Raw genomic sequence first — 288,358 nt, forward strand, 5'->3', positions numbered from 1 at the left:
CCTCTTGCTAGGAAATGGTAGAAATGAGAGAGAGTTAGGAGATTTATGGTAGAATTTTTATGATAATAAGAGAATTAGAAGAAGGTAGAGGGGTATAATGGAGAGAGAAAGAAAGAGTGAGATGGCTAGGCATGGGTTGCATGGGCTTGTTTGACTAATTGAGAGGGAGAGACATGATGATGGATGACTTGATTGATGGATTGATCGATTGATAAATGGATTGTTTAAATTACTTTGGGATTTGTGCAAATGGGGCTCACACCACACGTGCGTTGCGCAGTCTATTTTAGATTATACCAAAAACTACAACTTCTAATTTGGGTGTCGCAATAAGACGTGCCACATGGCATTAGAATCGCAACGCCTGTGCGGTCGCCAATGTACAAGTCTCGGGTCATTGCAGTACTGAAATAAGTTTATGACCAAAGCTTACCGATCTGGTATATCAGGAACGTGCTAGCACTGAAAACGAAGCGTATAGTTGATCTTATAGGGTGACGGGTCTTACACACACAGCTTTCCTTCTGCTTTGGATCTGCCGTCATCTACTCTGTGTGAGTGCCCTATAAGTCACAAATGAATACATTCATCAAGCTGAGGCCCTTGTTCAAGGTTGAAAACTTGCCTTGGCACATTTTGTACTCAGCCACTTGTACAAGGGTATTTATAAACTCACCACCAAAGGTCTATTCCTTGGAGGAGGACCGTTGTGGCTTCTCCAAGTGTGAATATATGAATATTTGTCCTTTCATCGTACGCGATCCCATCCACTCTGAAGTCGTTTATTCTTCCTACGGCAAATGCATCATCAACTCCCCCTCAATCAATCTAATCATTTTCTACAAATATGAGCAATTTATTATTTTCTTTAAATGAGAGGAAGTGAAATCGGTTGTTTACTCAATTTCATGATAGAGAATACGATCCTGGCTAGTTCACTGGCCGATTTGAATAGGAGAACAACCACGAGGCATCCCAGACACATCTGGCTTAAGAAAGTTACCTCATCAGTCGGGACCTTCCTTACGGTGGTACGATCGATTCCGGTAAAAATGTCAAAGCCAAAATTCAACAGTATTGCCCGAGCTTGCTTACTCGACAGCTTGGTTTGGTCCAATGCATCCCCATATCCATTCACCCAGAAAAAACTATAACCAACCCCCTTTCAATTGGCCGATCACTGAAAGCACCGAACTTTATCAATCTCTCCATTCTTCTTTTCAAGAAGCAAGCCTGGCTCTTAATCTTCCTTGCTATCCAAACCAACCACATTCAATGGATACTTTTGGCGTTTGGTAGGAGAGTCGTTATAAAAAAAATTTAATGAATAGGTCTTAGGAAGAGATTATAGCTCAACTTTCTTCCAAGATTGAGCTTAAAGGAAAGAAAAGAGCAGCACCTTCATCGGATAGTACAACGAGCCGAAGGACGAATAAGTCGAAGACCAAATCGACCACGACATCTTCCCCTCTTACTCAACCAATTGAGGCAGTGGCTACTCCACTAAAGAGCTAGACAATCGTGGCGAAAATTATTGTTGCCCCTACACCTCCACCAATTCTTCAACTTCCATCAGCTCCGAGGAGAATCCTCGACATGGGAGCACCACCTGGTCCACCTCCTTAACCTCCTATCCTAATTCTGAAACGTGTCGACCCATCTCCCCAATCAACAATTACGAATCAACCGTTGCCGACTTCATCAAGGCCACGACGGGCATCAAGTACGTCCTCGGTTGAAGCCGTATCTTCTTTTAAAAAATACTTCAAAACCGATGAAGGCTTGAAACGTCACCAGGAAGCTCATTGTAATAAATGTTGAAACAAATAGCGACAGGATAGGGAAAGATCAAATAACTTCGATCTCCCCTTAGACAAAAAATATCTTACTCCCTATCATCCCAATCCACCACTATTCCCCACTTCGACGCAAGCGATGACGATGATTATAACAAATCCTCCAAATGTGGATAGACGAACCATCACCTACGCCGTTCGTTCTAATTTAGGTGGAAATTACTTACCTATATAATTATTCCGAATCTTTACTGACTATACTTTTCTCTTATAGTTACCCGAGAGTTATCAACCTCTGAAAAAGAAGTCATTGTGGCACAATTATTGCAACAACGCCAGCCAACAATCGATGTTCATGTAATCACTAATGTTTAGACCATCAATTCTAAGAATACGATCAGTGCTGAGACCCTTCCTTCCCATAATTCTCCTGACATTACGACTCTCTCTTCGGAGTCTGAATACATGACCGATTTGCCCCCGACACCTCCTGTTGCAGTCGACCAAGAAGAATAAGAAGAATCGCTCATCTCTCACCACTCTGGCAAAAGATCATCTTCCCAACTAATTTTTCCATCCAATGAATAGCTTCCTCTTACGGTCGAATAATCTTCAGCTTGTAAGGCAATTGTTCCTGTTGTTCGTCGTTATTTTGGCGATCCCTTTCTCTAACACAGGTGATGAGTGTGCTGGCTTTCCAGAATTGGGATTGCAGTCCTAATTCAATTTGAACAACAATCACCTCGAGCCCCAAAGTAGCCAGACACTAAGTATGACCGAGATATGAGGAGATCGGTCCCCTCTTCGGCCACTCGCTCAAAGTGTAAATGGATCAGGCGATAGTCTAAGGGTGGGGTTCATCACCTGTTTATGGGTTTTTCCTCGCCCTTCGTACGAAAGGACTTCATTAATGCATGAAGAGTGGTGTGTAAATCTAAAAATCGAAATCGACCGCTAGTGAGTACTTGGATTACAACTACGACTATTGACTACTGTGTTTACGCTATGAATTATGCTAAAGAAAAGCAAGTGTGATAAGTAAATGATTACTTTACAGGAAAGAAATTACTTGATAAAAGCTACGAGTACACTATGGAATGTAGATTCGACATGATAATTGAAAGATAATTAAAGATAATTGATTTGTGAAATTGTTTGGGTTGGTGTGAGATGATTTTTTCTGTTAAAGTCCTCTTCTATTTATATCTTTGATCCAGCCATTCTAGATCCTTCCCACAATCTGATGGTTACTATAACTACCTCTACCATTACTTTACTTCTAGATCCTTCTCACGATCTTGCATCCTGAACCCTTGACATTTATTCAGAATCCACATGGATTAAACCACTGATTGACCAATTAGCTTAACCACCTGAGTTCGATCACGCCACAATTACTGTCTATAGCGTGCATAGCACGTGATAACATTCTTATGAGATACGGTCGCACATTCTTTAAATAATTCTTCGACCGTTAAATTCGTGCACGTGTGATCCACACGAGTCTTAACCGAAACAGGATCCGGCCGAAATAGGGTATAGACATTGCCCCTCTCATCGCTATCCTTTTTTATAAAAGGGTTGCGACGTTTTAGTAGATATTAAATGCTCACACATGTTTCTTATCACCAACATCAATATTGCTGATATAAAATGGCAAATTTGTCTCAAACAGAAAAGTGTCTTTAAAAAAGAGTCGTTCTACTATGAAGAGGCGTGCCACTTGATTAATGTTGCCTCTAACCCCTCATACATACATACATACATGCATGCATACATACATACACGTACACACACACACACATATATTCGAGCTTCATACAATCCCTTATCTTTTCTTCCTTTACTCTATTTCCTTTTTGTGATTATGACTTTTTCTTCATCTGAATTCGCTTTTGACCAGAAAGACATCATGTCTGTGATGGATCTCTTTGTAGACCATTACTCGAAAGACATAATTTTCAAGTCTCCGATTCATGAGGACGCTTATGGCTTAGGTCCCTCATTTTCTCCAAATATTTCGGCTAAATCGCTACAACTTCTATATCCATTCTTCCCAATATGCCCGAGAAGTAATATCTTGATCCAATTTGGAAATATACCCGATATGGCGAATGCGTTCAAAGTTCCAAGATTATGGCCAAAACCTCTTCCTGGATGAGAAGATTGGTTCAACAAAGTATCGGCCCGATTCAGGGATTTATGGAAAGAACTAGGTATCTTCGAATGTATTAAAATTTTTCTTTCCAAATATTTCCCCAATATCCCTCTTCTTCTATCCTTAACATCAATTTATAGCATATTCACCAATACATATGCCATCTTACTGAACTCCCCCCTTTCGGTATACCCTACCACGCGAAAGCCAAAGCTGGACAACGCAAGAGTTTTTTTTCCAACAGGAGTGCTAAAGGGTACACCAACTTCATGAACTCTTACTGCAAACTTGTGGGACCGGTCAAAGAAGTCAAATATCTTACCTTCCTTCTATTTTGGATTTGGCGACAACTCCTATGTGTTAATGCTCAACAAGTCACGACTGAGTATGTAGCTTTAGCCGAATGCCTTGTCTAGGGTCAGCGAATAGCATTAGCGCCGTTCGTTCTCAGCCATTTATACATGTCTCTATGAAGTTAATTTGAGAGGATTATACTCGGCTGAGGGTCCTATATGGCTTGCACAAATGTGGTCCATTGCGTATTTTCGGCCACAATTCTTCAGTCGGGAATATATTGGTCAGTCGTTTTCTTCCTATGGCATCTGAATTATGCATATCCTGGCGGAAATTGCTACTATCACTGAATATATGCAAGAATTTTTTTCTCTTGATCTTTCTCACAACAGTCCATCCTTCGTGTTCTTCGATAAAAAAATGCTTACGGCTCGGAATGGCTTACCCGATAGTTTGACCTTACTGATGAACATGCGGTCGGTCAGCTTCATCATGCTTGGAATTGCTTTGTTATCGGCTGAGATATGGCTTTCGGAGGCGCTATTGAGGAAGGAAAAAATGTGAAAGCTGGAATTGAACAGTATCATCCTTCTTTGTTCGCCTGGCAGTTGGGCTTCGTACAACACATCCCATGTTCTCTCATTCATGTGACTAATAACTAACCTCCACTCGGCCTTAGATAATTACCGACAAAGAATTCTACACATCCCTTAACTTGTCTTACCTCAAAGATACAGTTAGATGCCAATGTATCCTAAACATCCGACAATGCTATATAACTTTATATCCTGGTGGAAGTGTCACTATACCGAGCTTTTAGGCGGTCGAAGCATCGAAGAACTCTCCCATCAGTTACACTCTCATTTAGGCTTAACGGTGAATAAGAAGAAAACTCCTCACGTCGTCCCTACTACCACTGCTACAAGGACGACAAGAGTGAAGATAAAACAGACTAGTGCAACTTTAACATCGATCGCCGAACCCTCATATCCAGATGTTCCACAAATCACTCAAGAACATCTCGACATTCTGGCAACTGCTCGGCCACAATGGATGGCTCTAAGGAAGGTTTCCGACTTATGAGGTATTAGTCCTCCTCCAAAATTTCTCATCCTTTCTTTACAAGAAACAACCCCTTCTAGACCTTCTCCAGCTATAAAACATTGATCACTGTCAAGGTCCAAAAAATCATTGGACACTTCTTCGCCCAAAGATAATTTAGCGACCCTTGAAAAATATTTTAATGTAGAGTACCAGCCTGGCTTTAGCATGACTGAATACTCCTGTGAAATGGCCGAGGGTATAAAACGACATGAGGAGGCTCATTTTAATAAATGTTGGAACAACTGGACCAGAGATAAAGATAGATTGAATGATCATAACCTTCCGTTTGAAAGATATCTCAAGCATTTTCGTCCTCAACCTCCACCATTCCCTACTATTATTCTGCCGTTAGAGACTAATAAGAAATCTTAAGGCTGTCAGAAGTCTACCAGTTAGATTGGCGATTCGGTATGACTTAGGTGGAAACCCTTTACTCATGTCTTTCCTTAGACTAATACTTTCACTCACTCACTCACCTCCTTCATTTGATTCTTTTCAATGACTCAAGGAATACCTAAGGAGATGGTGATAACGGTCTAAGAACAGAGTATGCAGCCAATACTGGCAATCCCATTGACCGCAATTATACCGCCGATCCCAGAAGCAATGATTTCAAAAGCTATAGCCGTGATTACTCACGTGGTTCTCAATGAACTTACTCTAACATCTGCAACGACAATACCTTTGGATTCATAGACGTCAACTGACATGGAAGATGCTTCACCTCCAGTTGACGCTACTCTTAATGATTTGCAGTAGGTCCCTTCTCCGTCAGCATCAATCGTGCAACAGAGAGTTTCAATCTCTCCGACTTGACCTTTCAAATTAGTTGCGGTTCCATCACCTACAATGATAGGAGAGATCCCGGCTTTGACCAAGCCTATTGCGACCAAGATGACAAAAGTTTCTAATCGATCGAATGAAACTGAAAGGGTTATAACCGAAGAAGAAGCGACAACCGATTCTCCTGTAGAGGTGGTTGACCAAGTTTGCACTGAAGTTTCAAAACGACCGTTAGTTGACGTGGATCAACAACGTGAAGTTGTTTCGGCCGATACACTTAATGAACCAGATGGGGTGGACATGACTGATATAATTCCTCCCTCACCTTCTTCATTGGCTGTTCATGAGGTCAATACTTCAGCTCCTATCATTCCTTCTGTTGATGATGTGATTTTCCTTCTTAAGAAAGCTATTGCCAGAGAAACACCCATAGCGGCATCTACTCTCCAACATGACAATCTCCAAAGTTTACATATTGAGTTACATGACCTCCTTCGGAAAGGATTGGGTGATGCCTTTGACGCTGAACCGATAGCCAAGATCGGCCAATTGGTTGATTTGGCACGCGTGATGTCCCACTCAAATCCATCTCTAATGGCCAGACTACCACCTCTCCTGGAACTTTAGGGAATGCTCGACATATATTGTCAAGCCAAGGCAAGTGTCGGTAATCTTGAAGTGAAGAAGCGAGCGGCCGATCTTCAAAAAGCTAGCACATAGGAATTTGCTTAAGAGCTCGCAAGCAAGAATGTTGTTGTAAAAGCTGCTGATGCGAAAATTGAGAACTTAGAGGCCAAAATTATGACTTTAGAGGCCGAACTGATTATGTTACGAAAACATGTGGGCAGAACGTGATAAGACACTTAAAGAAATCTCCAAATTAGTCCCTAGATCACGCCTTAGAGCAGAAGACATCGGTCGATTATCTCTATCATCGACGAAAGAGGAGGCATCGCAACGGGATGCCAGGAGACGACTAAAAATGGTTGAAATGTTCCTGCAAAATCTTTTATCCTCTAACTTGTAATTTCCTTTTGTAAATAAATGACCATTGAGCTTTTATGACTTAACTTCTTTGATTAACCGTCTTGGACACATTCTCCCATAGTTTTCTCACAACTCATCCCACTTTTGAAATTCTCGGTTTAACCGCCCACGTCCAGCATGACTTGCAACGTACAAATTATTATATTGTGCCATTTACAAATAACGGTCTTACATGACTTGGTATTTAAATGATATGGGATTCGTAACTTAGCCATCATCCTTTCTATTATAACTTTTAGTAATGGCTGTCGAGATGCTTCCCTTATTGCTGGTGCTGATTCTTTTCTTTAGGAGATCTTGGAGGAAGAGTTGAAAGATCTCTCTTTCTCTTTCCTACCATCTGACGTGAAAAGGTTTGTCGTTGATGCCTCTTGCTCACTCGGTCGTAATCTTTCGACTGAACTAAACAATCGGTTGGGAGAATTGTCACGCCCCGAACTCGGAAACCGGGCTCAGATGAGAGCTGTAAGACCCGTGTCCTAATCCGTACTGTTCTGTTGGCTTCCGCGGTCCTTCCGATCAAATTCCTGCAACCTTCGCACCGTATCCGGCATTTGCGCATGATCCTAAGCCAGGTCCCGCGCACCGACGTCGGCTTGATCCGAAAGTTGTATCATAGCGACCGCGTCGTCGCCGCGGTTCCAACGCCGTGACTTGCGCACCGAACTGATACCCAGGCAAGAAGATGCCAATCAGCGTTTATTCCGAAGAAACACCGCGGTTGCGGATTTCGAGGGAATCTCTACACAATTAGTCTCATCAATCAACCATAAACGCAACCATACCTCAAGTACAACAACCCATCCCTCTTTCTCCACAAAGTCAACTCTCTCTCTTCACCCATCCCTCTTTTACTCACTTTTCAAACAAACCCATGCTTCATTAATTACACCCATCACTCCATCACCTCATATCACTCCCATCCTCTTATTTTCTCAAATCTCTCCAAGCAACCCAACCCCCACACGTCCAACCCTTCTCTCCCTCTCAAGTGTGGTCCACCTTCTTATCTTCCATCTCAACCATCTAAACCCTATCAACCTCTATCAAAGTTGAAGCTAAGGAGCATTTGAAGCCAAGGGATCAAGGAGGAGGCCAACGAGGTGGGTGATTTGTCATTATTTTAAATTTTAGGGCCCACTTGTTGGTGGGACCCATTTGGATGTATGTGATTTAATCAAGAGGGCCCATAGTGGCGGGGTTCCTCTATCTCACCGTATATCTCTCTCTCTATCTCTCTCTCTTTTGTTGCGATGGTGTGGATCCCACCAATATATATGTGTTATATCTACCCGTCCATCTACATCAGACGGTGTGGCCCACTCTATTACAGGTGATGATCCACACCATCCACTGTTTGGATGGGCCTGGATGGGCCCAATGCATTTCTTTTTCTCTATATGTTATATTTTATATAATATGTATAATATTATATGTATTATATATATAATATAAAATATATTTATTATTGTATATATGTTGGTGGGCCACATTCATGTGGGACCCACCACATTAATGAATTTATGCATGCCGTCCAGCGTCCCTAGACGCTGGACGTTGGCGAGCAGTTAAGTGTAAACTTACATGGGCTGTACTAACGAGCTAGCCAAGAGGAGGGAGTGGTGGGCCACTCATGCAGGCCCCACCTTGATGTATATATAAAATCCAAGCTGTCCATTTTGTTCCCCATCTCATTTTAGGCGTTGAGCCGAAAAATGAAGTTGATCCCCTTCCTTGGCGAGCCATACCATAGGAAATAAGTTTCCTACCTTTGATTTACTCCCTGACGCTCCTGTATATTTGAAACAGCCCAATATTGGACTCTATGGGTTTGTATTGAGCCACAGGGACTCATGGCTGGTGTGGATCTTACTGAAGCGGGCCCCACCTGGGAAAAACCGCAGAAAAACAATTTTCAAAAAAAAAAAAAAAAAACAAAGCCAGCAGCAGCAACCGCTGCCACTGACAACGGACGCAGGCAGCGCCTGCGCTGGACGTCCTGACAGGGGCCCCACCTTGATGCGTTTCTCCCATTAGGACCGTGCATTTGATGGGACCCCAAGGACCATCCGTCCATCCCAAAAATCAGCCATATACGGAACTCAGGTGGGCCATACCATCTAAAATCATGTGAAGACATACCTAAAACATATAAAATCGCTTGGTGGGGCCTACCTGAGTTTTGGATGTTTCTGAAATTCGGTCTGGACCGTTCGTCCAGTGGGACCCACATAATGGGTGGGCTGGATTTGTAAACCACATTTCGGTGGGCCCCACATCTGCCCCAAGGTCCAATGACCTTATCAACAGGTTGGACGTCACATAAACGTCACTGTGGGCTCCCTGCCCACATGACCTGATCAACAAGTTGTATGGAAAATAAACATTACGGTGGGCCCCTCCACCACGTGGCCCTGTGAACAGGTTGTATCAAAAATAAACATTTTCAATGGGCCCTTGGTCCACACCACCCTATCAACGGGTTGTATGGAAAATAAACATTACAGTGGGCCCATTTTGGACAGAAAATAAATATTGCAGTGGGCCCTATCCAGGCCCACGTGACCTTATGAATACATGGAATGATAAATGAATATTACAGTGGGCCCTACCCTGGTCCACATGACCTTATGAACAGTTAGTTGGAAAATAAACATTAGGTTGGGCCTTAAGTTGGGTGGAAAATAAACATTATATTGGGCCTTAGGCTGGGTGGAAAATAAGCATTATGGTGGGCCCCACTTATGTAAGTATTGTAAACCACACCCTCCATTAGTGTGGGCTCCATCATGATGCATATGTTTCATCCAACTGTCCAACTATTTTAGAGATGATTTACGGCCCATTTCTGAGGCCCACCTTGATTTGTATAGGGCCCATATTATGAGGCCCATTGTGAAGCATATAAGAATCATGTGTTTAGGCCCAGCTTAATGTATTTGTGGCCTGCCCACTAAGGCCCACTTGAGATATATGAGCCCATGGTTTGAGGCCCATTTGGTGTATTTGGGCCCTTAGGTCGAGGCTCCACAAGATTTATATAAAGTCCATTACAATGTGATTCTATCATGGTTCGTGCCTTGGGAACAATGTTGGTTTGACGTCCACATTGTAAGTACAATGTTGGTTAAATGTCCGCATTGTCGCTCTCCCTAAGGCCCATTAATAGGTCCATACCTGTAGTATATAAGCCGTCTAGGCCCATCTTTATTTTGATCAGAGCCCATCACCACATAATATGCAGATCCATGATTCATGATCATACGCATCATATGTATGCCTGATGTGAGGAGTGACCGATCATAGCATATGCCTTCGGGCGGACTGTTTATGGGCTCCCTGATAGGCGAAGTTGCCCCATATAAGTGCATGGTACACGCAGGACTGTTACATGACTGATAGTGTGATTCATGCACTTGCATTTGTGTGATTGTAGTTACTGTATGCCCTAGCGACATCAGGGCCATAGCCTCCACAGACACATCGTGGATGGCAGGATTGGATACCGGAAATATTTGGTTCTAGCATACGGGCACCATAGATGTCCCTGGGTGAAAATCCCTAAACCCGATGGTACCAGAGGATGACTCCAATGTCTAGACCGAGTGGATATATGAGCACACGAGAGCCGAATACCAGGAGACCGCGTCTCCCACTGTGTCGTGGTCGGTTGGAAAGGAGTGTGGCCTTCCTCGCCCGAGGGTAGGGGGCAATACTAGGCTGAGTTTAACCAGCTCGCGAATGGGTCCGCTATTGATGTGCCGGATAGGTATTGGCAGACTATTGGCCAGGCGGATAGTGAGGTTTCTTACGCTCACTTGGACTGTGTGGCTAGGAGAGCGACAGTGCCATTTGGAGTGTATTGAACCCCGGTGATTATCCAGAATGAGAACTGTATTGATACATAATGAGGATTGGCATGCCTGACTTGCATCTCGCATCGCATGGCCGTGTTATGGCCGATGACATTCATATATTGCACCGCATAGGCTTGTTACGGCTGATTGCATTCATGTACTCATCACCATGATTCCGCATTACTCTGACCTTGCATTTTGAGCACGCTTATATTGCGCACATACTTACACCACCCTCTAAGCTTTCTATAAGCTTATGCACGATTGATGCGTGCAGGTGACGCCAGGATGCAGTCGCAGCCATAGTCTCGCTGTAGTTGGAGCGTGCAGCCGAGCTTCTAGAGTTTTGTTTCTTTTGTTACATTGTATTTTTCCCTTTCAGTCGCATTGTACTCAAAAGTTTTTTATCATAGTGAATTTTTGTGGTGGTGTTCTTGTGGTTATTGTTTGTGGGTTATGCTTTTTGTTATGCTCATTATGATTCAGACTGATGATTATAAATCCTCCTTATAGTATCCCTGGATCGAAATCTGGTGAATGGGTGCCGGGATCCGAGAATGGGGTTCTACGGAGGCTGTCGGCGCCGGATTAGGCGATCGGGAATTCTGTGAGCCCGGTTTCCGAGTTCGGGGCGTGACAAGAATTACTCTAGAAACTGAAACGGCTCACCACCATGGCAGATTACTACAAAAAAGCCTCCTTTCGACGTAGTGTGAACAAATGCCATCTTGAGCAACAAGAATTGGCCGTAAAGGATTCAGCTGACATGAGTGCCAAACATGAAAGGGCTTGGTACCACAAGCTACGATGCATTCAGGTTCATCAATTCAATCGGTCGATGCTCCGAAAACTACAGTTGTATAGCTCTGGCATGTCGCACGAAATATGAGAATAGGGCAACGCCTTTTATGCCAAAGATATGATCGATTCAATGAATTTATAATTTATAGACCAACAAATTTGTATGTATTAGGATCGAGCGACGATGAATTATATTGCAAAAAGGGTGGCCGAGACCGAAATTTGTACAATCGCTGCCTGCGTTGATCGGCTGCTTCACTTCCTGTCGATACTCATCGACGAGGGAGACAGCTGGAAGCCTGCCAAAGAAAATTATGAAGCAAAAATGTAGGCCCTCTTAGAAGAATTTAAGAGTCTGAAGGCATAGTTTAATTTGGCCTTTATTGTCTTCGAGTTTCCATCTTTCTTATGTAATAAGGTGGTCGACAACTACCAATGTAATGAAATAAATCTTTTGAAACCTTCGGATCATTCGTAGCCTCTTTGCATTTCACATTCTGAACATGCGCATATATGCATGGGATGGAAAACTTACTTGTACATTCCCTCCGGCTCCTGTGTAGCAGTTTGACTATCAATACTTTAGCCATTCTCTCACATATTCACCATATATTCTCTTGTAGTGATCCATCATGTCAAGTAAAATCAATTCTTGTCGTTTTTCAATGCATCTATAATAACTACATTTGTCTTTAAATACTCAATCGACGCTTCTTCTTTACACGCATTAACCCTCATCTACCTCATCCCGTTTATAAATTAAGGACTCTATGCTTCAAATGCTTATAACCCAACAATTTTCTTTGCCCATGATCGAGATGAATCTCCCATTTCCAACTCCATAATCAGAAAACCTTCTTTTATACCAAGTCTTACCCCATGCCTATATCCTTTTCACTCTCCCTCTCCTAAATACTACCGACCAAATAACAAGAGATCTATTAGCACAAACGATTATGAATATTTTCCAGTTAGCCAAAAGACCAGGAGACAATATTGTGGCAATCGAGCGTCGACTGCTTTATCATCTCGTTATTTTTTCTGGATCAAGGGATTCTATCAGATCATCAAGGAATGGCTTGACAGTATGTAACGGAGAGATCTCATGAACGTGATTCTTTTAATGAGGGCCCATGGTTATGTGAGGATTTTTGTAGACAATAAAAATTAATGGCTAGGTTCAGGTCTACAGGTGCACCCAGACCGAGCTTATATGATCCTTAAAAGGGATGGCTTCATGGGCGGTGATCTCGATTATCGCCACGGTTATGATTTCTGGGATGGTCTTTAGAATGCCAAGGGATCTCTCGGGCACAACGATCGTCTAAATAGTGGCTTTTATAATTGTATGTATCTCGATATTGAGGTGCCCACTGCAGTTTTGGGACGTATCGGCCGTTCGTTCTACACAGACTTCTTGAACTGAGTTTTATTTTCGGTTGAGGTCGATCCCTGGAGTCGGTTGTGATCGTATTTATCTTCGTGCTAGCTAGAAATGGATTAGTATAAATCAGCATGACTTCTTTTTCTTTTTCTGGGAATTTCAACAATTCGCGGTCCATATATTCCTAAAAATGACATATTTCTTAGTGAAATGGGAACGACATCCATGCCATTTACAATAGTCAACCATCTTGAGTTCCTTGGTCGAAGGTATCTTGTGATTAAAATGAACTTTGATAAACTTGGTTTCTAAAATGAAGTCAAAAATTTCTTCAGCTTGAGTAATATCAAAGGTGTATACTTTCTGAGTTTTTTGAGTCATAAGGGCGGCGGACTTTGCCTTAACTAACACCATGCAAACTAGTGGTTTCTTAGCCACTACTTCGGCAATTGGAATTTCGTAATTAGGATCTCTATAATACGTTCCAATTGACGAATTCGCTTGTATAGCTCTTTCTTGAAGCAATTCTTCATATCGAGAGGCCTTTTTAGTGAGGTCTTATAAATCAGCAAACTTCGTACTTACAAACTTTGTATTCTAAACTATCCTGTGGAAGTTGTACAAACTCAGCTTTGGTCATGACCACCTTATAATGGCTCTTTCCCCGCTTGAATCGCATGATATAGCTTTCGAAAAACTCGCCAGGCAACTACCAGAATCGCGCGAGATCAGCCATGGTGATGTCTCTATTCTTGGAAAAGAATTGATCATGAAACTTTTCTTCTAATTCTTGCCAACTGTGTATTGAATCTGACAATAAATTGGAATACCATGTGAAAGTTGTGCCACTTAGCTAATGACCGAATAACTACAACTTATAATAATCATTATTGTTAGTTCATTACATTGCATGGTGAATCGTCCGACGTGTTCGATAGTTGATTGACCGTGTTCTCCCGATAATAGGGCGAATTTCGGTCCATAATTTCTTGATAATGGGTGCTGCCGATCTACCCATTCTGGGTACAATTTATGATAAGTAGGAATAACATTGCGTCCCAACACCTGGCTTGCAATTTCTTGTACGAATTATAGTACTTGGTCGCGATCTATCCATGTAGATTCCATAGTTGGCGGATGATCTTAACCAAACCTAGTAAAATTATCCTAAAACCTACAACCTTATGGAGGGTAGAATCCGATTGACAGCCCTTGATTTCTATTATCATAATTCCTAGCTTCCTACTGTGGTCGTCTAACTTCTGCAGGAGGCAGAATATTTCTGACCTCTTGAGGAGTATGAGGTGTATTAAACTATAATGGTTGTGTCGGTGGGAAATGGATAGCATTACCAACCGAACTACAGTTATTTTGTTGCGTAGGCTACGTCTGCTTGTCACGATGGCTAACAATCGTTGCATGACCTCAGTTTGGTTGGCCATATAACGGTTAGTATTTTCTACCTGTTGGCATAACTGTTCTGATTAAATTCTCATATTTTCTTACACCAATTAGATGCTTGTATGTACATTCCTTGAAACCATTGATACCTCATCCAAAAGAATAGGGCGAGCCGTTGATGGCCCTGCTTAGTTTCCAGTTGGGTTGACATTCAAATTAATTTTACTTAGAGGTGCCTGAACCTGCGCGTCATCCCCTAAGGCGGTGCAGTTGGTGTTGCGGGTTCATTCTCGGCAATTATGCCACTCCTCCTTTACATTCTGGCAATAACTAAGTTGGTGACTCACAATGGTGTCCTACCGGGCGTGTTGAGAAATTGTTTGCCATTGTTTTGACGATCCGTTTTTCTAGCATGGGTGACAAGTGCGTGGGCGTGCTAGAATTGAGATTGCTGTTCCAATTCAAACCGAACATCAATGACGCCGAGTGTCAAAGTAGGCAGACACTAAGTATGACCGATATCTGAAGAGATCGGTCGCTTATTCGGCCAGTTGCTCAAAGTATAAAGGGATCATGCGATAGTCAGAGGGTGGGGTTCATCCTCTGATGATGGGTTTCTCATTGCCTTCCGTACGAGAAGAATTCCTTAATGCATGAAGAGTAGTATGTAAAGTTAGAAATCGAAATCAACCACTAGTGAGTACTTGGATTACAGCTACGACTATCGACTACTGTGTTTATGCTACGAATTATGCTAAAGAAAAGCAAGTAAGTGCGATAAGTAAATGATTGCTCTAAAGGAAATGAATTACTTGATAAAAGCCGCGAGTACACTATGGAATGCAAATTCGACAAGATAATTGAAAAATAATTGAATTGTTGATTTGTTCGGGTTGGTGTGAGATGATTTGTTCTGTTGAAGTCTTCTTCTAGTTATAGCCTTGATCCAGCCATTCTGGATCTTTCCCACGACCTAATTGTTACTATAACTACCTTTGCCATTACTCTGCTTCCATATCCTTCCCATGATCTTACATTCCTGAACCCTTGACATTCATTGATAACCCACATGGATTTAATTACTGGTTGACCAATTAGTTTAATTGCTTGAGTTCGGTCACACCACAATTACTTCTTATAACGTGCATAACACATGATAGTATTCTTTTGAGATTCGATCGCACATTCTTAGAATAATTCTTCGACCGTTAAATTCGCGCACGTGTGATCCATATGAGTCTTGACTGAAGCAGGATCCGGTCGAAATAGGGTATAAAAACCCGTGACAGAGGAGATTACAGTAATCGATGCCACTTAGCCAGATTTACATCCATTACCCACTCATGTACCAGCACAGGTGGGCGATGCTCTTACTCTCGCTACTTTTGATGAATATGTGCTTCGAATTGATGACAACCTCTCTTCTCTCGAACAAGCTCTAGCCAAGAATCTTGCTGTGGCCGAGTCACCATCTCTTTCGACCAGTTTACAAAGCCTCAAGGAAGAACTCCATATCCTCCTGGAAACAGTGTTATTTGTAACCTTGACGGTTGAGATGATTGACAAACTCGACCAATTGGTTTAGTCATATAATATTTTCTCTTGCTTAAATCTTAGCTTTATGGACAAATCACCGACCCCCGCAAGTTATTGGGATTTGTTAAAGAAAATTTATCACGCTCCAAACTCAGGAATCGGGCTCAGAACATTTTCCGCCACCGAATCCAATGCTAACAACTTCCGTAGTACCCAATTCTCGGCTCCCAGCTCCCATACACCAAGATTCAATCTTAAGATCCTACAAGGGGGATTTTCATGGTGTTTTTTTTCTTTTATAAAGGAGCATAAGTGTACCCAAGTCACAAAACATCATCACCACATATCCACTAATGAAATCTTTAAGTACAGTATTGGAAAGAAAATATAAGATATAACCAAAACTCAAAAGATTAGGCTCATGCCCCTAGCTCAATGTTGTTAATACGCCCTAACAGATATTAGAGAATGTGAGAGATGATGGAGTGCTAAGTTATCAGAGAATGTAAAAGACGATGGAGTGCTAAGCTGTCAAGTCCATGAATGATGTTAGCCACACCAAGGCTATGCAATGCATGACCTATGTGGTCGAATGTTATATGCTAAAGATGCAACATAAACATGTTGATTCCCAACTAGTCCATATATTGTAACAGTTCGTCACTGAAAATATTACTGGGGTCTAGTACACTCCAACACTAGCTTCCGCCCCATCGCACGCATGACCAAGTGAGTGGAAAAGACCTCACTATCCACCTTGCCAGTGGTATGCCAATGCCACCTGACTCGTCAATAGGTGACCCATTTCATGAGCTTGTCAAACTCAATCTAGCTTACAGCCACCTACCCTTTGACGGTAAGGTCATACTCTTTTTTAATTGACCACGACATAGTGAGAGATGCGACCTACTGTTATTTGGGACTCGATGATCATGTTATCTAATCGGTCTTGACATTGAAGCATCCTACTAGTACCACAAAGGTTTAAGACTTTCACTCAAGGATATTAGTAGTGCCTTAATGCTAGAACATATATTTTCAATATCTAATCGGCCATCCACGATATGCCTTTGGAGGTCACAACACTAATGTCGCTAGGGTGTAAAAGTGATCGTGACACATAGAATGCATGAGTCATTCTATACAATTCATACACCAAACCTGCGCATACTGCTCGATCATGTGGGGCAACCCTATCTCATATGGGGTCCCCTAAATATCTCAAGCCGAAAGGCATATGCTATGATCAATCGTTATTCACAACATGCATACAAATGATGCGTATGGGCATATAAATGGGCATGATATCCATTACACTAAGCATGTTATCAGTGTGTCCTATCAAGCTAAGCATACTAGCATGTTATCAGACATATCATATGATAATCGGCCTTAATTGGCACAACATATACAGAGAGTGAGACCCAAATGGCACACCACCACTATAAATATAGAGGTATATGTGGTGTGGCGCACGTTGGACTAACATCGGCTCCTCATGTATAGAGGTGTACACGAGTCGAATTGAGTTGAGCTGTGCCAAGCTCGACTCGGCTTGGCCACTAGCTGACCTTAGCTTGAACTCGGCTTGGCTCGGTTCGGTCAGCAGCTCAGCCTAGTTCAAGCCGAGTTTGAGCCAAGATCGAGCCTCTACGACATTTTCTCAATCACACGGAGTGCACCTTCAGTTTTTCACGAAATATAAAGCAGCAGCATCGATTTTCAAGTATTTCATCAAACACTCAATAGGCAATATAAAAATCAAGATACAAGGGTATTTGTTTCATATCCATACCTTCTTCACCACCAGCCGACACTTTGTTGAGTCATTTCATCAAACAATGCTGAGTAACATCAATATTAAAACAACCGAGTCACCGAATTGGTTGGATCCGAGTTCGATTCGAATTGGGGTTCAATCTGAGTTCGATTCAAGTTGGGGTTTGATCCGAGTCGAGTTGATCTCGAGCAAGCTTGAACTTGGCTCGAAATTTTTTCGGGCTAAAAAAATCAGCTCGACTCGAACTCAATTTTGAATCGAGCTTTTTCGAGTCGAGTCGAGCAAGCTAACTCGTTCGTGTACATCTCTACCCGTGTAGCCTACACATACAAATTTAGTAATTGGATGTAAGGCATGGATAAGATACATCTGCTATGGCAGGATCCACTGGAAATGACCTGGATGGAAACCCACATGTGTAACATGTGTCCCACTCGGCTATCAATCTATTGGGCACGCGACCCATTGATGATATCCCAAAATAATCAAATTATCATTGGCATCAATAGGATGATCTGCACCGTTTAATCATTGCCGATGTAATCGACGATTATAAATTATTGATTAGTCATTAGGATGTGATCTTGGGTTTGTGGCGCATCTGAGTCCTGGGATTTCATCATTTTAGGCAAAGTATATGCCTCAATGGATTTAATACAACCATGGTGTCAACATTACATGTACACACTAATTAGAAATATAAAAAATTAATTTAATAATTAAATTCAAACCCTTACAAACATATTATGCATGTTAACTTAGGATTATAGGGATTTTGAATACATGGTGCTAAACATATCCATCCGATTCTAGAAATTCAGGAATTCCAAGTCCAAAAGTGCCCTAAATCCAAGGGATCCCATGTTCAGGGATTCCCAAGCCTATGGGATCACAAATCCAAGGAAATCCCAAGTCTAAGGGATTCGATATCCAGGGGATTCTAAGTACAAGGGGTTTCCACCCCATAGTTCCTTGTGGTGCGGCCCGCCTAAGATAGGGATCGTCTTCAACTATGGGCCCCTAGCCTAACATGATATGAATAAAAACGGCTTAGATGGCACATAAACATCACGGCTCCCACGAGTAGGACCCAGTCCTTGAAAAAAAGGAAATGTAATGATGGTGATGTCACGGATTGTCTTGAGATACCGGATTGGCATCAAATCACCGACTGCTTGCACGCCTGTGCCAATCCCAGGATTTGACTTCCAATCCCTTCCAATACCATCCAATCCCTTCCAATCCGACCGGCCAAACAAGTCTCAGGGATTCGATATCCAGGGGATTCTAAGTACAAGGGGTTTCCACCCCATAGTTCCTTGTGGTGCGGCCCGCTTAAGATAGGGATCGTCTTCAACTATGGGCCCCTAGCCTAACATGATATGAATAAAAACGGCTTAGATGGCACATAAACATCACGGCTCCCACGAGTAGGACCCAGTCCTTGAAAAAAAGGAACAGCCACCACGTGCCCATGTTTCCCTCAGTGTGGTCTGCCTGATATTCGAACTGGCCTGATCTTTGGCCCCATGGCTTGACATGATGCGGTAAAACTGACTAATGGAGTGGATAAGTCACCTACATAATTACATAACGGGGGATCCAACGAGTGGGCCCACCCGACGCCCCTGGCTGGGGACGCGGATTTCCTGCAAAAGCCTTTCGCAGGAAGTTCCTGCGCTGGAAAACTGGGTGGGGCCCGACTTGATGTTTTTAAGAAATCCACCCATAAATCCGTTTTCTGAGCTCATTTTAGAACTTACGGCCAAAACTGAGAAGGATCCAAGACTCAAGTGGGCCGCCCTAGAGTAAAAGGTGGGTAGGAAAATTCCTGCCATTGAAACTTTTTGGAGTAGAAAGTGATGTTTACATGACATCCATACCGTTAACAACGTCATTCCTACTTGGATGAACTGAAAACACAAATATTAGCCTGATTCAAAACTTTTGTGGCCCACGAATATTTCAACTGTATACGTTCAATACTCACATTTGAGGTCCACTTGAGTATTGGTTATGGTTCACTTTTGATATGTTATCCTAAAAATATCTTGAAAAACAGATGGCCGGGGTGGATTTCTCAAAAACATCACGCTGGGCCCCACCCAGTTTTCCAGCGCAGGAACTTCCTGCGAAAGCCTTTCGCAGGAAATCCGCCTCCCTTGGCTGGGCGTTCGCCTGCCAGGGCGCTGGCAACAACCCCTATCGTTGGTGGCTTCTCAAATTTTTTTTTTAATTATATATGTATTTTTGAGTTGGGATACACTATAAAGCTGGGCCCCGTGTGAATGATCTACTCCTTTCACCTCATTTTTCAGCTCGAGCGGAGTCCAATAAGATCTGACTGGGACTGGTTTGGACAAACAGGGATCCCACGGTAAGCCTTTGAAGTTTTCAACAGCAGGGATTTATTTTCTTCAGTGTAGCCCACTCAAAGTCAGATCTGCCTCATTTTTTGGCCCATGGCTTAAAATGATATGGAGAAACAGGTGGATGGCGTGGATTTAGTATATACACCATGGTGGGGTCCACTAGTGTGGTCTTACTCTGCACGCCTGCAAGTGCAGACGCTGACGTGGGGTGGCTCCCAGCCCCACTGTTTCGTATAATGTGGTCGAATTGATGGTTAGATCATCCTGATTTTTGGCCATAACACATTAAATGAGCTTGGAAAACAAATGGATGGTGTGAGTGGTCTAAAAAAAAACGTTACCTACTTTATTAAACTAGACATTAAGTTTAGTTTGATAATAAACCCTTGTTTAAGATGGCCCTAATTTGGCATACGGAAAAAAAAAAAAAACAAAAGAGAGCCGAGACTGCTCGTGGTCGGGTCGGGAGGATCACCTGTGGTCATTGTATTTAAGGACGACGCGAGAGAAGGCCGCGGCGACGACTCACCAGCGCGTACCCGTTTCTTTCATACGAGCTCCACCGATCTCTCGCCCCCGTTTCTTTCGTACGAGCTCCGCCGCTCTCTCTCTCTCTCTCGGCCCTAGTGGCAGAACCTTAGTAGATTTGATCTTGTAGGAGGAATGGGGAGACAGAAAGGAGAGGGAGGGAGGAGCAAGAGTCGCCCTTCCAGCAGCAGGTCTTCTTTCTTCAAACACACTCCCTCTCTCTCTCTCTCTCTCTCTCTCTCTCTCTCTCTCTATTATTTTAAAAAATAACTCTGGAATCATGATTCTGTATTGTCACAGCCACGCTGCGTCCCTCTTACCCTCTGGAACGGCACCTGTTGGATTCGGAGGCTATATTGGAAGCTCTCGCCTCGATCCGTCCATCTCAAACGATGAATCTGTCCCGTTCCTGGTGCGATTTCTTTAAATACTCCCAAATCTAGTTGGCGAATTATTCATCTTCACTATTTTCGGATTATGAATAAAAACTTGTCTTTTTAGAAAGCAAAGACACCGAAAAGACAGGCGAAATCAATGCATGAGCAGTATATCCATTCATCTCAGACTCATAAAAATTACACCCACTTTTCTTTTCTTTTACTATACAGAGAGAGAGAGAGAGAGAGAGAGAGAGAGAGAGAGAGAGAGAGAGAGAGAGAGAGAGAGAGAGAGAGAGAGAGAGAGAGAGGTCCACGTGATGTGGCACCCGATGAAACCTCTAGGGTCCAACTTTCACCCTGATCCAAAACTCTGGTGGGCCATGGCAAAAGGAAATAGTTTCCTCCCTTGATTTCTCCTCTTTCTTTGCTATGGCCCACCGGAGTTTTGGATCAGGGTGAAAGTTGGGTTGTGGGGGTGTCATGGGGAGCCACATCACATGGACTGTTCGGATTTTGTGCCCAATACAAGTGTGCAAAGGTACGCATGTAAAAAGGTGCGCAGGTGAGCGTGACTCTCTCTCTATATATACACTATACTATACTATAGTATATACAGGTAGGCTAGGCTAACTCAGCCGCTTGGTGTGCCGTAAAGGCCGTTACGTAAATGTAACGGTTGCAACTGTTACACGTTATGGGGTCGTAATGGCCGTAACAGTCGTTATGGAAAAAAATGACTCGTAATTGTCATTAACAACACGTTACATCCCCTGTAAAGGCCATAATAGCCTCGTAATGGTCTATTACGGGACATATATAGGTTTTTCATAGTTTTTAATCAACATTATGGGGCAGATACAGGTTTTTTGGGGTTTTTTTTAATAAATAAAAAAAATAAAAAAGAGAGACCGTAACGGCCGTTACGGGGCCGTAACAGCCGTTATAGCTTGTATCATAAAGGTAACAGTGGTGGCCGTTACGGCCATCGTTACCGTTACAAAACATCTTTACTTCTACTAATCTAATGTAGAGGGCTTTCATCACCTTTTCCTTTTTGAATAACCCATTCTCATTATCTTTCATAAGTAGGCAAACCGGCAAGCAGCTTCTTTAGAAGGCACGGGAGCCTCAAGGGGAATGGCGGGAGCCATCACGTGATAGGGTGCTTGCGCTTACGTTTTTCAACTAGTCCATTAGTAGCGTTGACAAAGAAGAACAATTGGTTAAAAGACAACTATATATCTATATAGGCCTGCTTCCAACAACCGAAGCTACCGGTTGCCCTGGGGGACGTCATCCTTCTATAATAGTTAGCAGTACTGAACAACCGAGTCATCGGTCCGGGGAAAGAAAAGGACCGCCTTTGACCATAAAAAAAGGAACTTGCTTAACTTGCTAGGCCTTCGGAACAGGTTCTTCTGTTCATGCTTCAGATGATCTGGCTAATTCTATATATTTCTATCTAACTATAGACTATGAATCTATCAGAAAGGTGAACCAACTTCAAAGCCGTTGCGGGCCGTCAGCCCGTCACTGTACTTTAGGGCCGTCATACTAGATGACAGGGGCGCATCACGTTTTTTAGTTGCCTAGAAACCCTCTCTTTACAGTGCCAATGCTGACTATTTCTCAATGCAACTTTTGATTGCCCTTCATTTAAATAAGTGGTACTTCCTTAGTTGGCGGGAATTTTGCCTGCATCTGATCCCCAATTGTTCACCTCGGATGATTGTGTTGGGTGAATTGTGACCTCGTACGATTGTGTCGGGTGAGCAACAACTGCTTCGTTACAATACTGACATATGGGCTAACGGGTCACACTTTGGCCAAGTATCCTACAAAGAGACTCCCGAGCACTAGAAGTATTAAAGGAATGGCCATAGGAATGGGCGCATCATGACATCGTAAGATGTCTTGCCTGAATGAATTTGTTGGTACTTGAAATGTTAGAAAAAGTGAACGAAAAGAGTAATAAGAAGTGAAAATGATAGAGACACTTCCCAACCAGAAAGCAAAGTTCCCATTGATGGTATACTTTATGTAATATTTTAAATTTGACATATCGTGCTACTGGTTGTGAGCGCAACTGGAGCACTTTTGAGCAGATGAGACATTATTGAATTCATTAATCAACTTATGAATTCACTAGTGAGTAGTGACTAATAGCCTTATATTATTACGTTCCCGGGCTTACAAATACATTCAAAGAAGAGGAATAGACTTGAGCAACAGGGATTGAATGCGCTTATCTTTGTAAAATATAATCTCCAGCTCAAAGTCCGTCATGTAAAGAGAGAAGGACTAAGGGCTTGATCCTATATGTTTATCAGATATGGAATCTGATGATGAATGGATCACAGAGAAAGAGGATCCCACACTTCCTACAGATAACACCCGGATGGACATAGGTGAATGTTTTGCTGAAGGATTGGATGATGTGCAAGGTGTAGGCAGATCCACATCAAAACCGGATGGGCGACGTGGTATGCCTCGTGTTCTTATTGTTTAATCCTGTAATGTAGTCTTATAATTATTAATTAATAATTTAATAGCTTATATTATAATGAATTTTGCAATAACTATTTGGAAGTCCTCGAAAACTTGCTATTTGAAGCAAGGCAAAGGGAAAAGTGAAAGTGGTAGAAGTAGACGAGGAATATGAGTTTATTTCGACATCAAATTCTGAAGATGAAAATGATGTTGATAATGTTGACTTCATTGGTGATGAGGAGGATAATGAGGGCGCAGCCGAGGAAGAATAGATTTTGTTTGGATTTTCTATTTACGTTTTGAATTATAGAAACACGTGAATAAAGCATTATACATGTAAATGGGGATGGGAAAAATGTTATTTTTTGAATTATATAGAAAACTTACATGTACATGAGATAGGAAAAGGGATTATTGTTTGAACTTTATTATGACATGCTGATATATACATGATACATCTTTTTGTTTTTTTCATTTTCATGACAAAATGAATGATTGATGTGTTTTTTTTTTTTTTTCTTTAAATTATTTTATTTATATACAATTTTTATATTTTTTATGACATGTTTTATGAAAATATGAAAAAATCTTACAATTTACGATACGATACGATTCAAACCCCTGTATGATTTACAATACGATATGATTCAAACCCTTGTAGGATTTACGATACGATACGATTCAAACCCCTATACGATTTACGATATGATAACGATTATGACAACATTGCTCACATGGCGTTTGTTATCATGGGATTTTGGGAAATGGTATGTTCACAACATCCACTACCTAATGAATGGCTGACATGTGTGCCGTTCACTCGAATATCTTCCATGTGGTCCCCTATACCCCACATGAAGGCTTCACATTCAATCATCACCCAATTATGCCTACACTATTGTACATTTTCCTCTAAGAGAAAAAAAATTGATAGTTTGTAGAGTGTGATAGATGATTCTTGTGCATGAAATACAAATAATTCAAATTAAAGTGTCCAAATTGTAGGTCCTAGTTTATATTTATCATAAACCAAAGATTATAGTTATTTGATTCTCTATCTGATTGGTGGACATTTATTAGACGGGTAGAAATGAAAAGACATGCCTACTGGTCCTATTTTAACAAACAAGTGTCAATGAATTGGTGAATACATTTGTTTTATCGACCTAATTTAGGCTTTGACTTGGTAATGGTAAGTCCCACAATGTAGTCCATTTAATTGTGATAACGTATGCCTCATATGTAATTTTTGAATGCGTGCTTATCAATCTTCATGCAAAGCTATCGTATCAAATAATTCCCCTATTACAAAAATGAATTTGCGCATACGTTTTTCAACTGGGTGCTAGTCTTTATCTATAGTAGTTATGGCTAGTGTTCGAAATATCAGTATCGCGTCCTTGGGATATAGATACGTACCAGTTATCGCACGGGATATATCATTTATATCAAGTAATTTATCGCACTTTTTGGTTAACGTGGGGAAACATTGAAAAAATGGTTGAAATTTTCAATGAAACTTTAGGGATGTTAAAAAAGACCTTAATACACAATCTTAAAAAAGAAGTGCACATAATAGGTTTCCTTTGTATAGGGTTCTAAGCTATGCGCTGTCTGACTGAACTAATGCAACTATATTCAAATTGAATGCATAATGTTTAGAGTGTATGTGATGATCATTTCATCAAACACTCCTTAATACTTCGGAATTAGTTTTAATTGACACCTGGTTAAAGTGAAATTTAGAAAAAAAATAAATTAATATATTTTAATTATTTTTAATTAAAAAATGATATTTATTTTTGAATAATAGACTATTTTTAATTAAAAAATGAATTTTATTTTCTAAAAATTGACAAGGACTTAACAAATCATTAGATTAGCTCTCGTACATGCTTGATTTCATGTTTGGAGTGCAACATTGCAAGCAATTTGGGTGAAAGTGGGGAAATTTTTGAAAATTTCCCAAATCGGACTACCTACACTCAAAATTTGAAATTAGAGTGTACGTGATGATTATTTCATCAAATACTCATAGATACTTCGAAATTAGTCTCAATTGGAAAATTTCGAAAAAAAAGCATGGAGACCATGAAGAACCAATGGATATCAAAATCAAAGCTCCAACTTCATGATTTTTCGTGCAAAACATGGAGAACCAATGGATTTGTAATCATTTGACACTGATTTAACATAATTTCAACAAGAAAAAAGGATCGGAAATTGAAAATGCTTACCAAATCAAACATGTGGGATACATTGGCACTGCCTATGCATTTCATATCGCATAAGTGGGATACAAGATATATCGTGGGATGTATCGGCCAATATCGTCAATATTTAAAACATTGGTTATGGCCAATGTTTTTTGTATCGTTATCCCGTAATGTATTGTACCCTTGGGATACAAATATATATCGATTATCACATGGGACACCTTGGTTATATCACGTAATGTTTCGCTGTGGTGGGGAAACATTGAGAAATTAGTCGAATTTTTCAATGAAACTTCAGGGATTGTAAAAATAAAGACATCAATTTACATTTAGAAATCAAAACATCACAAAAAACAAGTGTGCATAATAGGTTTCCTTTGTATGGGGTCCTAATCTATCCTGTCTAACTAAACCGATCATGCAAGTATATTCAAAGTTTCTTTATATAATTTATTGATATAAGAAGATGCATGGAAACACAAGGAATACGTTCAAAAGCAAAAGAAGTAGAAAACTAGAAATATACCTGTGCATAATGTGTGTGGCTGTGGTTCAGACCCACAAAGCTGTACGGTGGTGCAAAATCGTCTCCATCTTGTTGGGGCTGGGCATAGTATTGCTACTCCACAAACTGATAATACCATGCTCAGGTCATAGTAGAATGATACTAGTGAAGATACTTTCTAACATAACGTTGGTACTCATCCTCTCTGATTTTAAAAAAATTGGGGAAAATTTGAAATTTCTCCCATTTTCTGGAAATTGTCCCATCTTCCCTCAAATCCCAAAATTAGGGTGTATTTAATAATGATTTCATCAAATACTCCTGAATACTTTGAAATGGGGGCCAATTGATCGCTGATCAAAATGGAATTTTGATAAAAATATTTTTTAAACATTTTTATTTAATTTTTAATAAAAAATATATTTTATTTCCTAAACATCCCCAAATTACCAAGAATCACTGGATTAGGTTACGTGCATGTTTGATTTTGTGTTTGGACAGAGATTGTAACTGAGTTGCAAAAAATTGGAAAGTTCCAATTTTTCGCAAATCGGCCCCATCTCCCCCAAATCTCGAAATCGAAGATCCAAATACATTATTTTTCATGTAAAACATGAATAATCATGAATTTTTAATCATTTGACACGGACTTAACATGTTATAAATAAAAGGATCGAAAATCGAGAATGCTCATCCAATTGAATAGGTGGGATATATCGGCACTACTTGTGCGTTTTGTATTGCACAGGTGGGATACATGATATATCGTCGAATATATCGGCCAATGTCGTCAATGCTGAAAACATTGGTTACAATGCTGTTACATGATCCCTTTTAAGAAGCCCTCAGTATGGGGGGATATAAAAAAAGGGCATGTTAGTCAAATAGAGGGGTCTCACACGGGTGTAGTGTCTTTAGCCCGTGGTATTCCGTAACAGTATTGGTGGTACCGGCTGCCACTATCACTGTTATGATATGGGCCATAGTGGTTGTTACGTTCTTTCTTTCTTTCCTTCGTCTTCGTCTTCTTCTTCTTCTTCTTCTTCTTCTTTTTTTTTTTTTTTTTTTTTTTTTTTTTTGAGAAAAAGCCGAAATAACTTGTATTATAACGGTTGCGGGGCTGTTACAGGTCCTTTTTTTTTTGTTTCTGTAATGCCGTTACAACACCAAAATGTTTGACAGTTGCCACTGTTACCGTTACATAATCGCCGCTATGGTCCTGTAATGGCCGTTACGGTACACCTTGCTTTAGCCTTAAGCATCTAAGGGGAATTGGCCAATGCAAGCGGCACTCTAATGCTCCCACTAGCTGCCACTAGGGGTGTACATGAATCGAGCTTGCTCGGTTAGCTCGACTCGACTCGACTTGAAAAAGCTCGATTCGACTCGGTTCGAAGCTGAGTTCGAGCCGAGTCGAGCTGATTTTTTGAGCTCGAAAATGAGTTCGAGCCGAGTTCTAGCAGGCCCCAGCTCCACTCGGATCGAATCTAGCTCGAATCGGATCGAACCAGTTTGGTGACTCGGTTACTTTGCCATTGATGTTGCTCACCAACTGTGTTTCGAACAAGAAACAAATGCGTTCGATTTGGGGGATTTATTCAATGATAATAAAGAAAGAATGAGAGAACAATGATCACAAGATATCTTATTCTGAGTTCATTTACATCCTCGGATTCCCTTGGTTTTGAAAACAGAGTACAATTAATGCAATGCAATGAATGAAATTGAAGACAGTCCGATGGCAATTTCGGCAACATTTCGACGCTTTTGATGTTCATCGCCAAGGCGGAAAGGTTATGCAGGCTTCAAACCCTTGATTTGGTTGTATGACAGGCCTTGATCGTTTTTCCATTCATCCTTCCATTTGCATGGACAGATTCTTCTTTCTTTTGCAATTCTCTTTCTATACTTCTCATTTCCTTCATTTTCCTTGAAATGTGAAGCGCACGACCCTTGAATTGTGGAGCGAACATCCCTTAAATGTGGAGCGCACATCCCTTGAATTGTGGAGCGCACTTCCTTGAAATGTGGAGCGCACTTCCTTAAATTGTGGAGCGCACTTCCCTTGAATTGTGGAGCGCACTTCCCTTGAAAAGTGATGCACATGAGTCCCTTGAGAAGTGATGCAGGGAGCGTTCCTCAGGTGCACAACATTCTTCTTGAGAAGTGGTGCAGGAAGCCTGGCATTAGGACAGGATTTCACATGAAATGGCGCATAGACCTTGCTTCAGGACGGTGTTGCACAAGAAGTGGCGCACAGGCCTTGCTTCAGGACATGATTCCCATAGAAGTGGCGCTGGAAGGCTTTCTCCAGGACAAGCTTCCTTATGAAATGGCGTTGGAAGTCTTGTGTCAGGACAAAGAAGAGAAAGAAGTGGCTTTGGAGCCTTCCCTCTGGACAAACATCCACATGAAATGGCGCATGAAGCAGGGTATTACGACATGGGAGAAAGGGAGGTGTTGTGCGCTAATCCCACGAAAGGAGGTTGTGCGCTGGATTAAGACAATATCCCCTTTAAAATGGCGCACAAAGCCCTTCTTTAGAACAAACATCCAATCAAAGTGGCGCACAAAAGCTGGTTGTGCGGACAAAACTCCTTTGAAAGTGGCGCACAAGGGAGATATTTGGACAACGCTCCATTGGAAGTGGCACACAAGGGAGGTATTTGGACAATGCTCCTTTGGAAGTGGCGCACAAGGGAGGTTTTTGGACAATGCTCCTTTGAAAGTGGCGCACAACACATGGAGTTAGGACATGAGGGAGAAAGAGGTGGCGCACAATAAATGGAGTTAGGACATGAGGGAGACAGAGGTGGCGCACAAGGGAGGTTGGCGCACAAGGAGTGGCGCACAAGGGATTTCTCTTCACGCCCTTTTGCCTACTTTTTCCCTTCTTGTCTCCCTCTTGTCTCCTTCTTGTCTCTTGTCCAAATGAGGAATGGGAGGGGGTATTTATAGGCCTCCCAGGCTCCTCCCCTCCTTAAATAGTGGCGATCATCACCACTTCTTCTTAAGGCAATAACCAACTTCCTTTCTTAAAGAATGGTGTCCACCAAGCTCTCCCTTAAATAGTGGTGTACAACCACTTCTTTCTCCATACAAGGCAATACCCATCCACTCCTTTTTACCAAAATACCCCAACTTACTCATTTTTACCAAAAATAAGGAGTGAGTGACCCTGGGAAAGATCTGCACCATGGAATTCTCTGACCAATGCAATGGAATATTTTTTGTGCCTCAACAAACTGTTTGATAAAATGACTCAACGAAATGTGGCTGTTGGCAAGGAAGGTTTGGTTGGTGGCAAGGAAGGTTTGGCCGGTGGCAAGCAAGGTATGTACATTAAACAAATACCTTTTTTTTTTTTGTGGTTTCTATGTTTCTTAGAAGGTGTTTGATAAAATACCTATAAAACCATTGCCTCTGTTTGTAAAACAATGGGTTTTTGAAGTTGCAGTTTAGGTGTTTATGGAAATGCCTCAATGGCGAACTCGGCTCGATCTTGGCTCGAACTCGGCCCGAGCTGCTGACCGAACCGAGCTGAGTTGCCCAGTCAGGCTCGAGGACCGAGCCGAGCGGAGATCGAGCTGAGGTCAGCCAGTGTTCGACTGGTTGTACACCCCTAGCTGCCACCTGTGATGAAAAGAACAATACATATATAGAATACAAAAGGGTTGCAGGGCCGGGCTATTCATCATTGGCCTGTGCTAGGTGCAGCCTAGACACTGGGCCTATATTTCAAGCCCGGGCCCAGCCCTCTACCCAAGTTTAGTGGCCCAGGCCCTTTGCCTAAATGGGCCAGGCTTTCCGTCCCATTGCCACTCGTAACCATGTTGTATAGTACCTCGAAAGAGAGCATGAACACCAGCTCAGCCACCATGATCTCTAGCCAAATCATCACATTGTCCAGTAACACAGCCATCACTACGGCCAACTGAGCATTGAGATTTGGGCCACTATAACCATCTAAGTGATCGCCGCCATTGCAACCTCCACCACAACCATGTTGAGGAATAAGACCTGAAGCCTGACTAGGCTGTAAGGCAGTGCTGTTGAGCATAAGCTTCCTGCTAAATAAGAACGACAGGTAAACTCAATAGAGGTAGGCATCGATAGACACGAGAGCAATGCCATTCCCAATTTAATTTGTCTGCATGAAAGAAATCACAATCTGTATGATTGAGCACAATCGGTTGCAGGGCTGGGCTATTCATCATTGGCCTGTGCTAGCTGAAGCCCGGACATGGGCCTATATTTCCGGCCCGGGCCCAGCCCTCGGGCCAAGTTTAGGGGCCCAGGTCCTTTGCCTGATAGGGCCAGGCTTCCTGGTCCATTGCCACCCCTTACCATGCTGTATATTACCTCGAAAGAGAGCATGAACACCAGTTCAGCCACCACGACCTTTAGCCAAATCATCACATTGTCTAATACCACAGCCACCACTATGGCCGTCCTACTGAGCATTGAGATTCGGGCCACTATAACCATCTAAGCGACCATCACCATCGCAACCTGCACCACAACCATGCTGAGCAATAAGATCTGAAGCTTGACTAGGCTATATGGTAGAGTGCTGTTGTGCTCAAGCTTCTTGCTAAATAAGAATGGCAGGTAACCTCAATAGGGGAAGGCATCAATAGACCCGAGAGCTATGCCGTACCCAATTTAATTTGTCTACATGAAAGAAAGCACAATTGGTATGATTGAGCTGTCACAAATGCTCTTGAGGCTGCGGAAGTAGTTAGAGATGGAGGAAGAGCCACACTGAAGAGGCTTAAGCTTGAGACTGGTGATTAAAGGTGGTCAAGATGAAGCTAGACAGCATATGATGTGGTCAGACCAACAACCTGTATGAGTACTTACTGAGTAAGAGTGGCATTGACATGCGGTAATACAAATTTCCACACAATCTGACTATTGAAGATTTGAAGAAGAGTCAGGAGATGAGGAGGTAAAAGTGAGCCTTCAATACAGACCAACAACCTGTATGAGTACGCATGATCAGACTATCGAAGATTTGAAGAAGATGCCTTTTTTTTTTTCTCCTTCTTTCTTTTTTGTTTGGGCTTGTTCCTAGGCATAGGTTTTGTGCTTGGATAAAGAGAGAAGGGACAGTAACATATTCAGAAAATCGGCTGATACGGATTGATTTGGCCTTTTGGTCCATATCAGCAATGGATGATGCATGCTTTTAAGAAGTGAAGTGGGGACTGAAAAATCTCTTACGGCACTGTACCCTTGTTGGCTGATATGGTCATGAAGTCTGCTTTTTTTTTTTTACTCAAGTTTTTCTCATTTCCCCCTTTTCTTCCTTCTAACCCTAGAGGAAGCTTTGAATCTCATGTTAGACTACGTAAAGGCATATGTGGGGATCAAAATCCATGATTCAAGTGGGATTCGATGAACTGAAGGGGAATGGATCATTTTGGAGAAAATCTGAAAAGGGTGAAATCATCTTCGCTTTGTTTTTAATTTCTTCTTCTTCTTCTTTAATTTTATTTTTTCAATGTAGTGGGTGATAATCCACCAAATCATGCTTGATTGTGTTCAATTATGGTGCCAATTCCAAAAATTTGTTGGCATGCCTTTCTTGGTTCTCACTGGTACTCTGTCACAGTTATTTAGATTTAGGTAGTTTTTTTTTTTTTTTTTTGATTACTTTCTAAATGTGTTGGGGAAGAGTAGTTAGCTGGACAGAAGGCTTAATATCTTTGTGGGTCTATCTTGGGAGCAAATTTAGAACAGTTGGGGGGAGGCCTAGGCGGCTAGGCCTTGTTTCCTTGGGGACTTCTCACTGTCTTTGCTTGTAGTTTTGTTCCGTTTGGCCTTTTCTTCTTTTTAATTTTAATAAAACAACCATTATCATTCAAAAAAATGTCAATTTTCTTTCTAATGTAACTCCATAGTCCATTCTTTTAAGCAGTTACCATCATATGTTTGTAGAGCTCATGTTATGCTTCTAACGCTCTTAAGCATGATTTTCAGTTGTTTATTTGGAGATGGTGGACTGTTTGGACAGTCCCATCTAATTTTATAACCAATGTAATGAAGACCACCTCTGATTTATAAGTTGCATGCTGTACACACTTGTCAGACATGAGTCAGCTGTTTGGACAAAACCTAATATTTCTTTATCGTTTCTTGTTTCCAAAAGACTGTTTAAATGATCTTTCTATGTTTTTCATATTTTACCATTTCAATGGATCCAGTTTTTTAGTATTTTGTACAATGTAGGCATATCATGTTGCTGGGGTTTCCACGTCAGCATCTCATGTCTTGTTGTTGACACCAACACATGTCCATGCATAACTTGCATATTGGATAAAATAGCTGTGTAAAAGGGCATTTTTGTTTTACCAAGAACATATATATTCTTAGTCGTATTTCGCTTTTGTCGTCTTTACGATCGAGTGTAAAAGGTGCAAAAGTCTCTTGGGACCTGTTGGGATTGCAAATTAACATTGGTAATGTATTGTAAAAGTGGAATGATTACAAAGTACAATACCCATCCGCTGAAACAAGTAATTTGACCAACAATTCTTGTGTTTGAATAGGCATGGTAAAATCTTCTACATTACTTCAATATCAAATCATAATGAAAAATACACTGATGTGCATGTTTGGATAGGAGATTTCCACTGCAATACAATGTAAAGTTGTAATGATAACAAATTCTTTTACCTATCTCCTATCATGTCTGCATTTGGCTGCTGAATTATGCATTTAAACAAACGTTGTAAAATCATAATGATGGCACTTTTACAATACATTATTGATGTAATTCGCAATCCAAAAAGGCCTTAGTATTACCTGAAGTCTCCGGTTGTACATTTTTCTCTCATTTGTCCTTCAACATTTTGATTGTTCTACTATAAGCACAATCTCTTATGTTTACCCCTCAACCAATTCTGCGATGCAGGATGTGGATGGTGAAGTGGCACAACACTTGAAGAGGCTTGGTAGGAAGGATCCTACAACAAAGGTAATATTGTGCCTTACTGCTACATAGTTCAAATAGTGCAAGTTGCTTTTGGCGAACAATCAATTCCAACCCATAATGCATCTTTTTGTTCACTATTCCTCAAACCAAGTATTCACCCACAACACACCCGCAAACACACATATTTTTTTTAAAAAAGTTCCAATCATGGAAAACCATTTCTTTCTAGCACTTGTGCTCATGATTTGCTTTCGAACGCTTAGATTTGCTCGAAGTAATTCCTTATAAGTAGCATTCATCGCTAGTACTTCTAATTGTAGTTGTGTAGTGTTCAACATACTTGTCACATAATTATAGGATGCACATATCATCACCATCGTCATCGTCATCACACATGATGTAATTGTAACTTTTGAAATAAAAGCTCAAAAAATGGACTTTCTTGCGAACTTTTGGGAAAGGAGTTGCCTTTCTTATGAGTTAGGAGATTCTTTTATTGCTCTCATCCCCAAAGTGGAAGGGGCGGATAAATTAAAGGGCTTCAGACCAATCTATTTAAATGGGGTCCCTTCCAAGATCCTGGCTAAGATTCTCGCGTCCAAGATTAGGGTGGCTTTGTCTAGTGTTATTTCTGAGACTCAAGGGGCTTTTGTTGCAGGCTGGAAAATCCTGGATAGTGCCTTAGTGGCTCATGAATGTATCAACTCTAGATATAGGGACAGGAAAACAAGGTTCGTTTGTAATTTGGATACAAAAAAGGTGTATGATCATGTGAATTGGGAATTTTTAGATTACACACTTGATCGGTTGTGTTTTGGTAAGAAATGGAGGGGGTGAATTAGAGCATGTGTCGAATCCGCGTCTTCTCTATATTGGTCAATGGGTCATTGAGAGGCTTCTTCAAAGCTTCTAGAGGGCTGAGGCAGGGAGATCTGCTTTCAGCATACTTGTGGGGGAGGCCCTTAGTGGTATGCTCTCCAAAGGTGTTGCGAATGCGTTGTTTATTGGATTGATATCCCGGGGGTCGGTAGATAGTTCTCTCATCTTCAGTATGTGGATGAAACGCGTATGTTTTGTGAAGCCAAGGAGGACTTGGTGGATAATCTTTGGAAAATCCTGGTTTGTTTTGAAGCTATCTCGGGTTTGAAGATTAACGTGGCCAAATCTGAATTGCTTGGAGTGCATGTAGATGGGGTTGAACTACATCGCTTCGCTAATATCTTCGACTGTAAAATTGGTACCTTCCCTTCCTAGTATTTGGGGTTGCCGTTACGCATTAGGAAACCAGCCAAGCATCTTTGCGACAGGGTGATTGAAAGAATTGAAAGGAAGTTGGCGGTGTGGAAGTGTCATTATTTATCCATGGGTGGCCGGCTAACCCTCTTAAAGACGGCATTCTCTAATATGCCCATTTATTTCCTATACCTGTTTAAGTGTCCCAAGTCAGTGTTGGAGAAGCTGGACAAGATGAGAAGGAATTTCCTATGGGAAGGTGTCAATGATAAAAGGAAGTTTCATCTTCTAAGGTGGGAGGAGGTTTACAAACCAATTAATGTAGGTGGGGCTCGCATAAAGCCTTTAGGGGATATGAATTTAACCCTCGTCGGGAAATGGATATGGTGTTTTGGGGTGGAGGAAGGCAAGCTTTGCAGACAGGTGATAGCGGGCAAATATGGTACGCAAGAGGGTGGATGGTTCGTGAGGCATCACTCACTTTATAGAGCATTGGAAGTTTGGAAAGCGGTAGTGAGTATTGAACATCTAGTTAGGTGAGGGATTTCCTTCAGGCTTGCTAGGGGGAATCAGATTCGTTTTTGGATTAACCCTTGGCGTAGCAGCCATGCTCTTCAACATCTCTTTTCAAGGATTGCTCGCCTCGCACCTGGCAGATTTGTTACAGTGGCGGTCTGCTTCTCCATCATTGTGGGATTGGTTGTTTGGTCTCCACCTTGCCCAAGGAAGTTGATGGTTGGTGAGAATGATGAGTTTGTTGATTTTATGAACCTCAATAATGCTAGGCTGGTGACTCTTGAAGAAGACTCGATGTTTTGGGCACAACATCGTTTGGGGAAGTTCTCAGTGAAGACTCTTTCAATTGATTTCGGAGGCTCCTCCCTAGCTCAACCCACCTCACCCTTTCCATTTTTGGTTCTATGGAGTTCCCCCTAGGGTGGCAGTTTTTGTTTGGCTTCTCGAAAGGGGGAGAATTCTCACGGTGGATGATCTGTTGAGCAGGTCTTTTATCCTCCCGAATGTAATGTGTATGACAGATGGGGAGTTGATCGATCATCTTTTCATCCATTATTGCTCCTTTGCTCGTAGTATTTCAAACGACTTCTTCAACGTCATGTAAATTGCTTGGGTTATGCCTAAGTCTGTAAGCGAGCTAATTTGGGCGTGGCATGGTGGAGGAGTTGGCAAATCCGGGAAGGCTATTTGGTGTTTGCTTTTAATGGCTGTTTTTTGGGCTTTACGGGGCGCTCATAATGGGCGATGCTTTAGGAATGAGAATGTGGGTACAATGGATGTCGTTTGTAAAGTGAAGAGTTTTGTGTCTTGCTGGGCAGCTCGTGTTAAGTCCGCGGTGGGCGGTTCTCGTTATTGATTTTTGCTGGTTGGGGGTTGTGTTCTTTGCCCGCTTTTGCGGCTTTTCAATAAAATCATTGTTGCCTCTCAAAAAAAGAAAAAAAGAAAAAAAAAGAAAAAGAAGAAGAAAAAAGGTATGCTTTCTCCTTGTTTTCGCGAGTTTCTAATAAATTGTTGTATCTTAAAAAAAAAACTTTAGTATTGAGGAAAGGACAATAGTAGAGATGGGGTAGGGATGGTGGTAGATAAAGTTTTAAAGGGTATAGTTGTAGATGTCAACAGAGTAAATGATAAGATTTAATTAACAAAACCTGTGTTGAGATAGGAGTTATTAATGCTATTACCACATATGTGCTGCAAGCATTGTTTAGAGTATCCCTGATATTATCGATATCTCCAGCTCGGGAATACCAATAAGACTGATGGTATCGGAAATTCTATGTATCTGCAATATATCGCTAAGTATTGCCAATTTATCGCCAATATTTTCGACCATGTAAATTCCACGTGTCGCTTGCATCGCCAATGTAGCAGTGATATTTCAATAATATCACCAATGTATCGAAATTGCCAAAAATCTGTTTATTAAAAAAAATTCCATTTCAATTTTTTTATGTGTACATGGTTGTATGGTGAAATGCATTTTTGTATGTGTATATGCATGCATGCATGGATGGATGGATCATGGATGTATGCATGGATGGATGGGTGTGTGGGTGTGGTTGTGGTTGTTTGGGTGGGTGTTCATGCATGTATGGATATATGGATGGATCATGCTTGTGTGTTTGTTTGTATGTATGTGCATGGATGGATCCACCATTTCCCCTATGTTTCATCGAGTTAATGATGCATGCTTTTAGGCCCCTTTAAAAGGAAACTTATTATTTGATTCCTAAATATGCAAATATGCATCTTATTTGCCATTATTTGATTCTTAAATATGCAAATATATGTATTTTAGCATCTCCCGGAATTTTAGTGAGAAATTCCACTATTTCCTCTGTTTCCCCAATGTTTCCATCAGTCAATGATACATGTAACGATGCCAATACTACAAACACTCGCTGCAGGTAAGATTAGAGGACAAAATCAAGGGACAATTCTAGGTGGCTATGGATGGACTAATGTAAGGAATTCCGAACGGAGAGAGGACAATTGTATGAGGAGACTCAAATGATCATGTAGGAAAAGAAAATAGGGGATATGAGACGGCACATGGAGGGTTATGGTTTTGGGAGAAGAAATGAGATGGGGGATGCTATCCTTGATTTCGCTATGACATACAATCTAGCTGTGGCAAATACATACTTTACAAAGAGATGAATATTTAATACCTTTCAAAAGTGCATTATATACAAGACAAATATATATCTTTCTACTTAGAAGACCGAAGACAAATGGTCCATATCTAAGGACTTTACGATTATACTAGTAGGGAGTTTGATTGCGCAACTTAGGCTAATGGCCATGGATGCTTATGCAAAGAGATGAAAGAAAGGGAGTGGAATTAATAGTTGCCAAAAAATCGAGGCGGTGGAATTTAATAGGAGAGGAAACAATATGATTTAAAAATAAATTGATGGAAGGAAAGTGGAATATCGAAGAAGTAGTTAATGTTGTGTGGAATGAGAGGGTTGAGTGCATTAGGAAAGTGGCAAAAAATATTTTAGGAGCATATATCGGGCAAAGCCACTCATATAAGGAAACTAGGTGTTGGAATGAACATTTACAAAAGTCATTAATGAGAAATGTTCATGTTTCAATGCCTGACAAGGGACTAGAAATGGAATTTTTTTTGTACAAATAAAAATGCCAAAAAGATTGCTAAGAAAGTTGTGAGGCTAAACTTAAGGCTTATGGTTATCTGTACAATAGATTGTCGACAAGAGAAGGTGAGAAAGATGTCTTCAAATTTGTAAAAAATGTAAGAGAGGAAGGGCATTAAGAGAGATGACTGGAGGATACTAGTCGAGGACAATGAGGTCAATGAAAGGTGGCAAAGCTATTTTTACAATTTGTTAAATAACGACGACTCTAAGAGCATACGGACAGGAGTCATAAACTCAAATGAGAAGTGAAATAAGCTTTAAGAAAAATGAAAATAAGAAAGGCCCTAAGAGCAGATGGTATACCAATAGAGGTTTAGAAGTGTATGAAGAGTTACTGGGTTATTTTGGTTTAAAAAGTTGTCCAATAAGATTGTATGGTCAAAGAAAATGCTAATAAAATGGAGGAAAAGTACCATGTTTGATGCAGGACAATTAACCACTTGCTCTAAAAGCTCGAACTGTTACAGTATGGTGAATTAATCCCTTTATCTCATAGCCCAGGCCCCACATTTCATGGGTTAGGACCTTGGTCGAACCCCCTTCGTGGGCTCCAAATCACATGGGTTGCCCACCCCGAGTGTGTCCCCGCATCTCACGGGCTACCCCACTCGAGCCTGGTGTGAAATGCGCATTAATCACCCCTGGTAAGGAGTCTCGAACACGAGACCTCCCCCGTGGGCCCCAAATCGCATGGGTCACCTACCCCGAGTGTGCCCCTGCATCCAACAGGCGACCCCACTCAAGCCCAGTGTGAAAATGCCCCTGCATTAATCACCTCCGGTGAGGAGTCTCAAACACGAGGCCTCACGCTTTGATACCAATTTGATGCAGGACAATTAACCACTTGCTCTAAAAGCTCGAACTGTTAGAGTATGGCGAATTAATCCCTTTATCTCATAGCCCAGGCCCCACATCTCATGGGTTAGGACCTCGTCCGAACCCCCTTCGTGGGCCCCAAATCGCATGGGCCGCCCACCCTGAGTGTGTCCCCGTATCCCACGGGCTACCCCACTCGAGCCCGGTGTGAAATGCGCATTAATCACCCTTGGTAAGGAGTCTCGAACACGAGACCTCCCCCGTGGGCCCCAAATCGCATGGGTCACCCACCCCGAGTGTGCCCCTGCATCCAACAGGCGACCCCACTCAAGCCCTATGTGAAAATGCCCCTGTATTAATTTTACCTATTTAGAAGAATAAAGGAGACATATAGAGCTGCATTATCTATCATGGGATTGTAACTTATAACCCTTAATATGAAAGTTTGAGAGAGTGATTGAGCAAAGACTAGGGCATGAGATAAATATATCAGAAAGTTTAATTTAATGCCGGGGTGATGCAGAACACATGATTTAATGCTAGCATGCAACATAGAGATTATGAAAGAGTTCATAAAGTAATTCAATTAACAAAAGATGCTAACCTACCAAGTAATTAAGAGTAAACAATAGGAAATAAAATCTGATTGAACCTAAATCACATGGCCGCATGCTAAGAAATGACATAAATCAATTAAAACTAGGATTGATGGAAGGGTAAAACTTCCAATTTAGCATAGGCACTGTTGTGGAAAAAATGGGATGACCCATGAAAGCAGGTTGAACCATCAACCAGCACAAACCGATGAGCCGAGCTACTCAAAAGGGTAATTGCGGTCAGAGCAGAGCCGAGCATAGGATAGGTCGGCACGACCATAGATCGGGACGACCATAGGTCGGTATGACCTCCGACGAGCTTTCTCGAAGAACAACTTAATAGGGTTGTCAGGCCCTGCAAAGGAAGCTAAGAACTACTGGAGTCAATGATCACAAGGACAATAGGGTTGTCAGGCCCTGCAAAGGAAGCTAAGAACTACTGGAGTCAATGATCACAAGGACATCACAAGCTTGCTTGGTTAGTATTATCATCAGAACGATACCGACCTACTGATAGCTTAGTATTGTCCGTCTCCAAGGCGCTATCTGACTATACTGTTCGACCCTATCTATGGGTCGGGCGGGTTTATTGGCTTTTGACTGACGTCCGATCCTATCCGAAGCAAACAACTTGGAGATCTCTCTTGAGATCTCGGGGGATAGGGTCAGAATCCCAGAGATCTCGGACGTTGAAGATCTTGGGATTATCTTCCAGATATGGAGTCTTAAACAGAAAAGATCTCCAACAATGCGATCTTCCCTCCAACAAACAAGATCGTTCAACTGTGTGATCTTGCCTCTATTATAAATAGGGAAACCTTTAAACGGTGAAAGGTACACACAAAAATACGACCCAAAAACTCTTATAGACTGATGACTCTTTTCCTTTGAGATCATTTCTACAAAAACCCAGATTCCTGACTTTGGCATCGGAGGGTCCCCTGCATAAGCCAGGGTTTTCCTTGTTTGTTTCATGTGCAGGCACCCAAGGGTCTAAGAAGTGTCCACCAGAATACTGCATCAACAATTTGGCGCCGTCTGTGGGACAAGACGTCAAAGCCGTTTCCTGCTTTACCAAGATAAACTGTGATGGCTAGAGGGAAGAAGAAAACTCGAGTCTCCCCTGTTGCGCCTGATCTTACACGACCTGAGCAGCCTGATAGTCACTAGGGCTCCACCTCCGAACAGCAGGCTGACTCCGGTCCCACCAGGCAAGCTCAGCGATCTCGCAACAGAGGAGGACGGTTGAACTCCCTTGAACAACAGGTCGAAATGCTGAATAATAACATGAACTCCATGAGGCAGTTGTTGGAACAACTATAGCCCCAACAAGTGCAGAGGATTGCCCCGGAAGCCAAACAAGTAGGCCACAATCCTCCTCAGCCTTCCAACAAGCTCGCCGCCTCTCAGAGAAGTCAGCAGCTCGGGTCGACCAGGCCAACCCCTTCTCATGTTTCTGGGACTGCAGCTTTACCCGCTTCCGATCTACGCCATGAGTTGGACCGAAAGAAGCGCGACAAAGCTCCGATTGAGACTATGGCTGAAAGCGGCGAACCGTGTGAAGCTGAGCTCAAGGACTTGCGAGGTCAAATTGGAAACATACGACAAGCCTACCGTCTAAATGCTCCAACTCCAATGGAAGCTATAATGGAGGAAATCGAGCCTCCGTTCACTGCTGATATTATGCAGGCGTGACTGACGGACCGGTTCCGAATGCCACAAATCACTCCCTTCTCGGGAGCTATTGATCTGTCCGATCACTTGGAGTCCTTTAGGGTCTGGATGGAGCTCCACAACGCGTCCACTGCAGTAATGTGCCGAACATTCTCCTTAACCTTAACCGGAGCTGCCCAACTGTGGTTCAAGCAACTGAAGCCGAACTCAATTAGCTTGTTCTCCCAACTCGGTCAGGTTATCGTCACGAGCTTCATCGGAGGAAATGAAAGACTCAAACCAGCCTCTCACCTTCTCCACGTCGTCCAAAAAGAAGGAGAACTGCTGAAAGATTACATCAAGCGCTTCAATCTAAAAGCGATGCAAGTACGGAAGCACTCCGAAGAACTTGCTCTGACCGCAAAAATGTGAGGATTAAGGGATCCCAAATTTCTCCTCGCTGGATAAGAGCCCGCCAACGATGACGGCCGATCTATTGAATAGGTCGCAAAAATATTCCAATGCCGAGGAAGCCTCTATCCTACGAAAGGTTGTCCAGGGCAAAGGAACGATGGGTAAAGAAGAGCAACCAAAGGTAGAACCCAGCTCGGCCAGTGGGAGCAAGAAGAGGATGGACGACCGATCGCGAGATAATTAGCGTCCGAGCAAGCGGCCCGACAACAAGTTCAAGACGTACACTCCTCTTAACAAGACGCCCGAACAAGTCTTGATGGAGATCCAGGACAAACGCATCCTCAAGTGGCTGAGCAAGTTGAAATCTGATCCTGGTAAAAGGAGAAAATAAATACTGGCATTTTCATCGGGATCATGGTCGTTCAACGAGCGACTGTTTCGACCTCAAACAAGTGATCGAAGCGCTCATCCGCAGCAGACACCTTGGCAAACATGTCAGTCATCAAGGAGATCGGGTTGCCTCAAAAGACGAGCTACCCATCAATAATGAACCAACTGGGGAAATCCGCACCATCTTCGGAGGTCTTGCCGGAGGAGGAGATTCGAACCGAGCTCGGAGAGCCCACACAAGGAGCATCGGTTACCCCTAATCGGAATGAGAAGTCCTTTCCACCACCAGGCCTTCAAAAGAACAAAAAATAGAAACTTGCAGCTTGACCTTTACTGAAGAAGACACTCGAGGAGTCCACCATCCGCACAACGATGCGCTCGTGGTCACGATGACCATAGCCAACCGCAAGGTATTCCGACTTCTCGTGGATACCGGATCCTCGGCTGACATCCTCTTTGCACAAGCGTTCGACAAGATGGGATTAGGTCGATCCCGACTTCGAGCCGTCAGAACTCCTTTGCTCGGATTCTCAGGTGTAGAGTCATACTCGAAGGATTAATACAACTCCCACTCACCACCGGAGACGGACAGAACCATGTAACCACAATGATCGACTTTTTGGTGGTGGACTACTCGTCTGTCTACGATGCAATCCTAGGCCGACCCTCTCTCAATGCCCTGCGAGCGGTAGTCTCGACCTATCACTTGGCGATGAAGTTCCCAACCGATCAAGGCGTCGGGTTGGTCAGAGGAGACCAACATGAAGCTCGACAGTGCTACACGATGGCACTAAGGGCTTCGCATCAGACGATGACCATTGCCTCGTTGGACCCTCGAGAAGACTCTGGAGAGAGGGGCTGTCCTGTGGAGGACCTCGTTCCCATTCCACTCGATAGTTCCGATCCATCTAGAACGGTTTAGGTCGGGTCGTCTCTGACATCTCCGCTGCGGGACAGGATTATACACCTCCTTCGACAATATGCGGACATCTTCGCATGGTCCCATGAAGATATGCCTGACATCGACCCGAAAATCATTGTTCATCGGTTGAATGTTGATCCCGATCACCGACCAATTTGACAGAAGCGCAGACCGCTCGACCCTGAGTGATACGCAGTAATTGGAGAAGTCGACAAGCTCCTCAAAGTTGGTTTCATCGAAGAGGTTTACTACCCCGACTAGATAGCCAATATCGTTTGGGTTAAAAAGTCCAACGGGAAATGGCGGGCATGTGTTGACTACACTGACTTGAATAAGGCCTGTCCCAAAGATAGTTTTCCTCTCCCTCGAATTGATCAGCTTGTCGACAGTACGGCAAGGCACGAGCTACTAAGTTTTATGGATGCCTATTCTAGCTATAATCAGATTGTAATGCATCCATATGACAAGTGAAAAACAACCTTTGTCACTAACAAAGGCCTTTATTGTTACCGAGTTATGCCATTCAGATTAAAAAATGTCGGAGCTACTTATCAGCGCCTCGTCAACAAGATATTCGCACGTCAGATTGGGCGGACAATGGAAGTCTACGTGGACGATATGCTCGTCAAGAGCGTTAAAGCCACGGATCATGTCTCTGATCTCGAGGAAATGTTCCTGGTTCTTCGGGAATATCAGATGAAGCTGAATCCAAATAAATGTGCTTTCAGGGTTAGCTCGGGAAAATTCCTCGGTTTTTTGGTCAACCAGCGAGGAATCGAAGTGAACCCTGAAAAGATTAAAGCACTGCTCGACATGAAGTCACCAGAAACAACGAAAGATGTCTAGCGCCTTACAAGAAGGATTGCCGCTCTCAATCGCTTTGTATCCCGAGCTACAGACAAATGCCTCCCATTCTTCAAACAGTTGAAAGGGAAGCAAGTCGTAGACTAGATAGGACATTTCAAGAACTCAAGCGATACTTGGGGTCGCCACCATTGCTCTCTAAACCCGAACAAGGAGAATTGCTGCTCTTGTATTTGATTGGTTTGAATGCAACGATCAGCTCGACCTTGATTAGGGAGCACGAAGGGAAGCAACTCCCGGTGTACTACGTGAGTAAGGCCTTGGTGTTAGCCGAAACGAGATATCCAGACTTAGAAAAGTTGGCGTTGGCACTGGTCGTTTCCTCTCGACGATTGCGACCATACTTCCAGGCCCCTACCATCATCGTCTTGACAGATCAACCTCTTCGCCAAGTGCTGCAAAAACCCGAAGCTTCGGGAAGGCCAACCAAGTGGGCAATCGAACTAAGTGAGTTTGACATCAAGTATCGACCCCAAACAACTATTAAAGGTCAAGCAGTGGCTGACTTCATCGTCGAGCTTACCCCAACACTCGAACAAGGATCCGAGCTGAACCCTCAGTTTGAGGAAAATTCTGATATGATCATCCAGGCCGACATCGATCTGAACAAAGTTCCGATCCGACCGTTCAGGGCGACCTGAACGTTCTACCCGGGTCAGAACTTGTTCCGCCCGAACAAATGTTCGGTTCTCGGGCTGATCTTGACCTGCCCAGATGGACGTTATATGTTAATGGCTTAACCAACTCTAAATCCAGCGGGGCCGGGATAGTCACGGATACTCCAGATCATGTATGTATGCAATATGCCTTAAGATTTGGTTTCCAAGCCTCCAACAATGCAACAGAATATGAAGCCCTGCTCGCTGGACTAAGGTTGGCAGCGGCTATGGGAGCCCAATACCTTGAAGTCTTAAGCGATTCACAACTGGTCATCAATCAAATAGCCGAGGAATACCAAGCCAAGAAGGAACGCATGAAAGCATACCTACGGAAAGCTAAGGAATTAATCGGTAGATTCCAGAAGTGCAACGTCGGCCTGGTTCCTCGAGCAGAGAACTCCAAGGCTGATATGTTAGCAAAGTTAGCTACCACGGATGAAGATGATATCCCAAAATCAATTCCGATTGAATTCCTCACCAAACTGAGCATTAACGAATTTGACCTTGCTATAGCTCTTTTGGTAAGCTCGGAGTCAACTTGGATGGATCCAATTATCGATTTCCCCAAGGAGGATAAGCTACCTGAAGATCGAATGGAAGCGCGCAAGCTACGGACTAAGGCAACTCGTTACACCATGGTCAATGACATCTTATATAAAAAAGGGTTCTACCTCCCTTATCTCAAATGTCTCCGGCCGGATGCAACAGCGTACGTCTTAAGGGAAACCCGTGAAGGTATTTGCGGAAACCACTCTAGCGCCCATCCCATAAGGTCATTCGGCAGGTGTACTGTTGGCCGACCATTCAAGCTGATGCTCGGCAGTATACCCGTAAATGCGATAAATGCCAGCTCTTCACAAACATACCTCGACAACCTCTCGAAGAACTGACCCCCATGGCCGTGCCATGGCTGTTCGCCCAATGGGGCATCAACATCATCGGTCCCCTCCCGACGAGTAAAGGCAAGACCAAGTTTGCTATTTTACAAAGTGGGTCGAAGCCGAGCCTCTAGCAAAGATTACTGAGCAGAAGATAACAGACTTCGTTTGGAAAAACATCGTGTGCATGTTTGGTATTCCCCTCACGATTGTCTCTGATATCGGGAAGCAGTTCAACAACAAACAATTCCGAGGAATGTGCGAAAACCTCATGATCCAGAATGTTTATTCCTCGCCCCGGCATCCGCGGGCTAGTGGGCAGGTAGAAGCAGTCAAGAAGATCATCAAACACCATCTTCGGACTGAGCTCGAAAAGTCCAAGGGAACATGGCCAAAAGAACTCCCCAATGTTCTTTGGACATATCGAACTACAGCCCAGACAGTCACTGGGGAAACTCCTTTTTCTTTAGCCTTCGGAGCCGAAGCCGTTACCCCAGTAGAAATCAGGGTACCAACTACTTGGACTGAGTCCTTCGACGAACAACAGAACTCCGAGTTAATGGCTTTAGATCTCGATCTTCTTGAGGAAAGAAGAGAACAAGCTCGGATCCGGACTGCAATCCGACAACAACAAGTAGCACGTTTCTACAACGCCAGGGTAAAAGTTAGGAGGTTCCGAGCTGGGGACTTAGTCCTTCGAAGAACCTTCCAAAACACTAAGGAACTTGGCTCAGGAACCTTAGGCCCTAACTAGGAAGGACCTTACGTGGTGACAAGTACAAGCCAACCTGGATTGTACTGTCTTGAAGATCCGGAAGGTCAGCTCCTAACTCACTCATGGAATGCTGAACATCTCAAGATCTACCATCCCTAAGGAACCGATTCATACCGATTACATGGTTTACTGTATACTAATCCGGTTTGAGTTAGTGCAATAAAATCCTACATTCTGTTTCTTACTCTGCGCCTATGGACAACCATTCGTCGAAAAGATCTACAGAGGGCTTCCCAAGCCAACTGGGAAGAATAACCCCTATCAATGTGCCGACCCACCAAGTGGTGGTTGATTTCCACACTACTAGCACTTACATAGTAAGCGGAATACTATTAAGGATTCTCCTTGGTAAAAAAGGAAAAAAACCAAGTTGACTGATCGGATCTCGAAAGAAAGAGCAAACCTCCGATGGTTACCACAACTAAGGTTTTCGACGGATCGACCCTCTTCCCAAGATCCGATCTAACTACTTGATCCGATTTATCTACTTAGACAAATTCACATACAAGCGCAATGCGAAAAAGTGAAATTGTATTGATAAAGCTCCAAGGAGCGTATTACATTAAAATCCACAAAAATTGAAGGTACTAAAGGGGCTCGTCTTTAAGCCTCGAGGGGGTGGGGGGTGCTTAGAAGGCACGTCTTTAGCAGGGGCCTCAGATTCAGAGCTAGCATCTTCGAAGCCAGAGAGGTCTAATTCAGGATAGGCCTCGTTAACTTCTTCGATGCACTTCATGAATGCCATCTGGTACAAGGCATCCCTGTCTTCCAAATATTCTTTAGAGGACTTGAATTCCTTGACGGCATCCACGCAAGCTGAGGAGATGGCCGCCTGAGCCTCTATCTCAGCCTTCTCGAGTTTTGCCTTTAGCTCCCCATTGTCGGCCTCCCATCGAGCCAACCTATCAGAAGCCTCGGCGAGAAGCTTCTTTGTCGCCTCCAGCTCGGCCGCCATATCTGAAGCTTGAGCATCCGCGGTAGAGCGAGCTTGGTCAGTCGTAACGGCCGCAGCTTTAGAATCCTCGGCAGCAATGCGGAATTGTTTGGCTTTAACTCCCTTTTGTAAGAGTTTATTCTCGCTCTCCCACGCTTCCTTCCGCAAGTGCATAATATCACGGTGCACCTTCAGGAAGCAAGGGGTGAACTGCCAAAAGAACAAGAGAAGGTGTCAGAACTCGAATGGAGAAAGGGAAAAAGTACTTAAGAGGATCGACTCACCCCAAGGAAACTCATCGTCACGGACGCAAGGATCACGTCTGATGAAGAATCCAACATGCCGAGGAATTCAACAGTGGGGATGTGCCGTTCTACCCAAGGCATGAGCTCCTATATGACTCTGTGCGTCATCTTGGAAGGACACTATCTCTCCTCCTGAACCTTAGAAGGCCCAGTAGGAGGCCCGCTGGTCTCAGTGGCCTCTACGGGCCGAGCCTCGGCAGAAGGCTCAGCAGCTCCCTGGACCTCGGCGGGACGGACCTCTTCGCGAGTGGTCGCCTCGACCGACCCTTCAGCAGCAACAGGGGCAGGCTCAGCAGCAGTTGCCTCATCCTCAATCTCTACGACAGTAGGAGACGAAGGTAGGAGACGAAGGATCGACTCTCCACTTGCTCTTGGAGGTCGTCTTCGTCTTCTTCGTCGGCATAGTCTCCTCAGGAAGAGGTGTCTTGCGCTTTGAGACGGGCTTTAACAAAGGACGAGCTTCAGGCATCTCTACATAAGTAGAACGGAAGAGGATTTAGATGCAAATTCAGAAAATTTTCTATGCTAAAGGTCAGCCAAAGCTCTTACCCATGAGTTCGGTATTAAGACCTAACTTAAGTAGAAGCTCCGATTGAAGAAGTCTTCTCCAAGATTGGTTTTCCTCTCCTAGTGACCTTGCTCCTTGGATCCGAGTAAGAGATTCGTCTCTGAGGAGGGACGGGTGTTTGGGAATATCCGCTTAAAAAAAAGGCATGCACAGACTATTTAAAACACTGGCGACCGACCAATTGAAGAGCAACAAAAAAAGAACTAAGTCCAAGGAAAGCCGACCTGGAGCAGTGAATGTGGTGGGAACCAAGCCACGACGCAAAGTTAAGCCCGATACTTCCCAACCGCTAGAAGCCCAGAATCACTTGTCCTTCCATTTTTTATTGGAGGTCGGGACATCTGTGACCATACCCCCTTTGGTCCCTCTCTAAGTGTAGAGGTAGTACCAGCCCTTATGAAATTGGTTGGGCTTCACTTGTTACATATGGAGGAATTTGTCGACTTTAAGGTTGGGTTGCTTGAGGTTAGATCAAAGGACGGAATAGCCGATCAACGCCCTCCAAGCATTGGGGATCTGCTGTCCTGGAGCCAACTCTAGACGAGCAAGTACCCGTCTTACCATGTTTTGCAGAGGGAGCCTCAGGCCACACTGAAGGGCGACTTGAAAAATGGCAACTGCTCCCTTTGGAGGATGAGTGGGGAGCTCGTTTGGTGAGGGGATTCGGAGGACGACCGACTCGGGTATATGGTACCCCAGTCTAATCCAAGCTAGGTCAGCCTCCTTGAGGGATGACCTCACGGGACCCTTCTCCTACTCCTCATCCTCCCTAGGGGATTCGTCTAATTCCCCCTCAATAGGCAGATCGCGCTCTGCCCTAACTGGATGCTCTGCCGGGGATGTTTCCAACACTCGCGACGATTGCGACGCTTGGAAATCGGCGTCGCTCATCATCACCAACGGCGATGGTGAGTTCGACATCGGGCGAAGGCTACTCTCTCCACTGTCGCCAACGGAGGTCCCCTCCCACGAGCTTAGTAAGTTTGACATGGCAGTTAGTCCAACAAATGCCGGGAGTCGGTAACGAAGAAGAAAAGAGAAAAGGGAGGGGGTGAGTCGAAAAACAGGGCTCACAGAAGGGAGATCGTCGCCCTGTCACCACCGGTGATTTCACAATGCAGATCGCCGGAAATCGTCCCTGCAAGCGGCGACGAAGGGGAAGACGCAAAGGGAAGAAATGCAAACGGACTCGAAAGGGTTAGGGCTTCACTTATATAAGGGAGCCACGTTGCAGCGTTTAAACGCTCCCATTAATGCAGGCCCTGTATGACGCCCCCTCAACTATCTTGTCTCGACACATGGCGTGACCCCGCTCGTCACTCGACCCTGTCACCGAGAAATGACCACGCGTCGCTCTCTCACTGGTCAGGCACCAAAAAGATGGCCTGGCAACTCATTGGCCTTGAGCCACGACACGCCGCCTCGACTATGCCGTACATGATTACTGACACGCCTCGACTCCCGTGTTGGTCGCCATACTCGGCATTTATGACGGAACAGTCCGACCTACTTTCCGAGTCTGTGCAACCAACTCGAAAGTAGGGGGGGCTTACTGTTGTGGGAAAAACGGGTTGGCTCATGAAGGCAGGTCGAACTAGCAACCAACACAAACCACAAACCCATGAGCCGAGCTACTCATGGGGTAACTGCTGTCAGAGCAGAGCCGACCATAGGATAGGTCGGCACGACCATAGGTCGGTATGACATTCGGCGAGCTTCCCCGAAGAATAGCTTAATAGGGTTGTCAGGCCTTGCAAAGGAAGCTAAGAACTACTAGAGTCGATGATCACAAGGACATCACAAGCTTGCTTGGTTGGTATTATCATCGAAACGATACCGACCTACTGATATCTCGGTATTGTCCGTCTCCAAGGCGTTGTCTGACTCTACTGTCCGACGTTATCTATGGGTCGGGCGGGTCTATTGGCTTTCGACTGACGTCCGATCCTATCCAAAGCAAACGACTCGGAGATCACTCCTGAGATCTTAGGGGATAGGGTTGGAATCCCAAAGATCTCGAATGTCGGAGATCTCGGGATTATCTCCCAGATATGAGGAGTCCTAAACAGAAAGGATCTCCAATGGTGTGATCTTCTTCCCTTTAACAAATAAGATCTTCCGACTATGTGATCTTGCCTCTATTATAAATAGGGAAGCCTCTAAACGGTGAAAGGTAAGGTACACACAAAAATAGAACCCAAAAACTCTTATAGACTGATGACTCTTTTCCTTTGAGATCATTTCTACAAAGACCCAAATTCCTGACTTTGGCATCGGAGGGTCCTCTGCATAAGCCAGGGTCTTCCTCGTTTGTTTTATGTGTAGGCACCCAGGGGTTTAAGAAATTTCCATCGGAAAACCGCATCAACAGGCACGTTCCACACTCAAGGGATAAATTTTTAGGTTTGATGATTACGGTTAGGATGAGGAAAATCTGAAATTTGAAGTATTAGGGTTAATGGGAATTAAGAATTTTGGAATTAGGGTTTTCTTCGAAATTGGGGAAAATCTAGGAAAGTTAGGAATTTTAGGTTTAGGGTTAGAGTTTCAGGGATGGAAGAAAGGGGTTTTGATATAATGATGGTGGGAAACCAAAAGAGGTAGGTGGGATTCACACGTGTGGCCATACGGTCACACGTGTGGCCATACGGTCACACGTGTGGCATGAGAAGATGGGTGTAGATTGGTTAGGGTTTGGATTGTGGATGGGTATGGGCAAGTTGGGTTTAGGGGAAGACGAAGATCTGGGATGGGGAGAATGAGGAACTTGAAGAAAATACCTGGATGGGGGAGAAAAAAGAAGATGGTGTGGGGATAGAGATGGAGACCTCGCACCTCCGTTGATGAAGATTAGCCTCGCACCAATCTTCCTTCCAAATTGCATGGAATTATCTTAAAATCGCATGAAGATGGGAGAAGAAAGAAAGAGCTTTTTATTTTTATTTTTATTTTTAATTTAAATATCACAAAATCCAATAAGGTTGGAACTCCATCCCCCATGTGCTTTTATTATTAAAAATTCGGAATTAAAAATTTAACATAATTACAACTATGCCACTCACTTAAGTGAAGTGGCCCATTGTCTATATTAATAAAACTAAAACATTTATTATCAATCTCTCTCAACCATCAAATAAATCCTAAAAATAACAAAAAACATCAAGAAACAAGATCGGAGTCCAAGGGGCCTTGATCTAAAAGTTCTAGTGGCCTGATGGCCTGATTGACAAGATCCAACGGTCGGATGGACACGAAACAGAAATCTTATGACAAAAAATGATCTCCTAAGCAGCCCACATGCATCATCCCAAGGTGGGGTCTTCTTGATGCATGTGTAATGCATGTGGGGTCTTCAAAATGGCCCGGCGGGCCCCATCTGGAACTTGTCTCCCATCCACAAAGAAAGCTGCGCTAATGTCGGTGGTCGTCTTCGTCTCTGGTACATCCGAGTAGGTCCTCTGATGTCCCCATCATGGGGAGTTCTACCGCTAAAGCTATCTTCCTACCTAGACAATTGATGGAGAAATATAAGGAACGGAAGGATCTCCACATGGTGTCTATTAATTTAGAGAAAACATACAATAGAGTCCTTAGAGAGTTAATTTGGTGGGTGTTGGGAAACAAAGGAGTTTCAAGAGGATATATTGACATGATTAATGAAATGTATGAGGGAGCGGTAACAAATGTCCGGGCTACTAGTGGAGCGACAAGTGAGTTATCAATTACTTTAGGCTTGCACCAGTTATTGATATTGAGCCCTCACCTTTTTACACTGCTTATGGACGAAATAACCAGGAATTTGCAGGAAGATATCCCATTATGTATGTTGTTTGCAGATGACATGGTCTTGATTAACAAGATGGGGGAGAGAATAAACCCAAAGCTAGATTTATGTAGAAGTTCTTTAGAATCTAAATGATTTAAAATTAGTCAGACTAAAATAGAGTATATGGAGTGCAATTTAGTAACAATAAGAGTAGAAACGAGGAAGTAGGTAAGATTTTTGATCAAGTAGCTTTCTAAGATGACCACTTTCGATGTCTTGGGTCGATAATTTATGGGAGTGGAGAGATTGAGAAGGATGTTTCCCATAGAACTAGGCACTGTGTAAGAAATGGAGATGTGCCTTTTGTGTTTTATGTGATCGTCGTGTCCCAATCAAACTGGAAGGGAAATTTTATAGGATAGCTATAAGACTAGCCATGCTTTATGGAATAAAACGATGGGCAGTTAAGGAACAACATGTTCATATGGAGCTGAAATGAGATTGTTTAGGTGGATGAGTGGCAAGACGAGGATAGAATTAGACAGAATGCCTTTGAGGCAACTTGGGAGTAGCACCAATAGGTAATAAGATGAGAGAAAGCAATCGGTTTGGTCATGTGCCACGGAGACCAAGAACTGCAACAGTTAGGTGTGAGTGGGTACAAGTTGACAGCTCTTAAGGGGTAAGGGGAAGACCCAAAAAGGCATGCGTGCAGGGAGTAAGAAAAGTCTTGATGACTTATGGTCTAGCTAAAGTTATGGCCCTTGACTCCTTGATAGAGCGGAGCAAGATTCATGTAGTCGACCCCAATTAGTTAGGAAGGTGTAGATGACTATGATGATAATGATTTATTTCTTCTATTATGTCTAACAATACTGTATGTGATTTGTATAAAACAAAATCTTCATTGTTTATTTATTTATTTCGTTTTCTTTTGATCTGTTGTTATCAGATGAAAACTCATTGATTATGGTTTCTTGCACAGCTTAAAGCTTTGACATCTCTATGTACACTCTTCAAGCAAAGATCTGGCGAAGAAGTTGTGCAGATTGTTCCACAATGGGTATGTTTCATTTCTTATTCCTTCTAAATGTCAAAATGTTTAGGAACTTAATATTAACCATCACATCCACTTCTTTTTTTAAAAAAATGTAAAATTAGTATTTTTGTTTCATCAACTCTTTTTGGACAGAAAACAGTTGCATAATATGGTTTATACCATTCTACAATGCATAACCATTAAAATAATGATTTTTTTTTTTTCACTCATGAATTCTTTTATAATGGTTGATACTGCCCCTTATTTTAATGAAGGATGTTCAAAATAAGAAGCTTAATGCTGTTAATACTATGATAATATTATTTAGTTGATTTCAGAGAAGCTGGAAGGCTCTTGTCTTAGCCTAACTGATGTAGCATTCTACAATGCTGTTAATAACTATATAACCATTAAAAAAATGTTTTTTTTTTTTTAATGTTTTTGTTTTTGTTTTTGTTTTTATTGCACTTATGAATTCTTTTTGTAATTGTTGATACTGTCCATTATTTTAATAAAGGATGTTCAAAATAACAGTCTTAATGCTGTTAATACTATTATTTAGTTGATTTTGGAGAAGCTAGAAGGCTGTTGTCTTAGCCTTACTGAAGTTGATTCCTGATTTTTTTTTTTTGGTGTTATGAGAGGCATGAAGCAGTGTTGAGGGGTTGAGGTGTCGAGCCCTATGAGGCTAGGCATGAGCTTCAAGGTGTATTTGTTGTCTAATGTCTTAAATCTGTCTATAATAGGGTTTGTCGATGTCATCGACAGACCACTTGATCCCATCAAGAAAATCTGGAAAAATTCAAGTTGATTGTTGGATAGTTTTGGAGGTTTCTACTCGATGGCATTGAAGGATCTTCAATGTCTGTTGAAGCCTTCGAAGGACCCATCGAAGGTGCACGGAGTTTTGCGTCAGTGCGTGGTTTGTTTCCTATTCCAGTTGGTAGTATATATATCGGGTGTAATTGGGATTAAGGCTTTCTAAGTTGTTCTAAAGGTTCAAGGGCATAGCTAGGGTTTCAAAGGAGATTCGAGGGTTGTTTGAATCGGTAAAATTTACTATGTCTTGTAATATTGCTTTCATAGTGCATTACTCGTCGCTTTGTGCCGTCGTCTTTTCCTGAAAGGGTTTTTCCACATAAAATTCGGATTGCCTTCTTGTTGGGTTTGTTTGTGCGATTGCGATTACTTTTCATGATTCTGCTCTGTGTGTTTTCGTGAGTCCCAACTGTATTGATGTGTAAGCCTCTAAAAATATGTTCAAAAATATTTAAAATAGAAAGGAAAAATGTAGAAACTTTGGAAGGACTCGGTCATTGAAAAATATTTTGTAGATACTGTAGAATGTGGAAGGCAAGAGGGTGTGTTAGTTTTTCACCATGCGATATGATTTATTGGTTAGTGTTATTATGGAACTGTAGATTACTATTACTGAGTAGCAAATTGAATAAATAGCTATACTAATGAATCTATGACAGTAAGTACAAAGCCTGAAGTTAGCATTCACACGCATGGACAATGCAATCAATTAATTCATACGGTCTGTTAGATATGGCCCATGTTTAATGCCCCACCCTTCACAATGCCTGGTAGTTCTATAACTAGGTGAGTTCCCGCTTTGAATCATGCTTTGGACTCTGCTCCCTTTCCTGCATCCTAGCTTTGTATACTCTCTAAACATTTAGAAACAGATGCTTCCCCACTCTTGCACCCGAAGCCAAGGTTTTAAATAACAGTTTCTGTGGGTGTATTGTTCCCCACTGAGCCAAAATATGGGCTGATACGGCTTTTATATCAGGCTCAATTTTTCCTCAAAAATTTTAGAAAATACAAAATGTGGGGAAAAATGTAAAACACCAATATGCATGTCTTATTTTTGTGTTTTGGACGTTTTCAATAGTGTATGGGACCACTCTTTGGTAAGAATGCTGTTTGTTGGGCTAAAGAGTTGAAAGATGAGTTGTTTTCATTTTTATTTAAGATGTTGAGTGTTTGACTTGTAAACTTTTGATGATTTTAAAAATTGGTATGAGATACGGTATATCACCAATCATCTTCATTAGTTCATGTATAAAGATATAGTTATATGCTATAGATCATATTGTAAAGTGTTTATAGACCAAGGGGTCGTTTGGCACCATGGATTTTTATTTTTTTTCGAGGGGGGTTGGGAGGATTTCAAATCCCCTGGTATGTTTGACACCATAAAGTAACTGGGGGTTTCAAATCCATGCTGAAAGCTTGGATTACGTCTAAAATCCTTCCAAGAGTTGCATGTGTAACATGTGTGTCACTAGACTATTAATCTATTGGGCACATGGCCCATTGATGATATCCCAAAATAATTAGATTATCAATTGCTTCACTATAATTACTTTAATATGATGATTTGCACCGTCCAAATGTTAGCCATGTAAATCAACAGTTAAAAATCGTTGGTTAGTCACTCGGATGTAATCTTGTGCTTGTGGCCCATCCGAGACTTGGAATTTCATTATTTTCAGGCAAAGTATATATTTCAACAGGCTTGTTACAATCATTGTGTCAAACATTACATACATACAATAATTAGAGGTATTAAAGTTAATTTAGTAATTAAATTCAAACCCCTGTAAATATACTATGCATAGCTGCTTTTGAATTAGAGGGGATTCTAAATTCCGGGTGCCAAGCACAATGAGAGGATTCCAAATCCAGGGGGTTCCAAATCCAAGTGGTTCCAAATCCACGCTCCCAAACAGGCCCTAAGGTGTAGTTCATCAATCATCATTAAAATTTTCAACTAGGTAGGTAGTACTTTATCAATATCATGATTCCGGATATCTAGCTATTGTGTAGTGCAAAGGTTAAAAAATGCAGGTTATGGCAATATAATTACTTAACTACCAAGTACTCATTGCACACTTGTCAATACCATGTGGAGGTTCAAGTGGGTTGAATATGGTCATCAACAAGGTTGTGGTAGTGCGGTTGACCATTTCCTTACTGACAACACTAGGGTGGATAGATAGATAAATAGTTGCACGTCTTCTCTAGACAATGGGTAAGGTGACTACTAAGAATATGGATATTGATATGGTTGCACCCTGGATGGACATCTGATAGCCAAGATGAGGCCGGTTGATGTACCATATGTCCTTTGATCATTGCCACCATCATCATCTCCACCACTGTTAGGGTTGATAATCCTCTTCAGATAGCATGAGTCTTTATCATCTAGATCAATGATCTTGATCAGCATGGTGTACAATGTCATCATGAGGATAGGGATAGGAGATATGTACCATTGCTATTATTCCTTCCTCTGAGGGAGAGACCTCATTCCAGCTCGATGGCTAGGAGAATCTCTCTAGAGGAAGAGGTCTAACAGCTCTCGACTAAGAGGAAGATTAGGAGCGAGATGATCTCGATCTATGACTTCAGTGCTGAAGGATAAAGGAAAAGGGAGATTCGAGGAGTCGAGAGAAGGGCCTTATTTCAAAAATGATTCTCTTTGTGTGCGTGGTGAGAGCTCCTCTTACTAGAGTTCCTATGTAGAGAGCCTCTCCAAAAGGTAGTGCCCCCTCCGGTTAAAGAAAAAGCTTCGGTTATGGCTTCCCCACCAGGAGAGGTCACCTTGAAGTCATCATTTGTGGAAAGAAGCCTATGGTGGCTAGTTTGGATCTTGAGCCTACCATTGGAAATGTCTATACCAGAGGAATAACCCCCTACCATATCTTCTTTCGAGACTACCCTACTCTCTTCGTCACCAACTTCCCAGAAGACTAGAACGAATACCAATTCACCAAAGTCTTTAGGAAGGTAGAGGTGGTTATCTAGAAGAAGAACGAATCTCCCTCTAGTTGTGTCTTTGCCTTTCACATGGAGAGTGCTAAGGTGGTTGTTCATGCAATCGCTATCCATCCAAATCGCTCAATATGGTCAGGACTTCGTTAGTAAAGGCTTAGGCGGGAAGGTCAGAGGTTATAGACTTTCAATCTGCAAGGCAGTCAATCCTCTTGAGATCTTTGGTCGTTTGTTCAGAGGTGCTGTGGTTGGAGCCTTTACTGTTACCCCTATACCAATGGATACTGATATCCAAAATGTGGCCAGGAAGTTAGATGGTCTTCGGGTCTAGAAAGTAAGCTCTGCATATGGTCTTGAGATCATGGTTAACCACCTGGTGATGAAGCTGTTACTACATTCCAATGGAGTCTAGCTATTATGTCTAGGAAAGGAGCCTCCCTTGCTGAGATTAAAGTTTGGTTAGAAACTTGTTGTAACCTCAGAGAAGGCGACTCACCCTCAAGCATCTTGGAGAGGGCGAGCTGCTCCTTGACCTCAAGCCAAATGAGAACATCAATCGCATCCTAATGACTGGAGCACTGTTCAATGACGGCCCAATGTCCTCTTTATGCAGATGGGTGAAAAGATCCATTTTCAATCAAATGTTCCTTGTTTTAGTTCTAGGGCATTCCCTTAGATTCGTGGAGCTAGGAATTCCTAATGGCTCTTGGTTCTTGCATTAGAGAGGTTTTATCTTTCGATTTTGCTATGGAAAGTGTGTGTGGGCTCTGGGCATCTCGCCTCCTTGTAAGGAAGGAGAGGCTCTTCTCCACCCTTTCTAGTGTCCTTGTCTCTATGGGGATGGCTTCCCTTAAAATCGAGGTGTATCTGGAGGGTCGATCTTGACTGTCTGGGCCTTAACGGTAGGTGGAGGTGTCACTCTGCTTGATCCTGGAGGAGATGAGACAGAGTATTATCACGTTGTTGCTCAGGCGAAGCACCAAACTTTTTCTAGTGGCAGGTGGAAGCCCGACCTTCCTTAAGTCGATTGGCCCCCTACATGTTCCCTTGCATATGCTTCAATCTGTGTCGTTCCCCCTTGTCACCTGTCCCCTCTGCCCCCATGATCAAACGCATGGATAGCTAGATGCTCATCTTCTCTCTACACTTTGAGTTGAGCTCCTCCCCTCGATGTAAAAATCTCGCTCAATCTGCTCCCGTCCCCATTCAAACTCCCCAAAGAGATAATTTGTAGCAAACCTTTTCTCCCTTGGCCTCATTTGTGAACTTTGCCATTAGGGAGACTATCCAATTATGATTATACCTACGTCTATATATGGATGCCAATTAAACAGGAGCAGCGAGAAGAAGAGGTTAATGAGAGGAGTTGTGTATTCCTCCTCCTCCTCAAGTAACCTTATTTATAATTTACTTAGATTACAGGAGATAATAATGACTTAAATGAGAATACAATCAAATCTAATCAAATAAAATTTATTTAGACATACATCGATAAGGTACTTCTCATGTGTCACAAAGAAGTGTACCAAATTATAATGATATATCGCTCCGCATGTGTATGCAAGTATTGTACACTCTAACACTCCCCCTCAAGCTAGTGCATGTATGTCATACGTGCCAAGCTTGTGAATTGTATCTTTTCAATGGATAGACAAAGAAGGTTTTTTGAAGATGTTTGCATTGTATGTATAGTTGCTTGATTTATCACAGTGAAGAGGAATGGAAGAGAATCACTGCATATCCCATATCTCGAAGAATGGCTTTGACCCAAATTATCATAGGTTGCTTGAGCCATTGCACCATATTTTGCTTCAGCAAATGATATATATGTAACGCCCCAAAATCCGGTATCCAAGTACGGAGAGTCATATCCAGAATTCGATGGTGTTATCCAAACAATGAGCGAAAGCTCTAATACTAACTCTTGTAACGCCCCGATTTTCATTGCTCAAGTATAATATTCTCGCAGCGGAAACATGAGTGTCACACTTAGGAGAAAAATCACGCATCAGTGAATTTCCCAACATTCCCTCATAGGTTGATTATCATTTGCACAAAATCAGAGTAGCATTCATTCATACAACCGATATCAAAAGATAAGTAAAGATAACCGTGCATTGAACAAATGTTTCAAATGTCAACACCAGTAATCCAAAGATATATGCCCAAGGGCTTATACAAACCAAATATCCAAAGTCTAGCAAAATATGAACAGGAGATATGCGATCCACTAGTCCAAGCAAGATTCCCCACGCTACTACTGCACACTCTCATCTATACCTACAATAACGAATATATTTTGATAGCGTTAATGGCTATCGTAGTGGGGAACACCCCCAAAGATTTACCAAGCCATCATAATAACAAGTATAGTCTATCAGTATATAACTCAAAGAGATGCAATATTAAATCCACACATCACAAATGTTACACAACATATTACGGTTCTCAGTCCACAATTAAACCTAGATTATTGCATGGATCTATGAATGCAAAAGACACAAGGACCCAAAATCACAAGAGATGGTCGTCCGATGTAACATGAAATCTCACAAGAGGTGGTCATCGGTATTACTCGAAATCTCAGGTGACAGATGATGAATCACAAGAGAAGGTCGTCGGTGTAACCCAAAATCTCATGAGAGATGGTCATCAGTGTTACCCAGAATCTCAGGTGATATGACAACAACGAACTCGAAATCACAAGAGACGATCGTTGACGTAACCCGGAATTTCACAAGTTACGATCATCGATATTACCTGGAATCTCGCGTGACAGACAACAACAAATTACAAGAGACGGTCATCGGCATAACCCGGAAACTCACTAGAGACGATCATCGGTATTATCCAGAATCTCGAGTGACAAACAATCCAAAAATCTATATGACATGTATGCGTGATTAGCCAAGCCTTCATTTGTCTAATTTATGGACACACAAAATGGTTCAACTCGAGAAAAGCCACTTAGATAGAAAAGTCCAATTAAAGGACTCAAATAAAGGGTTCATCCTGAAAAACCTTAAGGGCACAAATACATTAAAGATGGAATTCATCAAGTAGGTTCAAATAATTCTCATAGGCAAGGCCACTAATCCAAGGTGTGTTTCCGTCAAATTCATTGAAATGGCAAACAAAGCCACATAGTTAATTCGTAAAAGTGGCAATCAAAACCACAAAATGATTTATAAGAGTGGTGGTACGACCGCATAAATGATTCATGTTTTCTGCAAATTCATAGTTACAGTCCAATCACACTATTTCTATAATTCTGAGCATATTATCAGTCCATCACATATAATCTATAAGATATCATGTTAGAATTCATGTATGAGAGAATTATATAAGGGATACGCATGCAAACATAGATTTCAATAACTATATACTATTTTCACAATTTCAAAGCAACAATACAAATCATATGCAAAAACTAATACCGAACTAGAAAATCGGGGAAAGCTTGAAGGGTAGATCATCACCTTGTTTGAATAGGATTTCGATCTAGAGTTGCTGAGATGTCCTAACCTAAATTACAAGAATAATGTGGTTAAAATCAACATTAGATTCCTAATTAGGGATCTCAAGGTTTGAGACCTAAGCCTAGGGTTAGATTTAGAGGGGTTTTGGGAGTGGAATTTGGGGAAAATCAAACTAACAACATCAATCAACAAATCTTGTAATTAACAACCTAGGTTAGCCGCTAATTAGGCTCAAAGTCTATGACTCATGATATCTTACCTAACTAGACCCAATTTGACTCACATGCAAGCCAAATTCCACCTGAGCTAGTCTTGATTGAGGGTCGATCCAAGCGACCTAATTGAAAGGGATTTAGAAGCTAAAATCAACGATTTACGGCTCGATGGCAACTCAATTAACGGAACTTCTGGAGGCAAGCCTCGAGTTTTTGTCTACTTGGAGGATCTATCAACTGCAAATCCACTCTCACGAAGCTAAACATGCCCACAGCTCTCGCATGTGGCTAGGCTGCTCCTAGGGACCGCTAGAATCCTGCAAATTCGACATGCATAACACCGGACTGAGGGGATACATGCATGCAATAATCAGCAAGAAGTCCGGAACAACCGATAACCCACTCTCTGTGGTTTTTGGAGGGTTTTGGACGAAGAGAGAAAGAGGGATTTATAACCCTAAAATTCCGGTTCGGTGATTCACGGGTGCACAACCTGCTGTGGTTTGTCGATCGGACCGATAGAGCACAAATTCATCTGTGTTTTTGTTTTTCACAGTCGGTCGAACTAACAGGTTCGCTGGTCGAACTGATAGAGCCCTAAAAAGTGTTATAATGAATCTTTTTCACCACTTTAGGGTCCCAATGGTTGGTTGATGTGATTTATCAGTTAATTTAAGGTTAAAGGTTCAAATTGGGTCCGATCTGGCGAAGATTTCATCTGACCAGATGCTAGGAACTGATGGGCAGTGGATTCGATGATCCATGTCCCTTGATTAATTTGGTGCAATTGATTTGTTTGTGTGTGAAGTTTAATTAGGTTTTGGGTTTAAAACGTGTGTAGGCACGTGCAACTGCGTGATTATTCAACAAATTTCTAGGTAACACTCGAGGACTTCGAATGCTTGAGTGTTGGAAAGTTCGTGGTGTTTCAATCTACCTCCCTTAAAAGAAATTTCGTCCCTGAAAATTTCAAGCGTTTCTGTTATGTAAAGAAACGAGGACATTCTAATTCAGGGTGCCTAAGTTTCCATTATTTGTTTCTCCGGAGTACCAAAAGCAAGCATGGCGTCGTTATGAACATAGAGTCCTAAGGTATGGAATAGGGCTGAAAGTTGGGCGGGTTCAACCCGACCGTCCCGCGACCGACTCGACATTGGGTTGGGCTTGGGCAGGATGTATCAGGTTTGGTCTCGAGCTTGGGCCATACAAACGCCAACCTGATAAAACTTGGGTTGGGCTTGGGTTGCCCGACCCAACCCGAACCCGATCAATATATAAGTTCCTTATAAATTAATTATAATTGAGTGCGGATCGTCTGTGTTGAAGGCACAGGAAATTTCAATGCCGTCAGGTTTCATTGGTCCACACCATTTCCGATGACTCAAGCTAACAAGATAGACCGGATTTCTCTCTCCCAAATAGATTGCTTGATACCCAATATGACTTTTAAAGGAGTAGTTATCCTTTATTTTAGCTTGTGTGTTCAGAAAAAAATATTCTTTACGATAAATAACTACATATATAATTAATAAAATTATAGGTATAAAAAATAAGACTTGTATTGAAAATATAATAGACTAATGTAATAATGAAAATATTAGAATATATCTAACCGACTAACCCGGCCAACTCGACCGAATCCTCTTGGGTTGGGCTTGGGTTGAGAATTCCCAACTTGAGGTTGGGTTGGGTTGGGTTAGGGTTGAGGTATAGGAACCTTGGGTTGGGCTAGGGTTGAGCACCAACCCGACCCAACCCGCTCGACTTTCAGCCCTAGTATGGAACCCCTAGAAATAGGCTGACCCAACTTAAATGAGATATGTTTACCATGCTAAGTTTGTGTGTGGTGGGTGCTTGTGTTAAACTTAAACAACTTGGGTTATTATAGTCTACCCCATTTCAAATAATTTTTGCCATCAAGGTTAAATCACTTGTGTCCCATCCAATAACATTACCATAATACGATCTCATTAACGCACTCTTTCTTTGTAATTCATACAAGCATCATTAACATATATCAAAACTGGTGAAGGGTTACGAAAAATCATACCTTCTGCCACTTTGGATTTGGCTCTCTCGGGGTCGGTTCTTGAACTGAGGTGAGCAAACACCTTCAGCTCGCATCCTTCTGTAGCAATTCCTAATCCTATGACCCGATTTTCCACAAAACTCGCAGGGCTTGCATTGACCTGAGGTGAGAGCTGATTGGAGTGCGAACTTTACCTTCTTACCTAACATTGGTTGTGCAGGAGGAGCTGGTCTAACTTTGCCCACTGAGTCTTTGGTCGGGGCACATGCCTTGTCCAGGTGCTGTTGGTCTTTTTCTACGTGCATGGCCTTGTCCACGATATCTCGAGAAGATCGCAGAGCGTGCGCCTACTATAATACAACCTTCCCCTAAACCCTCAGAAGCGTGCCTTTTGATTCTCATATCAGGCGACGCTTCTGGGATTCATCGACAGCAAGCGAGGAATCGAGGCAGATCCAACTGACGATCTGGGCCATCATCAACATGCTTCCACCTTGCAACTGCGAAGGCCATTGCCTCTGATAAGCCGAATGTCCTTGTACGACTACTTCGTCTTGTGGCGTCCACTAATCCAATTATGCGATCTGGGGATCAAAGTAGTGTGGCTTTCTAGCCTCTATTTGGATCTATTGTCGAAGCCAAATTCAAGGGCAACTGGTTGATCCCGGTGGCAAGCGGTTTCCATAAGGAGAATGGTTGGAGTTCTACTTTTTTGAGTGTGGTTTGAATTTTTGTAAATTTTTTATAGCTTGGAAATCAGGTCGATCCATTGTCGCGATAGATGATTACTGGAAATCCTTGCCTTTGATCGTTTTTGAAAAGCGCCTTCTCACATCTGCAAAGTCCCTAAAATCAACAAAGCACAACCTTGATTGAATTTCGGGACATAGGCCTTCCTTGAACTTCTGCATTCTGTATGACTTGTCCTCCACAACTCTTGTCGCATGCCGGGATAGCTTCTCGTAATGCACCTCATATTGGGCCACTGGCAAGTTCCCTTGCTCTAGTTTGAGGAACTGAGATATCTTCTCATTTCGGCAGGATTTAGGAAAGTACTTTTCATAGAACCTCCTTTGGAACTTTGCCCAAGTCCTGTGATAGTCAACAGGAACTCTCTTCTGTACGCTCTCCCACCAAATATCCGCTTCACCCGTTAGAGCATAGGCAGCGAGAGTAACCTTTTGGGCGTCCATACACGGTACACCCGAGCGGTTTTATCATTTTCACCACTATTCATCCAATGCTTTGCCTGAACTGGGTCTGGTGCTTCTGCAAAAGTAGGTAGCCACAACTTCTGGAATTCTTTAAAGACATCAGCCTTACGCCCCTTTTCTGATCGCGGGGCTGGAGCCTGAGTGCCTCGATGCAAAGCCTCTAGCGTGGCAGTAAAAGTCGCCTGCTGCTGCTACCACTGTTGTTAAATGCGACCGCATATTTGCATATGCGATCGCCTATGTGAATTCTCCCATGCATTTCGCATATGCCATGATGGCATATGCGATTGCAGTGCATATGCGATCGCATATGCCAAAAATGCGAGAATGTGCGATCGCATACAACATATGCGATCGCATATTGACATCCACAAATTATTTTATTTTATTATTTATTTTTTACAAAAAAAAAGACCTTTTGGCAATAAAAAGACATCCAAACCTCCTCCATTTGCAACATTCTCATTCCAAAACTCTCTTGCTCTTTTTTTTTTCTCCTCCATTTGCAACATTCTCATTCCAAAACTCTCTTACTCTTTTTTTTTTCTCCTACATTCTTACTTCCAAGTGCAATCAATCTCTCTCGCATAGTTCCTATCCTACTTCCAACCAAGTTCCAAGTTCCTAGTTCCTACTTTACAAGATTAAAGCAAGAAGATCATTTATTCATTTAAGAAGATAAGTTTACCTCTCTTGGAAGATCAAGATTCAAGCACTTTTGAGGAAGATTCAACTTTCAAGATTCAAGCACTCTGATTCTACAATCTACATTTCCCTCTCTTACGCAATAATCCTAATTCTTGAATGTTAATGACTTGATGTATACCCAATTCATTGTTTAATTGATTTTATTTCTCCCAAATGTATTTTAAATATGTAAAATTAAATATCTATTCACTCAAGAAAGTTCCCCCTATTTTCTTATAGTTTTTCACATTTTTTCTCCTTTTTTTTTTAATTTTATTTTTTTAAATTTTCAAAAAAAAAAAACAAAAAAACAAATATGCTGTTGCATATGTGATTGTGCGATCACATATGCGCATGGGCATATGCGATCACACATGATCGCGTATGCGATTTAACAACATTGGCTGCAACATCAAGGTTTGCTGTTGCTGCATCATGGCAGCCATCTGCCCAAATACGTCAAACACTGCGGCTCCCGCTTGGGTACCGAAAGGAGTAGTGCTAGAGGGGCCCACAGACGGCGGCGGCAGAATAGCTCGTCTCTAGCTCAATCTTGGGACCTCCTTGTGCAGCTGATGGCGTAGGAGACCGAACATGAGTCTCACTCACGGGAGGATCCTCGGGTGGGGGTGTGATCATAGGTGAAGCTAGAGATCAGTGGCACTTCTTAGGAGCCATAATCCCTTGTCAAAGGAAATGATTTTTGGTCACCCTTATAATTCTTAAACAAGTTTGGGTAACTATTACAGCTAATCTACCCATTTATAGACACAAGGGATTTTCCCAAATTTGGACTGACGGACAAACAATCACCCTTGGAATTCTCATAAAACCCGTAAGTTGGAATGACTTGAAATATGAAACCTAATTCCCTGATTATCTTGTGCATCATTAGGAAACTTTTTAGACCTAAACTCCTATATGTAGTTAAGGTTTCACCCCTACTGAGGCAAAAAATCCTGCCATCTACGGAAGACTTTCTAGGTTTCAGCCTACTGTCTGAATTTCTAGGATTTTTCTACATCTCGGATGGCCTAGAAGAGTTCAAGCTCAAGGAGTGTCTTTGTTTGCTCTAATGTATGATTTGGTGGGCAATGATTTTCCCATGGCACCTAGGTTTTGTTTCTAAGTTCATATGACTAATGGGGTCTAAAATGTCTCTATGTTCACAAATCACCCTAGTTCTATGGGAGTTTCACTTAAGTTTGAGTCTCTAGCTTCCAAAATCCAAACTTTAAGATATTTGAAGTTAATATAAGCCCCAACCCAAGGCCCAGTTTATCTGAAACTCATGCTCTGATACCACCTTTGTAACGTCCCAAAGTACGGTATCCGAGTACGATGACTCAGATCCCGAATTCGAGGGTGTTAACTAAATAATGAGCGAATGCTCTGATACCAACTCTTGTAATGCCCTAATTTTTGCCGCTTGAATATAATATTCTCGTAGCGGAAACCCGAGTGTCACACTTAGGAGAAAAATCACACATCAGTGAATTTCCCAATGTGCACTCATAGGCTGATTATCATTCGCACAAAATCAAAGTGGCTTTCATTCATACAACGGATATCAAAAGATAATTACAGATAACCATGTATTGAGCAAATGTTTCAAATGTCAACACTAGTAATCGAAAGATATGCCCAAGGGCTTATACAAACCAAATATCCAAAGTCTAGCAATATATGAGAATGAGATCTGCGATCCACTAGTCCAAGCAAGGCTCCCCCATGCTACTGCTGTGCACTCTCATCTACATCGACAATAACCGATATATTTTGATAGCATCGATGGCTATCCTAGTGGGGAACACCCCCCAAAGATTTACCAAGCCATCATAATAGCAAGTATAGTTTGTCAGTATAACTCAAAGAGATGCAACATGAAATCCACAAATCACAAATATTACACAACAACTTACAGTTCTTAGTCCACAATTAAACCTAGATAGACGGTCATTGGTATTGCCCAGAATTTCAGGTGATACGACAACAACGAACTTGGGATCACAAGAGATGGTCATCGGCATAACCCAGAATCTCACAAGAGACGGTCATCGGTATTACACAGAATCTCGAGTGAGAGACAACAACAAATTACAAGAGATGGTCATTGGCATTACCCGGAAACTCACTCGAGATGTTCATCAGTATTACCCGGAATCTCGAGTGATAGAGAATCCAAAAATCAATATGACATGTTTGCATGATTAGCCAAGCCTTCATTAGTGCAATTTATAAGCAATCCATTTATGATTAGTCCCTTCGATTAGTGGCCCTTCCAAATTGATAACAACATAATATCCCAAGAGATCTTTTCCATTGAAATTCCAATTATGGACACATAAGAGGGTTCAACCCGAGAAAAGCCACTTAGGTAGAAAAGTCCAATTAAAGGACACAAATAAAGGGTTCATCCAGAAAACCTCAAGGGCACAAATACATTGAAGATGGAATTCATCAAACAAGTTCATATAATTCTCATCAGGCAAGGCCACTAATCCAATGTGTGTTTCCATCAAATTCATTGAAATGGCAAACAGAACTACATAGTCAATTCATAAAAGTGGCAATCAAAACCAAAAAAACGATTCATAAAAGTGGTGGTACAGCCACAAACGATTCATGTTTTCCGCAAATTCATAATTACAGTCCAATCACACAATTTCTATAAATATTATCAATCCATCACATATAATCTATAAGATAGCATGTTATAATTCATATATGAGGGAATTCTATATGGGATTCGCATGCAAACATGGATTTTAGGAACTACATACTATTTTCACAATTTCAAAGCAACAATACAAAGCATATGCGAAAACTAATACTGAAATAGAATGTCGGGGAAAGCGTGAACTATTTTTCCTCACCTTGTTTGAGTAGGATTTCGATCTAGAGTTGCTGAGATGCGAATCCGCGTATTAGGATTTAGTCCTAACCTAAATTACAAGAATAGTGTGGTTAAAATCAACATTGGAATCCTAATTAGGGATCTTAAGGTTTGAGACAACCTAAGATTAGATTTAGAGGGGAGTGTAATTTGGGTAAAATCAAATCCCCAACATTAATCGACAAATCTTGCAATTAACAACCTAGGTTAGCTGCTAATTAGGCTCAAAGTAGATGACTCGCGAGATCTTACCTAAGTAAACCCAATCCAACTCGCATGCAAGCTGAATTCCACCCGAGTTAGTCTTGACCGAGGGTCGATCCAAGCCACCTAATTGAAAGGGATTAAGAAGCTAAAATCAGCGGTCTACGGCTGATGGCCACACAATTAACGGAACTTCTAGAGGCAAGCCTTGAGTTTCTACTTGAAGGATCTACTCGCCGCAAATCGGTTGTCATGATGCTAAATGTGCCCACGGCTCTTGCATGCGGAGCATCGGATGGGCTGCTCCCAAAGACCGCTAGAATCTCGCAAATCCGACATGCATTATACCGGATTGAGGGGAAACATGCATGTACTAATCATTAAGAAGTCCGAAACAACCTGGAACCCACTCCTTCACTCTCTCTGGTTTTTAGAGGGTTTTGGACAAAGAAGGAAAGAAGGAAAGAAAGAAAGCAAGAGGGATTTATAGACCCAAAATTCCGGTTCGGTGATTCGCTGGTGCATAGCCTGCGATGGTTTGTCTGTTGGACCGATAGTGGCTATCAGTCGGACCTACAGAGCACAAATTCTTCTATGTTTCAGTTTTTCATAATTGGTCGAACTGACATGTTTGCAAGTTGAACAAACAGAGCCTTTGAAGGTCTTGTAATGAATCTTTTTCACCACTTTAGGGTCCTAAGGGTTGGTTGATGTGATTAATCAGTTAATTTAAGGTTAAAGGTTTGAATTGGGTGTGATCTGGTGAAGATTTCGTCCGACTAGACGCTAGGAACTGATGGACGGTGGATCCGATGATCCACATCCCACGATTAATTTAGTGTGGTTGATTTGTTCGTGTGCGAAGTTTAATTAAGTTTTAGGTTTAAAATGTGTGCAGGTATGTTCGAGTACATGATTATTCAAAAAATTTCTAGGTAACACCTGAGGATTGGAAAGTTCATAGCATTACAATATTAATTGTGTGGGAACCATTACGTGTTATGGGGCCATAATGGCTATTTTGGAAAAAATGATCGGTAACGGCCTATTACAAGGTTAATATAGGTTTTTTTTTTTTTTTTTTTTTTTTTTTTTTTTTTTTTTTTTTTTAAAAATTATCAAAAAAAGAAAAGAAAAAAAAGAAAAAGAAAAAGAAAAGAAAGATGGCTTGATGGCTTGTATCGTAACGGTAATGGCGGTGGTCATTACAACCATAGTTATCATTATTGAATGCCTTGGCCACAACTAATAGTTTCTTGCTCCATTTTGTGACAAGGTTTCCCTTGACAAATGTGCAGTAGTCTATTGTTGATCATCAATCAAATGGAATTAGCGCAATCTGCTTATAAAAAACCTTCGATCTTTAAATGGACATGATTTGAATACAAAAGACCTCGCCTAGCGACATTCTTTAAACAGCGGAGAAGTTGATGCACTGCTTCAAGATGGTGACAACATGGATTCCGCATATTGACTTACAATTCTAATAACATAAATGATGTTAGGACGAGCGATGTTAAGATGAACAAGGTGTTCTGTATCCGTTATGATATGGCCGTAAAGGTTGATACGTATAGGTAACGGTCATGACCGTTACACGATACGGGGGTGAAACGGGGCAATTGGTTTTTTGGGTTTGTATCGATCGTTATGGGAGCCGTAATGGCCGTTATGGCGCAAGCGACCATTACCCCTATAACGGTTGAAAAATGGCCACTTTTCTATTTAAAACCATTTTTCTTCTCATTTCTTCACTTTTCTCATTCTAAAAACTTTCCTACATTATTCCACGACAAATTTCATCTGCTCTTATTATTGTTTTTAGGATTAAAACCATAGATTGAAGCGATTTGAGTGAATACAAGCTCCAAGGGCCAAGTTTTCAAAAAATTGAAAAAAACAATATTTTTTTTTTCTTTCGATTTCTAGTTCTAATGTTTGATTGTAACGTGTAAATATTAGAGATACATAACCATGTTTATAAATTCACCAGACAACCGGATACAACACTCTCACCAAAGAGTGGACCGTTATGCCATAATAAATATTCTATTGTCTATTCATACTCTTTAAGTTGCTAGCGGATGATGGATGGGTTTTGCCAAAGCTCAACAATCTTACCTGCAACAAAATTGGTGGCCTGAAAGCAACATGGTTAGAAAGAAATTTGGAGGAGGAAGAGGTGCTCAAAACTATTTCTAGCCTCGGGATGGACAAAGCCCCATGTCTCAACGGGTTCCCTATTGTGTTTTTCCTAAGGTTCTCGGAAGACGTCAAATCCAATGGATTTCACAAGAGTGGACTAGGGAGATTGGTGCATCGTTCATTGCCTTGATCTCGAAGAAAGAGGGCACAAAATGTCTGAAAGATTTTGTCTCATTAACCTTTTTGGGAGTCCCTCTAAAATCGTTGCCAAAGTTCTCGCTGCTAGACTTCATAGAGTTTTGGAGGTCATTATCTCATAGACCTAAGGGGCTTTTGTTAATGGTAGGCAAATTTTGAATTGGGCCCTCATTGCCCAAGAATGCAGTAACTCCCAAGTATCAAGTCAAGAAGCAGGGCAATTTTTGTAAGTTGGATTTGGGAAAGGCAAATGACCATGTTGATTGGAGCTTCCTTCGGTATATGATGGGCTGAATGGTCTTTGGTCCATCTAGATAAAGTGGATTTGGAAATGCATTAGTCTCGCTCCTCTATTCTTGTGAATGGTTCACTTATGGGATTGCTAGAAACTTTAGAGGTCTAAGGCAAGGGGATCCCTGTTCCCCTTTCCTATTTGTTATTGTGGCAAAGGCTCATAGTAGGATGTTGGATTGTGCTAGTTTTCATGGTCTTATCAATGGCTTGGAGGTAGAGCGAGCGGATTTCTGCACGTTTCATCTGCATTACCGACGATCTCTTTTGTTCTGCAAGGCTGATGTGGGGCAAATGGATAATATGCAGTTGTTGCATTGCTTCAAGGCGGTATCAGGTCTTAGAATAAATATGCAAAAGAGCGAGATGGGGTTCGTGTGGGTGGTGAGGAGGTGGCCTATTTTTCCATGGTGATTGGTTGCAAGGCGGGAAGCTTTTGGTCGTTCTACTTGGGCTTGCTTTGTGTTCTTGGAAGCCAGCCAAGCATTTGTGGACGCAGTGTTGAATAGAATGATATATAAGCTCTTGGGATGGAGGAGTCAATATCTTTCTTTTGGGAGTGGGATAATTCTCATCGAATCTGCCCTTGTCACTCTATCAGTTCCTGGTTAACATTGTTTATAGATTGGAAATGATTCAAAGGAATTTCTTATGGCAAGGATTGGAGGCAAGAAAAAGTTTCATCTGGATCTCAAATTCTTGAACGTTGCAATCCTCCGCAAATGGCTGTGGAGATTAGGGCGCGGCCTTTGGAATCAGGTCATTCGAAGCAAGTATGGAGGAAGGTGGGTGATTCTTGCATTCTTGGGGTCAACATAGGCAATGTTGAAGACTTCGAATGCTTTCAAAAGAGAAATTTTTCAGGCAGAGGTAGGGATCTAGAAATCAGTTTTGGTTGGACTGGTGGTGTGGGGTAGGCCTTTCTATCTGCCTTTTCCTGGATTGTTCAATGTCTTGGTGGACGGAGATGGCCCTATTCCTTATGTTGTTTCTGATAGTGGGGAATGAGGTGGTTTGGGCTCCGACATTCAGAAGAATCTTATGAAGAGATTGATGAATACTCCTGGTTGATGAGCCTCATCCATCGATACAGGTCTGCGTCTTCAGATCCGGATTCTTGGGCTTGGAGAGCTGATTAGTCAGGCAGGTTTTCCATCAAATCCTACTTGATTGTTATGATGCAACCCCTCTTTGGATCTTCGGATCCCCTTTCTACAGTGTGGAAGCTCATGGGCCTGCCCACTATCTGCACATTTACATGGCCAGCTGGCAAGAACATGCCACTTACGATGGCAAATCTAAAGAAAAGGAAGATGCTCATTACGAACAGGTGCGCTGTGTTTAAAGGATGCGGGATCGGTTGACCTCCCCTTTATCCATTTCCCTTATATGCAATCCATCTGGTGGAAATTTCTTTCCCTTCTTGGTGTGACTTGGGTTATGCTGTGACCGGTGAGGGAGCTTTTGCCGTAATGGTACGAAGGAAAGGGTGTAGGAGTGTCATGGCATGATGGCTCACTTTTCTTGCCATTCTTTGGGCTGTTTGGGATGAGTGTAACAGTCACATTTTGCGAGACTCCTCATGCGATCCAGAAGCTGTGTTTCTCAAATAGACGTGCTTGGTTATTGGTTGGGCTTATCCGTTTAAGGTTTTTGGAAATGACATTGTTTTGATGTAATCTTGGGATGTTTCTTTGTCTGTGTATTAGGGATGATGTCTGTCATCCTTTTGCATTTCCTGAATGAATAGCATTACCCTTCTAAAAAAGAAATTGTTACTGATTAGTTGCATCACTGTTACAATAACTATTATAATGGGTTAAGGTCACAACTGAACTTTTTGTTATGGTAAATGCTCTCTTAAATGCTTGCTTCTCTTTTGGCATTTCAAATGATGTTCAATTTTCTGGTGATCATGTTTTTTCACTCTATTTTATAGGCATTTGAGTACAAGAGGCTCTTACTCGACTACAATAGAGAAGTTCGGCGAGCAACTCATGACACCATGACTAATCTTGTCAGCATCGTCGGGTTTGAGCTTATCTCATGCGTATTTTCCTCATTTATGCTTTTTTCATTTGTATAGAAGTTATAAATGCAAATCCTAAATATGCACGCATTATCTAGATTTTTCTGGAGATTTATGCCTCATTTTGTAAACTGTCTTTCAATTGACAAGAAAAATTCTTTCATCATTGTATTCATTCCCATCTCTTTTTCAATGCTGATTGCCATCTTATTTCTTTGTTAGAAGCTTGTACATGACAATGAGATTAAGATCAACCAAACTAACCATGCAACACTGATTTATCTTATCCTCTATACAACTTGTACTTGCTTTATGTCTTAGTGTGTGCACCATGATTTATCCAGTCTTCTTTATTTTTTGTACTTGATTTGCTTGCTTGAACATTAAGCATGATACCAAGTTTAACTGTATTAACAGTCAGAAACAAAATATGTTTTATTTTTCTCTTTTTATTGGTGGCTGATGCTTCATGGACTCTAATTTCAAGCCCGGAAGGAGAATTCTTGATCTGCTTTGTTAGAATCTTTGATTTTGATTTGATTGGAAAAAAAATACTATGATCACAAGTCGCTTCAGTATGTGATGTGGGAACCAGTGTTCGAAATATCAGTATCGCGCTATGTATCGCACCCTTGGGATACAGATATGTATCGGTAATCGCACGGGATATATTGTTTGTATCGCATAATTTATCGCACTTTTTGGGAAACATGGGAAAACATTGGGAAAATGGTTGAATTTTTTAACGAAACTTCAGGGATTGTTAAAAAAGCCCTTGATACACACTTTTAAATCATAACATCTTAAAAAAAATGTGCACATAATAAATTTCCTTTGTACAGGGTCCTAAGCTATGTGATGTTTAACTGAACTAATGCAACTATATTTAAATTGAATGCATGACATTTATAAATGTATCAAAGACATATATGAAAACACAACCAATTCATTGAAAAGCAAAAGAAGTAAAAATTGAGAAATATATATATCAATGGTGGGGACTGGTTATGGCCTAGACCCACAGAGTTGCGCGGTGGCTCGTAATCATCATCTCCTTCTCGACGGGGCTGAGAATAGTACCGCTGCTCCACAAATCGATAATATTGTGCCCAGGTCATAGTAGAGTGGTACCAGTTAAGATACTCCTTAACATAACGCTGGTACTCATTCTCTCCGAACTGAATCAATACGCCCATCCATGGGTACTGCGTAATCGTCACAGTCCGTGACTGATATTGATCTGGGAAGGGCACATATGAAGCTCCTCGGTATTCATATTGTTGGACATATCCATACTGCTGCTCACATCCCTGCCCATATGCAAAAGTGAACACCTGACCATAGTTGAAAAATGATGTGCCGTAACTGCTGGAGTCACTCGTCGCATATCCAATAGGTCCATATCCATGCCTATACTGTGGTACAGAACTTGAGCTACTCTCTCGTGTTTGTGATCCAGATTCATGTTGTGGCATGTAACTCGAGCTCCCCTCCCTCGTCCGTGATCCAAATCTAGAGCCACCTCGCCTGTCACGAACTCGTCCCTCATGCATTTTGCTAGCAGCTCCTCAAAATCTAAAAGTTTCTGAGTCTGCTTTTTCTTCAGTAACTTTTGACGCGTGTTTGTCTTATTGTAAATAAGACGGGGTCGTGGTTCTCCTGGACGAGAAACATGGTCAGGGTCCTGCTGGCATGATCGAAATTCTCCTCCTTGGTGAAAGGACTAGGAGGCCTCTTATCCTGACTCCCACCCGCGCCGCCACCATCCCCGTTGCCATCATCATCATCATCATCATCATCATCATCATCGTTACTATAATGCAGGGGCATTTTCACATTGGGCTCGAGTGGGGTCGCCTGTTTGATGTAGGGGCACACTCGGGGTGGGTGACCCATGCGATTTGGGCCCCACGGGGGAGGTCTCGTGTCTGAGACTCCTTACCAGGGGTGATTAATGCGCATTTCACACCGGGCTCGAGTGGGGTAGCTCGTGGGATGCGGGGACACTCGGGGTGGGCAGCCCATGTGATTTGGGGCCCACGAAGGGGGTTCGGCCGAGGTCCTAACCCATGAGATGTGGGGCTTGGGTTATGAGATAAAAGGATTAATTCGCCATACTCTAACAGTTCGAGCTTTTAGAGCAAGTGGTTAATTGTCCTGCATCAAATTGGTATCAGAGCGGGAGGTCTTGTGTTCGAGACTCCTCACTGAAGGTGATTAATGTAGGGGCATTTTCACACTAGGCTCGAGTGGGGTCGCCTGTTGGATGCAGGGGCACACTCGGGGTGGGTGACCCATGCGATTTGGGGCTCACGGGGGAGGTCTCGTGTTCAAGACTCCTTACCAGGGGTGATTAACGTGCATTTCACACCGGGCTCGAGTGGGGTAGCTCGTGGGATGCGGGGACATACTCGCGGTGGGCGGCCCATGTGATTTGGGGCCCATGAAGGGGGTTCGGCCGAGGTCCTAACCCATGAGATGTGGGGCTTGGGCTATGAGATAAAGGGATTAATTCGCCATACTCTAACAGTTCGAGCTTTTAGAGCAAGTGGTTAATTCTCCTGCATCATACTGTCATCAGAGTCATTGTCACCCTTATCGCTGCCATCACCATCACCGAACCCATTCCTCACATCACTCTCTGACTCAGTCTTGGTGTCAAGCAATGGCTCCCCACTGTGTCCCGCGTGATAGTGACTGCCGCGGGCTGCCCTCCGGACTCCTCGTCAATGGGTTGAATGCCTCATCAGGAGACCTCTGCTGCTCCACATGTGCGTCAACATCAATCCCTTGTGTCTTTGCTTCCGCCGTAACATGTGGCTCTGGTCGCCCATCAGAGGTATCCAAGTCTTCTGACCTAACCCACAGGTAAACTGGGTCATCCTCAGCATATGCATGTTGTCCGATCGTCATCAGGTCTAGTGGGTCTTCCTGCGCTTTTCTTCTTCCATCCGCGCGGAGTCTGTCTCTCTCGTAACTTCATATTGTAGTGACAATACGCTAGCTTCTGAAGCTTCTCATACCCTAGTCTATTACGTTTATTTGTGTGGATGAGGGATAATGTACTTCAATTCCCTTTCATAGGGTGTGAGGACACCGTCTGTGCAAGCACATGGATGGCCAGTCACTGTAAAACCTCGCAGTCAGTCCTGTACATGGACCACCATTCGCCTGCATATCATAAAATTCTTTCATTATTTTAGATTTTACAAAATAATATGAAATTTATGTTTATCGCAGTAACTCACATGCCATGATGGTGTTCCTTGACTTCACCGCAGGGTGACACCCAAACATTCCAACCGCATCACGGAATCTAACAACCCGTTAATGGCGTGTAGCAACCAGGATAAGTATGGAATAGTTGAGATGAAGATAAGGAGAATATAAATGCGGAATATATTTACCTCACTACTAAAGGTGCCTTTCCCCGTATAGTCTGGGAATAAGTGATCATACACCTCATGTACAACCCTCTTTAATGAATTATCTTCGTAGAGTTTCCGGCTGTAGTGATATTTGGGATTTAGGAAATACGCTAAAAACCAACATCTACACATCAGTACAACCCACGCTGCACTTCACTTATCATATTTTTGAAGTGCAGGCTTGCTGTGGCATTCGCGGGGATTTGATCGTATATAAAAAACTTTGTTATAAACTTTCCAACTTTCTTCCTCACATCCCCTCCACTAAACATGTCATTTATTTTTTTTTGTGTCCCTCCTGCCTCATTGTACATCCTTGAATCTGAAGGTAGATCCGACACCTGCATGCTACTACTCCTGCCCATGCCCCATAATCCTCCCCGCCTACTACCCTCCCCTCCCCTCCCCTCTCCTCCCCCACCCTTAACACTCCCACCTGCTCCACTCCCCCCACCACACTCATGGATAGACCCCTCAAATCTAAGCCTACATGTGTCCCACCTCTGTTTTTCCCCCTCCCACTGATCCCATATGGACTCTTGAACTGCGTGTCTAAATTCAGGATCATCATCACCATCGAGATCCACTACATCCTCGTCACCTATATATCGTGGCCGCCCCAGCTCCTTCCTAATCTCCCTCTCCTGTACATATCGTTCATATTTTGTCGTCACATTTTTTTTCTCAATATGACCCTCATCTCTTCTCGCACATCCTGTGGGCACTTAAGGCAATCCACAACATTGCGATACCCTCCCGCTAAATGCTCCTTCAAGTGGGTTACCCCCCCACTCCTTGATACATGGCCACATAAATTACATATAGTCTCGAATCAATTATCGGGAGTGGGTCGGCCATATTGCCACCCTTTATCAGGTTGTCTCCCTCCTCTTCCTCTCGACATTTTATTTGTAAAAGAATATTATATTAGAATTTGTTAGGGCCCACCTTGGTGCACGTGCTGTATATCCATGCCGCCCATCCATTTTACCATATTATTTTAAGGAATGATCCTAAAAATGAGAATTATCCAAATCTCATATGGATGGCGTAGATAAAACACACATCATTGTGGGGCCATAGAGCACAATCCAATAGACAGTAAGCAACTCAAGTAAAAAATACATGCAATATATAGGAAAGCTTCAATGGTAAATATCAATGTCACCATGACTTCATATTTTGTGTGGTCCACTTGAGCTATCTGCCTACATTTGGGGCTCATGCCCTAAAATGAGATATCTCAATGGATGAATGGTGTGGATAACACATACATCATGGTGGACCACACACCACCAATAGTAAAACGGACCGTTGAAATGTTCTTGGGGCCCACCATGATGTTTATCTGAGATCCAACCTGTTTATAAGTTAATACAGACATGGAATTATGTAAAATACAAATATCAGCTTGATCAACAACTTCTGTGGCCAAATAAGTTTTTAATGGTAAGCGTTCAATCCCCCACTGTTTTCTATTGTGGGGTCCACTTGAGCTTTGGATCTGGCTCATTCTTTGGCTCATGTCCTAAAATGATCTCTCTAAATGGATGGATGGTGTGGATACAACACATACAACATGGTGGGGTCCACAAAACGTGGTGACGTACACCAACCTGGCTGATATTTGTATTTTACGGAAGTGGATTGTGTAGTGAGTAATTCACTATGCTTAGCGTACTGAGTAAATTCTATGTGGTCCACCATGATTTATGTACCTGATCCACTCTGTCCATCCATTTTACCAGATAATTTTAGGTCCTGAGCCCAAAAACGAAGCGTATAGAATGTTCAATTGGACCACACCACAGGAAACAATTTAATTGAATGTCTACCATTGAAAAATTCTTGGGGGCCACTTAAGTTTTATATGAAGCTTATGTTTGTGTTTTCCCTTCATCCATGTCTGTATGATCTTATGAACATGTTGGATGATAAATAAACATCACTGTGTGGCCTAGAAAGGTTTCAACGGTGGAAATCATTATCCCCACTGTTTCCTGTGGTATGATCCACTTCATCTTTGGATATGCTTCAATTTTGGGCTCAACCCCTTAAATTGGATGGAAAAACGGATGGACGGCGTAAATAGACCACCTACATTCTAGGTGGGCCCAACTGAGTTTACTCAGTACAATAAGAGCGTATTGAGTAACTTAGTACACAATCCCATTTTGTGTGTACGAAGGTTGGAATGCGTCCTACCCTGCCCGAACTATCATCCGACCGGGCAGAGCTTTGTGTGGGCCACTGTGATGTAAAGGTCTTATCCATACCGTCCATCCCTATTTATAGATCATTTTAGGGTATGATACCAAAAATGAGGTAGAACCAAGGCTTAAGTGGGCCACAAAGTGGTGATTGAACGCCCACCATTAAAAACTTCTTAGGAGCTGCAAAAGTTTCGGATCAAGCTGATATTTATGTTTTCACTTCATCCAGGTCTACATGACCTTATGAATAGTTTGGATTGTAAAAAAACATCACAGATTCACAGTGGCCCCTAGAAAGGTTTCAATGGTGGGTGTCATTATCACCGCTGCTTCCTTTGGTGTGGTCCACCGGAGCTATGTACCTACTTCATTTTTGGATCATGAGGTAAAATGATCTTAGAAAAATGGATTAATGGCGTGGATAAAACATTTTCATCACGGTGGACCCCACAAAGCCCTGCCCAGATGGATTACGGTGTGGGCGGGGTAGGACGCAACCCGCTTTGACCGCTGACGCTCCTCAAGCTCTAGTTGTACGCACGATTCAAAGGAGATCAAAGTTACATGGGCCCAATAATGATGTTGTTAGTATATCCACACCGTTCATCCATTTGGAGAGACCATTTTAGATCTTGATCCCAAAAATGAGTCATATCCAAAGCTCAACCACAACACATATTGCGGTGATTCTCACCGTTAAAACAATCATAGGGCCCACCGTAACATTTATTTTTCATCCATTCTGTTCATAAGGTTACACAAAACTGGATGAAGAGGAAAAACAAATATCATATTGATCTAAAATTTCTGTGACCCCCAAAAGGGTTTCAATGGTAGACGTTCATAGGGCCCACTGCCTTTTACAGTGTGGTCCAGTTGATTTTTGGATGTCTTATTTTTTGGCTCAACCCCTCAAATGAGCTATTCAAGTGGACGAATGGTTTGGATATAACTCATACCACATGATGGGACCCACAGAACTAGGTGACGTCAATACGTGTATGTGGTGGGTGCTACACGGAAGCGGATTGTGTATTGTGTAACTTAGTACGCCAAGCGTACCGAGTTAACTCTGTGGGACCCTCTGTGATTTATGTATTTTATCCACTCCCCTCATCCATTTTACTAGATAATTTTTAGATCTTTAGCCGAAAAATGAAGCACATCCAAAGTTCAAGTGGACCACACCACTAGAACAAAAACGGATGAACGTCTTATGTTGAAATGTTATTGGGGGCACAGAAGTTTTGGATCAAGATGATATTTGTTTTTTCCCTTCATCCACGTCTTTGTGATCTTATGAACAGGTTGGTTGACAAATAAACATCACTGTGGGCCCTAGGAAGGTATCAATGGTGGAAATCATTATTCCCATTCTTTCCTATGGTATGGTCCACTAGATCTTTGGATATGCTACAATTTTGGGCTCAACCTCTCAAATGAGCTGGAAAAATGGATGGAGGCGTGGATAAGCCACATACATTCAAGATGGGCCCAACAGAGTTTTATCAGTATGATAAGAGCGTACACTATACGCCAGCCATTCCGCGCCCGTTCAAAACGTGTACACACCAAGTTGGTGAGCTGGGATGGTAGGTGGGGTCCACCTTGATGTTTGTAAGTAATCCACTCCGTCCATCCATTTTATGATATCATTTTAGGACATACGCCAGAAAATAAGGTGGATCCACAAATCAAGTGGGCCATACGCGTGGGAAAACTGGGGAAAGAGTTTTCTACCGTCGAAACCTTCGTGGGCTCCACCTTGATGTTTATATGCCATCAAACCTGTTTATAAGGTCATTCCCACTGGGATGACGTGAAAAAACTCTCCACTTAGCCTCATGCAAAAATCCCAAGTGAGGCCCACTTAAAAATATTTCAGCGGTGGTGACTGAATCCCCACCGTTTCCTCTAGTGCGGCCCACTTGAGTTTTGAATTCGCCTCATTTTCAGTCACATGTCCTAAAATGATCTCGGAAAACAGACGGACGAAGTGGATTTCTCATAAACATCAAGGTGGACCCCACCTAGCATCCTAGTGGCGCCCGAAATGAATTTTAAAAGGGTTGAAGCCAATTTTGGGAGGCAGAGGGTTTCGGGATTCCGAAACCCCAAACCTCCAAATCACGCCAAAATCATGCCCAAATCGCCCAAAATCATGCCCAAATGTTTCCCAAATCTCGGAAAATTTTCAATTTTTGGGGATATTTTTCTGGGTTAGATGTGATTCACTTACCTGCAAGTTGCAACGATCTGATTTTTGGGGAAGCTTCCAATCACAGTAACTTCTTTTCGATCACAGCCCACCTCTTTTCGATCACAACCAACGTCTTTCCAGGTACAAAATCCACAGTTTAAAGCTTTTTTTTTTTCTCCTTTTGTCGGCGAAATTGGTAGTTGGCTACAGTAGCCCTGTGAATGGGTAGGTGGCTATAGCGTGTTTAGCGAAAAAGCCTGCTAAAAGTTCTAATATCATCGATATCACACGATATTTTGTGATGTCGTGCGATATCGACCGATATTCATCGATATCCTGACAATATCGACCATTCCCCTATTTATTATTATTATTTTTAAAATTTTTAAGTCTCTCTAGCTCGGTTTCGTATCGCTAGAGTGCGATTCCTATAATATCGGCCGATGGTATCGTTATTATGAACACTGGCAGGAACTGGTATGCAGTATATTCAAGGTATTCAAAATCGGTTACGGTTTGGCTCTAACGACCGATACGTAATGGTAACAGTTGATACCGTTACACGTTACAGGGTCTTAACGGCCACCCCCTCTTTTTTGTGCCCGTAACAGCCGTTACATTCCATAACGGCCGTTACGGTACCATAACGGCTGTTATAGGCCTCTAAGGAAAATAGGAAAAAAAGAAAAAAAAACATACCTTTTTTTCTTTCTTTCTTTTCTTCTTCTCCTTCTTCTTCTCCTTCTTCTTCTTTTTCTTCCTCTTCTTCTTGGGCTGTTGCGGCTGTGGCCCTTCTTCTTCTTCTTCTTCTTCTTCTTCTCTCTCTCTCTCTCTCTCTCTCTCTCTCTCTCTCTCTCTTCTTTTCCTCTTTTCCTTTCGGTTTCCCTCTCTCTCTCTCTCTCTCTTCTTTTTCATTTCGGTATCAGAAAAAGGAATGGATTGAAACAGCCACGCACTTCAAATTTCTTTTTTAACATGTTCTGCGGTGGACGCTGAACAGTGCACTTGCACTGTTTTGTTACGTGGGCCCCACCTTGATTTATGTGCAGTATATCCATGCCGTCCACTATAATGTTTATTTTCTATCAAACTTGTTGATAAGGTCACATAGACTTTGACCTTGATGAAGGGAGAACACAAATAGTAGCTTGATCTAAAAAAAAATGTCTTAAGAAATTTTTAATGGCGGGAATTAAATCCTTATTTTGTGGTTCACCTAAGATTTGGATCAGCCTCATTTTTTGGGCTAGGCCCTAAAATAAGTTGGCAAAAAGGATGGCCCACATGGATATACAACAAATGCCTTGAGGTGGGCCCCACTTTTAAAGGGATACTCACTGGTGGTCCTCTGAAGATTTAGATCTACTTGAATTTTTGGACCATGCCTTAAAATGAGTTGGCAAAACAGATTGATGGCATTGATATACAAATACATCAAGGCGGCCTGCCTGGCCCACTAGTGGTCCACCCGAGATCTGGATTTACCTTATTTTTTTTCCAGTGCCCTTAAATGAGTTGCCAAAATGGATGGATGACATGGATATATAATACATAATCGAGTGGACCCCAGTACATGGCCCTAAAAATTTATACATGACGTATATATTAACTCAAAATTAACCAATTAAATTTTGGGACCATTGTTGCTAAGACACAATCCCAAAATTAAATAACTCCTACAATTTTCACCATTAGTTTGCGGACACTTGTTTTTTGAAATAAGACCATTTGATATTTTTCATTTTTCACTGTCCAATAAATGTCCACCAATCCATTAGTGGGATAAGTGCCAATAGATTGCATTAATTTGAGGCTAGTTTGGGGCATCAAATGGTCCCCAAACCAGCCCCGAATTGACAACACTATTTACCTCAATTTAATTTTAATTTTTTTAAAGATTTATGGGGGAAAATGATATCAAATTGTTAGGTATATGAATTACATAATAGGATACAAAAGTCCCTAAACTCTATATATTGAAATAAAATGCATGTGAGTCACGAAGTATGCAATGCACTAGTACTATAAATAAAAGGAAAACTTGAAAATATAAGATGTTTTGGTATTACATTCATTATAGTAAATTTATATAGATATTATATAGTTAGAAAACTAAATATAAAAGGTTTGCAATTAATTCCAGGTTGCTAGGTTTATAAATCCATCAGACAACTTGATATAGCATTCTTACCAAAGAGTGGACCGTTACACTACCATAAACATGTTCCAAATTATTAATGAATGCATATTTGGAATATTTAGAATATTCCAGATTTAATGGATATTTTTCCATAATTTTTTGACCAAAAAAAAAAAAAAAGCACCGTTACACACCCCGTATCGGCCGTTATGGCCCCGTATCGGTCGATACGGGGCGTATCCGTATCCGTAACGGTGGGCACCGTTACGCCCACCGATACCGTTACAGAACACCTTGAGTATATTACTTCTTTCAATACATGTGTGCTAAGGTTAGGATCATGTCCGAGTACAAATTACTTGGTATGCATAATAAAGTTATATATATACAGTGTTCGCATTGTCGACGAAATGTCGATAATATCGCCGATAATATCAGTGTCGCTAGACTAGCGACATCGAAACCCCCATTTTTCGTTTCTCTCTGGATTATCGGCGAAATATCGGCGATATCTTCGATAATATTGGATTTTTTCCGACAAAATAGGTCAAAGGCGAAAAAAATCGAAAAAAATCCTTTGATTTCGGTAATACCTGGTTGATGGTTGATCGGAACTCGGAAGAAAAGAATCTCGTTGGCAACAATCGACAGCGCTCGTCTCGTGTGACTCACAAATACATGATTTCAGCGAAAAATCAGGGATTTCGGGAGATTCTTTGAAACCCTCGGTCGAAAATCGCCCGTCCTCGCCGAAAACCCCTCTTCGCAGACGAAAACCCTTTTTCGTTTCGTTTTTTTTTTTTTTTTTTTTTAATGCTTCAGAACTACAGAAGCAAACCGACGCATGGTGCGCTTCAGCGTACTGAGTAAAGTTTCTGGGCTCACCGTGAATGTATGTGATTTATCCACGCCGTCAATTCATTTTTCTAGTTTATTTTAGGGTAAATCCCAAAATTAAATTATATCCACAGCTCCAGTGGACCACACCACAAGAAAAAATAAGAATAATGGCTTTCACCGTTGAAACCTTCTTAGGCCCCACAGTGATGTTTATTTGTCATCAAACCTTTTGTAAATATAAAAAGGCATGGATGGAGGGTTAAAATAAATATCAGCTTGATTCAAAATTTCTGTGGCCACCAGGAAGTTTTTTATGATATGCGTTCAATTCACACCGTTCCTGTGATGTGGTCCATTGAAGATTTGAATGTGGTTCAATTTTCGGATCACATACTAAAATAAACCTTCATATATAATGGACGGTGCAGATATAAGGTACATACTTTATAATGGGTCCCACAGTTAGGAATCCACCAGAAGCGGATTGGCTGCTGTACCTCACATCAGCTATATGGCTGCTATGGGAACGTGTCGTGCGAAGGTGAGCATTGACGCTCCTCGAGCTCCGAGTTGTACGAATGGTTAAAAGGAGATCAAAGTTACATTGGCCCCACAGTGATGTATTTATTATATCTACACCGTTCATCTGTATTTAGAGTTCATTTTAGAGCATTAACCAAAAAATGAATCATATCCAAAGATTATATGGACCACACCATAGATAGCAGCGGAGATGATGATTTTCACTGTTAAACAATTTGTAGGGTCCATCATAACGTTCATTTTGCATCCAATCTGTTCATAAAAACACAAATTTCTAAATGCAGAGGAAAATCAATTTTCATATTAATCCAAAACTTCCCTGACCCTAAAAAGGGTTTCAATGGTAAACCTTCAATCGCCCACTGGTTTTTGCAGTGATGTCCACTTGATAGTTATATCTGTCTTATTTTTCGTCTAAAGGCTTAAGACGAGCTCTTCAAATGGATGAACAGTTTGGATATAACACATACCTCAGGATTAGACCCACATAACTTGATGACGTCTACACCAACCAATTCGCTTCCGGACTGCACCAGAACGGAAGTGAACTGCGTACTGAGTTAAACTCAGTGGGCCCGTTATAATTGCGTATTTTATCTACTCAATCCATCCATTTCATTAGATGATTTTAAGGCACAAGCCAAAAATTGAAGCATATCCAAAGCTTAGGTGGACCACACCACATAAAACTATGTGAATTGAATGTTTACCATTGAAAAATTCTTGGGGCCACAAAAGTTTTGTATCAACTGATATTTTTGTTTTTTATTCATCCATATCCCTATGATCTTATGAACAGTTTGGATGACAAATAAATATCATTGGCCCTGTGAAGATTTCAATGGTGGAAATTATTATTACCACTGTTTCATATAGTGTTGTCAACATGAAACTGAGATAAATTTATTTTGGTTATTATTAGAGTAATTTTTTATGGAAATGTATATTTTTTTGGCCCCATTAAATGAAAACTTATTATGTAATGCATTTTTTTTCACAAATTTTTAATTTCTAAATATGCAAATATATGTATTTAGGCATGTCATAAAGTTTCATTAAAAAATTTCACCGTTATCTCCATGTTTTCGCATTTTTCTCCAAATTTCGGGTTATCGGCGATATTATCGGCGATAACGATATTATATCTTTATCTCTGGCCAGCGAAACTTGTAGCGATACCGACAACTCGAACACTGTATATATATATATATATATATATATATATATATATATTCAAAATTGGTATTGTAATTATATACTAATGACGAATCCTATTATTGTAAATCCAGCGACGTAATATTGTATTGCGTATGTCTCTTGTCATATGAATTAAAGTATATGTAGTCATTCTGAATAATGTAAGTTATGACTTGTTCAACAATATGACATAGGCCACAAATTTTGTTACGTAAAAAATCAGTCTAGATTTTAAGTTACCTGGAACCTGGATCATACAGTCTGGAATGGAAAATGTTGGGGCTTGGCAATTCAGGTAGCAATATGCTCAACAGCCTCTTTGGTCACATCTAAAGATGCTCCGATGTGAGCCCAAGGTTTATAAATGCACTGCTGCCAAAATTTAGTTCGATGGCACCTACAGGTGATTTTTTCACTTCTCCGCCTCTGCCTTCCTACTTTGTTTATTGGCTATTTTCAGTCAGTCACGCAGGACTTGACAAAATACACTGCAAAGTTCTTTTTTTGCATTGCCCAAAACGTATCAAAAAACTTTTTGAAAGCGGCTGGAATAGTTGTGAATGCCATAATGCTACTGACTCACTTTATATGGCATAATTTTGTCAATGATCAACTGTTGCAAAAGTTGTCCTGTTTACTCTGAGTTTCACGTGTTTTGGTGGCACCCCGAATGATGGCTTTCCCAAGTGACTCTAGATTTCACTACACTGAAGGGGGATGGAACCAAACACTTTTTAGGAAAGATATGGCACAGAAGAATTTGATCAAACCTGTTTTTACAGTTGTTTTTGACAAGAAGTATAAAAGGCTGTGGAACAGCGTTAATGAAGCTATTGGGGCTCACGTTGTAGACAGATCCTTGAGTGCAGTGCCATTAAGCTAAAACTGTTGGGAACTAGAAATACTTATGCATGCACACACGTGCCAAAAGTACAAAATATGCACATCACCTTTTATTGTAGTCATCAAGACTATTTACTCCGAAACCCGACATTCTGGAACCCACACTTCATAGGACAAGCAATGGTGCTTCAAATTGAAAAATTCTTTGCATTGCTCATAGAATGCTTTCTAGGCTTTTGCAATTTTTGCCTATTCTGTATAGTGCTTCCGTAATATGTTGAATATTCCATTATCTTTTTTTTTTTTTTTGGGGTTGAAAGTCTAATTACATAGAGGCGATTTCTCTTCTCTATTGAGCTAGGGAAGCCTCATGCTTTAGTATATTGTCGTTTGGAGGGCAAGAGTTTTTCCATAAAAAAAAATTCAATGACTACATTTTGGTAGGTTAAAGAACCATGTATGGTATATGGCCAAATGGATCTCCAAAGAAACTTTAGGAACTTGGATACTTGCACTCCTTGCTCCTTGGTGATGACATTGGAGACCTTTAAGGACAATGTTTCGTTTTCACTCTTCTTTGTTGGTGGTAACTCAGTTGCCAATGAGGGAGTTGGGAGATCTTCTGTTTGTGTTAGGGGTTCTATTACTTGGTATTTGTAGTGTTCAAAATATCGGTATTGTGTTACGTATCTCACCCCTGGGATACGGATACATATTGGTTATCGCATGGGATATATTGGTTGTATCACATAATGTGTCATTGTTGTTGGAAACGTGAGGAAACATTGGGAAATTGGTCGATTTTTTCAATGAAACTTCAATGATTATTAAAAAAGACATCAATACACACTTAGAAATCAAAACATTACAAAAAACAAGTGCACATAATAGGTTTTCTTTGTATGGAGTCTTAATCTATGTGTTGTCTAACTGAATTGATGCAAGTATATTGAAAGTCTATTAATATAATTTATAAATGTATGAAGATGTATTGACATGCAAACAATACATTCAAAAGCGAAAGAAGAATCACTAAATTAGGTTACATGTTTGATTTTATGTTTGGACACAAAGATTGCAACTGATTTGCTAGAAATTGGGAAATTTTATTTTATTTTTTCAATTTTCTGCAACTCGGCCCATCTCTTCCAAATCTCGAAATCGAAGCTCTCAATCCATGATTTTTCATGTAAAACATGAAAAATCATGGATTTGCAACAATTTGACACTGATTTAACATGATTTACAGAAAAAAGGATCGAAACTCGAAAATGCTTACCGGATCGAACATGTGGGATATATCTCACTACTTGTGTGTTTCGTATCACACAGGTGGGATATGAGATATATCAGCCAATATCGTCGATATTTAAAACACTGGCTGGGATATTATTTAGGAGGGAGGGAGATTGTTTTGCAAATGCATTGATGGATATTATTTGGGTGACAGTTTATTACATTTGGATACTCTTGTGCACAATACCTTTTGTGTTTAGGGTTTATATAAAAAGATGTTGTGGGTTTGTGTGAGATAATTCTTTACAACCCTTTTTTCTCTGAAACTTCTATTTCCTCTTTCCCTCCCTCCCTCCCTCTCTCTCTCTCTTTATATATATATAAAATACAAATATCATCAAGATAACAACAACAAAGAATGACTAGGTCTGCGCTTTTGATAAAAACAGAGTAATCATAGTCATTCCTCTAGAAGCCAATTGCAGAAAGAAAATTGCACAACTTTTCAAACTGCGCCTGAGGATATTGTTTAAGGCCATACAATGCCTTCTTTTAGTCAACACACTTTACCCTTAGAGTTCACCAATCTAGGAGGCAAGGCCATGCACACCTCTTCATGAAGATCGTCATGCGAAAGGGCATTATTCACACCTAATTGATGAAGGTGCCAATAAGAATGGAGAACAGTAGTAGGGAGAACTCACGTTGAGTTTAAGTTGGCGACATGAGTAAACATCTTGTGATAGTCCACTCTACGTTGTTGCGTGAAGACTTTTGTTGCGAGACGGGCTCTATCTCTCGCAATGAATCTATCACGGTGATACTTGAGAGTGAATACCCACTTACAACTAACAATATGTTTGTTTGCTGAATGATCAACAAGATCCACATTCCCTACTTTTCGAGGGCATTTATTTCCTCCATTGTTGTAGCTTTCAAAGTAGGGTTAGCTAAGGCATTTGAGACATTAGATGAAATGGAAAAGGATGAAATAGAGTTGGGGTATATGGACATGTGGTTTGAAATTCTATGTTCACACAGATAATCATGACATAAAGTATCCTTTCCATTATCTGACCGAACGTTTTGATTTTCTTTTCAAACTAGCTATTAATCATTTGATGTCAACACTTAACAATGGAAGAAACTTCATTTTCATTTTTCAGTAGTTAAACCTAAGTAAATATAATGCAATCATCAACGAAAGAAATAAAGTAATGATACCTTTTCAAAAAAAAAGATATAAACACTTATTATTACTTGAAGGAAAAGTTGTACGACAATATTTGGATAGCTGATAACTTTCACAATTAAGTTCAACGCTGTCTTGAAATTTTTTCAAAAATAAAATTTTAGGACTCATAAAAGACACATGACTGAATCATCCATACATTAACTGAACACTCTCTTTACTCCTAATACGAGATTTTGAAAGCAAAGCAGAGAGGATATCATCATCATCTAACAAGTACATATCATGATCTCCATGTCCACCAACGATTCTCTTCCATGTCCGCAGATCCTAAACAACATAGTATGAATGGAAAAAGTGTGATGATGCTATTCAACTGTTTAGTTAAAGCGCTAACAGATAGAAGGTTAGAAGGAAATGTGGGAACCACGTGATATGTTTGAGATAGGATGCATCAGCTGGTTTTATTAGACTGGAGGAACGAGAATATAAAAGAAAATTACCTTTCACATTGGTCATATGATCCATGGCATCGGAATCTATAATCCAGTTATCCAGGACAGAGGATGGATGTGACACTATTAATTAATTTGCAAAGTGCACTGATCTATGGGATTGGAGGCACCACGTGAAGACCGCTTCCCTCAACTTCAACACCTTTTGCATTACTATTGTGCTTCGGTCGTAAATGAGGATGTAGAGCATAACATGCCTCAAGTGTGATGACGACGGCCATGGCGAGTACAAAGTAACTTGTCCTTGTTTCTGTTCTTTGCAGCTAAATGTAGTTGCCCCTTTTCATCTTTAAGCAATTTCAGCCCTGCAACAAGTGCAAATCGTGTTGGAAGAATGTATTTTGTAGCACTGAAGACACGATGATGACATGCTTAACTGCAAACATAATTATAAATGGCTTCTAGGGATGGCAATGGATTTCTTCCAAGTATTTGAGCATGCTGGAAGCCTGAAACTCAATATATGGATGGAGTCCCTTGCAAGAAACTCAAATATGCACCTCCGCTTAAGCCACTTTTGTAGTTTCTTAGGAATGGCTTCTGCCGACATATAATGATCTAACTCCCATTTCAAATGTAGAGCAACATAATGCTCTCCTCGTTGCATGTTCTTGATCATCTTTTATAACTGATATGTATGAGTTAATCATCATGTGGAGTGTCTTAAATCGTGTAGAAAAAAGAAGGAGAGAAACAATGGGAAGAAAATGCTTAATTCTTTTCAATGTATCAATGGAGTATAAGTCTACAGATTGTCCAGATGCAATATACAATGAGCATGGACATTGTCCCAGTACAATTTGCAACGAATGTGGACATTATCCAAATACAATGTACAATGATATATGTTGGAAAGGCTATCAAGACCACACACCAGCACACGTGGCACATGTGGTCCATGTGCTCAAGATAAGTACAAATAATGCTCCCCCTTAAGCTGGAGCATATATATCATGGATGCCCAACTTGACAAAGAACTAATCTAAATGAGCACGCTCGAGAGCCTACATAAACGAAAAGTAAGAACTAGAGGAGGGAAATGAGAAGCGATGAGAAGAAGAGAAGAAGAAAAAGTAGGGAAAATTGTGTTGTTCCCCTTTTCCTTGATGAGGTAATAATAGAAGAGTTTAGAGAGATTATAGGATAAGAATTGTATTTAAAATAGAATACAAAAAAAGAAAAATGGATTAGAATAATCCTAATCCGGGTCTAACACTAATCCCAATCTTACTATCATATGGAACTCCATAGGTGTGTTTAAGTCTGTGTACACAAACACTCCCTCTCAAGCTAGTGCGTGGATATTACTCATGTTGAGCTTGATACTAATGGTCTTTAGGCAAAATGTTGATGTGTCTTTGGTGAAGACATGTGCTAATTGGTCTTCTGAACAAGGAAAGGGTGCATGTAAAAGCTTGACAACTAATTTTTGCCAAATGAAATGATAGTTGACCTCAATGTGCGTTCGTGGAAGACCAGAATCGACGTAATATGTATGGCCGCTTGATTATCATAGTAGAATTGAAGTTGTTGTGAACCCCATATCCTGAAGAATGGCTTTCACCCATAGTAATTCATATGCTACACGAGCCATTGCCTGATATTCAGCTTCAGCAGAGGAGCGACAACGACAGATTGCTTCTTGCATTTCCAAGTAACCATATTTCCTCCTACAAACGTGCAATATCTTGAAGTAAAGCGCTGATTAAAGGAGGAGCCAACCCAATCATCATCGCAAGAACCACGTAGGGCTTGTTTGGATCGTTGACTACCACCGTAATGTGGTGGAAAACTCACATCATTACAATTTACCATTGATTGGATAGGGCAGCGCTGTCAAATGATGTTAATCCTTCCGAATTGTTACATAGACGTGGATTGCGGAGGTGTGTTGACCCGACAAAGTTCTATGGGCCCTATCATGATGTATGTGTTAAATCCACACTGGCCATCCATCTTGCGAGATCTTTTTATGGAATGGGCCCAAAAATGAAGCAGATCTAAAGCTCAAGTGGGCCACACCATAGAAAACAGTGGGGTTTGAACTTCTATCATTGAAAACTTCTTGGGGCCCACAAAAGTGTTGGATCAAGCTGATATTTGTGTTTGCCCTTCATCCTAGTTTGTGTGACCTTATGAACAGGTTGGATGGCAAATAAACATCTTGGTGGGCCCTAGGACCGTTTCAACGGTGGGTGTCATTGTCCCCATTTCCTTTTGTGGTGGTCCACTTGAGCTTTGGATCTACCTCATTTATTGGGTCATGGCCTAAAATGATATTGCAAAAATGGATGGATGGTGTGGATATACCACATATTGAAGAATTTACATCCACGTGTATCCAACCATGGTAGTTGTTCACATACAAATCCATGGTTGGAAGTGGAGCCTGTGAGAGTAATGTAACGTATGACGAATGCCCCGTTTTACTTCCAACTACGGTGGCAATGATAATCAATACCCATTTATAGCACATTACAACTGTAATGGCTAATCTAAATAGGCCCTTATATTCAAATGGCCATGATTTGAATAGAGAAGACCATGACCAGGAGTAGCTTTTAGATACTGAAGAATTCGACTGGTTGCTTTGAGATGATGCCGACAAGGTCGTTGCATAAATTGGCTTACAATTCCAACCACATAAGAGAGACGAGTAAAGCTAAGATAAATTGTTCAACCCACTAGTCAATGATGCATGCTGGGATTATTAATTTCATCTGATTGTCTCTCATGTAATGTATGATTTACTTCAATAGGTACATCAACAAGACGAGCACCAAGTAGACCAACTTTAGAGGGAAGATCCAACACGCACTTATGATGGGATAAAAAGATTCCTTGTTTAGAGTGAGCCACTTCAATTCCAAACAAGTACTTTAGTAGCCTTAAATCTTTCATTTCAAATGACAAGGCTAAGAATTTCTTAACATTGTCCATCTTAGTGGTTTTCTGCCATTTAAAATGATGTCATCAACATATATAACAAGAATTGTCGTATTATTATTTACATGTTTTACAAATATAGAATGGTCAAAGGTGCTTGTTTTAAATCTGTTGTTGGATATTGTATTGCCAATCTTTTCAAACCAGGCCCTAGATGACTTCTTAAGGGCATATAAAGCTTTTCGAAGATGACAAACTTTGCCAGTCACCTCCTTTGGCCGAAAACCAGGAGGAAGAGCCACATATATTTCATTGAAGATCGCTATGTAAAAACACATTTTTGATATGCAACTAATGAAGGGGCCAATTACGCTTGGCGACGATCAATGTTGTCAAATTGCTTCAGTGATCGTAACCGATCCCTTATGTGTGATTGCAATCGCGTAAGTGATCGCACATGATTTTTGTTTTTTTTTTTTTTTTAAATATATTTCATTGAAGATCGCTATGTAAAAACACAATTTTGATATGCAACTAATGAAGGGGCCAATTACGCTTCGCAACGATCAATGTTGTCAAATTGCTTCAGTGATCATAAGGGATCCCTTATGCGTGATCACAATTGCATAAGTGATCGCACATGATTTTTTTTTTTTTTTTGAAAAAAGTAAAGAAAAAATGCAAAAAATGGGAAATTTTTGATTTCTTTTCATAAAGACTTTAACTACTCCAATTTGGTTTTGTTTATCTATTTCAATTTTCAATTTAATTTGTGTACTATTACTATACTACCAAAGCTATAATAACTAATAAGTTAATAAACCATTGACTAGAATATGTAAAAAACTAAAAATTAACAACTCAACAACTTATTAATAAGCATTTAATAATTTTATTGATAAACAAAATCTACTACTATTCTACTATATGCATTGTTACCTCTCTCATTGTGGCACATCATCACCGCCATCATTATCAGAGTCATCTCCTTCTTCAATGTATACTTCGTCTTCTTCTGTTTCTTCATCATTTGCCTACACAAGTTGCTTATCTACATCTAATAGTAGAGCATCGTCTTCTTCTACTTCTTCAATCTCAATATCATCTTCTCTTCCTTGACTGTTAGTAGTGCTCGTGCTACTGCTTGCCCTTCTTCTTTGCCTTTGAGAACCTTCGCTATGCGTTGATCCATAAGCACCGTCTTCGACTTGGGCCATGTAAGGGTCTCGTCGGCTAAGACTGGATCCTCGGTCTCTACAAGCCACTCACTATCTGCCTCTAATTCATCTAGGCTGATAGGATTATAAAATCCAGGCTTTTCTCGCCTAGCATGGAATCTTTTCCGTAGCTTCTAATTATACTAGACGAAGACCAGGTAATTGATTTTCTTTTGTTTGAGGCGATTTTTTTTTTTTCCTTTGTGTGAATCTGCATAACATTTAGAAATTTCAATTAAATGTGAATTGGCAATTTACATTGAAAGTACAAGTGAATTATAGAACTTTTAAGTTGTAACTTACCGGCTCGAATGTACTCCGGTTACGCTTGCAACCGCTCTAAGAACACGCAAGGCCAAGAATTCTTATGGCCAACATTTGTAGTGCCGCCTTCTAGTTAGGTCAACTCCATATATTGACCACCAGCCAACTTTGCAAATAAGTTTAAATAGACTTCTTACATTGTAAGTTATAACTTCGTAAAATTGCATGCTTGACAATTTCATACTTTTATGCCTAATAATAATCTCTCTTGACCAAATCCCTCTTGTCTCCGTATCCTCGGCCAACGAAACTTGTGTGATAGCGATACTTCAAACACTGGTTACCTCAATATCTTGACATATCAATGATAGCCTAAATCCTTTGTGCAAAAGTGTCCATGCAAAAACTTCTTTAACTCCAAGATACTTGTACTGTCATCACAAATAGCAATGATCTCGTCCATATATACAACTAAGACGATGAGGCCAGTCGTGGTTTGACGAACAAAAATAGAATGGTCTGCCTGACTGTGTTTCATCCAAAATTAAAGCACCACTTTACTAAATTTGTCAACCATACACGGGGAAATTGACTTATTTAGATGACAAACTTCCTTAGACTCCTACTCGGGAGCAACAAAGCTAGGTGTTTTCTCAATATACCTCTTCTAGTAAATCACCATGGAAAAATGCATTCTTCACATCAAGTTGGTGCAAAGGCTAGTTTAAATTTGCAACAACGGAGATCACCACACAAATAGAATGAAGCTTGGCCACGGAGAAGGTATCCCTAACACCTGAATGTATCCCTTTGCAAGAAGTCAAGCCTTTAAACAATCCACTGAGCCATTAAAATTGTACTTGATGGTATATACCCATCTGCACCCTACTGCACGTTTTCCTATAAATCAAGTAACATCTAAGTTTGATTTTGATGAAGAGTGACCATTTCTTCCATCATAGCATGCTTCCACCCATCATTGTGAAGAGCCTTCATGAAAGAACGAGGAATAAAGACAGAGAACAAAGACAAAGCAAATTCCGCAAAGGAAGGAGATAGGCCATCAAAAAACAAAATTAGAGATTGGATAATTGGTACAAGAACATAACCCTTATGGAAAGCAATGAGCCTATATTCCTGATTGGGCAGTACTGGTGAAGACTCAAGAGAGGATCTTCAGATGGGGTGGCCTGATTGGTAGAGGACATGTTGGTATGTTCTCCATCACCTTTCTTGGAGCATCATGGGTACACTTGAAGCAGAGGAGGATCCAAACGTTGCACATGAACTTGCTCGATAGACGAAGTTGTCTGGAACCAATGTAAGAGTGATGGAGCCTTCTTCAAGTTGCAAAGATTTTTCTCCCTCGGAAAAATATGGAATACTCTTGATAAACGTAACATTGGTTGACACATATTGCCTACGAGTGACTACATTGTAACACTTGTAACCTTGCTCAGTATAAGAGTAACCTAGAAAAACACATTTTATGGCTTTGGGTTCGAATTTATCAAATCTACATGGTCAAACTGATGTACATAGCATACTGACCTAAAAACTTTCAGAGGAATAAAAAATGATTGACATTGGGAATATAAGATAGAAAAAGGACGTTTCTCATGTCAAACAACCATTCACTAATATATTATTCTCCCAGGGGGGGGGGTCCGGCCCAGGGACCGGGAAATTAAGCCCCGCCTATTTATGGTGTGAGTGTCCCCTCCACCTTCGTCAATATGTTCCCGTGTGGAGTTCCCACCTCGCACGTGTGCGCCGGGGGGGGGGGGTTGTTGAAGTGATAATGTCCCTTGATATACATTGATACACCACACTCTGAAAGCTTAAGCTTTTGGAGTGAATGGTTGTTTGACATGGTATCAAAGCGGAAGATCCTATGTTCGAATCTCGAGAGCAGCAAAAATATGCCTCTCTAAAATATTATTCTCCCACGGGGGACCAGGAAAATTAGGTCCGGCTCCAGGACTGGGAAATCAAGCCCGGCCTATTTATGGTGTGAGTGTCCCTCCACCCTCGTCAGTATGTTCCCGTGCGGAGTTCCCACCCCGCACGTGCGAGGGGGTGTTGAAGTGATAACAGCCCCTTGATATACATTGATACACCACACTCTGACAGCTTGAGCTTTTGGAGTGAATGGTTGTTTGACATGGTATCAGAGTGGAAGGTCCTATGTTCGAATCTCGAGAGCAGCAAATATGCCTCGCTAATATATTATTCTCCCATGGGGGGTTAGGAAAATCAGGTCCGGCCTAGGGACCGGGAAATTAAGCCTGGCCTATTTATGGTGTGAGTGTCCCCTCCACCTTTGTCAATATGTTCCCGTGTGGAGTTCTCACCTCACACGTGCGGGGGGGTGTTGAAGTGACAAAGTCCCTTGATATACATTGATACACCACACTCTGAAAGCTTAAGCTTTTGGAGTGAATGGTTGTTTGGCATCTCACTTAAGAATGATGAAGGCATCCTATTTATTAAATAACATGTAGTCAAAACTGCATTACTCCAAAAACCTTTTGGAACATTCATATTTAGTAACAAAGATCTAGCAACCTCGAGTAAGTGACAATTCTTACACTCTACAACTCCATTTAGCTGAGGTGTGTGTGCACATGATGTTTGGTGAACAACGCCATTAGAGAAAAAGTCGGAATGAAAGAGGTTCAAAGATTCCCTAGCATTGTTAAATCTCATACTACATATTTTAGCATCAAATTGGGCTTATATGTGCATATAAAATTCTTTGAAACATGTAAATACCTTAGAACAATCTTTCATTAAATTTAACCATGTTATTTTAGAGCAAACATCCACAAAGATAATAAAATATTTAAAATCAGACAAACTGGAAACTTGAACTGCTCCCCCAACATCAGAATGTATCAAGGGTTGATCAATGACTTTATCTTCACGAGAAGGAGGACACTATATAATGCTTGCTTGACTCACAAGCTTCACACTCTAACCTAGACACATGTAATAAAGACAGGATAAGACTCTTTAAACTATTCGGGGATGGCTGATCAAGCCTACAGTGGCTCGATAAGGAGAATTGTTGGCCTGCAAAGCTGCTCCAGGTCCCTTTATTCCACCAATTGTCTTCCCTGATCCTGAAACACAATAAGAATGATATAATTTGATAGAACAATTTAGAGCTTTGATTAGTTTACTGACAGATAACAAACTTAAAGGAAATTTAAGAATATACAAAACTGAGGATAATGAAATATCTAGGGTAGGACAAATAGTACCAACCCCAGATACACACTAGTTTACCATTAGCTAGGGTCACAAAAGGGATGAATGGGGACTGAACTAACTGAGATAACATACTATGCTTACTGGTCATGTGATCGAAAGCACCGGAGTCAATAATCCAAGCAAAACTCTCAAAGAAAATGAAAAATGTTGTACCTGATTAGGCAGAAGTTGTTGTAGAGGATGGAGATTGAGTGGAGTGATGTTTCAGAAGATTGACATGCTCTTCCTTGGACATAGTAATTCTGTCACTTGAAGTACTCGGCTCAATATGGGTGAAGACTGGCTTGGAGCCATAACCCTTAGAACTGTTATCCAATAAGCAAACTTGATTTGCCCAAGCTGGTTTTCCAATAAGATTCCAACATGTGCAACTGTATGATTGGTGAGGCCACGATGTGTACACTGTCAATTGCCATGATCACAACCATGTCTATCACAAGGATCTGTGCCACAACCACCCTATGTACTCTTACTTTCAATGCGACCTCCCTCAAAATCTCTACTGCCAAACGGTCTACCATGGCCACGACCACGTGGGCTCCCCCATCTCCTCTACCAAACATAGATAAAAGCAAATTGATCAGATGAAGGTGAAGCTTGCAAATTCTACTAGTTGTATGTTAAACTCTAGCGAATGCCTCAGTGGCATATAGAATTTCACTACCTCCAAGGATCTGAGCTCGTATAGGCTCAAACTCAAGGCAAAGGCTTGAGAGGGATTTAGCCACACGAAATTCCTATCTCTACCATCACATTGTATTGTAATATGTTGACAATGGCTGATACACATTTTGTTACTCCCACATACCTTGCAAGGTAGAGTAGTACTCTCCCACACTCATCTCCCTATTGGAAGGAGGAAATATTTTGGAGTACTTCATACATGCGGGTCAAGTTCTTCTCACCTGAATACATCTCCTTCAAAAATTTTCCTGTACTTCTTTTGCAGTCTTGAAGAAGATGAGATTCACATTGATATGTGGTTTCATACTGTTCCATAATAATGCTCTAATATGAGCATCTTCAGCAATCCAGTTTTCATACTCTGTTGAAGTTTCTGTGGGTTTGGGAAAAGTAAAATACTTTAACTCTCTTTCCCATTAGAAAGACTTCTGTTGACGTGGTCCTCCATTGTAGGTAATTTGCCCATTAAGTTTTGTTGATGTGATTTGCAGAGTCATCAACTTAGATGGAGACATGATATATTTTCTTCTCACTCTTGGCCATCCATATTCCGTAAAATAAGGAACTGGGGAACACATAAAAGGGAAGAACTTTCAACTTAATCTTATCACAACCAAACTTCTAGGATGATACATATCCACAAACACAAACAATTAGGACATTACTTTTAATATGGCTTTCATTCACACACTTGATCTTCAATCATGGACATAAAAAAAAACTACACACCCTAGTGTTCAAAATATCGGTATCGTGTTACGTATTGTACCCTTGGGATACAGATATGTATCAGTTCTCACACGGGATATATCATTTATATCGAGTATTTTATCGTACTTTTTGGAAAACATGGGGAACATTGACAAAATAGTTGAATTTTTCAATGAAACTTCAGGGATTGTTAAAAAAGACCTTAATACACACTTTTAGAAGTGCACATAATGGGTTTCCTTGTATAAGGCCCTAAGCTATGTGCTGTCTAACTGAACTAATGCAACTATATTCAAATTGAATGGATAACATTTAGAGTGTATGTGATGATCATTTCATCAAACACTCTTAAATTCTTAGAAATTAGTTTCAATTGATAGCTGGTTGAAGGGAAATTTTGAAAAAATATATATTTTATTAAGATTTTATTAATTTTTATTTAAAAAATGATTTTTTACTTGAAAAATTGACAAGGACTTTACAAATCAGTAGATCAGTCCTCACACATGCTTGATTTCATGTTTGGAGTGCAACATTGCAAGCTATTTTTGAGAAATTGGGAAAAATTTGAATTTTCCCCAAATCGGGCCACCTACACTCAAATTTTGAAATTAGAGTGTGCGTGATGATCATTTCATCAAATACTCCTAAATACTTCAAAATTAGTCTCAATTGACAGCTAGTTGAAGAAATTTTTTGAAGAAAAGCACGGAGAACATGAAGAACCAATGGATATTGAAATCAAAGCTCCAACTTTGTGATTTTTCATGCAAAACACGAAGAACCAATAGTTTTGTAACCATTTGACATTGATTTAACATAATTTCAACAAAAAAGGGATCGAAAATTGAAAATGCTCACTAGATTGAACATGTGGGATATATTGGCATTACTTGTGTGTTTCGTATCGCACATGTGGGATACAAGATATATCGTGGGATATATCGGCTGATATCCGTCGATATTTAAAACATTGCCACACCTAGTGTTCGAAATATCGATATTATCGGCCGATATTATCATTATCGCACCCATGCGAGACGATACACCCTCGATAACCCCCGGAAGATACCAAAAAATCCCAATTTCAGATGTCGGCCGATATATCGTCGATATCGCACGATATTTCGACGATATTGCGCGATTTCCTCGAAAAAATCGAGAAAAAAAATCGAAACTATAATTATCCGAAAAAATCAAAAAAAAAAACAAGAAACTGGATTTCGGTACCTGTACAAGAGATCGTCATCATCGAAAGCTTCCATTTGGTGGGCCATTCCAATCGAAGCTTCTTTCGTAGGTTAGTGCATGCAAAATCTTCGATTTGGGAGAGAAATCTGTCAAAATCCGAAGAAATCCGGGTATTTGGATGACATCGAGGGAAATCCTCGTCAAAATCTGGAGAATCTTCGCCGGAATCCGAAGATTTGGGAGATTTGGGGGTCGGAATCCGAAGATTTGGGAGATTTTGGGGCCGGAACCCTCTCTGCTTAGAAAAAAAAGGGCGTCCGGCCCTGTTTTTTGAATAGGGTGGCATCCGCACGAAATCGGATTGCATACTGAGTTACTGGGTACACTCTTATCGTACTGAGTAAACTCAGTTGCGCCCACCTTGAATGTATGTGGTCTATCCACGCCGTCCATACGTTTTTTCGGATCATTTCAGGGGTTGAGCCCAAAACCGAAGTATATCAAAAGCTCAAGTAGAACATACCAAAGGAAACAATGGAAATATTGATTTGCACCGTTGAAACATTTCTAAGGCCCCCAGTGATGTTTATTTGTCATCCAAACTGTTCATAAGATCACGTAGACATGGATGAATGGAAAACACAAAAATCATCTTGATCTAAAACTTCTGTGGGCCCCCAAGAACTTTTCAACGGTAGACTTCAATTCACACCATTTCAAGTGGTGTGGTCCACTTAAACTTTGGATATGATTAAATTTTGGTTTAAAGCCCTAAATTTATATAATAAAGCAGATGTACGGAGTTGATACAATGCATGAATGACGGTGGGCCCCACAGAGTTTACTCAGTACGCTTAGCATACAGGGTTACTCAGTACGCAATCCGCTTCCGTACCGCACACCACTGACCGGTGTGTTGACGTCGTCACCCAGTTCTGTGGGTCCCATCATGAGGTATGCGTTATATCCAAACCGTTCGTCCATTTGGTGAGCTCGTCGTAATACTTGAGCCAAAAATAAGACAGATCCAAAGATCAAGTGGACCACACTGAAAAAAGCAGTGGAAGACTAAAGGTCTACCATTGAAACCCTTTTGGGGTCACAAAATTTTTGATCGATATGAGATTTGTTTTTCCTCCCTATCCAGATTTGTGTGACCTAATGAATGGATTGGATGAAAAATAAATGTTATGGTGGGCCCTACAAATGTTTTAATGGTGAGAATCAGTCCCCACAACTATTTGTGGTGTGGTCCGCTTGAGCTTTGGATATTACGATATTATCGATTTCTCGCCGATAACTCAAACACTGGATATAATAAATACATTACTGTGGGGCCCATTTCACTTTGAATCGTTCAGACAACCTGAGCGGGAGGAGCGCCTGCGACGGACGCGGATTTCCTGCGAAAGACTTTCGCATTAAGTTCCTGTGCTGGGAACTCAGGTGGGACCCATTGTGATGTTTGTGAGAAATCCTATCCGTTCATCCGTTTTGTGAGTTTATTTTAGGACACGATGCCAAAAATGAACCATTTCCAAAGCTCAAGTGGGCCGAAAACATGATAATTGAATGTCCACAGTTGAAATATTCATGGGCCATGAAAGTTTTGAATCATGTTAATATTTGTGATTTCATTTCATCCCTGTAAGAATGAAGTTATTAATTGTATGGATGGCACGTAAACATCACTGTCGAACTCAGGTAGGTTTCAACGGTAGGAACTTCCCTAACCACATTTTCCTTTAGCACGGCCCACACAAGCTTGGTTCATTTTTGGCATATTGTCCTGAAATGAACTCATAAAACTGATGGAAGGGGAGGATTTCTCACGAACATCACAGTGGGCCCCATCTGGGTTCCCAGCGTAGGAACTCACATGCGTGGGGTGGGAACGACGTAGTGAGTAAACTTTGTGGGGCCACTATAATTCATGTATTTTATCCGTTCCATCCATCCATTTTACCATATAATTTTATGATTTTAGCCCAAAAAGTGAAGCATATCCAAAGTTCAAGTGGCCCACTAATGGTCAATCACCATTGTTTCCTATGATATGGTCTACTTGATTATTGGATTTCCTTAATTTTTTGCATAATGTCCTAAAATGATATAGAAAAATAGATAGACGGGGTGGATACTGGATATAGTTGTCTTAGTTCAAACGGACAGCGCAGAGCTTAGGACCCTCTACAAAGGAAACCTATTATGTGCCATTCTTTTTTGAGATTTTATGATTTAAAAGTGTGTATGGAGGTCTTTTTTAACAATCCCCAAAGTTTCATTAAAAAATTCAACCATTTTCCCAATGTTTCCCCATATTTCCCAAAAAGTGCGATAAACTATGTGATACAAACGATATATCCCGTGCGATAACCGATACGTATCTGTATACCAAGGGTGCGATACATTGTGCGATACTGATATTTTGAACACTGGCCACACCCAACTCTTGTCCTCAAATCTTAACTTTGACTTCAAATCTAATCGTAAATCCAACTCTTTACGATTGATGGTCTATTGTGATCCATCACGGTGGTTGAAAATAAGTGGACCATTCACATCTTTATAGAACATGATTGTATGACCCACCAGGGTGGTACAATGAGAGAATGGATTTAACTTAGGTCAGCCCCAAACGCTTTTGGATTTCATCACAAAGGAATAAAAAGGAGGAGAAAGAAAACGAACGGAAGGGAGAAAGAGAGAAACAAGGTATTAGATCAATCACACTCTGGCACTCTGTCATAAATCATGTAGAAAAAAGAAGGGATGAAAGAGACAAGGGAAGAAAATGCTTATTTCTTTTCAATGTATCAATAGGGAATAAATACAAATGAGAAAGTGTGGGCATTGTCGAGATACAATGTACAATGAATGTGGACATTGCCCAAGTAAAATGTACAACAAATGTGGACATTGTCCAAATACAATGTACAATCATGATCTTGAAAAGGCTATCAATACCACACATCAGCACATGTGGCACATGTAGACCCCACATGTGGTCCACACATGCTCAAGATAAGGACAAATAACACGGAGAATTCATCTTAGCCATGTTATCCTATCTCCTTCGCATTCTTGCTAAACATCTAAATGCCGATAATAGGTTCCATGGAGTAGAGTAACCACGTTGCCACAGTCAGATTTTCACTTTCCCAGTCCTTATGGCATGGATCACCTGTCGGGGCTGCTTGCTTCTGGTTATATAACCCAACCTTTTTCTACTACCAAGGAAGCATTTGGCAGACTGAGACCATGTCAAATAATTTTTGCTGTCTGACTCACAGTTGTAATCAGCAGATGAGATGGGTGTCATGACTGCCAGGCCCCACCGCCATGCTAGGTTTTCGATCCCTTGTCACCACAACCAATCTTAATTAATAGACAGACTAAATCAAACTAACCATATATACTTCTCAAAAAGAAAAGAAAAGAAAAGCTCCCCACATATGGTAATCTGATGAAGTATCTTCCATTTAGATGATATGCTTAGTTCCAGAACACAATAACCTCTGTCAGACGATGGGATCAACAAGAAAAAGGTGACAAATCTCTCATAAAGAGTGGGATCAACTCGATCCATTGCCTGTGGGGCCTGCTGGGCTTGCTTCATAAGTGAAAGTTCACGAGTTCAATCCTTCAGTGGGTTCAATTGGTTGTGCCAGTTGGTCCAGCTGGATCTGCTGGTAGTGTCGTTGGGTCTAGCTGGTGGCAGCAAGAGGTGTGGCTGAGGGAAGAAAAGTAAAGAACGGATTGAGAAGAAGACAATGATGAGGGCAGCTTAAACTCGCTTTGATACCATGTCAGTGGTTATTGAGAAGTTTTGGAGAAGGAAAGGGTTGTAGAGAATTATCACACACAAACCCATGCATAGATGAACAGCCAGATGTAATACACTCACGTAAATAATATCGAAATACTATGCACAAAAAAGAAGTATATTCATTCACACTCTCTTACTCTCTAAAGATGTCAATATCTTGGAAGTCATAGCCATGACCCAAAATCTTATGAGGTGTAATCTTAAGTAGCCTGTAAATATCCGGGCCATTCATTGCATGGGAGCATTTTGCATAATTGTGGGCCTATCAGAAATAAATATCATAGCATGGTGCTCAGGATCCTGTCATGTGTCATGCTAGTTCGGCTTGCGTGCTGATATTGTAAGATGATTGGAACCATCCATGTTCTAGATGTTATGAAATTTAGGCCACCCTAATAAACTTAAGCTGAATACAGTTCAAACCATTATTGTTTAGATGTATTTATGACATTGAAAAGAAAAATTCTAATGTCTCAAATTCAATTCAAGAAATGAAAGGTTAGAATCATCAGGGCCTGTTTGGTCCACAAGATTAAATGGTATGGAATTGCATTAGATGGAATTAGCACCATCATTGCACAATGATTGCATGTCCGGAAATACCATTGTATTTTGACTGTCCAATCCAACGTTTGGGATCAAATTCTTCCTCTTGGAAAAACACTGTATTAAGCGAAACCAATGTTTGGACCATGGAATTGTAATCAACAGACCCGATTCACAACTGATGTTGGTCACCAGTACGCATATGAAACTTGTATGTCATGTGTAAAGGGCACATATGGATGAAAGGGGTGGATAAAACAGATGCATCAATGGGGGGCCCCGCAGATGTAATGGATTTCAAAATCCACTGAAAATTGCGCAATATCTACTTTTGGGATTGGATGATATGATACCTGGATTAAGGCAATCCTTCTTATCATTTCTAAACACTGGTTGGAATTTGCATGGGGCCAAATACAATTCCATTCCACCTAATCCCATGGTCCAAACAGGCCTAGTGAATTGTGCTTATTGGGAATATAGCTCAGATACCGTGGTACCGAGGCCATGGACGGTTCATATCATTTGGCCATCTAAGCATGTGGGCCCAATAGCAACATAAGACATACTAAGTGACAACTTTAGCAAAACGAACTATGCCAATCATTATTTACCAACAAATAAGTTATTTGATACTTGGCAGCATGTGACGCTTGATGCGCAAGAACCCATAAATTGCACATGTACATGCATCCAGTGTTCCAAGCATTGACATCATTAGTTCATTACATGTATCATTGATCGAGGATGCAAAAAGATAGATGTATTTTTATTGCCAATATTTGGAAAAATATCGCTAACTAAAGGATATATTGGAAAAAAAAGGTGTCTTTTCAATGAAACTTCAGGAGGTGTTAAAGTACAAATGTTTACACATTTAGAAATCAAACTATCACAAAAAAAAAAAAGAAAAAAAAAGAAAAAAGAAAAAGAAAAAGAAAAAAAAGGATAAAGAAAAAACAACAACAACAATTCATGATAAGTTTTAAGTTATAACGAACCATGTGCAGTCTAGAAAAAGCAGTTCAATTATTTTCAGAATGAGTTCATATCATTCAAATACGATGCAATGCAAGTAATAAAATGTAAGTAACATCCACAAACTAAAGGGAATGAAAGAACACACGTTTGCCTCTACAAGGAACATCCATGATCCATCCATCCCTATATGCATACATACATGATAAATCCATGCATCCGTCCATCATTTCACGCATACATATATACATTTGTTCGTACATACATTGTAGACATGATACATCGATACATGCATAACACATCTATCCATCCATCTATCGATCCATCCATCAATGCATCCATCTACACATACACATGATACATCCACATGCATACATGATTATTGTACATTGGTATAGAGATTGAAAAAGAGAAGAAGGAAAGAGAAAGAAGAGAGAAGAAAAGATGAAGGAAGAAAGAAATGGGTTAGGGTTTCATGTCCCCACCGCCTTTCCTGTTTTATTAAAGTAATAAAAAGCAAATATGACAGAAATACCCCTGTATAGTAAACTTTATGTCCAGCATATCCCAAGACTAAAAACACTAAGAAACCCATGGTCCATAACCAAAATCAAGAGGGCCATGGGCCCATATACCCAACCGTTAACAATTATGAAACAAGATAATTATTATTTTTAAAATAAACATATTTTTAATTTATCTTTTGGAATTTTAAATCATTCCATAACAATTTTTTCTCCAAGCAAGTAACAAATCACTCATCAACATAACTCGTTGATTATAATCAACCTATCTAACAGACTATTAGATAGCGCTTGATTATAATCAACTTATGTAATAGATCCATCCATAAATACATACAACTGAGAAAAATTTGATGAAACAACATAATTATTGTTGTGATCAACCTATGTAATAGATTATAGGATAATGCTTGATTATAATCAACCTATGTAATAAATAGTCTATTTCATAATGCCTACAGGAGTTGTGTGCTCTTACTGCCAGTCCCAAGACCGAATAAAGGAGAGTTGCGTCAAGTTGGCAGCCGGCATCAAACTTTTGCCGTAACGTATGAATTTGTGCAATCTCACTTGATAATGGACTGGTGGAAAAGGATTCATGTAGCCACCCTAATTAGTTGGGATTAGGCGTAGATGATGATGGCGACAACGACGAATATGATTATGATGACGATGACGATGACGATGATGATATGAAACGAAACAGATTTTTATTGCATTTTCATAATTTTTAAATAATTATAAAATTAGTTTCTAAGAAAAATGAAAAACTTTTGGTGAATTGATAGATTGGCCACCTCATCAACATTCAACTTTCCACTCTTCAATGACCGATTTTATGGAAGGAAATCAAGGAAATTAGGATTACTCAAATTTCCTTTCCCCAATTGTTGAGATTTCCATGCCAATGCATTGCAATCACACATAACCGTGGGTTTCTAATCAAATCCATTCTAAGATATAACAGAAATAGGTTTTTTTTTTTTTTTTTCTTGATTTCTAATTTTTTTTTCTCACTGCTAGAGTTCTTGCTCCCTTACACTAGCGACACAAGTGACACCTAGAATTCACGGTCGAAAATATTGGCAATACATTGGCGATATCGATACATTATTGATACAAGTGACACCGGAAATCTACACAGTTGAAAATATTGGCGATATCGTTACATCAACAATACTTAGTGATACGTCACCGATACCTGGAATTTGTGATACTACTAGTGTTATCAGTCTCATTGAGCTGAAGATACGGATAATATCAAGGATATTATTGTAATATCGGGGATACTTTGAACAATGCTTCCACTCTCGAGTAGTGATTCTACCCAAATTTGAGATTTGATTGACAAAAAAGGACGGGGAGTGGCCAATCCAAATCCCCAAAAAATTTCACAAAAAATTGGGTTTTTCTAATTTTTCTCTACTTTTTCACAACTGTATTGGCAATAATACGAAGATATTGCCAATACAGGTAAACATATGCACTGGGGGTCAGCGATATACTGCCAACTAGTGTTCGAATTATCTCCGATATTATCGAAATATCTTCGATATTATCTGTATCTCCAACTCAGCGATGCCGGTAATACTAGTAGCGATACCGATAATACTGGTAGTGATACCGATAACGGTAGTAATATTAGAAATTCCAGGTATTAGCAATGTATCGCTAAGTATCGCTAGCGTATCAATATTGCTAATGTAATCGCCAATATTTTCAACTATGTAAATTCTAGGTGTCGCTTGTATTGCCAATGCATCAATATTGCCAATGTATCGCCAATATTTTCAACTATGAAAATTCTAGGTAATGCTTGTATCATAAGTGTATCGATGATATTTTAATAGTAAATTTTCATTTCAAATTTTTTTTTTTTCATAGGCACATGGTTGTATGTAGTGTTCAATTTGTCATTGATAATATTGATAATATTTCGATATTATCGATATCGCAACACGCGCGATATCGAGACCACAATCTTTCGTTTCCTTTCCAATTGTTGATGATTTCTTGGTGAAATATCATGTATTGTTAATATTTTGCAATATCGATGGATGTTTGGATGGTTAAATAGGTCGGATGGGATGGTTGGATTGATTTCTAACAACAACACATACTTTCAAGGCCCCATTAAATGGAAACTTGTTATGTATAAATTCTTTTTGCAATTTTTTTTTTAATTTCTAAATATGCAAATATGTCCATTTTAACATCTCCTGAAGTTTCGTTGAAAATTCCATCATTTTTTCCCATGTTTCCCTGCATTTCCGGTTATCAGCGATATTATCGGTGATATCGATATTGTTTCCGTATCCCTAGCCAGCGAAACTTGTAGTGATACAGATACTTCGAACATTGCTCCCAACATCAATTTATTTTCGATATTTTGGCGATATAAGAGGAAATATTGCCAATAAGAGTAATTTTTTTTAAAGAACTCATTATCTATATTGGCCACCTAAAGATACCGATAATATCTACTATATTATCAATAATATTGGTGATATTTTGAACGTTGGACGTATCAACTCGAATTAACGCGACCGAATTGCGGATTCGACTATTGCTAGGTTACAGTCCCAAAATCAAATAATTGGAAATATCCCAACCATGGATTCATGGACACTTATTTGTAGAAATATGACCATGGGATATTTTTATTTTTAACTGTCAAATAAATATCCATCGATTTGATATTCAGATGATTAAAAAGCTTAGTATTTTTTTCTCGAGTTATCATACATCTTAAGTGAGACCAATTTGGCAGTTTAATTTTGAATCACTTGCATGCCATGTATGCAAATTCTATGTCATTTTTTAAGTGTCTGTGTATCATCAGTCACACTCTGCTCACAGCATTCTAATATTTTATTACCCTCTATTTTGATAATTACCCAGTTATATTAACACTACTTTCTTTCCTTTTGTTTTTTTCTCCTTAGGAGAGGCTTGGCCCCACATCTGAAGTCCTTGATGGGGCCTTGGTGGTTTTCTCAGTTTGATCCAATATCTGAAGCTTCTCAAGCTGCTAGGCGATCCTTACAGGTTTGTTATGATTGCTTCTGATTGCTTTTCTTGCTAAACATTCTCAGTTGGGTTTGAATTTTTGGATTGCAATTCATTTTCTGTAATCCTATGTCTCCAGCTCGTGCATCTGCTGCCATGGAATATTTACCAAGATATCCAGTTTCTCTTTTGAATGATTAGATAGATATTCATTTTGTCATCCTAATTTAGGACATACACAGATCATTAAAGAAATAATTCTCTATTGCTCATTCAAGTTCAATTTCGGGAGCATTTTAGGTCAACCACGCCATATGCCATAGTCAGCAAACTACTTTGTGATAATCCGACTCTGCCAATGTTGAGTCTTGATGCCCAAGCTGAGGCGATAATACGGGAGATGATGGCAGTAAAATCTAAGGTAGGTCTAGCTGCAGTGTGCAAGTAGCCCAAATATGGATTTGGATACAAGGGCCAATTATCCAAAAAAGTTTGTTAAGTTCACATTATGTGCTGAATTTCTTTCCAAACTCCCGGTAAGCTGATTAGGTTTTTATCAAGAATTTAGAAGTTTGTAACTGTTGAGTATATGGTACATATAGAGATAGATGGAAGGATATATATATATATATATATATATATATATATATATATAGAGAGAGAGAGAGAGAGAGAGAGAGAGAGAGAGAGCTCCCCTCCAATATTTTATTAATAAAGAGAGTGTGCCCTAATTAATGTGAAAAGGCCAAATCGCCCCGACCTCCCCTCCAATATTTTATTAATAAAGAGAGTGTGCCCTAATTAATGTGAAAAGGCCAAATCGCCCCCTTCTGTTATGGAGAAAATGACTTGTAATTGTCTGTTATGGCTACCATTACTGTTATGGAATACCTTGCTCATATGTCTATAGATTGGGCGATACGCAGTGTTCAAATTGTCGGCGAAAAGTCGATAATATCGACGATATTATCGGTGTCGCCAGCCCTGCGACACCGAAAACCCCTTTTTTCGTTTCTCTCCTAGTTGTCGGCGAAATATCGGCGATTTTTTTGATATGGGCGATATTATCGAAATACGGGCGACATCATTGGGGCTGCGTGAATAAATCGGAAGAAAAATCGAAATATCGGGGCTGAAATTGCGTGAATACGTAAAAATTGGGGAAAAAATGAGAGTGATTTACGTACCTGGTTAATTGGAAGTCGGAACAGGAAGATCTTCTCGAATCTCGATCAACAGAGCTGGTACAGATTTAGGGATTTGAAATCTCCCGCAAAACCCTTCGCATATCATCGTCTCCTCGCAAAACCCTCTTTAGGGTTTTTTTTTTTGGTTTTTCCCTCCAACGAAAAACCCTCTCGCAGTCGCACCGGCCTTATCTAAGGTTTTCGTGGGAAATCGGTTACGGAGTACGCTTTTATCATACTGACTGAACTCAGTTGGGCCCACCTTGGATATATGTGGTCTATCTACGCCATCCATCTGTTTTTCCATCCACTTTAAGGGGTTGATCCCAAAATTGAAGCAAATCCAAAGATCAAGTGGATCATACCATAGGAAATGGTGGGTATAATGATTTCAACCGTTGAAACCTTTCTAGGCCCTAGCATGATGCATGTATCTTATCCATTCTGTTCTTCCATTTTTATGGATCATTTTAGGGCTTTATCCCAAAATCGAGAGGGATACGAATCTCAGGTGGACCACACCACAAGAAAATAATAGTGATTGGATATCAACCATTTAAATCCTCCTAAGGCCCACTGTACTGTTTATTTGACATCCAATCTGTTAATTAGGCCACACAGACCCAGATGAAGGTAAAAAACAAAGATCAGCTTGACCCAAAACTTTTATGGCCCCCAAAATTTTTTTAATGGTCTAAGTTCATTCAAAACTTTTTCCCGTAATGTGGTCCAATTAAGATTAGTATATACCTCATTTTTTTTTTCATACCACAAAATGATCTATAAAAATAGATAGATGGTATGGATGAAACACATAAATCGTAGTGGGCCCACGGAGCACCGACCACCAGCCATCCGCCAGTGGCAGTAGCCAATCTGTTTCAGCGGATGAGCGTGCGGATCACCTACCGCCTAGTCCGTTCGTAGCTCGGTACAGGAGAGGATCCAAGGGCCACTGAGGGACCACTGTGATGTATGAATCTTATCCACACCGTCCATCCATCTTTTCATATCATTCTAGAGTACTATACCAAAAATAAATCATATCAAAGGCTCAAGTGGACCACACCATAGGAAGCAATGATGCTAAGGATGCCCACCGTTGAAACCTTCCTATGGCCCACTGTATTATTTATTTTACATACAACCCTTTGATATGATAATATGCACCTAGATGGAGAGAAAAAAATAATAATCTTGATCTAAAACTTGTGGCCCTTAAGAATTTTTCAACGGTATTAATTTAATTACCACCGTGTGGCCCATTTGAGATTTAGGTATTATGTATTTGTTGGATAATGTTTTAAAATAATATGAAAAAATGAATGGACGATGCGGATAAATTTCATACATCACGGTGGCCTTTCATTGGCCATCGGATCCTCCACGCGCGTGGGATACCGGACTCGGATGAAAGCGGATTGCGTACTGAGTTACTCAGTACCCTCTTATGGTACCGAGTAAACTCTGTTGGGCCCACTGTGAATTCATGTGGTTTATCCACACCGTTCATACATTTTTACAGATTATTTTAAGGGTTGAGGCCAAAATTGAAGTATATCAAAAGCACAAGTAGACCATGCCACAGGAAACAGTGGAAGTATTAATTTCCACTGTTGAAACCTTTCTGAGGCTCCTAATGATGTTTATTTTTCATCCAAACTATTAATAACATAAAAAAAATATGGATGAAAGGAAAACACAAATATCATCTTTATGTAAAACTTATGTAGCCACGAAGAACTTTTGAACTGTAGAATTCAATTCACACTATTTCCGATGGTGTGATCCACTTGAGATTTGGATATTCTTAATATTTGGAATAAATATATAAATTTATATGATTAAACGGATGGACGGCATTGATACCGTGCATGAATGACGGTGGCCCCCACAGAGTTTATTCAGTATGCCTGGCGTACTAAGTTACTCGGTACGCAATCCGCTTCCAAAGTGGATTGGCTGGTGTAACACAAACCAGTGCGTTGATGTCACCAAGTTCTGTGGGTCCCATCACGAGGTATAAGTTATATCCAAACCGTCCTTCCACTTGGTGAGCTCTTCATAAGTCTTGATCTAAAAAATAAGACAGATCCAAAAATCAAGTGGACCACACTGTAAAAAGCAGTGGAGGATTGAACGCCCTGCGATTGATACCTTTTTGGGGTTCACATAAATTTTGATGTGGGAGAGTTTTGGTGCACGAAGCATTGGTGCTGAGGCCCATCATATAAACAGTTTGGATCACCGAATCATGGGACACCATACAATTACAAATTGAAAGAAAAATAAAATAAAATTTGAAAATTGGTCAAAAGTATAAATTCAATGGGCAAAATCAAACAGTTAAGATCAACTGGATCTATGCACTTCCATCTGTAATTTGTGTACATTAAGGAGCTCAAATGGCACTATATGTACCGGCATGGTAAATTGAGATGAGATCCAATCCATCCATCATGTGGTCCACTTGAGCTTTGGACATCCTTTTGGCCCCTATTAAATGGAAACTTATCATTTAATGCATTCTTTTTGTAATTTTTTTATTACTCAATATGTAAATATGTGTATTTAAGCATGTCCTGAAGTTTCACTGAAAAATTCTACCATTTTCTCTATGTTTCCACCATTTTCCCTGCATTTCCAGTTATCGGCGATATTATCGGCGATAACGATATTATATCTTTATCTTTGCCCAGCGAAACTTGTAGCGATACCGACAACTCGAACACTGGCGATACGTATGTATGTATGGCTCCATATCTGGCCTGTAAAACTGCACGGCATTAACTATCATCAATTCACATCTTGTAATAAACTTTTTCATATTGGCTGCTAATCAAGGCCTTTGCGAACACATTGACAAGTTGATATTGAGATTTGATAATTGGAGTGAATATTTTGTTGTCGGAAACCTTCTCGTGAGTGAAGTGGCAGTCTTCTTTGATGTGTTTGGTCCTTTGATGAAACATAGGATTATTAACGTTATACGGAACTTCCTAATTATCATGATGCAACTGCATTGGCTACTTCACTAAGAATCTCTTCTCCTATAAATCAATTTCCGAGTATCAGCGATATTATTGATATCGCTAGCTCGACGATACAATGACACAAACTCTTAAAAAATGTCAGCTATCAAAGAAAAAATTGTCGTTGATACATCGCTATGTATCAATACATGGGTGATACATTTAAAATATCACCAAAACCCCCTTCGTATAAATAACAAGTGTCCCTTGTATCGACGATGTTCTTGCCAATACAAGTTGAAACCCCTATTCACACTAATACAAATGAAAACCCCTCTTGAGATAGCATACGTGAATAAATTGCAGAAATTTGATAAAAAAAAATGAAAAATTGACGTTTTTAGAATTTTTTTTTTCCAAATCTGAGTGGGGTGTATTTTGGCACCTCATCTTCCATCTTTGTGGATCGAACCTCCCATTTGTGGGAATCATTGCGGACTGAAAGGTCAATGGGCCGAAATCAAGAAACAAAGAAAAAAAAATTTGAAAACAATTTTTTTTCGTGGGGGGGGGCGGGGATGGGGAAAACGTGTGTAAATCTATGAAATATATATATATATATATATATATATATATATATATATATATATATATATATCAGTGTTTCAAATAGCGCCCGTAGCGTAGCGTTGCTGTAGCGCTACGTAGCGTCTCAAATAACGTAAATCCCCTGTAGCGTACGCTACAACTACATTGTATTTTTTTTATACTATTTTACTATTTATTATTTTTTTCACGTTTTCTTTGTTTCTAATGTTGAGGAATGTGACACTTGTATTGTACTTGATACTTTTAACCTATGAGATTTTTTTTTCTATTCATAATTGTGACATATGGTTTCAATTAGACATTATTAATTAAAGTGGTTTGCTTAGAAAGTTGTTGATGTGATAATTATTTGATTTGGCTTATATGTAGATTGGCTTTTGATAAATAATAACTAATAACTTTTTTAAACATGCTTATAATTGATAAAATGAATCATCTTTTAGGCATTTTTATTATTTTTTTCCTTTTTTTTTTTCACTATTTGTTATATTTGTCCTATTGTTAAATTAAAAAATATATGTATCGTGTAGCTTACGCTACATGCTATAGAGGGCTGAGCGCTACGCATCACGCTATATATATATATAAGTAAACATAATGATACAATTTTTTGAAAAACTTATGTTTGGTTTTTATAGATGATTGTCGATGAGTAATTTGTTATATTTTTCATTAAAAATGATTTTTTTGGAGTTTTTAAAAGTACGAAAAAAATAAAAAAAATCTATCTACTTTCTAGACAATATTTATTATTTTTGGATAATTACATATGCATGTATGATATATGTGCATGTGTATGTGTGCAATGATGGATGTGTTATGCATTTATGGGTGGATAATTGTAAGACCCGACCCGAGTTCCTGTAATGTGCATGTGTGTGAGTGAGTATGCATTTCATTTCTTGTGATCCCGCCGTCCTACCGGTCGAATTCCGGCGACCCGCGACCCTCGGATTATGTTTGCGGTCATCCTTAAGTCCGGTCACGTAGACCCAACTCGGATCGACCCAAGACCTATGCCATCTTGTTCGCATTGTCGTTGCAGTTCCAACGACGTGTCTTGTGCGTTCATCTGATATATGGATCAAAAGTTATGAACATTACATAGTATAACCTTTAATCATGTGGCTTTTGTGCAATGCATGTGGACCATCTCCTTGGCACAAGTCCCTATACACACTGCACACTACACAATTTTTTTGGAAACCACCACCCACCTCAACACACTACACAAGCCTAGCCTAAAGCTTAAGCATTGTAATCTCCTCCCCTAGGCAATCATGACCTCTCTTACAAACTCATCATGACATCTCTCTCTCTCTCTCTCTCTCTCTCTCTCTCTCTCTCTCTTTATTCTCTGCCTCCCCTCTCATTTCCCTCCATTGCTAGCAACACTCTACTCCAACTTCCCCTTTTCCCTCTTTTCTCCAGCCCTCTAATCCTCAAAATGCTTCCAATCCCACCATTAAAAACAAATCTCCACCATTAAAACCTCTTCTTAGGCTCAAGATCTTCATGGTGAAGAAGTTTGGAGGCTTGCTTTGCATGTGGGGAATATAATTTTTTTATTTCTTTCCTGACCTTTAATCTTCTCTTTTCTTCATAAATGGATCATATGGGACCCACCAATCCATGGTGGGGATCCCATTTGACCCCTTGGATGTGGCCCTTTAGCCCATCCTGCATGCATGTCATGATCTATGATGAGGCCATTCTCCATGGAGTCCATCATGGTGTATCTTATGATCTACTCCATTTCAAGGTCATCTAGACCTTAAATACCATGTTGGGATGGCATTCCAACCATCCATTTTAGTTATGGATCATGCATGCATTAGTTTATTATTACATGTACAATCTATATAGTTGTATGGATGAGATTGAATCTTGGGAGGGCCCATTAGTAGTGGGGCCCTACCCCATGGCCGGATTGTGCTTCTTCTCCATCTTTTCTTTCCTGTCTTTATAGTAAATCTGATGTATGTGTGGCCCACCTGATGTGCCATGCAACCAGGCTCAAGTGGTTGGACGCCTAGGCCCGCCTTGTTGCCCCATGTTGTTAGCATGATTTGGACAGCCTTTGGGCTTGATTTTATGGATGATATTAGAAGGGGCTTGGGTCTGAGAGTTGTGTGACCCATCTAGGTGGACCCCACCTTGAGGAAATGATGAGTTATTTCCCTTTTATTTATCTTTTGGGCTGGTTTGGACAGCAATATGTTGTTGTCCATATTGCTGGAAATTTCTGTTGTAGCTGATTGTTTGGCATGGATTTGGTCTATAATTTTTCCATTGGTGGGCCACATCCCTGGACCCCACCTTGTAGTACATATATGAGGGAACCTAAAACCTATTTTTCCCAAATTTTTTGAGGCCATTGATCCATCCCATTGGAGGCTCAGATTAAGGTCTATCAAAATTCTACACTTAGCAGATTTGCTGGACACTTTGAATTCCGTAAATTAATTAAAATACTTCTGCTAATCTAAAAATCATGAAAATTTACAGAGAGGTGGCCCACCCATGGTAGGACCCACCTACCAATTTTTGGGGCCAACGGACCCCTGTGCACACCGTGGCAAGGGCTGGACTAGCCCACTACGCTGGGACGCCTAGGTCAAACAGATTTTCTGGACAGTCTGTTTTCTTTAAATTAATTAAAATATTTCTAAGTATCCAAAAATTCTGAAATTTTGTGGAGGTGTGGCCCACCCATGGAAGGACCACCCTGCAAATTTTCGGGGCCATCGGGCCCTTGTACCATCCGTGGTGCAGCTTGGAGTGGCCCACCAGGCTGGGACGCTCAGGCTGGGGCGTCCAGCCTTGGCTAGCCGTCCAGGCCACCTTGTGGGCCCACCTTAATGTATTTTGTGTCCCACCGTTCATCCAAGTGGGGTCCATAGGGGGTGTGATCATTTCCTCCTTCAGTGGCATTCAATTGGGACCCATTTGGATGGATTTTGGGCCAATTACCCAGGCCCATAGGACTGCCTACCCTTGGGACGCCCAGCCCATTGGGCTGCTGCTGGACGTCCAGTCCAGCAACATGGCCCACCTGATTTTTGTGTTTTAATCACTCCTTCATCTGGTGGGACCCTTTGTGACTTGTATGGGCCACTAGAGATTAAAATAATTGTATAAATAAATTTTTATTGAGTTTCCAGCAAGCCCAGATAGTGGGTGGGCTGGAATTTCAGCATTAGGCCCAAGGTTGCTACCCACAATGTACGTTTTGGGGCAGCATGGCCCACCAGATTTGGGGACATTATTACACATATCTTGCCCTATTTTGATTAGATTTTTGGGCTTAATTAGTGCACGATCAAGGCCTACTTTAAATGGGTTTTTATTAAAACAATATTCATAGTTAATTATTGGGTTTTCCTAGGCCCATTGTCTTGAAACTTTCTTGATAGGCCCCTGACCTTTGGGCCTATATTTAATACACTATTGTGATAGGTTTTATGGGCCAAAATACTCAAGTAGTTGGGCCCTTGCTTGCCCATTAAAATAAACCCATACTTGGGCCGAGGTGTGAGGCCCAACTTACTTGTTTTAAATATAAGGATTACCCATATGTTGGAATAATGGGCTACCCATTAGGCCCACCACAATATGTGGGTTTATGATCTTCATGGTTGGGCCCAAACCTTGCCTATGGGCCCACCATATTGCTTATGAGTTGGGCTTTGTATGTTTGCCCACTAGACCCATGATTGGTTTAGTCCTTGGGCCTTGATTTGTATTTGGTTAGAGGCGGGCTACCTCTTGGGAACCAGTTGAGGTTGGATGTCCTCCTGGGTGTTCCTAAGGTAAGCCCATGGGTTCTTCTATGGATGGTTAAAGGCCCACCACAGGCCCTAGGCCATTTGTTTATGGCTCAATGTGAATGTATGTGGAGCCTACCTTAACGCATGTTTGGTCCAGGCCATCTAAGCCTTGGATCGCCCGATCATGGAGGCACTCTCTGCCTTGGATTGCTGCTGGATTCACAATCCAGTAGCAGGCCCACTTGATCTTTTCATGGTGTATACATACCCTCCATCTGGTGGGGCCCCCTGTGAATATTGTTGGCCTTCATGAGATTGTTTCCATGTAGTTGATTAATTTCTGTACTTTAGTAGGTTCAGGAAGTCAAACGGGCCAAAAGTTTATCAAAGGGCCTTAAATGTACATTTTTATGGTTAAAACTTTATTTGGCTATGTGGCCCACCATATTGAGAACTTGTGAACGTGTTGCATGCTTATGTTTTCTTATAATCTTTGGGCTTAATCAGTGCATTCTTTTGGGTCACCTTTAGTGATCACATTAGGACCCCATCTTAGATAAGATTTTGGGGCAGACCGTGGGCCCAGAGTGGGTTAGGACGTCCCAGCTTGGCCCAGCCATACATTGGGCCGACTTCCACCATTTTGATGGACTTGTGGGCTGAGATAAGAATGGTATTGGGCCCTTGGTTGCCCGCTTAAATTGCTAGTTATTGGACTGATGTAGTGCGGCCCATTTCATCCAAACTTAAACTTATTTTTGGATCATACATTGTGTATGCTGGCTGCCCACCAAGTCCAACTTAATGTATGGAATTCGATGGCCATTAGGAATTAGGCCTTCGGCCTTAATTCCCCTCTTGGGGCCCATGTTGTTGAATGTAGCATTAGACCCTTTTTCTTATGGCCCATTATGAGGGATATATGTATGTGGCCACCTATTTTTATCTTGATTGTGGGCCTTGGGCATTCTATCCATATAGTTCATGGTTGATATGCCTTTTGGGGAATGGTGGTTAAACTTCCCATTATGGACCCCCCTAGGCCCGGTAGTATCTAAGTGTGATTGGATGCCCATCTTAGACTTTTGTTAGGGCCATTTCTACATTATTTAGTCCTGTAGCTTATATGCTTAGTCTCGTGGACTACCCTAGGTAAATGGGCCTCCACTGGAGGTTGGTTCCTTATGGATATTGTCTAAATACATAATCTTGTTCCCTTCTTGGATAGGAGGAATGTACCGCATTGTATATCGCCGTATAACGCGTCTAGATTCATCTTCATGGCCCATGTGCATCATTGTATACTTGAATGACACTGTGTGTGTGTGGTTATGATTGTGCCATTAGGCATTGCATGATACCTTCCCCGAGGGACGTAATATCCCCTCTTGAGCATGTTGGATGCTTAGAATTGATGCATGGCTGATTGTGTGATTCATATATTTGGCATTGCATAGCATATGAACATTATCGCCCTTGCTTCATCAGGGCTGTAGCCTCCACAGATACATCGTGGATGGTCATGTTTGGACATCGGAAACGTTACTTGAGCATATAGGGTGCATAGGATGCCCATAGGTGAAATTTTCAAAACTTCCATGGTACTAAGGATCTGCTCAAACGCCGTGACCGGGTGGAAACATGAGCGCACGAGGGCCTTACACCTTTAGGCCGCGACTCCCACTGTCGTGTAGTCGGTTGGATTGGGGTGTGGCCTTACCTGTCTGAGGGAAAGAGGGCAATAGCTAGGCTGAGTCTGACCAGCTCGTGAATGGGTCTGCTACCGTCAGGGCTTGCTGGTGATTGGCTGTCCATTGGCGGGTAGTGAGGTCTCCTACGCTCGTTTGGCTGTGCGGATCTGTAGAGCGGCAGTCATCCAGCAGTGTACTGGACCCCAGTGATTTCCTTATGATTGGAAATGTACTTGATATGTGGATTGGATATGAGCACTGACATCACTTCGCATCGCATTTGCATCGGCTACATAAGCCCCTTTATGCATTGCCTTGGTAAGGCGTCCAGTACTCGTTGCATTATATTCATGATAAGCCTCGGTAAGGCTAGCGATATTATCATTGATCATATTTTCCCCTCCTGTATCTCCTTTTATTCTTCTATGCACCATCGTCACAGACTTCCACCACCCTCTAAGCTTCTATAAGCTTACGCACGATTGATGCGTGCAGGAGATCCTAGGTTAGCATCGTAGCGGCAGAGCTTTGATTAGAGTTGATCCGAGGACTCCCAGTGTTGTAGATCTTCTTCCTCTTTTTGCTATCAGATGTATTTCCTTTCTGCAATGTACTTGTGAAAGTTCAAATTTATAGTGGATTTTGTGATGTGTCTTTTTGTTATTTTCGAGATTTACTTGCTGTGATCTTGGGTATGCTCATATTGGCAACGGTTATATGGTTATGGAAATCCTCCTTGTGGGATCCTAGGATCGGAACCTGCTTCAGGAGCCGAGAATGGGGTACTACGGAGGCTGTTGCGGCCAGAACCAGCCATCGGGTTCCTTATGAGTCCAGTTATCGAGTCTGGGGCGTGACAATAATAGATGCATGTCTGTACACATGATGTGAGGATGCCTTAGTGTATGCATCCATGGATGGCTGGATGGCTAGATAGACATGTATGGTTGTGTATGTATGCATGTATGCATCAATGGATGGATGCATTATTGTATGCATACATACATGCATGGATGGATGGATGGATCATGTATACGTGTATCCATATATGCATGGATGGATGGATGGATGTTTGGTTGGATGGATGGATGGATCATGTGTGCGTGTATGTATGTATATATATGCATGGATGGATGGATGTATTAGTGTATGTATGTATGCATGGAGGGATAGATTATTAGTATCTGTATGCATGCCCCACCATCCCTAGAACTTCCCCCTACTCCACTACCCCCTATTCCACTTGGTCATGCCGCCTCAACACCTCCCTAATCTCCCTCTCCTGCGCATGTCGTTCATCTCTTATCTTTACATTTTTTTTTCCAGTACAATCCTCATCTCTGCTCGCACATCCTGTAGGGACTTTGGGTAATCCACATTGCCACAGCCACCCACTAAATGCTTTTTCAAGTGGGTCCCTCCTCTCTCACTCTTCGACACATGGCCACATAAATTGTATATACTCTCGAATTGATTATCGAGAGTGGGCCGGCCGTATCTCCATCCTATATCATGCTCTCCCTCCTCTTCCTCCTGGCATACTTTACTTGCAAAAGAACACTTTCTTAACAAAGGCAAGTTAATACATTGAAAATAAATTTTGGAAAAAATTAAAATGTTAATATTTTTTATTATTAAAAAAAAATTATTCTGAAAATTAAGAAAGCCCATTAAATCAGCAGATCAGCCCTCATACATGTATGGTATCATGTTTAGAGTGCAACATTGCAAGCAATTTGGGAGAAATCGATGAAATTTAAAAATTTCCCCAATTTCCTCAAATCGGCCCACGTACACTTGAATTTCAAAATTAGAGTGTATATGATGATCATTTCATCAAACACTCCCAAAAACCTCGAAATTAGTCTCAATTCACAGCTGGTTAAAGGTAAATTTCAAAAAATTAACATTTTAATATATATATTATTTTTTTTTTTCCAAAATTTGAATAAAAGTTAACAAATCAGTAGATCAGGCCGCAGACATGCTTGAGATTTCTTGTTTGGAGTGCAACATTGCAATCAATTTGGGCGGAATTGGGAAAATTTCGAAAATTTCCCAATTTCCCCAAATCGGCCCTCCTACACTCGAATTTCGAAACTCGAGTATATGTGATGATTATTCATTAGACACTCCTAAAATACCTCGAAATTAGTCGCAATACACAGCTGGTTGAAGGTAAATTTTGAAAGAAAAAATAATATTTGAATAAATGTTTATTAATTTTTAATTAAAAAATATTTTTTTTCCTAAAATATGAAAAAATTTTCACAAATCAGTAGATCAGGCCTCATACATGCTTGGTTTCATGTTTGGAGTACAACATTGCAAGCAATTTGGGCGAACTTGGGGAAATTTTGAGAATTCCCCAATTTCTCCTAAATCGGCCCACCTACACTCAAATATCCAAATCCAAGCTGGAAATCATTGATTTTCCCTTCAAAAGATGAAGAATCAAAGGTTTCTTTTTCATTTCACACTCATTTTACATGATTTAAATTCAAGTAAATGGATTGAAATGAAAAATATGTCACAGATTGAGCAACGACCCCAAATCCGAAAAGATGATGATTCCAGCTTCAAGTTTTCATTTTCCTCCCAAAATCTTCAAGAAGATGGACCAAAATCCACCTAAGACTAACCTAGGAGGAGGAAATTTGAAGGAAAAAATATATATATATATATTTTTGGGGTGGGGGGGTGGGGTGGTGGTTCCGAGTTTTTTTCGGATAGAAAGAAGTTCTTGATCGACAAATATCGACAATATCTGGTATAAAAGCAATGCAAACAGGCAGGATATCGGGCGACATATCTCCAATATCGATGATAAATTATGATATCAACGATATATCATATGATATCCAAGAATTCTGTAATTTTTTTTTTTAATTACTCTAGGGGGTTTCCTGTCACTGGATCGCGATACCGATAATATTGGCCAATATTATTGATATTAAGAACACTGCACCCCACAAAGCCCAAATATAGGGAAGGAGGGCAAGCCTCGAAAACACTTTCCCTTCTTTTCCTACACCTCCCTGTTGCCATGCTCAAAAGAACCATTTGATGGACCCAACATCAACCACTCCATCCTAAAGCTTTCAAAGAACCTCACTCACAATCCTCTAGCCAAAGGGAGGTTCACAAAAAGGTGGTCTACCGATTCAACATTTTGCATACACAGATGTTAGGAATGATCATCTTCTTCTTTTGAAGGTTGTTGATCACTAACACTTTGTTCCTTCCCATAAGCAAAGGCTGCCACTTTCGGGGAAGCTTCGTAATGCTAGACGAGAAGTGTACCCACTATGCCACCAGGTGAGGCCACATGCATCATATTGTAGAATGAATGAATTCAAAACCAGCTTGATTGTACTTGTTCCACACCGTACGATTTTTCTCATCGACCGACAAATGATAGCATAAAGATGCCCTAGTACCAAGTTAAAGTTTTCCACCTCCTCATCTAACAAGTTCTTGTACATGGGGGGTCTAGACCACTGCACCATCAAACATGGAAAAGCACCTAGCTACGGGGATATCCACATTCAAGGCTAGCTTGGCTAACCTTAGAAGTTCTTCTTTAAGGGTTTTCTCCCCTGCCCACACATTTTCACAAAAGTGAATCCTACTCCCGTCCCCCAATGTCAACCCAATGCCTTAAATTTAGAGCCCATCCTAGCAATCGCTCTCCAAACTGGTCCCTATACAAGGTGGAATCGTTAGTCCGCCACCCTCTTTCATGGACCCATGTTTACACTCAATTATTTGCCTCCACAAACTACCTTCTTCCAAGCTAAAGCGCCACATTCAGATCACAACAAAAGCCAAATCCATAAGCTCCGGCTTCTAATGCCTACTTCCCCTTCCCCATAAGCCAAGCGGATGTCCTCCCATTTCAACAAATGAAATTTCTTCTCTTCGACTCCTTGCCACAAGAATTCCTTCCTCAACCTATCCAAGACAACCTTAGGCCATATAAACAAACGCATGAAATAAAGAGGTAGGTTTTCCATTACTACTTTGATTAAGGGCCTGTTTGGTTTCCAATTTCTAGTGTAATTCAAAGTAAATGACCCATCATTCTTTTCTGGGTGTTTAGTTAAGAAAGAATTATGGCACAAAATATGAGAGTCAAATACACATGTAAACAGGTAAAGAAAATTGCAATCATTACATTTTTACATACCAAAAGGCACATTTTATAGTCACGCCCCTGCAAAACAAACAATGGTATAATGTAATCATTGCAACCAAATGTAAGTGATGTCACCGCACAATTACTGTTTAAGTAATCATTACCCATTTCCAGCCAATTACCGTTGTAATTGGAAAACCAAATAGGCCCTAAAGGAAATCTCCCTCCCAAGGAGAGGTGTCGGCTTCCACCTTGAAAGCTTCTTTTCAACTTTCTTCATCACCGTGTCTCGAAAGGTGGACCGCAAGTTTACCAATACACAAAGGGAGCCCAAGGTGCAAAGAAGGAAAGGATCTTGCTCTACAACCTAACACTTCTGGTAGCCTCACCACCTCCTCCTAGGACATCCGCATGCCCAATATCTCACTCTTTCGAATGTTGACCTTCATATCTGATGCCGCTTCAAAGCACCTGATTATTTTTCTCAAATTATCCATTTTCTCCCCTTTTGCATCATAAAAAAGGATGTATCGTCTGCAAACTGGAGGTGTGAAAGCTAGAGCCTCCGCCATCACCACGGACGAAAAGGGGGTAATAATACAAATATTTAATGGTCTCCTAATTACGTAGTTAATTATATACTAACAAATAAAAAATTAATGATTAATAAGTAATTTGTTAATTTACTAATTTATTTTCAACTTAACAATGTTCAGTTATTTAATAGAAATATGCAAGGGGTAAGCCACTACATATCTCCATTAAACTTGACAAATGTATTTTTAATTATTTCTAACTTATTTAGTAAAAAATGTTCTTTTTTATTTCCATAAAGATCAGTAAGTATGGCCAATCTGTATTTTGTCCTACACTCATCAACATACTTTTTCACCTGCAATTTATGACTATAAGGGGTGACAATGAAAGAAAATCGCATTTTCCCTATTTCTTTTGTTTCCACCTTCAAAATCAGAATTCTTGGTTGAAGTTGTTGTCAATGCATGAACCTCATGCATATATATAGATCTCTACTTGTTTTCTTGCCAACCTATTAAAAAAAGTAACAGATTTAACACTGTCAAAATCTTCTCACATTTGGGGTTTGGGCACAATTCTACTCCTGGATTGTGATTTCTCCCCCAAATTGACTTTTAATATTGTTAGTAAATGTTGATGAATGTAATATGGGCCAACATAGTCCCTCTTCGATGGGTTAATTTGGTCAACGACAAAGAGGGGATTTTTGCTTTCGTTATTAATGGCAGTTCTGTTATTACGAAACTCTAATAATATAAGGAGAGGGGGTGTTTAACTTCATCACATTCTCTTCTCGTCTCTCTCTTTCTTCTCTATTCTATCTCTCTTTCCATTATGTGTTAACACCGAAAAAATCCTTTTCCGAGCCAAGGCAAATTTAGGCATGCAGATGAAAGAACAATCAGTCACAGAACGGAGTGAGCCATGACTCATTGGAGTACTCTTTGAAAATGCTCTATAGTGGATCCGGAACCATCCAATTCGGAGTTACAAAAAACCAGATGTGCGCGAGTCTCTGAGATTGTGCACTTCCTGGCGATTAATCGAATACTGAAACGTCTACTCGGCAGAAAAGACCTGGAACTCTCATTTACGAATTAGTTCTTGGGGGCATGATGGGAACATTGGGAAGGCCATCCAAATACCTTTCCAGAGAGCTCAAGTTTGACTTAAAAAGAGCTCTATTAAGGAAGTTATGGCTTCATCTTTGTGAGTTTGCGGACCCGGTGAAGGATTTGGGGGGTCCCATAACTCTCCTCACTTTTTAAAAATCACATTTGGTGGACCAACTGGAGTGCAGTGGCCTGATTCTAGGCTGCTTGGAAAGCTTATCCAGTTATTTTTCCAATGAGCCCAAGATCACCCCGATCGGATCAATATTGAGCAAAATACAACCATTTTATGGAAGTTGTGCGTTGCTGATTGCGAGTAGACTTGCCCAAAAACAGACCCACCACCGTCGTCCACTGCGTTGTGCATTCCTCTAAAAATTGCCCACCCTAACTATTTTGAATATAGACCATTGGTTTCATTCCTCTAAAATGTCTTTTGTTTTGTGCATTTGTGGCCCACTTGATCTGTGGATAGATTAGGAAAATTAAAGTGGGACAGGGATTTTATCAGTTTTTGGACTGTGCCAGTTCGGGTTGGGCTCAGGCCCAGGCCCAACCAATTTTTTCTGGCTCGGGCATTGGGTTGGCCGAAACCCGGCCCATTGCCACCCCTAGTTATTATAGAAGGGTTTTCCAAAGTTCATGGGGATCAAGATAACCTACTGCAAATGCAAAGGAAACTTAAGGTTGTAGCAGTTGGAAGCTAGTTGATTGGATCTGTTGTATACGAGCAAACTGAAAGGGTAAATTATGAATTCATATCTGATCACAGAAGAGAGTTATTAGAGTAGAGAGAGATACCCAGATCGTGAAGAAGGTTCATCCAGTGTGTCTAGGTTAGGAACCGATATTAAGCTTCAATACTAGAGAGAGTACATAGTGGGTTGTTTCTTGGCACATCTGGAGATGAAACTTGGGATATATGGGATAGATAAATGGAGTATATTACTCCGTATGGTTACAATAGAATCTAGACATGCATATGCAAAAAGGCAAAATAAATATATCTAAATATCTCTCTACACTGCAAGTCCAGGGCGGTGGTATCTTTAACCATAATCAAAATATAAGAAGGGAAGAAATGAAAATCTGTCTCCATGTGTACTAATAACATTTATTATCTTATGATGCTGGCATGTTGTTGGTGAGTTCTTGAGGACAGGGATAAGTCATAAAAATGGATGAAGATAATTATCTGTGATGTTCTAAATTTGTTTCCTTGACCAATGGACATTGCTTCATATTTTTTTTATTGCCTTTAGTATCTTTCTAGTACAAATCATCCCAGTTAAAAACTACAAGATGTTCAATCCTGGTTAAAATGCACATGGTATTAAATCACTTGTCTTGGATACTTGTCTAGAGTAAGGAAAACTAGACATACCAAAATAGTTAACCACCTTGTAGCAGGTGGTTCATGAAACTGTAGCAGTCAATTTTCTTAGTTCTTTTTCTAAGAATTGACTTTTCCTCCATACCTAAGTTGTGATAGTGACATCTTTTCTTTTTTTATTTTTTTAATTTAATTTAATTTTTATTAAAATTTTTTTTTTAAATCAGGGTTTCTATTTTGCACATTTTCTTTCTGAAATGTGAACTAATCAAATGATTAATAAGGTTACCATATTTGCATTACTTATTTCTGTAGTTAAAATAGTTGTCTTGTAACTAGGAGGCTAAGTTTTGCAGTTTAGCTGGTCTACTTGCCTTGTTTGAGTATCCTTGTTTCTGTTACTAGGATCTCAGTTTAAGCTGTCTGCTTATGGATCACAGGCTGCATTTCCAGCACAGGAGAAGAGACTGGATGCCTTGATTTTATGTGCAAGTGAGATCTTTCTGTATTTAGATGAAAACCTAAAGCTCACACCACAGGCTATGCTTGATAAAGCAACTCCAATGGATGAATTGGAAGATATGCACCAGCGTGTATGTATTTTAACTTTTTCCTTGCATCCGTAAACTCTATGCTTCTTGATTGAGATGATTCATTGAGCACTTGGCTTTAAGGACCTTACAATTTAACAGAGGAAGGAATTTGATGGTCCTGGTCATATCACATGTTAAAAAAAAGAGTCATGCAGGACTCCCCTATATCCGAGGCCATGGTTTGATGATTCAGACTGTTGATCCAGTAGGCCCCACTGGATCTGGATGCCTAGACATATTCTAGACAAGACAAATCCCAACCCTTCAATATGGTTGCCTACAACTGGTCTGTAAGGAGAAAATACAACAAGCACCTGCATTCGAAGAGAAAAAGATGTAGAATATAGAATTAGGTTCTTTCAATGTTGAAGATTTCCGCAGCATCTCTCATTTATGATGGGGCCATCAAATCTATAAATTTGGATTGGGGATCACCGAACCATGGGCCCCAGATATATGGAATCCCCTGTTAACGAACTATATTTTTGTTGATATGCAGGATCCTACAATTCCTCCCCATCTTTTATTCATATACTTATTTCTTGTTTTAATTTTTTGATAAATATTTTATTGCAATATATTGTTACAAGATTAGAACATTCCTGTCCACACTCTTATGGTGAGGTCGAGTTGAACATGCAAGCACAACTATGCAATCCAACCAATGAGTTTCTTCCTACCAGTGTTGTCACATGTATCGATGAATTGGAATACGGAAATGTGTATCAATATTGTAGCTAATATCTCAACTACTAGGTATAAAAGATTGTTATTAGAGGGAAATATTGGTGAAAAGAAGGAATTTTTCAGTAAAACTTCAGGAGATGTTAAAAGACACATATTTACACACTAGGGACTAAAAATATTACAAAAAATTAGGCTTGATAATATATTTCCATTTTATAGTGACCTAAGTCATGTCATATCGAACAAAAGTAGTGAATTATATTCAACATGAGTTTATATCATTTATCCAAAAACACCGAAGAGAACAAAAATACCTTTACCTTTGCCTCCATCCATACATACATCCATGATGCATCCATCCATCTGTACATCCATACATTCATGCATGCATGCATAGCTTCATCCATCCATCCATACACGTACATACATGTAAGAAATAATTAATGAAGCAAGTTAATTATATTTTTCAAAACAAACATTTTTCCTTCCATTATCTTAATTTTTAAATAATAAACAAATACTTTTTTTTTTTGGAAAAAAGGAGAACTTGTAACCAATCGATAGATCGGCCAACACTCGTGAATATATATAGCTTCCACTTTAATCAACACTCAATGACATATATTTTCAAATTGAATATTTTTTCTTACATTTTAAAATATTTTTAAGTAATTAAAAAATAATTTTTTTCTAAAAAGTAAAAGCTATGGCTAATCAATAGATTGGTTGCTACCAAGGTATTTTGAAACAGTTACTTAATGGCTGTTACGTAATAGAAACGATGGTAACCATTACCCGTTATGGGGTCATAACGGCCCATAATAGCCACATAATGGTAACGGTGGTAATCGTTGCCCATTCTAGGGTTGTAATTGCTCATAATGGCCACATAATGGTCTGTTACAAGGCCGAATAAGGTTTTTTTTTTTCAAAAACAAAGAAAAAATAATCCATGACGGCTATTACGAGCTGTGTTATAACGGTGATGATAGTGGCCAATAGGGCCACCGTTGGTATTACTGAATACCTTGGCCATCAATGAAGAATATATCAAATTTTCACACTTGAATTTCTTTCGCGGATAAATTGAAGGAAACTAGGATTTTTCCAATATGTCACTCAAATGTTGATTTATGTAGACTCAAATACATGTCAGTGTATGAGAATAATGCATATATATGGATTTCTTGAGAAAATGTTATTTTTTTAGATATGTTAACATGGATTGCAATAGAAATCCATATCTATGCATTATTCTCATACACTGACATGTATTTGAGGCTAAATAAATCAACATTTTCTCAATGATGACCCAATGATACATCCATACATACATCCACCACCTTGATTTCTTGGTGTTATATATTGATGACCCAATGATATCGATAATAACGTCGAAACGAGGAACACTACATTCTGGTAAGCAGAAACAATTTGATGCTATATGCCTGGTGTAGTCCTCAACATTTTTTTTTTTCACGAATAATGAACATTGAGCTATCTTGAATGGCATCGATTCCTTGCTAGTCCCCCTCTAACTGCATTGTGAAGCTCCTTAATATTTGGTATGACAATCCAAGCTCTTGGATTTTTCTTTTTTTTTACTCAGATCCAATTGATTTGCGTTCTCTTAGTCAATGTTGTCAAAATTGTTATCATATTGTAAATCGTAATAGGGGTTAAATCGTATCGAATCGCAAATCGTATCATAAATCATATGATTTTTTTTTTTTTTTTAAATTATGATTTTCTTAAAAATATGAAAATTTTAAATAAATCAAAAAAAGTTAAAAACCTATTAATCATCCTTTTACCATCAATATGCTCCAAGTAATACCATGTCATGATAGTGTTAAAGAATTCTTATCTTTCCTTGTCAATTAAAACTATGTTGAATCCTAGTGGTTAGAAGCTTTTGTATCGGGCCAACAACAAGGAACATCAGAAGAGCTTCTGTAGTGATGATGGCTGGAGATGTGGCTAGAGGGGATCGTTGATGGACGAAAGTTGGGAAAAATTCATCGTCGAGGACTACAAGAGAAGGGAAGAATTACAACTTATCATCATACCCGACTTTATGGAGGTGGTGGTCGCCAGAGATTGACTTTCTGCACAGCTGTGGGGCTTCGCCTTTGTGAGGATGGGGTCCGAGGAGGAATTGACTCGTGCTTTTAGGCTTCTGCATGGCAAAAGTTTCAAGGACAATTCAGAGGGCCAAGTTTCGGCCGAAATTCAAAAATAGGGACAGAAACACACCTGATAAGGATAGTAAATTGATGGAAGGGGAGGTCAAAGGATCGAATGAAAATCATGGGGGAAACCATGAAAGAGGCGTACCTACAAGCAATTTGGGGAGAAAGTCTCCATCTACCTTTAGAGAAGTGGTGGCGAGATCGGGTTCTGATGATCTGCAGCAGGTGGACCTGCCATTGAAGGCTCCTCAACAGGACAACTCGGAGGAGGAATGAATTTCGATAGTAGATCTGGATGACAGTAAAGGTGTGAGGATGAGTCTGAAGGAGCTGGACAGGGCTTAGGAATCACTAAGATGGTCAGTGGTCGCTGAAACAACCCCTGATGCTACCATCTCCCATATCAAAACTTGGCTAGTAGAATGTTGTGGATAGTTTAGAGAGGATTACTCGATCAGACCCATTGGATCTGATGAGGTCTGGATTTGGATTCGGCTCGAGAGGAATTTTGAACTGATAATGGCTATGGGAGGAATGCACAGGGAAGTTCCGATAATGAAGATTCGAAAGTGGGAGGACTTACTCTTGTTTTGGGAGTGAACCAAAGTGGTATCTTATTCGGGGGGTTACTCTGATGTAGCGATTTTTATTTTATTTTATTTTTTTTATTATTTTTATTATTATTATTATTTTTTTGTAGCAACTAGATCTTGCTTGGGAGAGGTGATGGTATTGATCAAGCTACTGAAGAAGGGGACGAGTTGGGGGTGGCTCGGGTTTGCATGAGGCGAAACAAAGCCTTGGAAGATCCATTTGAGATTATTGTGATAGTCTAGGAGGAGCATCTGCTCTTAAGGGTGCAAATGGAGGAGAAATGGAAATCCTTCCTTGGTGGGGCGACGTTTGGAGGAACCGAGAAGCTTCTATCTTTCATGGCTTCAACGGCAGACGACTTTTGAAGGGCGATGGAGCACGAGCGATTTTGCAAGAGCACCATACATTTTGTAGGACGCGTATAACAGAGCTAGCATCGCAGATATGGTTGTTGAGGTAAGCGCACCTTTGTTGGAGACACCTAACAAACGATGCGTGAAGGAGCACCAAAACCTGGTTGCAAGTGCTTGAGCCAGTTTTGAATGAAGGCTCGGATCTCGAACCTCCATTTCTTAGGCGCAGTGGCAACTTCGTCGATGTTTAGGACAAGGTTCAGGAAGCATGTCTAGATTAGAATCCAGACGTAACTCTGAATGAGGCTTTGCTTTAATTTGATGAATCGGCTGCTGACACATGTAAAATCTAGCCGATAATCGGCCAATAGCTGTCGCATGTGTCGTCGAAGTAACATTCTCCCAAGCACGTGTCACTTATAAGTTGGATCACGTGTGCGACTCCACACTGATTCGTAACTATGTTATTTACCCGCTCTTGCTTCTACGTCGACTCTTGGACCAGTGACTTTAAAGTCGCGGAATTAGATTCTCTAGTTTTGCTTCGAAGACAGAATAGCCCAAGCAAAAAGCCATGCGAAGAAAGATTCTGAAGAGAGGACGCGTGACATCTCTGAAGCACAACATGAAGAGCTACCAACATCTAATTCCGAAGATGCTTCCGATCCAGAAATAGATGAATGCGATTCAGAAGGATGTCGAGAACGTTGAAACTTAATGAACGGTTGGGAAGTGGCCGCATGCTGCGCTAAAGATGAAGTGGATGAAGACACTCTTTCATTGACTGACACAGAGGTAGGGGAAGGAATTCTCGTGATTGCACACCCGGTTGAGAATATAGAAGACGCCATGATCGCAACCAGTGCTCGAAGTATTGGTATTGCTACAAGTTTCGCTGGCCAGGGATACAGAAACAATATCGATACCATCGATAATATCGCTGATAACTGGAAATGCGGGGAAGCATGGGAAAAACAGTGGAATTTTTAGTGAAACTTCAGGAGATGTTAAAATGTACATATTTGCATATTTAGAAAGTAAAAAAAAATTGAAAAAAGAATGCATACATAACAAGTTTCCATTTAATGGGGCCTTAAAAGCATGTGTTATTGTAAGAAATCAGTCCAACCTTCCCATCCAACCTATTTAACCATCCAACCTTCCATCCAAACATCCATCAATATTGCAAAATATCAACAATACATGATATTTCATCAAGAAATCATCAACAATTGAAAAGCAAACGAAAGATTGTGGTCTCAATATCGTGCATATTGCAATATCGATAATATCAAGACATTATCAATATTATCAATGAGAAATTGAAGACTACATACAACCATGTGCCCATGAAAAAAGATATGAAATGATTTTTTTTTTCAAATAAACAAACTTTTGATGATATCAATATGTTGGCGATATTATTGAAATATTGTCGATACACTTATGATACAAGTCTTACCTAGAATTTACATGGTCGAAAATATTGGCGATATTGATTCATTAGCAATACAAGCAACACCTGGAATTTACATAGTTGAAAATATTGCCAATTACATTAGTGATATTGATATGGGCGATACTTAGTTATACATTGCTAATACCTGGAATTCTGATATTACCAACGTTATCGGTATCGCTACCAGTGTTATCAGTATCGCTACCAGTGTTATCGGTATCGCTGAGTTGGAGATAAAGATAATATCGAAGATATTTCGATAATATCGAAGATAATTCGAACACTGATCGCAACTCCCTTACATGCTAAGAAGATGACCAAGCACGTTGCTACAACCTACAATTGATTCTGAATTTGTTACGGAGGAGGCAAATTCGATATCGGCAGAGCATTTTCAATGGGCCAAAGACGTGCTTTTTCGGGTGGGAGGCATGGTGGGGATGTCGTATGGCGTTCGAGATGAGGATGTTTACGAATTTTTTCATTTTTTTTCTACACAAGGGGGCTCAGCTCCACCAGGATTCCCATATTCTAAAGCAAAAGAAGTCACCCAAGTGCTGGAGGGAAGTGTCTAATCTTGAATGCTCCAATTACATCACAGCTGGGAGAGCAAATGGAGGAAAGAGGGCTAGATTGGGGAAGACAGGTTCTTAATAATTATTCTATCATGGAATGTTAGAGGCTAGGATGCAAATACAAAGGGGCTTAGGCAAGTGAGGAAAGGTTGTAAGAAATCTGAGGCGGAAATTATTGCATTACAGGAATCCTAACTTCAAGTAGTGGACATGGGCTTGCTAAATTCTATCTGAGGGTCATGAACCAGGAATGGGTCACAGTTGATGCTATTGCATCTGCGGTAGGCATTATTGTTGCCTGGAATGCTGATCTTTGGAAATTGGATGTTTATACTAGTACATTTTCCATCTTAGTTTAGTTTCGTGAGATTTCTTCTAGATTCCAAATGGGTTTTCACAACAGTCTATGGTCCTTGCACTTTTAGTCTGAGGGATAGCTCTAGTCCGCATTACACAGCATTAGACAGAGATGGCCTTATCCTTGGTGCATTGGGGAGGATTAAAACGTCATCAAATTTAGTAATGAGAAATCAAATGGAAGCCGAATCGATTGTAGTATGTTTAATTTTGCACATTGGGTGGCCTGAAATGACCTGGTGGATCTCCCTTGGGATGGTGCAAAATATTCTTGGTCCAACGACCAGCATAAAGCAATTCTATCGAGTCTGCACATGCTTTTAGTTTCATCCACTTGGATTGAAAATTTCCCATTAGTCTTTCAGCGTAGTCTACCTAGGATCATTTCTTATCATCATCCCATAATTCTCGATGTGTGTGTGGACAATTGTGGGTTGAGATCGTTTGGTTGGAAATTGAAGGCTTCGAGCACTTGATGGTTGGTTGGTGGAATTCTTTTGCTATGGAGGGATATGCGGGATTCAAGATCGCCAAGAAACTCAAAACTATTGAAAAGTAAGATTAATACTTGGAAGGAGGTCCTTAGAAACCAAGAAGCGGAGTTCGACAGAATCGTAGAAGAAATCCATGAGTTAGGTGTAATGGAAGAGGGTGATGGCTTATCTACAAATCAAAGAGTAAAAAGGGTAGCTCTTTCTATTAGTTATGCAGAGCAGGCAAAAGGATAGGAAATTAGGTGGTGTCAGAGATCTAGCGCGATCTAGCTCAAGGAAGGAGTAAAAAATGCTCGATTTTTTTGTTTGTTTGTTTGTCTTTTACATCATGGCTAGCACTTGTGCTTGTACAAATAGAATCTCCAATCTCGTTATAAATGGTAAACAAAAGATGGATAAGAATAAAATTTGTGATGTTATAGTTCAATTTTACGAAAACCTTCTATCAGGGGATGAATGAGAAAGTTCGCGTTTGGACAATCTTCAATTCCAAAATCATTCATTTGATGCTGCCTCAATGCTCGAAGCGGAAATCGCTGAATAAGAAGTAAAAGTAGCCTTAGATTTGATGTGCCGGGATAAAGTGATGGGGCCTGACGGATTTCCTATGCTTTTCTTTTAAAAAAATATGGCCTTCATTAAAAAAGGATGTCATAGAATTTATCTTAGAATTCTATGAGCACAGCTGGCTTTCTGTTGAGCTTGGAGCGACCTTTGTTACCCTTATTCCCAAAGTTGACAGGGCAAAACAGCTTAAAGACTTCAAACCTAGTAGCTTGGTAGTGGGGCTGTACAAGATTTTGTCCAAAGTTTTGGCATTAAGATTTAGAAATGTGCTTGGCAAGGTTATTTTAGAAAACCAGGGAGTGTTTGTTTGGGGAAGACAGGTCTTCAATACGCTCTTATCACCCATGAGTGCATTCATTCAATATATAGGGAGGGAGAGACTAGAATTGTGTGCAAATCGGATATCGAAAAGGCGTATGATCTATTGTTGTTAAAATCATAAGAGTTACGAATTGAATCGCATCGTACGGTCATACAATATGTATCGTACCACTGAATCACAAAAGGAGATTAATTGTATGATTCAATTATGAATCATATGAATTGTACAATTTAGAAAAAATCGTACGATTCGATAATCTCATAAAAAATGACAAGTTTCTGGTAGAAATTTTGATTTTGATTTTTTTTTTTTTTTTTGTTGCAATTTTTTAGTGTTTTGTTTTTAAAAACTATTTTGGCCCCACACTCATTATAATATCACTTTTGCTACTTTTGAGAGATTTTGGGGACTTTTAGAGGTTGTTGGTGGTAGGAAACTTAAAGAAGGAAATCGGCATATCTTTTTCATCGCTCAACGAAATCAAACGTCGCTTGTCGCATTCGATTTCTACATTAAAATAGGAAAGAATACATATAAAATATTCATTTATTCTTTTGTATTTCATTTCTTTAATATTTAGTTGAAAATATATGTTTTTGGGGGAAAAATAGTATATTTTGATTTTTTCAGTTTTTTGTAATTTTTTTAGGGCTTTTGTGTTTAAAAGCTATTTGGGCTCCACATACATTATAATATCACTTCTTTTCTTTCTTTTGGGAGAGACCTCGTTTCAACACTGAGGTCTTGGTATCGATCCCTAGTGGGGGTGGCTGTCAGTGAAGTGTCAACTGATAGTGGGGTGTCCTAACAAGCTAACAAAAAAACAATAGTTTTTTTTTTTTAAAAGAGATTTCTCATTTATTTCAAAATTTTTATAGTTTTCTCATTTTGTTAATCATCTATAATCTTCTTTCTTTATGTGGGGCTTAAATAGTTTTTTTCATAATATGTAGGCTTATCATTTGTGTGTTGATTCTTGTTGAGCATTGGCGATGTTAAAGAAATCGAAGACTAAGGACAATCATCTTACGTATGAATATTGTTCAAAGATGGATGAGAACAATAATCTCGACCTAAGATGTAATTTTTGTGAGAAGGCATATTGGGGAGGTGTGTTTCGAATGAAATATCACCTAGACCGATCGAAGAAAAATGTAGAGTCAAGTCCCCCAGTCAGTGATGATATAGCGGAAAAGTTCAGAATTTGTTGAATGGTAATGTTAGTCAAAAGAAGCAATAAGAAGAAATGGCGTACGATGTTGGAAATGTTCCTATTGTTGATGGTGTGGATGAAATAGGATGAGGAGAAAGTAAAAAGAACTGTGAATGATTTTACGGGAAGAAAGAGTGGGCCAAAAGAAAAACAACAAGCCACTCTAAACAAAATCTGGAAGAAGGGAGATAGATTGTTGTCTATCTATTTCTAATTTCCTATATGCTAATGTTCTACCATTTAACCTCGTAAAGAGCCCATTCTTCACACTTATGATGGAACTAGTTGCTACATTTTGGCTGGGATTAAAGCTTCCGTCATATTACGAAGGAATACTTCTTTGAAGATGGTGGTTAAGTCTATAGAGAAATCGATTGATGTTTATAAAAAGGAATGGGGGAAGACCGGATGCTACATGCTACTTTATTTTGAAAAGCATCCATGAAAATAGAATTGGCTTGGGGTCAATGTCTACTTCAAAAGAATGGGAAGGTAGTAGCTTCTTTAAGACCGCAAAGGGAAAGCATGTTTAAGACAATTTTTGCTGCTGATGTAGATTTTTGACCATCTATCAAGTTTTGCTTGAAGACCATCTCTCATTGGTCAAGATGCTATGCCTAGTTTATTTAAATGAGAGGTTGGCCATGGGATATATTTTTAAAGCAATGGATTAGGCGAAAGAGGCTATAGCAAAAAAACTTGAGAGAGGTGAAGAAGCGACGCTTGGCCATATGGGACATCATAGACCAACAGTGGAATCTTTAGTTGTATAGCCCCTTACATGCGGTGGCTTATTTCTTAAATCATTCATTTCAGTATGATGACAATTCCCATCCGGATTTAGAGATTAAAACTGGTCTATATGACTGTATTGAAAGAATGATCTCAGATTTAAGGCAAAGGCATATCATCGATGAGCAGATTGATAAGTTTAAAAGGGCCTATGGTTTACTTGTAAGAAAGATGACAAAATTAACTAGAACGACATAGGTGAATGCTTTGCCGAAGGATTGGAAGATGTGCAAGGTGTAGGTGAATCCACATCAAGACCGAATGGGCAACGTGGTATGATTGCATGTCCTATGGCTCGTATTCTTATTGTCTAGTCTTTAAGTCATACTATAATGCATTATGCAAAAACTATTTTGTTGGTCCTAGTAAACTTGTTATTCTAAGTAAAGTGAAGGGAAAAGCGAAAATGGGGGAAGAGGAGGAAGGAGAGTTTATTTCGACATCAAATTCTAAAGATGAAGATGATGTTGATAATGTTGATCTCATTGATGATGAGGAAGATGATGATGGCACCTCTGCAGCCAGCGAAGAATAGATTCGTTTTGACTTTTTGTTTTCTTTTTGACTTATAGAAACAAGTTAATAGAGAATACATTATACATGTAAATGGGAGTGGGGAAAATGTTATTTTTTGAATCATATGGAAAACTAACATGTACATGGGATGGGAAAAGAGTTATTTTTTGAACTTGATTGTGGCATGATGATACCACACATTCACAATGAATTAATGATACATTTAGTATACAGTTTATCAAAAATTTATATTATTATTATTATTATTATTTTGCATATTGATGATAACATGGGTGATTGATGTTGATGTGTTTTTTTATTTTTATTTATTTACAATTTTTATATTTTTTATGACTTTTTTTTAGATCTAATAACATTTTATTAGAAGACCCGTTGACATGGGAAAAGAATACGAATGAAAGAAAAAAAAGAAGAGAAACATGCACAACAAAAAGAGCCTAAACATGGGGGTTCCATTCCAATAGGAACCAATTGCAACCTCATTCACTGAGCCACACTTATTGGAGAAGCATCTATCGTTCCGTTCCTTCCAAATGACCCAAATAATAGCCATGATAAGGAGCCTCCATATGACATTTTTTTTTTTTTAAAAAAAAAAAATGAAAATTTGATGGAAAAAAATCGTATGATTTACAATACAATAATGATTATGACAACATCGGTATGATCATGTTGATTGGAGTTTCCTAGACTACATGTTGGACAGGCTAGAATGTAGCCAGAGATGGAGAGGGTAGATGCAGACTTGTGTGCATTCTGTATGCCTCTCTATTTTGATTAATGGGTCTCTTAAAGGTTTCTTCAAGGCTTCCAGGGGCCTAAAACAAGGGGATCCTTTATCTCCATTACTTATTTGTAGTTGTCGGAGAAGCTCTTAGCAAGATGCTCACCAAGGGTGAGGAGATCGGACTCGTTAGTGGATTCAAGGTTGGTAATAATAGTCTCTTTTTCTCACCTTCAATATTTAGATGATACCCTCTTTTGTGATGCGGACTTGGTCGTAGTGGACAATCTTCGAAAAATCATTGTTTGTTTTGAGTTGGTTTCAGGTCTGAAGATTAATGATGCAAAGTCGAAAATGTTAGGAATTCATGTGAGTAGTCGAGATCTCCTTCCTTTTGCTAGATCCTTTGGATGTAAGACAGGAGACTTCCCATTGACGTACTTAGGTCTCCTGCTGTGTATTGGTAAGCCCCCTATAATTCTTTGGATCAAGGTTATTGAAAGAGTCGCGAGGATTTTGCTAGTTGGGGAAATCGTTATCATTCCTTTGATGATCACCTGACCCTTATCAAGATAGTCTTCACTAACATGCAGATCTACATTTTTTCGCTTTTCAAATGCCCAAAATTGGTCCCGTAAAGGTTATAAAAGATAAGAAGATACTTTTTTTGGAGAGGTTCCATGGAGGGTCAAAAGTTTGTGATTTTTTTTTTTTTTAGCTCATTGCAAGAAGGTATGGTGTGTAGCGTGGTGGGTGGTTCATTAGAAGTTCTTCTCTCTGTAGAGCTTCATCCATGTTATTAGCGTGTCGAAAGTTGTGGAGTACCTCCTTTGTGCGTGGCATGAGGGAGGGTTGGGGAAATCTAGAAGAGTCAAATGGAGACTCCATGTTATGGCCGTCATGTGCGTGGTTTGGGAAGCTAGAAATGCCTATTGCTTTCGTTAATAGAGGAGGTATATCCGAGGCCTTGCTTTTTGATGGGCAGCCTATGTAAAAACAACCTTGGTTTTTTGGGTTTTTTTTTTTTTTTTCTCTCGCTTTCGGACATGCTTTTCAATAGAAGTAGTTAACTCTTAAAAAAAATTCTCATCTTTCCTCTTCTTTTTTTTTTTCTTTTTTTTTTTTTTTTTTGTCTTTTAAGAAATTTTCCTTAAAAAACATAGGAGGACCCTTCAATAATTTATGTTCTTGTCACCTTTCTTGAATGTAGAATTGCATTGGAAAAGCGACATTTGATTTTGTAGTTAGACGAAAAAAGATATTTTGATTTCTAACCATCATTCCATAATTCATATAGGGGTTATTTGGATAGAAATTAATGGAGGGAATTGGGAGTAAATGAAGGTAAATGGTATTTTAAGTGTGTTTGGATAGAAGTAAATGCATGCAAATGAAATAAAATGGAAGTAAATGGGCTTGTAAATGAAATCCTCCCTACGAGAGAGGATTTGGAAGTAAATGGGGTGACATGCCTTTTTGAGCTCCCTTGGAGAGTCGCGCGACTAAACAAAGGTGGCGCTACGCACATGTCCACCATACACATGACATGCTAGTGATGCTCCAAAACCATTCAAATACCGGCTACGTCACTAAAATCACACCAATAAAATGATCCAAACCGTCTAAAGCTTGGCCATCTAAATGAACGGTTAAAAAGCATTGGCAAGTTGCTTGTTTGTGATCCTTATATTTGTGGCCCACCCGAGGTTCAAGATTATTTTTTATTTGGCTAAATTATATATTTCAATGGGCTTATTACAATCAATCTATAAATATCACAGATGTACACTAATTTGAGATATTAAAGCTGATTTGGGATATCACATATGTTATTGTGAATAGGTTGAAAAATTCCAATGCATTCCAAATCCTCCCATTTACTCCTAAGTCCTATCCAAACAAAATATTTGGATTTTAAATGCATTTCATTTACTCCCATCCAAACACATGCCGAGTAAGCCATTTATTCCCAATTCATTTACCTCCAATTCCATTTCCCATTTACTTTCGTTTACAAGCTCATAGACGAGTCATCATGATCATAACCATCCCTAAATACATTCCATGTAAGTCGTACACAATGTTCGAAGATTTGGTATCGCTACAAGTTTCGCTGGCCAAGGATACGGAAACAATATCGATATCACCGATAATATCGCTAATAACCAAAAATGCAGGGAAACATGGGAAAAAACAGTGGAATTTTCAACGAAACTTCAAGAGATGTTAAAATGGACATATTTGCATATTTAGAAATTAAAAAAAATTGTAAAAAGAATTTATACATAACAAGTTTCCATTTAATGGAGCCTTGAAAGTACGTGTTGTTGTTAGAAATCAATCCAACCATCCCATCCAACCTATTTAACCATCCAACCTTCCATCCAAACATCCATCGATATTGCAAAATATTAACAATACATGATATTTCACCAAGAAATCATCAAAAATTGGAAAGGAAATGAAAGATTGTGGTCTCAATATCGCGCATGTTGCGATATCGATAATATCGAGATATTATCAATATTATCAATGACAAATTGAACACTACATACAACCATGTGCCTATGAAAAAAATTTGAAATGAAAATTTACTATTAAAATATCGTCGATACACTTCTGATACAAGCATTACGTAGAATTTTCATAGTTGAAAATATTGGCGATACATTGGTGATATTGATGCATTGGCAATACAAGTGACACCTAGAATTTACATAGTTGAATATATTGGCGATTACATTAGCAATATCGATATGCTGGTGATACTTAGCGATACATTGCTAATACCTGGAATTTCTGATTCTACTAGCGTTATCGGTATCGCTACCAATATTATCGGTATCGCTACCAGTATTATCGGTATCGCTGAGCTGGAGATACAGATAATATCGGAGATAATTCGAACACTGGTCGTACATGAATTTGGTGTTCCGACTAGTTAAGAAGTAAGAAATCTTTAAGGAAAAAAAGGCTCTATGATTTAACATTGAAGAGAATATATATTATTTAATCTTTTATGAAAAAACAAAATAAAATAATTTACCTTTTCTAAACGAGTCTTTTTTTCTTGTTCTTTTTCTTTTTCTTTTCTTTTTCTTTTCTTTTCTTTTTTTAAAAGGTTTTTTCTAAATGATTCTTAAAGCCCCCACTAATTAAAAAAAATAAAATGAAAGCTAAGTGAAACCTAAAATAGAAGAAATCAAGTATAATTTGAATTGTAAATCGGGATTTGAATCGTAAATCGTAGGATTCATATAAAAAGGGATTCAAAGGTTGGATTCCAACCAAGTGGAGGACAATGTAGCAATACATCCCCAAACCACCACATTGAACCTATCAATATAAGAAAAAGAAGAGGTCCCCCTTACACTAGTGGCTTTAGCTTGTTATTCTGTTTTTTTTTTTTTTTTTTTTTTTTTTTTAACTAACTTTTGCTATTCATCCAAAAAAAGTTCCCTGGAGGAAGGAAGAGCAAATGTTCTTTTACACACCCACCAACTAGTACAATTTAATACAGTAGCTGAACCAGAGGACAAATCTATCAAAAAAATTGGACCTTTCTCATACAAAAGATGGCCAAGAAAGACATAGGAGCCTATAAGTACCCAACTAGGAAGAGTCTAGCATGCTAGCCGACCTAAAAAACCTTGTCACTTGCTAACTAGCCTTGAACCCTCTTGATTTATAAAATGATATTGGATAATTTATTTTTGGAACAATATTTTACTGTTTTCTGTCACTGTTTTTGCATTTGAAATTCTAGAGTGGTCCATTTGACGTTTCTTTTAGTAAGTGCAAAATTGTTTATCGAGAACAGCTTTTATATATATCCCTTTAATTGACATAGACCCAAGTCCTCTAGTAGGATGACACATTGGGAATGGTCGGGATAGCTCAGCTGGTAGAGCAGAGGACTGAAAATCCTCGTGTCACCATTTCAAATCTGATTCCTGACGCGTGGTTAATGTATCAAACGGATACTCATACAAATGAATCGATATATATATATATATATATATATATATATATACGTCTCCTGCGAACCATACCGCAAGGAATTGATGTGCGAGCCTTCATGTAAGCCGTGAGATGAGGAGAGCGGCTGGGATTCAGCTGCATTGAGAGAGGGAGAGCCTTAAAAAAAAGACTTTCTCCTACACTCATGGAGACACTCTTGGAATTGCAAGTAGATTTCATGTAAAAGCCTTTTGTTGGAAGATTTTGTGCAAGGATTCTGTGTGGGGCCCACTATGATGCTTGTGATAAATCCAACCCGTCCATCCGTTTTTCGAAATCATTTTAGGACATGCGACCAGAAAAGAGGAGGATCCAAAAATTAAATGGGCCACATGGGAGGAAATAGTGGGGATTTAGTGACCACCGTTGAAACATTCATATGGCTACAAAAGTTTTGTATCAGTTTATGTTCCTGTTGTTTTCATTTCATCTAATTGAAAATGACCTTATAAGCGGTTTGGATGGAATATAAATACCAAGGTGGAGCCTACGAAGGTTTCAATGGTAAGCATTCCTTTCCCCATTGTTTCATCTCATATGGCCCACTTGAATTTTGGATCCTCCTCATTTTTGGTATAATGTTCTAAAATGATATCTAAAAACGAATGGAAGGGTTGGATTTCACAAAAAGATCATAGTGGGCCCCACGCAGAATCATTCCGCGGGATTTTCATGGGAAAGGCTTTAGCGGGAAATCCGTGTCCCCTGGGTTTGGGAAACGGATTGGCTACTCCCCCGCCACCGGCCAATGGCGGGTGGTCGGTGCTATGTGGGCCTCACCATGATGTATGTGTTTCATTTATGCCGTCTATCTGTTTTTCTAGATCATTTTATGGTATAAGACCAAAAAGGGGGTATATCCGAATCTCAAGTGGACCACATTATAGGAAACAGTGTTGAATGAACGTCAACCATTAAAAATTTTTTAGAGGCCATAAAAGTTTTGGATCAAGCTAATCTTTGTTTTTTCCCTTCATATGGGTCTTAATGACATAATCAACAGATTGGATGTCAAATAAATAGTGCAGTGGGCCTTAGGATGATTTTTACCGTGGGCATCACTCTCCCTATTTTTTTCTGTGGTGGGGTCCACTAGAGGTTTTGATCTGCCTCATTCTTTGGATAATGCCATAATATGATCTCTCAAAATGGATGGACGGTGTGGATATAATACATACATCATGGTGGGACCCACATAACTTGGTGAGGTCACTTCAGCTACTCGACCTCTCATTAGGTAATCCGCGTCCCACTCCGAGACGGAAGCGGATTGGCTGGTGTACCACACACCAGCTATATAGCTGGTGTATTAACGTCAACAAGTTCTGTTGGTCCCATCATGAGGTATGTGTTATATCCCAAACGTCCATCCATTTGGCAAGCTCGTCTTAAGGCTTGAGCCGAAAGATAAGACAGATCTAATGATCAAGTGGACCACATTGCAAAAAGCAGTTGGGGATTGAACGTCTACAATTGAAACCCTTTTGGGGGCCACAGAAGTTTCTAATCAATATGAAATTTGTTTTTCCTCTTCATCTATGTATTTGTGATCTTGTTAACAGATTGGATGGAAAATAAACGTTATGGTAGGCCCTACGAATTTTTTAACGGTGAAAATCATTGTCCCCACTGCTATTTTTGATGTGGTTCATTTGAACTTTGGATATGATTATTTTTTGTTTAATGGTCTAAATTGATCTCGAAAAATGGATGAACGGTGTGGATATAATAAATAAATCATTGTGGGGCCATGTAACTTTGATCTCCTTTGAACCGTTAGTACAACCCGGCGCTCGAGGAGCGTCAGCGCTTGTCTTCGCGCGACACATATCTACACCAGCTATATAGCCGGTGTGTGGTATGAATGCCAATCCGCTTCCCTCTTTGACGGAAGAGGATTGCTTAGCTTACTGAGTAAACTGTGTGAGGTCCACCATGGTTTATGTATTTTATCTTCTCCATCCATCCATTTTCCCAGATAATTTTATGGCTTGATCCCAAAAATGAGGTATATACAATGTTCAAATGGACCACACCACATTAAACAATTGAATTGAACTTCTACTTTTGAAAATTTCTTGGGGGCCACATAAGTTTTGGATCAAGCTTATATTTTTGTTTTCCGTTCATCCATGTCTGTATGATCTTATGAACAAGTTGGATGACAAATAAACATCACTATGGGGCCTAACAAGGTTTCAACGGTGGAAATCATTATCCTCACTTTTTCCCCTGGCATGATCTATTTATCTTTGGATATGCTTCAATTTTGGGCTCAACCCCTTAAATTAGATGGAAAAACGGATGGACGGCCTAGATGATACACATACATCATGGTGGGGCCCACATAGCACCAACCACCCCCCATTGGCCAGTGGTGGGGGAGTAGCCAATCCGTTTCCGAAACCCAGGGACGCGGATTTCCTGCTAAAGCCTTTCCCATGAAGATCCGCAGAAGGATTCTGTGTGGGGCCCACTGTGATCTTTATATGAAATCCAACCCGTCCATTCGTTTTTAGATATCATTTTAAGACATTATACCAAAAATGAGGAGGATCCAAAATTCAAGTGGGCCATGCGAGATGAAACAGTGGGGAAAGGAATGCTTACCGTTGAAACCTTCGTAGGCTCCACATTGATGTTTATATTCCATCCAAACCGTTTATAATGTCATTTTCACTGAGATGAAATGAAAAAACCAGGAACATAAATTGATACAAAACTTTTGTAGCCATATGAATGTTTCAATGGTGGTCACTAAATCCCCACTGTTTCCTCTCATGTGGCTCATTTAATTTTAGGATCCTCATTTTTGGTCGCATGTCCTAAAATGATTTCGTAAAACGGATGGACGGGTTGGATTTATCACAAACATCATAGTGGGCCCCACAAAATCCTTGCGCGGGATCTTCCAACGAAAGGCTTTTGCGTGAAATCCGCTTGCAACTCCTAGAGTCTCTCCGTGAGCGTAGGAGAGAGTCTTTTTTTTTTGAAGAGTCTCCCTCTCGCAATGCAGTTGAATCCCAGCCGCTCTCCTCATCTTACGGTTTACATGAAAGCTCGCATATAAATTCCTTGCAGTATGGTACGCAGGAGACCATTAGTACTATATATATATATATATAAATTTCTTTTTTGGGTGAGAACATCTTGATAGTTTCTTGAAACAGTTTCTAGTTTAAGTCACCCACTTGTCACTAACAGCATGGCCCACCCGATGTATGCACCGGCATGATTTTTGTGTAAGAACATCTTGACAATTGGACCAGCTTGATGGATGGCTGTGATAATGCATCATCTACCATAGCGGCACATGCGGTGCTGTGTAGATGGTATGCCTTGTACGCACATGGGCTGGACAAACTTCTAGCAAACCTCTTGCAATAGTATGTGGGATTTGCTTTGGAAAATCCTACAAAAGAGATTTGCTGTACTACATCTAGATCTATTGTAATATGATATGTCAGTACTTTTTCCTTTAGATCTGGAATCATCTTTCAGTGATCCAAACTGTTGATGGGGATAGTTAGAAGATTCTAATCCTTTGATCATTGGCTCTTTTCAGTTGGATGTGGATGTTCCTTAACCTTTTACTAATATAAGGGCTAAACTATTATCTGATGTTTTTTTTTTTTTTTGGGGGGGGGGGGGGGGGTATACCATATCTAGGGTGAGGCCCATAGTATAAATGGTTTGCGTCATTAAAAAGGGCCCAATCCAATGGCTAAAGTCTGACAAATCCTATTCAGTAGATATGTATTCTAGAAACCTCCCTACAAAATAGGCTATGTGAGTTATAAGAGAGGTCACAATTCAATAAACACCCCAAATGTGAGGGGACAGAATACATGTTAGAGACACACTTGTCATAGATCCTAGCCGTTAATTAGGTACGGTATATTGTAAATATGCCTTGGAGCAAAAATAACATTGGTTCAATCCAAACCATTTATATTATGGGCCTAGACCACGTGTTAGAAATCTGTGTACAACACACTTGTCATAGATCCGCGCCATTCATCAGGTCAGTACACCATGAACATGTCTTGGACCAAAAGATAATGTTTCTCTGCTGATTATTGTATGAGAAAAATGGGTACTATAGAAGAAAGCCCAACAATCAAGATTCCACATCCATGTGGCTCATTAACTGAGTTTGATACCTTTATTTTTGGTATATGGCATGTTCACTGTCTGCCCTTCCTGATGAATGGCCAGATTTTTGACACGTGTGCTGTACAGAGAGATCTAACATGTTTCACCCCCAATGAGGGTTCAACTGTTTTGTGCAAAGAAGCCTATTGGAAACATCTCCCAGTTGCTTAGTGAAGAAATGCTCTGTTTGGTGATTTGTTTAATGCGGGTCGAGGCGTAAGCTACATGCTACTTTTGAATATTTAATTAAAATAATAGAAAAAATATGGCAAGGAGTAAATATAATGATAAAATAGATATGGAACTGATTTAATACTGCTGCTCATACCACTTCGCTAAAATTGTTGAAAGCAGTAACTATTTTTTAGTGAAAATAAAAGAATATATCAAATCATTAAAAACATTAATGGAGTTTACTGTGTTAGAATGATCACACGTGTGCATGTGACATGTCCACACGTATGACGTGATCACATGTGCGGTCATCTTGATTGGGTTCTATCTTTATATATTGGGGGCATATGTACATGAGCCTTTGGCTCTTTGGTTGTGGTTTTTAACTATTGAGGGTATTCTTGTATTGGGGGCATATATTTGGGTCCTTACTCTTGATCCGGTGGTAGACTCTCAGGAGTTTCAACGCCTGGTCAAGGGTTCGAGTACCCATATGTGGTGAAATTCCACTAGCGTGAGTGTGTGGGGGTGTTTGTGCGTGTGTTTTCAAGGGAAAAAAAAAAAACTATTGAGGGTATTCTTGTAATTTCACATTTTAAAGTAAAAGCCCTAATATAATAAAACAAGTGGTGGGACGTGTGGGGCTGCTAGAGCATCTCACATTTTCTCCTTCTTTTCTGCTCTTCTTTTTTCCTTCTTTCTTTTCTCCAAAATCAACATAGTATTAGAGCTATGTTGATCCATTTTTCTTCTTGATCTCTCACTTCTTCATCTTGCTTCTTCTTCTTCTTCTTCTTCTTCTTTTTCTCTCTCTCTGGTGGGAAACTGATGCGGACACAAGTGCATTCAAGGTGTACCAACGAAGAAAGCGCCAACCACAAGTGCCGTCCTTGTGGATAGGCGACTATTGAGGAGCTGAAGACCTTTCACATGTGATTGGACATATAGAAGACCCCACTTAGGGAAGACACATGTGAAGGAAGATTGGAGAAAGAAGACCGAGCGCCCAAACTTTCCCATACTTATGTTATTTGCACGTTTTTTGACTTAGTTAGGGGTCTTTTAGTAATCTTATATCTTTATTTGCTTATCCTAGGGGTATTTTAGTAATTTTATGTCTTTATTTGCTTATTTAAGTGGGGTAAAGCCCTAAACACGAATTTCAACTATTGATGAATGAAAAGCAAACCCTTTGGTTGCCTCCTTCCTCTCTTCTTTCTAATGGTGCTTCTTCTCTCCCCTTGATCTTCTTCTTCTAATTTCTTCTTGTGCCCCTCCAACTTCCTCAAGGTAATAATTTTCTTTCTTCTATTTTTTTGTTTTGGCTAATTCCTCTTCGATCAAAATCTTGAGAACCGATCTAAACCCTAAATCCCCAAATTCTCAAATCCCTAATCCGAGAAACTTCTTGGTTCTTCGGACTAGTGATCTTCATTGATCGATTGGGTGTGACCATGCAAGATCGGGAGGTCTCATCCCTCGCCGGATCCAACCTAAGTAGTAATTGAATTCCATACTCCATGGTTGTAGTGATGGCCCGCTCCATTGCATGTTTCCTTTATGATTTTCTCAGTTATGATGATTATTGTTAGAATTTTAGATCATTTATTCCTTTTATTTCCGCTGTTTAATTATCTCCATGAGCATGCATCATAATTAGGGCTGTCCTGCGTCAGAAACCCTAACGTGTTTAGGTCTAACCTAACCTAATCTCTTCTGGTTGTTGTACCCCCATGTGATGGGTGGTGAAATCATGATTAATGAAGGTGTGTAAGGCCTATTCTTGTATTCTTCCCACGTGATGGGACAAAGTGGGCCATCTTTTATCCCGTATGCAATCTAGGGTCAATGGAATCAGATTTGAAGGCTGAAAATTCAGAAGTTCCTTGAAGCCATCCCTTATTGTGTTGATCGAGACAAGTTGAAGCATGGAATCATGTATTGATTTAGTAGGTCAATTTGTTGAAGAATGTGTTCAAGAAAAACTATTTGTTATTATTCAGATGGATTCCAAAAATGACCCTAAGAGTAGTATTTTGTTCTCATCGGATTTAGTGCCTCTCCAAATAACATCAATGAAATTGAATGCAATGAATTATCTACAATAGGCCACATCTGTAAAAGTTTTTCTGACTGAAAAGAGAGAAGTTAAATATTTGACATCGCCTAAGCCTAATTCACTGCGACATACTATGATGATTGGGTGGCAGAGGATGCCCCAATTAGGGCATTGTTGTGGAATAACATGGAACTACATATCGGTGCCAATGTAATTTTCCTCAAAATCATCAAAGATGTATGGGACACCTTGAAGGAGATGTATTCTGGTGAGAAAAACTTAATCCATATTTATGAACTCCTACAGAATATATTCGCATTCCAGCGGGAAGATAGAAGTGTGGGAGAATATTATTCTACACTACGCGGCTTGTGGGAAGAGATGAACGTATACCAACTGTTGTCAAGAGATTTTGAGGTTATGCTTAAGCAAAGGGAGAAATTTCCTGTTGCCAAATTCCTCTTGGGCCTTCGACTTGAGTTAAAGCCTATGAAGTCTCAAATTTTCGAAGGAGTGAAATTCCTTCAATGATAGAAGCGTTCGTCAGAGTTCAGAGCACAACTGGCAAAGTCTACTTAGATTTCCACCTCATTAGATCGTTCATCTTTTATCTCCTTTTCAGACAGTTGATGAGGGAATTCGAGGTGACTGTGGTTGAGGCGGTAGATTTGGAGGTTGACGTGGTCATGGTCGCTGTAATCGTCACTGCACTCATTGCCCTTGTTAGTATTAGGTAGAGGTGTACATGAGTTGAACCGAGTCGAGCTTGGCACAGCTCGACTCAGCTCGGCCACTAGATGACCTCAGCTCGAACTCGGCTCGGCTCAGTCCTCGAGCCTGACTGGCCAGCTCGACTTGGTTTGGTGAGCAATTCGAGCCGAGTTTGCTTGTGCAACATTTTCACAAACACATGGAATGCACCTTCAAATTCTCATTGTATGTAAAACATCAGCAATGGTTTTACATTTATTTCATCAAACGCCTTGTAGGCAACATCAAAACCAAGAATAAAGGGTATTTGTTTGATGAAATATACCTTCCTTGCCATTGGCGGACACTTCGTTGAGTCATTTCATCAAACACTTGGTGAGCAACATCAATATCAAAGTAACCGATTCACTAAACTAGTTTGATCCAAATTCGATCTGAGTTGAGTCAAGCTCGGGCTAGCTTGAACTCGATTCGAATTTTATTTGAGCTCAAAAAATCAGGTCGACTCGGCTCGAACTCAATTTCGAATCGAGTCGAATCTAGCTTTTTCGAGTCGAGTCGAGCGAGCTAACCAAGCTAACTCGGTTAGTGTATAGCCCTAGTATTAGGAGGTAAAACTCAATTTTCTGTCTTTTATCCCTAGTATCCATCCGTTTCTCTTCCTCTTAAAATTTTTGGATGCATATGTTTTTTACATGTATTTCATCATGTCTCCAATAAGTTTGAACCCAAAGCTGTAAAGGGTGTGTTTCCATAGTACTCAAATACTTAGTGTGGCTACAAATGCTATAATCCTATCACCTGTGGGCAATATGTGTCCATGGACGTCACCTTTTTTGAAATACTCCATATTTCTCAGATAATGTGAAGACATTGCAACTTTCCAAAAACTCTGCTACCCTTCTTATGGTGACAGACACAAATTTACCTGGAAAGCAAGCCAATGGGTCTCATCCAAATCCACCACCATTGCAAGTTTACTCCAGACGTTCCAAGAGAAGTACTGAAGTTCCTAGTAATATGCCCTCCTCCAGTTATATCAATCCGTCTGAAGATCCTCCTCTTCAGTCTCCACCAAATTTGTTGAATGAAGTTGATCAACCTATTGCTATTTGAAAGGGTATACGTTCTTGTATGCTACATCCTATTTCTAATTTTGTTTCCTTGAATGGTCTATTAACTTCAGTTTGCTTTGTCCTTGTCATCTGTGCTCGTCTCTCGATCGTCTCAGGAGGCTATTCATACAGATTGGGTGGAAAAGAACTATGGATGAAGAAATAGTTAAGCTTCATCAAAATCAAACTTGGACTTTGATTAAATTACCTGCAGGGAAACGTGCAGTAGGAAGTACAAGTCTGATGGCACTATGGATCGTTTAAAGGCCCGGTTGGTGGGAAAAGGGCATACTTAGACTTATGGATAGAATAATCTGAAACCTTCTCTCCAATGGCCAAGCTTTAGTCAATTTGTGTGGTGATCTTTATTGCTGCAAATTTGGATTGGCCTATATATCAATTGGATATGAAGAATATTTTTCTTTATGGTGATTTGCTTGAAGAAGTATACATGGAGCAATCGCCTGACTTTGTTGCTCAAGGGGAGTCTTATAAAGTCTGTCGGCTAAGAAAATCAATTTATGGGTTAAAGCAGTCTCCACGTGCGTGGTTTGACAAATTTATTAATGTGGTAATTCAGTTTGGGATGAAACGCAGTCAGGTTGATCACTCAGTATTTGTTAGGAAAAGTGAGATTGACACTCTGGTTCTTATTGTTTACATGGATGACATCATTATTATTGGAAATGATGGTAAAGGCATATTTGGATCGAAGAAATTCTTACAGAAACACCTCTGTACAAAGGATTTAGGCTATCTTCGATACTTTCTGGGTATTGAGGTAGCTCGGTCAAAATTAGGAATTTATCGCAAAGGAAATCTGTAATGGACTTGTTAGAAGAGACGGGTTTACTAGGGGCTAAGCCGGTTACAACTCCCATGGGAACAAACTCTTTAAGTGCAGATGAAGGAGACCTGTTTGATGATTCAGGCAGGTATCGCCAGTTAGTTGGTAAATTGATATAATTAACCATTACACGACCAGATTATCCAGTTAGTGTAGTTAGTAAATTTATACAAGCCTGTCGTGTATCTCATATGGAAGTGTTCCGCATACTTAAATATTTGAAGGGCGCCCCAGCCCGTGGAATTCTCTTAAAGTGAAATGGACACCTTAGAGTGGAAGGATTTTCTAATGTAGATTGGGCTGGATCTCCTTTAGATAGACAATCTACCATAGGTTATTGTACCTTTATAGGAGGTAATCTTGTTCCCTGGAGAAGCAAGAAGCAACAAGTCGTTGCTCGTTCTAGTGCAGAAGCAGAGTATAGAGCCATGGCTCATACCACGTGTGAACTTGTGTGGCCAAAGATGTTGATGCGTGAGTTAGGTTATGTGGTTGATACTCCCATGAATCTATATTGTGATAACCAAGCTGCATCACATATCGCCAATAATCCAGTTTATCATGAGGACCAAGCATATTGAAGTGGATTGTCACTTCATCAGAGAGAAGGTCGTGAACAAGGAAATATCAACCCCATTCATTAAATTTAAAGATCAAGTTGCTCGCATGTTCAGAAAGGCTTTAAGTCGAGCTCATGTAACGCCCTGAAAATCGGGGGTCGAGCATAGACTCAACTCCCGAGTTCCAACGCATCACTTATGCAACATAGATAATGATGATTTAATGTTGTCCGTGTTAGTGCATTAAAGATGAATGGGATTAAGCCAAAATAGCATATCACACTCCAGAGACGAAGAAATTTACACAAGCGGAAGACTGTGATTGATAAATATAACGTATAAGTTGTTGTAGATCTCCAGAGTGTGAAAATGTCACCAGGTTAACCATATACATGTATACTCCCAAAGTGATCAAAATGAATATACAAGTGTGTCCCAAAGTACAGAACAACAGTGCAAGGGCATCTAGTCAGTGTCCCTGTAGCTCCGGCAATCAGGACACGGCTCACATGAACCCACCCGATAACTGCATGTAGGAGAACGCCTCCTCGTCATCCTTGAAGTCTGGCTCCGCCTCGTAGGCATCGCTATCACCTGCAGCTAAGACAGAGTCTGGTTGGTGTTTAAAACACTGTCCTGGAACGTGGGAGTGAGTGATCAACTCAGTGGAACTATAAAGCAAAGGTTAACATGTTATCAATTCAATCAAGCAGTAATGATAAAGCAGTACAACAAACATGTCCTAGATACTCTTGTTAATGCAAGAATGATATGCGATAATGATGCATGCTCTCGCCTGCACTCCCTTAGTGTCTTCATCTTACGGCGCGCATGGCAACCACCCGAAAGTGCTCTTCCTCGCCAAAGCACATGCAATGCGGTGCATGCTCATGTTAACCATTACTTAATTAGATTTATTTATACAACAGTTTTGGGAAGCTAAGGTACCTCCCTTGTATCATTTCTCAAATAATGATCCATTCTAGGGTCGTCAGTCCTAGCTAATCTCATACGATGTTGCGGTTCTAGGTCGCTACAAAGGGATCGTCACCTGATCAGTGTAGGCCTAGTTTATACTCTAGTTCTTACGGAAAGGCTCGTTGCCTCAACGCAGTCTCAGAGTATGCTCGAGGTCACTACAAAGGGCTCGTCACATGATCAGTGTAGGCCGACAGCTCGAATACAGTGTCCCATACCACCGTATTCGGCTCACGAGGCGGTGTTGCTCACTGGTCACTACGGGGAGGCTCGTCGCCCCAGCGTAGGCCGACAGCTCGACCACGGTGTCCCATACCACCATGTCCGGCTCATGAGTCTTAGCGGATCGACGTACCAAGGTTAACGGGGTTTCCATTGGTGAGTTTGTTACCTTAGGTTCAAGCAATAGCGTCCATACATGATGAACATACATCGGGTCAATCGGGTTACTTGACGAGCATACGTCAAGATGATCGACATGAAGTGCGTAAGCACTCTGTGTGGCCTAACCACTGTCGACAAACTCCGTACGACTCGGATTCCTCGAACACATCTGTTGTAGCGAAGCTAACTTAGCCATTCGTTCGGGAACCGTTACCGATAGCCTGGATTATGTAGTAGTCGCAAACGCATGTAAATATAATAGGATAACACATGTGGTAGGCATATCAAAGTTAAACAATTAATTCAAGTAACGTAACCAATTGAACATTTCACAAAATACAAGATAAACATACTTTGCACAAATGCATTTCATGCTAAATCTCACAACTTTAATCTAAGTTACATGAAGGGATATGTACACATAGCTAAGGTAGTTGATAATCTCACCTCAACACCTATATAACATACATTTTACTGAATATTTACTCATCCAGACATTTTCACAAACACTTAGACTACACACATCAACATACATGACGTATGTTGATCACAACATGTATTAGGGCAAATCCTTTCACTAAGGAGTTGTCACGAATACAACACGCATATATCCACAACGGATAATCATGGCAAGCAGGGATTCAAATTCCATACTCATTCAATCATTTCCACAAACACTTAGACTACACACTTCAACTTACATGGTACAACTCAGTTATAAGCTATATTAGGGCAAATCCTTTCATAAGGAGTTGTCACGAATTCAACAATTACATGTTCACGGTGAATAATCATGGCAAGCACAAAACCAAATTCCCGATATATCCCGTCATTTCAACCTACACATGGAATAGCCTATATTCAACACAGTTCATATATAACCGTAAAGCGAGGAAAACAGCATATCTAACATGTGAAACAGCAACCCAGTTGGTTATAAATCATTAACCGACATTGAAAGCCTTGAAAACCATAACCTATATGTTTATAGTCCGCACCTTTCGCCGGTAAACTCGTAACGAATTCAGTTTGAACACTCCGCCTTCGTCTACGGCACAACGGCAACCTATAGTATGAAATAGGTTAGATATTTCATCACATACCCTATCTGAATCCCTAAAACAGATTAGGGTTAGGATTTCTTACCCGAAAACGGAATCAGAATCGCCGGAATAGCGATACGGTAGTGGTAGCTAAGCACGTGGAACGGCGAGATTGAGTCCCGAGAACAATCTCCCACACACTCTCTCTTTCCTTCTCTTTTCTCTCTCTTCTCTCTAGGGTTTGCAAATTCGTATGTGAAGGGAGAGAGAGGGTTTAAGGCCCTTATGTAGGCTCAAACGTGAGCTCAATGGCCCCAGGGCCATGGTATACTTATGTTAGAGCCAAAACCCATCTGTTTCGGTTCAATGGAGCACTTCTGGAGGCCCCTTTTCTGCATGCGGTCGGACTTAAGCTCCCTGACATTGGATCTAGGTCAGGCTAAGTTTTCGATCCGATCGGATTTACAGATTGACCTCGGCGGACCAGTTTCAATTCAACGGTCACCGGTACTCGATCAGGGCCACAAGTGCACTGACATGGGTTGAAAATTTTCCCTGATCCGAGGGTGTAATTGAGTCAGATTCTGACGGTTTGAATCCTTAGATTTGGCCTGCAAGTGAGACGACTCAATTCACTTAAGTTTCAGTTCTCTTTCTAAAGGTATTCGCGTTTCTCACACACTTTGCTCCGAGCTTAAGTTGTGCGTTTCTAGATACTATTAGGACTTGATTTCCGAGGTAGTAGTCAAGTCCAGCAAGGCGGTCATAACCGTATGGTTTCGTAGTAATCGGACTTTCGACATGCGGTCCAGGTCCGATACGGAGTTTCGGTGTGCTCCCGAGAGCAACTGGGATTAGAGATTGATCCTAAGTTTTACAGTAATGTAGCGGTAATGATTCTGCACGTTTTGGGTCTTGCAGATCATATTTAAAGTGATTAGTGCTAATTTCACAGGTACTCTAATTTAGCACTAGCTAATTCTCGCCTAATTTCTAAAGGATTTGGTCTTGAGTGATTTTTGCCTGAGGTGAAACTCGGGTCTTTGTACGGATTTTTCCGAGACGTTACAGCTCATTTAGACATATTTTTTGACTAGTTGGGCATTTATGATATATATGCTCCAACTTGAGGGAGAGTGTTAGAATGATGACATGTGTGACGTGATCACGTGTGGACATGTTACGTGTCCACACGTGTGACGCAATCACATGTGTGGTCATCTTGATTGGGTTTGGTTTTTATTTATTGGGGGCATGTGTACATGAGCCTTTGGCTCTTTGGTAGTGGTTTTTAACTGTTGAGGGTATTCTTGCAATTTCACATTTTAAAGTGAAAGCCCTAATATAATAAAGCAGGTGGTGGGACGTTATTCTCTCTCTCGCGTTTTTCTCCTCCTTTTCTGCTCTTCTTTTTTCCCTTTCTTTTTCTCCAAAATCAACATACTATTTTAGTGAAAAATAACATGTAGCGGACACTACGTAGCGTGTAGTTTTGGCTCTATAGCGTGTTATGTGTACTATTGCTTGTAGCTTGTGCTATGTAAGGCGTAGCATAGCTTCTAGTGTATGTTACATAGTGTGTAGCACAACAAACTACATGTGACTTGAGCTATTTTCATGCACTAAGTAATGCAAAGGCACACTAAGTTGCGTAAGCTATTTAAAACATTGAACTTGCTATACATTTCATTAAGGTGGTACCTACAATACTGTAATTCGACTGTCATCTCAATCTTCCATTTACTATCTTGAGTGCAATAAATCATTATATTTAGAGAAATGTGTTATGACGAATGTTTCTTTCTCTGAAGTGCCATTCCCACTACGCACATGGGAAATATTTCTGGTGATTAGGTCTCTTAATTGGGCAATCCACCACATGGATGGGTCATTATCCAAAACTTGTTATACTTGTCCACCTCTGAGCACAATTGTTTTGAGTATTGCCTGTTGAATGTGGCCCTTGCTCATCTTTTGATTGGGATCATCCTCTTTCCATGCTACCTAGTTGATGGATACCACAATTGGATTTCCTTGTATTTTGGGCTTATGATGCAACCACCTGGTGCTCCACCAATTGAATGGTATTGATCACTATAGGCACAATATTAGCGTTTTCAGTAGCGTTCGTAACGTAGCGCATAGCATAGCTAAAACGCTACGTAGTGTATGCAGGTAGCGTAAGCTACATGTAGCATAGTGTACACTACATGTAGCATAACATACGCTGCATGCAGCGTAGCGTACGCCAATGTTTTAAGTATCGACTATATTGGCTGATGTATCCCACGATATATCTTATATCCTACCTGTGCGATACGAAACACACAAGTGGTGAGATATATCCCACATGTTCGATCTGGTGAGGATTTTTTATCCTTTTTTTTTTGGTAAATCATGTTAAATCAGTGTCAAATTGTTACAAATCCATGATTTTTCATAAAACATGAAAAATCATGGATTGGGAGCTTCGATTTCGACATTTGGAGGAGATGGGCCGAGCTGTGGAAATTTGAAAAAAATAAAAAAAATCCCAATTTTTCGCAAATCGATTGCAATCTTTGTGTCCAAACATAAAATCAAACATGTATGTAACCTGATCTAGTGATTCTTCTTTTGCTTTTGAATGTATTGCTTGTGTTTCCACATGTCTTCTTACATTTATAAATTATATCAACAATAGACTTTGAATATACTTGCATCAATTCAGTTAGACAACGCATAGATTAGGACCTCATACAAAGAAAACCTATTAATGTGCCCTTGTTTTTTGTATTGTTTTGATTTATAAGTGTGTATTGGTGTCTTTTTTAGCATTCATTAGAGTTTCATTGAAAAAATCCACCAATTTCCTAATGTTTCCCCACATTTCCAACAACAACGATACATTACGCGATACAACCGGTATATCCCATGCGATAATCGATATGTATCCATATCCCAATGGTGCGATACGTAATGCGATACCGATATTTCAAACACTAGCGTACACTACATGTAGCATAGTCTACAGTGTAACGCAAGTAGCGTATGCTACTTGAAATCTCTCCTTATTTATTTATTTATTTTTTAAAGTTTTTCTTCTATGTGAAGTTCAACACCTATTTTAAAATGGTGGTGACCCATCCCCATCACACGTGGCACTACATTAGATCAATTTGGACCATCTAAATTGTGCTCCATATCATGGATAGAGCACTTAGATCAATCCAGACTATCCAAATTGTGGTCCATATTGTGAATTTGTGATGTTTCAATGAATAAAAAAAGAGGCCACACTTAGAGATGTCTAAAGGCAAAGGGACAGATTTTGCATGGAAATATGCGGTTGATGATCCAGATCCGCTGTCAAACACTCATATGAAATATGCATTTTGTAAATTTTATCATATTTTTCTATTATTTTAATTAAAAATATTAGGTATCGTTGAGCTTATGCTATACACTATGTAGCTTACGCTACATGCTATAGAGGGCTAAACACTACACTATACGGTACATGATATTCAAAGCACTGCACAATATTAACAAATGAGTATGATATGGGCATATATTATATCCATATCATTCACCCCAAAAGCTATGGGGGTGAACTATCCATAGAAAAAAAAAAAAAAGGGCCACATCTGATAGCAACCATAAAGGCGCCCTATTGAAACTTTTATTATTAATTTCACTCTTTTTTTCTATTTCTTCCTTTCAACCATGGAGGTAGCTTAAAAACTAATTTTAGGTTAGATCTAGGCCTTTTTTTAATGATCAGATCAAAACACAAAATTGAGTGGCATTTGATGAATACAAATACAATGGTCTAATATCAGCAGGGTAACCATCACTTTTAAACAAAAAAAAAAAATTCATCTTTTTTTTTTTTAATATATATTTATTTATTTTTTGTATTTCAATGTAATGACCTCCAGTCCACCAGATCATGCTTGATTTATGTTTGATTAGGGTATATTGTGTTGAATTTCAGCAGGCCGAGTCGACATGCAACATCCTTATCATTGTCTAATACACCATTGAATGTATGTTAAAACCACAAAAACGGTAGTTTCTGTTTTTCCCCCCTTTTAAATCTTGTTTCAAGATTTTATGGGCAAAAATAATTACCGCGGATACGGGCCTGTATCGTTCAATTTGGGTCCAATAGACTCATGTACGTTGTCATGCTTCTGCCCGGTCGATACCCCTCGATACCATTATTTAAAACCGTGCTGTACTGTACATAGGTGCACATGTACACTAGAGATGCTTTGGCGTTACTCGTTGCAGTACATTTTTCATTGTAGCATTTCCTCTTAAACTTCCATAATGCATCCCTCGTAGATCTTCTCTTCGTGATTGTATATGGTTGCATTCCCTCTTGTTCTTGTTGCGAGGATATGTGATGGTTACTTTTCTTCTTTAACTTCTGGTATTTTCTTATGCTTCCTTTGGTTTCAGGTGATTTCCTCATCATTGCTAGCATTATCTACACTTGTCGATATTTTGTTGGAGATGCAAGTACGAAGACCTGATCTTGAAAACGTAACCACCGAATCAAAACATGCTTTTAGGGCTAGGGAAGTGGCCATTTCTTATGCTGAGAAGATGTTTTCTAGTTATAAATATTTTCTGGAATTTCTTAAGTCTCAAAGCCCTGGAGTCCGCTCTGCTGTCTTTTCAGTGCTAGGGTGTTTCATTAAACACATCCCTCATGCTTTTAGTGAAGGAAATATGAAGACACTATCTGTTGCAATACTAGGTGCCTTCCAGGAAAATGATCCGTCTTGTCATTCTTCAATGTGGGATGCGATATTGCTATTTTCTAAAAAATTTCCTGACAGTTGGTCCCTGGGTAACATTCAGAAGATTGTACTATCTCGATTCTGGCATTTTCTACGTAATGGGTGCTATGGATCACAACAAGTATCTTACCCTGCTCTAATTCTGTTCTTAGATTCCATCCCTCCAAAAGCAATAGCTGGGGAGGAATTTTTTCTGAACTTCTTCCATAACCTTTGGGAGGGAAGGAATTCTTTCCACTCATCTGCAGATCGCTTGGCATTCTTCAAGGCATTTAAAGAATGTTTTCTTTGGGGAATATGTAATGCATCAAGGTTTGAAATTTTCTGAGCTTTACCAGCTGAGTATACATTAACATGGAAACTGCGACATTTTGTGCTCTGATGAGCTTTGTATCCATTGCTTCTGCCACTACCTTTATCTTGGATGAGAAGGCAATGGAGATCTATGAGAAGATGGTCGAAGAGGATCTTCATAGTACACCTGTGCAAGATTCAGGCTTCTATAAGGTGGGGCCCACTGTGAAATGATTATTGTGAATTAATGATGGTCAATTATGAAGATAAAAATATTGCTCACCTGCTGATGGATGGGCCCGAGTATATTGGTCTGGTCCATTTCACAGTGGGTGTTACGCGACTTGCCTAGATCTCACGAACACATGCTACATTGGCACATGTGGTGCAAAGATCCTTTTCAATGTTCCTTCAGACGAATGTCCTCTGCAGGAGGGATCTGTAGGATTGGTTATTTCTTTGCTTTTCAATTGTCTTTTTGAACATATTCTTTTATTTGCAGATATTCTGAGGGAAGAGATGCTATTCGTGAGTTTCAAGTCAATCTTGTTGACCATATCCTGGTAATGCTTCTTTGGCATGACTACCTTTTGCTAGTAAGCCCAAAAATTCAGGGTGACAATTTTTCTGGGAAATCTGGTGCATCATCTGATGAAAGGCCAACTGAAACTCTGTGTACAAGGTATGTAGAAAGCTACATGCAAGACTTGGGGAAGTGCATTATTGAAATTCTATCTGCCATTTCTATGAAAGAATGCAATTTGCTCAGTGCATTTTGTGCATCATTTCAAAAGGACTGTCTGGAGATATTCCAGCAAGCAGAGAGTCCACAAAAATCTTCTGAGCATGTAGAGCAGATAGTGAATTTTTTGTCATTACTGGAGAAGCATGCAGTGCAAAAAGGCGAAACTTGGCCTCTGATTTATTTAGTAGGACCTATGGTGGTGAACTCGTTTCCGTTGATCAAGTCACTGGTAAGTGCTGATGCATATTATGTTTTCATGTGTCCTTGAGAAATATATTCTTGTTTTCTTCCAAGAGCTTTGCTAAGACCACACACATGTACAAATCTGCTAATGGCCGGCTATGGATGAGCGTTGTAGTTGTCGTAGTCATTCATCCCATGATCGTACGAGGAAGGCGTAGTCATTCATCCCATGATCGTACGAGGAAGGCATACGGTGACTGTAATGATGGCTGTAATGGCTAGCCTTATGGCTGTTAAGATGTGGACCGTAATGGTCATTACATCCCTATAACGGTAAAAAACAATTAAGAGGAAATTTGTGAAAAAAAAAATATTGAAAAAGTTCAGAAAAAAGGGAGGATCCCAAATATGTATTGTTTTATTGCTTTTAGCTTGTATATGATGGTGTGATGGGCTATTCTTTGGTAAGATTGTTATCTTGCGCTACCTCTAATACTATTAACTTGAGAGGCTGAGATTAATTCTAAAATTCCTATATTAATATTCTTAGTATCTAATATTAATATAAATAAGGTTTATAAGTAGTAATAAGTTGGTAACACCAGTGTTCGAAATATCGGTATCGCGTTACGTATCGCACCCTTGGGATACAGATACGTATCGGTTGTCGCATGGGATATATTGGTTGTATCGCATAATGTATCATTGTTGTTGGAAACATTGGGAAATTGGTTGAATTTTTCAAGGAAACTTCAGTGATTGTTAAAAAAGGCATCAATACACACTTATAAATCAAAACATTACAAAAAACAAGTTAACATAATAGGTTTTCTTTGTATGAGGTCCTAATTTTTGTGCTATCTAACTGAATAGATGCAAGTATATTCAAAGTCTATTTATACAATTTATAAATGTAAGAAGACGTGTAGAAACACAAGCAATACATTCAAAAGCAAAAGAAGAATCACTAGATCAAGTTACATACATGTTTGATTTTATGTTTGGACACAAAGATTGCAACCGATTTGCGAGAAATTGGGAAATTTTGATTTTTTTCAATATTCTGCAACTCGGCCGATCTCCTCCAAATCTTGAAATCAAAACTCTTTGCATGAAAAAAAAATTAAAAAAATCATAGATTAGTAACAATTTGACATTGATTTAACATGATTTACAGAAAAAAAATGTTCAAAAATCGAAAATGTTCACCTGATCGAACATGTGGGATATATCCCACTACTTGTGTGTTTCGTATCGCAAAGGTTGGATACAAGATATATCGTGGGATATATTGGCCGATATCGTCAATACTTAAAACACTAGGTAACAAAATTATATCAACCACAACTATAATGTATAAATCATGATAAACATGAAATCAGAAATAGACAGTTTAACTCTATCTACCAGGCAAACTAATAAACCGTAACGCATGAGTCAGAAGTCATAAGTGATAAAGTGATGTCAAAGTGTTGAACTCAAACATAAATGCACAAAAATTACTCACCCATTAGTCAAAGCTAGGGATGACTTGTCACAATCATCACTACTTTGATGATTGTGCCAATGCTATGTCGAACTCGAATAAGAATAGATAGTGCCAATGCTAGAGGTAGACCCATAGTCATAGTTATACTTATACTGCTCATATTGTTGGGTCTACAACTGTGACTTCGATGAATGACTCATATTTGAATTTGGATATCTCTGTCCTCCATATTTTTTTACTCCACGTGTAGTACATCCAAGACTAGTCCAACAAGAATTTTCATTAAGAGCCTCCCTAAACTATCCATAATCATATCCATTTCCATAAGTTATCAATTGTCCTCCTAGTGCTCCATCCCTATCTCCTTTAGTGCAACTAGGACTAGCCTCCCCATGATGCTCCTCCATTGACCGGTCATTTTATGAATCCCAACACTCATTAGTGTTGCCTCCTCTCACCTGTTGATGCTTATCGTTCTTGAATTGTGTGGATAGTTGTACCCTTGTGTGAGCGACACAAACAACAGGGCTAGGTGCATTATCATCATTGTCATTGCCATGATTATCTGTCTAGTTTCATTGTCACCGTCCATGTATATCCGACTGTGTTCAGGACAATACATTCTTGACACGGATTTTTGGGGGATTGGGGATGATTTCCATAGGCATTCATAGAGCATTACCGAGATACACATAAAGAAAATAAAGCACACTTCCTTAAAGGGGTTTTTCATTTATAGAGTTGTAGTCTGGCACAAGCCCTAAATTTCATTCCGTAAGGAAATGCCCTTTATTCTAAGGCAAGGCATGAATAGTTGCAAAGGCATGCATCATATGAATGAACTTAACACTTGAGTAGAATTGATATAGTTCAAATACACAAAGGGTCCGTAAGCCTCAACAAGGTGTAGCCTTTAAGGAGATGAAGATGCTATTGAGAGGGTGTAGACCCCTAGGGGGGCAGGCCTCAAGGGCAACTGGCCACCAAAGGGATATGGGCCCTGATGGGTTTACTGGCCACATAAAGGTCCATGTCTTGAGGACAAGCCGAATCTAGCCTTGGGCTCATCCAATGCAGGCCATAGAGCCTTTCAGATAGTGTTATATGCTTCCCCTTCCTTTCAATCAAACTACCAAAATACAAGAGGCACAGAGGTTTATGTAGTTCGGTAATATGCCTACGTCTACGGGGCAACAGTATAGAGCTTTTACTAAAATGAGGAAAATTAGAGGTACAAGTATTGTTTCTTTGAATGCTACAAAGAGTGTGTCAGGGGTAAATTCATAACATGTATATGACAATTATCACTGATTAGGGCTTCGTGCCCCTTGACCTACAAAGCATAAAAGAAAGAAGAGTAATGCCTTCAGCAGGGATCCTTCATATTCAAAGTGTCTAGATCACTAATCGGGGCATTCTTAGCACCAGGGAATAATTAGGCTTAGCATTTGTCCCGTGTTACCGTGTAGCTATAGAATGAATGTGCATGTTGCCTTAGCAGTGAGCATAGGTTCTTCCGAGAGCATACAAATGTTGGACTGCCATCTAAATGAGTAGTAGGGTGTGCTCGTACATCTCCTTATAACTAGCCAATATTAGGTATCAAATGCATGGCTGAGCTTGGATTCACACAAGGCCATATGGAGACGAGAGTAAGAGCATTGGTGTGCGACACCATCCATGAATAAGACAGGTAGCATAAGAAGATGTCAGATACAAGACAGGTAGCATAGTGATGTGTCATGTGCAAGACAAGGGTAGGGAGTGTAGAGTTGTGTCCGTGTAGGTGAGGAGCTCGTAGCCATTTTTGTGGGCATTGTAGGGCTACATTTATGCAATATGATGGTGAGATCAGCACATGGCACTTCTTATGCGTGTAGTTTAGCCAACATTTAACCATGTACTTACTGGGTAGCACGAGAGTGAGCGCATGCGAGAGCAGCACTAACGGTGCTCACTCGGATAGGTGAGCCTGGATCTGTGCTCCATTAGGAGACTAGCAGTGGGCGTTATCTCAACAACCCTGCTGGGGCTATTGCCCTAGCCCGCTAGCCTATATGAGTGAGCGAGCGTCTCTCTTCACCTATTCGCAAGCGGGCATAGAGAGAGAGAGAGAGAGAGAGAGAGAGAGAGAGAGAGTAGTAGCTGAAGGTCCTTAAGTTTTCTTCTAATCCTTTCAAATGAAGGGCCCTAATAGGTATTTATAAGAGTTAAAGCAGTTGAGCTTGCGCAATGTCGTCGCCGCCACCTGGCCACAGCTAAGCCAGTGTTGGGCTGCCAACGTTGCGACACCGGTGTATACCGAGCCATCGGGTCACGACTAAGCCGATGCAGGTTTGCCTACACCATGGCGCTGAGGTATGTCGACGTCACAAAGCCTGTATGAGTGAGTGGGTGTCTCTCTTCACCTATTCGCAAGCGGGTATATATATATATATATATATATATATATATATATATATATATATATATATATATATATATATATATAGAGAGAGAGAGAGAGAGAGAGAGAGAGAGAGAGAGTAGAAGCTGAAGGTCCTCAAGTTTTCTTCAGATCCTTTCAAATGAAGGCCCCCGAGATGTATTTATAAAAGTTAAAGTAGTTGAGCTTGCGCGCTGTTGTCGCCACCACCTGGCCACAACTAAGCCGGTGCTGGGCTGCCAACGTTGCGACACCGACGTATATCGAGCCATCAGGCCGTGATGAAGCCGATGTCGGTCTGCCAACATCGTGGCGCTGAGGTATGTTGACATCGTGGCACTAAGGTATGCCAAGCCACGACTTAGCCAATGTCGGGCCAATATATCCCATGGTATATCTTGTATCTCACCTATGCGATATGAAACGCACAGGTAGTGCCGATCAGTGTTGTGAATAGCGTATTTCCATTGTAGCGTATGCTACAGGGGCTGTAGCGTTCATTGCGTATGCCTCAGGAGTATGCTAATTTTCTTTAAAATAAAAGACGTATTTTATTTTGTGAGTTAAAGAAAGTGTTTTAAAATGGTGATGGCCCATATTTTTCACATGTGGCAGCATGTAGATCCATCCAGACCATCCTTCACACACGTCTCATTTAAACTTTTCTATAATCTAAACCATTAAAAAATGAGCCTTGAAATGTATGACTAAAACTTTTTCCCTTTCAATAGATGGTGGGAGACTCATATTTTAAGAAGGAAACTTTTAATTTAAAAGCTATCGAAATAGGGATTTTGAACAACCCTATCTCAGTGCCGCAACAACCGCATTTGCTGCCCTTTTCAAGCTCCGATTCTCTCCGTTCAAAAGGCCCCTTGAAGATGAGAATTTAGGCATTCAATCGGACCTACAAGAGCATCTTATTGCTGGATTTTCAAGATCATTGAAGCCCTTCTAAGGGAGAAATCACGTTTCACACTTTTCACAGCAGCGCGGACACATAGCTCAAATAAATCAATTTTCGGTTGATTGAATCTCTATTTAAGGTATTTTTTGGCCCTTTAATCATTGTTAATGAGTTTTAGGGTTTTATTTATGCTTAAAGTTTGTGGTTATTTTTTCATTTTTTCAAAATTTTTTTTTTTTCCTTTTTTGGAGGTCGGTTCTTATGTAACAAAGATGCATGAGGGTTGTGGTGTGTATGTCATGGATTTGACCCATCCAACCATCATGTGGGACACATGCGTGGGGTCCACAGTGGTGTTCTATGCCATGTCCCATATGCGTGGGGTCCTCTATGGTGTTTTATGTCATGGCCCACATGCGTGGGGTCCACTGTGGTGTGTGTATGACATGGCCCACATGCGTGGGGTCCACTGTGGTGTGTGTATGGCATGGCCCACATGCGCGGGGTCCACTGTGGTGTGTGCATGTCATATAATCCAACTATTCAGTCAATCATGTGGGCCAACTATACACTCTGTACTGTCAACTATATAGTGTAAGGTGTGTACGGTGTATAACGTCCAATTGTCTACTATGTAGTGTATATTGTCCATCTATTAATTTTATTTTTCAGTAAATTATGGTTAAATGACTATCCATTGGGAATTTTTTATTTTTCAGTAAATTAAAAAGAGGGAGATGTCTGAGGGGAAAGAGAGATTTTTTGTGGAAATATGTTAAAGACGATCCACGAGGACAAGCTCATAGAAATTATGCGTTTTGTATTTTTTGTGGTCAAAGATGTACAGGAGGCGTGACTCGCCTAAAGAATCACTTGGCTATAACCCACAATGGGATAAAGTCATGCCCAAAAGTGACAGCAAAAGCAAAAGAGGAGTGTTAAAAGGCTCTAACAAAGTATCATAATGAAAAAGAAAAAATAAAAATAAAAATAAATGAGGTGTTTCGTGATATAGGAAGGGCAAGATCGACATATTGTTCTAATTCTGGTAGTGGTAGTGTGGATAATGATGCATTCGTGATTGGCAGTAAATCTTCTAGGACTAGTAATCAACCTGCGATGAGAGCAAGAGGTCCCATAGACCAATTTGTTAGCAGTGAACCATGACAAGCCACATTGAATTCAAAGTGGTAGAAGGAAGAGAAAAAAGAAGTGTGTAGGGCAATTGGGAGATTTATTTTTGGAAATGCTTTGTCATTCAACTTTTGGAATAGCCCATACTTTCCGGCTATGTATGAAGCGATTAGAAAGTTTGGGCAAGGATTGAAGCCACCATCCATGCATGAGAAGAGAACATGGATACTAAAGGAGGTTGCTAATATTGATAGTTTTATGAAAGCATATAAGGATTCATAGAAAACTTATGTCCGGTGGTTGGACAGATGGAAAGAATATAAGCATCATCAACTTCTTAATAAATAGTCCGGCCAGAACGATGTTTTATAAATCTATTGATGCTTCAGAGTCTATAAAAGATGGAAATTTGTTGTTTAAATATCTTAACGATATTGTGGAAGAGATCGGAGAAGAAAATGTGGTTTATGTTATCACAGATAACGATTTGAGCTATGTGAGCGCCGGTAAGAACTTGATGGATAAGAGAAGAAAGATCTATTGGACTCCATGTGCTGCACGCTGCATTGATATAATGTTGAAGGATATTGGAAAAATGAAAATGTATTATGAAACACTCTAAAAGGCAAAAACAGTGACCAAGTTTATTTATGGGTATGGAATTGTCCTTAGCATGATGAGAAGCTTCACAAATAATCACGAGCTTCTACGACTGGCAGTGACACGCTTTACAACAACGTACCTCTCCCTTCGAAGTATTTACAAGCTAAAGAAGGGTCTTCAAGCCATGTTTGCATTGGAGCAATGGTCTTCATGTTCTTGGGCTAAAAACCAGAAGAAATAAGGGTGCGGGCCATCATAATGTTTGATGCAAAGTTTTGGCCACATGTTGTATTATGCGTTAAGAGCACAATGCCTTTGGTACGTGTTTTGAGAGATGTATATTCAGAAGAGAAGCCGGCGATGGCCTTAATTTATGAATTGATGGATTCAGTAAGGGAGAAGATTGCATTGAATTGCAATAATGTAAAGAAGAGATATCTTCCAATTTGGAAGAAGATAGATGAGAGATGGACTCCTCAGCTTCATTGTCCTCTACATGCAGCTGGTTACTATTTGAATCCGTAGATATGGTACTTAAATAAGTTCTCTACACACCCTGAGATTATTTTTTTTTAAAAAAAAAAGGGGTTGATGGAGTGCTTGGATAGGATGATCCCTGATATAAATGATCGGTCCGATGCTGATATTCAATTGGTTGAATATGACTGTAGAATTGGAGATTTTTGTTCTCAGCTAGCAATTACAACTATGATGAAGCATTCCCCGGGTGATTTATATTTTCATTTTTATGGATACCATATTTTTATAACTGGTGAAAGCATTTCATTAATTTCTAATTAATTTTTGTAGCAGATTGGTGGGCACGCTTTGGAGATAGAACACTACACTTAAGAAGTTTGCAATCCAAGTTTTAAGCCTTACATGCAGTGCTTCTGGCTGTGAGAAAAATTAGAGTACTTTTGAGTAGGCGACTCTTTTATTCTTTGATGTTTTAAAACAACATTAATTAGTACATTAGCAATTTTTTTTTAATAATTGACATTAATCATCATATGAAATTGATAGATTCACACAAAGAGGAGAAATCGGCTAGAGCAACAGATGATAAATTCTCTAGTATATGTGATGTATAATATGAAATTAAGGGAAATGAGTATGAAGAGGAGGACGGCAATGGATCCTATATTGGTTGACTACATTGCCTCAGATGATGAATGGATTGCTGAAAAAGAAGACCCTCCTCTCCCAACTGATGCATCGTGGCTCGAAGATCAAAGCATGGCATTTGATATTAGTGTTATTGCAACTATTCCGGATTTAGATGATCTAGCTAGCAACACTCCACCACCACTGGCATCTAGTGGTTCAAGTTCAACTCCTTGTCCCCCAAATCCTCCCCCTTCCATTAGTAAAACTTATAAAAGAAAGGCTAGCAAGTTAAGTAAGTGCTTCTAGTTATAGCTTCCAACTTCTAAGATTAAGTTTTTCATGAACATTTTTCACAAAAAAACCAACGAATTCCTTTCTTTCATGTGTCGGTGGTCCTATGGGACGATTTCTTTCTCCTATAGCAGAGGAAGGAGATATGGGCAAGAATGTTGATGAAGTGAACGATGTAGATGATGTAGATGCAGATGCTGATGATGAAAGGCCTAGACCTAGTGATGACATGGATGAGGATGACAATTATGGTGATTTATTAGATGATGATGAAGACCTCTAAAGTCTAGTACCTAGTAGATTTAGTGCTAAATTTGAGAATTGAGAGTTCAAGGAATATGAAATTTGTTTTGTACTTAAACCTCTAAACCTGTGGGATTTTATAATAGTTTATGCCTGTCAGTTGCGACTTGTGGTTTTAAACTTCTTAATTAGACATCATTAATTAAAGTAGTTTGCTCAAAAAATTTTTGATGTGATACCGATTTGATTTAGTTTAAATATGTGAATTGGCTTGCTTTTACTTGAAAATTGAAACATGTGTAGGCATTTTCATTTTTATTTTTCACATTTTTCATATTTATTCTTACCATTTATCATATGTTTTTTTTTTTTTTTTTTAAATAAATTTTAATAAATAAAAAAAAGTATCATGTAGCTTACGCTACACACTATAGGCGGCTGAACGCTACGCAATATGCTACGCGCTATTTAAAACACTAGTGCCAATATATCCCACATGTTTGATCCGGTCAGCATTTCCAATTTTCGATCCTTTTTTTTTATATAAAAAAATTATGTTAAATCAATGTCAAATGGTTACAAATCCATTGGTTCTTCATGTTCGCATGAAAAATCATGGAGTTAGAGCTTTGATTTCAATATCCATTAGTTCATCATGTTCTCCATGTTTTTTTCTTTTCGAATTTTTCTTTCAACTGAACTACCACCAATTGAGACTAATTTCGAAGTATTTAGGAGTATTTGATGAAATGATCATCACATACATTCTAATTTTGAAATTTGAGCCTAGGTGGTCCGATTTGGGAAAAATTGGAGAAATTCGAAATTTCCCCAATTTCTCCCAAATTGCTTGCAATGTTGTACTCCAAACATGAAATCAAGCATGTATGAGGGTTGATCTACTAATTTGTTAAGTCCTTGTCAATTTTCAGAAAATAAAAATATTTTTTTAATTAAAAATTAATTAAAAAATATTAAATTATATATATTTTTTCCAAAAGTTCCCTTCAACCAACTATCAGTTGAGGCTAATTTTGAAGTATTTAGGAGTGTTTGATGAAATGATCATCACATGCACTCTAAATATTATCCATTTAATTTGAATATAGTTGCATTAGTTCGGTCAGACAACGCATAACTTAGGACCCCATACAAAGGAAACCTATTATGTGCACTTCTTTTTTGAAATTTTATGATTTAAAAGCATGTATTAAGGTCTTTTTTAACAATCCCTGAAGTTTCATTGAAAAATTCAACCATTTCCCCAATGTTTCCCCATGTTTCCCAAAAAGTGTATACAAACGATATATCCCGTGCGATAACTTGTACATATCTGTATCCAGTTTCGAAGTATCGGTATCGCCACAAGTTTCGTTGGCTGGGGATACAGAAACAATATCAATATCGCCGATAATATTGTTGATAACTGGAAATGTGGGAAAACATGGGAAAAACGGTAGAATTTTTAGTGAAACTTCAGGAGATGCTAAAATACACATATTTGCATATTTAGGAATAAAATTTTGCAAAAGGAATGTATACATAATAAGTTTCCATGTAAGGGAGGCTTAAAAGCAAGTGTCATCATAAGAAACAATCTAACCATCCCATCCATCTAAAAATCCATCGGTATTATAGAATATCGACAACTCACAATATTTTGCCAAGAAATCATTAACAGTTGAAAAGGAAACGAAAGATTGTGGTCTTGATATCGCGCATGTTGTGATAACGATAATATTGAGATATTATCAATATTAGTAACGAAAAATTGAAAAATGCATGCAACAATGTGCTCATAAAAAATTTGAAATAGATTTTTTTTTTTTTAGTAAACAAACTTTCTGTGACATCTCTACGTTGATGATATTATTGAAATATCGTCGATACACTTGTGATACAAGCATCACAACATCACCTAGAATTTACACAGTCGAAAATATTGGCGATACATTGGCAATACAAGCGATGCTTGGATTTTACACAATTGAAATTATTGCTGATATCGATACGTTGGCAATACTTAGTACATTGCTGATGCCTGGAATTTCTAATACTACCGGTGTTATTGGTATCGCTACCAATGTTATCGGTATCCCCAAGCGAGAGATAACGATAATATTGGAGATATTTCCATAATATCAGAGATAATTTAAACAATGTCTGTATCTCAAGGATGCGATACATAACACGATGCCGATAAACATTGCTCACACCTAAATATTAACCCCAAAAAACTTCAGCTCGAGCTACATCCAATTTCATCTTTTGTGTAGTAGCTTTCTTCCCCCTAATATCTTCCAAATGCTTTCTCCTAATCTCCCTCATCTCTCTTGGGGCACTTGCACACCCCATGATTTGCCCCCTTTGAGCCAACTGTTTTTCACACGTGTGATTTCATTAGTTATATTTCTGTCATAGTAATTGCATTTTACAGCATGCCTATTGCCACCCGCTCTCTGACAATATTTCCACAAACAATAAGAATTATATTGCATCCAGGTCCACACCAAGGCAGTAACCAACTCCAACTCCAGCTCCAACTTTCCAAGTCCCAAATCAACTTGTAACTGTCAACCCCCAACTCCCAAAGCTCTGAACTCCTGCTGAAACATAAACATGTAAAGTTAAAACAACATTATCTTAAACAAATGTAGAAAAAGAAATTGAAAATAAAATTCGCGTGAATAGTGTCAGGCCAATTTCGGTACACTTGAAATGGCCTAAAAACAACCTAAAATTCATGCAATCCTCGGGGTTCATGCCACTAATGTATATCCCTAATCATTTTATGCCACTGCCTCAGGAAATTTGAGGGAAAACATATAAAAGTTAGATGAATAGTGTCAGGGTGATTTGTGTACACTTAAATGGCCCCAAATCAGCCAGCAATTCATGTAATCTGCGGGATTCATCACACTAATGCATATCCCTAATCATTAACATCATTTCCTCAAGAAAATTGAGGGGAAAAATGCATATAAGTTTGTTGCTAATCATCTCAAAAATGGCTCGAAAGTGACAACATATACTGCCAAAAAAGAAAAAGAGTTCAAAGTCATTGATTTAGCGCATGCATTTATAGATCTAAACTCCATACATGTTATTCATCAATCTAAAATCCGAACATTTTAGATAAAATAAAGAAGATGAAATTTGCTGGAAATTATTTTTAAAACAGTGAAAAAAAGTCGAAACAATATGCAAATATGCCCAAATCGAACAGAAATCCAGCAAGATTTGGTTGATTTGATCATAGCACATTAAATAACAGAAATTAATATAAAAAATGAAATTATTAAGCACATGTCATAGCTCCACATGTTCAATTCATCGAATTAGCTCAAATCTTGTATTTCGATCTTGAAATTTGGTATAAAATTCATTGAAAATGAGTTTGGAACAATGCCTTGAACCTGAAATTAAGAAAGTTGACAAAAGTGGAAAATTTTGGAAAACATCGTCATTAGAGGGGTTATGTACACGTCACATCCTAGGCCATTAAGTGCGTACCATTTTAGCCCGGCATTACATAACGTATTGTCTAATGGGTCCCACCGTTTCCATTATGCAACAGCAATTACAACCCCTCCCTCTAGGCCACTAATTTGTCAAACTAACCATTGTAAGATCCTACTTCATATAGTATTGATGGTCTCGTTTGTTTTAGCTTTTAGAATTTAACATAATATACATTCTTATGTCTATCTTTACTTGACTACAGGACTCCACAGATGGTGTGAGAGTTTTATCTGTGGTGGTTACAATATTTGGACCACGCGCAATAGTGCCACAATTCTTTAGTAGCAATACAGATCATTCGAGTGATTTTGGAGATGAAGGCAACGATGAATCAAAATTGAAGCATTTTTTGGAAGTTTTCAAGGATGATTTTGTTTCCTGGTGTCTGCATCAAAATAGCAGCTCCAGTAGCTCACGGCTAGACCTTTTACTTGCTTTACTTGATGAACAACTTTTCTCCGAACAATGGTGTATCATCATCACGCGAGCAACCAATCCAGAAGAATGCCCTGAAACTGGGGTTGGGTATTCTAGTATTGATCGCATTAGTCTGCTGGCAATGCTCATGGAGAAAGTAAGGGGAAGAATCAGTAGCAAGAATTATAAAGAAGGATGTCGCCCGGAACACTGGCATCATGAATTGTTAAATTCAGCTGCTGTTTCTGTTGCCTGCTGCCCTCCTCCCTTCCATACATCATATTCTCAGTTTCTGCGGTATGTAAATTGTTTATTTGGTTCCTAATTTGATCTAATGAGTGCATGAGGGAAGTGACTCTGTAAAAAGATTCAAAGATGTAAATTTGTGTTGGAGTAGTCATTATTTGTAATATTCATGCTTTCTTTAGCATTTCTTATAGTGGACATTCTGGGCAATATCTCATGGACCATCTTAAGTTAGGAGTTGAGATTCCTGTTCATAGAAGTGTTGAAAGGATCTTGGACAGTTCCAGGTATTGAAAGATTCACGTAGATTTGTTTGTTCTTTACTGATACCTAGGCTAGTTTAGGTGGTGTGTATACTATTTTCACCTAGAACACTAGAGCAAAGGAATTGGAGGATCCTGTGCAATAAAAATGCGCAGGTCTACTGATCCACTGTATTCAGTACATGGAGGCCCATGGTCCAGTGACTCAGACCATTGATCTGATGACTGGATGGAGTATGCATAAAAAAATCACCCATGTTGGAAGGTTGCTACAGCACGACTTTTGACCTTGGATACTTTCTTCCGAATGTGGACGTTGGTTGTTGACACGTATATTTCTGGACCGTGAGCGCTCCGTGGACTATAGGCCTTCTCTCTCAGGACCATAGGCTATCTCTTATTTTTCTCTTAGACTATAGGCCTTCTCTCAGGACCATAGGCCATCTCTTATTTTTCTCTTATTTCTCTTATTATTTTTCCTCTTTTGCCCTTGGTTCCAGGGGTATGTTGTGTAATTTGAGGCTTCTCTTTTATTTCCCTCCCTCCCTCTCTCTCTTAAAGGCATTTTTTCTGACATAGGTCATTGATTGAAGGGTTAGGAATAGGATCTTCCAACTGGAAGCTTGTAGAGTCTCCCCATCTATGGTGAGTTCTATCAGATCAACAGGTGGGATCATCAAGAGTTGATCTCCATGTCAATGTAATCCTGCATGAGAAAGCTATATGTTTGCAAATGCTCAAGAACTTTTAGCAGGAGTGAGGCAGTTAATCAATTTTTTCCTCAATAGTCTATTTTGTCTGTAATGTACTTGCCCCTGGCCCCCTACTTGATGTTTTGAAACTTCAAAAGTGAAATCACTTTAGAGTGAAGTGTATTCCTCCTCACTAGAAGGTATTCTCAGGTACTTATCATGCTTTATACTGTTCTCATGCTTCGCGCTGAATCATACATCTGTCAGGATCTTAAGAATGATAAGAAACACATTTTCAATTACTTTGTTTTTTTGTTTTTCTAAATTTAAAAGCAATAATTTATGCTCCGGTAATGATTTATCTGTTTACTTATTATAGATATTAGCATTCTCTAACAGATCTTCCACATATCATGCTGCAGGGTAGTTCTCTCTGCCTCAGCAGAAGACGAGCAAACTTGCTTTCTTTCTAAAGAAACTATGATCCATATATTTAAGGAAGTCTTGAGAAAATTACTTCCAGTTCTCATTCATTCATCTTTCACTTGGGCAAAGCATGCTAGTTCTTTGATACGCTGCACTGGAGCTGAAGATTTAATGCAGACATGTGATTCATCCTTAAGCAACATTGTTGAAATAGCTCAATTTGCTATTGAAGTTCTCGAGGGCTGTTACTCTAGCCTAAAGCAATTGGATGGGCACTGTAATCTGGTTCCATGTATTTTAGCTGCTGTATTTATTATTGATTGGGAGTGTAGGATGGCATCACAGGTAGAAGGGAGTCCAAAGTGTATTGGGTATAAAACTTACATCGGAAGTTCTGTATCTACATCTGATGGCGATGATGATCCACAAGCAGAGGTTGATGCCAAGTTGACTCTTACCAAATCCATTCACGCTATCCGTTGTAAGATAACTACCTATTTCCGGAAAAGCCTTAGTCTTTATAGTCGGCAGAAGTTGGGAGATATTTTAATTCAGGCAATCAGGTCTGCTGTCTTTGGGGCCGATCCTGGTTGTGCAGACAAAGCCCCTGTTTCATGCTGCGAGTGGGTGCAAGATGTGCTTGAACTCATTTGTCAGGATCATCATGAGGAGCAAAGTGTTTTGGACCAGCTGTTGTCTGAGGATGAATCTTGGCCTTTGTGGGTAGCTCCATTTGTCAGTGATGGAAGAAGATCAGCAACCCTGAAAGAGAAAAATGCGTTCGCAGCTGTTCATGTGAGGAGCTCCATCTTGAGCATTCAGTTACTTTTAATTACATTTTCTCTTGAATTTCCTTCACATGAATCGGTTTCCGTCTCTTGACATTTTCTATATAAATTTGAATGTATAAGCATATTTTAGCTAATGCTGCTTGACATACAATTTACAAACTTTTTGTGCAAATTATTTTTTGTTACTTGGGGTGGTACTTTTCAAGGTTGTCATGATGCATTTCTTTGAACCAGTTGTAAGAGTTTTACATCTTATTCCACTTAATCATTGATGCAGACAGCCAGGCATCACTACTTCATTGCTTTTGTTGACAAGCTTATTTCAAGTCTTGGAGCCCGTAGAGTTATTGTGGGTACTGTAGTTTCTTATTCATTAGCAGAGGCACCAGGAGAGCTGGTTCCAATGCTCACCTCTTATTCTCGAGTGTGGCTTGCTGCTGAAATATTGTGCATGTGGAAGTGGGAAGGAGGCAGTGCTTTATGCACTTTCTTACCTTTTCTAAGGGAATATGCAAAAACTGGAAAGTCTTCTCCTGATGAAAACCTCATATATTCCCTAATCAACATTTTACTTGACGGTGCCCTTGTCCATGGAGCAAGCGGCCAGACATTTTTCTTTGATGCATGGGTTGCTACAGATGATGAGATTGAGAATATTCAAGACCCATTCTTGCGAGCTCTTATATCCTTGCTTTCAACTCTAATGATCAAGGATAATATATGGGGAAAGGACGAGGCTGTTTCACTTTTTGAACGTGTTCTGAATAACCTTTTCATTGGTACGACGGTGAACAGGAACTGTTTGAGGATTCTTCCTTTCATTCTGAAAGTTCTTATTCAACCACTACGAAGTAAAAGCACCAGAGCAGATGAAGGTGGCAACGATGTTCCACATGATTCCCTCCAGGAAGTTCAGATTATTGATACTATCTTGGGTTGGCTTCAAATGGCTCTTTCTTCTCCGCCTCTAGTCACTTGGCAAACAGGAAAACACGGTGAATGAGTATTTTCTTGTCAGTTATTTCATTCTAATTTTGTGATTTGAGCTAACAACATTATTCATTATTTATAAGAAATGCTAATTGCATGCCACGTCTTCCACATCCTTATTACACATGAGTTCCCACTGGACACATGAAAATGTGTACAAGATCTGGACAGCTTGTGTACACCCCACCATGGACAGGCCATGACCAACAAGATCAGGCAGATTAGATGATCCTAACCACTCGATGGAAGCAGGGCCTAAAAATGGTCAGTGGGTATTTTTCTCCTCAAAACAGTCAATTTGGATTGTCCATCACCCTGATATTTGGGCCTGGCCCATCAATGGTGGCAATGTTTTAAATAGCGGTACCGAAAGATGTCTCGCACGATTTGCACCCTTGGAATACGGAAACATATCTGTTATCGCAAGGGATATATCAGATGGATTGCGTATTGCTTAGCTTTTTTTGGGAAATATTTTTTCAATGAAACTTCGGGGGATGCATTGTCTGACAGAAGTGATGCAACTATATCCAAAATCAATTGATATTATTTATAAATCTTAGAAATGGATTAGAAGTGGAAGATTTGACAAAAATGGGATTTTGTAAGGTTTTTTATTCATCTTGATGTATTGATGATATTATCGTTGATGATGGACGAAACTATATTCGGTATCGATGTATCATCAATACATTTGTTGATACATCATCGATACAATGCGATATGTTGCGGTACATTGCGATATAATGCGATAATATCGTCGATATCCAAAAGTCCTGCAACTTTCTGTGGGTTCCGTATCACCATATTGCAAACATTGAATGGTGGTGCCCTCTTGATAAGCAGTCCATGTCATATATGCATCTCTCATCTCAAACAATGTCTGATAGGAAGTCTTGTCTAATTAGTTGTTGATCATCCATGTGCAGCTGGCATCCCCATACTTACATTATGGTATTGGTGATCTCTTATTGCAGTTTTTGAGGAATGGGTTCAAGTGGTCATATCTTGTTACCCTTTAAGCACAACAGGACTAGCAACATTAAAGATGGCATTGTCGAGGAACATCAGTCAGTCAGAGAAAACATTACTAATGGATCTATTCAGAAAGCAGAGAAGTGATGTTAATGTCTCAACCTTGGCAAAGAAGATACCTTTAGCTGCACCATCCAGCATCGACATACCTTTGTCGGTATCAGTACAGATGATGTTATCACAGCTAATAGCAGTTTCTGTTGGGTATTGTTGGCAGGAGTTTGGTGAAGATGATTGGGACTTTGTATTGTCTCTGTCACGTAGGTGGATGGAATCTGCAGTAGTGGTGATGGAGGAAATAGCAGAGAATGTAGATGTTATTGTGAGCACTTCCTCTTCTGATAATCTGGAAGTCGTTGTAGATAAGCTCGAAAAGGCAGTTCAGGTGCCAGAGCCTTCTCTTATGAATATTAGTAGAATTGCCGTCTTTATATTTTCTATATTCTGTGGGCTTCCTGAATTACAGCTGGCAGAAGATTCCATGATATCTCACTCCTTGAAAATGGAAAAATGGGATCATACTAAAGACCAGATACTTGAAGGTATTCTCCGCTTGTTCTTTGCAACAGGCATTACTGAGGCCATTGCAAGTTCCTATCATGAAGAGGTGTCATCTATTGTAGCGTCGACTCGGCTTGCACATTCACATTTTTGGGAGTTGGTTGCTTTTAGTGTTATTAATTCGCCTGAATATGTCAGAAATACTGCAGTACGGTCCGTAGAACTCTGGGAGCTTAGCAGAGGGCCTATTAGTTCTTTGTATGCGATCCTTTATTCCTCCAAACCCATTCCTTCCTTACAGGTTGCTGCTTATACTGTCCTCTCAACTGAGCCCGTTTGTCATATGGCTGTCACCAAAGATGATACAGCTCATTGCTCGGATCAAAATGTTGTTAGCTTCCAGGAACCAGGCACATCTCATCAGAGTGAATCATCTTCAGAAGAGCCTGTCCATTTGAGAGATGAGCTTTCTTGCATGGTTGAAAAACCGCAATCTGATCTATTTCAGATGGATTTATTGGCGCAACATCGGGTAATATGATACAATCAGCAGGAGATCTTTACTGGTTCAATGTTAATGTTCATTGCACCATGGTTTCAAAACCTGAAAATTCGATTTGGTGAAGACTTAGCCATGACTTCAGTATCAAGACTCGTCAGTAATTTTTGTTTTAAAGGGGTCCATTATTTACACCCATACTGATTGATAGTTACATGCATCCATTCTTGGTTATCCAAAAGAACAAAGCTGTTCTGTACTCTTATGAATAGCAGAAAGTAGAAGGTTGATCTAAATCATGTGCATGTAGATATCAATTCATTTTATAAATAATAATAAATATGTAAAATTAATAGAATGCATGAAAAGCTATAAAACAAATAAGAAACAAACCTTCTTCCAGAAAGAGAAAAAAAAAAGGGTATCCTTTTCCTAGATGAGACCCTTACAGTATTTATATGTTCAAAGGTCATTAGAGCAAAAAAGAACAAGACAACGGCGATCTAGTCTTTGTGAGTTGAAGTCAATGACCATTCCTAACCGAGTCTTTGCCAGATCATAATGTAGGGGCATTTTCACACTGGGCTCGAGTGGGGTCGCTTGTGGGATGCAGGGGCACACTCGGCGTGGGTGCGGCCTACGGAGAAGGTCTTGTGTTCAAGACTCCTTACCAGGGGTGATTAATGCGCATTTCACACCAGACTCGAGTGGGGTAGCCCGTGGGATGCGGGGACACACTCGGGGTGGGCTGCCCATGTGATTTGGGGCCCACGAAGGGGGTTCGGACGAGGTCTTAACCCATGCGATGTGGGGCCTGGGCTATGAGATAAAGGGATTAATTCACCATACTCTAACAGTTCGAGCTTTTAGAGCAAGTCGTTAATTGTCCTGCATCAAATTGGTATCAGAGCAGGAGGTCTCGTGTTCGAGACTCCTCACTGGAGGTGATTAATGCAGGGGCATTTTCACACTGGGCTCGAGTGGGGTCGCTTGTGGGATGCAGGGGCACCCTTGGGGTGGGTGCGGCCCACGGAGGAGGTCTTGTGTTCGAGACTCCTTACCAGGGGTGATTAATGCGCATTTCACACCAGACTCGAGTGAGGTAGCCCGTGGGATGCAGGGACACACTCAGGGTGGGCGGCCCATGTGATTTGGGGCCCACGAAGGGGGTTTGGCCGAGGTCCTAACTGATGCGATGTGGGGCCTGGGCTATGAGATAAAGGGATTAATTTGCCATACTCTAACAGTTCGAGCTTTTAGAGCAAGTGGTTAATTGTCCTGCATCAGATCAATTTTTTGGTTGAGTTGATTTCCAAACCATGCAACACTATTCTCTTGTTTTATATTGTTTTTCTTGATTTTCATTTCTATTGGGTGCTTTGTGATACATTTTTTCTTGTATCATCAGGTGAATGTGTTTATTTCGTGGGCGTTATTGCTGACTCATCTACAGTCCCTACCATCATCATCGCCAGCAAGAGAGAAACTAATTCAGTGTATACAGGATAATGCTAGTTCAACAATACTAGATTGTGTTTTCCAGCATATTCCATTGAAGCTGGGTTTAGGGCATAACTTGAAGAAGAAAGAAGCTGATCTTCCAGCAGAGGTATCTAAGGCCGCTACTTCTGCCAAACGTGCCATCACCACAGGCTCTTTACTGTTTGCCGTGGAGTCACTTTGGCCTGTCGGGACGGAGCAAATGGCTTCACTTGCTGGTTCAATATATGGGCTGATGCTTTCCCTACTACCTGCTTATGTGCGAAATTGGTTTACTGGTTCACGTGACCATTCTATGTCATCCGCAATTGAGTCCTTCACAAAAACATGGTGCAGTCCTCCACTCCTTGCTGACGAATTTTCACAGGTATCTTGACTTGGAAGCTTATTAGATGATTTCAGAATTTCCAAGGCAAACATTTTCTGTTGAAACTTGAGAAATGTGATGGCTAGCGAGAATATGATTTCAGATCTTATTCTCACCATATATGCCAATGTAGCATGCATGCAGGGTCTGCAACACTCACCTGGTGGGCAACCTTGTGCCCGGATATAAAAGTCACACTGGCCTGTCATCAGCTGGGCTACATCAACATCATCATAGCCATACCTCAGCCAATATCACCTAGATTGCACAGCCTCTAATCGCCTGACATTATTATGGGTCATTTGCAATCAGGATCACTATTTTTATCAATGTGAACAATGTAGTTCTGCATTTGTTTTGTTGATCAAGTTGTAGGTTAATATTATATTTACTGTAGAGTTCCTTACTTTGATTACGCAAAGGCAGGCATATAATATAATATTGCGCATGCATAATTTTTAACTTTGACATTCGTCGTCTCATTTATTACACCGTCAATTTTCTTGTACGACTCCATTACATGCCCTTAGTAGCATGTGCTAGAGTGAACTAGATGATCCTAACCCCAGCACACCACATATTGGAGGATCTATTATACTGCATACCCATTCTCATACTTCATAGCGGTGACTCACAATCCAGGTTACTGTGGTCCAGCTATTTGGGATCAGCTATTAGGTGGGCTACATACATGCAAGAAATATGGTTAATTAGAAAAAAATCGTCTAATAGTCTACATTTGACGTTTAGTTTTGATACTCCTTGTGATCATATTCGCCTGGTGACCAAGAAACACTTGGTGGGGCCATTTATGTACTACCAGGATCTTGTAACACGTGCCACATTGTCACATTGGATAAAATAGGTTCATAGGATATAAAACCATACTCCTGAGAGTAGATATAGCAGGGTTCTTTTTGGGGAAACTGCAAATCTTTATTGCGTGGAAAAATATAGAAGGTACTTGAAAAACACATGCCTTGTAATGGGGATGTGCCTCCTATGATCTCATTTGCACATCAAATGCAACCTGGACACATTTTCAACAACATTATGGTCTTGGAACAAGTCTTTGGTTCCACCTATCTACCACACCACCTTTGCTACATAGGAACTGAAATCTTCTATCAATTTTACAATTCAAGAAAACAAGGAATAGTGGTATATGTTGAGAAATTTCGGTTTAATTTGTATGACGGTGTTCATGTAATTTGTAGATCTTTTAGATGTGATTGTGATTATCTCTAGATAAGATTGAGAAGATTTCTAGAATCTTCCGAGGTAGATTTAAGAAGCCTATAAACACCACACCTTTGTACTGAATTCATTTATTCAACACAGAAACAATTCATATACTTTGAGATTCCTTTCAGGGTTTCAGAGAGGGTCCTCTAATCCTAATTTTTATTCGAGTGGCTGGCTGATAAAATCTTCTCCATCTTCACAATTTGTCGATCTTCAATAATGTGACCTACTAAGCTCATTCCACAATTTGGTTTTCTTCCTCTTTCCTTTTCCTTTTCTCATTAAATATCCTCTTCCATTAATTTTCTATACTCAATCTTTTTCCCTTCAAAATCTGCCCATGTCATTCAATGTTATATAATACAAGTAATACAACACACACCTAATAAATAACTAAAATGAACAAAAATATACCCTGTTCTCATATCCACATGGAGCTATAAGGTAGCTCAAAGTCGTTGCCCTTATTATCGTGCCCAAGCATATCGATGATACTCATCCGTGGTTACCAGGCAGTCATTGTATATCATAGTCACTCCCAGTAGCACTAGTTGTGGTTATCTTTGTGGTGTGGTTGGACACTTCCATACCACATTCTTATCCTGGACAGTGTTTGAAGTATCAGTACAACTACAAGTTTTGTTGTTCAGGGATAAGGAAACAATATCGATATCGCCGATAATATCGCCAATAACTGGAAATGAGGGAAAACATGGGGAAATGGCGGAATTTTTTAGTGAAACTTTAGGAGATGCTAAAATATATATATTTGCATATTTAGGAATAAAAAATTTGAAAAAAAAAAAGGCATACATAATACATTTCCATTTAATGGCAGCCTAAAAGCATTTGTTGTCATAAGATATCAATCCCATCTATCCATCCAACCATCCATCGGTATTTCGGACTATCGACAACACATGATATTTTGCGAGAAGTAGTCGACAACTAAAAAGGAAACGAAAGTTTGTAGTCTTGATATCCCCCATGTTGCGATAACGATAATATCGCGATATTATCAATTCTATCATCGACAATTTGAACACTGGTAAATGACATTGGGCTTCTCATCTTTTCTTTGGCCTAGCACTGCCCCAATCTCATAATCGCTAGCGTCGCATATGATTTCAAAAAGGATACTCCAATTGGGTGGCTGCATGATGGGGGCATTTGTCAACATGCCTTTGAGCTTCGTGAAAGTTTTTTGGCATTCCTCGCTCCACTCGAAAGGGGTTTCCTTTTGAAGAAGGTTGCACAAAGGATGAGAGATGAAACTAAAGTCCTTTATGAACCTTCGGTAAAATCCAGCGTATCCTAAAAAGGATCGCACATCGCGTATGCTCTTAGGTGGTGGTATGTTAGAGATTAAGTCGATTATAGATTTATCCACCTCAATGCCATTGGGCAATATGATGTGTCCAAGGATTATTCCCTTTTAAATCATAAAGTGACATTTTTCCCAATTCAGCACAAGGTCCTTTTCTTCACATCTCTTCAGCACCAATTTCAAGTGCTCAAGGCACTCGCTGAAGGAACAACCAAAGACAGAGAAGTCGTCCATGAAGACCTCTAGGAACTGCCCTACCATGTCAGAAAAATACTAAACATGCGTCATTGAAATGTGGTGGGAGCATTACACAATCCGAATGACATCCTTTAGGAGGCGAAAGTGCCAAAGGGACATGTAAACGTAGCCTTTTCCTAATCCTTAAGGGCTATTTCTATCTGGTTGTAGCTCGAATACCCGTCCAGGAAGCAACAGTAGGAATGACCCCCTAACCTTTACAAAATCTGGTCAACAAAGAGCAAAGGAAAAGTGGTCCTTCCTTGTGACGGTATGTAGCTTATGGTAGTCAATGCACATTCTCCAACCAATAGTGACTCTAATTGGCACGTGTTCATTATCCGCATTAGCTACGATGGTAATTCCGGACTTCTTGGGTACCACCTGAGATGGACTTCACCCATTGGTGATACCCACATCTAATAGCTTTTAACATCTCAGCCTTAACCACTTCTTTCATGTTTGGATTTAGACAACGTTGTGGTCGTCTAGATGTTTTTACATTATCTTCAAGGTGGATGTGATGACTACAAATTAGAGGGTCAATTCCCTTGAGGTCCGCAATAGTCTATTCAAGAGCTCGCTTATGCTCTTTGAGAGTAGAAATCAACATACTCTCTTTTTCCTTATTCAAGTGGGAGGAAATCACCACTAAATATGTCTCATCTTGACCCAAATAAGCATATTTAAGATAGCAAAGGTTTTAGGTCAAGCTTCGGTGCCTTGACACTAAACGTTAAAGGCTTTGAGTAAGTTAAAGGTAATCGTTTAAATTCAGGCCTCCACCGGTTGGTTTCAAGTACTGGCATCGCATCTAGCAAGGCATCCATCTCCTGAATCATATCATCATCCAAATCAGTGGTATGGGCCAAGCACGACTCTAAAGTGTCAAAGTACAAAGTCAAGAGTGACTTTTTTCCACAAATGAATCTATTAGGTTAATCTGGTGGACATCATCACCATCCTCTTGTTGTTTGCATATATTGAACACGTTTGTGATGAGGACATCGTGCACATGCACGCCCGCACGCCGCCTACACGCGCACGCACACCACCACCCCTACGCACGTACGTACGCAGAAGGAGGACACCACCATCGATCTGGCTCGATGACGACATCCAGGGAGGGCCTCCCAGCTAGAAGACAAGTTTTGGTTCAAAAAAGTGAGCCTGATAGTCAAGAAAGCCCATCATGGGATCTCATGATCGTGGCCTACTCGTCGGATTGATTTCATATTTTAGGTTTTGCTTATTGTTATTATTTAGAACATCGTGAGCGCTTTAGATTTCTTTGTTTGATTTTTATTTTAGTTTACTTCATCGCCAAGTAATAGGTTGCGCACATGGTGCGAGTTTTTGGGGTATAAGTTTTTTCCTATAAATAGGCACCCCTTGTAGTTCTTTTGATTCATTTAAGTTTAATAAAAATTCCTGCTTTATTTTTTCTGCTCTCTTCGTGAGTTGTGGAAGAATTTAAAAGTGGGTGCGAAGCCCTCCCATTTCGAAGGGCTAACTACTATGGCGCGAAGCCACATCGATCCTGATTCACCCCATCTTCCACCATCTCTTTTTTTCTCATCTTCTACCACCATTCGTGCTTCGAATTCGTCCTTTGTTGCATCAGTTTTCTTCATTACAACAGATTTCCAGATTTCGGCCCTGCAGGAGGTTAGAAACTTCAACGGAGTACTACGCACAAGCCACCACTCGGTTCAACCCGAAACTTCAGGGTTTTGGAGCCTACCCCCAGCCGACCAGTGCCGAGGAGGGCTTTCTCGAAACCGACGCCCCCTCCCACGTGCGGCCAGGCACCTGCGCACGTGCGAGCGTCCCAGGCCTGCTGTCCACACACGGGAATCGTCTTTAGTTCAGGTTTTATTCTTCTTTGCCTTCTCATACATGTTTTCTTCATAAACCCTAAACCTAGCTTGCGTTTTCCCTAATTTGTTTGCCGTTTTCATCACCCTAGGGTTCCTTAAATTGAAATTGGGGAATCCCTTAAATTAGGGACTGATTTTTATGCATGTGTGGTTGATTTCTATTTCCCTTTGACATCGTTTGGTTTATAATTTTTATTGGTCCAGTCCTAGCCTGTGTCGGCCTGGACCCGCATAGATTCCCCTTTTAATTGACTGATTTGAATTATCATGTGGGATGTGGAATTTGTATAACTGTTTCTGAATTGGTATGATCTAAGCTCGAATTCTTTCATCTCATACTTAAATTTCATGTCCTGCATCAGTTCAGGTCAAGTGTCATATTCCCAAAGGACAACTTCATAATCCCATTCCTATAATTTATTATTGCATTTGATGTGGTTGGGAATGGGCGACCAACAATGACAAGAATTTGAGTGCTAGCATCAATGACAGGTTGCGTATCCAAAACAATAAAGTCTACTGGATAGTAGAATTTATCGACTTGGACGAGCACATCCTCTTTCATCCCTCTCAGTATACGAGTCGAATGATTGGCTAGTTTTAGTGTGGTCTTGGTGGGTTTTAATTCACCTACACCCAAGTTGTTCGTAAACAGAATATGGAATTAGATTCACACTCGCCCCCAAATTGAGTAAAGCATGCTCAATCCGGTGGTTTCCAATCACACATGAGATGGTTGGGCTACCGGGATCTTTGTATTTTTGGGACACATCCTGTTTCATGATGACACTCACTTTTTCTGCCAAAAATATATTTTTCTCAACATTTTGCTATCTCTTGATTGTACAAAGGTCCTTAAGGAATTTGGCATATGACGGGATTTGTTTTATGGCATCCAACAAATGGATGTTGATTTTCACCTGTTTGAAAACCTCTAACATATCTCGAGTGTTAGGTAGAGATTTGGGTGAGATGGGCTTGGCTTGCTCCACATGTTGGATCGAAGAGCTAAGGTCACCTATCTCACGTTATGGTTTCGTGTTAGGTAGAGGTTGGGCCCGAAGAGTCTCATTTTCCCTAATAGTTAGTATTGACTCTAATCTTTGAATGGACGATGCAAACATTCCTAAGGATGTTTTAATATCCTGGAATGTTTGCATAGCACTCTGATTGAATTGCTCTTGCCCATGCATGAATTTTTTAACCGGATCCTCTTGGGTCCTTTTCTGTGTTAATAATGGAATGAGGATCGAAGTAAGAGGCCCTTGAGGATTTTTATCAGTATTAAGTGTTGATCTGTTCCTCCAACTGAGATTCGAGTGGTTCCGCCAACTAGAATTATACGTGTTTGAAATTGGAGCACTGAAAGGCCTTTGATAATTGTTCATGGCATTGGATTGCTCATGTAACAACTCTTGGAACGCAGAAATTGTAGGACACTCCTACGTCAAGTGTATGCTACTAACACAAATATTGCAAACAATTTCAAGGTTCTCATCGGGTTTGACCGTTTTCACATTCTTCAATTCCATGGCCTCGACTTTTCTTATGAGGCTGGCCACCCTGGCATTGATATCGTCTTCTTCCCTTAAGACATAAATTCCCCCATTTTCCTTGGTCTCAGTAAACTTGGGATGGGTCAACTTGGCTGAAGTATCCCAGGATTGTGCGTTTTCAGCTAACATGTCAAAATAGTCCCACGTGTCATCGGGATCCTCATTCATGAACTCCCTGTTGCACATCATCTCTACAAATTGGTGTGTTGGTGAAGTTGGTCCATCATAGAAAAAGCTTATGACCCACTAAATTTCGTAGCCATGAAGTGGGTAAGCACTTAGAAGATCCTTAAACTTCTCCCAACATTGGAAGAAGGTTTCTTCCTCTTTTTGTGAAAAGTCCATGATGGCCCTTCTAAGAGTGTTAGTCTTGTGAACAGGGAATAACTTTTTAAACAACTCCCGGGTCATCTCAGCCCATGTCCCAATCAATCTCGGCCTCAAGTAGTGAAGCCATGTCTTGGCATTTTCCTTTATTGAAAATGGGAACAATTTTAGTCTTAAGGTGTCATCCGATACATTGTTAAAGTGTAGGGTAGCTACAATCTCATCAAACTCCTTGAGATGTAGATATGGAATCTCAAAATCTAGTCCATGGAATTTCAGAAGTAATTGAATCACTCCCTGTTTGAAATCCACGTTTCCTGCATTATGTGGAAAAATCATGCAGGAAGGGGTTCTTGTCCTAGCTGGTTGTAAATAATCACGTAGAGTTCTAGCTGGAGGACCATCGTGCACATCATTCTCGTCTTGTTGTTTTTCGGCACGCCAATGGGGTTAATTCTCGGCCATGTTCTCGGCCAATTAAAAGGATCTTAGGTGTCTTCTAACACGACGATGGATGGACAATCCTTCAATTAATCTTCCTCCACTTAAGAGATGGAGAGTGTTATCGTGAACCCACTTGGGCTTAAACCACTCAAAACCTAATTCTAAACCTAAACCTACTGCTATAGAAATAAAAGACTTCCACAGCGAAATAAGAATCTGAAATAAACTAAAGCAAGGGGGTTGGAAGAATAGTACCCGATTGATGAATCTAGGTTAGATTCTGCAAAGAAAACAAACAATGTTAGTATCCGAAATTTTGAGAAAACCCTAGTCTAGAAACGCGGAGAGAACTAATCCTGATCCTACACAAATTCTAACCCTAAAGTATTTCAGAAGAGCACAGCCGAAGTCCCCGACAACAACGCCAAAAATTTGATCTTTCCAGATGGATGACAACCCCAAGCGCAGGGTTGCGATGTAGTTTTAACTCGATGAAATTGAGACTGAGATCGCATCCACAAGGACTTATATGTGTGCGTTCTCTAAAACACTTTAGAACTAGAATTAAATCTAAAACTAATTGTGGAATTAGATTATAAGAAGTAATGATTAAGAATTAAGTAATTTAAAGGAGAAATCAATAAAGCAAAACACTAGAGCGCCAAGGTTCCACTTCTAGCCATTCTTAATGTCTATTTTACTTGATTCAATTAGATAACTGGAATCGAAGTCATATCCTATCTAGTCGGATAATAGAGTGGTTAATTCATTATTCACAAACCAAAATAGATTTGAACTTCAATTGATTCAATTCCCACATACGGCACCAAAGTATCGATCGCAGGGAATTCAAAGCATCTATCATGCCCTTAGTCTATGATAGATTAATGGATTTTACAAATCAATCTCTCGCAAGCTAGATAAGCAATCAATCATAGCCTTCCTAAGCATCCAAAGTACCCAGAGTCGATAGATGAAAGTAAACTAAAACCGAAAATTTATTCAAACCAAACTAATTGAAATGTTCAACATTCAAACCAAATATCTTGAATCAAAGTAAACTAGAACATTAAAAACAACTACATGCTTCACTTTTTGGCTCTAGCTCAGAGATTTAGCCAACCATGGTAATCATTGAACTAAACTCTAAGGAAAACATGAAAAAGAACTTAGAACCAAAAGATTGGTGAAGAAACACAACTCCGTAAACTCTCCGCTACTCCTTGCTCTCTCTCCCAAACCCTAAATTGTACTTAGAAGAGCCTAAACCACCACCTTAAATAGACTTGATTCGTACCAACTTTAAATTTATGCAATTGCACACGTCGTCGGTGGCATCAAACTCCCATCGAACCTCTGTCAATGGCATCGAAGATCTCCTCGAGGGATCAAGTAGGAACATGAAAATTGTTCAGCAATGGTTTTTCAAATTTTGGAAATATGTCGATGGCATCAAGGCTCATTCGATGGCATCGAGTAGGAACACAGAATTTTGTCCAATAACGTTCCAAATTTTCTCGATTTATGCTCGATGGCATCGATCTCCCATCAAAGTCCACTCGATGGGATCGAAAGTCTCTGAACTTCTTCAACTTGCAACTTCACTTTGAATCTTCGATTTTTATTTATTTATTTTTGTACTTGGTTTCCTTGGATCTTTCACATTTGAATTCTTCAATATTGACCTCCATAGATCCAATCCTTCACTTGGTCATTCTTCGAGCATTAAATTATCGCTTTAATTGCCCTTTTCATTTTAGCTCTCCAAATTACCTCGCATTGCAAAGCACATAATTAGATCAATTAAGCACACCTACTCTTATAAAACCAATGCACAATAAGGGAGAAATATGCAATATTTCACACTCAACAAGTATAGATATTCCAATCTCTAAAACACGTTTATGGTCGAAAAAGTATCATGGGCCACATGGACACCCTAAAAGGTATACTCGTCTACTAGCATCCGCTATGGACATAGGATGCCCCAAGTTCTCCTAGAAACTTCTAGCCCTTCGATCAATAACCTGCATGTAGATGGTTATAATAATAAAAAATATATATAAAAAAATACAGCTATAGTATGAAAGAAATGGCTGGGCAGATTCGGCTTTAGCTAGAATGGTAGAGTTGGATTCATTCTTCCCATCCTCTACTTCTTTTTCAGTGCTTGTAAATGGATCCGCCAAAGGGTTTTTTTCCACCAAGGGGCTTAGGCAAGGAGATCCTCTATCCCTATTTCTATTTATGATTGCTTCTGATGGCCTAAGTTGTCTGCTAAGGAAATGGGAATAAATGGAGTTTTTCAATGGATTCAAAGAGTCCCCCTCAAGCCCCTCAGTCACCCACATTCATTTCGCAGATGACACACTTTTCTATGAAGCCTGTGCACATGTCATGGTTAATTCGCAGAAAGTAATTTGTTGTTTTGAAGCTATTTTGGGTCTTAAGATCAATATTTTCAAAAGTGAAATGTTGGATATTAATATATTCGATTCCTTTCTTTCCAACTCGGAGGCCTTCAGGTGTAAGGCCGATTCATTCCCATTTCTTACTTGTGGTTTCCTCTATGCATTGGCAAGCTAACCAATCATCTTTGGGATGCTATCATTGAAAGAATGGAGCAAAAACTATCACCCTAGAAGAGTCGTTATCTGTCCCAGGGGAGCAATTAGCCCTTATCAAAACGGCTTTGTCCAGCCTCCCTTCCTATTTCCTCTCTTTGTACCGTTATCCTAAATCTATTCTAGCTAGGATGGACTTAGGAGATATTTTCTCTGGAATAGTAACTTTGAAAGTCAGAAGTTCCATCTCCTTAGTTGGTCTAAGGTCTATAGGCCTTAATCAGAAGGAGGTGTTGGCATCGGGGTCTTAGCTAACGTCAATGAGGCCCCTCTTGGGAAATAGCTCTGGCGCTTCGAAACCGAGGCCAGAAATAGGTGGAAAGAAATTGTTCCTTGCAAATATGATATAAGGAAGGGAGTTTGGTTTTCCAAATCTTTCTCACTGTACAGAGCTTCCTCTATTTGGAAGGCCATTGCTAGTTCTCAGCCTCTCTTCTGGGAAGGCAACTCATCTCTTTCAACCTTGGAGATGGAACTAGGATCAGATTGTAGTTGGACCGTTGGATTTCTAACAAACCTCTAGCTTGTGTCTTCCCTAATCTGGCTAGAGTCTCCTCGAACACCTCCATAACTATAGCTAATTGCTTTTCCGATGATCGTTCAAGGGTCCGGTGTCCTTGTAGGAGAGCTCTCTCGGAGAGTGAAGTTGAAGAGTTCCTAAAGGCTCTTGAAGCTTCTGCAAGGGATTCAGCCCAGTCCAGATATGGAGGACTCTCTCTCCTGCTTGCTTTCTTCTTCGGGCTTCTCCTCCTCCAAATCCTTTTGGCATCTCATTGGGATAGAAACCACCCTCAAACATTGAACTTCCCTTCTTTCTTCTGGCCATACGGAGCTCCCAAAGGTGTTGGCATTCATCTTACTCCTCACTAGAGGAAGAATTCTCACAGTGGATAATCTTCAATGTTGCGGAATTGTTCTTCGCAATGTCTGTCCTCTGTCTAGGCGATGCAAAATCAATCTCTCTCCTATTCCTGCATTGCCCTTTTGCAGTTGAAGTTTGGTCTGCCATTTTGGCCAGGTTTGACTCCTGGTGCGATTCCCGATTTGTTGCTCCCCTGGCATGGAGGAGGCATAGGAAAACATCTCAAAGCAATTTAGTGTTAATGGCTACTCTCTTGGAAACAAATAAATCATCTCTGCTTTCAGAACATCTCTTCTGCCTCTTCAAAGGTTTCAGCTCAAATTTTCATAGATTTGAAGGATTGGACTTTAGACCTTAGCTTGAGTGACAGATCCTTCATTCTTCATCTTTTAGGATAGCGCTTCCATCTCAGCTCATGTTTCTCTCTTTTGGGGTTTTGAGGTTTTTGTCGTTGTTTGTATAGCTGGTTGTTGTGTTAGGTTTTGGGCTTCTCTAGTTGTATAGTTGGTTGTTGTGTTAGGATTTTGGGCCTCTCCTTAGGTTGTATAGTTGTTTGTTGGGCTTGTAAGGTTTTTCTTTCTGCTTTAGCTTGTTTTGTTGTTCTGTTTCTTTTGGGTTGCTTTGGCTCCCTTTATACAATATATATTCATTCTTTAAAATAAATACAGTAGGAAAGAAATGAGAAAGATTGGACGGCTAGGGTCTTCTAATATGATAGCTTTTGGAGCATCACCCATCCATGGTGGGCCCAACCAACCTGAAATGTCTCATCAAGATTCTATGCATGTCATGATGCATTAGGACTCCTATAATTTCTTAGTGGGTGATGTATTTATTGGTTTAAGTGAATCAACAGTGCCTAGGGTTTATGGTTTTAAATCTCAGTGTGTTGGGTATCATATGGTCACCGTCGGCACGGACCTGTATCAATCCTTTACCAGGTTGTTTCGGGCTATACGGGACAACACAGTTGTGTCGTTGATGGGAAATACTGTACATATCGAGCAATACATATCAGTTTTGGACTATACTCTAAACCTTGCTAGGGTTAGTGTTTTCAAAGGTGTGAGGCAGAGTCAGTGGTGCGTAGTCCTCCAGTAAGGCAAGAAATAGATTCTTGTTAGTTCTTTTTACTTCTAATGAAAAATCATTAAAAGAATAAACGAAAACGAAAAAAATAAACAATAAACATGAAATTTATTTAAAAGGTGGGAAAGATAAAAAGTTAACTGTAAAGGAAAATATACATCTTTTTTCTCAAACCAAATATAAATCATCTACGAGTATTAATGTTTGAGAGTCTTAGACAACTGTCCTCTTTCACACAACCTGAGAGAGAGAGAGAGAGAGGTATTACTTCTTGGATTTTATTTTTTCTTTCAACTAAAACTCAAACACATGGGTGAAAATAAAACAAAGAGAGCCATATGCCTCACACATGCAGAATAATCTGAAGCAGGAGATATGAGCCTCAAATATGCCTCAAGGTTTGAGGCTTATCTTCAGAGGTAATATCTGCCTCAAATGCATTTTAAACTATGTAGACTAAGTCGTCATCAATACATGTGGTAAATGAATCATCATCCTAACAAGGGGCTGCCTGCGTGGCAGCCCTCTCTTACCTCGTTTCTAATCTCTTTGCAGATATCCACAACCCACACCTCCACCGCCCCCCCCCCCCCCCCCATGTTGTTGTGTGTAAAATCTAGTCAGTCCATCATGTGTGCATCTGGATGTTAGCTTCCGTGGCAAAAACTCAGCCTGGTCCACAACTCAGCCAAAGCACGCTGCAGAGAAAAATGGGGATCATGGTTTTACACACACATCATGGTGGATCCCACAGAGTTTGAGTATTGTACCAGTGTGTGCGTGCACCTGCACACTGCCTAAAAATCCTTTCTTCCAATAAAAAGCCTTCTCCCACATACCATCTCTCTCTCCCTCTCTGTCATGGGAGATGAAATGGTGTGTTAGGCAAACATTAATATGGTATAGCCATCTGTCTACAGTAAATATGGAAGGGTGATCTGCAATTGGGTCCACACATATGCAGGCATCAGGATGGATGGTCTGTGTCTCTGAAATCAAACCCTTATCCATACAATTGGTGACCATTAAATTGATGGTTGGAAAACAAAAGAGTTAACGAGTAAATATGCCGTGAGATATACTGTAGAAAAAGTAATATCTCATGGATTAAGTGATCTTTCATTGTGCCAGTATATGGACGGACCTGATAGATGCATAAACCTGCTCCATGTCCTTTGGATAGATGGCCCTACAGTTTTACCGGTTCTACAGTAGCATCTCCCTTCTCTGATAATAGTAGAAATACTACATCCTAGGTCCCTATCTCTTTACATTTGTCTACAATATCGTGTGAGGAGAATCTAATCCATCTATCAATTCTGCATCTTAATTTAGGCACTTCTGCCAAAGATTGGTCCAATCCTCAATTAAGGTGGGCCACACTACTTGAAACAATGGGAAGGGGACGCCAACAGTAGGTTTTTGTGGAACCGATTATTGCATGTATCTTCCATTCAACCTGTTTATCAAGTGTGCCTTATCGCAGTGAGAGGACGATCTAAAATTCAGCTTGAGCCAAAACCTAGGCAGCCACACTGTCTGAACTTAGAAGTTTTAGTCGTTATTTTACATCGTTCCCTATGCTCTGGCCTGCCTGAGTTGGGATGGAGATGATTTCTTTCTCTCTGCATGTTTAATATCATGGGGCTCATGTGATGGATGGACTGGATTCACACACACCACAGTGGGCCCCACACGGCTTGGGTGCTGTAAAAAGGTGTTGCTGAGGATTCCGGTGCCACACAGCCCATGTCTCCATCCCTCTCACACTAACAGTCTCCATCCCTCTCACACTAACAAATATACAACCTACAATCTCATATAAGACGTGTGCACCTGTGCATTGCGTGGTTCCTGACCAGTTGACATTCACAAGGGAATCTTATCTAAATATCTCTATACTGGTTCATGCATCCTGGTTATATTTACAGACTAACCTGTTGGCTGATACAGCTGAAGTCGTGATAAACTTTGTGCAAATATTCCTCCGAAGGACTTTTGGATTAACATTCTTGATTGTGCAGATCAAAGAAGCGGTTGTTGCTGATGAGAACTTCTCAATTATCATGAACAAATCAGCATATGAGGTGATTGCTACCTATAAAAAAGAGGAGACGGGAATGGATTTGGTTATTCGGCTTCCCTCTTGCTACCCTCTGCGCCCTGTGGATGTTGATTGCACTAGGAGTCTTGGGATTAGTGAAGTGAAGCAAAGGAAATGGCTGCTGTCAATGACTGCATTTGTTCGAAATCAGGTAATCTATGATCCTACTATAAAATCATATTTGTAAATTTTCTCTAGGTATGAACAACTATATCCTAACACTAGCAGGATTTATTAAGAGGTATTTATATGATGCTCAATTGTAAGAAATGGCTTTTTCTTGCCGGCCAAGCAATGATGCAGGTCACACCCACCTTTGGGTAAATGTCAGCCATTCATCGAGTTGGCCTTGCATGAAATTGACCATGCCCTAGTGTCTCCTTTATCAGATAATCCTAGCCATTTGATTGGCAGATTTCCAATGGCAATTATGTCAGTGGTTCACATTTGGATGATTAGGATAATCTGTTGGATGGATTTTGGTATATTTCAATTGAAAGAAATGACATTTTCTTGCTGGCCAAGCATTGATACAGGTCACCCACCTTTGGGTAAATGTCAGCCATTCATCAACTGGGCCCTGCATGAAATTAGCCATGCCCCAATGTCTCCCAATCAGATAATCCTAGCCATTTGATTGGTGGATTGCAAATGGCAATTATGTCCAGTGGTTTACATTTGAACGTGGGATGTTAGGATAATCTCTTGGATAGATTTTGGTATAGCTCACATCCATGTTGCTGCCCACCATACAAACAGTTGGGGCAGCCAAAAGGTGGCCCCCACATGTACAATTGTTTGGACCATAAAAATTGCCCAGCTGGGCACTGTATTTCTATGTTTAATTAAACAATAGTTGCAACAAATCTTCGTTCTTCTCTTTCATGACTCTGTAATTATCCTTGCTTTATTGAACTGAAGATGGAATCAACTAAATTTATTTTCTGAGTTGCGTCTGTGGATAAGAGTGGTATGCTTGCCCCCACATGTACTTTACACACAGCTCCCATGCCAAGGGACATCTGAACGGAATGCATAAATTGACCCATGTAGATATTTCTGAACTGTGGGCCCTCTCTCATTCTCCTCATATTTCTCTTACTATTTTTCTTTCTTTTGTTTTTTTCTCTTTTGTCCTTGGTTCCAAAGGTATTTTTTGGATTTGGAACATCATCTATATAAACAAGAAGGGGGCTGGACATCCAGCTCTAGTTAAAGAGACTTTTCTCTCCAAAAGGCCTTTTTTTTCTCTAACAACCCCCACTGTGGAGATGACCAAATGTAAAACTAGGTTGATCCACTGATCCTATGGGCCACATACGTATTGAATGCAGACCTTAGGCAAGTCTTTTTAAACCTTCATTTTTTCTCTTTTTGTGAAGGGGTGGCCCACCACCTACCTAATATTTGCAAATGGTCGTCTTAACAGTGGAGCCAACTTAGTCACTGCTAAGATAACCCCATCCACTAGTCATCTTAGAAATTTGAACATGGATTGGATCACCTCCTGTTTTTTTTTTCCTTTCAGTATATAAGCATTTGATCTTTTCAATGAATAAAATTTTAGTCCTTGAAAAAAAAAAAACAACAACAACAACGAAAGAAAGAAAGAAATAGTGCACTTGGAGAGGGTGCATGTCAGGCTAGCTAGCAAACCTCATGGAAAGGTTTGCATCTTTCGCCTACTGAAAAAGGAAAAAGGAAAATGCTGTCCATTGTTCCTATGCTTCACCTTGAACTGTTGGGGTGGTCAACTCCTTTCATTGTTCGTCTTATACTTCACCTTTGTTCTTTGTTGCAACATTTAGGAAAACCTATTCAATATTAGAAGGTGGAAAAATATTACAAATAACATAAAAGAAATGGCTTATTTCTCTTCTTTTTTTTTTTGTCTATTTGTTTACTCAGAATGGGGCTATTGCTGAAGCAATCCGGATCTGGAAAAGCAACTTTGACAAGGAGTTCCAAGGCATCGAGGAATGCCCCATCTGCTACAGCATCATCCACACGACTAATGGCAGCCTTCCCCGTCTTGCATGCAAGACCTGCAAGCACAAATTCCACTCAGCCTGCCTCTACAAGTGGTTCTCAACATCCCACAAATCAACATGCCCTTTGTGCCAGACTCCATTCTGAGCTGGAAAATGATTTTATGGAACTCATGTTTTCCCATGCGCACCCTGGAATTAGAACAGCACCACACATGTTGCAATTTCAGTACCCTAAGCAGAGAAAGTGGGGTATTCGATGGTGCAAATGTCAGTTCCCTTGTGAGCTGCTTATTTTATATATATTGCTTCTGTGGAGAAAAAGATCAAGCTCAATTTTGTATGATTGTACAGATTGGGGTGCTTATTGATTACGGTGTTTAGATCAATATATATTTGATTTTCTTGGAGGAAGCAGAGATCAATGCAATGGCAAGCATATTCAACTAGTCATGGTGACTTTTCTCATCCTGTAATAGTTATATGGTGCTTTTATTATTCTGTTTCTTTTCAGGACCTGCTGTAGGTGGATGCAAGTTTGCGTTCACTCTTGAAATTTAGAATGGAAAGTTTTCTTATATTCTTGGAATTTTGAATTGGTTATTTCAGCAATTGTTGCATGAACTTTTTTACCCTCTTCTTGGATGGTGTATTTCATCTATATGCACATATACAGATAGAGGAAGAGGATCCACAATCATCTGGAGCCTTCTCTGTCCAATAGATTCGGTAGTCATGAAAATAAATAAATAAAGGGAGGGGGGCATATGATGAACGTGCTGGAGATGTGAAACCCGGGCCATTGATCTAGTGGACCTTAAAGTTGATGATCAACCACATCAATTGGAACTAGCATAGTCATCCCTTTGTACCCACTTTTCCCTGCTTATTATAGAACGCAGAGTTTGCACGCGGTTTGCCTGTGTTTGCGTGCATTTGCAAGGATTAGTCTGGTCTTAAAAAAGAGCTGGGACATCATGTTATCAAAAATAAAAATAAAGAAGTATAGAACGTAGAGTTCTTTTCTAATCATGCATAGTATGGTGTTTGATATCAAGCTACTCAGAAACTGGCCACTGGTCGAACATTAAGGCAAATTAAACCACCAAGTTGTGCAACACACTGTCGTTGAGCCCATCATAACAGTTGATTTGTGGACATTTGCTTGTTGAATTAGGTGTTGTCAGATGAATTCAATCTAGCTGGAGCAGGGTATGTAGATGCCATCAACAGACCACTCGATCCCATCAAGTATCGACGGACATGTTTGATCTCATCGAGAATATTCTGATTTATTTCAATTGTTCGTTGGACTATTTTTGGGGTGCTACTCGATGCCATTGAGGAAGGCTTCGATCCCATTGACAAAAGCGTGTGATTTTACAAAATTGTGGGTATTGTTTCCTATTCCGAGCGTGACACTATATATATGGATGTAATTGCGGGATTAGGGTAATCCTAAGCTATTCCAAGGAAAGCTAAGGGCCTATTTGGCCGGACGAATTGAATGGGATTAGGAGGGATGAGATCTGTTTTAAGGTAATGATGGCCTGGTCAATGGATTGGGGCAAATACGATACTATTGTTGTATCCCATGTCCAAAAATGAGTCATGTTTGGGATGTCTGGCTTATCCAGGATCACAAACAATGCTCCCATTTGGCCCGGCATGGGATGGCATGAAATCCCATGGTTTTGAAAAGCATGCTCGTTTGGGCAGATTGGGTTTAGGTGGGGCAGGATTCAAAACATTCGAATCTCACTGCCCAGGCCAGACAACCTGTCCGGGCAGGGCTCTGTGGGGCCCACAGTGATGTAATTGTCTCATCCACGCTGTTCATCGTGCCACGCAACTAATGTATATACATATTCCAGAACTACGCCCAGTCGCATATGGAAGAAAACCCATATGACAAAATTCACAAAGATATTCAGAGAACCCAAAACTCCTAAGATCATGAATTTGCAAAGAATCTAAAAAACGGAATCTAACTACCCTAATTCTGAGAACCAGTAAAGCGAAATAGGAGAAAACTCACACGGTGAAATCTATAACAAATCCAGAGATGAGATAATTGAACTTCAAGACAATGAAACCATGCTGCGAAATCCATCAGAAATCCAAAGAAAGCTTAGAGCCTTAGGATTCTAAAAATAGTATATTTGAAGTATAAATCAGAAATCCAACTACACTATCAGAAATCCAAAGGATATACCAAACCACAAAAATTAGATGAGAGTAACCATACTAGAGATCTATAGAAAACAAAAAACCAACTAACATTGAACCTACATGAAACTGTACATGTATTTCGAATGCATGCCCCATTCACCATCAACCAACGGGTATTTGGGCATGCCATGGAAATCCTAAAGCCATGGCAGTCAGCCAGACAGGCCAAATGCATCTTAGAGGGCCTGTTTCGCCGATGATGACAAGGGTAGATGATTAGGCCTGAAATTTCATCGTGCCCCTCTCAAACGCTAGAATAAACCCACATTTTCTAGAACATGCATGACCTCAAATCATGTACATAAGAACGTTTCATGCCCAGACGTAAGGAAGAAGACTAACCTTAGCCCTCAGACACCGTCAGCTCGCGATGGCAACGCCCTTTCAATTAAATCACATTCGCGACCAACATGCAGCCCTAAATAACGGTGGTTTCGCACCAAAAACACAATCCTCGCTATCTCTCTCACTAGCGCGACGCCCTGAGAAATCTCATCCCGCAGTCCGTACGATAGACTGTGGAGGGAAGAGGGATGGGCTCGATGATGGATCGGATGACGGTGAAGTATCCAAGGAGGGATTTCATCATCCCTCTCAGTCCTGTCCAAATCCATCAGAAATCTGCAATCCACTTCAATCCCTCGCGACCCAAACAGACTATTATACGAATAGGAGGAATTTTACAATCCTATCCCTCCTACTCCCTCCTAAGTCCACGGGCCAAACACGCCCTAAATGTTTTGGGGGCTTGGAAAGGTGAAAACGAAGGTTGTCAAATATTGTGAGTGATTTTATCTCTTGTACTTTTGTTTTCATAGTGATTTGGTATCACTTTGTGTCGTGATTTTTTTCTCATAAAGATTTTTTCACGCAAAATCATGTGTTTTGTGATTGCTTGGTTTATGTTTGCTTCTGCGGATTCCCAACAAGTGGTATCAGAGCGTATGTTGAGATTTTAGTTTGGATTGGCATCATGATGATTAAGGGATCAAACGTGAAGTACGAAATAGAGAAGTTTACCGAGAAAAACAACTTCGAACTATGAAAGGTGAAGATGAGAGGCCTTCTAGACCAGCAAAGGTTACAACATGCACTCTTTGGTATTGAAAAGCATCTAGCGTCTATGAGTGATAAAGAATAGGAAGAGTTGGATGAAAGAGCAAAAACATCGGTCCAACTATGTTTGGCAGATAATGTCATTTACAATGTCTTGTATTAAAAAACTACCACAAGACTTTGGATGAAGTTAGATAGCTTGTACATGACGAAATTGTTGTCAAATCATTTCTACCAGAAGAAACAACTTTATAATATGAAGATAGCGGAGGGGTCGGATCTTTATGAACACATCAGCGTGTTTAATCAGATCATTCGCAAATTGACGAGCGTGGAAGTGAAGATCGGCGAGGAAGATCAAGCCCAAATTCTGTTAAACTCCCTTATAGAGTCTTACAATAGCTTTGTAAATACTATGTGCTATAGTAGAGAGCCCATCGATGTTGAGACTGTCATCTTAGCCCTTCAGTCGAGGCTATTAAGAAAGAAGGATGGTAGCACAGGTTCCTCCATGGATGCGTTGGTAACTAGGAGAAGGAATTCGGAGCAGGAAAAGAGTAATCTGTCACGTTCATGGTCCAAGTATAAGGGCAATGAGAAAATGAAGTGTTAAAAATATGGAACTCAGGGGCATATGAAAAAGGATTGTCAGAATCCTAAAGCTTAAAAGGGAGATAAGGTAGATGAAGTATCAAAAGAGGCCAATTGTAAGACCCATAACCCTGTAAGATCGACCGTACGCTTCATTTCCAGTGCCGGTACGTTTCCGGTGGACCAGATTGGCGAGCTTCGATCATAACCCTATTTTAGTACCGTAATGACCTAAGACTTGTGCATTGGCGATCGTGCACACCCTGCAATTCCAACGTTGCGCGGCATGTCCCATTTCGACACCTAGATCAGAAGTAATAATTTTTGGCGCAATCCAAGGTGGACCACGCAACGCACACGTGACGTGAGCCCCACTTACACAATTCCCAAGGTAGTCCAATCAATCCATCAGTCCATCCATCAATCACTCATGTCTCTCTCTCTCTCTCTCTCTCTCTCTCTCTCTCTCTCTCTCTCTCTCCATTAGTCAAATAAGTTCATGCCTCCCATCACTCACCCATACCCTTGCCCATGCTAAGTCTCTCTCTCTCTCTCTCTCTCTCTCTCTCTCTCTCTCTCTCATTTCCCTCCCATTCTACCCCCTCTTTTCATAATTCTCTCTCTATCCAAAAAGTCCTACCACAAAAGCTCCCAAACCCCTCTCATTTCCCCAATTTTCCTAACAAATGAGAGTGAGAAGAGAAGAGAAGAGAAAAAAAATTAAAGAGAGATTAGATAGATACCAAAAAGTGCTTAAGAGATAGTGTTTAAGAGAAAGTGTTTTGGAGAGAGTTTTGGAGAAAGAAGTGTTTTAGAGAGATTAAAGAGAGAGCATGAGGGAAGGTTAGAGAAGTTTAAGGGAGGACTTCACCATCTGAGCCGTTCGATCGATGATCCGGCCCAATTCGACCCATCATCAGATAACGAACCCCACCCTCTGAATATCGCCTGATCCAATTTACACTTTGAGTAAGTGGCTGAATAGGTGACCCATCTCATCATATCTCAATCATACACTACATGTTTACCTATCTTGGTGCTTGGGATCATAATTGTTCAGTTTGAATTAAAGACCCAATTTCAATTCTAGCATGCCCGCGTACAGCTAAAAATAGAACCACGCAACAGTTTTTAGCACACCCGGTGGGACCTTATCTCTAACTTATTGGCGTAATATTGCCAATTATAAATATAAAAAGTGCTCGTATTGTTGGGATCGATCCCTCTATGCCAATTGCACCACCTGTAGTTGAGGACGTGCCAGTTCCAACAGCCCCTGAGGTGTTGAATTTAAACAATAGTCCAACGCCTAGTACTGGAGATCAGGGAGGAACATCGACTTCTCGGACTATTCTTCCAGACAAGATTTTTATCGTGCTTCGAGATGTGCAACTGAGCATTCAACTTGTACAAGAATATGGAAGGGCCCAATGAGAGCAATTACATGCTCAAGCTAAAAATATTAATCGATATATGGCCAGCCAGACTGAACCCATGCATCAATTGATGGCTATGATGGCCTACCGAACGTCATCTTTAATGCAATACAATTCCGATGGAAGTTTTATCAGTAATGAAGCTCCACTGCCACCCATGCCGCCTCCGCAATGAATTCCACTGAGATAAGAAATGTTCCACCTCCTATGGAAGCTGGGCGACTGGAGCGAGATGCTAGGAACTTTATACCTAAGAATTGAAATCAGGGATTGCTATGAGGAATCGATCTCCAACAATTCCCTAGATTCTGGGATAATTTGAATCGATTTGGCCTTAACCAACCGCCAATCTTAGTACCTCAACGAATAGATCGCGACTAGATTGTCCAAATTGTCCAACAAGTTGTTGGTCAAGTACTCACCGCAACACTGTCCCGATGTATCATAAACCATACCCCAAATGGATAGATCGACAACACCCATTGCCAAGGAACTATCAATCGGATTTTGCCTTATTTTCAAGCGAACCTAATCAGTCGACTATCGAACATGTTGACCGATTTACAATGCAATGCAGAAAATTGGCTAACAATGATTATCACTAATTGCAATTATTTGGTCATTTGCTAACATCAGCAACCTTCACATAATATTTGAACATGTTGCCAGATTCAATACACACTTGGAAAGAAATGGAAGAGAATTTTCACGCTCAATTTTTTTCTAAGAACAGAGAAATCACTATGGCTAATCTAGCCCGTTTTCGATAATTGCCCGAAGAAACATGTGAGAGTTACATCACACAATTTAAGCAGGCAAAAAGTCATTGCAAGGCTGTCATGAATGAAGCCAAATTTGTGCAACTTGCACAATATGGGCTTGAGTATAAACTTCACAAGAAGTTTATAGGCACAAAGTTCATAGATTTATATGACCTAACCAAAAAGGTCTCTCAGTATGAAGAACTTTTGTAAGAAGTAACCAGGCAAAAGAACTCATCATTAGTGACGTATTACAATGACCCAAATTACGAGGTCGCAATTGCCGAAGTGGTGGCTAAGAAGCCACTAGTATGTTATGCATTGGTCAAAGCGGAATCGACCGCACAAAAAGCTCAAAAGATCTACACTTTTGACATTATGAGAGCTGAAGAAATATTTGACATTTTGTTGGCCGAGAAATTTATCGAAATTCCTATGAATCATAAGATACCATTGGCCGACGAATTACAAAAGACCGAATATTGTAAATGGCATGAAACTCGGTCTCGTTCAACTAATAAACGTGTTGTGTTTAGGAACATTATCCAAGATCACATTGACCGCGGCTTGCTGAATTTTCCTGGAAAAAAAATGTGAGGAAGACATGTTGATCGATACGGACCCATTCTTCCTGTATGTCGTCATGAACGCCTTGTTTGCTCTAGTAGAGGAGTTAAGTTCATCATATGCAAATTTAAAGAATTAAAAGGAAGCTCAGATTCCGATGCCTCAATAGATGGAATTTAGACACGAAAAAATAACACGAGAAACGTCATGAGGTAACCGAACGGAAGAGAACCATGCTTATGGTGCATTTGATACTAAATGATGGAGTAACATATGAGAGTAAGAAGACAAATTCTAACTCGAGTAGCTATGGCATGAAGAATACGAACCAAGAATGGAGTAAGGTTGGTTTTGTTACCGGCTCTTGGATAAACATTGGAAGTAAAAATTCGATGAAGAACGTGGTATTTAAGAAATAGTTTTCCAATAGGAAGAGCATTACCCAATCTCCAATCCGCATCAAAACCACATAAAACTCAGGTGATGGATTCTCTCTCAGAATTTGACATTTTGTCCATAAGAAGAGCAATTGGAATTCCATCCTCTACCAATTAAATTTCCATCAAAGATGTGATGGTGGAGGGTATAATTGAAATTGTTTCCTCTAAAAATTTAACTTTGAAAAGTATGTCGTTTTCTATAGATAGATCAGAAATAGAATAGTACATCTCTTGTACAATCAATCAGTATGGATTCCCTACCCATTGAAGAACCTTTTCCTGTCCTACCTCAGAAAATATAACCCATATTCTACAATATGATTCAAATTTACTGATCTTTTAATGATAATGTTTATTGTTCTAAAATCTCAAAGATTTTCGAGGTTATCCTCCGATGGACGGATGGTCTGACTATCAAGGGAACCGGATCGTGACGAGGAACCGGCTTGTATTTTGTGTATAGCACGTTTAGATCGTTGTTCCATACTTTTAAACAAGAAGAAAGGAAGAGTATCAAGTAAATCAAATCTATTTGAAATAACCCAATAAAGGGGTTTCAAAACTTAAGAAAAGAGATGAAATCAAAATGAAAACGCAATAAAAAACTTAAATCACCAATAAAATGGACTTAAACACACTTACAAGTAAGGAATGGAAGATGGGTTGTAAGACCCGTAACCCTGCGAGGTTGACCGTACGCTTCGTTTTCGGTGTCGTCATATATCCAACAGACATTATCGACGAGTTTTGATTGTTACCATATTTTTGTACAACAATACCCCGAGACATATACCCTAATGACCGTGCGGGTGCTACGATTCCAACGCCGCATGGTATGCCCCATTTTGGTCCCTAGATTAGAAGTTGCAATTTTGGCACAATTCGAAGTGGGCCACGCAACGCACGTGGGCTCCACTTGCACAAATCTCAATGTCGCCAAATCAATCAATCCATCAATTAATCCAACAATCAAACCATCAATCAACCCATCCATCACTCATATCACTCTCTCCCCATTAGTCAAATAAGCTCTTACCTTTCTCATACAACCCATACCCTTACTCATGCTAGCTATCATTCTTTCCTTCTTTTTCTCTTTATTTTACCCCTCTCTTTTCATAATTCTCTATCTACCCAAAAAGTTTTACTGCAAAAGCTTCCAAACCCCTATCATTTCTACAAAATTTCCTAGCAAATGAGGGTGAGAGAAAATAGATTAGAGAGTGAGAAAGAAGACATTAGGGAGAAAGAGAAGAAATTGGAGAGAGATTAGAGAGAGAAAAGAAAGTGCTTAAGAGAAAGAGATGTGTTTAAGAGATATTAGACCTTGAGGGAAGGTTAGATGAGTTTAGGGGAGGAACTTCACCATCCAAGCCGTCCGATTGACGATCCGGCCCAATCCGACCATCCATCCACCATTTTGAGTGCAAGGGAGGACAAACTCTTCCTTTTTATTTACTTTCTTTCATTTTTCATGGACCCATAAGGGTGGGAGCCACTTGGTACATATGATAGTTGTGTGTGGAGGGCCCTGTAGCGGTGGGAACCCATCCAATAGCCCAATCTTTCCCTTCCTTCTTTCCTCTCTCTTTCTTTTCTTTGATGATTGTGGACCATTATGGGGCCCACAGGTGGGCCACGTTATGAGACAATGTACCCCTCATGTTATGATAAGGTGGACCACCTTGTGTGGCCCTCTATGATATTTTTTTGCCATTCAACATATTGATTAGATCACTTAGACATGGACGGTGAAATAATACAGATATCACCTTCATCCAAAGCTCCCACCATATGACGGCAAAACAGATGGATGGTGTGGATTGTCTACACGCCAGCCTCACTTGAACGTAAAAAAATAAAAAATTAAATTTTTAAAAAAAGAGAGAGAGAGAGAGAGAGAGAGAGAGAGAGAGAGAGAGAAGGCTCGAAGGACAGCAGCAGTCAGATACAGCGCCCGCACGCTGTCCAGCACTAGAAGGGATAGCCCCTAGGCGTTACATAGGTGCTCCACTCGTGGGACCTACCTTGATGTATGTATATAATCCACACCGTTCATATACTTTGCCATATCATTTTAGGCCTAGGGGCGAAATATCAGCTACATTCAGGTCTTGGGTGATACACACCATATAAAATAGTATTGACACTGTTAAAGCTTTCCAGGCCCACTGTGATGTTTGTGGGAAGTTGACCCTACCCAAGGCAGAGCTTTTTGGGTCCACAGTGACCTGGTCAACCCGATGGACGAATTGGATCTTTCTAGTGGACCCTACATATAGAGGAAAATTAACTAATAATAATAATAATAAATGAAAAAAAAAAAAAGAAAGAAAAAAAGTGCAGCTGTGAGTCTGTGACAGCCAGCGGAAGCTGCTGCCCAGCGTCCGCGGGAGGGGTGAAGCCCTCTTAGACAAGAGAGGGGCCCCACTCATGGGCTCTACCATGGAGTATATGTCTAATCCACACCGTCCATCAATTTCTCCAGATCATTTTAGGCGTAGGTATAGAAAATGAAGAAGATGCAAATCTTAGCTGACTCTGCCCCCTTCTGCAGCTAACTAATGGGCCACTCGTGGGGCCACTTTGGTGCTCGTCTTTCATCCGCACCATCCATCTGTTTCTCCAAATTATTTAGGGTGGGGTGCCAAAAATGAGTGTAATCGGATCTCAGATGGAAGCGGATTGCGTACTGAGTAACTCAGTACCCTAAGCGTACAGGGTAAATTTTGTGGAGTCCACCGTGATTTATGTATTTTATCCAGTCTGTCCATTCATTTTACAAGATAATTTTAGGGCCTTAGCTCAAAACCGAAGCATATGCAAGGCTAAAATGGACCACAACACAGGAAACAGTGTGAATTAAATATCTACTGTTGAAAAATTCTTGGGGGCCACAGAGTTTTGGATCGAGATTATATTTGTTTTTCCCCTTCATCCATGTTTGTTTGATCTTATGAACAGTTTGGATGACAAATAAACATCACTGTGGGGCCTAGAAAGGTTTCAACGGTGGAAATCATTATTTCCACTGTTTCGTGTGGTATGGTCCACTTGAGCTTTGGATAAGCTTCACTTATAGGATCAACGCCTAAAATGAGATGGAAAAACGTATGAACGGTGTAGATAAACCACATGCATTCACAGTGGGCCCAACTGAGTTTACTCAGTATGATGAGACCATACTGAGTTACTCAGTACGCAATCCGATTTCATCTCAGATGGGCCAGGCCACTGGAAACAGCGTGGGGACAGGGATGTCCGCCCGCAGAAACCTTCCCAAGGGCGCTACCCTTTTTCAGCAAAGGCAGGGGCCACTTTTGGCCCCACCTTGATATATATCTTTCATCCATGTCGTCCATGCGGTTCCCTCGACCATTCAAACCATTGGGCCCAAAAATAAAGCCTAACCATATTCCCAGTGGCCACATCTTAAGTTGCAAGGCACTATGAAGCCCCCAGTGTCGCTGACGCTTCTGGCATGGGCAGTTGGGGTGGGTTCCCACCCGTGAGACCTACTCTCATGTATTTGTTGTATTTTAAATTATTTTAAAATAATTTAGTATTTCAAAATATCCATCAGGACGGGCTATGGCTGTGGCCATAGGTGCCCTATGGATGTGTCTTTTTACTTAAGTCTGAAAGGTTGCATCCTTTCATATTTTGTTTTGAAAAGTTGTGTCTTTTGAAGTCTAAGGGTCACACAAATTGGGTTTAAACCTAATAGTCACAACCCTTTTTGAAAGGGTGTCTCCACACCCTTAAGGGTGTCTTCACAAAGTCTATAAATAAACTTCTGATTTTAAGTTTTGAGAAAGATTAGAAAATCGGATTTCCTCTTAAAAATGTGTTCAAGTATTTTCTAGTTCGGGTTAAGACTACAAGTGGTTCGAGCCCGTGTATAGTGAGTGCACCGCTGAGAACGGGTCATAGTCGTTGTATCCTGGAGGTTGATTGCTCTAGAAACCTGTTGCACTTGGAACGCTGTCTAAGAGGAGAAAATTCAATTTCAATCCGAGTGACTCACGTCACGCCTCGACTTCTATAAACTGATAAGTTTTCTATTTTCTCATTTTAATTTTGATTTTATTTTATTTAAATAGTTTTTCAAACTTTATATCCCAACAATCTTGAAATCGAATATGTTTGAAAAACTATGTAAGAATTACGGTTACATATATATAGTCGGAATAGCCCAAAATCAAACCACACCAACTCGATTTGTGAGTTATGGTCTATATAATATAGAGTTGTCATATCTCACCTAATGGTCATGATCTTGTAGATTCTTATTATATAAGTTCTATGGACCATATGTACAAAATCATGTATAAAAGTGAATGTATGCACTGACTGAGAATGGTTAGACTACGATCAAACGTATGAGAGGCCTGGATTCCTAGACAATTGACGGGTTCGTTGTAACCTATTAGCACAAAGTATGATCCTCAAGTTGTCAGATGGGTCGGGCTAAGGCCATCTTGGGTACTAGAGCTATAAACTACGTATGGTCTTTATGTCCCGAACACATGTCATTCTATCACACACATGTAAATTTCAAGAAATCTACAGTTTCTACCTATTAGATAATGCCAGGCCATGTTCACTCGTAAGAAAGGCTGCATTTAGTAGATCTTCTCAAAAACATGTTATGACATTAAGGAGCCTTTCTTTTTAGATCTCAAAATTTGGAATTTATTTTTCATAACTTGATCCAAACATAACCTTTACATGAAAATAAATCAAACTGTTGAACCATACTGAGTAGGATATCCACTAATATCAACATCCATGTACAACAAAGATCAACCCAAATTGCATTTCAAAATGGGATTTTGTGTTAGGATTCTCATCATATTAGGAATTCTTCTTTGTAGACCATCATGCATGGTTAAAAAGAAAACTTTGGAAAAAAAATGTACTTTAAAATGCAATCTTCCAAAGTATCTTCTATAATGGGCTTGATAGGTTGATGGTGTGGTCACTATCCCATAAGTCTTTTAATTGCTCACATGCAGATGGGTAATATTCATTGTATAGTCAACCAGATGAAGGATCTAAATCCGTTACATACGTGCCAGAAATAGAATTCTTGGTATTGAGAAATGTAGTTGTTAATTATGTGCATTCTCATCATTTTCAAGTTGGTGCAACCCTTAAGAAGGGTTCTAATAAGGAGCATCTAATGGTTATAACTGTTCTATCTGAACTTGACATATTGCATGAAAACAAACGGCTTTCCGACGACCCTTGATCTAGTCCATAGATCTGATGGACCTCACATGGGAACAAAATCGCCTAATAATGGAAGGACTTGATTTCTTGGACAATCTCATTAAATAAACAAATTTTTTTTTTAAAAATGTGGAGATAGCTCAAATCTAAAGGGTTAAAAAAAAGTAATGATTAACCGATAATCTAACCATTTGTTCAGTGGGAATGAAGTGAACAGTTAGAGTCATCTATTCTAATTATTTGTGGGTTTATTCTCTTGTGAGTTTCCTCTCCTAGGCAACCTTTTTAATACTTTAACAGAGCACTGTAGTTCATACATATGCAATCTATAATTCTATATGATATATGTCTTTGAATAATCTAATCTGGGTCCAATTTTAATGATCAAGACTATTCAACTAATATGCTAGACCATGTATAATGTGTCAACAAAATATTCTTCTATTAGACAATCTTACATGTCCAACTTATGAACTGCAAGTGGATGGTTTATTGTTTACTTTATGATGGAAGATTTTGGGAAGATATTTGATAGCGACTAATGGTGGGTGACACAAGAGTGCATGGTATGAATCGTGAAAAAATGGGGCTTACTATATTGTTGGTGCTAGAACAAATATAACATATCATTTTGATCAAGTGCATGTTAAGAAGTTGATTTTTATGTGATTGATGCGCATAGAATGAATATCTATATTGATATTGATCTTTAAAAATGCAGTAGAATGCACGGTTACATACTAAGGCGTCACTGCACACATGTTTGTAACATGAGTAGTTCATTACTGGGTCATTCTTTGTATTTATGGTGACCTAAAAATTAAGTTATAATGTGGACCAACCATTGGTATGGATAACTTTTATGATAATGAGTACACACAAGGAATAAATCAGTATGATATATTGAACTTGATTAAATCAATGGTCAAGTCTATCAAACCATCGGCCCACTTATTACTGTCCATCTAAGGACAATGCGTATTATTCATTTTATATCATTACATGTATCTTGTGGCCTTTGATTCATTATATGTGGGTTGATGATTGATATGTTCGAGTTTTGTATTCATGTGTTACATGTATAAAATATATTCTTCCTATTATAATATAAAATATTAAACAATGTATGACTCTTGATACACAAATGTTCAGAAATTGTACATATGTGGAAAAGATCTCATTTATAAAGATTTTAAATTGTGGGGGTAATGTACTTAGATGCATTACAATGTTCCAAAGTTATAGATTCATACAGATGTTATATTGGCTCATGTGGGATGATTGGGCTGGTATATTTTAAACTATTACCTTTTGCGGCCTAATAGATAAAAGATCTAGATCTTGCATGCGTGCTACTTTTCTAAATATTAAATACTTGATAACTCACATTATATAAATGTTTGTCTCTCTAGATTTTCACTTGCCATAAAGCAAATGATGACTTCATTTTTCTCAAGTGGATTACTAGTGAATGTATCTTAATTCAATGTTAATTCTGACTTACATTTTATTGTTTAGAAAGTGATATTATAGAATATTGAGTCCAATAATAGAAAGACCGTCGACACATATCACTTAACTGTTTAATATACTTATCGTTGCTTTTCTATAAACAATTCATACTATTGTTCTTAAACATAAAGTTATTGATAGGGTGACGAGTGCACATGCCTAATTTATGAGACAAGTTACATTCACATTTAACATCGTTCACAATACTTTCTACACAATATTACTTGTTTAGAAAGGCGGAGGAAATGTTATTTACATCCGATTATGTGTCAACTTAGAACACCTGTTAGATCCAATCAATTCATATGATAGTTCTTACGAAAAAATTTTCTTAACTCGTGATTAATTAATAGATTTATCAAGTGAGGCATAAATATATCTATCAAGGCTAAATCTGAAATTGTGGGGGGTGCTCTCGGATACATAAACCACTTAACACATGGAATCTAAGTTTAGTCCATATATATTTAATAAATGAGTTGACATACATAAATTTGAAGATTTGCACTAAGAAAACTATATGTTGAATTTTATGGATTAATATATACATGTTTTATGTTGACATGTAGATCTTTGAGACAATGTGTCTGAATTAAACATATTACATGTTTTAATGATCAAATTGGTAGCCATCAAATGAATGGTTAGAAAAAATATTGTTAACAGTCTGAATTCATAAGATGATTGTTGGATCAATGAGATTTTTAAGTTATATTCTATTCTCATTGGAGGCTAGATTTAGACATTTAATATTGGTATTCATATGAGACTATAAGTTTATGTGATGAACTATATTGTTTTACCATCAAAAAATGTATTTAATGACCAAACTTATGCACATATGGAGCTCATTGTTCAATCCATCAATCAAGATACTTGATAATGAACTTGGACATTTCTCATCCATATTCAGTTGTCAAATATTCATTGATTGTATTGAACTCTAATCACTAATCGATAAATTAGCCAACCTCTCATGTGTTAGGGAACATGTGTTAACATGATAATATTGCAATATGATTACATGAACGTTATACTCTATTTTAGTTGTCATATGTTTATACATGACAGATTATTCCAGCCTCTTTGTACTGCAGATACAATAAGTTTGATTGACTTTACCACCAGTTGGTTAAATGTTGGGCTAGTGAATATTATGTCTCAAAAAAAAATAAATTCAAGTGGCTCAGTTAGAATATATGCAAGCTACTTTTTAGTTTGAATGTATTCCAGTATAATTGTCTTGTCTTTAACTAACTCTCATATATAGTAATATCCGATGTCAATGTGTTTTGTGTGAGTGTTGGATAGGATTTTTAGATATATTAATAGCACTGGTGTTATAGCAATACAAATTCATTGTATCTTGAATTATGTCGTAATCAGTCAGCATTCGCTTCATCCACATGAGCCGAGTACATGCATTTCCTACAACAATATATTTTGCTTCTGTAGTAGATAAGGAAATTGAGTTTTTTTTTCTCATTGAGGATACTAGACAATTTCCAATGTAAAAACATCCACCACTAGTGGATTTTCTATCATTAATATTTCCTGCACAATCTGCATCAGTATATCCTGCTGTTTGAATCGATGTATCATGTGAATACCACAGACCAAGATTAACAGTGCTTGTAACATATTTAATTATGCGTTTGATAGCTGATAAATGTGATTCTTTAGTATCAGATTGATATCTAGCACAAATATCAACACTAAATAATATATCAGGTCTACTAGCAGTTAAATAATGTAAGCTACCAATCATGCTTCGATAAATATGAGAATCAACACTTTTACCTAATTCATCCTTAGATATTTTGAGTGTTGTACTCATAGGAGTATTAAAGTTTCTACATTTTTCAAATCGAAATTTTTTAACTACATTCTGTACGTATTTGGTTTGGGCGATAAAAAATTTCATCTTTGAGCTACTTAACTTAAAGTCTAAGAAAATAATTTAGCTCGCCAACCATGCTCATTTTGAATTCTGACCTCATAAGTTTTACAAACTTAAATGATAGATTAGTACAAGTATATCCATAAATTATATCATCAATATATATTTGAATAATCAAGAAATTATCGTTTGATTTTTTAAGAAACAAAGTCAACACTTTGAAAGTCATGGCTAAGTAAAAATTTAGTTAACTTTTTATACCATGCTTTAGGGGCTTGTTTTAAACTATATATGGCTTTCTTAATTCAAAACACATGATCATGAAGTTTGGGATCTTCAAAACCTTTGGGTTGTTTAATATATATTTCCTCATACAAGTCACCATTTAGAAAAGCACTCTTGAATCCATTTGATATATTTTAAAATTTTTAAAGCAAGCAACAAAAATAAATAGTCTAATATATTCAAGATGAGTAACCGGTGAAAAGGTTTCATCATAACCAACTCCTTGTATTTAATTATAACCTTGCACAACCAGTCATGCCTTGTTTTTAATAATATTTTCAAGTTCATCTGCTTTATTTTTAAAAATCTACTTGGTTCCAATAACGTATTTATTAGATGGTTTAGGAACGAGATACCACACATCGTTTCTTACAAATTGATTCAATTCATCTTGCATTGGGAAAGTCTAACTTTCATCAGCCAGTACTTCATTTATGTTGGCCGGTTAAATTTGGGAAGTAAAGCATACATAATTGCAAATATTTTTCAATTGTCTTATGGTTTGAACACCAAGAAGAGGGTTACCAAGTATTTGATTAGTTGGATGATATTTTACCAACCTTAAATTAGTGGAATCTGATTTAGATGATGGTTCACTTTGATTAATCATAATAATATCATCATCACCATCATCTTAATGAAGACTGGGATTGATCGAGTGATCATCAATTACAACATTTATCGATTCTTGAATTACCCCAGTTCTTTTGTTTAGAACACGATATGTACGACTATTTAATGCATATCCCAAGAATATTCCCTCATCACTTTTTGCATCAAAATTTACCAAATTTTTATGGTCACGTAAAATGTAACACTTGCTTCCGAGGTACGGAAATATTTTACACTTATATTTTTCTTAAACCACATTTCATGTGTTATTTATTTTTTCCATCTCTAATATAAACATAGTTGATTATATAGTAAGCAATATTCACAGCTTTAGCCCATAGATATTTAGGCAATTTCATACTATTCAGCATTACGTTTGCCATTTCCTGTAACACTATTTTTTTTTCTTTTAACAACTCCATTTTGCTCGAGTGTTTTAGGAGCTGAAAACTTATGCAATATACCATGGTCATTGTAGTATTTCTTAATATTGTTATTTTTGAATTATGTTCCATGATCACTTCTTATTCTGACTACAAAAAGTTCATTTTTCAGTCTAGATGCGTTTAATTAACTTTTTTACATTGTCAAAAGCATCCGACTTTTCTCTCAAGAATGTTACCCAAGAGTACCTTATGTAGTCATCAACTACGACTAAGAAGTGTTTCTTTCCTCCTCTACTTTCCATTCTTGTTAGTCCAACTAAGTCCATATGGAGAAGTTCAAGAGGTCTACTAGTGGCTAAGGAGTTCACTTTCTTGTGACAACTCCTAAATTACTTACCAACCTGACAAGCACCACATTCATTATTTTCTTTCTTTCTTAGCTTAGGTAAGTTTCGCAAGTGATATCTTAGGCTCAATTTATAAAGATCTATATAATTTACATGTTTAAGACGTTGATGCCATAATTCAATGACGTCTGTTTAGGCTATGTAACATGAATAGTTTATTGAGCAAGTGTCATCAATAATATAGCAATTTTCAGAAGTTTTGCGACCATTTAATATTACATGTCTTTCTTTATTTGTTATCTCACATCCATGATCAGAAAATTTTACACTATGATTATTGTCACAGATTTGAGATATACTAAAAAAGTTATGTTTCAATCCTTAAACATATAAAACATTTTCAAATATAGGCAAGTTAGGAAGATGTACATTACCTTTACTAATGACCTTGTACTTGCTACCATCTCCGAATGTAACTGAGTCGCCATCAATTTGGTTGATATTGAGTGAATAGCTTTATCACCTGTCATATGTCTAGAACTTCCACTGTCTAGCTACTATTTTGAATGGCTACTTGCTTTGAAAGCTGCGTGGATAACAAGACACTTTACTTTTGTAACCCACTTCATGACGGTTCTAAGCTTTGGAGGGTTTCTTTCCTTTCGTTATTTTTGGGAGTTAGAATTTCTCATATTCATATTTACTTCTTTCTTACTTGAGTTAGATTTCAATAACTCTTTAAGCAAGTCCATAATTTTATCAGCAAGAGATTATTAATTTTTCTCCTTGGATATTTATGTGTACTTTTAAGTGTCCTTTGAACTCTGAAGTGAAGAAACTTCAATTTTCAATTTCTCATAATCAGATTTAAGATTTTGCAATTATGTAATTTTCAAACTTAAATTTAGCTTTGATTTTTCAAAACTGTCGGATAAATGAGATTTTTCCAAGACAACTTTTTCAAGTTCTAATTGCAGTTCCTCATATTTTTTTTTTCTTTTTAGTTTTCAATTTTGCCACAATTTTGCAACTTTCTTTAAGAAGATCATTGTAAGCTTCTTGAAGGTCTTATTCATTTTCAGAGTCACTTTCAAGAGTTTCATAATTAGATGTTTCACAATCTTCTAAAGTAGTGACTCTAACTATTGTCATAAAGGCATTATGTTATTTTGCGTCTTCTTAATCTAATTCATCGGTTTCTGAATTAGTTTCAGATTTTGATGATTCATCCCAAGTAGCAATCATGCACTTTCTTTTTAATTTATCGTTTTTATGACATTTTGAAGTAAGATGCCCAAACTCAGAGCAGTTATAACATTGAGTGTCTCTATATTTTGATTTCTAATAGCTTGAATTTCCTTTGCTCTTGGCAAAAGGTTTTTGAAAATCATTTTTCCTTTTTTTTTTTTTGAAAATTTTATAAATTTTCTTTGCCAACAATGCCATATCATCCTCATTTTCCTCATTATCTGAATTTTTATTCATTACTTTTATTTTAGACTCAGAGGATTTGAGGGTGATGGACTTGTTTTTTGGAGCTTTGAAATTCAACTCATATGTTTGAAGAGATCCAACCAATTCATCAACCTCCATTTTGTTGGTATTCCTCAATTCTTGTATAATAGTAACCTTAAAATTAAACCTTTCATGAAGTGATCTTAGTATTTTTGCACAAACCTTACTTTCAGGGAAACTTTCACCAAGACCCCATATAGAATTAACTATGTCATTTAATTTTGTAAAGAAGTCCATAAATGTCTCATTTTCTTCCATACGAATTTTCTCAAATTTTTTTGTGAGGATTTGGATCTTAGACTTTTTCACAATATTAGTTCCATCATGGGTCATTTCAAGTATATCCCAAGCTTGTTTTATTGTATCACATGAAATGATTTTTTTGAACTCATCTGATAATAAGGCACAAGTTATAGCATTCAAGGCTTTTGCATTAGCACTATTTTCAAATTTCTGAGTACTTGTCCATAGATTATAGGCTATTTCTTTTATGGAAGCAGTTCAATCATCAGCTACTGCTTCCATTATAGGAGGGGACCATTGAGTTACAGTGGCTTGCCACACACTTTCATCTATGGATTTGAGGATGATCCTTATTTGGGCTTTCTAGTAATAATAGTTTGAGTTATTAAAGGGAGGTAGCTGGGATATGGATAAACTTTCAAATTTTGACATCTTATAGCTCTGGATCTAATTATAGGATGTAAATCCAAATGAGAGCAACTTCGCTCAGATACCACTTATAAGATGTGCTATAAATGTCCTAGAGGGGGGTTGAATAGGACTAAACTAATTTATGATAATCAATCATGGAAAATAAATTCATAATTGCAATAAATATTGAAATCTTGATTTTAATTGAGTAATAGGGCAACCTTCACCTAAAATCTTGGGTAGGATAACCTTTTTTGACGACGTCCTTGAATTTAATATTTCAATATAATAGCAACAAGAATAAGATTATCAATCACCACAAAACATAGAGAGTTATAGTAGTTAGGTGTTTAACACATGCCTAATGCACTCCCAAAATTATTAATCCATGTAATTTTGACTATCCTCTATTTTCAAAGTTTTCACAGGATCACCTCAACAACCTCTTACAGTTCTTGTGATTTTCACAGGCTAATCACAACAAAACCTCAAGTGATTTTCATGAGCTTATCACTCCACAACCAGATGAGATTTTTGAGCAACGTCAATAAACCTAAACTGAAAGAATATACTGAAAAATAAACACTTATCTTCTCATATACGAATGTTGATGAGAAGATACTGATCAAACCTTTTTAAAGTAGATGTAAGACCCGACCCGAGTGCATGTGTGCATGTGTGTGTATGAGTGTACATTTCGTTTCTCTTGTTCTCGCGACACTACCGGTCGAATCTCGGCGACCCGAGACCCTCAGATAGTATTTGCGGTCATCCTTAAGTCCAGGCATGTACCTATGCCATCTTGTTCGCATCATCGTTGCGATTCCGATGCCGCATCTTGTGCGTTTACCCAATGTGTAGATCATAAGTTGTGTGCATTTCATTTTCTAGCTCTTGATCATGATCATGTGGCCCACTTAGGAGTGGTTCACACATTTTTCTAGATGGCTCCCTCGCTATGCACAAGTTCCAACACACACCACCAATACACCACCCAAAGTTTCATATCCTACACTACCCACTACCCAAACACCACCCACAACCCTAGCCTATAGCCTCCATTAGGCTTTCTTTTGCTAGCTCATCATAGAGCTCTCTATCCAAGCCACTCTTCCCTATAGAGAAATGATGGAATTCTCTTATCAAGGTGGTCTCTTTTAGAGAGACCATCATTGCTTTACTACAATCCTCTCCCTCTCTCTTCTCTCCCTCTCATTTTCCCTCTTTCTCATTTTTATTCTCCCAAGCTAGAGGGTGGGACTTCCACACCATTCCAGCCCCTTTCTTCTCTAATCTCTCTTAATCCATTCATCCCAATCCCATCTCATCCATCAATCTACCTTCCTTGGAGCACTAAGAGTTAGAAGATATAGTTTTGGTGAAGATCTTTAGGTGGGTGCTCCTCTAAATGTACATATTCCTTTTCCATACCTTAGATCTTTTCTTTTCTTCTTTTGGGAAGTGTAGGACTCACCAATCAATGGTGGAGATCCTACACAATCCCTAGGATATGGCCAAATGGCCTATCTTATGCATGCATGTCCCATGCATGGGGTTTCTCTTCGGTGGACCCCATCATGGAGGTGTCTCCTAGTTTCTTAAGCATGATGGGTCATTTAGACCCTTGCATCATGGTTGGAATGACATCCCAACCATTCATCTAAAATATAGATCATGCATGATGAAGATCCATGATGTAATATGAATGTGAATGAAATGTGTGGGTGTGATTGTGTTGGGAAAGGCTCAATAGTGGTGGAACCTTCTCCCTATGGCCAGGGTGTTCTTCCTCTTCTCTCTCTTTTCTTCTATTTCTGATGATGATGAGTGTGGCCCACTTGGTGGGCCTGGATAGTCCAGAAAGTTCAGCTAAGGTGGGACACCCATACCTCCCTACACTATGGTTTTGGGTGTCCCATTTGCTAACTATTAATGATGCATGCAAGTGTGGTAACTTTGGGATTTGATTAGGACATTTGTGGGGCCCACTAAGGTGGGCCATAGCACCTAGTTTTTGGGGTAATTTCTTTTTTAATTAAATCATACAATTAATTTAATCCAAGTGTATATTGTTGTCCAAGATTTTCTGGACAGTTTCTGGTTGTTTTTGAACCAGAATTTGGGACTGTTTAGGGGACTTTTATTACCCATCAAATATACTTTTCTGAAAGGTGGGGATCCCATCTTGATTTTTCCCAAATTTCAACCCCATCTAACCTTGATTGAGGTCCCAAAGATGTGGCCCAAGGGAGGTGGATAGTCTGGATTTTTTGGACTGTTCCAACAACATGTCAGTTTGAAAATCCTAGATTTTAAAATAACTTTTGCATTGGTGGGTCACTTTTGTGGACCCCATCCTATGTTATACATATGAGGGGATGTAAAAACTATTTTTTCCTAATTTTTGGAGGCCTTTAGTCCACACCATTGGAAGCTCAGATCAGGGTCGACCTAAATTTTGCACTAACCAGATTTTTGGGTAGGCAGTATTCTTTTAATTCAAATAAATACTTTCCTAATTCAATAAAATATAAAATTATTCCAGGGAGTGGGCCACCCATTATAGGACCCACCTACCAAATTTTGGGGCCAGCGGACCCCTGAGCGATCTTCGGTGAGGGCTGGACCGGCCTACCAGGCTGGATGCCCAAGGTTAGGACGTCCAACATTGGCTGGTCGTCCACCCTATTTTAGGCCCACCTTGATGTTTTTTGTATCCACGCCATTCATCCATGATGTGGTCCACATGGGACGTGGCCCACCTCCCTATGGGATGTCCACATGTGGGGCCCACTTTAATGTATTTTGGGGGCTACCATCCATGCCCTCATGACCGTCCACCCAAGGACACCCAGGCCCATTGGGCTACTGCTGGACGTCCAGTCCAGCAGCATGGCCCACCTGATCTATGTGTTTTATGTACTCCATTTGTCTAGTGGGGCCCACAGTGATATGTGTGGTCACCAAGGAATTATAATTTTATAAATTAATGTTTATTGTTGAACTCCAGCAGGCCCAGAAGCAGGTGGGTTGGAATTCCAACAATAGGCCCAAACTGGCTGCCCTAAATGGCATGTTTTGGGGTATCATGGCCCACCAGATTTAAGGATGTTATATGCACATATCTTCTCATTTCCCTGATGTGCCTTTGGGCTTAATTAGTGTACACTTGAGGCCCACCCCAGTTGGGTTTCTATTGGATCAATGTTCATAGTTAATTGTTGGATTTCCCTAGGCCCTTTTGTCCTGGAACTTTCTAGATAGGCCCCTTGACCTTTGGGCCTATATTTACTACTTATTGTGAAGGGTTTGTGGGCCATAATATACAAGTAGTTGGGCCCTTGGTTGCCCACCAAAATAACCATTGTACTTGGGCCAAGTTGTGAGGCCCAACTCACTTAAATTAAGTATAAGGATTGCCCTTATGGTTAGATTTACCGGGCTGCCCATTAGACCCACCACAATATGTGGGTTTATGACCTTTATGGTTGGGCCCAAACCTTGCTTGAGGGCTCACCATATTGCCTATGTGTTGGGCTTGGTGTATAACCCACTAGGCCATGGATTGCTTAAGCCTTAAGCCTTATTTCATATTCGAGTAGTGGCGGGTTACCTTTTGGGACCTAGTTGAGGTTGGATGTCCTCCTTGGTGGCCCTAAGGTAGGCCCATGGGTTACTATGGGTGGTTTAAGGCCCACCATAGGCCCTAGTTAGGACCGCTTATTCCTTAGGCTTATATATTATCCTCCTTAACTTTATGGGCTACCCCAAAGTATTGGGCCCCGACTAGAGGATTACTCCTTAGAGTATCTATCTATATACCTAGACTTAGTCCCTCCTTGGGAAGGAGGAGTGTATTCCACGTCATCTTCGCCATGTGGTGGACCTAGTTCATCCTCATGACCCATATGCATCATGGTCTGATTAGATTGCATTATGTGTGGTCATTGGGTTGATATGATAGAGGGATGGAGTTCCCCTCTTGTGCACATTGAGTGTTTGGAGATGGTGCATATTGTAGTATGCTTGACCCATGCATCTGGCATCGCATCTCATGGATATTATCGCCCATGCTTCATCAGGGTTGTAGCCTCCACAGATACATCATGGATGGCCATGATTGGACACCGAAATTGTTACCTGAGAATATGGGGTGCATAGGATGCCCTTGGGTGGAAACCCCAAAAATTTCATGGTACCAAGGATCTGCCCCATCGCCGTGACTGAGTGGAAACCATAAGCGCACGAGGGCCTTACACCGTTAGGCTGTGCTCCCACTGTCATGTAGTCGGTTGGGATGGAGTGTGGCCTTACCCGCCTGTGAGATAGGGCAATAGTGTAAGTGCTATAGTTTATATCCCTGTCTGTTGTCAAATTTGTGGTGCCAAAATCACTGTTCTGTTATATATAACTTGCATAAGTGAAGCTCTCTCAAGGATCAACATTTATAAATAAGAAAAGCTCACAAGACAAGACTCAAGCTGCAAGACTTCAAGAAGAGTACAAGGCAGTTTGTAAAGAACTCAAGACTTTAAGGCTCATACTTCAAGGTCACTAGTTCCTAATGTTTCAATGTCCTTACTTCATGGTTGAGGTTTGACTGACCATAGGTTGACCTTAGAAGTAGGTCATTTCGGATACATAAATCGAATGTTTATTTTACATGAGTTTGGTCTGTTCTTCGACTAGTCCTAGGCCTTCTTCGACTAGTCCTAGAGTTGCTTCGACCAGTCTAAGAAATTCCTCGATCAGTCGTGAGTTTGTTACAAATTTCGGATAAAATCTGTTAGGCTTCGACTAGTCCAGGAATCTGTTCGACCAGTCGTAGGAACAGTGTCGACTGCATCTTCGACCAGTCGAAAATCTTCGACTCAAAATCCAGCGATGTGTTTCAGGTTCTTCGACCAATCGAAGGAAACCTACGACCAGTCGAAGGAGACCTTCGACCAGTCATAGAACGGTCAGAGCTTATCCCGCCGGATCTTTCAAATATCTGTTATTGCTTCGACTAGTCAAAGAGCTCCCTAGACCAGTCGAAGACGCGATCTGCTCACCTATAAATAGTGCACGAATCTCAGAAGAAATCATCGAATTAATTAATCCATTCAAGCCAATCTTCGTCGAACTTCTAAGAGATAATTCTGTGCTCCATCTAAGCTAAGTGTGCTTATTTAATATTCTCTTCCTTAGCTTTATTTAATTGATTTTATTTCTGCTATTCCAATCTAATTTGATAAGAGGAATTGTTATTCCCTTTCTTTGGAATCAAAATCAATTAAGGCAAGCCCTATTTGGTTTAATTTAAAATCTATTAGAATTAGAACCATTGTAATTGAGTACTTGACATTGAACTTGGACATTCAATCATCCACTCTGATTTGGTTCTACCGAGCTGCTACAACGAAGGAGATAATCAGGTATTTTACATTTAATTGTAAATTCCTTTCTGTTTTGGTTTCTTTCAAGATTTGCCAGAAAAATCTTGTTGTATTGGTTATCTGAGGAGAGCCAGGAAAACTCAGAAGTGGGGTTTTTTAATTGTGTAAGCCCACAGACAAAGACACAATTGTAAAGGTTTTGGGTGAACCTGGGAAAACCTATTTTGTTAGTGAACGCTAATATCCCCTGTGTGAGGATATTAGGAGTGGAGTAGCATTTTGTGTGGCTGTTGTTTAACAGTTGGTGAACACACAGGCGAACCAATATAATCCCTTGTGTTGTGGTTGAATGATTTATACTTCTAATCTTTAATTATTCTTTTGTGGGATGTATGTATGGTGGTGAATGTTGTAATCATTTAATTCAAGCATTGTGAGAATTTTGTAATAGTTTAGAATTTATTTTCTGCTATTCCTTTATCAGCTTGATATTCAATTTCCTTTGAAAGTTGTTCCAGCAAGGTTGCCCTGCCATTTTTATGGTGTATGGCTGTCCCTAGACCAATACATTTGTGATTACAATTTATTTCAATTCAGTTTGTATTTGTTTCTGTATTCCTCTTCGGTTTGAGATTTGATACAAAGATCTTTCTAGAAATAAGGTTGTCCTACCATAAACTCTGGTTTTTGGTGTAAGGTTGTCATTAGAACAACATTTGTATCAACCTCTCAAGATCTGAATTTTGAGGCTGTTTTTCTTTCCTGCATTGTGATTTACTTTGGCTATCATATTCTTTTTAATTCCGCTGTTATAAGTTTTATTTGGCATTGTCCTATTCACCCCCCCTCTAAGACATATAGCTTGGCCTTTTCAAATAGTTAGGCTGAGTTTGACCAGCTCGTGAATGGGTCCGCTACCGTCAAGCCTGGCTGGTGATTGGCTGACCACGGGCAGGTAGTGAGGTCTCTTACGCTCGTTTGACTGTGTGGGTCTGGAGAGCAGCAGTCATCCTGCAGTGTACTTGACACCGGTAAATTTCTTATAATGGAACCCTACTTGTTATGTGGAATAGATATGAGGACTGACATCACTTCACATTGCATTTGCATCGGCTGTATAAGCTTTATATTGCATTACCTTGGTATGACGCCCAGTACTCATTGCATTGTATAGCTTTGATATGACACCCAGTACTCATTGCATTGTATAGCCTTAGTATGGCTTCTTGTATTCATGGTAGCCTTGGTTAGGCCTGTGACATTGGCATCGATCATGTTTCCCTTCTATATCTCCTATTATTCTTCTGCGCACCATCGTCACACACTTTCACTACCCTCTAAGCTTTTATAAGCTTATGCATGATTGATGCGTGAAGGAGATCTTAGGTTGGCGTCGTAGCAGCGAAGCTTGGATAGGAGTTGAGTCGAGGACCCCAGTGTTGCAGATCTTTCCTTTTTTCTTCTGTTACCTTATGTATTTCCTTTCAGCCTTATACTTGAAAAGTTCAAATTCATAGTAGATTTTACCGTGTGTTCCTTTATTATTTCTGATATTTACTTATTGTGATCTTAGGTATGCTTGTATTGGAATGGATATAAGTTCTGAAAATCCTTCTTGTAGGATTCCAGGATCGGAACCTGCCTCAGGAGCTGAGAATGGGGTACTACGGAGGCTGTTACAGCCAAAACCAGTATCGGGTTCCTTGTGAGTCTGGTTACCGAGTCTGGGGCATGACAGGAGTTGGTATCAGAGCATAGCAAGTAATTTTAGAATAACTTGAGATAACATCGCATATCTGCTGCGAGCCTAAGACAAGTAGTGTCCCGAGAGCCTTTCTTTCGCTTCATTTGATCCTGCACTTGTTTTGAGTCCTTGCGTCGTCTTTATTTTGTAGACAATGCCACTTAAGGGGGGCGTTCGTAGCCGTGGTGCCCCTGGCCGTGGTTCTCATTCTGCTTCAACGACCCGTTCTACCCGAGCGCATCCAGCTCCCGTCTTAAAAGATCTGATTCCTGAGGTCTTGATTCAGCCTCTGGTTGCACCTGTTCCCCCGGTTGCTCCTGTTCCCCCATCTGAGCCTGTTGTTCCAGTTACAGAGGCTTCAGCTCTATCAGTCGCACCCGTACCTCCACCCGAGGCGAGTGCCGCTCCTACATTTCTGACTGTGTCAGTCGATGCCAGGCATTTTCAGCAGTTGATGCAGCTTGTCACTACTGCATTGTAGACTCATCAGCCTGCAGCCATTTCGGTTCCCGAGCAGACTGATTTTTCGCACGCTAGCATTATTTTTAGAGAGTTCAGGCAGCATGATCCTCCTAGGTTCAAGGGTGAGCCTGACCCTTTTACCGTCAAGGCTTGGCGCACAGAGATAGAGCAGATTTTTGACATGATACAGTGTCCGGCTGACCAGCGTGTTTCCTTGGTGACTTTTCTTCTTCAAGGTGAGGCCCGTTATTGGTGGTCGTCTGTGTCGAGGATGACCGGGCCCGATTTCGTTTGGACGTGGGAGGAATTCGTGGTCCACTTTGACCAGAAGTTCTTCCCTAAGCATGTTCAGGAGCAGAGGGCCATGGAGTTCGAGACTCTGGTCCAGGGCGATATGATGGTGTCCCAGTATGAGGCCCATTTCATGGCTTTATCTAGATTTGCTCCTTATCTTGTCGGCGACGAGAAGATGAGGGCTCGCCATTTCTAGAACGGTTTGCATCCCACTCTCCGTAGTCGAGTAGTAGGACATTTTCTGAGGGCCTTGGTGTATGAGGAGGACTGGGCCATGACCTAGAGATCGCGAGAGCAGAGTTTCAGTGGAGACCGGAAGAGGAGAGCATCAGCCGGCAATTCCCGTCAGCAGCATCAGCAGAGACGGAGGGGCAGATCGGAGTTTAGACAGCCTGCGGCTCAGACAACAGCTTCATCATCATCAACGCAGCCAACTGCTCCATCTTATGGCCCTTTTTCAGGTGTTTGCTATGGTTATGAGCAGACTAGGCATCAGAGGTGAGATTGCCCTCTCCCCTTGCAGCAGCAAAGGCCATAGCAGTTACCTCCTCATCCTCCTCAGCGTCAACAGCAGCTTCCGGCTCCCGCTCCTAGGGCTCCTCCTCAGCAGCAGAGGTAGCCAGGCAGGCCTCTATAGTGACCACAACAGCAGCAGCAGAGGGGATATGCACCTCCCCAGTCTTTGGGACGAGTATACATTGCCGCTCAACAAGCGCAGACCCCGGATCCGCAATCTTCAGGCTTGCTTCCTTTATCAGCTCAGGGTAGATTCTATTCCGTGCAGCAGGCGCAGGGCCAGGACCTGCAGTCATCGACTAGTGGAGTTATCGAGGGTATTCTTCTTATTTCTGCTTGTGTTGCCCATGTCTTATTTGATTCTGGTACTTTCCATTCTTTCGTGGCTGAGCAGTTTTGCCGATCGACCGGTATTTCATCAGAGTCCACGTCTGAGGCCTTAGCCGTTTTGACTCCCTTGGAGAAGTCAGTAGTGTTGAGCCGTCGTTGCCCTTCTTGCCCGGTGTTAATGGGCGAGATATTCCTTTCTGCCAATCCATTTGTGATGTCGATGGCAGAGTTTTATGTCATCCTGGGTATGAACTGGCTTGCGGAGTATTGTGCCATCTTGGACTATGCCGTGAGGACAGCCACGTTTCACATTCCCGACTTGCCAGTGTTCTAGTTCATCGCCGAGCCCAGAGGAGAGCCGTTGTCTGGTTTATTGGCTTGTGTTTTTGAGGATTCTGTGGCAGGGTGTATAGGAGATCCCGAGTTTGCTGCCGCATTGGCAGGTGGAGTTTCATATTGATTTGGTGCCTAGTACCACGCCTATCTCAAAGGCCCCCTACCGGATTGCACTGATGGAGTTGAGGGAGCTGCAGGAGCAATTGAATGAGCTCCAAGAGTTGGGTTTTATTCATCCCAGTAGTTCACCTTGGGGAGCCCCGGCATTGTTCGTGAAGAAGAAGGATGGCATGTTGCGGCTCTATGTGGATTACCGCGAGCTCAACAGAGTCAATATGAAGAACCGATACCTGCTTCCCTGTATTGATGATCTATTCGAACAATTACGAGGTGCACAGTTCTTTTTCAAGATATACTTGCGCTCCGGTTACCATCAGATTTTGGTCCGAGAGGAGGACATTCCAAAGACGGCATTCCGGACGTGCTACGATCACTTCAAGTTCCTGGTCATGTCATTCAGACTGACCAATGTGCCCGCCTTATTTATGTAGCTGATGAATGAGGTCTTCCGGCCTTTCCTCGATCAGTTCATGATGGTGTTTATTGATGATATTCTTATATATTCGAGGACCCGGGAGGACTATATTAAGCACTTGCAGATTGTGTTGGAGACCCTCCATGCCCACCAGCTGTATGTGAAGCTGGAGAAGTGCAAGTTTTGGCAAGAGGAGGTGAAGTTCCTCGGTCACGTTGTAACGATGAAGGGTATCATTGTAGACCCCTCGAAGGTTGATGCAGTACGTCAGTGGGGCCAGCCCACGAACGCATCCGAGATCCGTAGCTTCCTCGATCTAACGGGATATTATCAATGGTTTATCGAGGGTTTCTCTCGTATTGCAGCACCGCTGACCCGATTAACGTGGAAGGGCACCGAGTTTATCTGGAGTGACGCTTGCGAGGAGACATTTACAGAGCTGAAGGACCGCCTCACGTCCGCTCCTGTTCTTACTCTTCCTGATGGGAGTGAGGGTTTTATTGTATTTACCGATGCCTCCAGAGTTGGCTTAGGTGCTGTCCTAATGCAGCACGGGAAGCCAGTGGCATATGACTCGCGCCAGCTCAAGGTCCATGAGCTAAACACCTCACCCATGATTTGGAGTTAGCAGCTGTTGTCTTCGCACTGAAGGTGTGGAGGTATTATCTCTATGGCGTTAAGTTTGAGCTCTTCTTGGATCATAAGAGCTTGAAATATCTATTTTCATAGTCTGAGTTGAACCTGCGTCAGAGGCAATGGATGGAGTTGTTGAAGGATTATGACTTCGACCTTCAGTACCACCCGGGTAAGGCGAACGTGGTGGTGGATGCGCTCAGTTGTCAGCCATGAGGCCTAGTGGCATAAATGATGGTGCGAGAGTGGCAGATGCTCGAGGATGTTTCAGAGTTTAATTTTGAGTTCGGTCTGCATTCTTCCATTGTTCACCTTTCAAGCTTCTCGATTCAACCCTCTTTGGTTTCTAGGGTGATCGAGGCTCAGTAGACGGACGAGTTACTTTAGGAGTACCAAGTAGAGGCCACACCCATGGAGCAGTTAGACTGGAAGATTGGTTCTAATGGTGGATTACGCTTCAAAGGCCGATTATATGTCCCGAACGTGCCAGAGTTGCGTCGTGATCTGATGACCGAGGCATGCTAATCGAGACTTACTATTCACCTGGGCTCCACGAAGATGTATAAAGATATGAGGAGGTAGTATTTTTGTCGGGGATGAAACACTATATGGCTAGCTTCGTGGCCAAGTATGACACTTGCCAACGTGTCAAGGCCGATCACCAAAGACCCCCCTAGTCCCTTATAGCTGTTGAGCATTCCAATGTGGAAATGGGAGCATGTGTCGATGGATTTCATCGCAAGTTTGCCGAGGACTCAGCACAGTCATGATACCATCTGGGTTGTCTTTAATCGTCTGACGAAGTCGGTGCATTTCATTCTGATGCGTGCTTCCTGGACTATGGACCGGTTGGCGAGGATCTTCATTGAGGAGATAGTGAGACTGCACGACATTCCAGTTTTGATCGTTTCTGACCAAGACTCCAAATTTATGTCTTAGTTTTGGAGGAGTTTCCAGCAGGCGATGGGATCCACTTTGCATCTCAGCATCGCTTATCATCCACAGACAGATGGACAGAGTGAAAGGGTCAACCAGATATTTGAGGATATGCTCAGAGCTTGTGTGATTCACTTCGCAGGCAGTTAGGACGAGCATTTGTGCCTTGCCGAGTTCGCGTACAATAATAGCTATCAGGCGACTATCGGCATGGCTCCTTTGAGGCACTCTATGGTAGACCGTGTAGATTTCCTAGATGTTGGACCAAAGTTGGAGAGCGTCGTCTCCTAGGTCCCGAGCTAGTGCAGCAGACGTCAGAGATTATTGATGTTATCAGGCAAAGGATGCGCACAGCTCAGATCCAGCAGAAGAGTTTTGTTGATCATCGGCGTCGTCCCCTCGAGTTTACAGTTGAGGACATGTATATCTCAAGGTCTCGCCTATGAAAGGCATGGTTTGCATTGGTATGAAGGGTAAGCTTGCCCTGAGATTTATAGGACCTTTTGAGATTACCAAGCGCGTGGGCATTGTGGCCTACAGGCTTGCCTTACCTTTTGAGTTACCGCGATCCACAACGTGTTCCATATTTCTATGTTACAGAAGTGTAGGTCGGACATCATTCCTGTGATTGATTGGCAACCTATCGAGGTCCGTGAGGATGCTTCTTATATTGAGCAGCCAATTCGTATTCTTGATCGGAGGGAGTAGGTCCTCAGGACCAAGGTCATTCCCTTGGTATAGGTGCAGTGGGGTCATCATTAGGAGGCCGAGGTGTCTTAAGAACGCAAGGCCGAGATTAGAGAGCCTTATCCCCATTTTTTTGATGATTGATTGATATATGATTATATGCATTGCCTTCTCTTTGATGATTGTTATATGATGGTAGCATTCTGCCTTTCATTTTGTCCTTGATTTGGTATATTTCGAGGATGAAATTTCTTTGTTGGTGGGGAGAGTTGTAAGACCCGACCCGAGTGCATGAGTGTGCATGTGTGTGTATGAGTGTGCATTTTGTTTCTCTTGTTCCTACGGTCCTACGGGTCAAATCTCGGTGACCCGTGACCCTCAGATAGTGTTTGCAGTTATCCTTAGGTTCGGTCATGTAGACCCGACTCAGATCGAGCCAAAAACTATGCCATCTTGTTCGCATCGTCGTTGCAGTTCCGACGCCGCATCTAGTGCGTCCATCCGATGTGTAGATCATAAGTTGTGTGTATCTCATTTTATAGCCCTTGATCATGATCATGTGGCCCACCTAGGAGTGGTTCACACATCTTTTTAGATGGCTCCCTCCCTATGCACAAGTTCCAACACACACCACCAATACACCACCCAAAGTTCCATATCCTACACTACCCACAATCCTAGCCTATAGCCTCCATTAGGCTTTCTTTTGCTAGCTCATCATGGAGCTCTCTATCCAAGCCACTCTTCCCTAGAGAGAAATGATGGAATTCTCTTATCTAGGTGGTCTCTTTTAGAGAGACCATCATTGCTTTACTACAATCCTCTCCCTCTCTCTTCGCTCCCTCTCATTTTCCCTCTTTCTCATTTGCATTCTCCCAAGCTAGAGAGGGTGGGACTCCAAACCATTCCAGCCCCTTTCTTCTCCAATCTCTCTTAATCCATCCATCCCAATCCCATCTCATCCATCAATCTACCTTCCTTGGAGCACTAAGAGTTAGAAGATATAGTTTTGGTGAAGATCTTTAGGTGGGTGCTCCTCTAGATGTACATATTCCTTTTTCATAGCTTAGATCTTCTCTTTTCTTCTTTTGGGAAGTGTAGGACCCACCAATCAATGGTGGAGATCCTACACAATCCCTTGGATGTGGTCAAATGGCCTATCTTATGCATGCATGTCCCATGCATGGGGTTTCTCCTCGATGGACCCCATCATAGAGGTTTCTCCTAGTTTCTTAAGAATGATGGGTCATCTAGACCCTTGCATCATGGTTGGGATGGCATCCCAACCATTCATCTTAAATATACATCATGTATGATGAAAATCCATGATGTAATATGAATGTGAATGAAATGTGTGTGTGTGTGATTGTGTTGGGGAAGGCTCAATAGTGGCAAAGCCATCTCCCTATGGCCGGGGTGTTCTTCCTCCTCTCTTTTTTCTTCTATTTCTGATGATGATGAGTGTGGCCCACTTGGTGGGCCTGGATAGTCCAAAAATTTTAGCTAGGGTGGGACGCCCATACCTCCCTACACTATGGTTTTGGGTGTCCCATTTGTTGACTATTAATAATGCATGCAAGTGTGGTAACTTTGGGACTTGATTAGGACATTTGTGGGGCCCACTAAGGTGGGCCATAGCACCTAGTTTTGGGGGTAATTCTCTTTTTAATTAACTCATACAATTAATTTAATCCAAGTGTATATTGCTGTCCAAAATTTTCTGGACAGTTTCTGGTTGTTTTTTAACCAGAATTTAGGACTATTTGGGGGACTTTTATTACCTATCAAATTTACTTTTCTGAAAGATGGGGATCCCATCTTGATGTCCCCCAAATTTCAGCCTCATCTGACCTTGATTGAGGTCCCAGAGGTGTGGCCCAAGTGAGCTGGACAGTCTGGATTTTCTGGACTGTTCCAGCAACATGTCAGTTTGAAAATCCTTGATTATAAAATAACTTTTGCATTGGTGGGCCACTTGTGTGGACCTCACCCAGTGGTATACATATGAAGGGATGTAAAAACCATTTTTTCCTAATTTTGGAGGCCTTTAGTCCACACCATTAGAAGCTTAGATCAGGGTCGGCCTAAATTCTGCACTAACAAGTTTTTTGGCAGGCAGTTTTCTTTTAATTCAAATAAATACTTTCCTAATTCAATAAAATCTAAATTTTTTCCAAGGGGTGACCCACCCATGATAGGACCCACCTACCAAATTTTGGGGCGAGCGGACCTCTGAGCGATCTTCGGCGAGGGCTAGACCGGCCCACTAGGCTAGACGCCCAAGGTTGGGACATCCAGCATGGGCTGGCCGTCCACCCTCTTTTAGGCCCACCTTGATGTGTTTTGCATCCACGCCATTCATCCATGATGTGGTCAACATGGGACGCGGCCCACCTCCCTATAGGACATCCACATGTGGGGCCCACTTTGATGTGTTTTGGGGGCTGCCATCCAGGCCCCCATGACCGTCCACCCAAGGACGCCCAGGCCCATTGGGCTGCTGCTAGACATCCAGTCCAACAGCATGGCCCACCTGATCTATGTGTTTTATGTACTCCATTTGTCTGGTGGGGCCCACAGTGATATGTGTGGGTCACCAGGGAATTATAATTTTATAAATTAATGTTTATTGTTGGACTCCAGCAGGCCTAGAAGTAGGTGGGCTGGAATTCCAACAATAGACCCAAACTGGCTGCCTTAAATGGCATGTTTTGGAGTATCATGGCCCACCAGATTTAAGGATGTTATATGCACATATCTTCTCATTTCCCTGATGTGCCTTTGGGCTTAATTAGTGCACACTTGAAGCCCACCCCAGTTGGGTTTCTATTGAATCAATGTTCATAGTTAATTGTTGGATTTCCCTAGGCCCTTTTGTCCTGGAACATTCTAGATAGGCCCATTGACCTTTGGGCCTATATTTACTGCTTATTGTGATGGGTTTGTGGGCCATAATATACAAGTAGTTGGGCCCTTGGTTGCCCACCAAAATAACCATTGTACTTGGGCCAAGTTGTGGGGCCCAACTCACTTGAATTAAGTATAAGGATTACCCTTGTGATTGGATTTACCGGGCTACCCATTAGACCCACCACAATATGTGGGTTTATGACCTTTATGGTTGGGCCCAAACCTTGCTCGAGGGCCCATCATATTGCCTGTGTTGGGCTTGGTGTATAGCCCACTAGGTCATGGATTGCTTAGGCCTTGGGCCTTGTTTCATATTCGAGTAGTGGCGGGCTACCTTTTGGGACCTAGTTGAGGTTGGATGTCCTCCTTGGTGGCCCTAAGGTAGGCCCATGGGTTACTATAGGTAGTTTAAGGCTCACCATAGACCCTCGTTAGGACCGCTTATTCCTTAGGCTTATATATTGCCTTCCTTAGCTTTGTGGGCTACCCCAAAGTATTAGGCCCCCATTAGAGGATTGCTCCTTAGAGTATCTGTCTATATACCTAGACTTAGTCCCTCCTTAGGAAGGAGGAGTGTATTCCACATCATCTTCGCCGTGTGGCGCACCTAGTTCATCCTCATGACCCATATGCATCATGGTGTGATTGGATTACATTATGTGTGGTCATTGGGTTGATATGATAGATGGATGGAGTTCCCCTCTTGTGCACATTAAGTGCTTGGAGATGGTGCATATTGTAGTGTGCATGACCCATACATCTGGCATCGCATCTCATGGACATTATCGCCCTTGCTTCATTAGGGTTGTAGCCTCCACAGATACATCGTGGATGGCCATGATTGGACACCGAAAATATTACCTGAGCATATGAGGTGCATAGGATGCCCTTGGGTGAAAACCCCAAAACTTCCATGGTACCAAGGATTTGCTCTAGCGCCGTGACCGAGTGGAAACCATGAGGGCACGAGGGCCTTACACCATTAGGTCGTGACTCCCACTGTCGTGTACTCGGTTGGGATGGAGTGTGGCCTAACCCGCCTGTGAGAGAGGCCAATAGTTAGGTTGAGTTTGACCGGCTCGTGAATGAGTCTGCTACCGTCGAGCATGGCTGGTGATTGGCTGACCACGGGCAAGTAGTGAGGTCTCTTACACTCGTTTGACTGTGCTGGTCTGGAGAGCGGTAGTCATCTTGCAGTGTACTTGACCCCTGTAGATTCCTTATAATGGAACCATACTTGTTATGTGGACTAGATATGAGGATTGACATCACTTCATATTGCATTTGCATTGGCTGTATAAGCTTTATATTGCATCGCCTTAGTATGGCGCCCAGTACTCATTGCATTGTACAGCCTTGGTATGGCTTCTTGTATTCATGGCAGCCTTGGTTAGGCCTATGCATTGGCATCGATCATGTTTTCCTTCTGTATATCCTATTATTCTTCTGCACACCATCGTCACACACTTTCACCACCCTCTAAGCTTCTATAAGCTTATGCACAATTGATGCGTACAAGAGATCCTAGGTCGGCGTCGTAGCAGCGAAGCTTGGATAGGAGTTGAGCCGAGGACCCCAGTGTTGCAGATCTTTCCTTCTTTCTTCTGTTACCTTATGTATTTCCTTTCAGCGCTATACTTGAAAAGTTCAAATTCATAGTGGATTTTGTTGTGTGTTCCTTTGTTATTTCTGAGATTTACTTGTTGTGATCTTGGGTATGCTTGTATTGGAATGGATATACTGTAAGGGCCGTATCCTAGTCCGAACCATTCCGTAGACTCCCGCGATCCTTCCCGTCGAATTTCGCCAACCTGCGACTGATGATCAATGTTTGCGCTCGACCCTAAGTCGTATCCTGTAGATCTAAGTCGGCTCAATCCGATACTTGTACCATTGCGACCGCGTCGTCGCCGTGGTTCCGACATCGCGTATTACACACCGAGGAGATGCCCTGACCAAGAGATGTGGGCCAGCGTTCAGTTCGAGGAAAACACCACACGTTTGCAATCCGAAGAGAATCTCTACAACATGTCTCATCAATCAATCACTCAATCAATCAATCAATCACCTCATGTCAAGTACAAGAGCAAGTCCAAAGTTAACTCTCTCTCACCCTCTCTCTTACACACCCATACATGTCAGGTACAACATCACCTCACATCCATCACCTCTCCCTTACAACCACCATTTCTCTCTCTTTCTCTTCACATTTTTAAGCAACACCAAAGAGGTGCACGTTCAAGCATTTCAAGAGAGAAAAGTGAGTGTGTGTAGCCCACTTCCCATCTCAAGATCCATCATCCTAGCCCTTCATTTCTCATCCTCTCCATCAAAGACGAACACAAGGGGATCGGCGTTCCATCGGACCAAGAAGATCGAACAATGGGTGCTTCTATAGGCTAGATTTTCATGTTTTGATGATGGGCCAAGTGAGGCCTACCGACTGACGGTATGGATCTCACTTTGGACCCTAGATGCGGCCGATGGTCCGCCTTGATTCCCATCATCATTCCATGATGGGGTCATTCTCCATGGACCCCATCATGATGTTTATTTTTCTTGCATGGATATAGTCATCTAGACCTTACATTTTGGTGGAGAAGGAATCTCTACCTTTGATCTTTGATTTCGGTGGGCACACATGTAATAGGACCCACTTGATTTATATTGTGATGTATGGAAGGGAGGGCCCATAATGGCGGGGTCCCTCCATCACACGTGTCCCACTCTCTCTTTCTCTCTCTCTCTCCCTGTCTTTTTCATTTTTTTTGTGATGATGTGGTTGTGTGGCCCACCCGGATGAACCCCACCTAGATGTATGTCTTATCCAAAGTGTGCACTAACCGTGCAGTGTACCGACGGCTAAGACAAAAAACTATATATCAGTTTGATTTAGAAACTTGGGTGGACCACTCATGTAGGCCCCACCTTGATGTATAAATTTAATCCACGCCATCCATTTCATTCCCAAGCTCATTTTAGGCGTTGAGCTAAAAAATGAAGTCAATCCGACTATCTAGCGGGCCATAGCTTAGAAAACAGTGGTTTTCACCGTTAAAATGCACTCTAATCTTTCTACACCCCAAAACATATTGAATATTGGGCTTGTTTGGTCTGTCTTGAGCCATGGAATGCAATGAATGGGTTGGATTCACCTGATGCGAGCCCCACGTACAAAAAACCCCAAAAATTCACTTTTTCAAAGAAAAAAATATATTTAGGCAGCACCTGCTGCTGCTGACGCTGCAGCAGGACGCTACTGCGTTTGAGGCTGTGGGCCCCACCATGATGCGTGTGAACATCAACACCGTGCATTTTGATGGGGCCCCTTAGGGCAGTGCCCCCCCCCCCCCCCCCCCCCCCCCAAAAAAAAAAAAAAAATCAGCCGTATGTGGAGCTCGGGCGGCCCTCGTCACAGGAAACAGCGGGATTGAACGTCTGTCATTGCAACCCTTTTGGGTGTCCCAGAAGTTTTAGATCATCATGAAATTTATTTTCCCTCTTCATCTGGGTCTACGTGACCTTATCAACAGATTGGATGGCATATAAACATTATGGTGGGCCCCACGTGGGACGGTGGAACCCACAATGATGTATGTGTTTTATTCACACCGTCCACAGCAGTGGACGGTGGAACCCACAATGATGTATGTGTTTTATTCACTGTGGACGGTGGAACCCACTATGGTGTATGTGTTTTATCCACACCGTCCACAGCACTGGACGGTGGGACCCACCTAATGATGTATATGTTCTCTCCACACCGTCCATCCTTATGGGACCCACCATGATGCATATGTTACATCCAAACCATCCAACCATTTTGTCAGATAATTTTTAAGGCTTGGGCTTAAAAATAAGACATATCTAGGATCAGGTGGACCACATTATAAAAAACCGTGGGTTTGAACGTCCACCATTAGACCCTTGGGAATTTTAATGGTGGAAATCCTTATCACCACCTATATTTGGGTGTGGCCCATTTGACATACATATGGCCCATGTGATGTGGCCCACTTGCCATATTTATGGCCTATTGTTGAGGCCCACCTTAATGTGTATGAGGCCCGTTGTTAAGGCCCACCTTGATATATATGAGGCCCATGTTATGAGGCCCATTGTGATGTATTCAAGGCCCATGGGTTATAGCCCATTGCAATGTACATAAGGCCCATTGGTACGGCCCATTGATGCGGCCCACTTGATCAATATAAGGTCCATGTGATGTGGCCCATTTGATGTTCCTAAGGCTCATGGGTCGAGGCCCAACGGGATGTCCTTAAGGTCCATTGCAATATGTGATTCCACCATAGTTTATGTAATGATGTTTATGGCAGGTCGTGCCTTGGGAGCAATGATGGTTTGACGTCCACATTGTAAGAATAATGTTGGTTAAATGTCAGCATTATAAACTCTCCCTAGGGCCCATTGATAGGCCCATACTTGTTGTGTGTAAGCCATCTAGGCCCATCTTCATTGTAAGGATAGTTCATCACCTTATACCATGCTTAGTGTAACTCCATGACTCATGCCCATACGCATCATATGTATGCTTGATATGAGTAGTGACTGATCATTGCATATGCCATTGAGCAGATCATTTATGGGACTCATGAATAAGAGTTACCCACGTGAGCGCGTGGTACGAGCGAGATTGTTGCATGATTGTACGGTGTGACTCATACATCTCGCATATATGTGACATGATCATTGTATGTCCTAGTGACATCAGGATCGTGGCCTCCACAGGCACATCGTGGATGGCCAGATGGGACACCGAAAATACTTGGTTCTAGCACTGTGGGCACTTAGGATGTCCTTGGGTGAAAGTCCCAGAACCTCCGAGGCCAGGAGATGCCCCAACGTCTAGACCGAGTGGAACATGAGCGCCCGAGTGCCGAATACCAGAGGCCGCGTCTCCCACTGTGTCGTGGTCGGTTGGGAGGGAGTGTTGCCTTATCCGCCCGAGTGAGGGGGCTATGAGCTAGGCTGAGTTTGACCAGCTTGCAAATGGGTCCGCTATTGACAAGCCGGGTAAGTATTGGCAGACTACTGGTCAGGCGGATAGTGTGGTCTCTTTCACTCTGTCACGCCCCAAACTCGGAAACCGGGCTCACAAAATTCCCGATCGCCAATCCGGCGCCGACAACCTCCGTAGAACCCCATTCTCGGACCCCGGCACCCATTCACCAGGTTCCGATCCTGAGATACTACAAGGAGGGTTTCAAATCATTAGTCTGATTCATAATGAGCATAACAAAAGCATAACCCACAAACAATAACCACAAGAACACCACCACAAAATCCACTATGATCAAAAACTTTTGAGTACAATACGGCAGAAAGGGAAAATACAATGTAGAAACTCCAGAAGCTCGGCTGCACGCTCCAACTACAGCGAGACTATGGCTGCGACTGCGTCCTGGCGTCACCTGCACGCATCAATCGTGCATAAGCTTATAGAAAGCTTAGAGGGTGGTGTAAGTATGTGCGCAATATAAGTGTGCTCAAAATACAAGGTAAGAGTAATGCGGAATCATGGTGATGAGCACATGAATGCAATCAGCCGTACCAAGACTATGCGGTGCAAGATATGAATGTTATCGGCCATAACACAACCATGCGATGCAAGATGCAACTCAAGCATGCCAATCCTCAACATGTATCAGTACAGTTCTCATTCTGGATAATCACCGGGTTCAATACACTCCAAATGGCACTGTCGCTCTCCTGGCCGAACAGTCCAAGTGAGCGTAAGAAACCTCACTATCCGCCTGACCAATAATCTGCCAATACCTATCCGGCACGTCGATAGCGGACCCATTCGCGAGTTGGTCAAACTCAGCCTAGTATTGCCCCTACCCTCGGGCGAGTAAGGCCACGCTCCTTTCCAACCGACCACGTCACAGTGGGAGACACGGCCTCCTGGTATTCGGCCCTCGTGCGCTCATATATCCACTTGGTCTCGACATTGGAGTCATCCTCTGGTACCATCGGGTTTAGAAATTTTCACCCAGGGACATCTATGGCGCCCGTATGCTAGAACCAAATATTTTCGGTATCCAATCCTGCCATCCACGATGTGTCTGTGAAGGCTATGACCCTGATGTCTCTAGGGCATATAGTAACTACAATCACACAAATGCAAGTGCATGAGTCACACTATCAATCATGCAACAATCCTGTATATACCATGCACTTATATGAGGCAATTCCGCCTATCAGGGAGCCCATAAAAAGTCTATCCAAAGGTATATGCTATGATCGGTCACTCCTCACATCAGGCATACATATGGTGCGAATGATCATGAATCATGGATCTATACTAAACATGAATAAAGAGATGGGCTCTGGATATAATGGAGATGGCCCTAGGCGGCCTTCTTACCATAATTTTGGGCTTATCAGTGGGCCTTAGGGAGAGCTATAATGCGGATATTTAACCAACATTATCAATGTGGACGTCAAACCAACACCGCTCCCAAGGAATAGCCTTCCATGAATCACATAAATCTTATTGGGCCTCGTCCCAACGGCCTTAGGTTCATTAAGTGGGCTGCCTCATATGGGCCTTATATAAGTCAAGTGGGCCGCATAATGGCCCCATGTACATTGCAATGGGTCATACTCCATGGGCCTTTGAAAACATCACAATGGGTCTCGTAACATGGGCCTTATACATATCAGAGTGGGCCTCGACAACGGGCCACCAATACGTCGAATGGGCCTAATCTCATGGGCCTTATATATATATATATATATATATATATATATATATATATATATATATATATATATATATATATATATATATATATATATATATATACAGGTGGGCCTCGACAACAGAAATACATCAATATGGCTCCATCACATGGGCCTAGGGCCCACCATAATATTTATTTGAAATCCAACCTATTCATAAGGTCACTTGGACCTTGGGTAAGGCCCACTGAAATGTTTGTTTGCCATCCAAACAGTCCACGTGGACCATAGGAGGGTAGGGCCCACATTGATGTCTGCTGCCATCCAACCTGCCACAGGGTCACGGAACCCCTTTTTTTTTTTTTTTTATTATGATTATTTTATTTATTTTATTTTATTTATATTTCCTTTTTAAAAAAACCGTTCATAGGGTCATGATTTAGGGCCCACTGAAATGTGGTCCACAAATCCAGCCCGTTCATTATGTGTGCCCCACTTGACTGAGGGTACAGACCAAGTTTCAGCCGCATCCGAATTTCAGGTAGGCCCCACCAAGTGCTTTTATATGTTTAGACATGTCTTCATATGATTTTAGATGGTGTGGCCCCCCTGAGTTCCGTATAAGGCTGATTTTCGGGGTGGACGTGTAGACTGAGGGGACCCGTCAAATGCACGGTGCTGATGGTCGAAAGGAACCAATGTGGGGTCCGTCAGCCGCGGCCAGCGCTGACAGTAGCAGCAACAGCAGTGCTGCTGCTTCGTTTTTTTTTTTTTTTTTTTTAAAAGGATTTTTTTGCGGTTTTTCCTAGGTGGGGCCCGCTTTAGTAAGATCCACACCAACCATTGGATTCCTTGGTCCAAGACCGACCCAAGGAGTCCAATATTCGCCCTATTTTTGGCAAATAGAAGGGTCACGGTGGATTTTAAGGGTAATACCACTAGTTCCCATGGTATGACCCGCCAGAAAATGGGATCAACTTCATTTTTCGGCTCAACGCCTAAAATGAGTTGAGGAACAACATGGACGGCTTGGATCTTACATATACATCAAGGTGGGGCCTACATGAGTGGCCCACCTCTCCCTTTTATTTATTTAATTTTTTTTTTTAAAACTGTTTGCAACGTCCAGCGTCCAGGGACACTGGACGATTTACAAATTCTCATCATTGTGGTGGGTCCCACGTAGACATGGCCCACCACTACTTATAATATATCTTATAGTATATATATAAAATACATATTATATTATATATGTTATATGCATATTATATAAAATATACACATATAAATATATACATATATATATAGATGTATTGGACCCATCCAAACAGTGGATGGTGTGGATCATCACTTGTAATAGAGTGGGCCACACCGTCTGATGTAGATGGACGGAGTAGATGTAACACATATTGGTGGGATCCACACCATTACAAAGAAAAAAAGAGAGAGAGATAGAGAGAGAGGTACACGGTGAGATAGAGGAACCCCGCCACTATGGGCCCTCTTGATAAAATCACATACATCCAAATGGGTCCCACCAACAAGTGGACCCTAAAGATCAAGATTTGATGGTGGCTCACCCACCTTATCTTCCTTCTCCTTGCTCCATTGGACTCCTTAGCTCCTTACCTTCACTTTTAACGGAAGTTGATGAAAGGTGAATGGTTGAGATTGGAGATGAGAGGGTGGGCCACACTTGAAGTTGAGGGAGAGTGTTGGATGTGAGAAGTTTCTCATGGGATTTGGAAAAATTGCTAGAGAATGAGAGGGAGAGATAGAAATAATGGATGGAGGGATGGGTGGAGTGATGGTTGTAAGAAAGGAGTGATGAGAGGTATGGTTTAGTTTGAAATTGGTGGAGAAGAGAGATGGTTGTGGTTGAAAATGAGAAAAAGAGGAATGGTGAGGTGGAAAGATGGTGGACTTTTGGAAAAAGAGGGAATGGGTGAAGTACTTTGAGGTATGGTTGCATTTATGATTAATTAGTGGGACTAATTGTGTAGAGATTCCCTTGAAATCCGCAACGCGCGGTGTTTCTTCGGAATAAATGCAGATCGGCATCTTCTTGCCTGGGTATCGGTTCGGTGCGCAAGTCACGGCGTTGGAACCGCGGCGACGGCGCGATCGCCAAGACATAAGTTTCAGCTCGAGCCGACGTCGGTGTGCGGAACCTGGCTTCGGATCGCGCGCAAATGTCGGATATGGTGTGAAAGTTGCTGGAATTTGACCGGAAGGACCGCGGAAGCCAACGGAATGGTACGGATTAGGACACAGGTCTTACACACTCGCTGGGTTGTACGGCTAGGGAGGCGGCAGTCAGTGTGAAGTGTAATAGACCCCGGTGATTCCCCAGAGAGGAACCGTACTGATATGTGGACTTGATATGAGGACCGACATGATAGTATGACACCTCGTCACTGTTGCACATGTGGGCGGGCGCATGTGGGCGAACGCTGATGTGGGCTGGGCTAAGGCCTGGGCGAGCTACCAATGGTTGGCAGGCTACTATGCTGGTAGGCTACTGAGCAGGAGTTGCATACTCATTCGTTCATCCATTCACTATCCACTCGGGCTGGTGGTGCGCAACCATTTGTTACTTGTACCTTCGCAATGGCCAGGATTTCGGTTGGGGCGCACGACTAGCCAGAGATCAGGAGTTTGCCACATTGTGTTTGATTATCCAAATTTAGGTATGGGACTAGTTTGGATAGAATTCCCTTGTGATGGACCCCATAGCCGGCGATACTACGTGTTATTATCCCGACTTCATTTCGGCTTGGTCATTTCATTCACATCGCATATTGCATTTCATCCACGGCATATGGCATTTTGGATTGCTACATTTCTGTACTTATATGGCTTAGACGGACTTGGCAAGATCTGCATATTGCATTGCATCCACAGTATATGATATTTGGCTCATTATGATTTGCATTACGTACTCTGATATTATATGACTCATGGACTTACCGGTATATTTTCGCTTACTCTGATATCGTATGATTCATGATCTTGTTAACATTTCCGCTTATTTCGATGATGTATGATTTATGGGCTTTATTGAATACTTGGCACTTATCTTGTGTACACACTTTCACCACCCTCTAAGCTTTTTATAAGCTTATGCACGATAAATGCATTGTATTCAAATATTTATATTAGTGGATATGTGATGATGATGTTGCCTTTGTGATTTAGGTAAACTTGTGGTTATGCTTCTTAGAGATAAATGTACATTGAAAAATCCTCCTTGTAGGGTCCCAGGATCGAAATCTGGCGTATGCTGTGCTGGGAGCCGAAAATGGGGTACTACAGAGGCTGTCAGCACCGGATTTGGCGATTGGGATTCCTATGAGTCCGATCTCTGGGTTTTGGGCGTGACATATACAGTTATCAAAATCCTTCTTGTAGGATCCCAGGATCGGAACCTGCCTTAGGAGTTGAGAATGGGGTACTACGGAGGCTTTTGCGGCCAAAACCGGCTATCGGGTTCCTTGTGAGTTCGATTACCGAGTCTGAGGCGTGACAGTAGATGATTCAATAGATGCAGCAATCCTTTTTGTTAGACGATGACAGAACAATGTATACTCAACCAAAAAGGATCTAGGGATATATTATTCCTCAAAGAATAAAACTCTATAAATTCAATCCTCTAATCTCAAGTTGAGTATAAAGTACGCTCTAATTTTATTTAAATATACTTTAAAAGGGAATTGAATAAGTTATAAAAGAAATATAAGAATGAATAAGCAAATAGCTTGAAAAAGACTAGACTTTCTTTCTTTTGTTTCTGGAAGATTTCTCTTTTATTTTCGTGCTTTAAAACAATGAGAAATGGTCTCTATTTATCGCCAAAGATTTGGATCTTCGGTCAGGCTAAGAATCCCTTCAGCTAGCCAGAGTTCCTTAATATTGTTCCAACAACTATCGAATTTTATGGGATTTAATTTTATCCAAACTTAGGCTAGCTCGAGCCAAACTTTGGCTGGTCGAAGATAGGGTTCAACTGGCCTAAGAATCCAAAAATCAGAAATTTTGCATTGCTGTAAACTTAACCTTGGTCAACCTCGGGTTAACCCGAGCTGGGTTCGACTGGTTGAAGGCAGGGTCGAGTTGGCCAAAGTTCCATAAGATATAAAGTCATATGTTGCTGAAAACTTGACCTAGGCTGATCTCAAGCTGACCTGAGATGGTTTGGCTAGCCGAAGGTATGGTTGGGCTCGCCGAACACCCTTGATTTTTCAAGTAAAATTGGGCACAAGTTAAAGTTTAGAAAACCATAATGATGCACTTTATCTTAAGGTCTTTTCTAATGTCATCTTTTCCTGTAGGTTAGCATATAAATGCTCATTCTCTTGAAAATGTTTCGAGCCTTTTACTCTGGAGATGTTGAGTCTCGCTCTAGTCTTAAAATGTCGAAGAGAGCTGAAGCGTGCTAAAGTTACGTACATTATACATGTTGTCTTAGGAAATTTGACAATTACTTATGTGCTTAAAACATTAGCACTTACAGTGCCCAATCGGCCCCCTTCTCGATAATGATCGATAGAAGGTGAAGCAGTTGGTCGACACGGATGTTATTCAAAGAAACCCTATTTTTGGCTTCTCTCTTCGCGTTGAGGCTTATTTTCGACCGCATTTGGTAGATGGCGATCTGTTCGTCCAGAAATGAGAGGTCTTCTGGGACAACCACGTCTTTCGTGAAGAAGGAACGTTCCCATTCCTTCAGTTCTTCCACCAGTCCAGTGCGATAATCTTGCAATGCACGGAGCATGATGTGATTGAACTATTGCGTCTGAGCTAACGCAATTGGTTGTACCAAGCCAGTTCATGAGTCTTACTCACCTCTGCAGAGTCTTCCTTGGCTGATGCCTGCTGACGGAGGTATCTAGAGAGTAGTTCAGAGTCGAAGGTAAGCTTGAGATAACGGCATCCCATAATATACAGATGCTTCAGTTTTTAGCGGAGTTCCCCAGCACTGCCTCTGATTCGGCCGTTGTTGAAGCCTCTTTGACGAAATAGTTTGCGTCAAAGAGTAATGAGGATTGACATAATTATGCTAAGCCCCACTCAAAGATCTCTTTCAGATAAGTCTCAGCACCAGTGATGAAAGAAGAAGGGTTGGAAGCCATGGAAATAGGACAGAGGTATAAAGACGAGGTTAGTATGAATTCGAATGAGGTTTAGATCAGTTTAAATATGTGATTTTGGCACCCACGATCCAAAGTGATTATAGCAAGAAAGTATTGCATGTTCCGTACAACTAGGAGCATGTAGTGATCGAGGCTTTAAATTCAGAATAATCCTATGATGTTTTGGGTTTTAAGGGCCAAGTCAACAGTCAGTTACAAACACAAAAGAGTAAAAACAAACTAAGGTGTGAAAAGAGCAAAACAAGCTCAATAGCCGATTGCATTGATAAGTGACTTTCGATATAGAGTGACAATTCAATATAAGAAAAGTGATTTAGCAACTCGATTATCGTCTCCAATTGGCTTTTAGCTACTTGTAAAGTAGTCTCCTGTTTAACTACCAATCTACGAAGTCGACCGATGGTGGCTGTTTGAGTCTTAACAGACATTGCCAATCGCTTGACCATCTCCTTTTGGTGGATGTGTTTGGCATGTTTATCCACATAATCCCTTTTTAGAGTCATCAGCTCTGCTTCCAGAGCTTTAATTCTAACCTTCATATCCTTGAGCTCGGTCCCATAGGTCTTTAATTCGGTAGTCACAATCGCAAGGCCCTTGACGATGTCCATGGTAGAAGCCATTTGGGACTCGACTATGGAATGTTCCACTTCGATTCGATCAACAATAGCACGTACATCATTGTGTGCTTTGACAAATCCCATAAATTCTTGAAGAATTGGTATTTTATCTACTAGGTTTGGATCTGACCAAGAGAAAACACGATATGACTCAACCAATCGTTTGAGTTTATCGACCTTCTCAGCCGTTAGAGATCCAGATGATCTCATTTGCAGAAGGATTTGAAGTTCTGCTTTAAGATCCTACAGATTGTGAGAGAGAGAGAGAGAGAGAGAGAGAAGGCAACTCAACTACGTCAGTGTCTTTAGCAAGAGCCTTTTCAAACGAAGAAACGATATCCTCGTATGAAGGCTCGTCTTCATAAGAAGGGCGAGAGTCGGAGCATTACTCACCATTGCTAGTATAGGAGTGGGTGACAGATGCGAGTCAGGCTCCAGGACATCGGTCACTATAACTTCCTCGGCCATGTGTAACGTCCCGAATTTTTGCCAACTTGGAGTTAGACGTCCTTAGGTAATGGGTCTATCATAACACCTTATTAACCTAGGAGGGAGCGATCGAACTTAGTGATGTTAAAGGAGCCTAGGATCAACCCATCCAGCTAATCTAAACACTAAAGTCTTAGCTTAGGGTTCAGCTATAGAAGCGACCCCTCTTTGCTCTCATGAATCACATAGAAGCCCCATGGGCTTCACCTAGAGCCTTTTTTACTTCACTTATACCCCATTTCTAGTCCGTTATACCCTTTTCACTCTCAAGTAATCACCTCATTCTCTTCCTAAGCTCTCAAAACTCAATCGCAATGTCTCATTCTCTTCAAAAATCTCACCTTTCACCACCTTATTCTTCAAATTTTTCTAAGTACTTTCATATTATACACAAATCCTAAAGTTTAAATGATGAAGAATAATAATTAAATTAAAATTTACTATAAATAGTAAATATATAAATAAAATGGGTTTTTGACCATTAACCTTTTGGAATGTCAAAAAATAACTAGGTTATTTGGATAGCTTAGCTTCTCATACCCCAAAATCATATATTTCATATCAAATAATTCATTCCGGTTCACAAGATACACTCATTTCAAAAACTGAGTGGCATAAATGATGGGGTTTTCCTCCTCAGGTCAAAGGAGACGTGGTGCGGTTCAGATGCCACAAATAGTAGAATCACCGCACTGCTTGACCAATCGAGAGCACTGCTCGACCAATCGAGTGAACAATGCTCAACCAATCGAGGGTCACTCGACTCAAAATCCAACGAGCTCAGTGAACAGTTCTCGACCAGTCGAGGGCCGGCTCGACCAGTCGAGTGAACAGTGCTCGATCAGTCGAGGGCCGGCTTGACCATTCGAGTGAACAATGCTCGACTAGTTGAGGACTCTACTCGACTAGTAGAGCTTATGCAGATTTGAGTTTGGATCTTGTACGGACTGCGGAAATTGGAGGCGGTTTCACAAGAGGTGCGAAAGGGGGTTTCCAAATCTATTAATATGGGTGCCTAAGGCCTTTCTAGGCAATGCAAGAGGGTTTCATAAAGCTTTACAAGGGTTTATTAAAAGGTTTAGGGCAATTAAAGGTATGAGAGAGAGACAAAGAGACAGAGGAAGCTTGTAGAAGGGAGGTAATGCTCGTAGAGGTGATCTACTGTGCACTCGACATCTCAGCACTTTTACGTCCTCGTGATTGGTGAGATCTCTCCATTTTTCTTTTATCCTCTTATTTTTTATCTACTCATGCATGAGTAAAGAAGGCTATAACATTTTACTTCATAGTGGATTGTTGATCTGGACGAGGTCCCGTGGTTTTTACCTCTTTGAGGATTTTCCACGTAAAAATCTCTTATATGGTGTGGTTTATGCTTTGATTTATTTCATTACTTTATTATCCCACAATTCTAATTTGCTTTGGGAGGCTAGATCCTAAGGTTTTGTGCAAGGCCCCTAACAAAGTGGTATCAGAGCTAAGTTCATTAAACGAGTATGATCGATTTTGAATTATGGAAGGTGGCTCATCAAGGATGATCAGCTTCAATGGTTCTAACTGGACCATATGGAAGGCTAAGATGGAGGACTTGCTTTATTGCAAGGACTTGTATTCTCCAATTCAAGGCATATCAGCAAAGTCAAAGGATATGTCAGATGATGATTAAAAGAAATTGGACCGGAAGGTGATGGGCTTTATTAGATAATGGTTAGACGATTCCGTATTCCACCATGTTTCTATGGAGAGCTCAGTCGCTAGTCTATGGCTGAAATTAGAAGGGTTGTATGAGAGGAAGACAACCGGTAATAAAATCTTCCTGATAAGATGACTTGTGAATCTTAAGTTTAAAGATGGTGGTTCTGTGGCCGAGCACATGAATAGGGTTAGCAATATAGTGAACCAACTCTCCGCTATGAAGATGGTCCTGGATGATGAATTACAGGCTTTGTTATTGCTTAGTTCATTGTTTGACAGTTGGGAGACATTGGTGGTGTCTCTAAGTAACTCCGCGCCAGACGGAAAGGTATCCATGGAATAAGTAACCAGTTGTCTCTTCAATGAGGAGACAAGGAGGAAGTCTCAGAGGTTTACTTAGCAAGAGGCTCTTGTGACACAGGAACGGGGGAGAGGAAAGAATATGAAGGGCGGGAAAGCTCGAGATAAATCAAGAGGCAAGTCGAGTACCAGGAAGGACGTTGAATGCTGGAATTGTGACAAGAAGGGTCACTATAAGCATGAGTGTCGTAAGAATAAGAACGACAAGAAAGGAGAAGGAAGATGAATCAGATTCCACTGCGGTCGTTTCAGATGACAACATTGTAGTTATTCTTTCAGTAGATCATAGTGTTTGTCCCATGGCTACAAGTCAGGACACCGACTGGATGATTGACTCAGGAACTTCTTTTCATGCGACTTCACGCAAGAACTTCTTCACAAGCTACAAGTCAAGTGACTATGGGACCGTGAAGATGGGAAATTCTAACGTATCAAAGATCGTAGGGGTCGGTGATATTTGTGTGAAGACCGATGTTGGCTGCACATTGGTTCTAAGGAATGTGAGGCATATCCTAGACCTTCCCCTCAACTTGATGTCGACGGGAGGTTAGATGATGATGGCTATGAAAGCCAATTTGCTAGGGCGTTGGAAGCTCATCAAGGGTTCGTTGATCGCAGCCAAAGGAAAGAAGTGTTGCACCATTTACAAGGCAAGTGTCAGTGTGTGCAAGAATGGGTTGAACGCAGTGGAAGATTCAACTATTGACATGTGGCACAGGTGTCTAGGCCACATGAGTGAAAAAGGGCTTTAGCTACTAGGAAGGAAGCGACTCCTTCCAAACGTGACAGGTACACCTCTCAAAACCTGTATTGATTGTTTATCTGGGAGACAGCATAAAGTTTCATTTGTTAAAACTACTTCTCATGTTAATAAAATGCATGCATTAGATTTGGTTTATTCTGATGTTTGTAGTCCTATGATGACAAAAACCTTGGGTGGGGCATTGTATTTTGTCACTTTTATAGATGATGCATCTATGAGTGTTTCGGTTTATGCTTTGAAATCCAATGACGAGGTCTTTGGTGTGTTTAAATTGTTTCATGCTATAGTCGAGCAAGAGACAGGTAGGTCATTGAAGTGCATCCGCACTGACAATGGTGGTGAATACATCGGTGACTTCCACGAGTATTATAAGTCCCTGGGTATACGGTATGAACAGACGGTTCCCAAGATCCCCCAACATAATGGTGTAGTTGAGCGAATAAATCACACCATTGTTGAGAGAATCAGATGCATGTTATCCCATGCGAAGTTGCCCAAAACATTCTGGGGAGAAGCAATGCACACGGTAGTGTATCTGATAAACAGGTTTCCATCTGCCCCATTGAATGGAGAAGTACCTCAGAAGGTGTGGACTGGACAGGATCCATTGTACAGTCATCTCAGGGTGTTTGGATGCAGGCATCCGTTCATGTACCAAAGGATGAGAGGTCCAAGCTCGATATGAAGATCAGGCAGTGCGTGATCTTGGGGTACGATGATGAAAAGTTCGATTATAGATTGTGGAATCCAACCGAGAAGAAGCTCATCAGGAGCAGAGATGTAGTTTTCTTTGAAGATCTGTGTATAGAAGACATTGGTAAGACAGAGAAGAACCAGCCTAGTTCAGATGAGCTAGAAGACATGGATCCGATTATTCCTCCCATGGTGCCTGATGACGGGGGAGTACAGCAAGGTGCAGAGGATAAGGGAGTTCCTTCAGAAGATAGACCAGGGAAGCAACCCCCACTTGATACACCTGTTGAGCCACAGGTGAGGAGGTCAACTAGGGACAGACGGCCATCCAAGAGGTACTCGCCCTATGAGTACATTACGCTCACTGACGAGGGAGAGCCAGAAGATTATTTTGAGGCCCTAGCCGACGAGCAGAAAGGGGAGTGGTTGAAATTTATGCAAGAGGAGATGAGATCCTTATATAAGAACCACACCTATGATATGGTGAAGTGGATACTGCAGTATCTAAGAGGCTCATCCAGGTTGAGCCTATGCTATGGTGACGGAAAACCTGTGTTAGAGGTCTACACAAATGCAGATATGGCAGGTGACATAGACTCAAGAAGTCTACATCGGGGTTCATGTTCACGTTTGCAAGGGGAGCGGTCTCTTAGCAGAGCAAGCTACAGAAGGTCGTAGCATTGTCAACGACAGAGGCTGAGTACATCGAATTTATGGGCAAAGAGCATATAGTGTGTAGGCTGAGGAAGAGCTTATATGGGCTGAAACAAGCTCCACAGCAATGGTATAAGAAGTTCAACTCATTTATGTTGAAGCATGGGTATGACAGCACGGAGTCAGACCACTGTGTGTTCACGCGCAAGTTCTTAGATGGTGAATTCCTCCTGAGTCAGAAAGGGAGAGATTTGATGGGGTTTTACTCCTCAAGTCAAAAGAGATGTGGTGCGGTTCGGATGCTATAAACAGTGGAATCACCGCACTGCTCGACCAGTTGAGTGAACAGTGCTCGACCAGTCGAGGGTCACTCGACTTAAAGTCTAGCGAGCTCAGTGAACAGTGCTCGAACAGTCGAGGGCCGGCTCGACCAGTCGAGTGAACAGTGCTCAACCAGTCGAGGACTCTGCTCGACTAAATGAGCTTACACAGATTTAAGTTCGGATCTTATGCGGACTGTAAAAATTGGAGGCGGTTTCGCAAGAGGTGTGAAAGGGGGTTTCCAAATCTATTAATATGTGTGCCTAGGGCCTTTCTAGGCAATGCAAGGGGGGTTTCCTAAAGCTTTACAAGGGTCTTTTTAAAGGGTTTAGAGCTATCAAACGTATGAGAGAGAGAGAGAGGAAGCTTGTGGAAGGGAGGTTATGCTTATAGAGGTGATCTATTGTGCACTCGACATCTCAGCGCTTCTATGTCTTCGTGATCACTGAGATCTCTCCGTTTTTATTTTATCCTCTTATTATTTATCCACTCATGCATGAGTGAAGAAGGCCATAACGTTCTACTTCATAGTGGATTGTTGATCTGGATGAGGTCCCGTGGTTTTTACCTTTTTGAGGGTTTTTCACGTAAAAATCTCTTGTGTGGTGTGGTTTATGCTTTGATTTATTTCATTACTTTATTATCCCATAATTTTGGTTTGCTTTGAAAGGATAGATCATAAGCTTTTGTGCAAGGTCTCTAACAAGAACCACCACCAGGACCACCAGACGGCCTCGGCGGCACCGCCCGATTGGTGGCACACCACCGGTGTGCCGAATTTCGGTGGACCCTTGCTGAAATTTTTTACATTTTCAAGCTGAATTCAAAAAGTCATATCCCCTCAATATAACTCTGATTTAGGTGATTTAAAAGACATATTGAAGATTGATAAGTCTAGTTTTATATAAAAATAAGTGAAAAATAAAATAAAAATATTAATATAGTTAAATCTAAGTTGATGTGACAACTGTCCAAAAATTATTAGTTCGGATAGCTGCTACTTCCAGAATTTTTAGAATTTTTCTAAAACATAAAATTTAATAAAATTTGGTGAAGATAAAGTAGACTTGATGATGAACTATTAAAAAAATAATTGAAATAATATAATAATTAAAATTACTAAAAAACATAGAACTACCCAAGGACCACATCCTGTAGTTAATTTAGGCAAAATTTAGTTAAGTACTAAATTGAATAATCGGTGGATTAAGCTTGGGCCACCATTTCCACAAATGAGAAGGCCTAAAGCCATTAATACCACTGACTCAACATCACTCAAATACTTGGACCTAGACCGCACGTCGAGAGTCCGATGACCGTGAAACTATAGGATTATGTCCGTCCTATTGGGCTTGCCAGCTATCATGAAAATGAAGCCCAAATGGTATCCAGAAATGCATAACTTGAGCCCTGAGTGAAGTGTGTGAGAAACGCGAATATCTTTAGAAAATGAAATGAAACTTAAGTGAATTGGGCCATTCACTCACACGCAAAATTGAGGATTTCAGACTGTCAGTTTCTGACCAAACTTCACCCATGGAAAAAGAAAATTTTCCAGCACATATCCGTATAACAGTGGCCCCGATTGAGTAAGTATGACCATTGATTTGACATGGGTCCTCCACGGTCGATCGGCTTATCTGATCGCACCAAAATCACATCCTGGCATGGATCCATTATCAGAGAACTTACCCTATGATGTAGGTAAGTAGTGGGCCTCCCCATGAGCCCTGTTTGTCAAAAACAACTGCCCAAAGGGTATAAACTATGTATATAGTGGCCCTGGGGCCATTTACATCACTTATGGGCTTATAAATAGCCCTTATATCACCCCACCCCTCTCATATACGAATTTCCCCAAAACCTTAAGGGAGAGAGAGAGAGAGAGAGAGAGAGAGAGAAGTAGAGAAAAGAGGAAAGAGAGAAGATTGATTTTTGGTGATTGATGCTATGATTCTCTCCCAATACTCCACGCACTGAATCACCTTCCCGTTACGCTACACACTCAGTTTCGACTACGATTTTGGGTAAGAAACCCTAACCCTAATCTTGTCATAGAGATCCGGGCTGATTATTTATCAAACTAGCTAATCATATACGTTATTTAGGTTCCCGGCGTTCCATTTTCGGGAACGTAGAATTCGAACCAAGTCCGAATCGAGTATTCTAACGAAAGGTGCGGACTATAAACGTTTAGCTTATGGTTTTCAATGTTAGCTAATGATTTATATCTGACTTGATTGCTACCACATCGTCTTAGACATGCCGATTTCAATATATTTTACATATATGAACTATGTTAAACAAAATATGTATCCTATGTGTTTGTTGAAATGTTTGAATGAACTTGTAAATATGATTTGTTTTTGCCATGATTGCTAATCTAGGATTCATCGTTGTAATATGCATGTTGATCTCTCTGTATAAGGATTTGCTAAAATATACGTTATAACTAACTTAGTCAATGTATTTAGTGAAGCGTAGCCTAAGTGTTTGATAAATTGTCTGAATGAGAAATTGTGATGATTTGTATTTATTAAGAGTATTAAAATAGGATTCTCAATTACTTTATGCATATGTATAGTTTCCTTCATGTAATTTTATTTGTTTCTACATGATTTATGAATGAAATGTAAGTGTTAAGTAATATGATTAATGTGTTTGATGAAACGCCCAAATGAGGAATTTATTTGAATGGTTGGTTAAATGCGGAAGTGATTGTCACATGTGTTTACCTATTGCATTTGAGTAAGATTGGGGCTACAACTTAGTCCAGGCGATCGGTAAGAGTTCATTTTCAGGTGGCCGAATTATTCTCGCCACATTGGGTATACTTAATGAATTCGGGTCGCATGATGATTGTCGACAGTGGTTAGGCCACGAGGGGTGCTTATGCGCTCCATGTCAATTAAGTCAGCGTGTGCCCATACCAATCAAACCTGCTTAACAAACCGATCGGCCTATTGTGTGTTTACCATGTATGGACACTACTGCTTGAATCTAAGGTACCCCTTACCAATATAAAAGCCCACTTTAACCATGGTACCATGATCCGCTAAGACTCATGAGCCAGGCATAGTGGTATGGGACACCGTGTTTGAGCAGTCGGCCTACGCTGGGGTGACGAGCCTCCCCGTAGTGACAAATGAGCAACTCAGACTCGTGAGCTGGGCATGGTGGTATGGGATGCCGTGTTCGAGCTGTCGACCTATGCTAAAGTGATTAGCCACCCCGTAGTAACCGTGAGTATAAACTTATGAATTTGCCTATCGACTGCTTTTCATTGGGAGTGATGACCCTACAACTTTTCTATCATATGTGCTCGACTTGGAGTGACAAATCTAGATAAATCCTTCGGTTTGGGTCAATGATATAAAGAGAGGTACCCTAGCTTCCCAAATATGCTATATGAATAAGCTTAATTAACTACTGGGCTAATATGACCATGCATTGCACTGTATCAGTTAAGATATGCTTTAAAGGCGTGGAAGTCGCACAGGAGGCAGTGTTGTCATATGTGATATTGGTGTCGGCATCGCTTGTTGAGGGAGCTTTGATGCGAGGGCATACATCATTACTTGCGTTCCATTCCTGCATTAACAAGAGTAGTTAGGAAGTGATTGTTATGTTACTTTATCATTACTGCTTGATTGACTTGATAACATGTTAACTTTTACCTTATATTACCACTGAGTTGATCACTCACTGACACTTTGGGACGGTGTTTTAAAACACCAACCAGACACTGGTTTAAATGCAGATGATGATGAGGTCTATGCGGCGGAGCAAGACTTCATGGACGAGGAGGAGGAGTTCTCCTACTGTCAGCTTTCAGGCGGGTTTATGTAGACCTCGAGCTGCTTTGTCGGGATAACGTTATACTTGTCTAGTTGGACATCTTAAGTTTTCATATTTTGTATATTTTGAGAAAAATCTTGTATATATTAAACCCTATTACATCATCATACTCTGGAGGTTGTGAACTGCTTACTTATTTTAATATATATACGTCAGACTTCCATTTGCTTAATTACATTATCTCTGGAGTATGATATGTTGTTTTAGTATAATCTTACTCATGTTTAACGCATTGATATGGACGACATCTAAACATCATTATCTATGTTGCATAAGTGATGTACTGGATCTCGGGAGTAGAGCTTTGCTCGACCCTCGAAATCCAGGGCGTTACACCATGATGATAGCTTCTTCATAAGTTGAAGATTCCTTAAATGTTGAAGGAATTTGTTCATCGAGTGAAGGGATTGTTAGTTGAGAAGATGGTTTCTTGCTATAATGGAGGAGTGGTGCTTCATCTTCATCATCATCTTCTTCTTCTTCTTCTTCTTCCTAATCGACTACAGTAGGAGGTGTCGGAGGTATGTCGATTATATATTCGGATACTAAATGAAGAGTTGTAACTTCAGGAGGGCTATGAGATGGAATTGCCTCAGCGTTGACCATGTTCTCAGAATCAATAGTATGGACACCGTCAATCTCAGGGATATCGATCGTTGGTGGGCGTTGTTGTAATGGTTACGCCACAATGATCTGTTTATCAGCGGTCGAAAGCTCCTGAGTAACTCCAAGGAAAAGGCACAGTTAGTTATCTGAATATTGAGAAATTTTAAGATAATTATATATAGGTAAGTAATTTTCACCTAAATCAAAATGGATGGTGTAAGTGATGGATCATGTATCCATGGCCTGTGAATTTTTTATAATCATTGTCAATGCTCGCCTTGAAGTAGGGAATGGTAGCGGATTGGGATGATAAGGAGTAAGATATTTTTCATCACAAGAAAGATCATGATTATTTAGTTTTTCCCTATCCTACCACCATTTGTTCCAACAATTGTTATAATGTGCTTTCTAGTGACGTTTTAAGCCTTCCTTGATTTCTTTTGAGTAATCGATGATGAAGAGACCTAGCCAATACTTAGTTTTGAAGTATTTTTCAAATGAAGATATGGCCTCAGTCGAGGAAGGACTTAGTGTCCTTCGCGGCATTGATGGAGCTGGCAACGGTCAATCCACAATTGTTGTTTGAGGAGGTGGGTCGACACGCTGGAGAACTAAGACTACAGGCTTTAGAGGTGGACCGAGCGGAGCTCCCAAATCAAGAATTCCCTTCGGATCTGGTGGAGATTTGTAAATCGGTAGAGGTGTCGGAGCAGCAGGAATCTTCACCACAACTTTTTTGCGCTTAGGTGGAGCAGCTACTGCTTCAGTCATCAAAGTTTGAGGGGAAGATTGAGCGGACAATCTTGTCTTTGGCTTATTTATTTTCTAGCACGATGTACTGGCCGATCAGGGTGCTGCCCTCTTCTTTCCTTAAGGTTCAAGATTTAAGGAAAGTTGAGCTATAATCTCTTCTTGAGATTTCTTCAATAACCTCTGATAATGACTCTCCCACTAGATGGCGAAAGTATCCATTGCTTGTGGTTGATTTGCATAGAAAGGAAGATCAAGAGTCAGGTTGGCTCCTTGAAAAGAAGAATGGAGAGATCGATAGAGCTCAGCTTTGTCAGTGACCAGCCGATGAAAAGGGGGTACACTGAACCAAGCCGAATTGCCGAGCAAGCAAACTCGGGTAATATTGTTCGATCTCGGCCTTGGCATTCTTAACAGCCTCGATTGAACCTCCATATGGAAGGTCTCGGCCGATGAGGTAGCTTTCCCAAGCTAGATGCATCTAGGAGGCCTTATGATCGTTCTCTTGTGCATATCGGCCAGTAAACTAAACTAGTAACATACTCTCCACCGTGGAATGGAGTGAACGACTGATTCTATATGCCTTTACCTAAGGAGAAAAATAATATATTCATATACACTGAAAAGGATTTAATTTCTTAAGGAGAGTTGATGATGCGTTCGCCATAGGAAGTATAAGTGGCTTCGGAATGGATAGAATGATTTATAAGGGAAGGACAGAAGTACTCGTAAATTCACATCTGGAGAAGCCACAACAGTCCTCCTCCAAAAAATAGACCTTTGGTACCGACTTCATAGATTCCTCTGTACAGGTGGCCGAGAACATAAGGCGTCAAGGCAAGCTTTCGACCTTAGCCAAGAGCCTTGGCCAGAGAGACATATTCGGTGGTTCTCTACAGGGCATTCACGCAAAGCAAGTGGCGACAAATCTGAAGCAACAAGAAAGTTGTATGTTCTTTGTAGTCAACTAGTCCGCTGTTGTTATGGTAGGCCTACATGAAATAAGAATAGGCTTTGCCAGCCTTGTTCAAGAAATGCTTGGTACTTTTCTACGCAAAACTTGGATAAATGACATCACCGAAGGGAAAAAGTTGCGTTAGAGCTGTGATATTAAAAAAAGAAAAAAAAAAAGTCGGACTCATGAGACCGTAGTTAAAGAAAAAGGTGTTGGTTGACGAGCTCCAAAATGTTGAAGCTGGGAGGAGAAGAGATGGATCTAATACATAATTTTTTTCTTTAAAAAAAAAAGAAGATTGTAATACACTCATAGATGCTCAGTGCTCTCTATGATGCCTCATGTTGAGATGAGACGCACAAACTAAGTATCCCATTTCGGAAGGGGCTTCAACCATGATCAAAGATTTTTCAAGGCATTAGCGGAATCAGGGATAGACTCGGCTTGGATTAGCAAAGCTTCCTCAGGGCGTATTGGAAACAAAGGATCCATCATGCTAACTTCTTCAATTTCTGTTGACGGAGTGAACGCTGAACCTAAACAATAATAATCACCGATGAGCGATTGACAGACTGTCTTATCGATGCACTTATCAGCAAGCTCATCCATCACTATAACCAGATCATTTTACTGGAATGATGGGGTGGAAGATGAGGAGGCAGCCATTGCTCAAGAGAAAGTTAGAATTCAGAGTCATTTTAAAGAGAATAAGGAATGAAGGCGTAGAATGAAAAAGAATTCAAAACGACGCTTATATCAGCCAAGAGATGAGAGAATTTATTAGGGAATCATTGCGATCGTGTAGGAAACGATGTAAGAACACGTGTCAACACAGGGTTTGACTCTTACTTCAATAAAGTGCAACCGTCGTTGACATATTACGTTGAATCGGCCGAAGACGATTATTTGCTCACTGCCACATGTAGATAATAAATACCACATCAATGAGGGGTCGCACGTCGCTTTCACCTTTTTCCAAATGTGAAGCGCCATGGTTTTGTTTTCGGCTGTGCACGGGCATGCCAAAATTGAAATTGCAGCTTCAATTCAAACTGAGCAGCTATGACCCCAAGCGTCAAGATAGGCAGACATGTAATGTATGATCGAGATTTAATGAGATCGGTCACTTATTCAGCAACTCGCTCAAAGTGTAAACATGATTAGGCGATATTCAGAAGGTGGGGTTCGTCCTCTGATGATGGGTCACACCTTACCTTCCGTATGAAAGGATTTTTCAATACAGATAAAATGAAATGAGGAAGAGATTTTTACAGTCGGTCACGGAGAACAGCTACAAAACACCTTTTTGAGTAAAGAATTGAATCCAGTGTGTGAGCATAGATTTAAATTATAGCTAAAATTATCAACTACTTGATTAATGTTTCAGATTACATTACTAAATGTAAATAGTATGCTGAAAAGTAAAAGATTACACTAAAAAATGTAATTTGCTTGATAGGAAAAGTAAATGATTACACTATAGAATATAAATTGATTGATAATTGAAAAGATAATTAAAAGATAGATTTGATTTGATTGGTTTGGTATAAGACGAATTTTTCTACTTACATTCCTCTTCTATTTATAGTATTAATCCAACAATATGTATTAATCCAGTGATCTTTATCCTTCTCATGTCCCAAGGGTTGCCATAACCATTTGCCACTACCTGACTTCTTATGTTTCTCCTTTTGCCTTCTATCTTATAACCGTTTCTCTATGATTGTTTTTTCATCAGCCGCTTACACATTGATGGAGTACTGTCTGATACAGCCGTTGTTTGCTGAGAAATTTTTTCTAAATCTCTAAATGCACTATATAAATTTTGTACAAATCACACGTAATCTGGTTTGATTGGCTCTTAAGAGAAATGGGGATGAACAGTCCGAAGTTCTTTGAGGCAACTATGGAGTGGCTAACCTGATGGATTGGGTGGATCCTCCACACGACGTGAACCCCACTTGAAAAAAATATATAATAAAAGGAAAAAAATTAAAAGAGAGGGCAGCGTCTGTACACTGGTCCCTCGCAGCGTCAGGCCAGCGCCCAAGGCTTTTTTATTTTTATTTTTTTAACACACGCACACGTACGCCCACACACTCACGCCGTAGGGGATTTCACCGCCAGTGGATACTCGAACCCCCCTGGACGCGGACTGCGTACTACCTCCGCCCGTCCCTAGCTCCGAACGGGCGATTCTGTGGACTGGCCCACCGTGATGTATCTGTACATCCAATCCGTCTATATATTTTCTTAGATTATTTTAAGGCATAAACACAAAAATGAGGCAGATCCAACAATCAAATGGACCACACCACAGATGACTCTGGCAATTAATGCAACTGACGTTTACATTTTAATGGAACCAAGCTTATTATTTGGTGTGGTTCACTTGAGTGTTGGATCTGCCTCATTTTTTTACTTATACCTTAAAATAATCTGAGAAAAGGGATAGACGGATTGGATGTACAGATACATCACGGTGGCCGTCCGCAGAACTGTGCGTTCGGAGCTAGGGACGGGCGGGGGTAGTACGCAATCCGCGTCCAAACCCCCTTGACCGGTGTTGAAAGTCCAGTTAGTCTACCGCCAGCGTCCAAGGCTGCTGTCTAGTCCACAGTGAGAGGTGGGGTCCCACTCGTGGGACCCAATATGACGTATATGTTTAATCCATTCTGTCCATCAGTTTTTTCAGCTCATTTGAGTCTTGGGACCTGAAGACTAAGAAGATCCAACTATGAGTGGGCCACACCACAGAAAACAACGGTGACAGTGGCATCACTGTTGAAACTTTCCAAGGCCCACTGTGATGTTTGTATGCGATGAACCTGTCCAAAGATGTATTATTTGGGTCAACGAGATCTGGCCGATAAGATGGATGGAGAGGATCGTCCAGATCCCATTCGTCAGAAAACGAAAAACAAAAACAAAACAAAAAAAAGCAGTTCACGTGCATGGGCGCTGGACCCTCTTTGGGCAAGGAGAAGGGTCCCATTCGTGGACCCCACCATGATGTATGGGTTTAATCCATACCGTCCACCTGTTTCACCAGATTGTTTTAGGCATTGGCCCCAAATATCAGATAGATCCAGGTCTTTTGTGGGCCACCGTAGAAAATAATAGTGACAGTGACAACCACTTATGAAACTTTCTAGGCCCACTGTGATGTTTGTGGGAAGTGGAACCTATGGGTTGTACTCATTGGGTCCACGGCGAGCTGACCGACATGATGATCAATGGAACGGATCACCTTGGTGTGGCCCATTCAAAAAAAAACAAAAAAAAAAAAACAAAAAAATAAAAAAACAAAAACAAAAGGAATTTACGTACTGGGCACTGGGCAGTAATGCCCAGCAACGTGAGCTCGGGGCGGGAGCCCCACTTGGGCAAACCTTTATATATGAGACCAATCGGCACCGTCCATCTGTCTCATCGGGTCATTTTAAGTCTTGGGCCCAAAATTCATTCTGATCTAGATCTCACGTGAGCCGTACCACAGGAATCAGTGGAGGCAAGATATTGTTGTTGCCGACTGTGATGTTTATATGCCATCTTTTTAGTCTTCTTAGGTTCACCTTGCGATGGCCAAGTTGCTGGATGGGGTGGATCATCCTCTAGTAATCCTTTATAAAAATTTTAAAAAAAAAAGTAAACTTAAATTTATTTTATTAAAAAAATAAAAATAATAAAAAAATCACGCTGCAGCAAACAGCGTCCAGGGGACGCTGTGGACGCTGCTGCCCAGCAGTGTAAGGGCGGGACGTGATAATTAAACGTCCACGGTTGAAATATTTGTGGGGCCACGGACGTTTTGATTCATGCTAATAGTTTTGTTTTCATCTCATCCTGATAGGAATGATGTTAATAACAATATAAATGGCATCGAAACATCGCTGATGAAACTAGGAAGGTTTCAACAATAGGGATTTCCCTAACTACATTTTTCCTTTAGTACGGATTACTCAAGCTTCGGATATGATTCATTTTTTGACAACATATCCAAAAATGAACTCACAAGGCTGATGAATGGGGAAGATTTCTCGTAAACATCACAGTGGGCTCCATCTAATTTCCCAACGCACGAACTTCGCCCGGACGGGGATTTCCTGCCAAAGGCCTATTGTGATATTTTAGTGAGAAATCCTCTCCATCCATTCGTTTTGTGAGTTCATTTTAGGACTTATTACCAAAAATGAACCGTATCCAAAGCTAAAGTGAGCCAAAAACGTGATAATTAAATGTCCACAGTTGAAATATATGTGGGGCCATAGAAGTTTTGATTCATGCTAATATTTTTGTTTTCAATTCATCCCAATAGGAATGACGTTATTAACAATATAGATGGTATTTAAACATCATTATTGAACCCAGGAAAGTTTCAACGGTAGGAATTTCCCTAACCACATTTTCCTTTAGTGGGGATTACTCAAGCTTTGGATATGGTTCATTTTCTGGGACATGTCCTAAAATGAACTCACAAGATGGATGGACGTGTAAGGATTTCTCACAAACATCACAGTGGGCTCTATCTAAGTTCCACGTAGGAATTTCTTGGAAATCCGTGTCCCGAAAAATAGGTGGAGCCCATTGTGATGTTTGTGAGAAATCCTCGTTTTGTGAGTTTATTTTAGGACATGTTACAAAAAATAACAGTATCCAAAGCTAAAGTGACCAAAAATGTGATAATTAAACATCCACATTTGAAACATTTATGGGGCCATAGAAGTTTTGATTTATGCTAATATTTTTGTTTTCAGTTTATCCTAATGGGAATGATATTATTAATGGTATAGATGGTATCTAAACATTATTGTTGAACCCAGGAAGGTTTCAACGGTAGAAATTTCCCTGACCACATTTTCCTTCAGTACGGATTACTCAAGCTTGGATACAGTTCATTTTTTTACAACATGTCCTAAAATGAACTCACAAGACAGATGGACGGGGAGGATTTCTCACAAACATCACAGTGGGCTCCATCTAAGTTCCCAGCGCAGGAACTGCGGAAGGCTTTTGCAGGAAATCCGCGTCCGTAACGGCGGAAGCCCTTGGGCGTGATCGGGGGTTCCCACTCGTGGGACCCACTATTATTATGTATGTATTTCATCCCCACCGTCCAACCTTTTTACAAGATCATTTTAGACTAAGATCCCGAATCTGACCCAGATCCAAGTCTTAGGTCGGCCACACCACTAGAAATGTGGAGACAATGAAACTCACTGTTGCAACCTTACTGTGGCCCACCATTTTGTTTGTATGCAATCTACCCTCACCATGTGTGGCCAGGATGAAGGAAAACCACAATTATCAACTTGATCCAAAGCTTTTGGGGGCCAACACAAGAGGACCCGCTGTAGGCAGCGTGTCTGCACACGACATCCAGCAGGGCCCACCCTGATGTGAGGCCGATCCAGTCTCAAGTGGGCCACACCAAAGGAAACCATGGTGATTGAATGCCTACCCTTCAGAAAAAAAAAAAAAAAAAACTTCCTAAGGCTTATTGTAATGTTTACTTTCCATCCAATCTGATTTAGAGGGCCACACCTTGCTGGGCTGAGCCCATTGCCGACATTACAAGAGTGTGGGACCCACCAGATTGTAGAGCACGCTAAGAACAGTGGTGGTTGCGTACCAACCATTACAGCCTTTCTAAAACGGCCTTAATGAATGTATTTTATCGGTACCATACATCTGTCTGATGTTTCATTTTATTATAAGGATCGTACGATTGGCCTCTTAAGTGGGCCACGGCACTCTCAATATTTCAGGCCATTCAAGGCCAAACACTGCATGATATGTTGGATAATATGCTAGTATAAATATGCTTAGCGTAATGAATAATATGCTCATTCACCTGCCCATACGCATTATATATATATATATATATATATATATATATATATATATATATATATATATATATATATATGGAAAAGGTACTATGCGGTCGTGTTCATGGGAACTTCCCATGAGGTCGAGCTGTGTGGGCCCCCCATGATGCTTGACGAACATCTACCCCATCAGTCAGATGCACCATTCCATGGTGGCCCTAGGTTTCAAAAATCAAGTCAATTCATGACTTGTGTGGGCCACACCACATACAGAAGTTGAGAGGGGCTACCCTCCATTAAAAAATTCATAATCATTTGTTGGGCCCACCGATATGTGGTTTGCAAATCCAGCCCATCCATTATGTGTGTCCCACTTGGATGAGGGTTAAGACCAAGTTTCAAACGCATCCAAATTTCAGGTGGGCCCCACCAAGTGCATTTATATGCTTTAGGCATGTCTTCACATGCTTTTAGATGGTATGGCCCACTTGAGTGCCGTATACGGCTGATTTTTGGGATATCCCATAATTTATAGGGGACCCATCAAATGCACGGTGTTGATGTTTGACAAGCATCACGGTGGTGCCCAGACAGCTCGACCTCATGGGAAGTTCACATGAACTCGACCGCATAGTACCTTTTCCTATATATATATGTGCTTGTTATGAATGATGCTTAATCATAGCATATGTCCTTTTGGCTTGGAATACTTAGGAGACCTGTACAGGATAGGGTCGCCCCGCATGATTCGCACGGTATGCATAGGTTTGATGCATGTCTTGAATAGTATGATTCATGCATTGTGTACCATGTGTGACACGTTACATATACTTCCTAGCGACACTAGAGAAGTAGTCCTATAGCTTTGTTGTAGCCAGCAGATGATTTTATGGACACTAGAAACTATTGAGGTTACAGGGCATCACAGACATCCATGGGTGAAAGTCCATAAACTCTGTGGTACTAGTAGGATACTCCAACGTCTAGACCGAGTGAATTTGTGAGTGCACGATGATTGGATATCAGTAGGCCACGTCTCCAATATGTCGGGGTTGATTAGAAGGGAGTTTGACCTTATCCGCCCAGGTGCAAAGAGTTATATGTTAAGTTGAGTTTAACTAGCTCGTGAAATGGGTTCATTGTCGACGAGCCGGGTTGTTTTCTATGTATCACTAATGATGCGGATAGTGAGGTCTTTTGCACTCGCTTCGTCTTGCGCCCGATAGGCGACAACCAATGTCAAAAGTGTACTAGACCCCAGTAATGATTCAATTGAAAACTATTCTGATATGTGCAATAGTAGATGATTGGCATGTTGCATTGCATCATTAGCATATGAAATTTGGCCATATATGCTCTTGCATCGCCTAGCCTAGGCATTATTAATAGCATTTATGGACTTGCTAGTTTGGCCCTCCATCATTTCTGCTTACTCTGATATTTGTATACTTAACACATGCATTGCGCGCACATACATGCACTCTTTAAGCTTCGTATTAAGCTTACGCACGTTGTTTACGTGTAAGTTATGTCATCTCACAGCATCATTGAGGTAGGATCATGTGCTTGATCATTTGGACTTTTGTTACATTATGTATTTCCCTTCCAGCTTTATACTCGAACAAATATTATAGTAGAAATGTAATGATATTTTTAGTTTTGGTACACTTGTGATTATGCTCATGTGCAAAAAAAAAAAAAAAAAACCCTGAAAATCCTCCTTGTGGGATCTCAGGATTGGAACCTAGCGTATGAGAGCTAGGAGCTGAGAATGGGGTATTACAGAGGCTATCACCACCGGATTCAGAGCTTGGGAATTCTGTAAGCCCATTCACCAAGTTTGGGGCGTGACACCAATATAGCTGAGTCGAGTGAGAATGTGGACATTCGTAATGTTCTGACCGCATATAAATCTAGCTACCTCAACGATAAGTGAATTTTAGATATGTGGGTGTCATATCACATGACCTCGCATTGGTATTGGTTCATGTTCGCATGTATCCCAAATGCAGGGTTGCGATGTAGTAATAATCTCGGTGAGGCCGAGGTCATACCCACAGGAACTGAATATATGTAAATTTCTGAACTAATTAAGTATTAGAACTATAAATTGAACTTAAAACTGTGATTGAAGGGATATTGTTGTGAAGTGAAACTATCAATAAATAAAAAAAATACTAGAGCGCTAAGGATCCACTTGTAATTATCTTAATGCTTCCTTACTTGATGTAATCAAAACTTCAACTGAAATTGAAGTCCTAATATATCTAGTTGGGTGATAGAGCGATTAAAATATCATAAACAGTTCCAAACAAATTCTGAACATCCATAGTATTGGTTCTTCACATAACCATCTTTTGACTTGATTGTAGAGAGTTTAGAGCATCTATCATGCCCGTAGTCAATGGTAGATCAAAGAATTCTATAGTTCGAATAATCATAAATAGAAAAGAAAGCATTCAAAGAGTTCCTAAGTATTCATCATGCCCGGAGTCGAAGGTAAATCAAAGTAATAACCAAAATACTTATTAAATTCAAACCATAAACTATGAAATATCCAACATGAAGATCATAACTTCAGTCAAAGTAAGAAAAATATTAAAATAAAATACAAGCTTCACCTCTTAGCTCTAACTAAGAGATTAGTCAATCCTAGACATGATTGAACTAAAAACTCTTAAGAAAAATATGAAAAACTAACTAAAGAGGAAGAAAGAACTCCTTAGAAGCAGTACCACCCTTTTCTCCAATCTTCCAACCCTAATTCGTGTTTAAAATCCCTTGGAGAACCCAAATATATAGGCTTTGTTTAGCCGACTTTGCAACCCGCCTCAAATTTACGCACTTTGCACACCTTCGATGTCATCTTCGATGGCACTTCGATGTCATCGAAGGTCTGAAATCTAGTTGAATTTGAATTTGGATATTGCGCGCTTTTTCGCACTGCGTATGTAACGCCCTTGTTTTTGAAACCCAAGTATATAACTCGTTTTCTGAAACCCGAGTGTTAACCTTTAAAGATAGCTGAGTTTTAGTTTTTTTGTTTTTTTCTCAGAGTTAGTAGTTTAGCAGAATTGAACAAGTCAAGCATTAAAGGGAATCAAAATACATAAATCCAATTATTCTAGTGGCTGTCCGAATGCTTATACAAACCAATGTCTCATTAATCACAATTACAAAAAGAAATAATTTAATACATGAAATAAAATAAATTGCAGCTGGTCTTGAACTACAAAATCACGTAGCAGCTCTTGAGCAGACATTGTGCCCTGCTTTTCATCAACCTAAACATGATTATCATTTAAACCACCTGCATTAATTATACGGTTATATATTTGATGAATGAGAGTGGCCAGCTCAGTGTGAATTCCCTTCAAGATTACACACCACTGCATTAGTTCAGCATAGTTTTAAATAAGAAAACATCCAAAATAATCCATAATGTGATCTTATTTAAGTGCATGGATGCGTGAATGCACATCAACTGAGGATGCACATCCAATTGGCCATATGAATGGACCTTTCAAACAGTCAGTCCATTTAAGCAAGAGAATTGACCTTTCAAACAATCAACTCATTCAACTTACAAGGGAACGGGCCTTTCAAACAGTCGACCCGTTCAAATAAGATAGTGGGCCTTTCGAACAGTTGGCTCACTTAAGCAAAGAATGGGCCCTTCGAACAGTCGGCTCATTCATGCATGGGGATGACCTATCAAACAATCGGTTCATCCCTAATAATAGAATGAACCTTTCAAACAGTGAGTTCATTTAGGCAAGAGAATGGGTCTTTCAAACAATCAACTCATTCAACTTGTAAAGGAACGGGTCTTTCAAATAGTTGACCCGCTCAAGTAAGATAGTGGGCCTTTCGAATAGTCAGCTCACTTAAGTAAAGAATAGGCCTTTCAAATAGTTGTCTCATTCATGCATGGGGATGGGCCTTTCGAACAGTTAAGTCATTCCTAATAAGAGGATGTATCTTTCAAACAATCGATCCATTTAAGCAAGAAAATGAGCCTTTCAAACAATCGGCTCACTTAAGCAAAGAATGAGCCTTTCAAACAGTCGGCTCATTCATGTATGGGGATGGGCCCTTCAAACAGTCAATTCATCCCTAATCAGAGAATGAACCTTTCAAACAGTCAATCCATTCAAAATTCAAGTGTCATTAGAGCTGTACATGAGTCGAGTTAGCTCGGTCGGCTTGCTCGATTTAACTCGAAAAAGCTCATCTCGCCTCGGCTCGAAGTTGGATTTAGAGCGAGTCGAGCTGGTTTTTAGAGCTCGAAATAATTTTGAGCTGATTTCGAGCTTGCCCGAGCTCAACTCAACTCAGATCGAACCTCAACTCCAACCGACTCGGATCAAATCAAATCGGTGACTCAGTTATTATGATATGGATATGTTGGGTGTTTGATTATGATGTTACTTGTTAGGTGTTTGATTTTGATGTTACTTGCCTTCAGAGGTTATGTCCATCCCTTTGAGTGATCTTATTTATCAGGATTGACCTTCTAGTCTGATGAAGGTGTAGTTAGATTTCTTTCTTTCTTATGATTAAAATTAGGGTTGTTAGATTCTGCTTTATTCGTGCTTATTACTTTTGATCTCTTACATAGCATAGACCTTGAATATTGTTGTATTCTTCCTTTTCAAGTACTATCTTTCTCACTCATTCCTCTTTTATTATCTTTCTCTCATGTTAAGTTTATTGCCTATTTTTTACATCGAGGACAATGTAAATTTCAAGTTGGGGGTGAGATTAGATGGATCTAATCAGTGTTTTTCTAGTTTTCGAGCTAAACTTTTCAAAACATTCAAAATTTTCTATTTCAAAACTCTCTTGGAAAGTGAATTTCTACGTAAATTGAATGCATGTTGAGTCGTATGATAAGATATGGAATAAACCTTGAAAATCTGAAGTCTAGTTGATTAGTAGACTTGACTAAGTTTTCCTCTTGAAGTTATTAATAGAAAATTATAAACATCAATTGAGTTTAGTTCACAATTCACATCTAATTTATAATTTGTGAAGTTGCTTGCTTTCTAGTGTTAACATGAGAATTTCTTAGAAGTAATTAAAAAGCAAGTATGGAGATCATTATCTACCTAAAAGTGTTACAAGAAGAAAAATGAAACAACTAAAAAACGATGAGATCAAAATTGGCTATCTATGTATTTCAATGAAAAATTCATAAAAAAGAAAGAATAAAAAAATGAAAGTAGGCAAATGCCATGGATGTAAAATCAAATGCTATAAAATAAGTAAAAAATGAGATAGGATTAGAATCAGTACTTGTGTCGAGCTATCCACTTTAAGGAAATGAACATGGCTAACATTATGAAAAGTAAATCAATTTCATATAATTATAAATTAGAGATCACTAAGCATGCTAGGAACTTTATGTTTAGACTTTTTCTTTTGGTTAGGTAATGAATGGGGGCTTAGTTCATTTGTTTGCTATGGATAGAACCATGATCATCCATGTTTTATTCTCATAACTTTGAGTATTACTTACATATACGTAGCTTGCACGAAAGATTACTATTTAAGAGAGAGTTGAAATTTGAGATTTTGAGAATTGGTGTTCACATGTTTTGCTCGGGATTAGCAAAATGTTGGATGGAGAGTATGTTGAGTATGGAAAATTTCATATTTCTCCTTAGTTATACCTTAGTTTTATAAACATGATAATGCTTAATCAATCTATTTATACATGTTTTGTCTTGCGAGGTAATTTTGAGAGCTTAATGTGAAAAGGATGCTAAAAGCATGGATTGATGCTCAAGAATTACCAAAGTGAGGAAGGGATCTTTGGTAGCCAATATTGAAGATTTCAAGAATCCAAAATTCAAGAAAACCAAGTGAAGAATGAAGAAATTTGAGATTACGTAGTATAAAAATTTGGAACAGCTGAACTTGACAGTTTGATGTTATCGAACACAACTTCGATGCCATTGAAGTAAGTGTTCGATGTCATCGAAGGAAGCTCGATCCCATCGATAAATTAGAAAAAATTAAATTTGGTTGCTAGACATATGAGTACAATTCTCGTTGCCATTGAGGACATCTTCGATCTCATCAAAGACTAGTTCGATGTCATCAAAGCCAGTTTGATGACATTGGAAATATCATGGATTTTAGGATTTACTTGCTGGACAATTTTGGATGTTTTTCGATCTCATCGAGAACATGTTCAATAACATCAAAGCCAGTTTGATGCCATCGACTTACATAGATAGTTTTTTACAGTTTCCAAATTCGAATCGAACTCGATCATAGATCTTCGATGCCATCAAAGTTCCATCGAAGCTGCGTAAATTTAAGGTGGTTTCAAAGTTGATCCAATCAAAACCTATATAAAGGGACCTTCTGAGTTCTTTAAGACAAGAATTAGGGCAGGAAGAGTAGAACAAGGAATGGTGTTGCTTTAAGGAGCTCCCCTTTATCTTCTTCTTTTAGTTAGTTTTTCATGTTTTTCATTAAAAGTTTTAGTTTAATCATGTCTATGGTTAACTAATCTCTTAGCTAGATCTAAGAGGTGAAGCTTATAGTTTATTTTAATATTTTTCTTACTTTGATTCAAGTTTATAATCTTCATATTGGATATTTCATAGTCTATGGTTTGAATAAATAAGTATTTTTTAATTTACTTTGATCTATCATTGACTTCAAGCACGGTGGATACTTAGGAATTTCTTGAATACTTTCTTTTATATTTTATGATTATTTGATCTATAAAATTCTTTGATCTATCATTGACTAAGGGCATGGTGGATGCTTTGAATTCTCTATAATCAATTTAATAAGAAGGTTATATGAAACCAATCATATGTATGTTCAGAATCTATTTGAATTTGTTTATGATGTTTTAACCACTCTATTATCCAACTGGATAGATTAGGACTTTGATTCCAGTTGAAGTATTGATTGAATCAAGCAATATGACCTTACAATGACTACAAGTGGATCCATAGCGCTCTAGTTTTCCATTATATTGATAGTTTTAATTCACAACAACATTCTTCTTAAAATTCAGATCTAGTTTATGTAAGTGTTATGTTTTCTAGCTCCTATGATTGTCAAATTTTATAGTGCCAAAACCTCTTGGAATCTGTCTTGTGTAGCGCATCTAAATGTTCAAGACTGTGCATCTCATGTACAAGAACAAAGGTCTTAATCTCAAGAACTTCAAATGCAAGATCAAGAGATATACATGCTCAAGTACAATATCATATGATAGTTCATACCTTCAAGCTTCAAAGTTCAAGGTTCCAAAGCTTCATCTAAAGACAAAACAATAGTCTTTACTTTGGTACTCAAAGCTCAAGATAAAATACAAGTCAAGTACTTTAATTTCAAGCTTCAAAAAGTCTCAAGTTCAAGCTTCATCAAATGTCAAGATCTCCAGCTTCATGAACTTCAAAGAACAGCTATCAACTGAAGCAAAAGAATATTCAATGTTCATACATCACTTACAAGGTATGAATGACCCTAGATTGACCATAGGATAGGTCATTTTGAATACATAATTTAATTGAGTCATTTTATAAGTGCATAGTCTGTTTTTTGACTAGTCTTAGACTAAGTTCGACTAGTCCTAGTACTAGCTTGACCAGTTAAAGAAATCCTCGACTAGTCATAAGTTTGTTACTAATTTTCAAGATTTTTTGTTATTGCCTCGACTAATCCTAGAGACTGCTCGACCAGTCAAGTGAACAGTGCTCGACCAGTCCTGCAGGCTTGACTCAAAGTCCAGCAACTAAATTGAGTCCCACATGACCAGTCATGGACAGGACTCGACCGGTCGTGGATTCTACTTGACCGGTCGAGTAGGTACTTCGACCAGTCGTGGTGTAACGTCTCAGAAAAATCCGTACAAAGACTCGAGTACCACCTCAGGCAGAAATTACCCAGGACCAAATCCTTTAGAAATTAAGTTAATATTAGCAAGTGCTAACTAGAGTGCTTATGAAATTAGTACTAATCACTTTAAATATGATCTGCAAGATCCAAAACGTGCAGTATCATTGACGCTACGTTACTCTGAAATCTAGAATCCGTCCTTAAACCCAATTGCTCTCGGGAGCATCTTGAAACTCTATATCGGACCTGGACCGCATGTCAAATGTCCGATGACCGCAAAACTATACAGTTATGACCGCATTACTAGACTTGACAATCCCTTTGGAAATCAAGTCTTAATTGTGTCTAAAAATACACAACTTGAGCCCAGAGCGAAGAGTGTGAGAAACGTGAAAATATTTAGAAATAAAAATCTGAATTTAAGTAATCTGAGTCGTGTCACTTGCGGGCCAAATATAAGGATTCAGACCGTCAGAATCTGACCCAAATACAGCCTCGAATCAGGAGAAATGTCCCACACATGTCGGTGTACTTGTGACCCTGATCGAGTGACCTGACCGTTGAACTGAAACGAGTCCGCCACGGTCAATCTGCAAATCCGATCGAAACGAAAAGTCAGCTTGACCTGGATCCATGGTCAGGGAGCTTAAGTCCGACCGCACGTGGAAAAGAGGCCACCAGAAGTGCTCCGTTGGGCCGGAACAGTCTATATTTGGATATAACTTAAGTATACCTTGGCCCTGGGGCCATTCCCATCAAACCTGGGCCTATATAAGGACCTTAAAACCTTTTCTCTCTCACCCCATACGAATTTGAGAAAACCCTAGGAGAGAGAGAAGAGAAAAGAGAAGGGAAAGGAGAGAAAGTGAGAGTGAGAGTTAGAGATTCCTCCTGAGATTCGATCACATTGCTCCTCGGCCTTAACTACCGCATCTACATCACTATTCCGGCGATTCTAATTCCGTTCTTAGGTAAGAAAACCTAACTCTAACTTATCTTAGGGTTTCTAACTATTGTGATAGATGAAATAGCTGACCTATTCCCGGATATAGGTTATTATGGTGCCATAGACAAGACTTAACTTTTAAAACTGAGTTCGCTATAAGTCTACCGGCGAAAGGTGTGGACTGTAAACATATAGGTTATGGTTTTCAAGGCTTTCAATGTCGGTTAATGGTTTATTACTGATGTGGGTGCTATTTCACATGCCAAATACAATGTTTGTTTCGCGTTTCTGATATATATAAACTATATTGAGTTTAGTGTATTCCATGTATATGTAGAAAGTATCGTATACGTATGAAATTTGAACGTGTGTTTGCCATGATTAATTGTCCTGTGTTTATGCTAGTTGCATGTGTAACAACTCCTTGGCAAAAGGATTTGCCCTAATACGTGCTATAACCAACATACATCATGTAGGTTGGGATATGTAGTCTAAGTGTTTGTAGAAATGTCTAAATGATCAAGCATGTATAAATTGTACTTTACATGGGCATTGAGAAGAGATTCTCAACTACCTTAACGATGTGTATGATTTCCTCTATGTAACTTACATCCTTGTCTGTTTTACTTAGGAACTAAATATGTGTGAATTCATGTTTAAGTTGCAATCCATCAAATGCTCATATGCTAGTATGATTGGAATTGTTGATCCATTACTGTTCTGATTAGCTTGTATGATTATCTGTTATAATTGAATGTGTTTGGGACTACAGAATAGTCCAGGCAATCGGTAACAGGCATTGATTTGGTGGCTGAGGTTGCCTCGCCACATAGGACGTGATTGATGAATCCGAGCCGTACTTGGGATGTTGGCAGTGGTTAGGCCACACGGAGTACTTACGCACTTCATGGCAATCAACTCAATGTGCGCTCGTACTAGTCGAGCTCGTCAAGTAACCCGATTGACCCGATGTATGTTCACCATGTATGGACGCTACGTCTTGAATCTAAGGTACCAAACTCATCAGTGAAAACCCTTTTAAACTTTGGTACCTCGATCCGCTAAGACTCATGAGCCGGACATGGTGGTATGGGATACCATGGTCGAGCTGTCTGCCTACGCTAGGGTGACGAGCCTCCCCGTAGTGACCAGTGAGCAACACAGACTCGTGAGCCGAATACGATGGTATGGGACACTGTATTTGAGCTGTCGGCCTATACTGATAAGGTGACAAGCCCTTTGTAGTGACCTTGAGCATACGTTAAGACTGCATAGAGGCGACGAGCCCTTACGTAGCAACAGGAGTACACTAAGCCTACCCTAATAAGGTGACGAGCCCTTTGCAGCGACCTAAAACCGCAACATCGTATGAGATTTACTAGGATTGACGACCCTAGATTGGATCACCATTTGGGAATTGATATAAGGGAGGTACCTTAGCTTCCCAATCCTGCTGTATGAAAAGGACTAATAAGAACTTGATAATCACGTTCATGCACCGCATTGCATGTGCCGTTTGGCGTTGGGCAGAGCACTGAGGAAGTGACTGACATGCGCGACCGTTAGATGAAGATCGTAGAGGGAGTACAGGTGAGGGCATGCATCAGTTATACATACAATTCTTGTATTAACCAGAGTACTTAGGAATGTTTGATTGTATCGCTTTATCATTACTGCTTGACTGAATTGATAACATGTTAACCTTTACTTTATTGTTCCACTGAGTTGATCACTCACTCCCACATTACGGGACGGTGTTGTACACACCAACCAGACTCTGTCTTAGATGCAGATGGAGATCCGATTGATGAGGTAGAGGCGGACTTCGCAGACGATGAGGATGCTTTCTCATATATGTAGTATTCAGGTGGATTCATATTGGCCGTTCTAATCGACGGGGCTTCAGGGTTACACTTGTAGAGGACTCTCACATTTTTGACATTTTGTAACTTGAAACAGTATTTGTAATATTTCACCTGGGAGGTGTTTATACTCTGGAGATGTACCACGACTTCTATGCTTTATATCCATCTATTATAATCTTCCGCTTGTGTAATTTAACTGACTCTGGAGTATGATACGCTATTTTAGTATGATCCCATTCATGTTTTAGGCACTAATATAGACAACATTTAATCATCATTAAATATGTTGCATAAGTGATGCGTTGGAACTCGGGAGTTGGACTTTTACTCGACCCCCGATTTTCAGGGCGTTACAAGTTGGTATCAGAGTATGATTTGGATTAAACCGGACCTGGGTTATGGTCACACGACGTATGCTGACGCATCTAGACCTAGGTGGGTGCGAGAAAAATGTAGAGACAAGCTTACAATTTCCAGTTTCGCCAATTGGCGAAGTTATCAAAAACGATCACCGAGATCGGGTTCGTACACGTCCGTGGTCGCTTAAGGTGACCTCGGACCACTTCTAGACCTTCAATCGATGGGTTTCGACCATAATTTACCTAATCCCAGCCTTTAACAATCGAGAAAATATGTAGTTACACCAGAAATTACACGAAATGACCCGAAACGGCTCAAAATGGAGTCGGGGGCCAAATGGAATATTTTCAGGGGGACGCAGGGTGGGTCCCACATGTTTTTAGGGTCCAGGGGGCAGGATGACCTCACCCCACCAGTGAGGCATCGCCGGATAGTCCAGAGGTCTACGAGGACCTCGCCGGTTCCGCGAGGCCTCACCGGCTAGCAAGTCGACACTCCTAGAGTGTTGTGTGGCCCACTGACGTGTGTAGGGTTGGTTTTAAACCCTCCAAACATACCTCCCCTTCATAATCTACCCCTCCAAGCTTCCCTTTTTCTTTAAACCTCTTTGTACCCCTCTCAAATCTTCCCTCCATCCATCCATTTCGTCATTTCCTTTCAACACACATACCCTCCCACCGTTTTCCATCAAAACCCTCTCCTATCTCTCTTTTTCTTTGATTTGAGAGCCAAAATTCCTCATTTATGTCCCACATACCTTCGAGTTTAATAACCCCTCCTTTTTCCACCTATCTTCTCTTTTTCATGGCCTTGTTCGAGCTTGTGACGGCCATTTTCTCGATTTCCACGCTTCTTTCTCTCATGGGGAAGAAGAGGATGCCTACGGATGAGGCCGGGCCTAGTCGCCCTACTCGTTCAAGGAGGCCTAGAGGCGCCGCTACATGTGCTAATGTTAATCGGGAGATACGGACCAAGCGGGAGCTTGATCCCCAGGCTCCCCTCGAAAGGATCCTCTTGACGGATATGTCTCATGGGAGATTTCAGGGTCGCAGGGTCCTCTTTGAAGCTCATGTGGATGAGAGGCTCTTTGGGCAGCATCTGGTGATGGGCCGCCGGGTCAAAGCTGGGTGGGGTCCTGTGTTCGAGGTTGAGTACCGTGCAAACGTGGGCACAGTCCGAGCCTTCTACGCCCACATTCGAGAGCCTATGTTGGAGCCCTTGTAGTTCAAGATCCCAGTAGGTAGAGATCGGGAGGCCACAATTGATGCTGGGTTGATAGCTCGGCTTATGAAGGTACCGCTTGGCGAAGTGCATGCAAGCGAGAAAAATTTGAGGAGCGACGTGAAAGGGACCGCCGCACGCGATTCCTTTGTGGACAACTGGCTCGCTGGAATCCGAACAACAGTCTCCTGGCAACTAACATGACTGATGACTTCTGCCTGCTCCACCACATCTTCACGTACAACGTGTACCTTAGGTGGAGCAACCGTAGTGAGTGCACCCATCTGATGGTGGATTTCCTATACCAAGTGGGGCAGGGAGAGAAGTTGTGCGTGCTTACGCACGTTCTGCGGCAAATAGTTCTCACGCACGCTCCACTAGAGCGTCTGATTCACTCCCATTAGGCCGACTCATATGCAAGATTGCACAGGAGTTTCGCTATAGACTTGGGGCGGAAGTGCCGGTGCCGACCCATTACATCAACGAGACTACTCTCAATCAGATGGAAATCGGGCCACGACAGCGGCAAGCTCGACTCGATGAGAGTGAGGACGAGACGGCTAGTGAAGAGTATGAAAGTGAGGAGGAAAACAGAGAAGAGATAGAGGAAGAGTAGGAAGAAGAAGTGGAGGCTCAGGACACAGATGAGAGCCCCCCACCTATGGCAACGGGGCATGACCCTGATCGGGCTGCTAGGGAAGCCCGCTTAGCTCGACTTGAGGAGGGTCAGGCTGCCCTGCGACAGGAAATCATCAATGTCCGGGCCCTTGTGAAGGACAAGTTCAAGCGGGTGACCTTGTAACACCCTGAAATTCGGGGGTCGAGCATAACTCAGCTCCCGAGTTCCAAAACATCACTTATGCAATATATTTAATGATAGATATATGTTGACTGTATTAGTGCATAAAATATGGAATAGATTAAGCCAAAACACAGATATAATTCAGGGATAAGGGAATAAAGCAAGCGGAAGACTTATAGAAATATATGTGTACAAGTATAAATCCCTGAAGTACATATACAAACCAGGTCGTATGAAAGTGTTACTTATCAAAATTATAAGTATCAAGTTACATCATTTAAATCCCAAAAATAATCCCAGAGTCTCGCGCGTCAGAACAAGGCTCGCTAGAACCCGTCTGAAAACTACATATAAGAGAAAGCAGCCTCATCATCATACATCTCCCGCTCTGCCTCAGAAGTCGCATCAACATCTGCAACATCAGAACCTAAGACAGAGCCTGGTGGGTGTTTAACACCGCCCCAGAACGTGGGAGTGAGTGATCAACTCAGTGGAACAATAAGGCACTGGTTAACATGTTATCAATTCAATCAAACAGTAATGATAAAGCAGAACAATTAAATAAATCCTAAGTACTCTTGTTAATGCAAGGATGTATGCAAAATGATGCGTGCCCTCACGTGTACACCGTCAGTGTCTTCATCTTACATTACGCATGACACCACCTCAAAGTGCGACACATCTACAAAGCACATGCAAATGCGGTGCATGAACATAATTACCAAGTTGTTATTAGTCCTTTTTCACACAGCAGGATTAGGAAGCTAAGATACCTTCCTCATATCACCATCCAAACAGTGATCCATTCTAGGGTCGTCAATCCTAGACATTTCATACGATCATATAGTTTCAGGTCATAGCAAAGGGCTCATCACCAATCAATGCATGCCTTTCATACCTTTACTACCACAGTTCGGCTCGTCACCTCATTGCGGTATCCAGGTATGCTCGAGGTCACTACAAAGGGCTCGTCACCAATCAATGTAGGCCGACAGCACGAATATAGTGTCCCATACCACCATAATCGGCTCACGAGTTTAGTTGCTCACTGGTCACTACGGGGAGGCTCATCACCCCAGCATAGGCCGATAGCTCGACCACGGTGTCCCATACCACCATGTCCGGCTCATGAGTCTTAGCAGATCGAGGTACCGTGGTTATTAGGATTTCACTGGTAAGTTCGGTACCCTAGATTCAAGCAGTAGCGTCCATATATGGTGAACATACATCGGACAATCGGGTTACTTGACGAACTCGACTAGCACGAGCGCACGTTGAGTTGAGCGACATAGAGTGCGCAAACACTCCGCGTAGCCAAACCACTTCCGACAACTCTAATACGACTCGGGTTCGTCTAATACGTCCTATGTGGCGAAAGCAACCTCAGCCACGATCATGAAGCAGATTACCGATTTCCTGGACTAATGCATAGTCTCAAACACATTACACTACAACAGATATATGAATTGAATGTAGAACAGTAAAGGAAACAACAACTCAAATCATGGTACATAAGCACTTGAGGAATATCAACTCAACATAAATGTAAGCATAAGTAATGCTTGAATTTAAATAACATGGAATGTAACTAATAAGAAGGAAATCATGCACATCAATGGGAGTGTTGAGAATCACTTCTCAACGCCCGCAATTAGTGTAATAAGTTACACTTTAGATCATTCAGGCATTTCTACAAACACTTAGAATAGATGGTACAACATACATGACGTATGTTGAAAAACAAGCATTTGGACAATTCCTTTTACCAAGGAGTTGTCATACATACATCTAGCATACATACACGACAAATAATCATGGCAAACACAAGTGCATATTTTATACGTATACGGTACTTTATACATACACATAGAATACACAAATCTCAATATAACACATGCATATCAGGAACGCAACATAAACATAACATTTGGCATGTGAAATCTCATCCATAACAAGAATAAATCACTAACTGGCATTGAAAGCCTTGAAAACCATAACCTATACACTTAAAGTCCGCACCTTAAGCAAGGAAAGAACACCGAACTGATTTCAGACGAGTAGTCTTCATCAACGGCGATAGAATAACCTAAGGCAAGAATAGAAATGAGATACAACAACACCAAGATTATTCTAAGCTCTAACACAGATTAGGGTTAGGTTAACTTACCCCAAGATGAACTCAGAATCATCAGAATAACGATTCAAAGTGAAGGTTCAAGGATGCAGAAGAATAGGAAAGAATCCAAGATGATTCACCAACTTCTCTCTCACTCTTCACTCCGAACTCAAACAAATCGACCCAGAACATCACATGGACTTGATTTTCAAGGTGATGGTCAAGCCCAACATGGTGACCGCAACAGCCTAAGATCATCGCTAGCGGACTTTCGACGCGCGGTCCAGGTCCGATCCAGGACTTCCAAAAATTTCCCAGAACAACTGGATTTAGCGATGGATCCCAAATTTCAGAGCAACATAACTCTAACTAATCTACAAGTTTTGAGCCATGCAGATACAATTTAAAGTGATTGATGTGAATTTCACAAGTAATCGACTATAGCGCTAATTACCCCAAAAACAACTACTTAAGGAAAAAAATTAGCACAAAATTTCCAAGGTCGTTATAGACCCGCACTTTGAAAGCTATCTTGTGTTGCCTACAGGATAAGGGCGCCCCTCCTCCATCGCCAGACTCAGATGTCTAGTCATCCATGTCGTTGCCCAGTAGTTTGCTTTGTTGTTGTCTTAGAATGTCTGTGTTTCAATGTTTAAGAGCATAGTAGTATCATAGGTAAATAGTGTGGTTGTGTTTGTTAGATGTCTTAATGTTTGCAGCTTTACTTGTAATAGCTCATATGCATTTCCTGTCATGATTCATGTAATGTCATATTTTATGTATTGTGACAATTTTGGTAAATGAAATGCATGAAGTTTCTTTAAACTGTGTGTAAATGTTGTGTGGTTGAGGTTGTAGGCATGCTGAATCTGACCTGGGTTGCACCCTATGTTATATATAGGGAATGCCACCTAAGACCACACGGAGTACAGCACGTTTCACGCTTGGTGATTCGTTTGACGGGGCACCTCCCCTAAGCAATAACCATACGGACCCTAGTTCGGGCCCGTCTCCCACTGACACTATGCCGGACTCTCAGCCGGCTGGGCCTACACCTATTGTACCACCAGTTCTAGAGCAGAACCGTGCGTCCTCCTCGACGTCATCTGTACCTCTATTGGCTCCCCCTACTGATAGGTTGGAGCAGATGATGTTGTTGATGCAGCAGCAGTAGGTACAATAGAAGCAGCAGCAGGCATAATAGCAGTAGCAGTTTTTGGCCACCATGGCGGGAATTTTTGCCCAGAGCATGGGTGTGGCTTCGCCTGCTCCATTTACACCCCCTGCAGGGAATGCGGGTGTCAACGGCCACTTTGAGCGATTCTAGCGCTTACGACCCCTTACCTTTGTTGGTACTCACAGACCCGAGGAGGCCGAGTATTGGCTTGACTGCTACACTGCACAAAGCCCGAGCAGGTGGAGTTGGTCACCTTCATGTTCGAGAAGGAGGCCAGCTTATGGTGGGATAGTGTCCTCCGTACTGTTGCGGTTGGACATGTATGGACGTGGGCAGATTTTAAGACCCGCTTCTACGAGAAATACTATCCCATCACCTATCGCCACGAGAAGGAGAGTGAGTTCCTTCGCCTTCGACAGGGAGAGATGTCAGTGGCAGAGTACGAGAACAGGTTTACAGAGTTGGGCAGGTACACCCCGTTGATTTTGGCAGATGAGTCGATACGTATGCGGCGTTTTTCTGAGGGTTTGCTACCAGATATTCAGTCGAAGATGTGTTGCGCTAGCATACCTAGCTATTCTGAGCTAGTGAGCATGTCCATGACAGCTGAGCATGATGGGGATAGGCAGTCCTGTATACGAGCACCGATGGCTCCTAGGCCGCGACCAGAGATTTAAAGCAGACCATTCCTCAGGAAGAGGCCACGATCAGATTCACCGCCAAGGCTGACAGCTTCGCCTACCCCTGTGAGGTGACCTGACGTGTGGTGTGCCTACTGCAAGACGCCGGGCCACACAAAGGTGAACTGCTTCACCAGGATGAGGGACAGCGGCTTCTCACTGCCCCAGAGGGTCAACCGTCCGCTTCCCCAGGTTATATCATCACCACCTCTATGCACGACACCAGCTCATCCATCATTCAGGCCACCTGTACCTCGATCTAGGCTGCCTCAACTGCCTATGGCACGTCAGCCCAACCTTTTCAGCAGGCTCGAGTGCACTCACTTACAGCTGAAGCATCAAAGGCAGCACCTACGCCACCTATGGCTTTTGATGTTACGGTACATATCCAAGGTTACTCCAGTCTTTTTATTAGTGGACACCTTGTCTACTGTCTCTATTATATTATGTGCAGCAGTCAAGCGGCTAAGGTTGGAAACTAGTCCTATGGATGGGGTGAGAATCCTTACCGCCACAGGAACTTTCTCGGACACTACCAAGATCTGTAAGGGGTATTCGATAGATGTAGGGAGCGGGACAGCACTCCTTGATTGTCACCCCATTACATCACTATGATGTCATTCTCGGTATGGATTAGCTCACAGAGATGAAGACAGAGATCGACTGCGATTGTAGAGTGGTGACAGCTTATGGACCAGAGGGCACGACCTTTACTTTCCCGGTGCAGGTCAGTTGGCCCTATCGCATTGATTGTAATGCTTCTATGCTGGAGGACGCTCATGGTCCAGCGCTTGAGGATACTCTTATGGTCCAATAGTTCTCAGACGTGTTCAGGAAGATACCTGGACTACCCCCTCAGCGCGAAATTGATTTTACCATCGACCCAGTGCCTGGTACGACACCTATATCTCTTCCGACCTATCGCATGGCTCCATGTGAGATGAAGGAGCTGAGGAAACAGATCGATGATCAGTTGGATGCAGGTTTTATACGACCCAGTATGTCTCCATGGGGAGCACCTGTGTTGTTTATAAAGAAGAATGATGGATCTCTGCGATTGTGTATTGATTATTGAAGAACAAGTATCCTTTGCCCAGGATAGATGATCTGTTTGATCAGTTGAAGGGGGCAAAGTATTTCTCAAAGATTGACTTGCAGTCGGAGTATCACCAGTTGCGCGTCAGGGATGAGGACATGCAAAAGACGGCCTTCAGGACCAATTTTGGACACTATGAGTTTCTCATAATGTCGTTCGGCCTTACGAACGCACCAGCCGTGTTCATGGAGTTAATGAACAGGGTATTTCGGCCATTCCTTTTTCGATTCATCATCGTGTTTATTGATGACATCCTTATATACTCTAAGAGTCGGGAAGAACATGAGGAACACCTGCGAGTAGTCTTGGATACTCTGAGGAAGAACCAGTTGTTTGCACAGTATAAGAAGTGCGACTTCTAGAAAGAAGAAGTCAAGTTCCTGGGACACGTGGTGTCCAGAGAAGGGATAGCTATGGACCTTGCCAAGGTAGCCGCAGTTCAGGACTGGAAGCAGACCGATTCGGTTACTGAGGTGAGGAGTTTCCTTGGTCTGGTAGGTTACTATCGACAATTCATTCGGGATTTTTTGAAGATAGTTAACCTTTGTCTCAGTTAACACGGAAGGATCTAAAGTTCGCCTGGAATGAAAAGGCGGAAGCAGCTTTTCAGGAGCTAAAGGACAAGTTGACGTCCGCCCCTGTACAAGTATTGTCAGAGCAAGGGGTCAAGTATACGATATACATGGACGCGTCTCGCGTCGGTTTGGGTGGTGTTTTGATGCAGAAGGACAGGGTTATTACTTACCTGTCGCGACAGTTGAGGAAACACGAGGAAAACTACCCTACGCACGACCTGGAGTTAACTGCCGTTATCTTTACTTTGAAGATCTGGAGGCATTACCTCTGCGGAGAAGAGTCCGAGCTCTTTTGCGACCACAAGAGCCTCAGATACATATTCACTCAGCGGGACCTGAATATGAGGCAGCGACGATGGATGGAAACCTTAAAGGACTTCAAGTTCGAGGTTTCTTACCATCCCGGTAAGGCCAACCTTGTGGCAGATGCATTGAGCCGCAAGAAGGCATTAGCATTTGCGGCTCCGTTGATAGTAGCAAAGTGGGACATGGTAGAGTTTGTGCGAGACTTTGAGCAAAAACTCATGGTGGAGGAGCCATATGAGGGCATTGCACATATTCGAGTACAGCCCCTCATTGATGATAGGATTATCGCAGCTCGAGCAGACGATGAGTTGTTGGCGAAGATGAGAGGGCAGGTGTTCACTCCCCAAGTATAAGGTTATGATGTAGCAATAAACTCGGTAGGACTGAGGTCGAATCCAAGGGACTGAAACCTGTACGTAATCTGAAACTCACTAGAACTAGAACTAGATTAAGATGAAATCTAAATTGAATGATTTTGAGGAATAATAGTGAAATACTGATCTAAAACTTAAGAAATTTAGAGGAAGGAAACTAGGGATTCAGAGGATCCACTTGTAGAGATCAGGGAGATCTTATGCCTGCATCAGAAACTCAACTGGACTTAGAGTCCATCTTCATCCAGTTGAAGGGTGTAACCATGAAAATTAGACTGAACTTCCTTTGATATAGTTTTTAAAAAGATGAAAGTTATATGAATTAGAATGGATTCCATCACCAAACCATGCCTAGGAGACAAAGTCAACAACAGAATTAAACTAATTACCAACCAAACAACATGATAAGAAGGTTAGGAAGGGTATCGACATCCAACCATGCCCAAGAGACGATGGCAAACAACAGAGCTTCTTGACGTCATAATCAAAATAAGGAAAAATAAATACTTAAAGCCATCGCAGACCCATTATAATTTCAGTCACAACAAACCATTAAAACTACAAATATTTTCATAATAAAATTAAATCAAAATCCATTCAATCTAAACAAAAGGCACACGCATAAATTCTCTCATCACGCTACAAGCTTCACCTCGTAGCCCTAGCTAAGAGGTTTAGCCAACCATGATTAGGCTAAATCTCATAAGAATAAAAGAAAACTCTAACAGATATACTCTCCCTGCTCCACGTTCACGTCCAAATTTGATATCCAACTTGAATGCCTCCTGAGATAGCCTTCCGGTTCTCTCTCTCTTCTTTCTTATAGGCCAGGACGCCCTGGAGAAGGAGTTCCGCACTCCTCTTTACGCAGAAAAGGCTTCCGGCGCAAACTTTGTTTCTCGCAGCAAGCAACGCACAAAAGGCTGCATTTGGACTGAAGATCAGGACGTTGATCGTCCCGATTATTGCATCTTCTATCATGGATAAGGTCAACCCTGGCTGGGGCTTCAATTGGACAGTTCGGATTGCTGATCTGATCACGTTCTGGGTCACATAACTCCACGGAAGATCCGGATTTTCTGGACGCGCGTAAACCTTACGCAGGTTGTGCTGATGTGTTCGATGGGTCCCATAATGATGTCTTCAGAGAAATCCACTTCGTCATTGGATTCCTGACAAAAAACTGGTCAGGAAGGGTGGGTTTGTTTCAAATTTGGCATGGCCCATTGTACCAGATCCATTCGCCGTCCATCTTGCTTTTGGATGATCAAAAACAGATCTCCGGTACCTTTTGAAAATTCGCCACCTAGGCATGAGTGATATGGTCCTCGTGAATCTCATGGACGGTCCAGATCCTTTAAACGACTGATGTGTGGGGCCCACTAACTTCCGCAAGATGGACAAAGTCCGTCCGTTACACGGACGCTGGAAAAGGAAACTGATGTTTCCGTTTTTGTGAAGAAGACTCGGTCAAACCGAGTTTGACCGGCTTGAGCGGTCCGGTGCACATCCGGTATACATGTGCTCGTGTACACACTACCCGAGGTGGGGTCCACAGTGATGTAGTGTGAGATATCTGCACCGTCCATCTCCTTACTCATCTAATTTAAGGGGTTGAGACCAAAATTGAAGCATATCCAGATATCAGGTGGGCCCCAGATCAGATATTTATGGGCTGATCTGTCCATTGGGCCACTTTCACAAGGATCCAATGACTGAAATTCGACGTGTACGGTTAATTTGGGATCCTCAGGCCAGATATAAAGTTTTGAGCCAAACGGATGATGGGAACCCTGTGATCTTGTATTCTGGACCAATGTCGGGCCACTTGAGCTTCAGTTTCTCGATTTTCTTGGATCTCTGGCGGGTAAATCCGTTAATCTTGCTCCCCTGGGGTCCATCCCTTGCCTTGGTGATTCTGGAGCGTCAAATCCATGCATTTAGCACCCTCGTAAATACACCTTGCATCACAAACACGATTAGATTGAGCCGTTAAACAGTACCATGTTCGTAAATTCATGTAATAAATGGGGTCTAATATGCAATATTTGACCCTCAACACAACCCCCAACCAGCATCTTGCTAGTCTCGAGCAAAGTATGCGAAAAGTAAGTTGAGAATTACAGAACAATTTCTATAAACTCGAGTGATTTTTGCAAAATAATCTAGATACGAGAATTCTAAGATTCATGAATGTTAGGTATTACTTTCTCCTAGACTCAAGCGCACGGTAAACTTCATAATCAAGTTCAAAGTATTAATCCATCAATTAAAAAAATTCTAAACATTGAGTTCCATGAGTGTATAGTGTAATCTCGGCTTATCATCATTAAAATTCATTTCGTTATTTTATGATACCATTGGTAAATAACAAGAGCATTCAGAACACCTAAAAACTAAACGTACCACACAGATCATTCTTTCATCTTTCGAGTCTTCTTTTTTTTAATAGCGTCGAGGGGAATCAGATCTTCACCTATAGGGAGTAAACCTATGGTGAAGACTGTACACCCAACCCTTTTTTTACATATCATCTGTGGGGAATCGAATCTTCACGTATAGGGAGCAAACCTATGGTGAAGATCGTACACCCAATCCATTCAATTTTCTTAAGTTAGTTCCTTTAATGTTTAGTGATTACCAAGTTAATCCTTCAATATCGACTGAAACCTTAATGTGTAAGCGAGATGTGACATGTAAAATTATGATTCAATCAATGTTTAAAACTTCTAATCATGGATTGATAAGTCACTCTCAACTGTGAAATCTATCAAACAACTAAATCCAAGAGACATAAATCACCAACATCATGTATCTTGTAAGTCTAAATCCAAGATGGTCGTCAAAATTACTTCGAATTCATACGAAATTCCAGAAAAATTTAAAAATTTTCACAATTTCTGCTCAAGACCAAGAAAACACTGATTAGGTAGCCTAATCTCCCACCCCCAACTAAAAATCTACATTGTCCTCAATGTAAAAGATATGCTCGCAATGTACATGAGACAATGAAAGTAAATGAGAAGTGATGAGAAGATTGTACCTGGACGAGGGATTCAAGAAGCTTTTACACAAAGATCTCAGCATGAAAGCAAGTCAACATAAGAGAGAAACCAACAAAAAAAAACTATCCTAAAACAATGTAAAAAGCAAATTAACCTAGAACAGCATAAAGCATACTACCCTAATCCTATGAAAACAGGAAACCTACTTATACCTCCATCAGACTAGGAGATCAATCCTAGTAAACAGGATCATTCAGAGGTATGGACATGTCCTCTGAATCAAATTTCTCGACAAATGACTTTAAGCGATGTCCATTTACTTTAAACTCCTTGTCATTGTCAAGATCTCTTATCTTAATGGCCCCATGAGGATACGCAGTGACCACAATGTAAGGGTCAGTCCAACGAGATCAAAGCTTACCTGGAAAGAGATGTAATCGAGAATTATACAAAAGGAATTTTTGATCAGGTGTGAATGATTTCTGTAAAATACGTTGGTCATGAAACGCCTTCATTCTATCCTTATAAATTCTCGAGTTCTCGTATGCATCGTTCCGGATTTCTTCGAGTTCATTCAACTGAAGTTTGTGTAGCGAGCCAGCGTTGTCTAGATTGAAATTCAATTTTTTGATTACCCAGTAGGTTCTATGTTCCAACTCCACAGGCAAGTGACAAACCTTCCCATAGACAAGTCTAAAGGGAGACATTCTAATAAGGGTTTTAAACGCAATACGGTAAGCCCATAAGGCATCAGTCAATCGGATTGACCAATCCTTACAGTCAGGGTTAACCGTTTTCTCTCTATTGGAAATCTCAACTTGCCCACTTGTCTGTGGGTGATATGGGGTGCTCACCTTATGAGAGATATCATATTTCTTCATTAAACTCTTAAATGACCTATTACAAAAGTGTGAGCCCCCATCACTAATGATAGCTCGAGGCGTTCCGAATCTAGAAAGGATATTCTTTTTTAGAAATTTAATGACTGTGCGATGGTCATTATTCCAACACAGAATCGCTTCAACCCATTTAGTGACATAGTCTACAGCGAGCAAAATATATAGATTTCCAAAATATTGGGGGAATGGTCCCATAAAATCAATGCCCCAGCAATCAAATGCCTCGATGATAAGAATGAGATTCAAGGGCATCATATTTCGACGGGACAACACTCCCAATTTCTGACAATGCTCACAAGCTTTGCAAAACTCATGAGTGTCCCTGAACATAGTGGGCCAGTAAAAGCCACACTGCAAAATCTTGGTTGTGGTCTTTTTGGCAGAAAAGTGACCAGCACAGGCCTGTGAATGACAGAAAGAGATGACACGCTAATGCTCAACGTCTGGCACACATCTCCTTAATATTTGGTCTAGGCAATATTTAAATAAATATGGATTGTCCCAGAAAAAGTTGCGTACCTTGGTAAAGAATTTCTTCTTATCTTGCGCAGTCCAATGTGTCAGTATGGAACTTGTGACAAGATAATTAGCAATATCAGTGAACCAAGGTGAATGGGAGACTCTGAACAATTGTTCATCAGGGAACATGTCATTGATATGTGTCATTTTAAGGGAATCAGAGGGATTAAGGTGAGAAAGATGGTCAGCCACTACGTTCTCTACTCCATTTTTATTTTTTATTTCTAGGTCAAATTCCTGGAGTAGGAGGATCCATCGTATTAAGCGGGGCTTAGCATTATTCTTAGACAAAAGATACTTGAGCACTGCGTGATCAGTGTAAACAATGATCTTGGATCCGATCAAGTAGGACCGAAATTTGTCTAAAGCGAACACTACGGCCAAGAGTTCCTTTTTCGTAATCGAGTAGTTCACTTGGGCAGGATTTAGAGTCTTACTCGTATAATGAATAACGTAGGGTTTCTTATCTTTTCACTGGCCTAGAACTGTCCCAAGAGCATAATCAGACGCGTCGCACATAAGTTCAAAAGGAATGCCCCAGTCGGGTGGTTGTATGATGGGTGCACTAGTCAACATGCCCTTAAGCTTAGTGAAAGCTTCCTGACATGGCTCAGTCCACTCGTATGGTGCATCCTTTTGAAGTAGATTACATAAAGGACGAGAGACGAGACTAAAGTCCTTTATGAATCTTCTGTAAAACTCAGCGTGTCCTAAGAAGGATCGGACATCTTATATGTTCTTGGGTGGAGGTAGGTTAGAGATAAGATCAATTTTTGCCTTATCCACCTCAATTCCTTTGGATGAGATAATATATCCAAGAACAGTTCCCTTATGAACCATGAAATAACACTTCTCCAAATTAAGTACCAAGTTGTTTTCTTCACATCTTTTCAGCACATATTTAAGACTCTCTAAGCACTCACTGAAAGATGAACCGAAAACAGAGAAATCGTCCATGAAGACCTCTAGATATTTTCCCACCATGTCAGAAAAGATACTCATCATACATCGCTGAAAGGTGACAGGGGCATTACATAATCCGAATGACATCCAAAGGTGCCGTAGGGACATGTAAATGTGGTCTTTTCCTGGTCCTCAGGGGCGATTTCAATCTGATTGTAGCCCGAATATCCGTCAAGGAAATAGTAATAGGAATGACTAGCTAGCCTTTCCAAGATTTGATCAATGAAGGGCAAAGGAAAGTGGTCCTTCTTTGTAACGGTATTCAGCTTCCTGTAGTCAATGCACATTCTCCAACCAGTAGTAACACTAGTTGGCATAAGTTCATTATTGGCATTGGATACAATGGCGATTCCGGACTTCTTAGGGACCACCTGAGTTGGACTCACCCATTGACTATCGAATATGGGGTATATGATACCCACATCCAATAGTTTAAGAACCTCGGCCTTAACCACTTCCTTCATGTTTAGATTTAGTCTACGTTGTGATTGCCAAGCGGTCTTCGCATTATCCTCAAGATATATGCGGTGAGTACGAATCGAGGGGTCGATTCCCTTGAGGTCCGCTATCGTCCATCCAAGGGCTCCCTTATGCTCAATGAGAGTAGATATGAGCATACACTTCAGTTCTTTCTCCAGATGGGCAGAGATCACCACCGGGTATATATCATCTTGACCTAAATATGCGTATTTTAAATCAGAGGGCAAAGGTTTTAGGTCAAGCTTCGGTGGCTTAAGGTTAAACGGTAGAGGCACTACATCAGTTTGTAGCAATTCTTCAAATTATGGCCTCCAGCGGTTAACTTCAAGTACCGGTGCAGTATCAAGTAAGGCACACGTCTCCCTAATCATGTCATCATCAAAATCATGGGAGTGGGCCAGACACGTCTCTAGAGGGTCAAAGTATAAGGTCAGAGGTGTCGTATCTTCCATGAAAGAGTCAATCATGTTAAGGTCGTGAAAATCGTCATCATCCTCTAAGTTTCTGCCGTTATTGAAAAAGATGTTTGACTCCAATGTCATATTCTCAAAAAATATAGTCATGACACCATTCCTGTAATTGATAATTGCGTTTGAAGTGGCAAGGAATGGGCGACCAAGAATGATGGGAATCTGAGTGCTCATGTTATTGATGGGTTCGGTGTCTAGGATGATAAAATTTACAGGGTAGTAAAATCTAACAACTTGGACCAACACATCCTCAATTATCCATCTTGGTATACGAACAGAGCGATCAACAAGTTGTAGTGTGGTTAGGGTGGGTTTTAATTCACCCAAACCTAACTATTTGTATACTAAGTAGGGAATCAGATTGACGCTCGCTCCTAAGTCAAGAAGTGCATGATCAATTCGATAGTCCCCGATTACACATGATATGGTTGGGCTACCGGGATCTTTGAATTTCTGCGGCACGTCTTACTTCAGGATGGCACTCACTTTCTCAGTCAAGAAGATTTTCTTTTGAATACTCTGCCATCGTTTGGTCGTGCATAAGTCTTTCAGGAATTTGGCATATGAAGGTATCTGTTTTACGACATCAAGTAGAGGAATGTTGACTTTCACTTATTTCAACACTTCTAGGATATCCTGAGAGTTAGGGAGAGGTTTTGGTGCGACCAACCGTTGGGGAAATGGAGCAACTGACTTTTCTAGAAGTTCCGGTTCTAATTTTTGTGGGGCATCACTAGGTCCATCATTGTTGTCCACTTCTGGTTCTTGAGGCTTTTCGTGCTTAATCGGAAGGGTTTTATCAATGATCTTCCCACTCCTAAGAGTAGTGATGGATTTAGCGTGCCCCATTTGATTTGAAGAGCTAGGGTCACTTATTTCATATTGCGGTTTGAGATTGGGGAGAGGTTGAGCAGGAAGCATCCCCTTCCCTCCACTTGTTAATTGTGACTCTATCCTTTAAATAGACGACGCAAGCGTTCCTAATGCTGTGTGGACATCATGAAATGCTTGTGCCGAATTTTGATTAAGTAGTTCTTGTTCTCGAATATGTTTTTGAACTGGATCCTCTTCAGGTTTCCCTTGATTTGGAATTTGATTGAAGAAACGTTGAGGGGTAGCAGTTTGTCCATTTCTCCAACTAAAGTTTGGATGATTTTTCCAACCAGGATTATATGTATTAGAGGTCGGTCCATTGAAAGGTCTTTGATAAGTATTCACGGCATTGGATTGTTCATTCAACACTTCTCGAAAGGCAGGTATTGTAGGACAATTTTCAGTTGTATAAATGTTGCAATCACAGATGCTGCAAACACTTTCATTAACCTTATCCTTCTTTCCTTCCATGGCCTCAAATTTTCTTATGAGCGTAGTCACTTTATACTTGAGATCATCCTCTTCTTACAAGAGATACAATCCACCTTTCTCCTTAGATTGAGTCGGCCTAGATGTGGTGTTTGATTTTGGGTAATAATCCCATGATTGTGTTTTTTCAGCAAGACTATCGAGGTAATCCCATACCTTGTCGACATTTTTATTAATGAATTCTCCATTACACATTGTCTTAATCATTTGGCGCATGGAAGATGTCAGTCCATCGTAGAAAAAAATTGTGATGCGCCACGTTTCAAAGTCGTGTTGTGGGCATGAACTGACCAAATCCTTGAACCTTTCCCAACATTGGTACAATTTTTCATCCTCCTTTTGGGTGAAGTTCATGATTGCTTTTTTAAGGGTAATCGTTTTATAATGTGGAAAAAATTTCTTTATAAATTCCTTTTGCATATCATTCCATATGTCAATGGATCTAGGACGCAGTGAATGTAACCACGTTTTAGCCTTCTCCTTCAGGGAAAAAGGAAAGAGTTTCAGCCTGACTGTGTCCTCAGACACATTTTGAAAATATAAAGTGGTTATGATCTCATCAAACTCTTTCAAATGTAGATATGGTTCTTCAGATTCAAGCCCATGGAACTTAGGAAGGAGTTGTATAACCCCTGGCTTGATGTCCATATGTCTTGTATTTTCAAGAAAAATCATGCATGAGGACGTACTCACCCCTGCTGGTTGTAAATAATCTCATAAAGTACGAGGCAGGGGTGCTTGATGCACCTCATTCTCATTCTGAATGTCCTCCACCCTAGGCTGGGGTAGAAGAGGTTGGTTTTCAGTCATCACTTCAATTAACTCAGGGGATTTCGAGTGGTGTCTAATCCTGCGACGGATAGTCAACCCCTCAACCAATCCTTCTTCAGTCAAGAGACGTCAAGTATTGTCATGGGCCTACTTGGGCATGAAACACTCGCAGCCCTCAATCAAATTCGAAACCTAATCCTAAGAAAGGAAATAAAAATCTAGAAAAAGAAGGTTGGAAAGAAGATACCAAATTGGAGTCCCTAAGTTAAAAACCTACAAAATAAAACAAAATAAGTTAGATTCTAAAAAGAGAATGGCTAAAATTAGAAAATCCTTAAAAAGAAAGATAGCAGTAAACTAGTTTCTAAAAGAAGGAATTCCTAAAAGAAAGTGAAAATTTCTAAAATAAATTAGGAAAGTCCTAAACTAGAAAGTAAGTTACTAAAAGAGATCTGAAAAATAGAAAGTAGAGAAAGAGCTTACCGAATTAGAAATTTCTATCTTAAAAGCCTACAAAATAGGAAGGTTAGTTTCTAAACAAAAAGTCTACAAGTAGAGAATTTTTTTAAAAATAAATTAGGAAACAAAGTTAAATTCTAAAAGAGTTAGAATTAGAAACTTGCTAAAAAAAGAAAACAAATCCTAATCTAGAAAAAGCAAGGAAGAAATTAAGAAAGAAATTACCAATTTAGAAACCTATCTCAGAATCCGACAAAACGGGAAAGTTGGGTTAGTTTCTAAAAAGGGAAAAACTTTCTAAAATAAATGAAAGCTTAGAAATAAAAAATTTCTAAAAAAAATAAAATAGAAAGTTAATTTCTAAAAAAGAAACCTAGAATAAGAAAGTTTCTAAAACTAAAATCCTAAATCTAAAAATAGAAAAAGTAGAGAAGTAAGAAAGGGTTTATCAAATTAGAAGTTTATGTCGAGATCCTACAAAATAGGAAAACAAATTAGTTTCTAAAAATAGAAAAAATTCTAACCTAAAATTAGAAAATCTTAATCTTAAACTAATCCTAAAACTAGTTAATCTTAGAAAAACGTAACCGTCAATCCCCGGCAACAGCACCAAAAACTTGTTCACTCCCCAAGTATAAGGTTGTGATGTAGTAATAAACTCAGTAAGACCGAGGTCGAATCCCAAGAGACTGAAACCTGTACGTAATCTGAAACTCACTAGAACTAGAACTAGATTAAGATGAAATCTAAATTGAATGATTTTGAGGAATAATAGTGAAATACTGATCCAAAACTTAAGAAATTCAGAGGAAGGAAACCAAGGATTCAGAGGATCCACTTATAGAGATCAGAGAGATCTTATGCCTGCATCAGAAACTCAACTGAACTTAGAGTCCATCTTCATCCAGTTGAAGGGTGTAACCATGAAAATTAGACTGAACTTCCTTTGATATAATTTTTAAAAAGATGAAAGTTATATGAATTAGAATGGATTCCATCACCAAACCATGCCCAGGAAATAAAGTCAACAACAGAATTAAACTAATTACCAACCAAATAACATGATATGAAGGTTAGGAAGGGTACCGACATCCAACCATGCCCAGGAGACGATGGCGAACAACAAGGCTTCCTGACGTCATAATCAAAATAAGGAAAAAGAAATACTTAAAGCCATCGCAGACCCATTGTAATTTCAGTCATAACAGACCATTAAAAACTAAAAATATTTCCATAATAAAATTAAATCAAAATCCATTCAATCTAAACAAAAGGCACACGCATAAACTCTCCCATCACGCTACAAGCTTCACCTCTTAGCCCTAGCTAAGAGGTTTAGCCAACCATGATTAGGCTAGATCTCATAAGAATAAAAGAAAACTCTAACAGATATACTCTCCCTGCTCCACGCTCACGTCCAGATCTGATATCCAACTTGAATGCCTCCTGAGATAGCCTTCCAGTTCTCTCTCTCTTCTTTCTTATAGGCCAAGACGCCCTGGAGAAGGAGTTCCGCACTCCTCTTTACGCAGAAAAGGCTTCCAGCACAAACTTTGTTTCTCGCAGCAAGCAACGCACAAAAGGCTGCATTTGGACTGAAGATCAGGACATTGATCGTCCCGATTATTGCATCTTCCATCATGGATAGGGTCAACCTTGGCTGGGGCTTCAATTGGACGGTTCGGATCGCTGATCTGATCATGTTCTGGGTCACATAACTCCACGAAAGATCCGAATTTTCTGGACGGGTGTAAACCTTACGCAGGTTATGCTGATGTGTTCGGTGGGTCCCATAATGATGTCTTCAGAGAAATTCACTTCATTCATTAGATTCCTGACGAAAAACTGGTCAAGAAGGGTGGGTTTGTTTCAAATTTGGCATGGCCCATTGTACTAGATCCATTCGCCGTCCATCTTGCTTTTGGATGATCAAAAACGGATCTCTGGTACCTTTTGAAAATTTGCCACCTAGGCATGAGTGATATGGTCCTCATGAATCTTATGGACGGTCCAGATCCTTCAAATGATTGATGTGTGGGGCCCACTAACTTCTGCAAGACGGACAGAGTCCGTCCGTTACACAGACGCTGGAAAAAGGAAACTGATGTTTCCTTTTTGTGAAGAAGACTCGGTCAAACCGAGTTTGACCGGCTTGAGCAGTCCGGTGCACATCCGGTATACATGTGCTCGTGTACACACTACCCGAGGTGGGGTCCACAGTGATGTAGTGTGAGATATCTGCACCGTCCATCTCCTTACTCATCTGATTTAAGGGGTTGAGACCAAAATTGAAGCATATCCAGATATCAGGTGGGCCCCAGATCAGATATTTATGGGTTGATTTGTCCATTGGGCCACTTCCACAATGATCCAATGACTGAAATTTGACGTGTACGGTTAATTTGGGTTCCTGAGGCCAAATATAAAGTTTTGAGTCAAACGGATGGTGGGAACCCTGTGATCTTGCATTCTGGACCAATTTCGGGCCACTTGAGCTTCAGTTTCTCGATTTTCTCAGATCTCTAGCGTGTAAATCCGTTGATCTTGCTCCCCTGGGGTCCATCCCTTGCCTTGGTGATTCTGGAGCGTCAAATCCATGCATTTAGCACCCTTTTCAGTCCCAGCTTGTAAATACACCTTGCATCACAAACACGATTAAATTGAGCCGTTAAACTGTTCCATGTTCGTAAATTCATGTAATAAATGGGGTCTAATATGCAATATTTGACCCTCAACAGTAGGTTAGTGCAGATGAGGACTCAAAGTGGAGAGTTCGTATGGATGGGGGCTTACGTTATCGTGGCCACTTATGCGTCCCGAACCTCCCTGACTTGAGGAAAGAAGTTTTTGAGGCCACTCACGATTCTAGGATGGCTATGCATCCAAGCAGTACGAAGATATATCGTGACATGAAAAAGGTCATACTGGTGGGACAATATGAAGACTCACATAGCAGATTATGTATCACGTTGTCTCACTTGCCAGCAGGTCAAGGCAGAGCATCGCCGACCTCGTGGACTACTTCAACCCCTGCCCATAACAGAATGGAAGTGAGACTTCATCTCTATGGATTTCATCTCAGGGCTGCCGAAGACAAGGAAGGGTTATGATTCCATTTGGGTGATCGTGGATCGGTTGACAAAATCGGCTCATTTCCTCCCTATCAAAGTTTTGAACTCTGCAGACGAGTTGGCCAGATTGTACATCAAGGAGATTGTACGTCTGCATGGAGTTCCCTTAAAGATCATGTCGGACCGAGACACACGATTTACATCTATCTTCTGGACTCGTATCCAGGTAGC

General features: G+C 40.6%; 1 protein-coding gene across 3 annotated transcripts; it reads left to right on the plus strand.

The window, feature by feature from the left end:
• The first annotated feature begins 20,749 nt into the window (after positions 1 to 20,749).
• On the plus strand, positions 20,750 to 193,590 carry LOC131223924 (E3 ubiquitin-protein ligase listerin). 3 transcript variants are annotated; one of them, XM_058219513.1, is made up of 17 exons: positions 20,758 to 20,900; positions 20,972 to 21,032; positions 21,142 to 21,253; positions 33,352 to 33,414; positions 52,313 to 52,390; positions 71,450 to 71,541; positions 106,938 to 107,040; positions 124,791 to 124,943; positions 156,302 to 156,957; positions 157,442 to 157,913; positions 169,794 to 170,305; positions 171,632 to 172,430; positions 172,704 to 173,421; positions 174,394 to 175,484; positions 176,860 to 177,318; positions 190,934 to 191,164; positions 192,922 to 193,590. In XM_058219513.1, exons 2-17 carry the CDS (start codon positions 20,977 to 20,979, stop codon positions 193,147 to 193,149), a joined length of 5,823 nt encoding a protein of 1,940 aa, XP_058075496.1. In that variant the 5' UTR covers positions 20,758 to 20,900; positions 20,972 to 20,976; the 3' UTR covers positions 193,150 to 193,590. The 3 variants fall into 3 exon arrangements, with proteins under 3 accessions (XP_058075497.1, XP_058075496.1, XP_058075498.1); XM_058219514.1 differs by lacking the exons at positions 71,450 to 71,541; positions 106,938 to 107,040 and having other exon boundaries at positions 20,750 to 21,032; XM_058219515.1 differs by lacking the exons at positions 20,758 to 20,900; positions 20,972 to 21,032; positions 21,142 to 21,253; positions 33,352 to 33,414; positions 52,313 to 52,390 and having other exon boundaries at positions 71,509 to 71,527.
• Positions 193,591 to 288,358: the final 94,768 nt, after the last annotated feature.

Source organism: Magnolia sinica, chromosome 13, assembly GCF_029962835.1.
Source record: "Magnolia sinica isolate HGM2019 chromosome 13, MsV1, whole genome shotgun sequence".
NCBI classification, from domain to species: Eukaryota; Viridiplantae; Streptophyta; class Magnoliopsida; order Magnoliales; family Magnoliaceae; genus Magnolia; species Magnolia sinica.

Bases quoted from the DNA above. Each gene is read 5' to 3' on its own strand.
- LOC131223924 (XM_058219513.1), top strand. From the start codon at position 20,977: ATGGGGAGACAGAAAGGAGAGGGAGGGAGGAGCAAGAGTCGCCCTTCC. The intron at 124,944-156,301 runs GTATGTATTTTA...CTTTGGTTTCAG, and splicing joins TGGAAGATATGCACCAGCGT to GTGATTTCCTCATCATTGCT. The intron at 173,422-174,393 runs GTGAATGAGTAT...CTCTTATTGCAG, and splicing joins TTGGCAAACAGGAAAACACG to TTTTTGAGGAATGGGTTCAA.